Here is a 288,358-nt window from a genome sequence, read left to right on the forward strand (position 1 = left end):
CTTAATAGTTGAAACTATAATTTGATAATACTATTTCCAAATAATGAAATATATCGCTATATCATGAGTTAAATTCTCATTTTATATGAAATATAGAAAAAAATAGTGTTTAGTGAAAGCTCTTGTTCGTTTATATTCATATCAGTTAGTGCCCAGTGGTTAGAGGTGGAGCGACATCATTCGGAGTCAAAAACCTCCTTTTCGGATCAGCTGGTGGACAGAAACTATTCGAATTCGAATCCACAGCTTGTTGAGGTGACTCTTGAGCCGCTCTAGCAGCTAACAAAGTAATCTGATTAACAACATCTTCCATTTCGTGACTTAAAGGAGATTCCGAAGGAGGTGGTAGCAAAGAAGCCAATTTGCTGTTGATTATAGTACCACAACTACTAGCTTTCAAATGTAAGTCACTTTCGCAATGTTTTTTCAGATCTAAGAATGATTTGAATCGTTCGTTATTGCAGCTTTTGCACTCGTACCCGGTTTGTACTATACGAAAGGCTCCCCTACTTTCCTGGTTGCCTCCGTAGCATTGTCTTTGGTGTGTCAGTAAAGGTGATTCGCCGGGGAAAGCCAAACGACACTTCTTGCAAACGAAACATACTTCGACGTCGATATCGCGCACTGAATAATCGTGAGGGCGCTGGAAAGTATCCGGGAGTTTTAAGGTCGTTACTCCTGGTTCGGAATTACCGGCTGCCACTTGTTCTAATACTGGAGTAGGGAGAGGGAGGAATGATGGACCGGAACCAGTATCTAGTAGTAATCCCCCGGCTCCGCCTGAAACAAAAGAAAAATACGTTACAGAAATTTTTCTAATTCATATTTCATAGTAGAATAGTGGGCGGTCAAAAGCCGTTAAGCATATACACCTTCTGATAAGCCTGTCGTAACTCACTTGACATTTCTAAAGACCGATTTACTTTGCAAAGCCGATAGGGCGTTTTGGTTTAAAGATTTTGACGCTCTTAGGCAAGCTGTAAGCTTCTAGTAGAATGAAACGTTAGAAAAGACTTCTTGGTGGTCTTTCTACATAAGCATCTAGAGCCATAATTTCAAGTAGTATGTAGGTAACAATGTTTTTTGTTTATTTTCACTTTCTACAAATTTTGTATCATCATAAACATCAAAATAAATACTTTATATAATGTTGTCGCCAGGTGTGATGTTGAATAAAATTAGGGTAAAGTTAAGGTAACTCAATTCGACTTTATATTAGGACAATCTCTATGAATTCGAGCCTATAATATTCTGTGAATTTATTAGGCTCACGACCAAGTTAATTGTTCGAACTTTATATAAATAATCCGAAATTATCACTACGAAGCCGAGACGTTCTCAATAAAATAAATTATTGTCATTTGAGTGGGTAGCTCGGCTTTTAAACACTTTTTAATCCGAGAAAATCTAATATACAAACACAACCTCACGCAGTGCCGTAACAAATGAACCTTTCCAAAAAAGTTTTGATTCCTTATGTCATACTAAATGTCAAATATATGTTTAAATACATTTGATAAACGAGATAAATATTAAAATCTTCGTTATATATATTAAATGTATACGAAAATGAAAATAATTTAATATTAAGAGATGAAAGAGTGTTACCAGAGACGAATGAAGCTAAGAGAAATCTTCCCTAAACAGCGTATTTGCCAAATTTCAAACTTCTATTATAACCGAACAGGACCGGCTTCACGGTCTATAACGTGCTCGTAACAGAATTCTATTTATCTCAAGAAGAATTATGAAAGGAATAGTACGATAAATTTCGAACCTAACAAAAAGCAAACAGTTTTTCCACAATCTTTTCCATTTTTAGTATCACACTTGAAACTGAAGTTTTCATTTGTTCATTTTTAGGTTAGGAGAGAGGAATAAGTCGTTAGGGTTTAAATCTGGTGAGTAATCAACAAATTTGACCTGCAATTTTAGCAATAGCTATCCCCGAAGAGGGAAAAGATACAATGTCTTGATGGAAGAGCAATCCAGAAAAGAAAAAAGGTTAAATTTGCTGAATATTGTTTTGTTTTTACTAGTTATAAGGTCGGTTTTTCATAACATGAAAAAATCCACGCGAAACAGCTGAGCAAAAGATTGCGTGGGTCTTCTTAAGCATTAAAGTTTGGATTGAGTGCACCGTTATTTGCTGAGTACAACAAGCGCAACATTGAAACCAATTTAAACCATCGATCGACTTTACCTAAAGAAGTTTATGCACCGTTTCGTTACAAACGAAGATACATTAATCCACTGATAGACAAGAGATACCAAGAAACAGTGGATATGGCCTTAAGAACCAGAAACTTATACTAATTTATGTTGGAGTATACTCAAATCATAATTTTATAGTTAATAAATAAATTAGTGGAGTGATGTGCCGTATTTACAAAATAACAAAGTTTTGGATTATCTTCAGGTCTATTTATAGGAAGATATTTTCTGTTCTAATATCCTGGATAATCCTTCTTCAACCCCCATCGTCACCTTTTGTTATGTGGGTTATTTGGAATTGTGGAATGCTCAGGACTATTTCTGAGTTTTGGTTTCTCATCACCTGGATAAATTCTGCTATACACTTGGTGACCTTTGTTTAAGATTGTAGAACGTCTTCAGTGTGGAGTAAAATTGTTTCACTAGGTTAAATCCTAGGTTTTTTCTATGAATATGTATCGTATTTCCTTTTCTATTCCATATAACCGAATATTGTGACTTATATGATTAGTGCTACCTCCTTCACTTAACTGCGGTTTTTCTACCATCCAATTTAAGGGAGTTTGTGTCACATGCCTATGATCATAAAGCCATGGCTGATTGGTTTTCAGTGCATTTTTCACAAAAAAGCGCCATGACTAGCGTTTCGTTCGTCCATCTGTTTGTAGCATCGATATCTTCTCACAGGAAAAATGTAGCAAGCACTTAATTCCTGCATAGCTGTAGATGTGTCAAAATGAAAGAAATTTTAAACATTATTACGGAAAAATCAACCAAGTTAATTAAGAAGAGACTTTTTAAGACATTAATCAACATCCATTGAAACCAATTGGCGTCTATTGTCATTTGACAGACAGATAGACAACACTTCCTTTCATAGATTGAAATTTTTGTAGATAGGTACTGATTGCTGATAGTGTGGCGACTTTTTTACTTGTTTCCTTTCTAATTTTATTCAAAATACTCCAATTGTTGATCAGTATTTCGCTCACGCAACCTAATGAGTTGTTTAGAGCTTCTACTGAATCTTTATCGGTTTGTATAATAGCATCCTGTGATTTTAACAGATCACAATTAATTAAGTATCAATAGTAATCTGTTAATTAAGAATTAAGTTAATGATTGAGTTCAAAATAACTTATCCTCGCACGACACTGATTGAGTATACAAACCCATTCTGTTGGTCTAGAAATTTATACCTGAAATCTTCAATGATTTCTTCTTTTTTGGTCACTAATTTGTGTTTCATACATATCAACAATCACCTTATCTTTCCTTGTAATGGAGTAGGTATGTTATTTATTTTTATATGATTCGAACATTGTTAATGATTGTCGGAAGTAAATTTTCTAGCATCAGAAAAACGTCTTAAGTTGAATTAAAAAACGTTTGATTTAAAATTATTTTATAACTAAGAGATAAAGGACAATTATTTTACTAAATGAATTTGTATTATCAGAATTGACTAGAAAATATTGATTATATATGATAAAAATGATACTTCTCATACTAATAAACTTTCTAAACATGTAAGAGTAGGATTAAATTAATACTCAAGTAATTTTAATCTAAAACTTCGGAAAAAGAAATGTTTAGTATCTTTACAAGTATAGTATATTATACCTTTCTTTGACATCAAATAGTTTCGTAAAAAATGACATTACTACGAAATTATCAGGGATGAATGATAATTTTCACCATTTTCTATTACTCCAATGACGTTAAAACTTATAACAGAAATTAAAAACCAGACAATAAGCTTCAAAATATGAGGATAAATCTTCCGTATAGCAGCGGTAGACAAACCCTTTACAGAACCTAAACACTTATGTGGTATCAGCTACAGAACTATAGAAAAAGCAACGGAAAAAAGGTGATGGGAGTGAAACCAATTGGTTGAGACAGGCAGACTCTTCTGTGAGACTATAACCAGAGAAGATTTGCTAAACGTATCAGCTTGAGTAAAAACAACCTTCGAAAACTCACTGGAGCTCTATCCACATTCTCTCGAAGTGTGAATCTCTACGAGCACTACATCTGAGAACGTATGAAATGGAAGACTAAATCTCTGCCAGCTACAACGACCCCACGTTTTGAACTTTTTAATAGAAGTGAAATTAACAAATCAGTTATTATCACTGGGTTTCCCAGTATCTTTGAACCCACCAGCAAATAACTCGTGCTTATGACCCGAAGAATAGGATTGAGTCGTCTAAATTCAATCCATCGATGTAGAAAAGCTGAGAAAGTGTAATTGAAGACAACTTGTAAATAATGATGAAATTGAAAAATTTAAACACGTTTGCAGACTAATATTATAAATACGATTCCGAGGTTGACATATTTTTGGTACTAAGATGACTGTACAATAATGTCATATCAGTGGGTTTCTAAATATAGTTAAATATCATAAAAATATGATTTTTTCAAGCGATTTCAACTATATTACTAATTTTCGTTGGGGTGATAGAGAAATCACTTGAAGAACATGATAAAATCATATAAAATAATAAGTGGGTGATTATTGTACTGTATATATATGTTTAAATAACACGTTTTCTGTATATTTCTATATAAATAGGTATATTTAGCATCTTTAATTAAATAGACAACATACGCGAAGAATGCATTGCGGACATAAACATATTCTATGGTTAACGTTGACCTCTTTGGAATTCAATAAAGTCTTACTGTCAATTAAATTCCAAATAGGCGTACGTTCGACTGGAAATTAACAATCGCGAATTAACATAACTATCTTACAAACTCAATTTTTGATTGTCTTGTTTATTATTGGTAATTCAGTTTATGACACTTCTAGCTGAGTAGGTACATTATTTGAAATTCTGACGTATTGAAATTCTTTTAGATTTTGTTTTTATTACTCATTCAAAATATATGATCTTATATTTATTAAAAAATAGTCAAATACATATTAAATTATTAGTGCTAAGCTTGAAAATAGACTTCTGGAAAGTAAACTTTATTTGTTATAATTTCAACAAATTAAAATTTTAACAAAATTTCAAAAATAACTAGAAACCTTTGACAGCCCAAATCTGATTGTAGAATTGTAAAGACTAGAATTAGTGCTTTTGCTACTATAGTATTATAAATACTATCTGTGAATCACTCGGTGATAAAACCTAGATGGTACAACATAAGATACAACAAAAATAATATTTTTCAATGGATTAACCTGACAGGGTCTCGAAAAAACGTTCACTTTTGTATTGCTTATTGCGCGAACGCAGCGAATCTGCGCGAGAGGTATTGCAATTGGTAGCAATTCACAAAAATGATAATTCGGCGTGTCTAGCGCGTAGAAAATTCTGCAATATTCTCAATATTCGACACTTAAATGATACACCAGGTACTCGAAAATGGGCCGAGATGTTTGAAGAAACTGGATCAACATTCGATAAACAAATATCCGGCCATTCAATGTCTTTTAGAATGATCGAAAACATAGACAGTGTTCTTGACGAGACTGAATAGTCTATTGCATAGATTAGCAACGTTAACGATCTTAATGGACACGTCAACAAATGAAATTGCCGCTACATCATTCGTCTAAAGTAACCCTATGGGCTGCGATGTTAACGCGAGGAATTATAGGCCCTTACTTTTTTGAAGATAAGAGGGTACGCACAGTTACAGTGCCTTCAGAGCGTTATGTTCAGATATTAGACGATTTCTTCGTGCCTGAGCTGCAAAAATTTGATAGTTATAACCAAAAAGCGTGGTTACAGCAGAACGGAGCAACTTTATACATGTCCATTAGATCCCTGCCACGAGTTCGTGAAATTTTTTCTGGTAAATTGACATCAAAGAGAGGTAGCCTCCACGCAGTCCCGATTTACCGACTATGGACTTTTTCTGTGGAGTTAGATCTAATTTAAAGTTTAAACTAGCAAATCAACTTCTCTAGCACAATCAAAATGAAGTATCAATGGCAGCCATCACGGAAAATATCTGCCGAGCCGTCAAAGGCAATTCTGGTACTCGATTAAATGAATACCGTGAGCACAACGATTTAGATTTGGACGATGTTATTTTTAAGACATAAATTCCCAACCAATTTTTTCAATAAACTCACTACATTTCTTAAAATTATTTTTTAAATTGTGAGATTTCTTTTAAAACACCTTGTACATTATCGAAATATTCCATTAAACTAAAATTTAATATACCCAAAAACAAATGAGTAATATATATCAAGTAACATCTAATGATTGTAACACTGTTTACATAGGACAAACATCTCAGTTTTTGGAAAATAGATTAAAAGGTCATTGATGAAATCCTAAATCAATTGCTTTTTAACTAGAAGGTTACAGTTTTTTTATTATTTTTTGGCATTTGTTTCTGTTTAGTTGGAAGGTCTTTCGGTACCACGTATATACAAAAGATCTATCACAACTTAACGTCCGGTGAACGTGTACACTACCTGCGCCCCGCGGTCAACCGGACCTTGTAAAGATCTATATGTACTACTAAGTACACATTAGGTTAGGTTATATTTTCGCTCATAAAATCTCAACAAATTACTATAAATTTATCCCTATCCATGGTAGTTATCCGAACATGAGATGGGATGTTATGATTAGTTGGTAATACGTATTTTACTTAACCTCCAAGTAAGAAAATGGTTAACCAGAATTGAATATTTAGATATCGATAATGCTGGAAATATGATTAGTTTATAGAAGTATTTAGTATCATATTTCTTGGAAGGTTTTGGGACAAAATTTATATACGATCCTTATAGTAACCCAGATTAAAATTTGAAACCACATCCATGTGGTTAATAGAAGGTCTAATGTCTCAAGAGCCTCCACACGTTCAGCTTTTGAGTCTGTGCTTAAAGTTGAATGTCTATTCGAACAATCGAACATCTTTGCCACCTTCTTTGATTTTTTTTGTAAATTCCAAAATTTTTGTTGCACAAAATAGAAAACAAGTTCAATAATCCTTGTAAACATTAACGTAGAAAGAAAACAAAGACGATTAAATCTAATAAACAAAGTCCAAGAATCTTCCATCATCTTTTAGAATAAGACGATGAATTTATATTTAAATTACGTTTACAACATATTTAATAACGTAATTTTTTTGTATAAAAGTACTTATAAGAAAGTGTGTATTATGTTAAAATCTTTGTAAGTACTACCCACATACACGTGGTTTTATAATAAAGTAAATAATTACCGACTTCCCATCAAAATCGGGGAATATTTCAGTCGATGACCATATGTTTTGATAATTAAATTGATGCAATGTATATATACTTCACTAAATGAGTTGATTTCAAAATTGCAGTTTATATTTGATTATAAATATTACGTCATTAAATTGTGATTGCCAAAAAAGTGATATTATGAAAATAGGACTACAAAAATTAAAATAATAATAATAGACAGTTTAAAAAGTGTCATGGTCGAAAAATGAAGCAAGAGGGAGATGAAGGACACAAAAACTATTTCATAAAATAATGAAGAACCTGAGGTAAAACAAATAAGTAAAGGGGAATATCACTCGACATAAAGATGCTGAAAAGACCAGAATCAGCGAAAAGTTACCAGTGCACTGAACAAGATACACATCCAGGAAAGATGACCGATTTATTGTCAGCACAACGCTTAGTTATCGAGCCTTCACAGGTATGTCATATCCAAGAAGAGAAACGCGAGAAGCGGCTGTGAGTAGCAGTTGGAACAAGATTTAAAGCAGCTAACCTTGAGCCGTAAAGGTCAGCTACTAGTCCCAAATTAACCCCAGCCCACCGAGCAGCAGAACGCGTTAATTGGACTGACTAACAATGGGGCTCCGTTTTTTTTTTCAGACGAAAGCAGATTGTGCCTGGATAGTAGCGATAGAAGAGGAAAAGTCTAGAGAAAACCTGGAGAAAGATTCGCGCAATGTGGCATAACAGAAAACGTGAATTTTGGAGGAGGTTCCTGAATGGTTTGAGCGGTTATTTTAATGAAAGCAAGAACCCAGTTAGTTTCTATTGAAACTGGCGGTGGAGCGATACATAGAAGAAATTTGAGGGGATCATTTCGATCTCTGCAAAAACTAATGCGACAGTATTTACAGGATGTCGAAATTGGCGCTATGGATTGGCCAGCGTGTAGCCCTGATTTTAACCAATCGATTATTTATGGAATAAACTTAAAAGAAGACTTCAGGATAAAAATCCTGCACCAACCACGAAATCGAAGCTCCAAACTAATTAATGGGATAGTATCGAAAATAGTTCAGTAAAAAAACTTATTCGATTCATGAAAAACCGATTAAAAGTTATTATTAGGACAGGAAAAACACTGTATATTGATAGGTTTATACCAAATAAATTATAATTTTGACGAATTTGAGCTTGTTTTTTCATTACTGTTAATTATAAATTTTTTTCATTATTTTACATTTTCCAAACAAATACCTGTATAACAACATACTAGGACTAATAGCTTTGAGATGCTAAAATCAGAATGGAAGCTACAGATTTTTCTGCTAGAGACTTTTGACCGCGAGTATGCAACTTGAGTCGATTTTTTTGCTAACGAGTGTATTTAAGATGAGAACTATTTTGAGATAAACCTTACAATTATGGATCTATGTGTATTCAAAATAAGTATTTCTAGTTTTGTGATCAAGAAGAATCGAAACGAAAGTTGGAGACATCGTTATTAAAGATTAAATTCCGTACGTGATGAAATCTTTATTTTATAAGTTTTGAATAACTCAAGTTCACAGTTTTTTAATGGATTATTCGTAAAACTCGATGTGTTAGAAAGTTTTATACCACCATTAAAACTTTTTAGCGGTGTTCATACCGATATTCACCCGAAATGGAAGTTTAACTTTTTTGCTGTGATATGAATAGTAGCAAATATTGATAGTCTTGGAAATAAATCACAAAACCTAGGATGCAACAAAGTACATTCGATTCGGGAGAACATCAGGAAACTCTGTGACAATAATTACGAATAAAAATTGGATTTGTGCAGAGAAATAATTTATTTCTCGGAAAATATTGCTCGGAGTAATTTATATTCTACTACTCGTGAGTTTTAGATATTATTGAACATATATATTATGACAGAAAAGGTCTATTATGTACTTGGTGTCCAGGATGGCCATCATCTATTTTATCTACTGAAGTCCCGGGGAAATTCATTATAGAATTGGTCGAATATAAATATCCCGACGGTTTTCGAGGTTGCTGAACACTATTTTTGTACTTAGCGACCTCGATAAACGTCTAGAAAATCTATAGTAGTCCAATTTCAGGGGACTCCAGGAGACGACGTATAAATCTGCCACATCGGGCATAAGGTACCTCATAGACCTTTTGTGTCATAGTATTTATGTTCAGCGACCTCCGAAACCCCCCAAGTATTGAAATTATATACATCTCTGACAATATTTCCGAGTTATAACCATTCGAGGAGCACTTCTCAAAATACATTTTCCCCCTGTACAAATATAATTTACATTTTTTATTCATAATTTTTGTTCACAAAGTTTCCATAGGTTTTTCAAACCGAATTAATCGTGATCCCTGTTACTGCTCCGAAACTTCTAGGTTTTGTCCTTTATTTCCTCGTCGTAAATTTTATTGCAAATTAACATATGAACATTTTCAACATTGTTGTTATCAACATCCAAACATTTATTAAGTCGTGTGACTAATTTTTGTATACTAACATTAAAGAACTGACCGTTAAACAAGTTGTTTGCAAATCGTTTGCAATTTACATAGTTCTTCCTCTATTGAGAAGCTTACATCAGATTCGTGCACTTTTATCATTCATGACATATTTTTCGGCAGATTTAGATGCAACTCAAGTGAGTCTAAAAGCATAGCAAGCTTCTGAAATGTTTCACTACGAGCAGTTAGATATCGAGAAGATATCTTAGTGATTTATGATTTCATTGTAGTTTTCAGCAACAATAGTGAACGTATGAATATGATGGAACAATACTTTTTTCTTAAAACGTCTCAACAAATCAACATCACATTAGCCAAGCCCAAAAATTGTTTATATTTATTTATTTATTTATTTATTTATTTATTTATTTATTTATTTATTTATTTATTTATTTATTTATTTATTTATTTATTTATTTATTTATTTATCAGAGTAACAGTACATTACATTACAAAGTAATACAAAATCACAAAGTAATCCGACAGAGGAAAACGAGTTTCCTGTTCGCCAGTCTGGAGACGCGAGACAAGCATGGCAAGATCCTCCTGGCCATGTTTGTTCCCCTTACAACTAACTTAAAACTAATACAACCTGTTTTGTATAATGTAACAGTATATAAAAATTTTCAATACAATAATACTTATTTTAATCAACGTCGGTATAATTCCTGTTTAGTTTTATAGACTTAGATCATCTGTTAATATCTTTAACAGGATCAAGTCTTTTCTTAATATATATATTTTCGAAATATAATACCCATAAGTTAAAACTAAAACCCAGTTCTTTTACTTTACCCATTTAATCTATCTTTTACAATCAATAATCTATATCTTTGAGATCGTTCTTCTTGCTTTATTAGCTATTACATATATATATTTTCAATAATCCAATCTTTTAATTTTTTGTGAGAAGCTTTCATACTTATATTTAGTTCTTTAAGTTCATTTGGCAACATATTAAATATATTTATTGCTTTAATTTTGTTATTTTTATTACTTACAGTTTTGTATGTTTTTGGAAGCTGTATTAATTTACGTCTTGTAGTACTGCTCGAGTTTAAGTATATATTTTTTAATACGTTATAATGATACTTGAGACTTTCTAGTACAAACATTTGTGCCAGATTTATTGGTTTGTTTTGTGGAAAAGAATTTTTATTTATTATTTTAAGTATCCTATTTTGAAGATTTTGCAGTAGTTGCAAAATACTTTTATATGCACCACCCCATGCAATATTGCCATAACTTATTATACTATGAAAAAATGCGTAGTAAATCATCAATAGTGTATCTGTTGTCATAATTTTTGATAATTTATGGAAAACAAAAAGTAGATATCTTGTTCTTTTAATAGTATGCTCAATATGCTCATTCCATCTGAGATTAAAATCAAAAATGATGCCTAAATATTTACATTTATCGACTCTTTGTATCTTTTCATTATTTATAGTTATATTTAATTCTTTTCGAACACTAATACAATAGTTTCCAAAGGCAACATGTACCGTTTTTTTTATGTTTAATGTTAATTTATTCAATGCAAACCATATTGCTACTTCTTCAAGATATATATTCATTGATGATTCCACATTTTCCCAATTCTTACCTATAGAAAAGATTGCGGTATCAACCGCATAAGATACTATATTATCAGGCATACTTATCAATAAATCGTTTACATATAGTATGAATAGCAAAGGACCCAAAATTGTACCTTGTGGTACTCCTGTGTCTATGTTTTCGAAATCGCTATTATCTTGACCTATTCTGACCTTTTGCTTTCTACCATTAAGATAGCTTTTTATTAAATTATTGGCTTTTCCTCTTATACCGTATGCGTACAATTTGTCCAGCAGTATCTCTTGATTGACAGTGTCAAAAGCTTTTGCTAGATCAATGAAAGTTATTGCTATCGGAGTACTTTTGTCTAAATTCTCATATATTTTATTTGTAATATAGTTTAGTGCGTCTTTCGTCCCTTTATTTTTGATGAAACCGAATTGTTTTGAACTCAGTATTTTATTTTTTGTTATGAAATCCGATATTCTGTTATAAATAATTTTTTCAAAAATTTTGGCGATATTGGATATTAAAGATATCGGTCTATAGTTTTCGATTGTTTGTTTACTACCAGATTTAAAAATAGGAATCACTTCAGCAAGTTTTAGTGCATCTGGCCAAATTGATTTATCTATACAATTATTAAATATACTTGCTAGCGTATCACTTATTAGACTAGATATTATCTTGATAGATTTGGCACTTATTTTATCAATACCACCATTTTTGTTTTTTAAATTCTCAATTATTTTCAAAACATCCGCTTTGTTTGTTGGTTTTATAAAGATTGAATTTGCATTCATTTGCGGTAAGGTTATTGTTTTGTTATTTGGAGTTTTTATACTTTTACTCATTTCTTTTCCCATACTGCAGTGGTGAGAATTCATTATGTCTGCAATTTTCTTTTTGTCCCTGACTATTTCATTGCTACAAGTTTTAATTTCACTTATACTACTTTTATCATGAGATCTATTCTTCCCTATCTTAGAGTTAATTATTGTCCATAATTTCCTAGAGTTTTCAATTATGTTTATTTTGCTTCAATTCAATTCAATTGGTTGCAAAAACTTCCTCAGGAGCACGCAGTGGATTTCAAATGTGCCGTCTGTAGGCTATTCATCTTTTACCTCCTCTACTGATCTCTAAAATTCGCTACCTACGATCACAATTATTTGAATTACATTTTTTATTGATAAAATTGCTACTGCAACATTTGAGAAATGAAGTTTCGTATTATTTCTGTAAAAAACAAATCCTTCTACAAGCACGGTATCGAGAAGCTAGAAAGGTTGTGTTGCTTTTGAATTACATTGATGAATAAAATCTATTTTTGGCAAAAAATTTGTTTTTCTTAGTTAGTCACACGACTAATTGAGTGATGTGTTAACTTGGATCCATTGCTTCGATTGTATCATTGTGTTTGGGGAATGTTGATGAGGCCAAATTCATCTACTGTGACATATCAAAGGAAAAACTCACTAGAATCATGTTTGATACATTAGTTTGAATTTTTATTGAGATTAGTCTTGAGCAATTGTAGCACCCACCTTGTGGGAGGCTATCTATTAACAAAATGACCTCCGGAATCTCCTATAAAACTCAGTGAAGAGGAAGGAGACTACGCGCGAAAATGTCACGCGAACTAGGATGAGGATCTGTCGAAATGACAGGGGGTGGTGGAATGTCCTTCTACGTATCCATCCGTGGATTTATCTGGGGGTGGATGCCTAGAGGGACGGGATTTCTAACGCGCGCGCACGTGTGTGTGCGTGTACCTTGTAGATAGTTTTTTTATATATAAATGCTATACATATAATCAAAGTTTTATATTTATTCCAAACGATATAAAAAGTTTCCAAAGCTCAAATTCAGTTCATAGAACACAAAGAGAAATAATTAGAGATTCATTTTATTTTTTCTTTCTCTCGAAGGCGTTCTTTTCTCAGTTTAAAAGGAAATTTTCAAAGGAAATCCTTTCCGGATAGATTGGATTAGACGACTCAATTATTCAAATGATTGATAATTGAAGTTTTTCTGTAATTAATCACTATTGGAAACTCTAAAAGTGTTTCAATTACGTTTTGAAACATAAATTCGGAAGTGAACTTTTTAATTTTCAATAAAGTCGTTTCGGTGTAACAAATAAGCGAACAGATATTTTATAATTCGGAAAAAAACTGGCGTCGGAAGCAAAAATCCATATCTCACCCTTAAGGCAAGCAACCCCTCGCTATTATAACTCGTAGAGCGAAAAAGTAAATTTTAAGAAACCCTCGGCGTCCCTTCGTAGTAGCCCTGCTGTTTATTCGTTTTGATTTCAATCATTGTCGTATCAGATATTTGTAGAACGACTGCAATTAAATAGGCAATTTATTTTTTTATGTGACTACGGATTTTTTAATCTCAACCGCGATGTAATTAAAAAGTGACTGGAATATAATTTCGGCCACATTTATTGCACTTCCAACCGGCGATTTATTGTTAATGAAACTCATTATTCCTTCCAAGTACTTAAACTACTGTCGCGACATTAATACAATCTATCCTGCCACAAAAAAAAGGAAAAACTATGCTACAAATTTCTGTTTATACAATAAAGATAATATTTAATACTTAAAAATATGGAATAACAAATAAGAACCACTTTACTTGCTATGAATTACGTTTCCTAAATGATAAGTGTTATTCCATGATTTCGACCATAATATATATTTTATAAAAAAAATCGCCAAAAAGAAACATGAATAAGCCTTTTTTTCTACGTCTGGGGTGACCGTAGAATAATTTATACAACATAATATGGAAACTTTCCTCTATCCATATTATATTTTTCCAGCCGCGTTTGATCATTAGTTTTCTCTCAATTCAAAGTGTTCTTTGTTGATTCTATAAGCTCTGTACAAGTGTTTTCTTGATATAAAATTTTCAAAGAGAATTGAAATAACGTGGCGAATAAGTAACACGACCGCAGAGTGTGTACGCGCCCTAATCAATCAAGATCGTTCGAATGATTACGAACCATGGCGAAATCATCAAAATAACAGTTTGGAATAGGAAAAACGTGAACCTTGGTCACAATATTACGGACAAGGAATGTTGGATTTATTAGTACCAACTCTAAATAAATGATCACCGTCATGAGCACATGATCCTGACTAAAAACAGTTTCTTTGATTGCTACAGGATGTTCTATAAGAAGTTTTTAGTACCTGGATAGAGTGTAGTTTATCGTAAAGATTCCAAAATATGGTTTTGGAAATTTTTGACCGGCTGTCTAAAGTACACAAAGGGCAATCGAAACACCAGATGAAAAAACTTTAGCTAATAAGGTAAAAAACACAATATCTACATATGTAGCCCTGTAGTATGCTCCAACAAAAAAGAGCATACTATAACTTACGAAAACAAAAATCTACAAATCAGTAGATACTACTACCAATGCTGATCTATGGCTGCGGATCCAGGATGTTAAACTACAAATTGAAGCAAAAAATATCAACACGTGAAATGATGACACTGAGAATCGATAAACAAAAAGAAGAGAAAATGCATACACAAAAGTAAATAGAGACCGGTTAAACAGAAAGCAAAAAATAGAATTAAATGGAGAAGAGATATAACCTCTACATTCATGATAGAAAAATTTGGGAATAAGTATTATAATACCTCCAAATTATATCTAACATCTTCTCATTTTTTTCTCAAATATATCTTCTGTATTTATTTGGTCGAATGCCTTCTCCAAATTCATAAAACATGTAGCAATTCCCTATTTATTATGGATTTATTACTCAATTGTATAATTGTATTCAGCCACTTTGTGAGTTCTCTTCGGTGACTTCTTATCTCATATCTTATGCTTTTCTTTATTATTCTAATCATTATTTGTGCTAGTATGTACCACAATCTTTCATATATATACTATAATTTATACCAATTTTCTGATATTTTGTCCTGCTACATTACCTCATTTAGATATTTTGTTAGTTTATTACCTTTTCATGCATATATTTTGTATCTTCCTAGCTTTTAGTTTCAATTGCTTCTACTACTTAATCTTTTTTTAACCTTTCTAATCCGAACCTATTTCTATCGTCTCTTCCTTATTGTAATGGCTTTATATATTTAAATGAACATAAATATTGCAATTACCGCACGTCTTTAGCACTCACAATAGCTTGCTTACGTCACCAGCGCCGATCAAGTTTCGCTCGCCAAGTTTTAGCATGATCCATACCACGTTTTTCTGTTTTACCATCTTACCGCGTCGTATCGTATTAGTCGTATTTGTTGTCGAAGCCTGGATAGAAATTGTATTGTTCTAGAATCTATCAGCATCACTGCACCAAATAGAGTATCCCTAAGGGAGAAAAAATACGGAAACATGGTATGTAGTATAAGGGGCAGTGAGAGGAATACTGTTTTATCAAGTACAAGTAATCGGTTTTGTGGTGAAGATGTTTTCTAGGTAAGTAGATAGACACCCTCGGTTTCTAAGAACCAATAATTTTAAAATTGACATTTCACATGGAACAAATATGATCCCTAGTATCAAAAATAAAATCGTCTGATTTTCATAACGAAATCGTCAAAATGTAGTACAGATATATTCTTTTTATAGAAACACTTTTTATGTAAGTTGGTTGACACATTTTGCTACTTATCAAGCATTAACTGGATCGAATTGGTATCTCAAAATTGAGAGGTACCGTGAACATAAAATCTTGTTTTTGCCTCTCGAATACGTAATTCTATCGATCTGTCTGTCCATCTGGTTCATCCCGCGGATTACAAGGGAATCTATTTGGGGCAAGTTGTCTGAAGAACCACGAAAAAACTCCTACTCCAATTTTATCAATGAATCAACTCTTTGTCGTCAAAATAGCACTTCAGTCAGTAGCATTTTGTCAAACAGGCGGCCACTCTCCTACACAATCGGCGCTGATGACGTAATACCTATTTGGAACGGATCTCGAGCGGTATAAAATAAAGCCAGACTTCTAAACTGCGTAAGTTTGTTAATACTAATCCTATTGACCTAAAATTAACACCATATTCCTCTTGTAAAATTTTCTTTAAAAAAGAATACACTTTTTCGAATTCTCCAAGCCGGTTGTTTTGGTGTTAAATAATTTGATAATTTTTCCATTATAATTTTCGGTCGTTTGGTGTCCGAAGTTCACGATTTTTCATTTATTTGAAATAATACTTTTTACTTTTTGAATTCATTTGTCTAAGTATTTCATTTTTCTTTTAAATTATTAGTTATATTTCTTCTACATCCTTCCTCTTCATTTTATTGTTTATTTAATAGTCCACACGACACTTTCCAAAGGATTTTCAAAGCTTCTCCATTTTTCTCCTGCCCTTTTTACCTTCTCTTATTCGTTCGTGAGATTTAATTAATAATTTTTGCCGCAACTCTGTATAAAACTTAATTTATTTTAACGTACAATTCTTTTAACCTTTCTAGGTCAGTCTGTGTGTATCCATTGTGGGTGTTAGGGACCTAATTCAATTTGTCATAAATAAATTAACTCATTTGAAACTTGAATCATGACAGCAATTAGAAAATCTGTCCAAATTATAAGTCGCAGTGTTTAAAACAGGAAGAGTTATTAGGCGGATGTGACGTAGTTACTAATTATAGTGTGAACCATGCTTAACAGATATAATTAGTATTTTAATAGGGATACAGTAGTTAAGATAATTATTTTAACAATTTACACTGTATGAATTGTGATGGTAGGTACTCCGGAGGCGGTTCTGGAATGTCATTTTAAAAATACGACGAAGTCAAAATGTTATTGTGACCCTCTTTAACTACGAAATGTTAATTTGGAAGAGACAGATAACCAATTTAATACGATTACTTTGCATAAACGTCTCTTATTATCTGATCTTAACAGTAGATCTGGCATTATTTATTTTATATTAATTAGATTATTAAATTTCTCTATGGGACTGTGTTTTGAATAACTATCATCAGTAATTACATCTAAAATGTTGATATTAATTATACAAGGTGTCTCAGAAGAAACTTCAACACATTTAAAATAAAACTATTTTAAGAAAAACAAAGAGTTTTTTGACAAAAAAGTTTGTTACTTAATAAATTATACCTCTGCATAAAGGAGGAGATGAAAATCGAGCATCGAATTATTGTCCAATTGCACTCCTTCCCACATTATCTATTATCTTAGAAAGATTGGTCAAAAAGAGGCTTTTATCATTTCTGTTTACTTACCATCCATCAGTTTGAGTTTTTAAGTAACAAATGCACAAATGATGCCATATTCTCCCTCCTTAATTTCAGATGAACACCTCTCGCATGGTTGAAGTCATACCTTACCAACAGATGTCAGTTTGTAAGGGTTGATATAAAGATGTCTTCTTGCAAGCCAATAGAATGTGGAGTGCCACAAGACTCAGTACTAGGCACTATTTTGTTTCTTCTGTTTATAAACGACATCGCCTATCTAGACATCAGTTGGAAAATATGTCTATTTGCAAACGAGACTAGTTTCTCTTGGAGAAATCCTGATCTCACCACACTTTATAGGACTATATCTAGTGACTGAATTTGTAAAATCCTTAGAGCTTGATGTGGACAATTCCTTGAAAAAGGAGTTACATATTGCCTTATCTAAAAAATTAAGTTCCACCTGCTTTGCCCTTTCCAAAAAACTGAACTTATCTCCTTCATTAACATTCTATTATGCCCTTCTTGAGTCGCATCTCCGATATGCCCTTCCCTTTTGGGGTACATGTGGTGCGACTTAATTTGAGCGACTCTTCAATCTACAAAAGAGAGCACGGACTAAACAACAGAGATCACTGCAGGAACTTCTTTGAAAAATTCAAAATTCTGAATCTTCCTTCTCTATTCATTTTTGATTCCGTTTGCTTAATTCGTAAGCACGCTTCTCCAATTTCAGAAAGGTCTATCCACTTAGGAACGCGGAGCACGACCTTTACCTACCTACTCCACGTTCAGAATTAGATAAGGGTTCAATATTTTACAATACAAAAAATTGCACAATCACTTGCTAATTGAAATCAAATTGATATCATCTTTTCTTGCATTCCGCAATAATTTGAGGGCAATTCCAGACATGTTGCATACTGGTTTAATTTTGCTAGGGACTTATTACCTATTATTATTATTTTATTTCATTTGTATCTTTACTTAGATATTTTTATATTTGTTTTTAAGTTTTTACAAGCTTTTGTCTACAAATTGTAACAATTTTTGGCCCATAGAGCATTTCTCTCTCTCTCTCTCTCTCTCTTTCTATCTCTAAACATTGCTTGGGAATTTATTTCTTAAAAATAACATGGAACAAATGTAAACCGTTGCACTAACGACAATCATTCATATAATTGCTTATAATGATGGCTTGACAGGTATTCTCCGTGATAGCTCCCTTTTCCTGGCGAATATTTTAGTTTGTTTGTGCCAGACAAGTCGCTTTGTTAGATTTCACTTAACCCTACAAGAAAAAATCCATAGCGACTAAATTGCCTAGAATTAGGCTACCGATTGGTATACATCCCGCGGTCTACCATCCCCAGAGATTCTTGTTGAACTATAGTTCATAGTAGGACATAGGGAGCTGAAATACATATGGTCCTGTCATACTTCATTCAAACCTACCAATAGACGATGTCTTCCAAAAAGCTGGGTTTGAACATTTTAACGTACTGGACGAATTGAAGGCTTGCTTGCTTGGTAAACAGTTTCTTTTTCCTTTTCCACCAGCAATTCAATTATTTTAAGGTATTCTTCATAGAATCCTGATGCGTTCAAGCTATTTATCAATGTATCAGTTGGCTGTTTTATTCAAAATCACCAGTCTCTGGCAGTAATATGTGCCTTCAATAATATTTCCATTTTAACTTTCTATCTGACGATGCCTTCCACTTCATATTCATGCCTTATGACCATAATGTCGCATAGTCTCACTTATTCAAATGCTTCGGTGAGGTTTATGAAATGAATATATGGGGAAATTACGAGTTCGTATCATATTCCATTGCTTGCCTCACTTCTGAAAATTGGTTGAGCCTCTTGTTCCCATTACCAAATGTAGATCCTAGGCATTAGGGACTTATATACTGTTAAAAAACCAGAGTTATAACTTTTAAGAACATCGCTATAAAGGATTATTTCGTTTCCTCATGTTATCTCTGAAGGTTTATATTGTGTAATATTTTTTTGTCGACATTCATTTCAATTGTCATGTCTCGTATAAAACAATTATTATACTACTGATCATAATCTTAATTTAATTCATTTTAATTTGAAACCGCCTACGAAAAGCCTTCATAATCACAATGGAAATAAATCACACAACCCTTCCGCGTGGAAACAACGCGAAAATTCGACTTTATTACAATTTAATCTTGACGATAACAGAATATCAGCTTTAAAACTCAAATCTGTTCAAACAATATGACAGTGGTTAATTAGAAAGTAAAAGACCTATTAACTCAACCCTTCTCTTTGCTCAACAAGTGGTTGAAAGGGTTGGCGAATGTTAATTCAACAATTAGCCCTCGAGTCGTGCTTCACTCGTAATTAAGAGCAATTAAACGCGGCAAGTGGTGAAATCTCGGTCATCGAGCCGTCGCCGGTGCTATTTTAATTAGGGCTTTTCGCCACAGTTTTGAGAAAGATCCCCGTCGACGAAAATGTAGGGGAATTTCTCGCCAACAACATTTAGAAAATCAGATGAACTAAGACAGGAATTTTCTTTGATCTTTTTCGTAGTTATGCGACCAAGAAAATTCATTTAAATGGAACATGTTAAAGTTATTTTCGTTCGCAATTCACACAACGTTCCATTGAATTAGTTAATATAATTTTACATCAAAGAAATTAGTGAAAATGGGATTTATTAGTAAAATTTTGGGAAAAAATAGTTTTTCCTAGTTTGGTTAGCTCAAAAATTGGAGTTCTACTAAGGTTACTTTGATCGGTTCACATTTTATTGTAAATTTCTCGAATTTCTGAAATTATTTTGAGGAAAATTTCTGAAATAAATTTAGTCAATGCTGCTATTTTCCACAATTGATTTGGCTAACGTTTTTAAGTCAAATTTATTTAAAAAAAGTTGTTTTTAAACTTACTCCAGTCAAAATATTTGGTCTCCACATTTTATTTGGTCAAAAAGTCGCATCAACGAGTTTATTTTGTTTAAAATTAAATTTTCGTGCATTAGTTTTGTTAAAATTGGTTGAACAAGTTTTAGTATGGTCAAAAAGTGGCTCTTATTCCTAATAAATGGTCAAAGTTTTGTACTTTACAATGTATTTTGGTCGAAAGTGCATTTTTTGAGTAAATTTTACTTAAAAATTGGGTTTTTACAAGTTTGATTATCGAAATTTGGTTTTATAATTTTAGTTATGTCAAAACATGTGATTTTCGTGGAAATTTATGTTTCTACGTTACAGATTCACTCATTAATTATATTAAGTTCAAAAACATGCATTTCTGAATATAATTTGTTGTTAATACAAGTTTTATTATGGTCAAAAATATCATTTTTTGATTCTAAAACGTCAAAATGTCGTATTTTACAATTTATTTTCATCCAAAGTGCATTTTTGAGTTAATTTTACTTAAAAATTGCGTTTTTCTTAGTTTATTTAGCGAAATTAGATTTTCTAATTTTAGTTATGTCAAAAATTGTGGTTTCACTATGCTTTATTTGGTCGAAATTCATGTTGTTTTTAGTCAAAAGTTCACTTTCTGAACTAAATTTGATCAAATTTTCACTCATCGTACTTCGATTCAATGAAAATTTCATATTTCTGATATAAATTTATCAAAACAAGGATCTCTAAATTCGATTTGTGGCTTTCTAAGTGAAATTTAATTGATAAAAATAGTTTTTACTCTTTTTAATATGCTTCATTCAGTCAAAATAAACATCACATCTTTGTTTATCAAAAATTGGCGTCTAGTTTATTTTGATCAGAATCTTACTTTATTAAATTAATCAAGTCATAATCGCTTTTAGTCACAAATCGAATTTTCTACGCCCAATTTCATCGAAAATTTATTAAAAAATATACTTCTTGTCTTCATTTTAGTCAAAATATCTATAATTACTTTTAAACTATCCAAAGCTTCGTATCAACATGATTAACTCAGTCAAAATCATTGTTACAAGTATTTTTTGATCAAAAATCAGATTATTCACGTCTTATGTTGTCAATAATTCATATTTGTAAATTTATTCTCATCAAAAATGAGTTTTTTAAGTAAATCTTAGTCATGTATATGTTTTTCTCAATCCGATTGAGGAAACAAACATGTCTTGTTTTGGTCCAAATTTCGTTTTTCTCAAGTAAATTTAATGTTTCTTACCAAACAATTTACTTTCACTAAAATTAGTGCTTTTGTTTGGTTTGGTTGAAATTTCTTGTTTCTAAGTTCATTTAGGTTAAAAATGGGTTCCACAAATTTGGTTTTGTCTAAATTTTCCTGTTTAAAACTTCAAAAATGCACTTTCCTGGGTCAAATTAAATGAAAAATATGCTGTTGTGACTTTACAACTTCAACACGCTCACCAAATCTATAGCTTTTCAACTTTTTTTTATAGAGTCACCCCAACTTAAAGTCTATTATCCTAAACTTCATCCAATCAACAATTTGAAGGCTACAAAATATTTCCGTTGAATCAGAGAACACTACGTCTCATTTGTACCAACGCCATCTATCAAAGAAGTTTTAACAAAATGATTTGTAGTACAATAAATATTGACTTCATCAATAACATATTGCATCATTTTATACACACACAACTATTCGATGCTCCACCTATGTCACTTCAAAAAGTTATTCATTTTCTATCTATACCGTCATTATGCGATTTCTTGCATCAACTAATCAAATACGTTATCAATAATAAACAAGTGATAATGGCCTGTTGATATTTGATGTTTTTACAATATTAAAATAATTCCTTTCATCAAATTCATTCTCATATAAATACGACAATGATTATATTTATACAAAATGAGGGAATGTGTGAATGTAAATAGAAATTCTTATTTTTATTAGAACCTGTATAAATATTAACTTTTAATTTCATAAATTTTCTACGCCTTTCAATATATATTTCGTGAAAAAAAAAGAAATGAGCACTTGGGGCGCAGTAGGACTAATCTACTCAACATACTACTGGGAAAATAACACCAGAAGAGGTTCTGAGAAGGCATTAGCCAGAGCAAATTTAAAAGAGGCTCTAATAGAACAATGCTTCCTGATTGGACACCTCAAGCAACTCGAACTTAAGGAAAACGGCGATTAAAGATTATGCGGATTAAAAGAAGATTTCCAAGCACTACAGAACTTCAGAGGTTAATTCACTAAAAACATGAAAAATTAGTTATAATTCGTGAAAAGCAATTGCTATTCTAAATCAATACTATAAATTCTGCACATTCCTTATCTGTAGATGTTTTTCAATTCTACATTAATCGTTAAAAATAATTCGAGCAATATTTTGATGACAATTCCAATTTTTGCCCTTTCCTAGCATTATTTGCTGCTTATTTATCTGGTAATATACTTAATAAATTCCTACACTTTCTCTCTGGAATATTGGTCAGAAAGCAGGAATAGCGGGATCAGGATCAATAATTTAAAGCTAAGGCCGCGGGTTCTTTTTTTAAGAGAATAAGGACTCGAGGGTGTGCTTTCGTGACTCATTTTTTTTCTACCCTTATTAAGGGGTGGCGAATATCTGCACATAAAAAATGCAACCCCTATGAAACATCCTTTCTAAATTATATCGGGAAGACTTTAAAGGAGAACGAGAGCAAATTAATTTATATATGAATCCGAGGAGAGGAAAAAGAAAGAAAAAAAATACTTATCAGCAGTAACGTCAGCATTATTAACGATTATTTTGATTGGGGATTGTTATTGTGAGAGATAATGAGAATTTTTTGATTGTTTGGGGAAATAATATGATTGGGGATTTTTTTGCCAACAATGATTTTTCACCGTCTATCCAAAAAGATAATTTACGAGCTCTACAAACTTCACAATAAAAATTGTTAAGGTGATGATAAAAGAAATCTTTTTGTTATGCTAATACCGCCTTATTTATCTTCTCATGTTGATGTAAAAATAATTTGCACGAAAATCTTTCATTGTACGCTGTTTTTCATTATTGTTTATAATTGCGGTCAGATGAAATAATTGTTTATTATTGAAAATAAACCCTTCAATACTAAAGTTTTGTTATATCAATTTACGATCTTAGCACTTTATAATTCATAAAAGTGAATCCCTATCCAAGTTGGTAGGAAACAGCCCAAATCAAGGATATTCCACAGGTATCCATAGATATAGAGCTGATCTTCCATCTAATTACTTTCACATTCCTCAGCCAGATCAAATTAAGTTTAATGTCTACTTCATGAACATCTAAAAGACCAAACTGAGTGCTGATTTCTAATCTTCCAGAGTAGTTGCCTAAACAGTTGTTTTGGTTACCAGAATTAATAAACATTAACAAATATCTTACTATTTCTATAATTGCAAATTAAGAAGAAATAATTGTTTAATACATATCAAAGAACAATAAAGAGCTTAGAAATAAAAGCGAAAGAGATATATTGTAGATCATCTTTGATAAATGATATCGTTCAAATTTATAGCTATAGAAATTAAAATGATGACGTTAAATATATTTCTGCTCACTATTTTCTTTTTCTTTGATAACATCATCAAGTTTATGGTGATTTGTGCAAAAAATATAAATTTGTATCTGACCCTAACGTGCTTAAAAATAAAATATTACTGACCTTTGCTAATGAGGCCAGTATTGGTCCGTAGTCGCATTGAGATGGGTCGTAGGCTGAAATTATGAAAAATTACATCACTCTCTATTACATAATAATGAATATCTTTTAAAGATTCCACAAAAAGCTATGGATTTTTTTAAGCACGCTAGAGTCGAACTTAAAAAATAAACTTATATTCTAGAGAATAGACAACTACTGAACATGCTTAAAATAAAGCAAAAACTGCAAAGAAAAAACGTAAATTAATATATAATTTGAGAGCTGGAAATATATTCAATAAAGTATTTTAAATTCCTTCAATTTCTTATTTCTTAGACCTTTTATATATTTAAAAGTAGTCGAAACGTTAATTCAAAAATTATTAATAAAAAAACTAATTTTATATCAGAAGAGACCTAAAAACAAAACGATCTAAAAACATTAAAAATTTTGTAGTTTATTGAAATAAATAATTGTTTGTTATTGTTGTAATTGTTTATTTGCACCTCATCAAACAATGGTTACTATACTATAATTACATGCATTTCATATTATTGAATCAGCACCCAGTCGGCTCGCTTTCCTAATTTTTGTTTTTAAATATTTTTGAATTATAAATAATTGAACGTTCTTTGTATAATGAGCAGTTACCGTATCTGGCCAAAACAGAAAATTTCCTTCAGGATTCTTTTTTTTATGAACCGCATTAATCTAGATATAACTACACTCTTCTTCTTTCTATTATCTTGAGACTTAGTCTTGTTTCTTTTACTATTCAGCATCCAGCTTTCGTGCTATCTCTTGGCAGGTCGGCCCAAAGTCTTGATGGTTTTTCATCCTTTTCCCATTCAGCCCATCGATATTCCGTGATTCTATCGACGTGGTCTCTCCAATATACCGCCTGCAGTGTCCTGATGTGGATTGAGTAGTTTATAGGGCACTAGTAGGTCGTGTCAAACCAGGAGAAGGGAGAATAGTTGGTTGACAAAGCTATCAAAAGAGACTCAATGATCAAAATAATACTAATAGAGCCTTGGAAACTAGATGGACTTTATGGGATAACACACTCTTCATCATATATCTACGGTTACATAATTTCCATAAGGACAAATGATATACACTTCTGAACTCACTTTCTCGCCTTTCTGACAATAATGAGTCATCGATAATGGTTTCCAAACCTTTAACGAGTGTTGTTTTGATTTGATTTTTGTTCCATTTGTTGCTTCTAAAAATATTTGGGTAACAATTTTCTTGATTTTGGAACTACATTTTGTTCCTTCACAATACTGCTTACATATGCCTAATCGATTTTTATTTTTTTGCCCAATTTTCGCAAACTGAATCCCAATTTTTCGCGAGAACCAATGCTTATCTATTATTTCCAATCGTAATTATTTTATGAAAAATTCTTACTCCTAGTTTTTCATATTCTCACCAAAATCTCTTTATATATAAGAAGCGAGATCAGCTTTCCAATTCTTTCTCCGAAACCATCACTTAAGAAATGTAACCTCCTGAGATGTCTACTATGAGGATTGAGTCCACAATAGATACAATACCCTTGATCATTGATCTTTAGTCTAGTTTTCGTGGTCTCATTGCTAATAAAGTGATAAAGGTGGCATGTACATGGACTCCATACAATCATTTTTTTGGTCCTTCAAGAGTCTACTTATAACATACATGTTTCTTTGGTTGAAATTGGCTAGATTTATCTATTAGAGAATTTTGTGTACTGGTGTGATAGATTTACCACAATCATTTGACTATTGTCTATCATATAACCATATTTACCGTCTTTATATGGGAACTTGTCGGGTCAAAATTCTTTTTGAAAGTGTAATCCAAAAAAAGCGAAGGTTGCACCAAAAACATAATGACTATGAATATTTTGAGACTGTGAGGGTAACATATCACTAAATAAGTCGTGCGGCTAACTAGGAAAAACACATTTTTTGCCAAAAATCGATTCTATTCATAAATTTAATCTCCTTCAAAAGCAATACAACCATTCCAACCCTTTTCTGTCTTCTCGATGTGGTGCTTGTTGATGGATTGGTTTTTTTCTGCAGTTCAGGCTTCAGTTTCAGCCAATAAAGCAAATAAAGCATTTCGCTCCTTCTCTCTCTCTCTCTCTTTTCATTTGAACTGAATAGCCAGTAGTCACTGAGGGCCATTTCTGGACTATACGGTGGATGAGGAAGTAATTCGAAGTGTAATTCGTTCAATTTAACTATATTTGCCATTGACTTGTAAATCTGTCCATTGTTTTGGTGAAACAAAAATTTTTTCTTCGATATATTAGGCCAGTGTTTCCTTAATTTTTTCATTCAAACGATCCAACAACTCTTGTAGTATTCGCTATTGATTAGCTCTTCCTTTTGGAGATAAACAATATTCCATGCGTATACCAAAATACTGAAGCCATAATCTTTCCAGCTGACTGTTATTCGTTTGGACGCTTCGGACGTGGTTCGATGGCTGCATTCCACTCATATGATGATCGTTTTGATTCCGAAGTGAAGTGATGGATCCATGCTTCATCAATTGTCACATATCTAAGCTAAAAATCTGATTTATCACGTGTAAACAGGGCGAAACACTGCTTTGAATCATCAACACATTGTTGTTTTCGAGCGACTGTGAGTAAACGCGGCACCCACTTTGAAAAAAGCTTTTTCATGGTCAAATAATCATGCATAATTGTAGAGAGATTGCCTTCTAATATCTTTACGACTTCAGCTATCTCACGCAATTTCAATTTATGATTACATGTAACCAATTTGTGGACTTTTTTATGTTTTTTGGAGTAACCTCCTCAATTGGACGACCAGACGTTCACCATAATCGGTGGCTGTAAGACCACGTTTCAATTCAGGAAACCAATAGCAAATGGTTCTTCTCGATGAAACAGAGTCCGGATATCACTTTTGAAGCCATACTTCATAAACGTCATAAGAATTTGACATTGGCAGCGCGTGTGTCAGTCACACGACTTATTGAGTGATGTAAAATCTTTTTGATTGACTTCATTGAAGGATTCCAATACAACTGTGAATGCGGCATAATACGCTGACTTACTAAGGCAGTTACATCAAAAAATTATAGAAGAAAAGCGCGGCAAAATCAGTCGAGATGTGCGCTTGCTTTATCACAATGCTCCAGTCCACATTGCTTTGCTTTCCAAGGCCACCGTATTCGAAGGTGGTTCCACATATAGACCTGATATGACCTCGCCAGATTATTTCTTGTTCGCAAAGCTAAAGACCGAGGTAATGGGTAAAGGATTTAATAGTGACGACGAAATTAAATACTGGGTGTACGAAAATTTTGACATCATAGTTTTTCAGGGACATGGAAGCTTTAGTGAAGTGTTTGAAAGGTTTGTAGAAATAAAGGGAGAATAATCGCACTCATGGAAGGCACTACGTATTAGGTATATAAATGATATTAGTGACTTTTTGGTATTGAGTAATAAGAAAAAAAGTATTTTTAATCAAAAGAAGATGGAAAATATATCTGTATAATTTTTTTTTAGTATATATTTGGTCCGGTTAGTTTAATTTAGGTGAAGTTATAATTATTAAAAACCTTACACAATTATTATTATATAAAAGCTTGTCGCGTAATTTAAATATGAGTCATTTATATAGTGTGGACTAAAATCTAAATTTTGTCTTTTTAATTATTTAGCAGCTACAGATTGCATGAATTGTTTATACAAGCCTGCATAGAGAAAGTAGAGTTGATTTAACATAACAAATTTGTTTCATCTACAGGAACCAAGAATTTCGGTTCTTTTTTTGGTACGAGGGTTGCCACTAAGATCAGAAAAATAAATTTATATCCCATTAATTAAGTAGAACGTACTTTTGAAGGGAAAACTTTGTTGTACGTCACTGGTACTATTTATAACAATAACCCAACACTCTCTTGTCTGTGCGGTCCAAAAGGGAATAGAAATAATAAAACTGAAATCCATAACTGGCCCGATTAAAAATAAAAGGTAGTTTTGTATACAGTTGACGGTGTTTTTTTGATAGATTCGTGTCAGGGTGTCTTATTCTGTATTGAATCCAGGTAACTACGTAAGGACAAAAGAAGGATTTCATTTCTTTTGTTAATCCCCAAGGTACTGTGGGTGCTCAGGTAAGAAGATAGAGCAAAATTCCAGCCTATTTTCTTCAAAAATTGAAATTTGTACACGTGATGCGTTATCACTACCGGGTAAATGACAATAAACATGTTTTGTATATGTGTTGAGGATAATTTCAATTATGATAGTGCAATGAGTATCTATGTAGATTTACAAGAATTGATGAAATCGATTGTTTTTTTCCTTAAATTCGGCACTACAATGTGTCAGCAAGTTTCAAAAGAGTTTCTAGCAGTTTCTTTTTGTGCTACAATTTCTAGCTAACATAGATGGCACCACAAATATTAAATCCTTAAGATTGACAGTTATCTCTAACCTGCAATAGACACGAATATAAATTGACAGCTGTCTTACTATTAATTTGCAAGTTGTAGCATGTTTAGTGGAGCAACTATTGTTACTTGTAAATAAACGTATTAAGTGTGTTATAAAGCATTACTTTTTAGTAATGAATACTATTCAAACCACAGTTTAGTGTGATGAATGATATTTGAACTTTCCTTCAAAACCACACGTTGAGAAGTGGCCTCGTTTGAAGAATGAGACAGTAATGTTTCGAATTGCTTTCGAATCAAGCTCTACCTCCAGTGACTTTTGCCTATTCTCAGATTTCAAAAAGATGCTGGCTGATCAGAAATTTTGTGCAGATTATAAATTAAACCCTAAAAGTTAAGGTCGAATACAAAACGTTACTGAAAATTGTTAATGCTAAGTATCTAGGTGAACTTTTTGTGAATTCCCGCTGTAGGATTTGTTTAGGTAGTAATGGATTCGCTAATTTTATTGTATTGGTAGAGTTGAATTTATAGGTATTTCTTAGCGGCCCTAGACCCTACATTAACATTGTACACTATATTTTATTTTACAATAAGATTGAATGGCACTTAGAATCCAAACGATCAGTTAAATTGCACAATAAACGAACTGCTGCGCAATTTTTTCGAGTTTAGTCGTAGAATAGTGTTTATCCCGTGTGCAATGTGTGTAAAGCAACTTGTCCGAACAAGATTTAGCTTCTGCTTTAGTTGTGTTGCTTGTGGCTAAACGCAAACGTAAACGAACAGGTCGGTGGTCGAAACATTGGTACAGGAAAAGGCAGAAATACACACGAAAATCTTTTAAAAGATTTTATGATATCTGAGGAAGCAGACTTCAAAAATTTTGTACTACTGAACTTTGAACAATTTCAAAATCTACTAAAATTGGTCATTGAAAAAAAAATACAATAATAAGGGAAGCAATACCATCTTTTCAACGGATTTCAATAACATTACGGTATCTATCGACTGCAAATACTCTAGAAGATATGAAGTGCTATTTCTCCACAAAGTCTTTCGTTAATAATTATGGAAAGCATCACTTTTTTAGCACGGTCATGATATTCCTTACTCTTGACATTCTACAAAGAAGGCAGTTCTCTGTACAATTGGATACATTCGACGATAAACTCTATTTTCTTAACTTTTTCATTCTGTTTTCCGCCATTATGCACGCGCGCGTATATTCCTCGTCAACACGAAACATAGAAGACTAAAAAATATTGCTCAATACTGACCCTAAAAAATTCAATAGAAAAATATGGTGCAATAAAAATTGAACTCACTCAAACTTTTGTTCAATTATTGTGCAATCTTCAATATTAACGCTAAACTGTCAATAATGTTGCACAATTCGTGATATTGCGCAATAAAATTGATTGTCTAGGTGCTTAGATACTTTCCCATTTTTTGCTCAACCTTATTATTATCTATACGATGGTTGCTAATTAGGTTTTGAGATATATCAACACATATGTTAAATCTGGTGCTGCAATCATGAAGTGAAATTTTTAATGGTGAACGTCCTCACAACGTGTTGTCACACAATTACTATTTGAGTTGTTTACAGATACTTGAAACATTCATTTTGGTCAAAAAATGAAACCAAGTGGTAAACATTTTCGTGCGATGATTTTCTCTGACTTCGACGTGGATTAAACCAACATCAATGTGCCGAGTAACTCTCCTCAATGAATTTCGTGAAGGTTGTTCAAAATCGGTCAAAAATTCAATCGCGGTGCTTTATAAAACGTCTATAAGATCGTGATCTATGCATATGAACTCGAAACTGAATAACAATTGACTGTATGAAACTTTAAAGACGAGCCAAATCCAACAAAAGTTGTTTGCACACGAAGCACTTCGAAGCGAATTGTCGCCAGTTTTTTAGGAATAACTGAATCGTTCCATTAGAACAACATGGAACAGTCAATTCTAAATGATACACCAAGATTTTTTTGTCAGAAATAATCGAAAGAATCAGGGAAATCAATCGCAGAAGACGACTCATTCTACACTACGATTATGCGAGCTCTCACACATCAGCTCAAACAAAAACGTTTTTCAATAGTCAAAACATCGAATTGATTTGTTTTCCGCCGTACAGTCCTTGTTTAGCACCCAATGATTTCTTCTTATACCAGAAGATCAAAAATAAATTACGGGGTGAACGTTTTTCTACACCTGAAGAAGCGGTTGATGCATTCAAATCACATGTTTTGTGGGTACCTCAATCAAAAATTGATCTAAATAAAGAATATTTTTTTAAACAATGAAGCCATATCCAATTAACAATATTTTTTTTCTATCTCAAAACTTGAGCAGTACCCCTCGTATTATTAAGAAAAAAATTAAAAAAATCATTTTTTTAAAAGTTTGCTTCTCCTTTAAATTTACCAAACATCGTTTCTGATAGATTAAATTTGTATTTGATTCATCTTTTCGATTTAGATGCATCGCCAGGATAACTTCGGCATTATTAGGAAGAAAATACAAATTCGAACCCTATTTAAAATTCCTAGCACGGCATTTCGCGATATATGAAATCCTTGCAATTCAAATGTAAAATGTAACATACAGCACCGTAATCTAAACAGCGTACAGGCGCATAGCCACTCCTGGGGGCATCGCTGGAAATATTCGAAAACGAAAAAATACAATCTCCCTATGAAGCGAAGCATGTAATGAATTTCAGTTCTCTATATCATGTACGGGATTTTCTCGCGACTTCTGCGCCCTTCTCCGTACCCTATCCGGTCCTCACAACGTTCCGACTCGCTGGGATCTTGATCTCGAATACATTGACATATGAGATGCTCTAAATTGAACTCAAGATACGCTAAAATCCCCGCTGTCTTCTCTAACGTCCCACTACCACCCTTAAAACCCCCGTTTTAATATCGAAGAAAGATATTCGTACATTAATTGCTGATTCTCTTTTTGATATTATATGAAATACCACACGGTGGAAATTGAAGAATTTCAATATTAAAATATATTTTTGCCTCTGTGATTATCATGTTAGTTTCGATGAGGTAAGGACACTACAAATAAACCAAAAAAAGTGTAAAACAGTCGAATTACTTTGCTTAAACACGTACCAATCATTAGAAAGCGTTTAGACAATTTTTTATTATAATAAATTGAATTAAATTATCGTCTCCATGTAAATTTAGATTTCATCACTAGAATTTTTACCGAAAACGAAAGAAAGGTCTATATTGAAACGCTTGAAAAGTTTTCATCGATTGTGTTCAATGTACTGAACCTTAAGACATGAAATTTATAAATTTACTCTCTTTTTTATTATCATATTTACCTTCATGCAACTTATGGTTTTGCACAAATATGTTTTATAGATTGATTGTTGGGGTAATGACAATAATTTAGAGAAGACCAAATCAAATTCAAAGCCCAGAACCAGTTGAAAGTATCAATAGAATAGAAAGAAGTAACTGAAGCTACATTGTGTACAATATTGTAGTTATATTACATCCTTTAAAAATAAATGATATTCTCAGTAAACGCCACTGTTTCATGATACTTGAATATAATATTTACATTCGCGCGGGAGTTTCAGCAGTCAAGTTAAAATTTTAATAAACACGATATTAACTGCCTTGCAAGGGCCTAAGTCAATTTTTTCTTTTAGTTGAAGAAACCAATATGCCTCCGGTTAGTCTGTTCCGTTAAAATCCATCGAGATTAAGCAATTACAGGTTGCAAGATATAGGAAATTTATTGGAAACATGTCAGACGATTTGTAACTTTCATAATAAGAATTATGTTTACTTTTTATGGTGTTCCTGAAGCAATGACTAGCATACGAAGTTAAACATACAATTTAAGTTTAATAAAGCACTGTAATATTAAGAAAAATTTATAAAAAGGAGAAGAGATGTAAAAATATACAAATCAAGTTTGCAAAAAGTATAACAAATTATTCAAGATATAGCTGTTTAATTTTCATCGGGAAAAATGTATCAATAACTAATATACGTAGTTTAAAGAGAAACAGAATGACCAATTAAAGCAGTTATACCAAAAGATCATGTGCAGGCGAAGATGGAGAAGTTCATTTCCAAATGGATACTGTGGTTCGTCACAATGGAACAAAAACTATTGTGGTCTATAACTTAATTAGAGCTATTTTTTTTTTCAAAATTTCAAACGTTTATTTAAGAAAAACATGTACAATAGTGTTATTCAAAGTATTGTCCATCTGAAGCTATGACCTTTTCACTTCTTTCTGGCAATTTGTGGATCTCATCCCAAAAGAACTGCGCCGACTTGGTAGCCAAGAATGAAACAAACCGATATCTTGCTCTGATGTGAACCGTATTCCAGTGAGGGTAGCCAGAAGGGGCAAGGTCTGGGCTATAATGCGGATGAGGTAAAACTTCTCATCCACTATTTTCCAAATAGTTCTAAGCCGGAATAGCCAAGTGGGGCTGAGCGTTGTCATTATGGAAAATTATTGCCTCGTGTCTGGTCGCATATTCCGGGCATTTTTCGGCTACTGCTCTCTTCAAACGGATTAATTGTATTCGGTAGCGTTCTCCATTGATAGTTTCACCCGGATTTAGCAGCTCATAATACTTGCACTTCGGGTTGCCGTAATGGATCCATTTTTCTTCACCAATAACAATCCGATGCAAAAATGACTTTCTTCTGTGGCATTCCAGCAGGATTTCGGACATGCAAAACCGCCTTTCGACTTCTCTCAGCTTGAGCCCATGTGGAACCCAATTTCCTTGCTTTTGAATATATCCAGCTGCTTTTAAACGTTTTGAAATGGCTGCTTGAGTGACACCCAAAGATTTTGCGAGATCTTCATGTGTTTGGCAACAATCTCCATCGAGTAATGTTTCCAGTTCTGCATCTTCAAACTTTTTTGGTTGCCCAGGTCGTTCATCGCCTTCCAAGCCAAAATCACCACTTTTAAATCGCACAAACCAATTTTGGCACGTTTGCTAAGCTAGAGTATGTTCACCATAAATTTCCACCAAAATACGAACGAACTTTCGGCAATATTTTTCTTCATATTAAAGTAATGAAAAAGAACTCCCCGCAAAAACACTTTTTCAGGATCAAAGTTCGACATATTGCACTCTCAACTAAACCTAGAGTCGAAAAGATTCTTATACATTCAACAAATCTTCTCAGCTTATGGTTTCTGAAGAGTATCTCCGTACGTCAGCCGTAGTAATCTGTTCCAGTACTATCTTTTTTCTTTATTAAATCAGAGTGCAATTTCAACTTGATTTATCAACATGAATGCACCGCTGAATCAAAATAGCAGTTATCTGATTAAATTGGTAACTAAGCAACAACAATTCATATATTTTCTACCAAAATAAGACAGGAGCTGGGGCTGTGAAATGGAAGGTTACTGTAGAGAGTTGAGAGGATGAGCTAGGTGTGATAGTAAGTTCTTCGAGTGGTTAAAATATTGCATATGAAGAAGATTAAGTTGTTTGACATTATGTAAGAATTTTGCTGTCACATACTAGCTACCAGTAACCATCCTCTCTCCTTATATAGATTTATTGAAGAAAAGCTCCAGAAGAAGATGGGTTAGAACCGGAACTTCTTAAATATGGTGGAGAAAAACTAAATAAACATATTCATTAACTAATAGAGCAGATATGGAAACAAAACAAAATCCCAGACGAGTGGAGTATACGCATAATCACACCAATATTTTAGAAGGGCAATAAAGAGATATGTGAGAATTATAGAGCCATAACTCTGCTAAATATCGCCTACAAAATTTTGGTAAATTTATTAAACAAAAGATTGAAAGAACTCGCAGAGATAGAACTGGGGGATTATCAATCCAGAATCTAGAGCAAATAATAGAAAAGGCAGTAGAATATAAACGAGAAATGCATATAGTTTTCATTGACTTTCGATTCAATTAAATAAGAGAAAATAAAGGAAAAACTAGACAAAGAATTATATAGAAATAATACTAAATAAGAGTGACATTAAAGTGAGATTCCGGGGCACAACATGAGAGAAGACGCACACAAATAAAGGCGTCAACGCTTTTCAATATAATATTGGAAGGCATTGTGAAAAATGCAGGATTACAAAATAAGAACATTATAACAATTAAAACACAGATAGTAGAATACGCAGATGATGTAAGTATCATAGCAAATGGACAGAGGGAAATGATAAAAGTAATCAACAAATTAGAAGAAGAAGCAAGCAAGTACGGACTGGAAATAAATGCAGAAAAAACAAAATATATAAAAATAGGAGATAAACCAGAAGAGAGAGCAGACTTATTTTGAAACAGTATCGATCTTTAACTATCTAGGAATAAGTTTGGGGCGAATAACCAGAGTCAGGATAAAGGACACGATACAAAAAGGGTACCGAGCCTATGGAAAAAATTAGAACCTATTGAAAAACATATCCAAAAAAATAAAAATGTACAAGACCCTAACAAGACCAGTAATCACGTATGCGATGGAAACAACATTAATCGATAATGCTAAAGAAGAAGAACTTAAATGAATTGAGAGAACTATAACAGGTCCACACATAACACAGAAGGGAAAAAGGAGAGCAAAAAAAGGAAGAAATAGAGAAAGTGAAGGAAAATGTAGAGAGATACATAAAAGCACAAAGATTCAACTGGGCTTGGCACATAATAAGAAGAAAATCTACTGAAATGATCAAAAGAATAACGCAATGTGGCCAAGGAGAACAGGCAGCCTGAAAAAGACTTGGAGAAACGAAATAGAGGAGGACATAAGAGTACTCAATATAGAGAACTGGAGAGCAAAATGCCGGAACCGAAAATAATAACAAGACGAACGATAAACTATAAAGAAAAAAAAAATAGAAAACGAGGAGTAATTCACCCCGAAAAGGATTATAAAGCGCTAAAAGCGATAGCCATAATCCAAAGGATTGAAAAGCTTGATGATGATGATGATTGAAGAAAAAATACAAGAAACATTAGGGAGAGAGTGAATTTACAGCAAGAACGTTGATAATAGGTTACATCTACACGATCTAACAACTCCAATGAACAAAAAAGTAACAACAGAGCATTCATAGATGATAAAAAGTTATAATTTGTTTAAGGAATACGTTTGCGAAAAAATTGCAGAAAAAACAGGTCACGAAGTAACTTGGCTTCCACTATATTGTTTGTATTTTTAATCCGCTTGAGTTGATAATGGCATAAATTTACGACTTTTGGGTCTTATCGTATTTTATATAGGTCTCAGTAGCACTTTATTGGAATTGTGAAAAATACTATAACTAAACTTTTCTTTTGTTATGGAAAGATATTCTAAGACTAAATTTGAAAACACACCATATGTTGTTTAGACTATTCATTGTGTGATGAAAAAATAGTGGTTTTGAGCCGTAATTAAGGTTACAGGTAAAGGCTATTAACTAAAAATTAGTCGAATGTTAATTATAACTCGACTATTGTAAGAAAGGAGAATTTGTCGTGAAAGTATTATTATTACAACGTGGTTGCGTTTTTATTTCTCTTGCCAAATGTTACATTTCTTCAAAAATGTAATAACATGTAATAATTCTAATTATAATTTAAAAAAGTGGAACGTGTATCGAATGTAATTATGTCTTTTGTTCATGATGTGTTTCTTTTTCTAAGAACTTCTGTTTAAATTATGCTTTCAACATAAAGGCGGTCGCGGTATATACAATTACATGACACTATAGAAATGTTATTAACAAAATAAGTTACCCAATCGACACATGAGATTTAAAAAGAAATTAAATGGTAAGTGCGTAAAGAAAAAAATCTCCACGTAATCAACTGACCGATCAAAGCGCAGAATTTTTCATAATTAAATTTTTACAGGTTGGGTTAGACAATCAAGAAAAGGAGACAAAAATATTTTTTTATTTGAATGAAGCATGAATAAACCAAGGATATTTTATGAAAAAAGTTTGGCAAGATAGGACATACAAGTTATGAAATTTCAAATTTTTAATCAATAGTGATTATCACTGGGTTTACAATGTTTGTAGCAATATTCAAACATTTATTTATATAGTGCTAATACAGAACAACAGAAAAAAATATTTATTGCATCTAAATGTTCTTGATTTTAAGTCTCTTCTCTTTTAAAATTGATAATTTTTAAAAGAAAGATCAAAATCAAAATATGATATTGACACTGACAATTTGCGTATTTATATTGACCGATAGATCACCTTCATCGTGAATATCAAAATAATGATGAAATAAACTTAGAAATATTTATAAAGCCATAAAGCATACTATTCAAAATGTTCTTCATATCCTTTTTCGTTTGCAGGCTATTGAATTGATCTTTATTTATAAGCAGAAAGATTCCAAAGAATTTAAAACGAAATGGTTCGGTATTGTTGGAAAATATTTTAAAATAGTTGCCGAAGTTCTGAAGAAATTTTGTTATATTTGCGAAGAATTTATGGCAAAGTCACAAGTCAGAACGTTTTCTAGAAACATGAATAAACCGTATTTAATATACATCGTTTACGAATTGTTTTCGTTCTCGCAAATTCAGACTTGCAAGTTTTAAAATGGGTAAAAACAAGGAACAATCGGCTGAAAATTGTACATTAATAGCAAGTCTTCATGGTCTAGGCAAAAGGAAACGTAACATTGCCACCTAATTAAAATCACCTCGACGTTTTGTATACTAAAACGCGAAAAAATATGCATTCCCCTAGAAAAGTTAAGGGCGTTCTCTAAAAATCACAACCGCTGAAGATAAACGTATTGTATTGATCAGTAAACGTGATAGACTATTCATGGGCCCAGAGATTGCAACTCAGACCAATAAACCTAGGAACCTACCTTTGAGTACTTCTACAGTAACAAAAGATTAACCTTTTTGGAAGGTTGGCAGTTTTTAAAGATGTCTTAATAAAATTAAGAGGTTGCAGTGGGATGGAGAAGTTTGAGGTTTTTGGATGTTAGATCCATATGTAATTCCAAGTGGTAGGTTTTCAGATGTTTTGGAGGAAAAGCGCCTGGGGACCTGATATAAATTGAAGGGGTTTTGAAAAAAAAGGCTATGAAAAAATATTGAACGAAAATGTAGTACGTTCTGGCCAACAACTGATCGACAGAAAATTTATCTTCCGTCATGACATCGATCCGCAAATACCTCCAACAGTATGACATGAGTGAGAATACGGAATGAATTTCGGAATGTTTCTATGCAAAGACTCCCAATTATAGCATTGAAGCATGCATAGATGTCTTTGAAGCTCATTTCGAACACCTATTTTGATAGTCAAGACATTTACGTATACTGTAGTAAATTAGATAGTTTTTTACTGTTTCATTCCTATAATTTATTTGTAATGTACTTGTCTTTTCTTTGTATTTGCAATTCAACCCTCACAATATCAAACAACAATGATAAAATATCAATTTTTGACAAATAAATCATAGCCAACTGACAAATTAATTGTTAAATGATTATTTCAAGACCACATAATTTTAGGTACAAGGAAGGCTCAATTCAAAAAAATTTAGTGGTAGTACTTCTCGATACTAACATAAAATAGGGGACGATTCATTTGAAAATACGAAATAAATAATTTTCCAGTATTTTCATTATTATTCGAATACTTTGGACACAACATATCATTATTTTTTAATTTCTCTTACATTGTACAGGGTGTTCAAACGACTTTCATGGAAAATTGGTTATAACTTTTTGAATACCCCGTAGACACATCTCAACTCTATATTATCGTAATGGGGAAGTCAAGCTGATTCCAAATATACATTAAAATATAGGGTGTTTAATTTAAAGAAATGTAACTTTGATATGGCACAGCATTCTGGGACACCCTGTAAGTTTGTAAATGTGAAGACTAAAGCTATAATTCTTCAAAAGTTCGAATTGATATCTTAAAGGACAATGGAGGCACTTAATTTCATCACACAAATATTACAGGGTTAAAAAAAATTATTTACATATTTTTTAACTTCAATTATCAAAACTATGTATATAAAATCGGTTTACGCGTCCTCCATATTGAAACACTAAGTTGTTTTTGCAAGCTAAGACCTAAGTTTCAGGGGAATAATCTATTAACGACATAATATTCCGTCTCATAAAAAACTAAAGTGGTTTTCCAGACTAAAGCCTGACGATCACTAAAGGATCTTTTTTGAAACGAAAAATACTCCGAAGTATGAAATAATTATAATTCGAATGAGCGGATATTTTGAAACCAAAAAAACGACATTGTAGAAAGAAGGTGGATGATACTTAACAAAGAATATAAATTATAAAACATACAGTATAGTTTTTTTTAGTAGATATTTCTAAGTACACAAATAAATTACGTATCCAGAAATGTCAGTAATCTTGAAAAATGATCAAAAAACTGGTTTTAATTCTAAGGTATATAATACAACGTATTTCATTTTGTTTCATTTCACGTTCAACATTCACTTTTTACCTATTCAGAGCTCTCGGAAACTGCTGAAAGTTTCATTCATCCTTTTGTAAGCATTTTTCATCTACCTGAAACGGTGTTACAAATTAGTTCTGCTTCTAAGAAACACCCCCTTATACCGGCCTAAACAAATAATTCACATCCGGCACGTTTTTAGCCCACGAACACCGAATTTCAATGATTTCGGTGATAAATTCTCGGTCATTATACACAAACTTCGATCTAATTTCATCACGTTTCGTTGTTTTGTTTTAAATATATGTTTTAATTAATTTTTTTGTCATAGTTTAAATTTTAACAATACTGGCTTACACAAAACTAGAACTTGATATTAATTAATTAACAAATTTCTTTATACGTGGATTGCAAATTAAGTTTTGAAAAATACGAATGAAAAAATATTTATAATTGGATATGGCTTTATTTGTTTCAAAATTATCTTCATTTAGATCAATACACATTTGCCTGTGTTTAAACCTCCAAAACATGTAATTTGAACGCATCAACCGCTTCTTCTGGTGTGGAAACACGTTGACCATGCAATTTTTGATATGCGTGAATAAGAAATCATTGGGTGCAAAACAAGGACTGTACGTCGAATAGCCCATCTATTGGATATTTTGACTGTTCAAAAGCGTTTTTATTTGAACTGATGTTTGGGAGCTCGGATTGTCGTAGTGGAAAATGATTCGTCTTCTGCGATTGGTTTCCCTGATTTTTTCGCCAAACAAATGATGGTGTATCGTTCAAAATTGGCCGTTCTCTGTTGCTCCAATAGAACAGTGGCAACCAACATGTCCAGTTATTCTGAAAGAACAGATAACCATTTGCTGTGAAGTGCTTCGTTTGTTGGATTCGATTCAGCTTAAAAGTCCCATATAGTAGAATATATTTTGGTTCATAGATGCATAGATCCATGCCTATAAATGTATTTTGAAGCGCCGCAATTGAATGTTTTCATCATTTATTTGCACCAATTGACCCGAGCGATTGTCAAATTATTTTAACAGCAAAATGTTCATGCAATATTGTATGTACGGGAGTGGAACTAATGCCAAATCTCACGATATGTCACATGACGATCTTGCAATATCAGTTTACGCACATCAGCGATGTTGTCTGGTACAACAATCGATTTTGGACGACCTTCACGAAATCCATCTTGTAGCGAAACACGATGGCACGAGATAAAGCTTCAGCACCAAAAGTTGAAGTTAATCCGCACACTACTGTTGGTTTAATCCACGTCGAAAGTCATAGAAAATTAATAATTTGATTCAATTTTTTGACCAAAATGAATGTTTCTATTTCAACAAATCAAATAACACTCGTATGACAACACATTCTGAGTACGTCCACCATTAAAAATGTCAGATTTGACATATTCAGTCTTGCCAGATGTCAAAACTTAAGTAGCAATCCTCGTAAAAGTATATTTGATAACTTAATTTTCAAGTTCAGAGAACAATATCATTCGTATAATGGCAAATATCATCTTTTTTGCTAATTGTTAACAATTTTTTGGAAACAAATGAATTTCTCTCTCCTTCCAAAAATCATTTCAATGATATACATTGTAAAAATTAAACCAGATAATAAAATTAAATATACGACAGTCTTAAAATATGTTATAATTAAGACCCCATCTCCACACCATGGGCATTACGGATGATCCGGAGTGCCATTGGTACAAGGAGAAGGAAGAAACTGCAGACCACATCATCTGTGAGTGCCCAGCACTCACACGAGCGTAGTTTAAACATTTGGGCAAGCCTCATAGCTTACCGGATGATTATAGAAAAATTATTTCGAATTATGTATAATACCCCTATTATTTTCTCAGTATTATTCGATTTGGTAACAGGTTCCATTAATTAATTTTTTGTTTACAATGTCTGGCTATTAAACAACGAGAAAAAGGGTTTTATTATAAAAATTATTCTACATTAGAATGCCCCCCCTTCTATACACTCCCCTTCCCACGCAACATACCTTTCCATAAGTTTTTTCCTTTGATCGAAGCAGTACTGAAAGTCTTTTTTGGTGAGTGCCTTTAAGAACTCTGCCGTTTTTTGCTTTACCGCTCCCGTAGACTCAAATCGGGTCCCTTTCAAAGCAGATCTTTTTCTTTCAAGGAAATCTGAGCAGACCCGTTGACGCAAGAGCTTTTGGTCAGGAATCAGATTTTTTTAACCGTTCCTTTATCGGTGTTTACAGCCTCGGCAATCACCCGGATGCTTATTCGGTGATTGATTCCGGAGTTGAAACAGTAACAGGGCGACCTTGGTGCTGGTCATCTTCAGTGTTCTCACTAAAGCTCTTATACCACTCAAAAACATGCGCACAAGATATAGAATTGTCCCCATACGCCTTTTGCAATAGTTTATAACTCTTAGTCGGAGTTTTTCTCAATTTAACGAGAAATTTGAGATTTATACGTAGTTCCTGTTTTTCACACGAGAAAAAACACGTTCGTTTCAAACCGCTACTACACACATACTATAATAGTGACGGAAACGTGTTTTGGTACGAGCATAGACAAGATATCTAGATACCCAACGCACTACTCGTTTTTTACACCAACCGTCTAGGGCGCCCTCTATTCGCGCGGTCTAGTTTTTTAATGGCCAGACCTCGTATCTATACTTTCAAATGATTCAGTGATTCTAAAAATTAAAGATTGTAATGGGGCCTGGACAATTTGTTGACTATTCAATGTATCGTCTCTTATTTTTTTTGTGAAGATAGGATATTTGCTATTTGATGACCAACATTATACTATTTATATTTGTTCTAGAGTCTATCGATATAATTATTTCCAGGTGTTCTTTCCATATAGTAGCACTGTTTAATAAAAGTAAATCAAATTTTATAAGTGATATTCAACTATAAAAATAAATTATATTCAAGAATAACCTTATTGTTAACCAAATTCCTATGAAACAGTTAGGGTCGGTAAATTATTTAAAAACCACTGTAGGCGATTTTACAGCAATAAATGTGATTCTCATGCTTCTCACTAGATTCTATAATGTATAACTTAGTTAGCAAAAGGTTGTTTCAAATGACTAAAGTTAACCAATAATTTAAGTCTATAAAAACTGGTATCATTGTTCTGTAGCTATAAATTTGAAGTTTTCACATTAAATCCTTTTCAATTCTGAGATCTGAACTTTTTTGTGACTAGAGATTTAAGGTTTTAAACTGAATGGACTGCATTTCTTTATATTCAAATGAGGTATCGACTCTCCCATTTTACACCCCCTACCTTCTTTCCTATCATATCCATTCATTAAATTTTAATCTACGATTTTCAACATTTTTGATAAATGAATTAATGTTTTGAGAATCCAAAAAAAAATGTGGGAAATAGAGATATACAGCAAATTAAAACCTTTATTAAACTGATGCTAGAACAAGACGAATGTAAAGTAAAGGAGAATATAAACAAAAAGAAAAGAAAAAGAAAGCACGATGAGACATGATAACTATCAATAGAATTCGCTAAAAAAAAAAAAGAAAACAGTGAGTGCAAATATTTATCAAAAAGAACAATAAACAGCTGTCATTAATAATACCAACATTAATTTATAAATTCAGATGATGTAAACATAGAAATTGAGTAGATGCGAATAGAAAGGTAACTACAAGATGTAGTGGAATGAAAGTTGAAGTTCGATAAAAGTATAAACCAGATGAAAGGAAGTAGAAGTGCAATCTCAAGAAAGTCCGGAGGTAAGAAACGACACTAAGAAGTTATTCAGATAAAAATATGCAAAATTAATAATAAAATAATTTCCTCCAAGATGGCAAAGAAGAACAAATGCAGATTCCGAAGAAACCGGTCCACGTGGACAATATTTTGATGATACAAAACAATTAGGAATTGTTTGCGAAAGTATAAATTGCACAGAAATATGAAGTTACAAATAACATGAAATCCCTAACAGAAATATACAACAAATTAAACAATTAATCATTACCAGTATATGAGAAGAGGAAGTGTCATATTGGAAACTATTATACAGGGAATTTACAAAAGTTACTATATAAAAGTATTGCGCTAATTATTTAAAAAATGATATGTAGTTCTTTTCCCATAATTTGTTTGATTATAAACTAGTTTAGTAAAAATAGTTTTTGTTAACTCAATTCAGAGCTTTATTTAGGGATAAAAATATATTTAATAGCTATAAAACACGAAACATTAAAAAATTTCCTCAGATAAAATATGAAAAATATAAAAAGCATTGGTTGTTTTAAATCTTTTTAGAGCGAAATATTATGAATATTCGAATCAAGCAAGGAATAAATATAAAAAAGAATATTTCAATAGAAAGTATATACAGAGACGTACAATAAAGAGAAAAAGACATGTTAGTGGTGCAACTTTAGTTGATTCGAAGGATATCATCATTTGTGTCAAGCAGGGTGATGGATCCTCTCCCCTGGTATAGCAAAAGAAGAAATCAATTTGGCAGCTACAATTGAAGTCCTAAACTAAACACATGTACATGGGTCGCATTACTTCTAACCAATCCAGTTGCTTCGAAACGGTCACCAGCTTTTAATACTTTGTCTACTGGAAAAGAATTTGTCCAAACGTGCTTCTGGTTCTTATTGGTACTACTATTTTGGACCATAATAGACCCTCATCAGATTGGTGGTGCTATATGGTGATGAATCCTAGTCTCTGAATAAGAACCTGGTAATAGGATAGTCTTAAAGTCAATTCAAATAATAGATGAAAACTATTGGATTTAGATTCTGTAACAATGATTAGTGCCTTTTGGGAACATGAGGCAAAGTGCTTGGGAGTCTCAACTCTTTTCTTTTCGATGTTTTAATGAGGAGGCAGTTACATCAAGACATAAAGAAGTCATTAGGTGACTGTGCTTGTCTCTTATTGTTTTGAAGCATTCAATTATATCGAATTCTATTATTATAACTCTTTCTAACATACTGAAAGTAGCTAAACATTTGTTAGAACATAATAATTCAATTTACAAATTTATTTATACGATTTAAGAAAAAAACTGTTTCATTACATAAATGATTCTATCAAGCATGGTTGAACAAAAGTTGAGAGCCGTAAACACTTTCTTTGCGAGTTGCATACAATAGTTTTTTACGTTCATGCAGATTGGGAACTCGGGTTTATGGGGACTCACTTCTTTGGAGAAGTGTAAGCCTGTAGAATCAGTCTTTCCCGAACACTACAAGCTACAGAAGTTCGAGATTAATATCCACAGGCACCATTCGAATTACTTGAATCTTATTCTTGCTTTTTACAAATATAACTGATATATGAGGTTTTTCCGTGATATAGGAAGAACAGTTTGTTGTATATATTTAGAAAAATCTCGAAGAGGGGACACCACTGGTATGTAGTAGTCTTTGATAATCCCATCGGAGGTTAAATTGTGGGTGGTTGAGAGGAAACCACGTACCATCGCGTACAGGGCATTTTATATTTAAATGTTGCATGATTAACTCGTATTAAATAAACGTAACGGACTCTTAAAGGTTTAGTTATAATTTATTTTTTATTGTCTATTGTCTACGGAACATCTCACGCCATTACAAACTCAATTTCTTCGATTGTAATAAATCTTTCTATACATAGTTTCAATTTTTATTTCACATCAGCGTTTTGTACTTTGACTCGCATCCATTATTCAATTTGAATAATGCAAATTGGTGGGTTAAATTATCCGTTTGGTGACAAACAATGTTGTATATGCACATTTTGGAACAATACTTTTCAGATTAACCCAACGAGATAAACGCTACTATAAATAAAACACTTCGTTTTTGTTTACGTGCTGGTTATAACAATGAAGCAGATGAGAGAATTGTTATTTTGAAAAAAAAAATGTTTCAATAACATCGGCGAACATTTCAAATACAATATTTTACATAATAGAATATGCAGTATCACTATGTACTTAGAAATAAAAAAATATTGAACAAAATTCTCACTAAACACAACTGAGATTGATATGGCATAAGTCAGACAAAGCTCTCGAAAAATCGGCATATGTCCGGAAACGCTCATAAGTTTGGCAAAACTGTCGAAAAACTGTTGAAACGAAACATGTTCGTGCTTCAGACAGTTGTGTCTGTGTTAAAATAACACGTGCTCGTAGAGTAGACGCGTTTTAAGAATGAATGAACGATACTATTTCACGCTTCAGGCTTTTTTTTGTTATTTTCAACAAGTTTCGAACCGCCGCTACCAAATCGTTCAACAGTGTCGAAGACGTACCATAAATCGGCATAAATGCATGTACTGGAATGACCAAAATCCCCTTGTCTTCATTGAAAAAAAATCAAACCTGCCTAGGGTGTCTGTGGGCAGGTATCCATGCGGGAGGTTTCGTGTGTCTGTACTTTTTTGAGGGTCACGTAACGGGCCAAAGTTATCTGCAAATGCTTGAAGGTTTACGTGGGGAACTGGACAACGATTCATCATTTTATGCGGGATGGAGATTTTTACTATTTTTACTAGGTCTTACCCTTCGGCTTACTTACTCATAGATAAATACGAATTCCAGTTAGTAAATAGAATTGTCCACTAATGTTCCATATTTGATTTTAATACTTTTATTAGTATTTAAAACTTCTAACAAGATTTCCAAAATTTTATGTAATCAATTTTTTTATAAACTTGCACGAAGATTTGAATGGTTATTCTCTCATGAGATTTAATTCATCAATTAGTATTAACCCCTCTTTTCGCAGCTGTTTCTTTCAAAGATTGATACATTCGATATTTGCAATAATAGTAAAGGGGCTAGATTAGATAGGGTTGTGTTATAAGCTTATTTATTTCGATATTGATATGAGTTTTTCTCCTTTATCATTCATTTAAACCTATTCTCCCCACAACCATTGCATTTTTGCATTCTCCAGCCTTTTTTGATCTTCCTTTCTCATCTTCTTCACCTTTCAGTATCAATTTTTTCTCTAATTCTACTTATATGTATAAACTATTTCTCTCTTTAATCTCTAATTACATGGATTCTACTTAGATGCTTATACCATTCTAATAGTTCGTTTTTTTTTCAATAAGATAAGTTACCTCACTCTATTTTCTTCTGGTCATCTTTTCCACTAGTTTCCTTAATTTTTTCGATGTATTTAATATTTCCATGATATCATTTTGTTTATTAATATTTCCTTGGAAGTCTTTATAATGAAAATTTGGTTTATTATTTATTTATCTGCTATAAAACCTTCTTGGTATTCTCCTACATTTTTTGTGGCATTTTTCTAATCTGTTTTCAAAAATTTCCGCTAAAACTTTGTATGTTACATCTCAAAGTGCAATTCCACCGTAGTTATTGCATTTTTTCTCAGCACCTTTCTTGTGTATTGGTATTATTAATACCTTATTCAACAAAACTCATATTTTTCCATTTAATTTTTCGCTTCCAAATCTCAAAATTTCTATTCGAATATTGTTTGTTGCATATCTATCATTCTTCATATGTCTTGAACATTCTGTTACACACATGTACCCAAGAGGATACTCCCCTATTCTTCCTAAAATCTACCTTAACTTCCTAGATAATTCTCCCATATCCATCAGATGAAAACTTACCGCACACACCCACTACACACACTTCGTCAATCGTAGGTGTTGCAGGTTTCTGCGGTTTCCCTGTAACCTGGTGAACCGGTTCACCAGCCAAAGGGCTGACTATAGGGAATAATGCAACCGCATCTGTACTCGCACGCCCCTCATTTAAATTTTTCCAAAAACAAACATGAGAGCCACAAAAGCTTATAAAAAATATCCCCAAACCGAGAAGAGCTGTTTTTACTTGCTAGAACTCTCTATTCGTTCTCTCCTGGCCAATGATCGTAGTTTTCTATCTTTCAGCTAGAACAGCACATCCCCAGCCTTGCAAAGGAGCAGCTCCTATATCAGGGCCAACAAATTGAAAATCTGCGGACGATTACATTGATATGAATTAAAAAAAAATCGTGAAATGATGACTACTCGCCATTCCACGCAGCTCCCGAACTAATATAAATGTGATAAAGTCTAAATTCGCTTATAGCTAGCAAAGATCTGGGCCCTGGCTAGGGTGGTATTGTTAAATACTCTTTGTGTGAGGTGTTTGCTACAGAATTACGAGAGGATCATTGCCAGTCGCCCATTCTTTGTCCAAAAAAAGTATTTTTCATGCAAAATTCCCCTAACGACTTATTGTACTTTCGATGATTAATGAGCTGGAAATGTGCTTTATCTAGAATTAATTTATGAAAAAAAAATCTCCCTCGGTTATTAACTGCGATTTCTCGTAACGAAATACGAAAAATCAAACTAATGCAGCTTGCCTACAAACCAAATATAATATGGGAACTTGTTTTTATTTGTCACGAATGTAGCTCGTATTGTAGCCTTAATGAACGTTAGCCGAACTAAGGATACCTTGGTATAGCATCACCAATAGTTCAGGATGTCTGAAATAGGTATATGTTAATGTAAACACCAACAGGCGAGTTAATTCTTCTTTGTTGTCTTGAATGCATCACGAACTCGTAGAAATACAGCAGTTCAACATCTTCCACAAACCTTGCGCAGTATTGAATCTTGAGAGAACAATACGACGAAGACTTAGATCTTTAAGGAAGCCTACCACATCGCCCCAGCTGCTTCCAAGACATCACCGAGCAAGTTCGAGCTTTGGATATCTTATTAATCAAAATCAAGTTTGTAGAATTGTAGAATGCTTTATCTAATAGTGCTGAAGATTAGCGAATTGTATTTGAGAAATAATTTGATGTCATTCCACAAGAATTCTATTGAATACGGTCATTTTAAGGCAAACTTGTAATATCTTGAATGTCTCAAAATCGTAGAACTACAGCTGTTCAACATCATCAACACACCTTGCATTGCATTGAGGAATGAAAGCACAATACACGTAGACGTAAGTCTTCCAAAAAGCCAGCCACATAACATCAGATGCTCCCAAGAGCTCTAGCACGTTCCAGCTTTCGATATCTTGATGATCAAATAATGCAACTACATCTGTTCAACATCTTCTACAAACCTTGAGAGCAATGAGAGCTCAATACGACGAAGACTAAAATCTTCAAGAAAGCCCGCCACATCGCCCCAGCTGCTTCCAAAACATCGAGGAGCACGTTCGAGCTTTCGATATCTTAATGATCAGAATCGAGTGTGTAGAAGTTGAAATAACATATTTGTAGAAGAACTCTTTGGTTAGGTTTGGGATTAACTTCGAGGACATAATGGTCTTCAAGATCAGCGAATGGCATTCAAGAAAGTGAACCATATTACCTGTTTTCAAAACATCAGGATCGAATTTAGAAACGTCGAAATAAAATATTTGTAGAGAAATGGTTTGGTTAGCTTGCATCTCCATCTGGCGCTTACTTCGAGTACTTATTCCTCGCCAACTTGTATACTCTATAACCTTCAAGATCAGCGAAGTACAATTCAGAAATAATTGAATGAATGATTGAATACAGTCATTTGGAGAATTTAACTGGAGGTATACTTGGAACAACAATCCAAGTAGCTAACTTTGGAGTTGAGTCCAGTTTTTTAGCAGGAAATCTATTTTTTGAAATTTTGCAACTATCTACTACTATTTATATTTTAATTTATGTAATATTAAAAGCAAAAAGCGTATTAAATTCCATAATATTTCCTTTATATGATGTTTGAAAGCCCAATTTCAGATAGTATACTTCATTTTTAAGAATTTTTTGTCTGTAATTCAGTTTAATAAAAGACGGAATTCACATAAAGAGCAGAAGACCAAACAATTCATAAACTATAAAACCGAAAATGGTGTCATTAACAGGATATAACGATAGGCTATTTGATCAAGGACCCATATAAAATGTCATAATTTGTGTTCTGGTATGCCCAGTGGCCATAATCAAGATATTTGGGATTCTCCAAACTGAGGCGTTTATCGCTTTCGAAGCACAAGAAAATATAGTTTATTCCCATTGAATCGTATTATAAAGAATATTGTGAAAATGAAAAATATTGACAATAATCAAAAATGAATTTTTATGTACATACTGTCCTCTATTTTCTGCCTAATATTTTTCTCCAAGCAACTGATATCTTTTTTAAACTCCTCGTATCTCTTTTTACAGAAATTTATCGGGATCAGAAAAAAAATTTTTTTATAAGATCAGTGCAAAGGAATCTCCTTTGAAATCTGAACTTTTGTTTGATCACTTCTAACTCTATGTTAAATAATTTGTATTGTATTTGCACGAAAAGGCTACTGTATTTTTTCAATCATAGTAATAATGTCCCTCTTCCGATTTTCTTGTATTACGTTGCCATTTCACAATTGTAGATACTATAAATTTATATAGTACTATTTTCCAAAAAAAAATACTCTAATTTTAACGCTGTATATTCCCCACAAACATGACGCTGAAGGAACTCAATATATACAGACACTTACATGAATATTTTCTCAATCGATGTAAAAAATAAATCTCAAATGGTTTCGGAAACATAAATTTTTTTATAAAATCCCGTCAAATTGTTTCTAATTTCTGGATTTTTTGGCAAAATGGTTGATAGATTCTCTAATAGATTGGTCAGTCCGTTTCCGATAAGTATCAACAAGGGACAGGAACTTTTTGGATTCCTTTAGAGCTGAAGACTGTAGTTGAGAACATACGTAAACGTTACAACAAATGGATCCTACTAAATGGTGTACTCGTATTGGTAAAAATCAAAATAAAAATAAAAATAAAACAGACGGCATGAAACAAGCTAAGGTACACATAGACGAGTATTTTACTTGTGAATCTATTATTGGATCTTCAAAACTATGTCAAATATTTAAGGACAATCAACAGGATGCATTTACAAATTAGAACCTACACGTTATTCAGCATCCATCCGACTAAAAGTCGTACAAACCATACAATTATTATATTCATGATTCTTTGCTACCAATTTGAATATGGTAAACGAACGATTAAATTTTAATTAAGATGACATAATACGCTTAGAAATAATACGTTGTTTTTTGCATAAGATAATATATTTTTCGAAAAAAAATCATTTTATGTAATTACTTAATTATTTATGTAATGAAACCTTGACAAAAATAATTATGAACACATTATAATTGTTTGAAATTTGTCACGGTATTCAGTAATCGTTGAATGATTAAGAAAAGCTGTTCATCATGTACCTAGTTGGAATTTTGTTCAGTTTATAGTATAGGTAAAAATGTAAAAAATACCCAGATGTTTAGGAATATTGCCACCGAAAAGGGAATGACGAAAGTTAAAAAATGACTGACAGACATTTTCAACACCAAAGTGTCCCTCAGATAGTTCATATTCTCTTCCGATAGATTATTATCAGATCACTGGAAGATTTAGCTCAGAACGTACCTTTCGGTAACATTCTTGGAGTATTTTAACTTTTAACGGTGTGGTTTTTTGTCAGTCATAAACGGCTTAAATCGCTAGGAAAACATATACAATCAAAGAAATTTCCAGAATTTGGAAAGAAAATTGTGAGAATTTGAGTAAATAGTACCCGAACTGTACGACACAATCTTAAGCGACCTAGAAGGATCTTAGATGTCCTAGAATAATGTAATCCATGTTCCATAATACAGAAATCAACGTATTAACCTCAGAAAACGATTTAGAATATTATAGAATGATAGAAATTGTCCTGGAAATGATCTAAAATGATTCCTATGTTTACAAAACAATATAAAATAATGAAAAATATTCCAGAAGAATCCAGACGTATATTGTGTTTTGAAAAGATCTAAAATAATATCAACTACGATCTAGAATGAGAATGAAATATTTTAGAACGACCCATAATGCTCTTAAAACTATCTATAAGGGTTTCAAGTGTACTATAACAATCGAGAAGGACCTTAAATGTATCCTTAAATGATTTAGAATGGGACACGTATTTCTACAAAAAATTATAATGATCTCAAGTATGCTAAAATCATATTAAGGGACCACAAGTGTATTAAATAATCAATAATGATCTACAAAGGCTGTAAATGTTTTTAAAAAAATCTTTAATAATCCCAAGTTTGCTCAAATCCTCTAAAAGTACCCAAAGTGTACTGTGAAAACAATCTATGAGGATGTAAAATGTATCCTAAAATGTTCTATACGGGTTCTAAGTGTCCTACCATGATCTAAAAAGATCTAAAATATATCACAAAATGATCTATAAGTATTCCAAGTGCTCTAAAATGTTCTATAATGATCCCAAGTCACCTAAAATGATCTAGAATCACCCGAATTGTACTAAAACATTTTAGAAGGACAAAAAATTTTTTCTAGAACGATCTATAAGGGTTGCAAGTGTTCTAAAATGATCTATAATAATCCTAAGTCAGCTAAAATTGTCTATAAGGACCTAAAATATGCCCTAGAATGAACTATAAGAGTCCCAAATACAATAACCCGATCAAGAGGAACCTCAAATGTTTCCTAAAATGATCTATAAAGGTCCCAAGTGTCGTACATAGTTCTTGAACGATCCCAAGTGAAGTAAAACAAGTTTTTTAAATGTGTTCTAGAAGTAAAAATACTCATAATCATGAAAATGTGTTTGTTACAACACCAAAATCATATTTTACTGTACTATTGTCGTAAATAACCTTTAAATTAATTCTTGGAAATAATGACTTTATGTATAAAGACAGTTATCCCTATATATATAAAATTATTAAGTTTGAATTTAGTCATTTAGGTTAACTAGCATTCCAATTTCATCGGAAATGATGAATTTATGAATCGGATATTTGTTTTTTCTAGATTTTTATTCAATTTAAAACTTGGTAATGAACGAATATTCAATAAACGCTATTAAGGTATAATAAAAACTTTATTCCGCTAAAGAAGTCATTTGTCCAAGATAATTCATTTAGAAATGAGTAGAGTGTCATCAACAATATTTAATGTTTCATATTTTCCATATTTCATAGTAGTAGATATATTCTTTTCTATTCTCGTTAATTTTTTCTTTCTAATCAGTAACATCTATTGTTGAGTATTCCACAGCTTCGTTTTTCTATTTCTAGTCTCATCTACTTTCACATTTGGTTTCTGTATATCATCGGTTCTATAATGACGAAATTCACAAATTTTAGTATAACATTTTACTTTTTATTCGATTACCACTGTTATTATTGAAAATTCACCCTTCAATGTTACAAATGAATTTTTATTTCAAAGAATACATGAAAACGAACGTGATGGTATAGTTTCACGGTTGAACGACTGAACGTTCCATCCCTTGGTCGGTGCCCCTCTCGAAATTGGGCGATACAAAGGGTGAAAAACAAAGTAAGTTGTGATAATCAATCAATATTTCCAATAACATCGTTCGCCTACGGCTTCTTATGTTGGAAGAAGAGTTTTGTTTAACTAACCGAATGATTTAATCACCATCAAAGAGGAAACACTATGTCTCAACAATTTAGCTACCGAATTAAAAATATTGTCTAGCGCCAATTCCTTCGGATATTTTTTACTAGTTATTATTATGTTGTTGTAATAGTTTAACAGAAACTAAAAGAGAACAAAGAGAATATTTACATATTGTATTTATCAAATCAAAAGAAGCATTCGACTTGATAGAAAAATATGTTATAGTATGACGAGTGAAAATAACAAAAGATATATTTGAAAACGGAAACAAAAAGGTTCAAATAGACTGGGAGTGTTTAGAATAGTGATGGAAATTACTCAAATGAACAGTTTTAGTCCTCTTTTTTATATATTAGTCATGGATGGATCTATAAATTATAAACTGGAGACAGATGAAGTAATAGTAGTAGATACATTTAATAAAATGAAAGAAAAAGTAGACACTACTCGACAGTAGGATGGTAGTAAATCAATAAAAGGAACATGAGAAAGTTTTAAGGAAGATTTAATATTTATGATGTCTATTACTTTGCTAGATTTAATTTCACAATTTTCCTTCTCAGTTTCTCAATTTTCTCTGGTGTAAACGCCTCATCTAAATGTCCTCTTCCCTTAGATTCATCGATATTTGTGCAATCACATTTAGGTTCCGATTGGCTTTGGAAAGAGTTACCAAAATATTTTTTGGATGAAGCTTTTCATTCAATGGCAACTCTACGCATTTCATACCAATACAAGATCTACTCCAAAAAACATCCTTTATACCGTTGAGAATTTACTACATATACAAGTCACGGGGTTTTTAACAAAACAAAGCCTTAGTTCACATTACTCCTATTGTTAGATGACCTGTTTCATTCGCAGTATCTTGCAGTGCATCTTTTCTGAGTGAAATCGACATTAAAAATTACAAGATTTAAGCTCTCAAAAACACATAACCTGTCCTGAACATCTGACCATGAAAAGAATAATACAAACCGTCGGAAATTTGTTAATTTTTTTTTAGTCTTTCATGTACTAATCACAATTACAGCCTTATAGAGGAATCTTTCCTATGTCAGGGCTAAACCTAAGAAATCCCTTAACCCAAATAAATAATTTCCTCAGCGAAAACACAAATAACCCAGCTAACTTTTCTCTTTCTATCAAATACTAGTTTTTGACTACATCAAGTTATTATTTCGTGGAGTTGTTGAGGACATTTTGAACATTAACTATTTAATTTCTTTGGTTCATTTCAAATATGAAAACCGATACCCTCTGTATAATAGTATTGCTTTAAATCGAATTAAACCGAACCAACTGCTGCAACCAGTATAATCGCCTCTTCTTTTTTTCATTTATATGAAATATGACGTTAACACTACTACACGTGCACCCTTAAATCACATATTTCATGTTTTAGAAATCACCCTTTTCGATCGTAACTGATATTATTGAAAGAAAACTGGAGCGTTTTGATTTAATATCGAACATAAATTTTCAATTTTAAATCATTGACAGTTTGTGTAGTTCTTTACAAGTTATATTCAATAAACATAAAAAGAAGGGAGTAATACTCAGTGGGTGAATCATTTATTAAAAATTTATACTATGAAAAGTATCATTTTTGTTTGTCAAATGGTTAACCCAGTGATTTCCATTATACGGAAGGGATCATAGAAAGCAATTGACCTCGACAGTATTCATTAAATAAAATATAATAAAATAAAAAAATAGCAATTTCAAACGTCACTGTCAACTCATGTTTTTCAGTATCATCCCGTATAATAGAGTATTAAAATTGTCTCGCATGCTTTAGGCGGCCGACGCCCCGAAGAGATAGAAAAGCGAATTTAAAATATTCCAATTTACTTTGGACGCAGAGATAAGTTGGTAGAAAAGTCGTCCAACTTCTTTTTGGATGCGATAAATGCTTCAAAGGGATTACAATTGCTCGCGGACTTCTAGAATTGTAATATAATAGGACCAACACCCTCGTGTTCGAGGATCACCATTTCTTTAAATCTCATATATTGTGATTCTAAAATAAATCGAATAAATGCAACGTTCTTCAAATTGTGAAATGTCGCAGTAGATTACGATCGTGGTTATTCAATAGGAAAACGTAATTTTCAAAAGGATTAATTTAGCGATTCAGTTCGTAAAACTGCATAAATTAATGAAAACAATGTTCTAATATTCCTTCTCTATCGGTAATTTTCATCTCTAATAAACAACCATCGGCAGGTATGCAAGTAGGACAGACATCTCAATATTTGGAATTTAGATTATGAAATCTTCAATCTGATCAGAAAATAACAAAACATTTCGATCTATCTCGGTCTCAATGAACTTTCCATAGAAATATTTTTATGTAATCTTCTTATAGCGTTTGTTTTGAAAAAATTTCGAATATTCGAGTCCAATGATGTTCTAGGAAGTTTTTGAAAATAAACTTTCAAGTAATTGTGATGGCTAACTACACTTAACAATGGCAACAAAATCCTTTTCTAATTGGAAATTGCAGATGGTAGTTTTGTTTCCAATAGTTTCTTTAGCCTGAAAAAGATATCCTAATCCGGGTTTCGGGGTAGAATACATTATAAAAAGGTCGATTTTTAAATATTTCTACCACCCAAATCACCTGTAACAATAAAAAGTTTACAACAAGACAAATTTTGAAATTATATTGCCCAGTCCTGACTAGTATTTTATCCTTTTTGAAGCTACTATTATAAATATAGACAAAAATCCCATTGAAATTACCGAAATTTTGTTTAAAACACCATGTTTTTCCCATATTTATGAGTTTATTCGCAAAATTCATACCTTTTATGACATTTCAGTTTGAAATTCTTGGAAGGATAACTAAATGAAATTACCTTCAATATAACTAATATACAGGGTGTTTACCGACCAATCCATCTATTAGGAACATATTATTATTAGATGATTTTTTACATCGTTTAAGAAGTGGGGAGGGTCTCCACATGTTTAGAGGATTATCACATAGCATGTATGGGAAAGGGCCATTTGCATGGCCACCACGTTCCCCTGAATTAACTACAATAGATTTATTTTTTTCTGGGATATCTTAAAAGCTCTATTTCATTGGCTTCATATTTTATGCATTTCATATTTCTAGAAACCTTTCATAATATTTCTGTATACTTCATTCAATTTGGTTCACTTGTAAAACTTCATTCTTCAACTTCATATAAAATTCATAGGGCTTGCTGTGTACAATTCCTTGAAATGAGAGTTACATATTATTGCTGCCTTATCTAAAAAATGATGTTTTTCCTGTTTTGCGCTGAGATCAGTTTCCAAAAAACTGAACTTATCCACCTCCTTAACATTTCATTACGCCCTTATTGAGTCGCATATCCGATATGCCCTGCCCTTCTGGGATGCGACTCAATTTGAGCGAATCTTCAAACTACAAGAGAGAGCTATTAGTTATTTACTCGGACTAAACAGCAGGGCTCACTGCAGGGATGTCTTTAAAAGATTAAAAATTCTGAATCTTCCTTCTTTACTCATTTTTTGATTCCGTTTGCCTAATTCGTAAGCACGCTTCTCCAATTTCAGAAAGGTCTATCCGCTTAGGAACGCGAAGCACGACCTTTACCTACCTACTCCACGTTCAGAATTAGTAAGGGCTCAATATTTTACAAAGCAAAAAAAATGCACAATCAGTTTTCTTCTGTATATTGAAATTTTATTTGTATCTTTATTTAGTTATTTTTATGTTTGTTTTTTAGTTTTTACAAGATTTTATCTACAAATTGTAACAATTTTTTGACAATAAAGCATTTCTCTTTCTCTCTCTCTTTCTTTTTTCTTATATTCTACGAAAAAGTGACTTTACCAAAAAAAGGTTAAGATTAGGAGCAAGGTGAAGACCCAGACTGGACCCCGCAACACTAAGACTACTTATCGCACTGGAGGACCTAGACTAACCTAGTCTTGAAAGGTGTCTTGAGTTCACTTAATATTGAAAATAGGAAGACGGACATTAAGACAAAAAATTCAATAGAAATAGAAAAACAGAACGGATAATACATTAGTTTCATAGATAATACAGAGAAACGTAAAGCCAGGAATTCAACCACTCAATTCGTATTTCTCGATGTCCAAAAGGCCAACGACACGATACCGTTGAAAACATTGTTTGATATATTGATAAAATCTGTCCTCAGGAATATTTATATTGGAGCTATTCAGAACATATACAGTGTAGTCAAGCTAGGAAGTACCATATCGAAACCATTCTCGCATTCTAAAGGTTCTAAAGGATGAAATTTATCGCCAACATTATTTAAAATATACATTTAGGAAGCTTTGAGTAGTTGGACAACTCTATTCTTTGTATTACTACACCTTTCGACGAGGACGATGCAGATTTTATGCTGAGAAAACACAAACGAACTGCAAATAAATAGGGTTGGGCAATCTAGACAATTCGAATACCTCGAAAGCATAATTTCGCAAGTTGGAACAACAAAAATATGATATAAGAAATAGAATGCAACAAGGGAAAAAAGCTACACAAATTCTGAACTCATTGCTTTGGTTAGAAGAAATTAACCTCAAGACAAAAGCGACAATATACAAAGTCATGGTTGAGCAAATTTTTACGTATGGATGCGTGTGCAGTCAACTGACGGATTGCCTCGGAAAAGAGTCTGTGGAAATGGACTACTTGAGAAGATCGTGCAGGATATCCAGAGCATAGCATATACGGAATGAAGATAAACGAAGAACAGTTCGAGTTTACTCGACAACTGCTCTTATACGGACAAGTCATGAGGATGGAACAGAGCATGTGGCCAAAAAGGATTGATGTATCAACCCAGAACAGAAGAAGACGAGGAAGACTCTCAAGGACTTCGAAAGAAGGAATTGAACAGACAATAGAAGATAAAGCTATCCAGGGAAACGAGTGGATAGATAGAAAAGTGCCATACGAAATGCGGGATACGGCAAAGGATTTATTATTATTAAAGTACGTATCGAAGAAACATTATATACAAGGATATACCTCTCATTTTATTTGAATATATTCGAATCTGAACTTGACCATAATCTGACTTTGAATCAGAGTTAAATTGATCAAATGGACCACGCATTCGGGTTCAGTGACCTCATAAACGTCAATATATCATGGGTTTTTATAAACACAATTTTTTCCCTTGTGTGATCATATATATTTGTGGAAATGGAGGATTTTTTAATCGACGCTTCTTAGAAATAACGCATATTTCGATAGAATGATTAATCATCGACCTATTTTGTAAAATTGACTTGTTATTGCTTTCACTTAGATAACTAATACTAAATGATTGGTAATCAATATATAATTTTCGATCTTCTACGCTTGATTTTTGTAAAATATATATGATACATTGTTTTGGTTTTCATTTATAAAACTTATTTTTTGTATTTCATTGCTAAATTTCATTCAAGAAAACATTAACTTTTATGGTATTTATCTAACGAAGTTATAACAATTAAAAGTTTCTGTTTTTAATTAATATGTTTATCATAGACTCATAATTGTTTTATTATCACCAACTGACTTTTTTGAGGACGAAATATATATAATTGAGCAGTTACTTTTGTTAGTTCTTAAAAATATTCAATTTCAATTTTTCCAAGTTAAGAACTGTTATTGAAAGATTGATCAATTGATCAGACAGAATCGAAATAATTTAAAAAGTTGATTATAGAGACTTCTAAATGGGAATTTCCCAGAACAATATCTCCTACTTTGTTTCGTTGTAAAGAAAAACGAGAAAAATTCAATTGCAATGAACCAATAGAAATGGATTTTGTTGGGAAAGTAGGAAAGCTCGCTTTTTCCTTGCACCTTCCCTAATCAAGGCGTAGTCGTTTTCATCGAGTGAACAAGAGAGTAGTTTTGTGCTAAATTTCCTCCTTGTAGATAATTATCGTGTTTTCTGGTCCAATCGAGTCGGCTGGTGGCGGCGGCTAATTGGCGGATGTTATACGTGCACATCGGAGGCGGCGTCGATTAAGACTTGCGCTATAGTTACCGGCCCCGTTGAGAGAAACGGTATCAGCGTTGCCAATTATATCTTGAAATTCTACGTTTACAGCGCAGGAAAAATTAAACTAATTGGGACAATTATTGATGAAAAATATATGTTACGCTGTTTTTACTCTAAAAGAAAATTTCTTTATCCATTTTACGGTTTCTATGATCATGGAAGCAACGATCATGAAGAGTTTTCCTCTTTTAGACGTTCAACTTCCTTAGGCGGTTCAACGTAAAAGTCACTATGGTAATTATATTCTTAGTTGCCTCTATATTTTTTATGCTAAATATCAAATATATATGGTCGAAACAATGGATATCGCCAGAGAAAAGTGCTTCATAGAAATTAAAAATCTTTTTTGAGTCAATAAGATTATAGCATCAATATTTTGACTCAAAAGGTGTGATATTCATTGATTATTCATTATCCGTAAAAATTTCAGTCGAATGTGACAGTTAGGAGCAAATATGAAGTTGAAATAATGAACATCTTCAGAGAAAAGTGTAGCTAAGAAACCAAAAATCGTTTTTTCGGTCAATATTTTAGGACTTTACGTTCATTGATTATTTATTACATGTCAAAATTTTGCATAAATCTGACAGATAGAACGAATATATAGTCGAAATGATGGATATTGTGAGAGGAAAGAACGTCCGTATCAACTTGAATGAGATTGGGCTATCGGGATTACAAAAAAACTGCAACAACCAACGACATCATCGGAAAAATTCACCAAATGATACTGGAGACCATTGTATCAAGGTTAAAAATATAGAAGAGGCTGTCAGCATATCAAAAGAAAGCATTTGCTACATACTATATGCATACTTAAGCTATCCGCACGTTGGGTGCCACAACTGTTTATTTTGAACTAGAAGCACTTGAGAATGAACGTTTTCCGGTCCTAATTAACGAGGTTTCAGCAAAATCATGCATATTTTTGAGTCGAAGATAGCGGATAGATAGCAAAGTATTTTGATAACCTTCTACAGATTTGATCTCTAGCTATTTTTTTCTATTTTCTAACCTCAAATTTCCACTTGCAGAGGATAGATTTTTATGGAACGAGAATATGAGAAAAACAAAATATACAATAAGAGTTTTCTTTTTATAGGTGCTCCGCGCGCCAAATCCAAAAATTAAAGCTTAGAACTTCTAAATCCTTTAATTTAGGTTAAGTTAGGTTATGTTAGGTTAACTAACCTGAATTCACAAGGAGAATATTTGTTATTGTGATTTAACTGATAACATAACTACCTTTGTATCTGAAAGAAATTTAAATTGTTTAGAAGATACATCAGCATTTTACATGGATGGCACTTTTTAATACTGTCCAAAATACTTTTTCCAGTTAACGTTCACAATAAACATTATATTCTGTTCATTTTTTGTTTTTTTTACCTAATAAGCTTTCAGCATCGTATATAATTAAAATCCCGAGATGCATTATCTTCCGTCACGAGTTGTTTAATCTTCATAACAACCACGATCACGAGTTTACACATTGTAACAGAACGTCAAAATTTTATGGCGGGTATTAGAATCACTAGTTGGCCCACCGTATCCTATTCAATTCTAAATATTTAGCCTTCTCTTAAGCTCTTCTTGAGATGCTGAACTCTAGCTTTCATGCTATCTTTTTGATGATTTTCACTCTACGTTATTGAACAATAGATAGCTAATGCTTTTTTCTTATCATATACCTTTTATAATCTGTACTTTTAAGAACATTGTCCTTATAGTTACCATTCTTGTTATATTCGTCCTTTTTGAAGGCAATACCCTCATTTCTACACTAGAATTTATATAAATTCGTCTCTTTTCGTATTGAATACTTTAAAATGAAGTATATTCATATATGATTTTCAAGTTTTTTTTTCTTTACCTAAACAATTTTCAATAGATCGGCAACGTTGCATTTCTCATTTATCAATTTCCAAACAGAGAGTCCATTACTTATTTAACCCAGAACTGGTGGTTTCTATGTTAGGTCTCTATTAATATCAAAGTGAGCGTTGACTCAGAAAATTAAACACGAAATTTCTGAGGTTCATTACGTACTTTATCCGAGTTTTAATATTTCAGGGTACAAAAATTAAATTCCTTGGCAGGATAAAACCAAAATAGATTGATGTTGGACTGGAAAGATCGTTCATAAATTTACTGCTCATATCGGAGCTTTTGAAAGGGATAGCGTGACTGAATTCACGTTAGGTACTTTGAATACATAACATATTATGAAATGAACGTACAGAAATTTTCGGATCAATTTGAGTTTGTTTTAGTTAACAAGATATCTTTTTTTTTTGTACGAATTTTGTGATTTCAAATTTTTTTGAAAAGTTCTTCCCGGTTTTGTAATTAATACTTTATTACAATGAAGACTAAGCCGCTGATTACCATGGAAACATGACAGCTATTTCATTGACAAATAGGTTTGAGGAAGAACTTCAAATACTCGTAACCTTTGTAAAAAATACGGGATGAATCATCTAAACACTATCAAAACATAATAGATTGTTTTGCAAATAATTCTAAATTCCATTATAACCAAAATGTTTAGAGATATGGATTATCTCGAATTATAAACCCAAATCGTTTACCTGGATGATGTTAATTTTGTAGCCACTACAAAGAGATGAAACAGTAACAGTTACAACTTCTTTGTCGCCATTATGACTTCTTCTGAAGTGTAACTTTATTATGGGACTTGGACATCTTTGTTTTCGTTTTATACTAATTTCTATCCACTACTGAGTATGTTTAAGAGTCTTGGGGTCATACTGTACGTAACCTTGATGAATCTTTTTGCATGGATTTCTTCTACGAAGTCTATTAACTTTTTGAACCGCTTCGACCTTTCACACACTTGTTTTTAACATTCAATAGTCTTTTTTTCCTCTTTTTATCTCAAAAAGTAATCATCATTGCCAGTTGTCGCGACTGAGGATATTTCAGAGTCTTGGAGTCATACTATACGTTATCCTGATGGATATTTTTCGCATGGACTATCTTCTACGAGATCAATTAACTTTTTGAACTGCTTTGATCTTTCACACACTTGTTTTCAACATTTATTAGTCTTTTTTTCCTCTTTTTATCACAAAAAGTAATCATCATTGCCTGTTGTCGCGACTGAGTATATTTCAGAGTCTTGGGGTCATACTATACGTTATCCTGATGGATATTTTTCGCATGGACTGTCTTCCACGAGGTCAATTAACTTTTTCGACTCGCTTCGACCTTCCACGCACTTGTTTCCAACATTTATAAGTCTCTTTTTCTTTCTTTTATTACAAAAAATGAACAACATTGCTTTCTGTCAAAACATGAGCATCTTTGATTTTGTTTTATACCCATTTCTACCCACTACTAACTTGGAGTCATACTCTAATATCTTCAGAGCTGTGCCATCAAGCTTCTGCCGTAGTTTTGTATACCATACACCGATCACTTTTTACGTTTTTCCTAAGAAGCACCACCTTGCATGATAGACCTTGTTCACGCGGATTGTCTTCTACCTCAAGTCAAGTACCTCTTTGAACCGCTTCGACCTTTCAAACACTTGTTTTTAATATCCATTAGTGATTGTGTTTTATCGGCCAAAAATAAAGGTTTAAAATTTTTTTGGAAGCACATCCTTAAAATGCTGTTGCTCAGACTGCTTTCAATTTCTGAGGTAATATTTTCCCAAACAACTCATCTATTCTATATCCAGTCCGGTTTATTAAAAATTTTGATAAAAGACCTCAAAAACTGATTTTCTATTCATTCTTTTAAGCAATATTTATACTTATCTCTTCAGCAGTTCAATTTCTCTATCATACTTCCATATAATTTTCTTTAGTATATTATTTATTATTTTTTTTTAACAATATTCATTCCAAACAACAAGAAAATAGAAATATTAAAGAAAGTAATAAGGGCAACAATCCCTTTTGTCATTCAGTAGAGAACAAATACCTTTGACATGATTACATTTTTATGACTGTGTCTCGTTTTCTCTCGTTATCCCAAGAGGAAGGAATTCTTCTTTCGCGATTACACCTACCCAGGCTAGCGAGATATCACAAAACCAACTCTGGTCATTAACAATTCATAACGCTCACCGCGTTATACGATGAGGATGAGTCGACTGGGGACAGACGAAACAACTTCTGTATAAATAAATTAAATTTATCGTCTAGGAGCACTTAGCTTGAATATTAAGATATACAGCAATGACAAATGGTATAACTACTCTTTACTCACAAACGCTTTCATAACAATAGATTATTTCACGTGTAATGAGAAGTAATCTGCGCAAAATCACAATTTATTATATAATGAATTAACTTCTTCTTTCATTGCCTTCTCTGTTACAAATGTTGGCTATTAACAAGGCTATTCTTATCTTGTTTACTGTGTTTCTAAACAAATCAACAGATGACACTCCAAATCACTGGCGTAGGTTGTGCAACCATGAGTGCCATCTTCTCCCTGGTCCCTTCTTAGTATCGGTCTTAGTGGACCAAATACTCCAGTTCCCGTTTTTTTACTGAACGACTACGACTCACTTCTCGTTCCCTAGTTTCTTCATAACTTCGATGCTGTTTATATGCTCCATCAAGGATATTTTCATAATATGCCGATATATATCCACATTTCGAAAGACTACAATTTTTTAAAAGTAGCGTCGATTGTGGCTCAAACCTCTACACCAAAAGATGTAGCTTCTGAGTCTTAATGTTTCTTCATGTTGTGAAACGTAGCTCGAGCTCTTTGTATCCATGATCGTATTCCTGATGCCTGCTCTTATATATTTATTTCAAATTAACATTTTTTTATCTCTTCTAACTTGAATATTATTTATTTGAAATTTTAGACCCCTACAAAATTATCCATTATGACAAAATATAAGTAAAAACTTACACGTCCCTTAAAAATTATGTGTTATGTGGAAAATTTTTTAATAACACTGGAAATTTGTTAAGTTAAAGAAGAAAATTAGATTGTGTTTAGTTTTTTGGCCACGTCTCCGTTAATTTTCAAGCAAATTAGTCGTTCAAAACGTAGATTTATAGTGAATTTTATAACCTATAAGCTTATCAACGTTTTAAATTTCTTTAACCCTCTATTTTTAAAAGGACAATATTTAAGAGGTTCGAAAATGGTGTTAGTCATACGTTAGGATACGATTTGTAAGGTCATATCTCAGTAACAGAAAATTTAAAAAAAGAAAAATATTTGTTAAATAAACACTAAATTTTTGTTCCCTATCAATTTTTATGTATATCTTAGTTTTTTAGAAATTACGAAAAAAAGTTGAATGTTTAAAAATTTTGGAAATGATTATTCGACTTTAAATATAATTGTTTTCGAAATTATGCATTCTAAATCGTTCAAATTTCCAGAAATTATTATTAATCACTGGATTATATTTTTATTGCAATTTGGGTACTATTGCTAAAGGTAAAATTGAGGTTTTTCTACAATAAAAATATATTCGACTTTATTTCAGCTATAACTTTCTTAGTTTTTATGCTACAGAGTTTGACCAACTCCCATTTTGAAGCTTTTTAAAAGTACTTTTAAAAAACTTAAAGGCAAGATTAAAGGCAATTACCTCGAAAAGTTGAACGTTTTTCCGTTACTGGACGTTGAATTTAAAAAAAATTTCGTTCGATAAAAATATTCAACTTTCAATAAATCATAACTCTATTTGTATTATGCCTGAAGTGTATTTAAAAATCAAAAGTACTTGAGTTATTCTTGAAAAATCGATTAAAAACGTGGTTTTTCTCAAAAAAAAAATTTCCAATCGCGCATAACTAAAAAACTATTGATTTTTGAGAAAAAATGCAAAGAAGATTTTTTGTTTCAAATTTGTTCCTCTATCAATTTCTGCGGTTATTTTCAACATTTTCACCCCCCCCAATGGCAAAAGCACACATCGGCGTAGGGTAGACTCTGCTTTATAAGGTATTCTCTACGTGGCGTCAAAATTTCATTAAAATCGATGCAGGTTATGGAAATCGGAGATGAAAACCTTGGTAACCTGGACTATTAACGAGAGTGGACTGTACGTAATTGATCATTAATTTGATCGTACACACAAAATCACAAAATGTATTTTATATTTTTAATTCCATCGAAATCTTCGTATTCACGGTATCTCGAAGGGTATTTGGGAAGTGGGAGCTGATTTATAGTCGGTGGTCGTTATTGTCACTGAACCAGTTCTATCACAATAGAAACTGTGAGGAAAATAATTATACACGGCAAGAAAAAAACTGAGCAGACTGTAAAAACGTGAAAGTTAACATAAGCTTAAAATCAAGTGGTTTTTTCGAGGTGGAATATATAAAAAAGATACAAACGATCGTCAGTTGATGCTGAACTGTCGGCCATCAATAACTCTTACAATATATGTATACGTCGATAATTTAGAATTCAGAAACGTCGGATGTAGGTACCCAAAATTAACGATATTTTTTTTTGTTTCGACTGGACCTTGACTTTGGCATAAAATGAGGCATTTACGAGATATCGCGGCCATTTTTGAATAATTAGCAATTCTAAATTTTCATTTGTTTATTCCTCAGAATTCAGACAAAGGAATATCGGTGACATATTTGAATATTTAAATTGCGAGTAGACGATTTAAACCAGTCTGACATTTTTATGTCCATCATTTTAAATGAGAGGCTCACAGCAGGCTGTTATTTATTACCGAGATTTGTATACCAACTAAGGACAATTTTTAATTACCATTCTTTCAAATTTGACTGACATCTTTATATACATAGGAATTTAAAATATATTTCAGTTAATACTTTTTAAAAATTCCCAGTAAATCTTCTATTCGTTGTCGTATCTAATCTAAGCAAAATTTAATATAATCTACCTAAGATCTCTATTGAAATTATCTAATTCGACTTCAGATTCAGATAGAGAGTAGTAAAATCTAATTCCTAACACATAATTATAATACGATAATTTTAAATATTATTACAGAATAATCTAAAAATTTCCTAAAACTTTCTTAAATATATCTGTAATAAGACAAACTTTTATTGGTCTTTCATAACTTTGAAACTATATAGATCAATAGAAGAAGCTTCGGATCGGCTAAAAACCCTATGTAGTAAAGATTTCATAGCCACATCGTAAGATTTTAAGTACATATTTGCAAATAAAGGTTTAAAATTTTGTTTTAGTTTTAAGTATCTCTTCCCTACATAGCTTGTAGGATTTTTCATGTAGTCCCCGATCGAGATTGGCGAGTGACTTTGCTAGCCTCTTCAACATGTTTCGAACAGATTTTTACAACGCGACTGTACACGCACCACTCGGAAAAATAGATAACAAACTAATCCCAGTAAAGTGTAAACTAGAAATCAACGATCTAGTCGATAAAACTGCAAACTTCACCGAAGATGTCGTCGCTCAAATCAGCCGTCCCACACTGGGGCGAAACACCAAATTATCGCACATTATAGTTTTAAGGTCAGACGGTTAACCGTACGAAAGAAGTTGAACATAAACCCCCCGAAGAATTGCTATCTGTGTTCTAATTTTAATTTTGATGTGGCCCAGAGAATGCGTGCATCGAGCGCACGGAGGTTCGAGCGCACAGATTATATAGGAGGGTACATCGAGCGCACATATGCAGGTATAAAGACGGTATCTTCAATCAAAATGTTTATTACCGTGAATAAATTAAGAACAATTATAAAGGAGTTAATAAAAGAGTAACAAAGAATTAATATTTTCTCAAACTTTTTTGTGGGAAATTCAAAATACGCAATTTTTTTATTATTTTGAACCTAATACCAAAAATGCACTCGTTCTTAGAAAAAATAATTTTTTCTATCAATTTTTTTTCATTATTTTAAATAATATTGACATTCACTCATTTTGGAAAATCTTAGATGTTGCTGATGGTTTTTCGTTTTGTCTTAATGATAATAATTATTCAAAAGTTCGTATGTTTGCCCATCTCAAGGAGTCACTTCGGCAGATCAAATTTTTTTAATTGGAGCCCCATGATTAATGATTGATTCCACACCCTATTTCCAACAACTTCTACTAAAGGTTAAAGTGCAACTGTATAAAAGAGGTTTTTCGGCAAAACAAAATCCCCCTTTTCAGTGTAAGAGTTTTAAGAGTTTAAGAATATTTCTAAGTCCAAAATCGTTAATCAATTATCCATATGCCCGTTCATAATCTTTGAAATTTATATGGTTTGTTATAAAAAATTGAAAACGTCACGATTTTTGTTCATATGCTATCCCATATTGAATTTTATTCCTTTACTGATTTTTTTTGTTTTTATGATTCATGAGAATTAAATACAATGATACGTTCATAAAGTATAAATATTTAAAACAAAGGAATTTATAGGGACAACATTTGAAACAAAACAAGAGCTGAAGGAAAAAAAATTTAAAAAAAATTAAAAAATTATTAATCGAAAGAAAACTATAAACCTTATAGTTAATTTCTGTGAATGTACATTTCTGAACGATTTTGAGCGATTTTCGTTATGAATGTTTCAATTATTTTTTGTTTTTCATTAGAAAAAACTTTAAAGAGTCTATAAAAGCTCAAGCTGCATAAATTATTATAATAAAGTTAATTTATCGTAATAAAGATGATTAATTGATTATGGTTCGTCAGAATAATTGTAATACTTTTTATAAAAAAAGGAAATCTTCCATGGACGGTCGTTTTAATATATCTTAGGTGTGTGTGTGTGTGTAAAAGAAAATAGCTTGAAAGCAAGTCCATCAGCCACAAAATTTTTCGATGATTCTACTTAATATCGTTTATAAAATTTACTAATAAATCTAAAGTTTGTCGGTTATCTATGCTTAAAACGTGTGTGAGGTTTAGAGGTAGGGTGTTTAACAAGTGACTAACAAATTGTTTGTTTTATGAATGTGATTTCTGCATCCGAAAAAAATGTCATTGATATCAGCACAAGAATTATATCATCGCAGGTACATGCTGATGATTATATAATATCCAGCTTTGCAAGATGGTCGGGATATCTCCCAAGTTGTGAAGATAGGAATTTTTAATTAACAAAAAACTGACTATTGATAATACAGCTTAAACCAGACAAGGACAAACTTTTTTGAAGGAGGCCCAGATAAAACAAAAAAATATGTAGGCGAGCCAAAAAAATTAAAAACGGTGAACTTTTCGATTTTTATATAACATAAAACTTATATATGCTACAATGGTAAAAATTTGGTAAAAGAAAATTGATTATTTCTCAGAAGAGAATGATGGCGTATGGAACATATGAAATTCTGACTGAGATTCTAAAATTTATTCCTAATCTGGTAGAAATTGAGATAAGCTGATTCGCAGAAGTGAAGAAATTTTCGTCAGTCAATCGATTTTTAATGCTGTTTTTGCACAGAAAACATCTGTTCTCCTGAACGGCCCATGTCACAGGCCAGATTAGACTGACATTTGACCAGCGGCCCATACTTTACCCATAACTGGCACAACCAAAAAGATATGGGAAAATTTGAAATTTTCGGCTACTACCGAAATTCATACACAGCAACAGATCACCACAATCAATACTGATCTTGAAAATATTCTGAAGTGAAGTAGAAGCATTCTGATTGAGTTCACTGCAGTGAAGGCTCAGGATGCCGGTTTTACAGGGCTGACAGGATTTGATCCTATCTGGACATAAAATATCACCATCATCGCAAATTCGATTGCTGGGTGTTGAGGTTGCAACATGCAATTCGGCTTGTTACGTTTTTCTTCAAACATTTAGAAAATTCCTTTGTTCACGTATTGTGGTATAGTAGACACTTCTGATTTATTTATTCTTGTATTCGAGAAAATTTGAAATGTTTGAAGAAAAACGTAACAAGAGGAATGGAATCTTACAAGGTTGGGAGCAATATGTCCTAGCACAGTGACGTGGCTGAATTAGCTAAGGCAGCTACACAAAAAGTTGGAGCTCTCTTTAAGAGCAAATAACTATATATTCCGTAAAAGCTTCTAATACTGTACAAGACTTAGAATCGTTCATCTTTTCAGTATTGTTCGCACATTTGGAGCTCGGCTCTCAAGCATACCATTAGGATGCTACAGTAGACTGATAGGCGATCCAGAGTTGACAGAAACTTAATAAGCCTAGAGCATAGAAGAAAGGTCGCTGACCTGACCCTGTTCTACAGATACTACCACAACAGATGATCCCAGAACGTCAATTTATCGGGATTCTTTTCCTTTTCCGGGAGAAATGCAAGCCTGAGGAATCAGCTACCAAAGCACCTCTTTTCTGAAAACTACAATCTACAGAAGTTCAAGCTCAATATCCACAGGCATGTCTATACGACAGAAGCTCCTGGAGTGTCATCAAGTTTGCCCTCTTGTCTTGTTTTTTACGTAAAAAGGAAGTCCAAGTTATTGAAAGTGTGGTTTAGTTGCAACTTGCAAAGTGCAGTGTGCAGTTTTGATCAATTAATGGATACGCCTTTAGATTTCGAATGCTCTATTATTTTAATACGTTCTTGTTGAAACAATAGACTTTAACCCCTCTGGCTTCGTTATTTCTCAAAATATACAGATTGGCCTACATATAAATTATTCTTAAGATCCGATTCTACTAAGATTTTATTTTTTTTGTCACTTGTAATCAAATATATTTTTTTATAAAAATTATTTTATAACCGATATTGAATCGTATATCTACATCAAACAATTTTCTTTATACTTCGAATGTTAATTTCGTGCTAATTGAATTTTTACTTCGCAATACTACGAACAAAACACGAAATAACAGTATCTAATGTGAAAAAAATGATTATTATTTCTTCAATTTAAATGTACTATCATTATATTAACTGTATATCTAGATTCGTACCAGATAATGGAACTTAAATAATGTTATTGAACTTTTGTAGAAGTATACTAAACTGGTTTTGCAAATTATATCGATATCGTTTCAAACTAAATTACTAATTGACTCCAACGCTCGATACTTGTTTGCAATGTTATTGAAAACAAATTAGATACTTGGTCGTTTCAATTATAAATTGAAGCATCAAATTTTTGAATCAACTGAAGCTACAAACGTTTCAATATCTAAATTTCAACGCGGAAAATTCATATTAAAATCAAGATATTAGAGGCGAAACCTAAATGTTAATTGTGTTAAATAGCAAAATTGTAATTTTCACATTCACTTATTAATATGGCAAAATCCTGAACTCGGTTAAAGTCATTTTGAACATTCGTTTCCCTGCTTTCCGAAATTTTATGGTTTTGTCTCAAAAACCTTTAAAAAAAAAAGAATTTCGAAAGGTAATTTTCTACGAAGATAGTGCTACATTTTATGAAAGCCCTGCGTGGGAGACACGGAGAAAGTTGTTAACCAGCAAATCTTGAGATATCTTGTATCTGATAACATCATCAGCGACTAGCAATTCGGCTCCTGGCCTACGTCAACAACGGATCGACTGAAACAATAATGAAGTGTAGAGAGTCCAGAGCAATAACATTTGACATATCGAAGGCTTTTGACAGGATTTGTCGTCCTCACTTACTGACTGGCTTGGTATTTCTCGCAAAGACCGATCCATCCAGGTCGCTATCGATGGTAAAAAGGTTTAAAGTTAACGCTGGTGTTGCCCAGAGATGCATCTTATCACCTACTCTCTTTCTCCAGTATATCAAAGATCTACTAGGCAAAACTGGTATAGATTTGTCGACGATAGCACGCTGATGTGGTCGTTTGGATCAGCCGCCCCAATAAACTCGCAAATCCGTAGGCAGCAACAGATCACCACCAACAATAACGATCTGGACTGGGGTGGAAGCAATCTGAGTTTAATGCGGCAAAGAACTAGGCCGCTGTTTTTACAAATTGGACAGCTTATAGCTTCAATGAGATGTCCCAAATATTCTTGCCTAGAGCAGTATTTGCGTGACTTATTCGACAGGTGGACGTGGCACATGAAAACCGAGTTCGCCAGCAGACACCCGTAACTCTTTTCTTTGGGATCCAAGTCCAAGTCTGTGGAATCAGATACCAAGACACGTCTTTCCCGAATACTACAACCCGCAGAAGTTTAAGTTCAATATTCACAGGCATCTTCACACGGCAAACACCACTCAAACTACTTATTCATCCATATGTTTGATATAATTGAAACTACATATGGGTTGGAAAAGCTCAAATGTGACAGAAGAATATTATTAATAAAAATGACGAAGACAGAAAGGTTTTGGGTTTATTACGTCCATTTAACAACATCGGTTTATCAACCGAATTTTCAATTTTTAGTAATGTTGTATTTGACTGATTGGAAAGACTTATGCAGTCAATTGTTTAATTTAGGATTAATATGCATAGATACATGATTCGTCGACTGTCACAATCTTATAGACGAAGCAAGGCGATTGAATTTGTTCAGCATTTCTTTGCACCAATCGAGCGAGATATGGAGACTCCAGTTCTTCAGCACCAAACGTCGAAGTGAGTTGATCGGCACATTGCTGTTGATTCAATCCACGTCGAAAATCGTAGAAAATCATTGCATGAATATGTTCACAATTTAATATAATTTGTTGACCAAGATAAATGTTTCCAGTATCTGTGAATAACTCAAATAGCACTCGTATGACACACGTTCACCATTAAAAATGTCAAAATTTTTGATGGCAATGTCAAATTTGACATAATCACAACAACGTTGCCTTATCTCGAAACCTGAGTAGCAACCCTCGTAAATAAATCAAGTGACAATCTATTAGTTTACGCTCTAAATATATCATTAAATAATTCGTAACAGATTATAATTTTGAAAATTAAAAATGTGATGAAAGTATTTGATGATAATAATCAGAATACAAAAATTATTGTAATAAACTGCATCTCTTTGATTTTGTACTGTTTCTTTGTATATTTTAATCATTTTTTAAACTTTTTTATACTATTTTTTATAGAAAGCATGTTTTAATGTATATAATTCAACTCAATTCCAATTCAATTCAATTGCTCAAATTCATCGAGTACAGAAAAAGAACTTCATTTATTTGTATAGTTGAAAATTTAGAGCTTTAAAACTACTGATTCAATTACGAAAATTTCTTACCTGTTCTTTTTTAACCTGCAGATGTTTCTCTTCAAAATTTCTTAAGAAGAATGTTGGATCTATAGTTAAGAGACGAAAATTCAGATTCTGAATTTAGAACTAGTGACTTCGTCCCGTCAGCTATTCGGTATTATTAGTTATAATATGATCACAAATCTTTCCGGGGGACTAATTATAAATATAAAATTGTACGAGTGGTATTCCAAAGTTGGAATAGATTCGAAGTTAGGACAGTAATATCAAAGATATTGGTTCAAATTAATAGAAATACTATGAGTCAACTGATGGAAATATATTTATTTTACATAAATATAATAATAAGACATTTTCTCACTGGGTTTGAAGGTTATAGTAACAAAAAAAATTGAACAAAGATTTAAATAAAATTATTTCATTAAAATAATCATTACAGTTATTTAAATTATTTATAACTTATAGGAAGCAGCTTATTTATCTAGTAGGAACTTACAATTAACTGTATAGATTATATACAAATATTTAAACATTATATAGTACAAAGTAATATCACATTTTTTTTTTATTTCGGCATGGAACTAATAAGTCTCTTTCTTCTTTTACTTTGATTCTGTTCCCGCGACACATCAGATTCCTATCCGGATATTTTCAGTCATCTCCCAAGTTGAGAAAATTTAGAAAAAAATTTAGCCTGAAATAAAATTAAAAACAAAATAAAAATCAAACGAAAAATAAAAACAAAAAAAAAATAATTTAGATAAATCATAAAAGTAAATCAGTTTTCTAATGGGTAGATGTGATTCGAAAAAAAATTTTTGATTTTACGTCTATATCCTGACGTCAATATCAGTGAAAATGAGAAAACTTATGCTACGAGGGTTGCTACTTAAATTTTGAGATATAGCAAAACGGATGTAAATATGTCAAACCTGACATTTCCATCATAATTTTTAATGGTGAACGTACTCATAGCCTGTTGTGATACGAATGCCATTTGAGTTGTTTCCAGATACTTGAAACATACAGCAGTGAGCAGATCAACTCGCTTCGACTTTTGGTGATGAAGCACCATCTCGAGTTTTCCGAATTCAATCGTGGTCGCACTCCGCTACAGGATGAATTTCGGGAAGATCGTCCAAAATCGGCTAAGCAACAATCAACTTTTCGGGTCTTTCTAGACTAGCCAAAGCCAATAAAAGTTGTTCGCGCCCGAAGTACACATGGTTGCCAATTCTCTAGGAATAATTGGTCATGTCACCACCGTTCGATTAGAGCAACGTAGGACGGTCAATTCTGAATAGTACACAAGCATTCGTTTACCAGAAGTGTTTGAAAAATCAGGGAAACCAATTGAAGAAGACGAATCATTCTCCACTAAGACAATGCGATCTCTCGCACATCAGTTCACTTCGGCAATTAGTTCAAATACATGCGGAACTGTAGCAGCCCTCGTATTTTACTAAAAGTAGGAATATTTTCAATACCAGAAGAGTTAACTAAGAATGATCATTTAACGAGTTTATTTTTCGTGGTAAATTTCATTATTACTGATCTCGCAAGGTAAGATAATGTCTTTTCGAGTTTGGATGGTCTACATCTTACATTTGTGGTACTTATTATTTTTATTAAGTTCGGCAATATGTACCACATGGTATCAAAGACCCACTACCTTTGTTCAATAATCCGATATGTACAGTCATTTATAAATGGGCCAAGGACAATCAAATGGATTAAATTTAAATATCTTAATCATAAATTCCTTTTTTTATGGCCTATTTTTTTGGACAAATAATCTCCAATGAATATCAAAATCACTATTTGCTTGTCAAAAATATACAATATACATTTCTTTTTGACTTTCTATGTATATGATTTGTTGTCTTATTTAGACTTGACGTCAGGATAAAGTTGAAATTGATTGACTAGAGTGTAAACTGTATTATAAATTTTGAAAAAACATTCGTATAACGGAATATATGTAATAAGAAATATTTTGATTGAATATCCAGTTCGTTTAATATTTACTTCTTGGCAAAAAATTGATAAAAACAGATGGAAAGTTCTATGTAGGAAACGAAAATGACTGCAAATATCCGTACAAAGAATAAACCAAGAAGAAAAAGTACTTAAAGTGCCTAATATATTCAATAGACGTGAATATATCAGGAAATAATTTAGTCAAAGATGCCATTAAAAGTGCCATTAATGAAAATAGGACCTGCAATATTAAATCCAATAATTTCTGTTCAAACTTTTTCTGGATATTGAGTATATTCTTTACTCGTGCAGTTAAGATTCTCATTAGACCAATAGCCCTAATTTTTACAATTGAAATGACCGTCAATCTAATCAGAAAGCTTAACATCTTCTACTTTGATCTAACATTGCCATTTGCTTACAAAAATAAGTTCGAGTTCGTCTTTCATGAGCTCCTGAGTTGATGCTTTTCGATCAGAATTATGTGGGTTTTCTTGAAACTCAACAATAATATCCAGTGGTTCTATGCAAGGCTATGATTTATTTTTAACTAGTAAAAACAAATATCTAGTGATCGATCTAAATGTTTCAAATAAGTTTTTGAATAAAGCAAATTTTCAATTTTGAAGAAATTAGAGTATGTAGATGATGTTTCATCGATGAATTATTTGAAATCGAAGCAAACATTTCCATTTTCAATTTAAAACAATACTTGTTACAAATAAAATAACAAGCAATAAAAGAATGGCTCACGATGTAATCGAAATGAAACCCAGAAATACAAAACAGAGACAAGAATAGATCCCATTGTGAAAAGAGAAAAATAAAACTATTAAATCCCAACAAATAAAACTGGATTCAAAGTAAAATTGATTCTAAACATATGATGAAGTGTCAAAAGTATGTACATTATAAGAAACGAAAACTGAACATCGAATTTGTTGACCGTGAAATTAAAAATTTGGGGGCAAGGGAGTCGAGCAAAAAAAGCGGCGTTATGGATTAAACTAGAAGCCTGTATTTCTAGTATTCAAGCAAGCATTGTATTAACAAGGTATCATTCAAATTTTAATCAATTTGAAATAGTACTTTTAGAATTATAACTAAGTCAAAGTTTTTAACTCTGTCACTCACTAACTGACCGATCATTAAAATTCTTAGGCACTTCTAGAAGACATAGAAGCCTCAAATTTTGAATATAATTGGTATAAATCACGAAAAACTGAAATATTTTGTTATTTCAGTCCAGAAGTCCTTCTCACAGGAGGCCTATTACATCTACTCAGTCCAGTTTTCTAGATACACCAACTGATAATAAAAACAACAAATAATAAAAAAGATGAAAAAAAAAAAATGATTAAACGTTAATGGTTCTATCTGTATAGAGCAAAAAGTAAAGGTTGATCCGGAAAATACAAAAATAATTATTAAAATATACAGTACATTTAATAAAGAACATGTTTACTAACTGGGTCCGGTCAAAACTAAATTTGAAATTATTAATAGAGCTTACGTTTATCGCGAACAGTTTCCCATGTGTATAACATATGCTATAACTATACACAAAAATCAGGGCCTAAGTCTCAACAATGCGTTGATGGATATCGGTTCTGCAGTATTCACATCCGGTCAAGCTTACGTGGCACTTTTGAAATTTACAAGTCTGGGAGGGTTACATCTAATTAATGTCAACTTTCGAAGTATTAAAACGCAGGAATCTTCAGTTTGTGAATACAATAGACTAAGAAACCTGCGAGAAAAACCCTTAGAGATAGGAAGTGGGATTTGAGAAAAACTTTAGCTAAAGCTCAAGAAGTAGAAATGGAAAAAAAGAGGAAGACTACCTTACCTGCACAAATAAAAAAGCTCATAAGACAGAGAAAATTTGTTGTTGGTATTTAAGAAGTAGAGGGTACTGGAAAGGAAAAAAGGAGGTCTATCTTAATCTGAAATAAACCAAGTCTCATCTAACTATCTAAAAAGCTTTGAGATCCATGTAATACCAAGGCGGTTAATTTATTCAGTTCCTTTTGAGGGAAAACACTATGCCATCAAAAACAAAGTCCAACTAATCGCACTAAATAGTCTTATTTACTATAATATATTTTATTTAAACATTTTTTCAAGATTGTTAATACTAATGTCGACACTATAAGATGTTGTTAGGTTAGCTAATAACTCAAGACAGAAGATTCTTCAAGTAGGAACTTAATAAATCAACCGACTTGATATTATATTGATCTCAGAACTTTTTACGGTAGAAGAACTGAGTTGCCAGACTTGGTTTTTTTACAAGTTTTGTTTCTGACGGAATTAGTGATTTCTTATGTAAATATATAACTTGAATAAACACAGGAACGTTATTCATATGTACAAGAATCGCCGGTACGATCCTAAGATGTTTTGGATACCTTTTAAAAGGAATTAAATAAAAAAAAATAGCTCGCAAATTCCCAGAAACCGACAGTTCGCCTTGAAAAGGATTTTGTAAATACATACGAAATTTCGAAACTGAAATATTTCTGTGTTTTGTAGAACCGTGTCAAACAATGCAGCTGTTTATATTATCGGTAATGATAAGTAATCTCAGGTAAAAAGGGACTTTTCTGGGTATGTTAACAGTGAATTTCTGTGAAGTAACACCTGGCCAAAGAAAGAGATTAAAGTGTATACAATGAACAATGCCAAGAACGGCAAATGATATTTCGAAAGAATAGATTTTCGACTATTTCTAGTAAAAGAATTTTTTTTAAAGACTTTGATGAATTACTCGTATTACAAATTGAATTGCTACCCCCAAGAAGAAATATAAACATATCTTTTAGCTTGAATATCTTGAATCTTTTATTTCTAATAATGTTAATATAACATTAGTAAATTCGGTAAGTCTCTGAACCAAATTCCAACCAACATAAAATGGATATAAATTCAAACACAATATTGACGATATAGTAGTAGACTAATAATATGTATATAATTATAACTTGAGATAGAATTACTTTCCAATAATGGGCTTAGAAGCAGTGTTAGTCATTCCAATCAACACTTGATAGATATTCTCCAAGGCTGCAAGCGCTTCCAGAGGAAAGAAAATCAATTTCTACATATCCGACAATCAAAGACAACCACACATACTATGAATTTGATCTATTGGTTTGTCGTAGCTTTATTAGCCTTAGAATCCTTAAGTGACTTATCAGATTTCTTGGATTCAGTTTTACTATATACGATTGTGGGCGCGATTAGCCTTTCTTTCTTGTTCAGCTTCAGTTTTCGACTACCAAACAAGAGCTGCATATGTGGTCATGGGTTTGATGACTGTTTGGTATATGCAGAATATTATTTCAGGCTTTAGTCAACATGTCTTGCACACAAGCTTGCGACAAGTCTTTATAGCCACAGTGGCTTTTGCAATTACCTTGTAGAGGTGATTGTTCCAAGTAAGTGTTTTATCCAGGATGACTCCTAGATACTAATTAATTTAGTTCCATTCACGATAGGACCGCTTATATTTGCCTTCTTTAAAATAGGACTAGCGATGTATTACTGGGGGTTGATCGAGAGTTGCACTTTATCATCTCATTTTTTGATTGTGTTAACTACCACTACTAGATCATCCTCGTCAAGACAAGTCTAGTGAGAATTTTGTCCACTACCAATGATCACAGTGGGGTGATAGGACCTTATGGACAGATCGTAACGGTAGTAGCAGTGACAAGAGGATGCTCGCTAGACAGAAATTGTGCGCCGTTGAAGATGTTGTCATCGAAACTGAAGGCTATTTTCAGTGAAAAAGACTTTTGCTTTTTGTTTAATTCGACAAAATACACATTTTCAGAACAAGAAATTTTTTGCGTGGGCTACCACTTAATGGAACTGGAGATATACGGAATTATAGTTCAATTTTGATTTAGTAGGTAACAGGTTATAAGTAGAGGTTACAGGTAACCCTAATATGTCAATTTTTCCCCATAAATTATGTAATATTAGTACATAAACATACAAAAAGAGTGAAAAATGAATCTGTAATTAAAAGTGTTTCCAAAAATTTCATAAGTTAACGTCTGTATAGTATCAAAACATGTCTTCAACCCCGAGATCTTTTGAAAAAGGTTTACCGAACGATGGAATTCGAGTAATAAATTCCACTTAAACGTAATGAGAAAAAATCTCTCCGTATATACCATCAACGTATCGATATAAAGAGAAACTTGATGATGAAAAGAGTTGGTCGTACGAAGAGAGACGTGTGGAGACTGGGCGGGTCTACGGATTCATTCTACTTTAGCAATAAGACAAACAAGACTACGTTTCTATAGCTACCCGTATTACGCGTTTCCATTGGCGAATCCACTTACTTACGGTCGATTATAAACTTATATATACATCACGGTAACTGACTTTTTATAGACTTGATTCCGTTTTATATGCCACAACATTTTGAGATGCGCTTTCATTAGGGCTGACTTGCACGCTGATTATATTGCCCTGATGGTACTCGACTTGGAACATAATATGGGCTTTTCGAGAACGAATCTTCGGTTCTGTAAATGTTCTATACATCAAGAACATCTTTTTACGAGAATGTATAAGATTGTGAAGATATCTATCTATACTATACGAACAGATTGCTATCTTATTCTGTATATCTGAAAATTCTGTTCATAGTAAATTTATGATGTAACAAATATTATAAAACTAATTATAAATGATCATTTTTGAATGAAATACGTTTATTTTCATGATTTTTTTTGGGTATTTTAATATATAAAAACGATTTTAATTTGTAACAGTTGGTGATTGTCTCGTTTATATTCAATTAACAACTTTTTATACATATAAATGTTAAGAATTTTACGACACTTTTCTTTGTAATATACGGCGGTTACTTCATTTCAGTGATAGATCATTCGACAAAATCAAATATTTTGGTTCTATTAATAAAAACGCAAGAATCTACGTTCTTTTTTCATTCATTGACCTTTTTTATGTAATTAAATTACATAATAATGAAAAACCTCTTCACTAGAGCTTTAACATATGAGGAAGATAATATCGCAAGAGTTTCGATTGCATCTTCATCTTTGATTCTTCTTCGCAGTTAGTCATTCCTAACTGGACCTCTCCATGGCTCGTTGACTTATTCTTATTTTATTTACATGATTTTGTTCCAATGTTAGGCCTCGGTTTCCTATTAAATGCTATATGTGGCATCCCACTTGAGCGTAGACGTCTCGATCGACGTCTGAACGCCAGACACAGCTTCAATACATCTCATACGCGAACGACGACGTCTCGTTCTCAACAATAGTCGACAAACAGAACTATCGTGTAGTCGTGTGATATTTATGAAGATACAAAACACATGAAAGAAAACAATACCAAATGTATTGAATATTTTCGTGTCAATTAAAAATAATTCAAATATATCGTAGAACTTGTGCGGGAATATATAATAAAACTGCCATCTTAAAGGCATCCCAAACTAACCTAACCATATCACCTGAAGTAAAAGTTGATGGTCACTTTTGTTGTATAATACACAATAACATGGACTGATACTATTAATAATTCGTCTTTTTTTTATCGAATTTCAACATTTTGTGCTGACGCCAAATACGACGTTTATGCTGCAATTGTTTTAGAGACGCGGCGCAAAGCGTTTGAATGGTTCCAAACGTCCAGAGCCTTAGTGTTTCTGAGCCCTAAGTCAACACTGGGAAAATGCATTGGTCAAACACCTTTCGACAGGTAGGTGGTATATCTGACTTGAATATATCTCTCAGTTAGTCAAATGCAGCCCAAGACAGTCCTCTCTTTCTGTTTAGTTCTCTAGTTTGATTGTCTCCTTCACCTCAGATCTCACATCTCAGGATTTTACGTATTCGATTTCTTCACCTTCTAACTTCAGGACTAAAGCTTTAAACAATTCATGGTGGTTTCCTGGAGTGAAATATTTCATCAGAAAATTATCTTTTCAACATATCTATATGACAATCATTATTTTACGCCTGTTCTCGGTTAAGGAACGTTAGAAAATCCCATTTACATCATTCTAAAAAGACACGTGAGTCAAATTACTAGGCGAGGTTCATAATTAAAGTATTCCGTATGCATAAAGCAAGTTTCAGAAATAACTATGTGCATATTAAATTTATGATAACTTCCTAAATTTTTATATAGTTAATATATTGGTAATATTGAAATGATATACAAAAAATACAGTTAATAATAATTAATAGAATAGATTTTCAACTTATTTGTCTATAAAAATATGCGGAGAAAGAAAATATTACTATAGGGTCTTCTAATATGAATTTTTATACTTCATTGAAGCTAGATTATCAACTATAATGTCTCTTTTTGAATGACAAACTGAATTATCGACTATGGAATGATATAATTCTAATAAAGTATTCGGGAATTCATTATTTGATGTAGATTTCGGGATTGCGATTACTGTGGAACAATAACAAAACCAAATAATAGTTAATTTATAATATATCTTCAAATTATTGTCCATTATCCGCTTGAAAATAACATAACATTCTTCTAGAATATTCTCTAGCATAGCAGGTGGTATGATCTGCTTTTCTTGCTTAAATAATTGTAGGTCTATTAGTGTAGACTTTAGATTTTGAATAATCCATAGAAAAGGGCTCAAATCCTGGATTCTATCAGTCCATTCCACTGTTTCCAATACTCCCATACATAGTTGTAAAAACATCTTTGATAATGAAGACTTAAATATCACTAGATAATCCTCCTACAATAAATTGTCTACTACCTATAAAATTATACCGTTTTCTTTAATTTTTCGTATAAATTGCTTATGTTTCCTGGTCCTATTTACCAAAGATTGTGAACTGGGTTTAAGATATGAATGCATGTCGTGAAATCATCTGCAAACCTCTCGTTGAATAATCAATTTCAATTTTGTCATTTTCAGTTGAAGATATTTCATAAAAAAATCGCTGAATGTTATGTCTAACAGTTTTTAACGTCAAAAAAATGGTACCAAAGCCTTGAATCACTGATGAAAGATGCATATCATAATTAGAAAAAGTTATCTACTATATACACTCGTCGATGTATCGATTGCAGATCTGATATTTTTTACGTATATGTATTAAGTGAGGAAAAAACGCGAGGGGACACAACGGCACATGCGACTTTTCAGACGCACGTACATACAGCAATATTAGCAATGGATTTGGTCTTTTGTTCATTTAAATTTATTGCCCATAGGAAATACGAGCCCAGAACCAATCATGCTGATCGATTCAGAGAAGACTATAAATTATATTTCAATAATTAACATAAATCGACAATGGTTGGCAGTTGTCTGAAGCCCGTTTGACTCATACATAATTAAAATTGTGATATAAGCCCGAACGTCCGATTTAAATCCATCTTATTGTGTTCGGAAAACTTGTTTTTATACGATGATGAACTGAATTTATGGTTTTTATATATTTCGTAGTACGAGGGTTGCTACTTAAGTTTTAACAGATGGCAACATTATTAATGAAGAACGTACTCAGAGTTTGTTGCCAAACGAAAGCTATTTGAGTCGTTCACAGATACTTGAAACATTTATCTTGGTCAAAATATGGAATTAACATTAACAATTTCGTGCGATGATTTTCTATGACTTTCGACGTGGATTAAACCAACAGAAGAGTGCCGATCAACTCGCTTCGACTTTTGGTGATGAAGCACCAACTCGAACCACCATATTTCGCTGGTTTTCCGAATGGTACACCAGTTTACCAGAAATTTTCGAAAACGTCAGGGAAATAAATGCAAATTGTCACGCATTAGTTCAAAGAAAAACGTTCTTGAACAGTCAAAACATAGAATTATTGATTCATATTGATCTCAATTGAGATTATTTTGAGAAACAATGAAGCCATTTCTATAAATTTTTGTTTACATTTGTCATTCTCAAAACATAAGTAGCAGCCCTCGTATTAGCTTTCACTACCGGTAGAAAGTTTCGGCCCACGCCATACTGCTACACTTTTCATACTTTTCGGACCAAGAAACCTTTTTGTCACATTCGTTTTGGTTCTCGCAAATTCTGAAGTAAGTTTTTAAATAGGTAAAACCAAGGAAATTTCGTTTGAAACTCGTTCTTTAATCGCAATGCTTCGTGGTCTAGGCAAAAGTAACCATAACATGCCGCCGAATTAAAGATACCTCGATGTACCACCAGGAGCCTTGGAGCGGCGTCGAAAAAAAAATAAACGCATTATATTGATCAGTAAACGTGATTGACGACTCACTGCCCCAGAGAAAGCAGCTCAGATCAATGAACCTAGGGATTTACTTTGAGTACTTCAACGGTAAAAAAGAAATTGAGACAAGCCGATTTTTTTGGAAGAGTGACAGTAAAGAAATCTCTTTCATGACATCAAAATCAAATCAAGAGGTTGCAGCAAGCTAAGAAGATAAAAATTGGTCGCATAAAGAATGGGAGAAAGTTTTATGGAGTGCGCAGGTCAGAAGAAAAACACGATGATGGTTTGAGGATGTTTTGGAGGAAGGGCGACTGAAGACCTGGTAAAAATTGAAAGGATTTTTATGAAAGAAGACTAAACAGAATATTAAAGTATCAGTAGTAGTAGGCTGGTGTCTGAACGGTAGAATAATTACCCTCCAGCATGACAACGTTGCCAATAATTCCTCGAAGCTGTACAAAGAGTATTTGAAAGGATGAATGTCTTGAAAATAATGGTTTGGCCATCACAGTCGCCCGAGCTTAACCTTATTGAGTTGTTATGGGACGAATTGGACAGGGAAGTTGACTGCTACTTATAGATTGTTTTTTTAAAACTTTTTATCAATTTGCATAATTGAAAATAAATGTTTCATATTTATTATTGGTTAATATGTCTGTTCTCATACAGGTTGGACCAACTTCATAACCACCTTCTTCAAGATGAAATTTTTCAGCTATCTTGATATTTTCAGATGATCATTATTTGCACAAAAAATTTAAAAGTTTGTACACGTGTCAGAATCCCCGCAATGATGAAAACTACTTGTTTCACACACGCATTTCGAATTGTTTCTAGAAACCTCAAGTAAATTTTTTAGTTTTATAGTTTTATAGACGGCTTTTGATAATTGTCGTCACACTGAAGACTTACTAACAAGAAGAAAACAATATATTGCAGCAGCATCTATCTATTTGGTTTTCCAAGGTAGTTGTTATTGAGGGTTATATTTCTTCTTGCAACAATCATTATATTATTCTCAAAAATATCAAACTTTCTTTGGAAAATATTTATGAACATTTTTCAAAGCAAAGATTCAACTATAAGAATATTTACGTGAATTTTTCTCTATTTTTTTCAATTATTCTATCAAATAGTTCACTTTTGTTTTAATATACAATCCAAAGATCGTAAATCGAGAAACTTACCGATATATAATCATTAATTTATGTATGGTATAATCAACATTCAAATTTTAGTCATTTACTCTATAAAGATAAGGTTCATATTCTGCTAACAGACTTCTGTTTATGACTTTATTCATAGGCGCAGTTCGAAATGTAAATGAAAAACATAACAGATAAAATATTATAAGAAACTGTATTACTATATATAGAAAATCGTTCAGGAAACTCAATATTGAATGTTTCCTAATTCAATTTAATTTGTCATCTTCCTAAATAATTCTTTATTAAAAACATTATTATAACGTGATGTAGAGCTACAAATAAAGAAAAACTTTCACTTAGTTTTCTACAAACTATTTTCCAATAGTGTTTTCATGATAAAAGGTCACTAGTAATTCATGCATTGAGAAAAAAAAGTGTGATTTTATGTATTCACTGAATCTAAAAAAATAAATCACTCTAAATTAATTAAAAGATATATGAGCCTCAAATTTTGTACGAAAATGAAGCAGCTCAATCTAAGCGACAAATAATCAATTATATGTCATTTCTCAACAATTATAAATTTGTTATTCTCATAAAAGATACAGAAAAAATAAACTATAAAACCCATCATCAAATGTAGAATGTAGTTTACTAAATCTACACGAAGGTCACTGCTTAAATTTTGAGATATCACAACACTGATGTTAATATGTCAAATCTGACATTGCATATAGTTTGACATTTTGATTATTTCTAATGTTTAGTGGGTTTGCTGCGGCGGGAGTCCCACATATTCAACACGCTCCTGGTGGAATCCGTTACTTGGATTCCGTAAATGATAGATTGAAAACTTCTGTAAAATTATTAGGTTACGTTACTTCTAATTACCTCCCAGAATGGTTTGATCGCCTTCTAGGTACTTAATACCTAACAGTGTATCAAATTTGGTATTTATAACTTGAAGACTTGCAAAAAAGTTCTCTGTATAACTGAATTGAGGTAGATGAAAATCGATTGCAACAAAAATTCCATTCTTTGATAGAGTCATGGAAGTATAAAAGGATCTGTATTTTCATGATTAGGATCTACAGTCAACTGATAGGTGATCTATATAACCCAAAATCCTAGTTTCCAAATAGCTCTTATATTTTCTTTGGACTGTTGGGATATTCTAATTATGGTTAGAATGAATGCATGCGACGAGTAATCTATTTACTTAATTCCAGTTATTTACAGATGCTACATTCGTTTTGGTCAAAAAATAACAATCTGTAAGGGTCTTTCAAGACGAGCTAAATCCAATAAAACATCTTCGCCTATTTTATCGGAATAACTGGACATGTCACCCCCGATCCATTAGAGCGATGTAGAGCGGTCAGTTCTGAATGGAATACCAACATTTGTTAACTAGAAGTATTTGAAAACATCAGGGAAACCAATCAAGAAGACGAATCATTCTCCACCAAGACGTTCTTGAACAGCGAAATTGATGGGTCATCCGCCGTACAGTCCTTGTTTGGTACCCATTGATTTCTTCTTATTCTCTCACATTAAAAATAAACTGCGAGGCCAACGTTCTTCTATACCTGAAGAAGTAGTTGATGTGTTCCAATCACAGGTTTTGTGTAGTGTACTGATCGTAATGGAGAATATTTTGAAAAACAATAAATATTTATTTTTATTTATCTATCTTAAAACCTTAGTAGTAACCTTGGTATGAGAGTACAACGAGAATCAATATAGATAATTTGATAGAAAAATTAGTTTTGGTATATCTGAAAGGTTATTCTCGGAAACTAGTAGATCTTGTTACTGATGACGAAAATAATAAGTAGGATCTATCATACAAACTTACACATCTAATTATATATAGATGCTCAACGATGGAAGCTAAGATTCTCTTCTATATCGCCTATAAAAGCTTCCAGTTTCCACGTTTTTTATTTAAGTTGGTCTAAGGATTCAATAGTACAATAGAACTTGTAATTTGGTATTCAAGCTAAACAAAGACGCCCTGAAACGAGTGTAGATTCTGATGAGGAAAAGAAAGAATTTAGAAGAATTCTAGTTACAGAAGGAATCGCAAAATTTTTAATTTGCTCTAAAATCAATTTACAAATATCAAATATCCCAACGTGTTACGTCTATGATTTTCTTGTCGAAAAGATAGCCCTGGGTTGCGCAACTCCTCCACGTTACGAATTCATATGAGAAATACAAAAGGGGGAATGAAAAATTAATTCATATTTCTCATTTCCAGGGGAGAACAATTCGTGTAGTCTAGCAGGAAATTGGTATTTTACGATATAAATAACATGCTATTAGATTAAGTAGGTTGTTTTTATGTGCTACGAATGCAATTGTCCTTCAATAATTATTCAATACCTAATTGTGTTTTCACAAAAAATATTTTTGTTCCCAAAATTAAATCTACTGAATAATCGCATTCTGTTATTAATTATTAAATTAATTAATCTACTTTGAAAGTTATTTAGATGTGAAGTTCCCAAACTAGGCAGTAAAATGTAGAATTTGGAGACTTGAAAGACTATCTAAGATTTTTGGAGTCAGGTCAGTTTTCATCATAATGTATAAAGATAAACTTCCATATTTGATACAAGCAACTGCACCCAATACACAGACAGTCATCTTTCCACAAAAAGAGATTCGAAGTATGAAAACTAGAAATATAAGTTTGGTTTAATACTAAATAATGTACGAAACAAAAATAAGGTAAATAAGATAAAATGTTACAAAAACGAACTTTAGAAATTTTAGTTGTGACATAGAAACCTGATATTCGGTGCCATTATCTATCTTGTTTGAATGAAGAGTTAATTCTAGAATGGTAAAGAAGTAAATAACATTGAAAAATAGTCGATATTTAAAAATTTATATATAAGGAAGTCCAAGAGTTGCATAAGCAATATCTGGTTTTGATATAAAAAATGAATCAAAGAATAAATCTAAAAGAAATTGGTTCCAACAGTAACAGGGTTATATAATAAGGTGTCACAAAAGTAATTTTTATTTTTTAAACATTTGCATTGTTCTAAATAATGTACCAAACCAAAAACAATGAACTTTGAAAAAAGAAACGAACGAAGAATGTAAAATATGTTCCTATCTAGCTTTTGGACAATTAGTACTTCAAAATAGAAGTAGACATGATTTAATGGAAACAACGTAACGATAATTTGTTCAAAAACACCAAGAAACATTGTGTAGTTCGAAAAAAGAATACAGCAAATTTTCAAATGACTATATGAACCTTTACATACAAAAATCTTACTTCTAACACGAAGAAAACAGAAAGTGAAAGAATAAATGATAAGATTTGATATCTGAAGGATCAGAAAATTTTAACAAAAACTTAATGTATTTCAAACATTTCAGTGATGATAATGAACATCTACTCTTCTCGTCTAGATTTGATTCCGTGTGATTTATAGTTGATCTTTAAACTTAAGAAATATTAAGTCGAAGTATCACAAACAGAGATAAGGTAAATTAAAAAAAAATTACATTTATATAACTGGTAATGTTTGTTCTTAAATATTTAGTTGTTTTTTTTGTATCTGCAAACAGTTCAATCCATTTCATATAGCTTGAGATTCGGAAAAATGAAGGTTATTCAAATAATGAATTCCAATAAGTATTTCCTGTTGTACCAAAACATTAAAGAGAATAAATACATTATTTAGACTTAATGGGGGTCTCTACACTACTTTATTTCAATAGATAGTGACCATTATTTGTTTTTGTCATTCGAAAAGTTAAATGATAGACCCAATCATTGACAGGTGATTTTTAGAACTTTAAAATGCACATATTCTATTCAATAACAATGTATAAAAACATGGTTAGGTTATAATTTTTTATCTTTTCTATATTTTACTTTGTATGAACATATTTTGTACATGGTTGCTAAATAGAAATACAAAATGGTATAATTTCTAAATTATTGTACTCATAAGGTAAAAAAAATTGATTCAAAATTATTGCAATCCATCAAGTGAATGTTAACAAAACATATACGAGTTGTGGCTATTAAATAAAGAGATTGGTGGTTTAAAATATTGTTATTGTAATAATATGTATATTTATTTATTAGCACCTTCAATTATACCCCTCTTCTATCAATACATCGCTTCATGAAAATCTTCCATTATCCGAAATAGTGCAGGAAATCGTGATCTGTCTGTCCCTTCAGGCCGCGCACCGCTTTTTCTTTCACAGCCTCAACACACCCAAATTCGGTTCTTTCTAATTCAGATTTGACCTTAGGAAAGAGACAGAAGTCGCACGGAGCAATATACGGCGAATAAGGTGGGTGTTCTAACACTGGGATGTACCACACTCACATTTTGAAATTTTTATGTAAAATTTGCCGCACACATTCTTTGTCAATTCCTATAGATTCAACGATGTCACGAGTACTTAGCCGACGGTCATATCGAACAAAATTAACGACTTTTTCGATATTTTTACTCGTCACAAGGACGACCCGAACGTGAATCATCTTTAACATCTTCTCGGCCATTTTAAAAACACTTAAATCACTCAAAAACACGTGGACACGACAATCATTCATTGTGGTACACTTGTTACCATAAATTATAAGTTTAAGTCGCAATTTTTCCAAGTTTCATGTGAAATTTCACATGCGTTGCTTTATTTCTATAGCAAAACAAAAAATAGCCCATGAAGGTCACGGCTAGACAGGTTTATCTACAGACACAATAGACATCGCATACTTTTTGTGTAGCAACGCTAGTCTCGTTACTTATTATGCTTCTCAATGCTAAGCTTTACTCGATCAATTATAAATATGACGAGTCAAAATGCGACATTATGCGAAAATTATTCTGCGTTCAGTTTGTAATACTGGAAGCTTTTGATTCGCTATTGGAAAATTTTGTTTTTGCATTAAAATACGTGGAATTGAGTCCCAACGTTAAAATAGATTCAGTCGTTCAAGAGCTATAGCTATTTGTTTATAACAAATTTTTTAATTGATTTTATTAATAGATACGATATAAGCAAACCCCTTTTGCTCCTTGCCACGCTTCGGAGATGGTTATTTTGTAGATTTCAGAGAACTATCACTTGCACTTACACCCCCTGGCAACTATCTAATAGTTTCCAAGCTACAGTACTTCGCATTCTTATCTAAACTACGTCTAAAATAGCGGAAGAGGTAAATATCACGTCTTATATATGTTATAGGATGTTAGGTCTATTCTTGAATATAGGACCAAATGTACTTTAAAAATTTCTAGTACTTTTGGTACTCATGATTCATACAATTTTTTCATGGTGAAATCAGAATCATCACTAGATCGAGAGGCCCTCACTTGTAACTTATCAAAGGTTAGACAGTATGATAGCAGTTTTGATTGCCTCTCTCTAGAATTCTACTATAGGCAGCTTAATTTCTATCGTGAATCTATACATAATAAGTTAAAAGGATGAAGATCAGAAATGGAGCTGTTGAACTTTGTCTAAGCTCCCCTAGGAATTTGATAGATTTGATTTAATGAACAGCAGATAGAAAAATTACCAAAAAGAATTGTAATAAGATATATCATCAAAACCAAATATAAAGTAAAAAATTACTTACCATTTGCACCGAACATCGCATGATGAACGTACTGGTTCTGCACTCCATAATTTGCATTGTTTCCAAGCTGGTAAAACTGCTGGAATATATTGTCCGCGCCTTCTTCTTGTTCGCTTTTGGCTACATTCCCCATTTGCACCCCCGCCATTTGCAGCAACTGATAGTGGCTGTTGTTGTTGAGATTCTGTTGTGGATTTGTAGTGGAATCTGCGGAAACAGATCCAGAAGCACCGGGTAACGATGGCACTGTGAATTCACTTTCGGAACCAACGTCTTTATTTTGATTTTCTAGATGCACTTTCACGTTGTTTATGTGAGATTTCGTGAAAATGTGATCTTGAATCGAATATTTGTGCGAATATTTGAAATTGCAATATTTGCAGTCGTCGGGAATAGTATTATTTTCACCATCAGGTTGACCTAAAGCTTTTTGTAAAGCTAACTTGCCTTTCTTTTCTTTTGCTCGAGCGTTTTGGAACCAAACTTGAATAACTCGTTTGGGTAGACCAATTTCCTTGCCGAGATTTTCGCATTCTGCCATCGTTGGAGTTTTATAATCATTAAAGAGTATTTTCATTACTTTTATTTGTATTGAAGACATTTGTGTTCTATATCGTTTATTACCAGAATGTGAGCCGCTGCTATTTAAAGCTTTGTGAGTATTGCTTTGAGTACTACTCGCTGGTGATGTTGGATTACTTTCATCGTCATAGTACTCCGTAGTTTCCGACATTGAATCGCTTCGTTCGTCACATAAAGAACGTTCACTGAGGTCAGTTAAAGGACCTGGATCGCATACGTTTCGTTCGTGGTCCATAGATACTTTCATCGGTCGAGATAAGTCAACTGGTTTTGAAAGATCTAGAGGTATTTCACCTTCAGGTTTTTCTGATTTTATTTCGCTTTTATCTCCATTAGAGGATGCAGCGTGAGCTTGCAGTTCGTTTATATAGCGTTTCATACTTTCTTCATAATATTTTTTTATAGAATTTTCCATATCGGGATGTAAGGAAGGAAATAGAGGTGGGATCATGTTGGAATTTTGTGGTTGATTTTTGTTTTCACCTCCACCGGAGCTTAAACTTGGAGCTGATTCAAGACTAGCTTCTTCATCTGGTAATGCGTCAATATTTATTTCACCTCTGGCGCAATGGTCTGCGTGTTTAGTAGTCAAATGTGATTCTAACGCAGATTTAACTTTAAATAGCGCTGGACAAAAAGGACAACGTTTATTTATAACTTGAGCGTGGGCTCTAAACTGCCCTTTTCTTTCTCTAGCTCTAGTGTTTTGAAACCAAACTTGCACAACTCTTTTCTTCAACCCCACTTCTCTTGCTATATTCTCCAACATTTTTCTCGATGGATTACTTTCAACTTGATATTTTTGATAGAGGTAATCTAGCTGTTCGGGTAGGATAGTAGTACGCAGTCTTTTATCTTTCGGTTGATCCGATGTATCACTCTCAGCATCAAATTCGTCAATTTTCCTCTTCTGTCCAGCAACATTGTTCAACATACTAATAAGGGGATGTTGGGAATTGACGTTGTTTTGTTGTTTGCCGAGGTCGCCCAAATTCGCGTTCAGTTGTTGTAGTTGAGCATGTTGCTGGAGAATCCCAAAAGGGGAATCGGGAGGGTATGTAGGAAAAAGATTAGGGTTCATTAAATGAACTAGCTGATGTTCTCTCCATAGCTCGAATCGAGGAAAAACTAAATTACATTTATCGCATTGAAACGTCGTTTCTTTTGATTCTGAAGGCGATGGTGATGTCGGTGGGTAATTTCCCTGACTCGGTGTAGGAGTAGTAGGAGCTGTTGGATGATTAGGACTTTGTGTGAGATTAGATTGAGGTAGTGAAGGTACGTTTGTTTGTGGAGGTAATTGATGTTGTTGAGATTGTTCGACTGTTGTACTTGAATTTGAATCTTCTGAACTTAAGACTGCTGCAATTTGTGCTGCTGCGGCTTGTGCTTGTGCGGAACGTTTAGCGTCTTCTTCTTTAAAACAATGCGTTTTTTGGTGTCGAATTAACTCGTAATATCTTTGGAAAACTAATAAACATTTTTTGCATTGATAATTCAAACCGGGTGTTCTTTGAAATCTATTAGCACCGCTCTCGTCTATCCCCGGAGCTGGTTCGGCTGCGGGTTGATTTTCGTATACTTTCCGAGCTTTTTGTCTTGCGTTTTGAAACCACACGACGATCACTCGTGGACTGAGGTTTAATAGTTTTGAGAGGTATTCTAGATCGTCGTCTTTTGGGTAAGCGTTGTTTTCGAAGAATTCTTGTAAGACTTTTATTTGATAATCTGTGAATCTTGTACGATTGGCCCTTTTACCAGTTGATCCTCCAGATCCCTGACTTCCCGGGTTGCTATAATCTCTGCTTGGACTTAAACATCTGTTGGGAGTTAGAGGTAACATTCCTTGGAGGTTATTAGGATTAGGAAAATTTTGTTGATTTAGCTTAGGTGGTGGTAACATAGGGCTAGTTAGACCATGGTGTGAGGAAATATTCGTCATGTTCATAGTAGGGGTAGTTGTGGTTAAAGTGTCGCCTAATTGGGAAGCAATTATTGATGTTAAGGTGAGGTTATTAGGTGTTGAAGGTTGCGAAACGCTCTGGTTGTCAGAACTGGCGATTGAAGTAGCCGGACTTTGTACCTGTTGTAAACTCACTGGTAAATTGAATATATTAGGTTTTTCTTCTACTGGTTCTTGTTTATCTTCATTAATTTTAGGAAAATCGTCGCTGGGTTCTTCTTTAAGCTCATTTTTTATTTCTTGTTGGATAAGTTTCGGGGATTCTTTGAATTTATTATCTTCCACGCTACTTCCCGAGCTATTTAACGGCATTACTTTCGCTTCCCCGGTTTTTTCGTACTCTTCTAAATTAAGGGTAGTAGATGGAGGATTATTGAAATTATATGGACTATCTTTGTTACGTTGTCTTTCTTTGAATAACGTATTTCGAAACCAATGCTTGATCACTTTTGGAGGTAAACCACTCTGTGAGGCCATTTCGTGAATTTGATCTTCTGACGGAGAATTGTTTATATCGAAATGAGCACGTAGGATTTTTAGTTGATCGTCTGTTATCCTCGTTCTAGCTCGTTTTTGATTAGCGGCTGCGCTGACAACCTGCAGCAATAAGAAATGGATTTATATGTACGGAATCAACAAATTGTATACGTATGTAGCCTTAATAAATTATTACAAATTGGCTATAAATCAATTACGATAATTATCACAATGCAAGGCTACATCTTCCAAACAATTAAAATAATCAACTAAGAAAGAGAAAGAAAGAGAGAGAGATTTAACGCAAGTTATAATGGATTGTATAGACCAGGAGTTGCGGAAAAAAAACTGATTGCTAGCATTTTGACGTGAAATTATATTATTCAATTGATAATTTTACTTAGCCTTCTCAATTTACAGAAAACGTGATAAAAGACACGATATAGAACGAAATAATAGTAAGAAGAAGTAACAGAATCAGAGTAAAGGCCATTTAAATTCTAATACACATAACAGTCATATTTTTGTTTCAAATAAAAAGTGAAGAAAATTGATTTTCACATGAAAACTTTTACTTGAATCTACTTTTCCATAACATTCATAATTATTTATTGTTATATCGAGCATTAGATTTTGACGAAGTTGTAGTTATGCTTACCACTCAGGTATAGTCACTGAACGTTAAATCAGGATTGTAGAGAGGTTGTTCTATTCTCTGATTTTGAATTTTTAACCATATAATTTCGTATAGTTAACACAGAAAACGGATATCAGACGAAAAGTTATTCGTGAAGAGGTATAGAAGAAGAATGCTGTGCGTTGTTTAGTGCACAGATCTTATAAAATGCAGAAGATAAATGAAGAAAAGTAAGATTGATAAAGATGCTCGTAAAAAGAATAGGTTTAAGAGGAAATAGATTTCTCATCTGACATAGGTGAAATTGGAAAGAAAAGAGATCAAGAATGTTGAAATTCTAATTTGCGAAAATTAGTTTAAAAGGTTTTTTTACTCATTCGATTTAATTCATGAATATTCAACAAAACATTGATACTGATAATTTAAAAGTATTATTGTTTTTGATTAAGTTAGTAAGTAACTCCTGGTCTACAATAGATGAATTGTATAATTTTTTTATGTTAACTGATGGTAACCGAAATTATATTAACGATAATTAGTGAAATAGTGAGTGGTAATTAACAGCTGACCAACTAAAGTCGAAAGGCCAAATGTGAAATCTGTTAAAATTAAGTATCTTATATTTTTAGGACATCTATAAATACCACAAACAATAATTATCACTTCGTTTCATTACGTAGAAGATATTTAAAGAAATTGAAGCAACAATAATTGTCAACAGGTATGAAACGAACCATTTGTACCTGCATATTTAGTAGTTTTGGAATTAAAATAATTTTATAACGATGAAATATGAGAAAAAGAATTAAGTGGTAGTGAGATTATAGAAAAACATCAAACACAAAGTTTCTTATAAAGTAAAGGGGTTTCAAAATTCTCGAATTGTTACACTGAGAAAAATTATAAATACGAACGACTGTCTATTCGCGATAAAACCAAAAGTTACTAAACAAATCTTCATTTGGTATTTAGTTCTAAATGGAGTACTTCATAAAAAAGGTTTAGGTATATAATTTGTCAGAATTTAGGGTGAATTGAATAAAATATGACTTCAATTGTTTGAATGTACATTTACTATCTGTAAGTGGGGAGGAGATTTCAACTTTCGACCCGTGTAGTTTATACGATTGTTCTTCAAAACCGATCAAAAAAGGGAATTAAAGCATTATTTCCAACATTTAAATTAAAAAAAAAGTAAAATTAACAACAATTAAAACACGAGTTATGGGATACTGTTTTTTCATGAATCCACGTTGATTTTTTGAAAATTTTTCGACCTTTTAATTATATACACTAGTTCAGCGTTACTTTAGATTATCGTATACAAGAACATCTTCGTTTGATGCATATCTCTCACTTGCAAGTGAAACTTCGTACTTAGAAATCCAGAAATAGTCACTGAGGTCTTAGATATATTGAATCGGATGCTAAACCAATCCAAATGATTTTTGGCCCTGGTGATTAGGGGAAAGCAATCCCAGAACTATTTCAAAAACCTGTAGCTATCAATTTTCTAGTGAATATAACTGTTTTTGCCTTTTTGGAGCAGATCTGTATGACTTTGGCTTAAACAGTATCAGTAAGACCTGGGAATTGTTCATTCGAATACCCTTTTAGTCCAAAGTGAGCGACAATCCTTTCCAACGTGCGGAAAGGATAATTCATCAGCGTTTTTTGATATGCCTATAGTAATTGATGGTTTCTGTACAATCATCTTCCATTAACATATGAATATTACCTTGTAGAAACTAATATTTAATTACAGCAGCTTATAAGTGCTGACATTTACAAGTTGAGATCGGAAACTAGTCAAACAACTCTACAACAAATTCGTCTCGATCCCTATCAGGACGAATTTAAGGTCTCTGCTATTTCACGTGAATGAAAATCATGTTATTATGGTGGTCAGTAACATGAGTGGAAGAAATAATTTAAAGCTGGTTGATTCTTATATGGCAAATTTTCATTTCAATTTAGAGTATAGAAAATTAAACTTATATTGAGCCAAATATAAACTGAAAGGGGTTTTAGAACAATAACCATGTATGAATGAAGTTTTATAAAATGTTGTAAGCCCAAAATTTACTTTTATATATTTATAAACGTATAAAAAGCTTTTCTCAGTGTATTGGATTGATCTAATATCTTTTAAAAACTTTGCACGCCACAAGCAGAAAATCAGAAATAATTTATATAAAATATAATCGATAAATATGAAGATTAAAAGTGATATATCTAATTGTTCATAAATTATTCATACATATGTAAAACAACCAAAATTTTGATTAGTGTTAATTATCAGCAATTGTATTTTAAATAATTTTTTGTCCCACATTCCGAAACTGAAAGGACAAAAAAAACGATAGATATATTTAATTTACACCTACTCACAAATTTAGTACACCCACTAAAAACGTTGAATTAATGATTTTAAATTTATCTACGGAATATTTAAATCGAATTAACATAATATTGTTAATTTACTTAGAACTTTGCTTGTAAAGAATATCGTAAAAATTAAATCTATACAGTACAGTTCAATAAACTGTTTTTCTGCAATTAGATAGTTAGGGCATTCCTTCAAAATGAAGATACCAATCCACATGAATTTTTTGTTAGAAAAAGCCGTCATTCATTGCTTTAAATGCAAATAAAAAGCAATAACTGAAATCGTATCTATCAAAAGACAGATAAAGACTAGGTGAAATTGAAGCTGATTTGTAGAGGATCTAAAAGTTCTACACTACCAAAATAAATTCTTGTAATGAGAAGCAAAGGTAAGTATACTTGAACTTAAAAAGGATATAATTAACCTATAATCTAACTGCTGGTTGTTGCCGTCTTCATTAAAGACTACTATCCTTTGCCTTTCTTAACACTTTATGAGGATAGTCTCAGAAGTACTTGGCCTGAACTAGAGATGGCAGTAGTTGTTTGAAAAATACCACAGAAAGTATACATTCTATACAGCATATGTTTCAAGTTTAAAGACGCCACTCTGTTTAGAATTTGTTTGAAAGCCATCAATAGAGAATTTGTAAATGTGGTAAAAATTGGTCATCGTTATGTGATACAATATTTTTATTTCTGAAAGGCATTAGCCCAACGACCTGCAGTGGTCGACTAAATGAGGTGACGACTCCAGAAATGTTGAATAAAATCCACAAAGCGGTACTAGTATTATGCGAGCTTATAGCAACGTTTAAGCAAAAAAATCAAGCAATAACGGGTGCATTTGACTAAAAAGAAAGTTTTGTTTCATCAAGACAACGCACCAGCTCACACATCCGTTGTTGCAATGACCAAAATGAATGAATTAAAGTTTGAATGGCTATCTTATACACCCTATTCTCCAGATTTAGCCTCCTCGGATTATTTTATGTTCCCGGACTTGAATAAATGGCTCGGTAGTCAAAGTTTTTCCAATAATGAAGAGGTGACGTCACCAGTCGATGGCTTTCCTGAGTTTTCCGAGAAGCTTGATGATTTTTATTAAAATAAGATATCTTTGCCAAAATTTTTGTATTTTCTCTATTGGGCCAGTTAATTCTGGAACCATCCTCGTATTTATCTCATACAGTTGACGTGTAACTGTGTAAAACAGTAAAAAGTTAAGTACCTATCACATTTTTTTATGACTTGCTTGCTACTTTTGGAAACAGATGTAAATAGAGTTGTAACAAGCAAGCAAGCTTTTTACTTCTTATTTTTACACTTCTATTAGGATAAATTACGAATGAACAAACAAAAAGTGTAGATTTACCACAGACGAAGAAAATGTTACCTCCAATCAACCAGCTCATCTAATGTTACACCAATGGTTGAAGTATTTAGATTTTTCCTTAGAACTCAAACAAACTATGACATGGTATACGTAAATTTAGAACTGATGTCAGTACCAGAATTAAAAAAGATACGCATTGATTTCAAAGAAAGATTTCAGTAGTTGCTATATCTGGCAAAAACACATAATTTTCTAGCACACTTTCATTCGTATATTTTCTAGAAGAACTTGCAGAAAGACAAATATATGGTGAAGAACAACCACGAAAAGATATCGCCAACACATTCGAGTTGAAATACACTTATGAATTTACGTCCTCTCTTTTTTGATAATAACAAGCCTTATTAATCGCCATTTCACTGATAATGATTTCCAAGATTTTAGCGGGCGAAATCTCGTGTCACTGAGACTTCTATGCTTTGTTCCATTTGCATCTTAGAACATTTATGTGCCGAATATTGAAAATGTTAAATTTACCAGTATAAAACTAGTATGTATAAAAATCAGATAAAAGTACTGATGAAGTAGAGAAAATTCCGAAACAGAAAGAAGACGAAGTTACGAGTTTGAAAGGTCTATTTGGAGCCACCCAATATAATTTTTAAGAATAATAAAGAATTTATTTTCAAGAGAATACCGTTACTTTGATTATTGTTATTACGAAAAATATAGTAAAAACCTCACAGAGATACAAAAGCGGTTATAAGCAGGTAAGAAATATCCTCTTTGCCAAAAAAGAACCGGGTCTATAAAAGTAGGTGTAGGTAAAAACATTTACGATGACCATAAACTTTCTTGAAACTCTGATGTTATTAAGTACCCTAGTCGCATTGTTTAACATTGTATTAATATACCCTTGTTTGCATCAAAACAAATATATACCTACCTAGAAATATTTGCCTGTTTTAGAACGGGATATTTTACTAGTTTCAAGAATTTCTTTTCAAATCTATCTCGAGAATGAGGGACAAAAGATATTCATTCAAATATTGATTCCAAATTTATTCAAATAAAGTCGCAATTTATAGCCCAGTCAAACTGTCAATTGTTAAAATATTTCTATCTAGTTCTATATCACTAATAGTTAAATAATAAAAACAAAAATTGTTCAATATCATTCCAATAATGTACGAGTTTAGATCAAAAAAGAAATAGCCGTAACCTAATAAGAGAATAGATAGTTTTCGATAAAAAAACAGAAACTACCTATAGAGGAGTCTAAAAAACAAAGATAAATGGAATTAAAGGACTATATAAGACGAAACGTTAAAAAATTTTAGGAAAACACGAATAGTAAGACACAGGATTAGGTTGTTTCTGATGAAAGTATAAAAAGTACACAACAAGGTAGAAAATTGAAATATGGAAGAAAAGCCTTCGAAGATGATTTGGTATTACTTGTTAAAAGAAAAAGAACTAGGACTAAACTAGGAAAAAACTACAGAAATGAATAAAAACATGAATTTAAAAAAAAAACTAGTCACTCCAATGCCCACGTCAGAATCACGTAATACAACAAAAAGTTGGAGCATTAAGATAAGAAGCATAGATATGACTTATCTAAAGAAGATAAAAGGTCAAATGAAATTGTACAGGATCATACAAAACTAGTATGGATTGAACATATAGTAAGAATATGAGGAAAGAAGTGGTTGAAAAAGTATACGAAGCAAGAACGACAAAGAAGAAACATGGAATGCGGTAGTTAGGGTATTTAATGGAGGACAATTTGAAGAAGTAATAAGACATCAGATTAAGTTTGAGTAAGAAAGTAACTAGCCTCCAGTTAATATATGAGAAACAAAAGAATAAATCATATCCTTATATTTATATCCAACTATAACAGGGTCGGATGATGTGCGGTTTCAATGCCTTTGCCTGTGTCAGTTCATTTCTAGCCATGAATATGTATGTTTTTTAAAAATGATTGTTACAAGAGTAGATCGGGCCGCGATAAATACTTTTAATTGGAATAGACTTCAGCTTTAGCAAGCATCCCTAAAAGTACAGTTTGGAAAATTGTGAATAATTCGAAAAGAAACACGAAAAGACAATTTCAAGAATACTTGATTCGCTGCTATATATTTGGAACGTATGCATCACAAACAAACAAAATTCAAAATTTTCTTTAAATTATAAATGCCAGATATGATAAATAGTCAGACATTTAGGAGGTTAGATATCCTTCGAAAATATTTTAAAAGTTCCCTTGAAATGAAAATAAATGATTTGATATTCATCATTTATTTCATGCTATTGTTTCCGCGAATTCTCGATCAAGAAGTAGATTTCAAGGCTATATAATTTTAATTAATTTAATTATTATTTTTCAAACTACAGAAAACCAAGGTGCGCCATCTATTGACCGAGTATAAAATGTTATTGTAAAATAGCGTGAAATTGTTTATGTAACAATAATAAACAATTCACGAATTTGATATTTACTAGTACAAATGAGAAATTAAGTTATACGATGTTCAAAAGTGTGATGAGAAAGTATTGTTTCTTTTCTAGAACTTCGTAATAAGATTTCAATGCAATGTTTGACGATAATAAATTTTTAATCGCTTGAATAATTGATAATTATAGAGAATATATCAGTACGTCAGATATTTTATAACGAAATAATTATAATAGAATCTATAATGAGTTTTAAGAGAAAAATCATATGATTAAAGCTATTCTAATAAATAAACTTTTATTATATTTAACTAATTGTTAATGGAAATTACGTATGATTTAGCACATTATATAATTATGACATAAGAAAACTAAATTAAAAAATGTTATCACTGAAGAAATATTAAAGTAACGATATTGAGACACACTGTATAGTATATCACGTGGAACGCAATATGTAAAGACATACATGTCAAATAACGATGAATCTGACGCAATTATCACAATATTAAGATGATATTACGTAATCAAATAATTGGTTTAATGTCTTATGTGACTTACTACTATAAATTCTAACCTTAGAATCATTTTTAACTATAGTTTTAAGCATGCGAAATGATAACGAATTGTTTACATATCAGTTTATCTGTTGCTCAATATTAGTTCAATTCACTTCAACTTTTTATATGTTCTTAGGTAACTTTTCATGGAAAATCAGTTATTTATGTCCCATGTTAAGATGAAAAAATTGTAGTGGAGAAAAATATTAATATAGTGCGCAAATATATATCGATGAATGTTGACTTCTTAAAGACGAGGTCTGAATATTTTCAAATAAACCCCGTAATTAACAGCTTTATCATATTTTATATCACAGCTAAACTGACCCAAAAGTCGTCAAGTTGTACAGCATGATTGTAAGGTCATAATTTTAGAAGAATTTTTGAAAATTTAGTTTCTTTAATGAATCTAATAGATCAATAATTCCACTAGGTTTGATGTTTTACACTGAAATGGTTTTGTTCTTATGGTTTATTGAGAAAAATTTTATAAAGTTAAATTGAAATGCTCGAATTGGAGTTGCAACAATAAAAAAATTAACAGTGAAAGTTTAAATTCGAATTGAAGATGTATACAGTGGATGAAAATACATTATACCCTTTCAATACAGTATTATATAAATTAAATGAGAGGATCCATTTGTAATTTGGAATAAAATCCATCTGGAATAGTAAATAATGGAAATAATATTATTTGACTTAATCTTAAGAGTGAAAGAACAGTGCATAGTAAGAAAATAAAAGTTGTAAATAAACTTAACCATAGTCAAATATTTTACGCACTGAAAAGTTTTAACTCATATATTTCACATTTTAAATTATTTATTTCTTTCCAAATTTACAATTTTATAGTATTTATAATATTTAATAGAATCATAAATTGAACCAAAAGGGCTTTATAACTATAGCAAATACTTTTATGAATGATTTTAATGCTAATTTTTACCAAATTTTTACCTAATTTTTAACAAAATATTTTTATAAAACTGCAAATTTATGCACAATGAAAGGTTAACTAGATAGATGATATTTTTATATTAATACTGTAGTAACTATCATAAAAAATGAAAGTAATATGATTTATAGAGAAAATTACAATATAATATTTTGAAGTAATTAAATGTAAAATAAATAATTTTGAAACACTTACTGCTTGTTGCTGCATCATAGCTTGTTGTTTAGCCATCATTCCAGACTGATCTTGTGGTCCAAATTGCGAGATCGGATCGAACGGTGGAGGCGGCATCATCAACGGAACAAGAGGCGGTTGTAAATTCATAGCCGCTAAAGCGTTCAAACCAAGCGGCAGTCCCATACCCATCATTTGCATCATAGGATTGAAATTAAGTTGTTGGAGTTGCATTACGTTCAAAGCAGCTTGCATTTCAGACATTTGTTGAGCTAGTGCTACTGGATTCTGTGCCATACTTTGCGCGATCATAGCTTGAATATTAGCTGGCAAAGAATCCGTGCTGCTGGCCGGCGTCGTGGAGGATGTCGGTGTCGAGGGTGCGGTCGAAGCGGCTTCCGGTGGCGTTTGTAAATTAAGTTTCGCATGTAAAGTTTCTTTAGATTCGTCCTGCTTCTCCGGCGTCGAATTTTCTGGACTGGACGTCGTAGTGGTATTGGACGGCGTAGCACCGGGAGTCGATACACTAGGCAAGGCGTTGAGGGTCGAGGAAGTCGCCGCCGTCACCACCACCGTTTTCTTTTCGTATTCGGTTTTGAACTGTTGAGCATATTTTTCTAAGAATTCTAGCGGCACTAAATCTTTATGAACTTCTTCACAGTGAGATTTTAACACCCACACACTAGAGAACTCTTTATTGCAATGTTGGCACGTAGATTTACTTACTTCGGGTAGGTTGGTTTCGATTTCCTCCTCGGTTTTGGACTCGGTACCGTCTGCGACTGCTATCGTTTCGGCGACGGGTTCTTCTTGCACTGGAAGCGGTGGAGATTGTTGTTGTACTTCGTTCGCGGCGGCGATTTCTTCAGCTTCTCGTTGTTGTCGTTGTCGTCGTTGATGTGTTTCATTATATTGCATCACCAAATCGAAACCGAAACTTTCTAATAAATGTTTATACATATGAGAGCCGGTTTTTTTCGGTATTATATTAACTTTTATACCGCCTTCCGGATTATCGTTCGAGGGTGGTGGAGTTTTAGCTTGACTCGGTTCGTGCGCCCCCTGATAAATCGCCATCGGCGTTGTAAACATACAGTACAGTTGCTGATGAGCGTTCAACTGATCTTGCGAACTAAATAGCGCACCGCACTTAGAGCAACTCATCATCCCTAAGTTACCTGCGAGTCCAGGTGATGGTGGGGTCGGAGAGGGTTGTTTGTCCCCACTACCCGGCGTAGGACTGTTTTGTTTCGGAGACTGCATGGCTTCGGGTTGTTCTATCAGTGGTTTCGACAGGTCGATTTGACCGGACAATGCTAAATCTTGTAATTTACTAGCTCTAGTTTGATGTAAGACACTTCGCATGTGAATATCTAACGTACTGCCTTGTGTATAAGCTACTTTACATATATTGCACCGATATTTTTTTTTATCATCTTCTTCTGACGATGTACTTTTTGGCGTTAATGTTAAATTTTGCGCTTGCGCGCCTGGTAAAACGGGCGAAACCGGCGTATTATTATTATTATTTTGATTTTGTTCTTGCATTGCCCTTTTTAATTTATGTAAATGACTCACAGAGTTATAATGTACTAGTAAAATATTTTTTTGCGTGAAACTTTCTTTGCAAACGTCACATTTATAAGGTCTATTAGGATCAAGATATTTCTCCATTGGATAACTCAATTTTTCACCTTTTCTATGTAACAACGTTTTATTATGAGCCGTTAGATAACTTTGTCTTGTGAAAGCTACTTTACAACGATGACATTTATATTTTCTATTCGGATCGTTATAACTATCTTCTGCTATAGCTTGACTGTTCAAATAATCTTCTAAAAATTGTTGGTCCTTGTAAATAATACTGTCATCTGAATTTTCACCGTCGTTTTGATTTATTTCTTCCAAAGATTGACTACTGTTTAATTCTTTACTTTCGTCGCATTCTAAAGATTCATCTTCGGTGCGTAACGATTCCTTTTTCAAAATTTCATTTGTAGAACTATCTAAAACTTGTCCTTGCAATCCTGCTAATAACAAAGGATTGTTCATTAAACTTTGTTTATAAGCATTTAATTCTTCGTCTGTTAATTCTGAATGTACACTTTCTACGTGTTTATGTAGAGCAACGAGCGATCTGAAGCTTCGTCCGCATAAAACGCATTTCGTTGCATCTCGAATTAAATGATATTGTGAATGCAATTGTAGTTTTTCTAATGTTTTGAAAGCTAAAGAGCATTGATTACATCTGTATTTATAGACGTGTTTTTCCGATACGGACATATTCGCAACGGAATTCTTAGCATGTACTTCTTTGAAATGCATTTGTAAAGTATGCGCCGTCGGAAAAAATTGATTACACCCTTTTTTCCAACAAAGATAACCCGGTCCGCTTGGCGTTTGTTTTATTTCTAAATGTCCAGTTTCGTTCTGATGATAACATAATTCGTCTATATTCCGAAACGTTCTGAAACACGTGCTACATCTTTCCGATTCAGATTCGGTATTATCGTCGCTGTTATTTGGGGACAGTAAATCGACTTCGTTCGATGTTATGTCTGTTTTTTCGAACTTGTTAGATTCTTTGGAAGACACGGAATTTGGTGATACTATTTGATTGGGTGTCGTTTGCGATTGATTCATTGAATTATTCGGAGTGGGTGTTCGAGACGTTTGATTTAACCAATGACTTTGATCGACAAGCATGAGTAACCGTTGCAGACCTTCGCTGTTTACCGAATGTATCTGCATAACGTGCCTTTCGAGTAATATACGATCTTTAAAAACATCCTGACATAAAGGACAGTGTAAAGAGGGTTGTTGTTCCGGTATGGATGTGTTACTAGTACCGTGTTGGGCGAGTATGTGGGCTTGAATGCGCATTTCAGAATCGCTGGTATAATCACAAAAAGGGCACATGTGTTGAGAATTTCCACTCTCGCTATTATTAGCATCGTCGTTGTCTTCTCGTGGTTCGGATTTAACTTGATTCGTTTCGATTTGACATAGTTCCAAATTGATACTATCTCTTCGCTCTGTTGGAGAATAAAAGAACATTTTAAAGGTAAAATTCGGGTTCGTATTGTTACAGTAATGACAGAGATTACGGGTAACTTTCAAAAAGTTTAAAACACCGGGCCCCCTGTGACAATAAAAACAATTGTTCGGCCGCTGCTATTGTATTCAAGGGCCCGGGGCTTGAAACCACGCCTCATCGGCAGGCTTACGTTCCATAAAATGTATACCTAATTATATGGGCTAAATATTTTTAATAAAAACCCCCCAATTATTTGTATCAAGCATATGTTAAAACACTTTTGGCTACGCCTCGAGTGTCGGACTATATTACAAAAGTACGCCAATTATCTTCACCCCAAAATTCATCAAAACATCGTTATTACTATTTCTATATAAAGCGTCTTCTTTTTCATCTAATATATAATTACTTTTATACATTTTTACAATAAAATCACGCACAACCGTTCTTTGGTACAAACTAATAATAAAAAGAGAAAGCTTTAATCCTTATCAAAAATGTCCTTATAGGATTGATATCATTTAACAAGAGTCTAAAGTAACGTAACAAAGAATAAATAGAAGAGGCCTTGTAATGAAAATTATTAACCTTTTCACAGCAACACCCTTTTATAGTCGGACCAGTGAAGCTTTCCCGGCTTTGACACATTTTAGTAGGTCTAGATGAATGTTCTGTACTTGCGGACCATCCCTATAGTCAAGCGCAAGATTTTCATCATTTGACGGCTGTGACTGAGTAAAATAGTCTCATGAACGCATTCTAATGGATTTCAGAAATTATTGATAAAGTAATACGAGCAGTGAAAAGATTAAAAAAGGTTATGTAAAACATAAAATCCTCCCAGTTCTCCCAATATTAATTGCAGATTATAAAAACTTATATAAAAACCCTTGCCGACAATTTTGATTGATCTACCAAAGGCGTAGATACCTCATTTTATAAATTTATTATTTTTATAAATATTTTTGAAAATATGTAGTCCTACTTGAAAAAAAAATCATTTTATACTCGTTAACTTGCTACAACTGAATATTAAATTATAAAACTTAAATAGACAAGTAAAATGTACCTGACTGTCAGGGAGTTTGGTTTAAACAGAGTACTAGACATGAACTGATCCCTTTTTGTACCCCATTCGTTTTTTATCAGGAAACGAAATTTCAAAGCAAAAGCCATAAAAGGAAATAAATGTTTACAAATAAAACAGAAGAAAAAACATTTCAATTTCAAATTATCTCTATAAATAATTATGGTAGTCAGAATCGACTGAATTAGAGTCATCATTTGATTGAATTATAATGGATTATAAAGAGGGTGATACCACATACTCATCTTCTTTTTTAATAACATGTTCAACACAGTTTTTCCAAAGCTCTTGGAGGTCTGCTACTAGAATTTCCTTTACGAGTTCTACAACCTGTTTACTCAGTTCTAGAGAGTGATTCGTAATTCTGATTGTATGTTTGCCCGTATTAATTGTATATGGTTAAATATGCAATAGTAAAAAGGTATTCTGAGAAGAATATGACCCTGTTCTTTGCACAGCTTGTCAATATAATAAATTTTCTTTAACTTAGACCTTTATTAACAGTAAGCAATTCTTTGTTGGTTGGACCTTTTTTTGCGATCGCTAACAGGAGTAGGAATATTTTTTTCAAACATAAATGGTAAGATTTGAGCTTATAGTCTGAAAATTTGTGAAAATTGGTTTTCTCGGAAAACTTTTTGTCCAGAAACTAATATAATTTTTGAATTTTTGTGAACAAAAAGCATAGCCTTCTATAGTTTTCTTCATTCTTTCGTTATTAACTTGCATTTTCAACTACCAGTTCAAAAATATTTCAAAACAAAACAAAACAAAACAAAACTGATATTTAAAAAAAATTAACATGCTTATATAAAAACATCTATATTTTCGATGCTTTTCGATACGTCGATTTATTTTTAACATGAATCAATCGAGAAAACTTGTATCCAAGAGATCCTGTATCTTGGATTTCGTCAATTGAATATTTGTGAGGATTATACAGGGTTGAAGTTGGAGTAATATTTGTTTTAAATAACACTATATAAATTTATAGTAACTACAGTTGTGGAATTGCAACGTTGTAATACAAAAAAATTGGAAGACTAACCTTGATACTATCAAAAAAAGTCATCAGCCCTTTCATGATCATATAAAGCGAATTATATATCATAAAGTTAAGAAAGAGAAGCTCAGATCTTAAAGGGGTCCCCTTCGCTCTAAAAGTGAAAGAAAATTATTTTTGATTTTGTTAAAATTTAGTAGAAACGGAATTTTTTGTTAAGAGGAGTCCAAAAAAAATATCAGTTACTAAAAAAACTATTATAATCGGAAATTTCTTGAAAATTGGATTTTTCGAAAAGTAAACATTTTATCCAGAAACAAATATAATTTTTGGAAGTTTTTTCAACAAAAAGCATGGATATCGATTCATTTTTGACATGATTCAATCGAGAAAGCATGTATCCAAATGACCCTGTATCTTGGATTTCTTGAATTGAATATTTGTGAGGAATATACAGGTTTGAAGTTGGAATAATATTTTTTTGAAAAATGGCACCATATAAATTTATAGCATCTACAGTTGTGGAATTGCAACGTTGTAATACAAAAAAATTTGAGAAAGGAAGCGTCGGAAAGTTTTATTTATTTCTTAAATATAGTTATTGGAATTTATATCGTGTGTGGACGCCGTTATTAACTTGAAATATTTTGTGCTCCAACAAAAACTCAGAATTTTTTAATTTTGTTCCTTAAAAAATTTAGGTTATGTACACTAAAATCCGTAGAATGTATTTTAATTTTTATTTATGTTTCTCTACTAACAACAACGATATCTTTTTTTAATACACGTGACAATTTTAATATTTATTTATTGTTGTACATACCATGCAAAATATATTTTACCACGTGGACACTACACTATTTGTTGTTTATAAAGCAGACCACGCACGTAAGAATTTATAAAATCGTAAATCCCAAGTTTTTAATATTTTGTGTATGGTTTTATTCTCTTTTTGATACGATTTTGATATTTATACATTTATAATATTTGTTTTATTATATTAAAATCCACCACCAATAAGATTATTACACAAAATACAGTGTACTAATTATTACGGGCAAACACTTTGTGATGATTTTTATTTGTTTTGATGTACACTCATCCAAAAAAACTTATTATTTTGTTTCAGTCACATCCAGTTTTTTTTATGACAGATATATATTCTTTTCTGACCACATTTACGTGTTTTTGTTTGAATAATTTAATTTAGGTGACTGTTTAAGGACTGCATTTGAATAATTTACGTTTGTTAAATTGTAAATATGCCGCGGACGTGTTCTAATAACCCGGACAGTTTTTGTTATGTGTGTGGAGAATCCACTTTTACATCTCAGCATCGAAAATTTACAGCATTAATTGAATAGTGCTGCTTTAGACTATTTTAGTTTTCCTGTGCTCCACCAAGATAAATCCTGGGTTCCCTAGGTTGAGTTGAACAAGAATCTAGATATTTGCCTTTTGGTATACCAACGATTTGGACGCAACCAAAAGATCATGTAAATGATTGTTATTTTTGTTTAATTCAAACAAAAGGCGTCTCAACCAAGTCCAAACACACTGTCCGGTACTCAAACTTGTCATCGGCAAACAGACCAATCCTACATACTGCCGAACAGCCTCTACCAAAGCGTCCACATCAAGCAGAAAATCAGGATTCTGTTTCTAGTTCGAAATTCTTATTCAAACCGATAAGGTATTTCAAGAGAGTGACCCAAGTTATGAACCGTCAACTTCTAAAGGACCACATTTATTGATACAAAGCGTAGGTGATTTTAATTTGTATAAAAATCAAGCTGAGCTTATGAGGCCTAGATTAAACGACTGAAATTCTCCTAGTACGAAAATTTCTTGAATCCGACATCGTGACGATGAAATGAAACCTTATTTTCTAAACCAGATTATTTAATCTTTTGTAACAACTTTCCCATAGTGATGAATTTATTGAATTTTATATATGATCCACTGGCGATTCTTCATCGTCTCCTCAAAAACTAACTTGAAAGCAATATTGCTATACAACAGAAACAAATGTCCTTCAGTGCTGGTTTGTCTTGGTTCTAATATGAAAGAGACTTAATACAACATGAAGTTCCTCCTTGAAAAAATTAAATGTAGTGAAAATTTTTGAAGATTTTGAAGTCATTGCTTTTCTGCTTGGGGAAGAGCTAGAAAGTATGGCCCAAGCGTGGATCACTTACTCCAGGGCAGCAGAATATTAAAAATGATCCCGGAAAAATTTTATGAAAGCTATGCCTTCCATCCTAAGATGGAAGTGGATTCTTATATCTGAGAAATTTCTCAAACTCGGCGAGAAAAAAATTAAAGAGGGAATGTTTGTTGGTCATAAATACGGTCGAATGAACTGGAAATGTTTTGTGAATGAATACGAAACCATAAAGCGGAAAATTACAAAGACTTAATCAATGAGCTTATAATTTTATACAAAGAGTTTGGATGTAAAATATTTTTGGAAATACATATCCTGCACTCTCATTTGAATTTGTTCCCCAAGAATTTGAGTACCGCGAGAGACGAATGATGCGAAAGATTTCGTTAGGACATTTCCTTAATAGAAAAGCGCTATCAAGGAAGAAAAATGCTTGCAGATTAGATATTTAATAAGGACCTAGTAGAAGCCTAACATTGATATATTATTCTTTGAGTGCCATAGCACATTCAAAATTTGTTATAAGTTTTCGTGTGACAAAAAAAATGTTGACTAGTGTTATGGTTACGAATATACTTAAATGTTTATAAGATTATTAATTTTACAATGGTTAATAGTCATATTCTACTGGAAACCAAATTTATTTTTCACTTTCTGAGAAAACCAAATTGTTAATCCTAAATCATTTCATGTGAACGTTTACATTTTCGAAATATTTTGGTTTTTTTGTCCGATAAAACTACAGGAAATCACTATCTAGCATAGCAAGTACTTTTTAAAAGTTAATCGGATAGAGATGAACGTATTAGAAAGTGTATGATATATAGGTGCCTTATTTTTAGTCTTAATGCGCGGATTTTCTTCTATTTACCTAAAAACATCGCGAAAAACAATTAATATTGACCGATTAGGACCTCGTCATAGAATATTCAACTGTTTTTTTTAATAATTTCACTTTTTCAAACGAAATAACAATGACAACTGTTAACTTTAAAGCAATTCAACATAGTGAAATTAAATCGTTTCATTTTGTACTTGAAAATACCTTATAGTTATCTAATTAAGTATCAAATCTTAGCGGTTGCTATATAGAATAAAAAAATAGTATTTTTGACATATTTTTGAAAATTAAGTCAGCAGTGTCCTCTTTAAACGAGATTCACTCAAAATCACAACTAGTATCTGTTGTCTCTAGTTTCCGCATGGAAAATTGTGAAATTTCATACCCGTATTTCGCCATAATCAATTTGTCGACTGATAATTAATCATATATAGTCTCATATCTATTTCCCCCTCATTTTCCACCAAACTATTATCTAAATTTTTTTTCTAATCATCTGAGCACTTGTTATTTCTAGAGAACACCCCCAAAATATGAGAAATGTTTCAGATGAATAAGAATTTGAATTGCTTCATGGTGACGCTTAAGGTTGAACAGTAAGCCAGTGGCACAATGTTTTTTATGCTCATAGCAATCACAAATGGTGGAATATATAAAAAAAAGTGTGCATGGCCTTCGGTGGTTCGTTCGTCAACCTTTAAAGTATTTACAGTGTTATTTGGTTAATGGCACCACAGTTGAACAGTATAACGCACTAATTATGTAATTTGTATTAATAAAAGTATTGAACAGCAGCGGCCAAACACCCGTTTCGGAACTAACCCACCCGACATACTAATTTGAAAATAAAAGTTTGATGTTCAATGTCAATCGAATATAAACAAGCCATATGTATTAAAAATCTATTTCTACAAATTATATCCTTGTATAATCCCTTAATTTTATTATACATATGTTTCCTAGGAATGTCTAGCTGTAGCCAGTTGTGTTCAAGCAAGTTCTTCTTTGAGGGATCCATACAAATGAAAAAATAAATTGATAAATATGGATTATATTGCCACTTCATCCCGCGCAAGATACAATGAAGCTTCATACAAGAAACTACAGGGGTAGGTTGCGATGATAGTCTTAATTTAAAACGAATTAAAAGCTTGAAAACGTGCTGAGATTTTTCTACAGTTCTATTGATTTCTGATGACTGATTGGACATTTCCATAGCAACCTCCGATCACTGAGAAGCTTTGATTCAATCCAACCTTGAGAGGTTGCTTCTACGAATAGAACAAGCTGTAAATTTCGGCTGATTTCAGGTTTTCACCTACGAAGTTTTCCTACATAAGGTATCTCTTTCCTAATTACTAACAAATCACACCAAAATATCATTAAAGGTTTGTTTGTATTTGATTGACCTTGAAAACTCAAATTAACCTTCGCGGAACATCATTATATAAATATTCTTGATTAAAAGGTGAATATTACTTACCTGGAGTATGCTGTTGTGCTTGTTCAATAGGACCTGATACCACGTGGAAAACGTCCCCGATTTCAGGATTATTTTCTTTACCTTCCGCCCGTCTTTGGAGTTGATGTAATTGTTCCATATGAAGATGCTTTAGAGATCGTACGTGTTGTAATAGAGGTAGCCTTGTAGTAGACGAGAATCCACACAGTGAACAATGATGGACTTTTGATTGGTGAGGACCGATATTGGAACATTTTTCAACTAGATGTTTCATTAGAGCTACTCCGGCGTCGTGTCTACTAGCTGCCGCATGTAACTGCAGTTTATGTGCTGAATTAGTATAATAATCACAAGCGTTACAACGGATTTGAACTCCTCCAGGTGCTGAAGCGTATTTGAGTTTCCATTCGTTTCTCGGTCCGCCCTCTTTGACGTGATTCACGTGTTGCAGTCTCTGTAGATGCTTATCAGTCTTACAGTGGAGTTGAAAGTTTGCCTTGAGATTAGTTTTGTATGTGCATAATTTACACACGTAATGACCGGCTACAACGGCGAGTATTTCTTGTTCTCGTAGTCGCGTACGATCTAACGCCAAATGCCTTCCAAGCTCTTCCAAACTATCACTTTGAAAAACGTTACACACGCAGCATTGGTACGTTTTTTCTGGATCGGGATCCGCTGGTTCCGGTGGAGGTTCCATCGTTTCGGGATTCAAACCAAGATCTGAATGTGCTGACATATCAGCGGGTCCTGCGTGACCTGGTAATTGACCACCGGTCATCATTTGTATAAGTAAAGCTTGATTGTAGGCCATATCTGCTAAAGCAGCTTCGGGTTTATCTCCTAAACCAGGATACATGCCGTATAAACTTTCAATGTGTTGTTGGGGATGTTGTTGATGATGTAACGCTGATAATGTTTGCATGTGTTTGACGTTTTGTTGTAGCACTAACATGTTGTGGGTATGTTTCTCAGATGTCATGTGGATTCGTAAATTACGCGCTACGTTAGTTTCGTAATTACATACGTCGCATCTGAAGCTAGGTTTAGGTTTATGGCCGCTACTAACAGGCGAATGGTGTAATGGAGAAGCTTTAGGAGGAGATTGTCGATTCTCCGAGTTCGGTCCGCCTCCGTTTTGTAATTCTTGCATGTTATTCAAATGTTTATCCGATTGCATGTGTATACTAAGGTTTCCTTTGGTTGTCGTCGAGTAGTTACATACTTCGCACCTATAAGGTTTGTAACCGCAAGTGTAGGTTTCGCCCCTCGCCAATCGAGGATGAGGCTGTCCGGCTATACAATAAATACAGCTAGTTTCGGCTTCGGGGTGTTTTTCTTTCATATGAATCTCTAAAGTTTCTTGATATTTGTAATGCCAATTACATTTTGGACATTTTAGAGTTTTACAAGAATTTCTACTGTGTACATTCGCTAATCCAGCAGGTCCTAGTCGTCCTGACGCGAGAATCATCTCACATCGCGCACATTCTACGCCAGAAGGTCGTCCTTGTAAATGCTCTGGACAAACACCTATAGTTGTACCAGTCATAAAAGCTGGCGGTGCAACAAAAGGTGGTGAAGGTGATTTACCAGGGGTGTTTCTAGATGTATTACATGACGATGGCGTTTCTGAAATAGGTGAAGGTCCTTCATTTCGATTTTGTACAGAATGAACGATATTTGAATTGTGATTTTCATGACTTGTCGTACCGAGAGGTTCTAATAATGATACTACTGGCCTTTTATCAGCCCCGACGCACTGTAATATTGCCGAGCAGTCTGCAGCTAACACTTCGCGTTCGTTTTCTTTGAGAGTAACACCGTGCTCGGATTGTGCGTGATTTGCAAAAGACCGTGCAAAACCGAAGCTCAATTTACAAACAAAACACATTAGGATGGGTTTAACTGGCACAGAAGCAGGCCTAGGTGGCCTAGCGTCTCTTAGCGCGATCACACGATAGCTGTGTACTGCAGGTAGATCCGTAGGACGGGCGGGCTGCCTAAGTAACCTCGAAACGTACACGGCTTGAAGAGGTGGCACGATTTCAGGAACATTCGTATTATGTCCTTGAGTTTCGTTATCACTCTCGGAGTCTTCGATTATGTAAGCAGAACCATCTGGATTATAAACGATTTTACCGGCGAACTGCTCAACGTCAGAGGTGTTGATTTCCTCTTGTGACATGACTGGCGTTGGCAGTCGCGTCGGAGGTGGCGGTGGTGGAGATGCGCCCGGGGCGGCAGGTGGTGGACTCGCCTCCTGCTCTGGGCTCATGGCGTCGCTTTCACTATTCTGCCGGTCGGTGCGGCCGCCGGAACTCTGCTCAGGCGCCGCGGACAGAGTGGGCATCGCGAAGCATCACATGTTCGCTAAGAAGATGCCCTGTAAACAAAAAAAAACAAAAATTAGAAACATGATTATTGATCATAAAAGTACGTAAACGGTTGAGTCATAAAATTGTTAATATCGGCATATAAATTGAGCACAGGACAAAAAAGACGGTTTCTTCCATATTTCTTTGTCAAAAGTGAAGATTTAAAGGTTGTTCAAATGTCAATAAAAGGGAAATATATTTGTTGAGAAACGTTTAGACTGAAATATCCGCCTTTATCGATACTTAGATTCTATTTGACAAAGTTAGTCTTTGTACAGAGTCTGTGCACCATCTTTTATGATCGTCGTATTAAAGTTAGAGAAATACAAAAAGCAAGATGCCGTGTTTGTATATTTTGGACCAAATGCATTCAAATTCAGATCTCATTGACGTAGGGAAATGAGTAATATTTTTGCATCGATACTTAGCTGCAGATTAAACCTGGCTTCACCAATACATTACAATTACAATAATTACAATACAAACAGTTTTAAAGTGATGGTAATAGCATTTAAAGGAAAAGAAAGTGCCTATTCACCATATGTGACTCCTAGCGACTTTTCTTATATCCTAACCTCAAATTTTCGCTTGTAGGAAAGAGATTTACATTAGACGAAGACGTCATCTAGAAAATTTAAAATTTTGAAATGAGTTTTTTCAATATAGCTGAGATAGGTTTCGAGGATTTATGAAAAAGCGCCTAAAACTAAATAAATGGAAAGCGGAAAGCTTGAAATCTCTAAGCCGCAAAGAATGTAAAACTTGGACGAGGTGGTAGTGTATTAACCATAAAATTGGATGCGTACTGACCAGTAAGGCTCCAAATAGGTGAAAATATTTCGTTAATTGCGTGTCACAATGTCCGTGAAATTTTTTTTCTGTCTGTTTTGATTTCTGGGAGAAAATACGAAAAACCTGAATTTTCAGAAAGTCTATCACTTGAATCAGGTAATCAAAAGTAATCTATTCTTCAGAAGGGAAAGTTCTTCTTGTTCTAGATGGTCGAGGCTCTCATTTCATTGGTTAATGATAATGAACGTCTACTCAGCTACACGTCTTGTGTTGTTTTTCAAAGAAGAAACACCAACAAAGAACGTTGCCTGTTATACATAATAAACTGAGTAAAAAGAAACAACAAGTTGAGGTTTTGATATAAGCAACTCATTTAATAACTCAAAAAACAAACGACTTCGTGTATCTGCTGAAGAAAGTTTCGATGGAAATGACAACACTTGTATTGAATGTAACGAATGTTATGATGAAAGAAATTGACAAAAATAGGAAAAAGGGAAAATTATAATTCTTCGATAGATTGTGTACCAGTTTTATCCTACAGTGAAGAATGTTTTGATTTAGCTCCAATTAATTTTAATGGCATTAATAAATCTTAATTATTATAATAGATTGGGACCGATCTAAACGATTTAGAATTCCTTTGTCTAGAAGAATGAGATACACATTAAATATTCCGTTGTTGTTAGAGAGAACAACAATCTATGTAATTGATATCTTCGGGCGATGCAATCAAGAGCGATCTAGTGGTTAAATATTCAAGCATTTATAACACGAGCTGTTTTTCCCGAACAATATTGGCATCTGAATATTAAAATCAAAAATTATATTGTATGCACGCAAATAATGTAGAATTAAGCCGAGTTTACAGTATAACATCTTTAAGATTGCAAGTCTGTCTGACCCCAAGCTAAAATCAAACGATAACTGTCGATAATTTGCTCTATTATGCTTTTTTTTAGATCTGAACCTTTATTTATTGTCGATTATTATTAGAACCTTATGTGCTCGTTGAAATAAATTATAAATCGTAACAACCATTTTGTAATATATTAATTTAACCTTCTCTATTTTGTTTTTTAAATCAGTACGATTCTCGCCGTCATTAGCAACTAAAATGGAGCTCGTTTCTATAAAAGTTTCGTAAGAATATTGTTATATAAACAAAAAATATCAGGAAAGTATCAACAGTTTTTCACGATAGTAAAATAGTGGAGCGCATAAAATATATGTTGCGCTAAAAAGAAAAATAATTCGAGAAAAACCTCGTTGTAATTTTATTTTTTATTTCTTATATACGACGTAATCAAGAATGATACCTAAGGCCGCTTGACATGATGCAATACAACGTGCAATGCAATGCAACACGCAATATTTCTTGACCAAAAGCACGTGCAGATGAAGTTCGGCTGATTGTTTCATACTAAATCTCTCACATTATCGATTTGGTATCTTTTCTATTGCGTGCCAGATGCAAGTCTAGTTACTTTTAGCGTAACAATCAACCTCCGAAAGCGAGACAGCAACAGATAAACCGGTGGCTCGCGCGGTAATTTTGACTAGCTCGCGGTGATGCTCAGAGGGTTGGCAGCACTGAGTGTCTGGGAGCGCTGCAGCCGATTGGTCATTGCCAGAGTTACACGTTTTTGTTTCGCAGACTGTTATTGTCACGCTTGTAGCCAGAGTGAGGTTATGTGTTTAATTAAAGTGTACACGCTTAAGCTCTTTTCTTGTTTGTTTTTATTGTGGCTAGTTCAAACAAAAACTCGAAAGTCGGAAAGAAAGGAAATGTTGAGCGTCATTTCAAGACAGTCCACAGTGGAATTGTCTATCCGCTGAATTCAATTCTGATAAGAGAGAAGGTGATGGAATTAAAATCTCAGCTAAATCACAACTATCAACTTTTTTTAAAACACTAGACAAGATTGCAGCTATCGAGGTGTCATTCCTGGTTTCCAAGGTCATCGCTTGACATACGAAACCGTATGAAGATTGTGGGTTGATGGAAACTGCATTTTTAGAAGCTGCAGATACATTATTTGATAACTTCAAAAATAAAGCTGTGATCATGTCTGATATTAAATCTGTTCAGCTTTCTGCTAATATAGTGATGCAAAGAGTTGAAACTATGAGTTCTGATTTAGGTTCACAGCTTAAAACTGGTTTCGATCGTTGTAGTTATTTTTCTATACAAATTGACAAATCAACTGATATACTTGATACAGCTGAGTTGGCTATTTTTGTAAGAATGGTATTTGAAACAAAAGAAGACCTGGTAAAGGTTGTGCCGCTCACTGGGCGTAAAACTGGAAATGATATATTCTTAGCAATGGTAGGCGTGGAGAAAGGATTTATTACCTTATATCGTAAAGACAGACAACATTTTTATCTTACCATTGTATCATACACCAGCAGTTACTGTGTGGAAAGTTCTTAAGCATGATCGTGCTCTTCAAAGACGATTGTTCAGAGAACTAATTGAAGAGCTAGAATACCAGTATGGTGATCTGTTGCTTCTCACCGAACTGGAAGATCCCAAATGGCTGCAATAACCAAGAATGCGTGGAATTTTTTTCAGAATTAAAACAACAATTTGATCAACGATTCTAAGATTTTAAAAGCATATTGATTGTGGCACAGAAGATTTTTCAGCTTGTGTTGTAAAACATTTTGGTGGAGATCAGGCTGAAATAGAAGTTGTTGATTTTCAGAATGACCTAAAATCCTTCTCTACCACTGAAAATGTCTGGCCTCTAGTCCCCAAAGAAAAGTATCCAATTGTGGTTGAAGTTGCATTGAGATTGAGAGCTATGTTCAGTTCTACATATTTGTGTGAAGCATCTTTTTCAAGTATGAAATTCATAAAAAACAAATATAGAAACTGACTAATAAACATTTGGACAACTGCATCAGAATGGGAGCTACAACATACTCTTCAAACTTCAAGAAAACAGTTGATGGCCAAAAAGAGTTCCACTCCTCTCATTGAAACGAACATTTGAACTTTTTTTGTTACACATCCTACATATTTTGATTAGTTCTAGAAATAAATGTTCGTTTGTAATGAACTGGTTTAAATTCTATTTGGTATAGTTTCTTTATTTCCATTATTTCTAGGTAGATCACTAAAAGGTTTATAAATGCAAGGATAGATCACTAACTCAAAAGTTTGGCGACCACTGACCTAGAGCATGTCTCTTTCCGAAGACGAAGTAGCCCAGAGTTTTTTTATTATTGTAGTCCCTGTTCTATGAAATCACCTGAACTTTCTTAAAGTGGCAGATTAAACAGTGAAACCACAGGAAAATTCGAGGGCTGCTATTCAAGTTTTGACGATTGTCAAATAATGCGGTATCAAGCGCGAACAAATCTTTTCAAGAGCAAGATGTTCATGCGATATTGAATATATGCTAGTAGAATCAATGCCCAAGTATGCCTTAATCTCCCAGTATGTCACATGATGATCTTGCAATATCGGTTTACGTGCAGTATCGATGTTTTCTAGCACAACTCCCGATTTTGAACAACCTTCATTTTGTAGCGAAGTACGACCACGACTGAAAAAGTTGAAGCGAGTTGATAGGCCCATTGCTGTTGGTTTAATCTACGTCGAAAATCATCGCCCGAAAATGTTCGCGATTCAGGTCATATTTGACATCTTTACATCATTGTTGCCTTAACTTGAGTAACAACCGTGGTAGACTCGACTCATGAGCTAATTAGGACCGTGAAGGAATGGACAGAAAGAAAGCAAAGTGTTCTAGCCGAATATTGGTATTTCCAAAGCTTTCTGAAGCAAAATCATGAGGAAAACCAGCATCACGTACATGGTCTGAGACAATAATCAGCTAAATTATTAGAAAACAGGAAGATTAAAGAACTAGTAAGAAATAATATTGGGAAGCAAAGTTTTCAAAAGCAAGAATAGAACGATGAACTAGCTATGTAATAATAAGGGTCCAATGTGAAGTAATACTGAAAAATATGTTACAGGTGGCTTCCAATTAGGAAATAAGGTTGGAGGTTCAGGTTATAGACCTGGTGCTCTAGTATTCCAGAGTCTAATAATGTCTTGGTTTCCTATTTTTTGATAGATGATGTTCACGCATTCACCGTCATTGTTATAAGATCTTACTATGGATTTGAACTGATGACACATTACGTTCAATTACAACAATATATAGAAGGTCTAAAATTTTTAGCCTTGAATATAATCTTTTTAAAACATTTTTTTTTTCTTACTTTGAGTCGTTGTTTATTTATTTCGTTTGAGGGTTACACAATTTTGAGAATATTAAATACATTACATCCTTCTCAGATGTATTCTTTGTTCCTTACATTATCATAAGAAATGTCAAATGCTTGGATAATTTTGAGCACTACTGTATAATTGTAAGTTTGGAATTTTCTCCCATTATTATGAGGTCAGCTATTCAATTAATCATATTAATTGTTTAAACCTGTTTTCATTTTATTTGAAACGACTAATTATTCTTACCACAATAAAAGATTAATTTGTACAGACAGGTGTTGTGTACAAGTTGAATTAAAATTTAAATTTCAAACATTTTCATCCAATTAAAGTAATTTGGCAATGATGAAGTTTTCAGGTGTCTATGTCGAATAATTTTTCGTAACATCCTTCCATTTCCAACCACCCGAATTGAGATAACAAGTGGTAATTTGGGTTCTTGGAATAGAGCAGAAAGAAAGCTACTACATCAAATCAAGAAAATAGCGTCAGTTTTGTAAAGAAAGAGTTTCGATTTAGAACAGAGCAAAGAGCAAGGACCATAAAGATTATTGATGAAAAAGTATGTTGTGTCCTACGAACTAGTCTCATATGGAAGCTTCTCTTCCTATCATGGGTGATAAAACGGATGGAATAGAGTATAATTTGCTTTTATCAAAAATTTTTTTCAGCGATTGTCAAATTATACGGTATCCAACGCGGAAAAATCTTTTTGACTTCCAAATGTTCATACAAAATTGAATGTATGATAGTGAAATTAATGCCCAGGCAAGCCCCAATATCACGGTATACAACATAACGATCTTGCAATATCAGTTTACGCACAGCATCGATTTTTTTGGCACAACAGCTGATTTTGGAAGACGAAATTCATCCCGTAGCGAAGTGCAACCACGCCAAATGACGCACGAGAAACCGCAGCTCTGAAAATTTCTGTAGACGTCTGTGCGAGCCATCTGCGCTAGTCTTTCAGCCATGAATTTTGTCTACGGCCGACTGACATTTTCCTTCGATCTTTCCTTCTATTATCAGACGGGGAATCTCATATCGCTCGCCTCTCATTATATGTCCCAGGTACTTCAACTTTCTCTCCTTGATTGTCGTGAGAAGTTCTTCATGTTACCCATTTGGTGTAGTACTTCTATGTTTGTCTTATATTCCGCAGCATTCACCTGCAGGCGTCTTACTTTCGCACCCGTACAGAAGAACAGGAAAGATGTAACAGCGAAGCATTCTGGTCCGGAGTTCCAGGCTGAGGTTGCGGTTTGCCAGAAGAATCCTTATGTTGTTCAGAGCACTTAGAGATGACACTAGTTCAATGACCAATGATAGTGTGGTCTTGGACGTATTCATATAAAGGCCAACTTGCTTGCTATATTTCACAATAACGTCTTCTGGCTACTATCACGGTATCATCTGCGTAACGAAGATTGATCTTTATGTCTGCAGTTGTATTCTCGAGGGCTTCGAATACTGCCTCAGAGTAGAGGTTAAACAGTAGGGGGGACAATACACATTCTTATTCTTCTTATTGCTATCTCTTCTGATGTGGACCTTTCGATTTTGACTGTTTGATGCCAATAAAGTTGATCATTTTTTTGGTGTAACACACTGTCAGAAGCTTTTTTTTTGCAAACTCCTGTTGGTTTTATCGATGTCGAATGTCATAGAAAATCATCACACGTCAAAGTTCGCGATTTGTTTCCATTTTTTGACCTAGGTTAATTTTTATAGTTTTGAAAATCACTTATTTTCAGTTTACGAATGAATTTAATCGAAAAGATCCGAGCTTTTGTCCATATCATGAGAATGTAGTGTATAAGTGGGCAGGCAGAATACATTTAATTTGTTTTGTGAGTGTCAGAGTGTAAATATTCTTCAACACGAAAATACAATGAGAAAAGTATTTTTAACAGCGATTTTTAGCAACTATAGGCCATCTGGGGTTAAAATTGCGTGCGAAGTAAGTAAAAAATATATGATAAAATGATTACCGTTGAACATTTTTATAAAGAAAGCATATATTTTGACGAACAAAGCTGATCAACGAGATTTCATTGATAGTATATAATTAATAAAAAAAGAAAAAGATGCAGCCATTTTGGACCGAAGGTACGTACTTCCCAGACTAGTGGTGGATTTTTTAACTTTTGGCAATTATGAGTAATTTGTATCACATCTGTTATTAATCAAACAGACCGCGTCAAAACGACCCATAACAATTTTTGTTACTATTTAAGAAAATAATTATGTTTATCATGAGATATCGATTAAGTCGGGTCCCAGAAAGATGATTAAAAAAATTATATAGGGCCGATAAAAAATACGCAGTTATTAAATCCGTTTTTATCCTAAACGACCTACGGTTCAAAATGAATCTTTTCAAATGCCCAGAGTACTAATTTGAGAGATTTCGTCGAAAAAATTTTATAATTATGTGTAATTTTGATTATAAGTGAGGGTAAGGCGCCGCCAACAAGTTGAACAAGTCATTTTTATATACAGAGACGTGCTAACAATATTTTAATAAGGTACAATAATCTTTCAATACACCCACTTAAAAAAGTTAAAAGATAGGATCGATAATCTGGAGGAGTATTGAATGGAAAGGCAAATAAGAAGAAACTCTAGGAGAGAAAAATTGATGGGGTTTCAACAGAAATTCTCAAATATAACAGCAAAGATATACAGTAAAGAATATGCGGAATGAAGAACGAATTCCTAAGAGATGCAATAATATGTACAATATTTAAGAAAGAAAATAAAAGTAAATGTGATAATTATATCAATTTTGGAAGTGGTATACAAAATTATGGATAAAATTGTGAGAAAGAAACTCAACGAATACCATGAAAGGATAGTGGGAGAGGTTTCAATAAAGGAATAGGAATACGAATCAGAAATTTTCCCTTAAGACGATCATGTTATATTTATAAATTCTAAGCAGGCTTATGACATAATAGACGTATGTTGTCTTTAATGAACTAACATCAACAGACCAGAAGAAAAGAAGAAAGGAATTCTGAAACGTCACAGACCTATCATAAATTCTAAAAGAAAAACTTTCAGAAGCAGTTAAAATCAGAGCGCATGAAACAATTGTAAGATCAGCAGTTTTATACGAAGTGAGTTGGTTCAATCTACGTCGAAAGACATAGAAAATGGCACGAAGATGTTTACGATTTAATTTCATTTTTTGACCAAGATGAATGTTAAATCAAGTACCCAAATAGCACTCGTATGACATTATTAAAAACGTCAAACTTCATGATGGTAGATTTGACATAATAGAAAAGATTAATTGGAGAGAAATAGCAAAGTACCGAAAAATGAAGAATATTTAAGCCATGTCAAGCAGCCCTGGAGAGCTGAACCATATAAATCATACTTCCTTTGACGATGTTTCTATTGTTCAAAGTACTCTTTTGTCATATGGTTAAGACTTTTGCTTTTCATTTTTCTCATTCCCTTCAAAGTCAAATTGTAGCCTTCGGAAATGGGAAAATATCAAATAGATACCCCCGATTTAGTGAAGAACATTTTTATAGATTATTCAGTAGTCTTGCGGACTTTCTTTGTGAAAAAAATAATGACTTAATGTTCTAAAAATCGCATCTTCGTCTTCCTAGAACAATATTTTCAAATTTTTGATCGTTTCTGATTGAGGACTGTCCCAATCTTTGTTTATTCAACGTCGTTCTCAAAAACTTTTCTTTTTTTTGTGTTTGCTTAGAAAGATCTAGAAAGTTTCTTTAGACAGTACTCTGGTCTGTTCTATTGTGGTCTTACATTAACACAGTCTTCTTTTAGATTAAGAATTTCCTTACAAGGGTTTTAATCATAAAATAATTTCAATATTTAGTTAGATTCTTTGATATTTATCGTTATCGCGTTTATATTTCGTTACAGACATTTCAGAAATGACCTAGATTTTTCGCAACTCGTCTATATTTTCGAAATTTGTAGCTGTTGGTGGATAACCCATATGCTCTACGCCTCTGGTTGGAGATACGAATCATGGTTGGTGGTGTATTCTCGTTGGTTTAATGTTGTACTTGTAATTACCATTTCCCACACCATGGTTTAATCACGGCAATAATTAGGGCCTTTTTGCTTACTTTGGTTTTTAATATACTTACAATTTTTCCCATGAATGTTCACGATTGATTTTACTTTGTTCTTTTTGTTAAATTTCTCGACACGAACCAATTTTAAGTAGGCATTCTGCAAATTATAATGGGCGCGGATGGATTTAAAATCATTTTCATGATTACGTATATACAAAGATACATATAGTTTAGATGGAGTAATTTGCGAAGAATACATTTACATGGATACAAGTAACACAATATTCATTTCTATTATAGTACTAATATAGTACTAAATTTCTTTAATTTCTTATTTCTTAGATCTTTTGATATATTAACGCATCTAAATGTTTTTGATTTTAGGTCTCTTCCGTTTTAAAATTAGATTTTTTTCATTATTTTTCAAAAGAAAGATGAAAATTGACATTTTGACATTTCTTCAAGCCTTTATCAAACTATGATATTGACACTGACAATTTTCCTATTTATATTGATCAATAGATCATCTTCATCATGAATATCAAAAAAAGAATAAAATCAAACTAGAACTTTGTTCTGATAAGAAAAATAATAATTTTTCCTCAGTCCTTATATGACAAATATATAGCAGTTATCAATTAAATTATTCATAGTTTTATTAGAATTTACAAAATAGAGCTATTAATTTTACTTAAATTCTTTAGGTCTTTTTCATGATTTATAGTTTTTTCGTTCTTATGAATGTGAACCATTTCTAAAAATTCTCTTTTTCGTGTATTAGATTCCGTTTCAAGAATTTTTGAATATTTAAAATTGAATTTATGTTTATATTAATTATTATTGATGACCTCTTAGTCTATTTTATAAATACTGAGATGTCTGTCCTATGTAGACAGCGTCACAATTACTACAAGGCACTTAATATATAATATTACTTCTTTTTTTTTGGTGTTTTAGATTTTAATTTAGTGAAATATTTGGATAAAGTATTATGTCCATTATGACTTATACTAATATCATACTTATTAAAATAATTTGATAATTGTTGGGAAAGTCCTTGTACATATGGTCAGGAAAAATGTTTTATGTTTTGATGTTTCGCTTCTATTTTATTTTTTAATTAATGGTAGTATCTGTTAATCCTTTTCTTAAATATTATGTTTTATTAACAACTAAAAAGAGTTGATTCTAGTAACGTTTGTGACAAAAATTTTTTGATAAATTTTGTAGGGCAATTTTATGAATATAAATACTTAAAGGACCATTTTTTTCAATTGCGTTGCTTTATATGCTGAATAGGTTTTGACTGATGGTCATGTGAAAAACTCGAGATCGACAAGCCGAATGCGAACATCGAGCACACGTGAGTCGAGCACACGTGAGTCGAGCGCACGGTAGTTCGAGCGCACGGTAGTTCGAGCGCACATTTCCAGGTATAAAATATAAAATATTCCCTGTATTTACCTTGAAATGCTTATTACCTTAACTGAAAGAACAAAAATTATTGAAGAGTTAACAAAGAGTTAATACCAGAGTAAAAAATACCAAAAATGTACTCGTTCTTAGAAAAAATAAATTTTTCTTCCAATTTTTGTTGAATATTTTATACAATATTGATCATTTTTGAAAATCTTAGATGTTGCTGATGGTGTTTCGTTTTTTCATAATAATAATAATTATTCAAAAGTTCGTATGTTTGCCCATCTCTAGGACTCACTTCGACAGTTCTAAATATGCCAGTGCGCTCGATGCACGTGTGCTGCTCGCACCCCACCGACGAGCGAACCATCGTGTTAATAAGAAAGAAAGAGATTTGTTGGATGAGGATGAGTGGAAGGTTCATTGGAGGGTGATTATGGCTGCTTCAGGCTGAAAAAAGAAAAAACAAAACAAAATGAACCACCGTACGTGACCCGAAGAAAAAAAAGTAAAGTTCTAGCCTAAAAATAACGGTTCTCTCCAGTGTCGGAATATATTTGTGATTTTTTGTTTTTTTCTTAATTTTTTATAAACTTTTGTGTTTTTTGCTTGTTTTTTGTTTATTTTTAATAGGAGACCTGGTAATTGGGGGTGGGTACAGCTGGAGCTGCGTTATTTGGATGGTCAACCGGTGCACAAGGTTACAAGAAAACCGAAGATAATCTGCGACACCAACGATTCGATGTTTCATTCATAATTTCTTTTTGCACATTCCACCAATCTTTTCAAATGGGAATGGGAAGCTTCAAATGGGGAGTTTTAGGCCGCCTATCTTTTGGAAAGTTTGAACATGGTATTCGTTATTCACATTCACTTATATTTTTATAAATTGTACGCCGTAACTAAGTTAAAATTTGGCAAAATTTAAGTGTCATCTTAAAATCTGTGTTTTCTATGGCAACTAGATTCGAAGTTATTTGGAATTAAATTGTAATGTATATTTGTACAACTTGGGGATGTCAAAATCATATAATAATCCTTTGAAAGCACTTGCAATCATAATTATCGTAACATTTATATTGAAAATTGTTCGTAAAAGAACTTGAGTTGATTTATACAACATCTGTCTACACTCGTAGTGAATTTCATACTATTTCCTCATTTCTTTAGTTATTATATAACGTAATTTGCATAGTAATATCAATTATGTCAGGATTATATTTGTATTAAAAATCATCCATTTTATCAATGAAAGTTTGTTGTAACGCTACAATATTTAGCACGAATTGAGCTAAGAAAAATAACTAGATCTCCACTTGATTTGTTCAAGTAAATATTGGTTAATAGATTAGTTCTAAATTAAGTATTGCGTTCCCGATCTCATTTATCCGGGAATATCATTCATTGTTGACGAATCATATTCCCCCATAGATTCCTCCATAGATCCATCGGGTTTATATCCTAAGAACACTATAGCCATTCTAATAGTTCGAAATTCATAGCTTCGAATAAAGCCAATGACTCTGTACTGGCGTGAATTGATGTGTTATCTTTTTGGAGCCGAACTTCGATTTGATCTATACTGAACACAGATCAACATATAATAGACGAGCTTATAATAATTTATGAATAAAAAACTAAGGAAAGGAGGAAAAAAGAAAATAGGATAGACAAAGAAAAATAATGAGAAGAAATAGGAGTTCTGAGTCCAGCGAAGATTAGAATGAAGAAGAACATCAATAGAATCGAAATATATTACAAAAGATAAGTGGAGAAGATGTTGCTACTTAAGTTTTGAGATGGACAAATAAAAACAAATATTTATAATTGGATATGGCTTCTTTGTTTTTCAAAATCTTCTCCATTTAGATCAATACACTTTTGCATGTGTTTGAACCAATTGTCGAAGCAGGTATCCCCAAAACATATGATTTGAACTCATCAACCGACTCTTCAGGTGTAGAATTAGGTGTTGAAATTGCGATTTATTTATGATCTATGGAGGAATCATTGGGTGTCAAACAAGGACTGTATGGCGGATGCTAAATCAATTCGATATTTTGACCATTCAAAAACTGATGTGCGAGAGCTCTCATTGTCGTGGTGGAGAATGATTCGTATTCTACGATTGATTTCCCTGATTTTTTCGAACACTTTTGGCTAACAAATGTCCAGTTATTCCGAAATAACTTCGTGCGCAAACAACTTTTGTTGGGTTTTGCTTGTCTTGAAATATCTATTCAGTCGATTCTCGTCCATTTTGGGGTTCATAGCATAGATGCATGATTTGTCGCCTGTCTTTTGAGGCACGCCGATTGCATTTTTCAGCATTTCTTTGCGCCAATCGACACGAGCTTTTTTTGAACGATTGTCAAATTATGCGGTATCCAAAACGAAAAATCTTATTGACAGCCAAATTCTTGAAAATATTGAATTAGTTCGAGATGATGCTTCATCACCAAAAGTCGAAGTAAGTTGATCGACACACTAATGTTGATTTAATCCTCGTCGAAAGTCATAGAAAATAATGTTCGCGACTGAATTCCATTTATTGACCAAAATGAATGTTTCAAGTATTTGTAAACAACTCGTACTGCACACGCTCTGATTACGTTTAACATTAAAAATATTAAACTCTGTAATGACAATGTCAGATTTGACTTATTCACATCAGCGTTGCCATATATCAAAACTTAAGTAGCAACCCTCGTAAACAAGTAATTAGGTAGATAGAGAATGTATGGAGGGAGACAAGGTCCAAAAGGAAACTAATAAAATAATTTACACATAATAAGGTTTCATATATCCTATTAAATGGATTACAAACTAAAAGTTCTTATCAAAGAGCTCCCTATGAAAGTGACAAAGAGAAAAGCCAATATTTTTATTTTTTAATTACTATTAGACATATAAACGTCAGTATTATCAACTGCTCGTTCAACATATACTTTTCAGTTAGGAAACTTATTCATTTGGTCTATTGAATCGTTGGAATAAATCCATTTTTGCCGAGCTCAGCATTAAACTACAAAGAAAAATGAAAATAACCATATATACGTGAAAAATATATTAAAGAATTTTCACAATCGGTCAACTAAATATTCTGTAAGAAAACGCGACTGGAAAGTAAATAGTCTGTAAGGCCTTTTATTCTATAGAAAAAAACATAGTAAGTTATGCAGAAAATTCTCATACATGTTCTAAGTGAAGTTACATTTTTATATTCGCGAAAATCATATGAAGTATCTTTCTTCTCTTTAGTTATTATTGCTCTTGAAACCTGGAGACGGATCAATACATACGTACAGTATTTTTTTTTGTTATTATTATAAAGCGGATTCTACGCTAGATGCATATTGCACGCATATTAAACGAATGGACTATAAAATATGAGATTAATTATCACTTGTCACTTCAAAACATCTAATTTTCAAATAAAATTCTTAATACTACGTGAAGACCTACAATTACATTCAAATTAACATCAAGTAAGTCATATTTCTATCATCCCCTTAAATTTTCGTTGCCACAAATCCGCAAACGTTGACCTAAACTAAAAAGGACACCTGGTCTGTTATTTTAGGTCGCGGGTTTCGGTAGCCTTGACGATATCGCCACCGAGATGTGGTGGAAAACTCCCCTTTTACTATCCAACTCTCTCTATCTCGCTTTAGTGCTTCACTACCCTCATTCAACGACCGGTTGCTGACCATTCATAGAATACTTTCCCTTTCGCTATTGTTGAATTCAGAACGGTCAAAAAATATTAAATGATGAGAATTTTTATGGATTCCTATGGCATGGGCTCTTTTTTTAGGAATATTTATAGTAATCGAAAGAGTCACGCTATACGAGGGTCGACTAAAAAGAACCAGATATATTTAGAAGAAAACAGCAGATATTATATTACTGAATATTATACTTCATATTCTAAAAGATTGAAATAAATTAAGTGAGTGATTCACTGACAAGTATTTCTATTTGGAATGGCGTTAACTAAACCATAACCACAAATCGTAATTCACGACCTTATTACATCTTGTATACCCTTTACCTTGTACCTCATAAAATTCTAACATTATTGTTTTTGAGTTATTGGCGCCATCGAAACTGAAATATATAAATCTCAGTATTCGGTTTTGCTCTTATGGTTGAATCGTATCTCACACTACACTACCATAACTTTCACCTTCGTAAAAATAGTTTTTATTGTTCCACTCCACCGCAAAGACCAATATCATAAATCTAAACGACGATTTTATAGAGTTCACGCTATCAGTAGACGACACAAGCTTTTGGAGAATGTAGCAAGCAAAGGGAAGATTGATATTTAACAGAAATTTGTTGAAGAAAATAACTTTTTCACTTTTTATGTTCATTAGTTGCCTTAAAATGTTAAAAATGGTTGTCGATTATTTTCGAAAACATGATTTAAATAGCGACTTCCTTTTTATTAAGAAAAAAGCATAAACTCTTCCTTAAGACCGATTGAAAATTGTTTCTAGAAATTATTTCAACTTTAGCGTATGCGTTATCTAGAGATTCAACTTTCAAAATAGCTTAATAATACATCAAATATTTGCTGTACGTATTCGTAGGAATGACCCCGGGATTGAGATCAGGTAATCTCGCTTACGGGTATCCTCATCAAGAAAATTGGGATATAAATTATCCCTTCAGTAGTTCAGATAAAATTATGAGGATAAACTTCATGAGCTCGACTAGAATCGTCTTCTAAAGTCCCTCCAAACTGTCACATGTCATGAAATGGTTTTAAAAGGCATATTCTCGATTCTGTAATAAATCCAATTCCTTACAGAACACCGCTAGCCCTTCCTAACGACATTTCTAAAAATTTAAGTTTTTCAATAAAATCTACTATTATTGCTTGCGATAGACAAATGTATTTTCCAAAAATATGATCCGAAGAAGAAGTTTTTCAGTTAATTCTTTCAAACAACTGTATTCTTTCGAAGGAAATGGGTCTGAAAACGATGTCGGGTTTAAATAATTAAATTAAATAAATTTTGCAATTTTTCGTACGTCTTACTAGTCATCATAGCGCTGATATAAATTTTTGAAAAGTATAATATTTCTTCCTACAACGCGCTAATCGCTTGCTTACGTCACCAGCGCCGATCGAGCTTCGCTCGACAAGCTACATCACCATCAACACTATGTTCTATCGTTTTACCATATTATAGCGTCATATTAGTTAGTTATTAGTATTTTTGATAGGATGTCGAAGCCTAAATCGACAAACATTCGTTATAAATATTTTATTGTACCAAAATATATCAACAACACTATAATTTCACCAAATAAAGTATTTTTAAGTATCCATGAGGAATAAAAATTACGAAAAAAATTATATGATGCAATGAAAAAGGACAATAAAAGGAATAATGTTTTATCAAGTATAAGTGTTCGGTTTTTATAAAAACTAAAAACTCATAAAACTACATCTTTAATGTAAGTTGGTTGAGATTTTTTGCTAGTTATCAGGCATCAACTAAATTAAATTAATAAAATGTAGGGATACTATAACTTGTAGAAAAAAGTTATATTTCCCTATCTCATTTTGATTATTTTGTGATGAAAATCAGACACTTTCTTCACGCGAACACCATGAATTCAACGAAATTCCAGTCGAATTCGCTTCAAATTAAATGTATTATATTTGTTTAAACTTTAACACTTTATATCTCAAAATTAACAGTTTGTTGCAATAAAACCAAACATTTATTTCTTAGCTATTTCATAAAGAAACATACTCTAACTTATATTAGAGCAAAACATAAATTTTGGGGTTTGAAATTTCTTTCTTTTGAAACAATTACCCATATGCATGCGGTTTATCGGGGAAATAATCACAAAATTTAAAAGTTTCGCTTCTTAGTCTTTTTTTTTGACAATCTCTTTTCTTATCTTTTCGCAATATGTGCAGTCTTTTATCCAGTCTTGTTTCATATGTTGAAGTGGAAGGTCTTGATCTAGCTACGAGTTGATCGACTAATCTTTTGACGGAGACAAACAAACAAAACTTCAAATGGGACAGTGGTTTCTCGTTTTTCTTTTTTCCTACACACTTTAAGCATTCATGGCAAACATCTCTAATCCCCAAAAGAACATTTTCCTCCACCACTCGAGAGATTTTCTTAGGCAACAGTATGATGATGCGTACTGATCCGCGCGATCAACACCACCCCTTGGAGCCGTGTAGTTAAAACAAATTTTTGGCTGTTCCACATTTGATCACATCCTCATACCAATCTTGTTTTTGCAATGAATCCACCGTTATCACTCAACTGCGTAACCACCCTTTTATCTTTCCAGGACAATCTCTCCTCTCTTTTTATAAGCGTTTCATTTATTTTGATCTATTTGGGTTTCTTAATGGGATAAGGTATGCCCTTGCTAATGATTTTTATTGTACACAGTTTCTGAAATTCTGAGATGCATCGGCAAACAACTTGAATTATTTGAATTTGAACATTATGCGAAACAACGAATATCAATTTTTGCACCTACTGACCGAAGGTAAAATTGAAGAAAAGAGAGATCGGAAGGAAGGAAATATCTTGGCTGCGAAACACCAGGCAGTGGACAGGACTACACGATATACAATCCTTAATACACAACGCCAGAAATAGAGAAGCCATGGTAAATGTTAGTAATGGATACGCATTGAAAGAAGAAGAAATTTTCCAAGATCATTATAAAGTAATAGCACCTTGAAAGTGTGCTATTTTTTCCAGAAATAAAAACTCATAATAATTATAAATAAGATTTATTACACAAATTAAACGTTCAAAAATGCCAAATTATTAGATTAAGATAAGAGTATTTTGATGAACAAAAGTGGAAGCAAATCCATATTATACGATCAAACAACCACCCAAGAACATTTGAATTAGTTTGGAGAAAAAATAAAATCATATGTTTGTATTCTTCATAATCTTTTCGGAAAGAGCAACGCCAAACGATTCATCATGTGGAAGGTATGGCATCATACAGAACCGTTTTTCGATCATTTGATCACTGCGATATGATAATACAAAACGCTACCTTCACTTCCAAATCAATTAACCAAAGTACAGCGAAGACAGAGAAGAAGCTTCTGATTATTCGGTGGAGTATACGTGGAATTGTTCAGTTTGGAGTGAACTGTTCAATCTGTGAATTATTGTGACTAATTCGATCGAGTGAACTAATATTAATCGAAAATTATAAGTTATTTTTTGAGATAACAATGGACGTACACCATCTCGAAGCTGATTAATTTTATGGAAACGGTTTCTTAGCAAAATTACAAAATAACTGTTAAATTATGTACATAATTACCTTGAACTATTAATGAATGTTGAACGAATATATACATGAATAAAAAATTAATTATTAGAACGTAAAAGGATAGTATTTCTTAATTATAAAGATATATTTTATTTTCTGTCCGAATGTATCAAGTATCTATTATTTTAAAATCGATGAATACATTTGAATAAATAATAAACTTCTGTGTGATGAACAATTTTGATTTATTTGACGTTCCCATAGTAAAAATAATGTTTATAAGGTCATTGTACTGGATGCAAATAAAAAAATTATAGTTGTCGGTTTTATCAGTAGAAACAATAGACTAAAATGTGTATAGCAGCTGATATATATGAATCAACAGGTAGTTTTATTTTAAAATAAAAGAGACAACTAACGGATTAATTTTATTAGGAACAAAAAATAAAATAATTTCAATTAAGTTTGAAACAGATTTGAAATTATCATTTCACTCAATCAAAAAGTTGTAGTTTATATTTAAGCGAGCGAAATCAATTTCTGGATTTTTGAGATTCTAAAAAATCAAACATTTTCAGCTCTTCGTCGGTTGTGAAATGCGTCTTCCCCACCATACAATGCCGTTTATTGCCATCCGTCAGTATTTCGGAACTCCCTCCCCACAAACTTTGATATATCCAAAGTGGTTTCTTAAAATGTTGTGGATACAGGACTTGCTGACAACGGGGATCAACTCGCTGATGAATAACGCTAATCGACATGGTCGTCTGTATTTTGATTCTCTACACCTCACACAGTTAGGAATGAATGTCCGAAAGAACGTCTTTATACACCAAGACTAGAATGAACGTTGTAGAAATCTCGTCAGGGCGAGAACTGGGAGAAAGAGTTAAGCAGCTTCTTCGGAACCTTATTTTATGGACAACCCTCGTACTTTCAAAGGACTAGAATGAACCAAATGCAACTCTTCCAATTCGACAGGATAAGGTAATCAAGAATATAGGAAACAAGACAGTTATTAACATAATTAAGATGACGTTATCTTCATTGAGAACAATTGTATTAGGAAATGTTTCAATATGTTTGTAGTTGAGGAAATTGTATTTGAAAATCGTCATGTCGATAGCCAAGAGAAAGCAAGGCTCTCAATTCTGGAATAAATTCAACAAATCTTCTCTAATGTTTCGGGTGTGAAGACTCGTACCAAAAGTCTAGGTCAAATTTGATCTATACGAAACGTCAATATTATATGTTTTTAAACGCAATTTTAACTGTAAGAAATCTAAAATCTAGATAATTTATCAACAAAACCATACAGAAAAAGTCTAAGAAATAAGAAATTATGCACAACTCGACATTGAATTAAGAGTTTTTGTGATTCGTACAACACAGCAGTTGATACAAACCCTATTATTTTGAAATATATTCAGGTATTTGTTTTGCTTTGTACAGAACAAAAATTCAAGTTAGGATCATGGGTTTTTAATTTTTGTAATCTAAAAAATTTAGTACATAAATTTTAAAAATACTCAAAGCATTATACAAAATTTTAAGTTGAATCGCTTACTACTAAATTCAAGTATTTCCAATTGAATTTCAATGAAAAAAATGATTTTTGGCAGTGAATTATACGATTTAAGAAGTCCATAAAATGTGGATATTGGATAATATTAGTGATGAAATGATTAAAAGTCATAGTTTATGACTTTTTAGTATGACATGTTCCTAACATACGAGGGCTGCTACTTAAGTTTTGAGATAGACAAGTAAAAAAAATATGTATAATTGAGAATTGTTTTTTAAAATATCATGGTGGTGGAGAATGATTCGTCTTCTGCAATTGTTTTCCCTGATATTTTTGAACACATTTAGCAAACAAATTCTGATGTACCATTCAAAATTGAACGATCTACGTTGATTTCAGAAAATCAACAAAACACTGTGGCTTATACAAATGTAATTTCGTACGGCAATACTGAAAGTATAACTTGAAAAAATATTTTAACTCTCTACTAGAAGATGTGATACGTTTAAGGATTACGAACGCCTCTTCATTTTATTACTCTCTCATTAATAATAATAGACTATTCCTAAATCCAATCCGCTACTTTCTTTTATTAATTCATTATAGTGAAAATAGAAAAAAAACATCAGATGGAATTACCTGTAAATTTCGGCATGTAGAAACAATAATTCTTTTGAACTCTTCTTAAGCAGCAAAATCTTGACACAATTGTATCTGTCTTAAAATTTTTGTTGCGTTAATCCTTTGTACCGATGAAATAACTGAAATTAAAAAATACTATGTCAAAAAAAAGAAGACGAACTTGTCGGTATAAAGCATGGTACAATGATTTTTCCTTTTTTTAAAAAAATGGTGAAGGCTCATGGCGGAGGAACCTGAGATGACGCTGACATGATTAATACGTTTTTTTTGGTAAAATACCATTCATATTCATTCAAATGAATGAAATCCTCCTAGCACTGGAATCCAAATACCAAAATTCGCCTCTCGAAATATTCCAAAGAATTTGGTAGGCCATGACTCACGATAAATTAGAGGATACCAAGAACGACACTTTATCCCCATTATGATTGTCCTATTGTGTAAACGTTTTATGTACCTGAATTACAGTGTTGCCGGAATTATATGAAATATGAACTGCTTGATCAGTCGATTAATAATCAACAGTAGATGGAATGTGAATAAGGATTATTTATTCTTGATCATTTTTATAATTATGAGGATTCCCATTTATATATACGTTCATCTTTCAACTTCTATTTTAATTACAAGGTTTATTATTCACTTGAAGATGTCAGTTACAGTACGAGGGATGTAAAAGTTTTCGACTTCAATCCGAAGCCATATTGTATGTTTAGTTTCCATTTAATCCGCGTATAAGTAAAAATTTTTCTGAAAATAGGATAACAGAGTATCAAGATGTCGTTGAATATTTGTGTCTGAAAAGCAATAGGTCTCTACAAACGAAAATGGAGTTAGATACTGTGTTATAAGACTCTGCATTATTATTTCAAATACAGTTTTGGTCAGGAAGTCCAAAAACTGCAGTAAACAGCAAGAAAATATCGATAAAGTTCACCAAATAATATTGGGAAACCTTTAGATTAATGTTGAGAGATACTATATTGAAATATGACAACTTTGATGTGAGTATGTTGAATCTGACAATGCGATCATGAAATTTCACATTTTGAATGGTGAACATACATAGAACGTGTTGTCATACGAGTGTTGTTTGAGTTGTTCAAAGATAGTTGTAAATTTTCGTGCGATGATTTTCTATGACTTTCGATGTGAATCAAACTTCGACTTTTGGTGATGAAGCACCATCTCCAGCCATCGTCTTTCGCTGGTCGCACTTCACTACAGGATGAATTTTGTGAAGGTCGTCCAAAATCAGCTGTTGTGCCAGAAAACATCGATGCTGTTCGTAAACTGCAAGATCGTCATGTGACATACCGTGAGTTTAAGGCTTTGCCAGAAGACGAATCATTTTTATCAGTACAAAGTGAACTCTCACACATCAGTTCAAAAAAAAACATTTTTGAATAGTCAAAACAAAACATCGAATTAAAGGGTCATCCGTCGTTAAGACCTTGTTTAGCACCTAATGATTTTGTCTAATTATCGCAGATCAAAAATATATGACGAAGTTTTATTTGTCACTCAAAACTTGAGTAGTAACCCTCATAGAATAGGCTTTCAGCATATTAAAAATGCCCTATATTTACTGAAGAGTTATGCGATTGTATGTTATTCGCCGTTGTTTGCCCAATTGGACCAAAAGCGCATTCGAATAAACATTTTCTAATCCTAATTGACTCAGTTTATACTGAATTTTTAACATCATTTATAATAAAGATCTGTCCCTGCTAAGGGCGGACCCAGGGTCTTGATAAACGGGGGGTCATTAGTATTAGGACGAGTCCTATCCCAGAGACATGACATTTTAAGCCTTTATCCACAAAATATAAGTTAATTACGTTGTTTTTGACAGCATAATAATGACGAATTTCACGCCATTTGTACTTTAAACCTCAATTCCTCATCGACTTTGAATCGTATATCACAACGCCCTTTTATAAGAAACAAAAAACCAAGTTAATTAATCAGGGTTTAAGAAGGGTCATGAAGCCCATGACCCTCCCCGGATCCACGCTTGGTCACTGCACTGGTAAACGAAAAATTGTTAATACACCTTTCCAAAGGTCCACAAACCCATCTTATCCATGAGTCCGATTGTAGCCTCGATTGGAGCACCAACGGAACAAATTGCACAATTTATAACAAATATTTTAACTAAAGTATATTATTTAAATGACGATTATTTTGTGAATGATTCATTTGATATTTCTAATCAATTCAATATAATAAAACTTCCAGATAATCACGTGTTGGCTAGCCTAAATGTCGTTTCACTTTTCAGGAATGTATACTTAGAAGCTTGCCTAAGATCTATTGATAAAAACTGGGAATAGATCAGTAACTATTGCAGTATAAATAAGAATTCACTTTTAGAATTAATATCATTTCTTTTCATAAAACACATATTTTCTTTTAATAAAAAAATTCACAAATAGACTTTTGGTACACCAATAGATGTCTCGATGTCACCTCTCCTGGCATCCTATGTCGTGGACGATGTATTAGATTTAGTTATCTCTATACTTTCTTTTAAACCCTTTTTCATTAAAAAATATGTTGCTGATATTATCGTCTCCATACCTAGTAATGGTTTAAACGAAATCTTAGATACAGTTATGACCCACACGTCCAATTCACAATAAAAGTAGAAGACAACAACCATTCCGTACCATAGCATAAACATTCTATAAAAAAGAATTTGATAAAACAAATGAAAAATAGAATAATAAAAATCTCTAGCTCCATTTTCCATAAGCATCCATCTAAACCTCTATTAAGCTTCCTCAACGAATTGGCAAAAGACTTCTTCTACAACTAGAGTACCATCTTCAAAAGTGTGTCGAAAAAACTGAAAACTGTATGCATGAATTAATGAAATGAAATAGTTGATATAAACTTTGTAATGAAGGAAGATGTGTGGGACTCGACGTATATCTCTGTGATTTTAGAAGGGATTTGGCAACAGCGCGGGCTATCGCCAGCGGTTACACACACACATCCACCAACGCCGGAGAAACTATTCTCGTTTTCTGCAGCGATTTTGTTTGTTATCTGTTTGATTTATTATTGTTGATTTATTTATGTCTAAGCAGGTGGGCAACTGATTTTCATTTGTTTTTCATTATAGAGTATCGCTATCATTAAATTAATATATAAACGTTCGAAAGTACTGCGGAGAGCAGTCTCAACGAGGGATTATTGAATTAAACGCAATAAATTATACGATGAAATGACACATCTTATGTGTGCCACTTCAAGTTCTGTGTCGGTAGTTAGTTTACCGGTTTTTGTGAACATACCTACGGTATCGAAAGGTATAATGTAGTTTATAAATATAACAAGTTTAGTTCTATATACGAGGGAGTGTCACTAGAACTCAAGTAATCAAGTATTTTGAGTACAATAATCTTATAACGGTGTTCATAATTCACCACATGGTATATTCAACGACTTTAATTAACGTTTTGAAAAGGTTTTTATCATCATCATTGTTTTAAACAATCGTTTTGCACATACTTATGATAACATCTTGGAATCTAGTCGGGAAACTTTCAATTTTTTGTTGTGAAGTAAGTCTAAAAGTTCATCAGTAGATTTGTTTGTAGAATAATTGATTTTTAAGTCAAAGACTGGCGACCATACAAACAATTTATCTTATTACAAAGTACTGGGTATATATACTTTGACTCATCACTCCATAACACTTTCTCCCAATCTTCTTGTGCCCAATTTTTATTTTCTTTAACCCACGCCACCCTTCCATAATGGCCAGCTTATCTCAATCTTCTTTTCACTGTAGAAGTACTCAAAGGCAGATTCATTGATCTGAGCTGCTATCTCCAGGCTCATGAGTCGTCGATCACGTTTACTTTTCAATACAATACGTTTATCTTCAGCTATTTTCATCGCCAAAACTTCTGGTGGATGCATATTTTTATTGTTGTAGTTCTACGTACGTCGAGGTATTTTTAATTCGTTAGTAATGATACGGTTATTTTTGCATATGAAGACTTGCGGTTTCAACCGATAGTTTTACCCCCGTAGATTTACAAGTCTGAATTCCACAAAAAAGATATCTTGGTCCAAAAAATATAAATCACAGCACGCTCTTGACTCTCACTTGGCTAATTGGGACTAAACTACAATCATGAACACAGAAAAGATTATTTGATTATTCACAGCTAAATAATATTAAACAAATCAGCCGGTATTTGAAGTTTTAACTTGGCGCAATCGCCAATAAAATATAAAAAAACGTATCAAGTAAAAAATTTAAGGACACTATTATTTTTGGTTTCTAAGACACCTTTTCGACCATCACTTCACAATAAGAGAAGTTTATTATATTGAAATTTACTAAATGTTTTATGAGGTGCTTCAGATTTAATATTCCATTACTTTCTAAATCGGAATGACCTTAAACAAACGACTTTTGACTGTGTAGAACTGAAAGGCGTTAAAGAGAAAATTTTCAACGTGATTAATTGATGGGAAAATAATCCCTTAATTGATTCCACAAATGTAAAAATATCAATCAGTTCTCGTGACTCAGAGTTGAGAGTACTAACACAATCTCTTGCTACTTCATTTATCGCCTGTCTTATTAGAAAGTGATATGTATGAGAACGTTGTACATTGCGATATACACAAAAATGTGTGTAAATATCAACGCTCTTTTCACAAAGTTAACTGTTAATTAACGACTTACATAATCTGAATAAATATATCAGAACATATCCTGAGCGAATAACTGATACATCATCATAAAGCTGATTTTTAGATTTTACATTTCTAAAAAGGTTAAATAAACGATTATTTATATGGAAATATTTGTTGAAATCCCAATCAGAACATTTTTATAATATAATTTGCAGAAAATTTACTCAAATCTCGAGTTTGAGTGATTAAATATTTTTTCCACGAATTGAATATCTTGGAATTTATTATTTTCTTAATTTTCAGTCATAATTGTCCTATCTACAATCTAATTATTCTATTTTTTGTGCTTTGAACATTTCTAAATGTTGAAAAATATCATTTTATTGAAATTAATACAAGGTTTCATATCAGATTCTTTTTGAATGATTCCCACGTCACATTTGTGAACTTTTCTACAATTTTTGTGACTTTTCTACAACATATCACACGGTTTTTTTGTCCTTGCGTCACATAGTGACCTTTAATTCTTTCATACCTAACTTATGTAGTTACCACAGAGAGAAGATACCTTCTAATCCAGTCAAATTAGATTTTGTTTAAAAGAAAATTTAATTTTTTGATAACATTCACTTCTTATGGTGCATTTAAAGTACAATTCTTTAAGAGGGTTTTACCACGTGTCAATTTTACCTCCTTTTACTTTAATAATTAGTTTTGAAGAAAACCAACTCGGTTTTTACTTCCATTGAAGTGTTCGCCCAAACCATCCAGGAACCTCCTCCAAACGCTACGTTTTCTTTAAGTTAAAACGCGCGAATCTTTCTCCAGCTTTTCTGTAGATTCGTTTTCTTCCAGTCCAATTCTCTAGGAAATAGAAGTTTAGATGCCTTAAGTCTTCTGACTATCCAGCTACTTCTCGCGTTGGGAGTAAGGTAGATAACCTTTTATAAGAGTCAGTTACCGCTGTTTTTTTCGAGAAAACTTCTTTTATATATGAAAGTTAATTTGAATATTAGTTTTATCTCAAAATAAAGAATTTCCACTCTGAATACGGTGAAATAAACAATATAAACACCATTTTTCACAGTATCTATGTATTAGTGTACTGAATATTAAAAAAAATGTGACATCCATATTAATTTTTCTCAAAAATCAAATTTCTTGAAATACCTGCATAGATTCGATTAATTCAACAAGCTGTCTTATTAGAAATTGATAAGTTTGGTCCAATATTGATGTAAATATCTCTGTATATCCGTAGAAGTCTCGTTCTCAACATTGGAATGCGTAGGTAGAGAAACATTGTTAGTTAACACCATAGGTGTTCGAAATATTTACAGAATATTATTCAGAAGAATATAAAAGAGTAAATTAATTTAAGATGAGTCATTGGCATATCAGAAAAAACGCATAAATTTAAGACCACACACACAAAAATTTGTTTTTGGTTATTATCATTATGAATAATAGAATCAAACTTCAAATGAAATACATTAAAAAATCAAGACTGATGAATACGAAGTGCAAGAAGTGATACAATTCAGATGAAAAATAATAGCCTAAAAAGAAATGTGAGTCAATTAAGACGAAAGAAAAATATATTTCACAAAGAAATAAATCCTACGGTTTACATCTACTTTTTATCAGAAAATGGTGACGTCAATGCCTCACAGAGATCGTTCACGTTAGAAATGACAAATGACAATTACTGGTTGTTTGACACATGACACAAAACGCATACAGAACACATTATAGTTAACAGATGATGTTTTGTTTCTAAATCAGCAAAACTTGACACATATACGCTATTTTTTACTATAATAGAATGTAGCTTACAAAAAATGCACTTTGAAGGCGTGGCGTTAACGAAATGACACGTTCAATTAGTAACAGCTCTCTCCAAAGAGTTCGTGAAGATGTCCATGTCTCACAAAATATAATAAAAATCACGTTATAAATGACAATGACTTGTTTGACACAAAACACATAATAGATGACACAGAACCCGTTATGGTTGAAATATGTCGTTTTGTTTCTGAATCACCAATTTTGATACAAATTCTCTGGTTTCTACTATAATAAAATGCCGTGAACAAAAAAACATTGTAGAAGTGTGGAGTTAATGAAATAATACGCTCAGTTGGTTCTTCAACGAGTACATGAAGTCGTGAAGACTTACTGATGTCACGTCAATGCCACACAGAGGCCGTATAACATAAATCACCTTAGAAATGACAAATGACAATTACTTGTTGTTTGACACATGACACAAAACGAATAATAAATGATACAGAACACATTATAGTTGACAGATGACGTTAATTTTCTAAATTAGCAGAATTTTATACAAAAACGCTATTTTTACTACTGTGATACTGTGCTGCTAACATTTAGTCGATAACAGCGTTCTCCAATGTGTTTTTGAAGATTCTATAGAGAAGAAAATGACCCATGGAGTGAGTTTTGTTTTGGAATAGAAATACGGAGGTAGATGTTTTACTTTTTATATTAACCTCGTATAATACTCTCGATGTACATTTTTCGTTAGTGCAGATGCGTGTTATACAAAATTTATGGGAATATTAATGAAAAGATTGATCATAATAGACCACACTTTTGAAAAATAGTTATTCACACATTATTGTATACAAGAATAATGAAAGAAATGACTTAAAATTGCATTAATTGTAATTGTATTCACCTCTTGAGGCTATATTTGTATAGAATGTTGTGAACAGCACGTAGATACATTTTTTGTGGGATAGATTCAAATTTTCTGGATTTAACATTGCTTCTCTAAGAATAATTTGCTCCTCTTTTTATTTGAACCAGCTGCATCATTTAATTCAGATTTAGTAGAAATTAATATTAGATTATACTATTATGAAAATTAAATGATCATTAAGATATATTGAACCGCAAGAATGCAGTTATCATAGAAAAAATCTACTGAATAGACTATAATGCTTTCTTAGCCACCCGATTTTCTGTATTCAGTCTCAAGTGACTATTTCTAGATTCTAAATCAAAAGCAATAAGTTGAATTGTGTTTTTATTCGAGCCATGTGATTATCTAAAAAAACAAATATTCATTTTGCTAACATATAATAGAAAAATATGAAGAATACTTTTGAATATACTACACGCCACTGTCTTAGGCGAAATTTATTTGCTTAACAGTTAATCTCGGGCGTTTTATTAGTGTCATTAAATTCTTGAACTCTTACCAAACCCTACATAAGTAATTATAAAATGGTAGGTGAAGTAATAATAACATATGAGCTATAAATAACATTTCTTCTTTATGAATAAATTATTGCGATGTAACAGGACCTTGCAGTTTAGTGTTTAGAACGTGAATTTCAGTAATTATAATTGAAAAATACAGAAAAAAGTATTTTCTCTCAACAATTTGTATAAATGAAGGCATAGACGTTCCTATAAACTATTTTTCTTACACTCAAATTATATGAGCTCTTATTGAGAACATTCGAAAATGTACTGCTTTTTAACTGACATATGACTTAACTGGAGTTAGCTACATACACTTTTTATCAACAACATCAGCACAACAATTCATTCTAATAATTCATTCCAGTGGTTTCTGTAACAGGCATCTGTCCACGAGTATTCTGTTTCAAGAATCTACTATGACTTAGCAAATGTATCTTCGGCCTTTGAGCTTTCTTTTCTTGTTGATTTGGTCTGGATTCTTCATCCCTCCGCAAGACGTGACTCACTTATGTACTTAAATATGTCTTTCTTCTTGTACAAAGTGACATCTGCTTGAGTTTTCGTTTACTAGATCATATTATTTACTTGGAATTCAAGATTTCTTGCTGCGTAGCCCTCTACCAGAATTGGGCGTATGAGGATTTTTAGATACAAATCTTGGTTAGGTTAGGCATGATAAGTTCTTCTACTTCTTCTTCTTCTTCTTCTTCTTCTTCTTCTTCTTCTATTTTTTCTATAGGCGATTCTGCCTGTTTCTTTCTTTTGTTGTGCGTTTAAGTTATATATATAATAACATGTGAACCACGTTTTTTAATCTAACTCTGTCAAAGGCTTTTGTCAAGTCAAGTCATTTAAGCAAATGAGCTTTCTCTTGGATTTGTTTAGTTACAAATACTGCGTCTGTACATGATCTCCTACTTCTAAAACCTTGTTGTTCATCCTCAAAAGATATTCTTTGATTTATTAGTTGGATTAAAATTTTGATTGTCATTTTTAGAGTGGTATTTGCATGATAGCTTCTGTTCGTAGATATTATTATATATTTCACTTTTTCGGTATCACTTTCTCTATTCATGTTAGTTTTGTCTCTAAATTTGACTCCTATGTTGCTGTAACTAAGGGAGTGGGTACGAAAAATCCGAAAGTAGGTGTTATGAATTGTTTCTCATAATTTGGTAATTGTTCCAAGTGTGAACCTTGTTAAGAGTTTAGTTTCAAGTATGGAAAATCTTAAAGAAAACGAACGATTTAAAATGATTGCCAAGTTTTATGAAGAAGATTAAGATCCTAAAGAATCGATTTTTAAAAATGGGAATAGTCCGACAAACATTTTGTTGGAGCTAAGTCTAAGCTAAGTCTAAGACTGTTTCTTATGTGTCTAAACTGAGACCAATTGAACGTTTTTGGCAAAATTTGGATCTGTCAAGAATATTCTGGAGGTCGGGACATACTTTTTCAAATTAATGTAGATGGTGAATCTCTACAATCAACAGATTTGTATATCGGTAAATATTTAAAAAAAAGCTGCATATTATTGGAACATTATAGAAAAATGGGCCTCCACAGCGCTATTTCAACTGCCAAATAATTGGCCAAAAAATCGAAATTGGGCCAATAGATGAAAATACCCATGATGAGCCTCTGGGAAAAAATTCTTTGGTCTTGGATTATACATCGGTGAGAGATGATTTTGATTCCCACTGAGTTACTGAGTTACGCCTAAATACAAAATTTATATTTATAGGAACCGAAGTTCTAGAAGCCACCTCTGGTAAATGCATATAAATCAGTACAGTGCATATATTTTCTTGCACGATAGCGATAAAAATCTTAAAGGCTGCAATTATTGCGTGTGAAGCATGTAACATGCATGTCTTAATCCAATTAAATAAATATTAAAGGAAACACCGCTAAGAAAGAGCGTACTTTACCATTCCATATATTACGATTTTTGTTTTTTCTTTCTATTTTTGATTTGTATACAAATTAGTCGATTCTTCAACAAAATTAGGAAAGATCTTATATTATGTTGGGACACTTCGGTTTTGGACGCAAGAATTATTACAAATAATCAACAGAATTTATCTGTATTTATCATCAAAGATAATTTATGAACGATTCGTGTTATAATTAAATAACTGTACTTTCACCAGATGCAACAGACATGGTGGCACCCTCTAGCGATAAAGAACAAATTCTATCTTGAACTACAATGCTAATTTGCATAAAATATAATAACTTAATTTTATACATGATTACGAACAAATGAGAGACATCGTGATTCTATGGAATTAGATATTCCTTCTCAATTATTTATACAGTGAGGATGATATTTTTATTGTAAGTTTCGGTATCTGAATTCTGAGTTGCAGCAATTTTTCCTGTTTCCTAATTTTAACGTTTCACTTGAAGAAAAGATATTTTCCGACAAAGACGTACGAGGGTGGTTAGAGTAGTCTGTTACGAAGCGTGGAGAAGAACCGGGACGCATAACCTCGCTTTTTAGAATACTTATAGCCATGAGCAAAAAGGATGTACCAGTTTATGTTGCGCAACGCATCATTCTTCATTTTTTGGTTAAAGATAAAGTAAAATCCGCGGAAGTATGTCGAAACTTCTGGGAAGATTGCTAATCCAAGACTCAAGTGTATAAATGATGTTTCGCTTTCCAAAAAGGTCTAGAAATGGCGGGAAGCTTGCGCCCGAGAACAAGTCTTACCGATGAGAATGTCAACGCTGCAAAAAAAAACTCATTTTGGGAGACCGACGCAGGACTGTACGTGAAGAATTGGGAATCAGCGTAAGTAGTATCGAGCAAATAATTTATGTACGGCAAAATTTCAGCCAGATGGGTGCCAAGACTTTTGCATTTTGAGCAGAAATTCACACGCTGCGCAGGTCATATAGCAATAGAAATCACAGAACTAAAGTAAGGGTGTCAATTTAAATGGAATAATTTTTTTCTAACCAGAAGTATTAGAAAAAATTCGGAAAACATCATGATTAAGAGCTAATTTGGAACTATCCTAAAATTGATGCCGAAAGATTTATTGTTCTTCCCATGTATAAAACCTGAATCTGATAGTAATTTCTGACTATAAAATATACGAGATTTGAAACTACTGTACTTATTTTTCATTGATATAGTTCCAGGATATTCTGAATACAATTGGTCTTTAAATATGATACAGAAATATAATGAAAAGTTGGCCGTATTGTGGTCACTATAACTTTCTAATAATTAGCGCTATTACGTAAAGTTGGAATTCTATCTAAGATTACGGTTGATTTTTCCAAAAAAGAAAATTTGGTAGAAGATGATTTATGATCCAATTATTGAAACCTATCAAATTACAGTGAATGATCGAACATTATTCAATTAGGAATAAACTAGATAGGCAAAGTTCATTACATAATTTCTTAATATTCTGATGGGCTTTTAACAAGCCCTTTCTGAAACTTAACCCCAAATGAACGGTTATGTCATGCAAAAATCGTTTCACTAATGTTTTCTCATTTAAGGGTAGTAGAGTATATTTTTTTATGATTTATGTTCGGTTAAGCGATTATCTAATCAATATTTAACATTTTTCTAATTGAAGAACAGCTTAAATAACAAAAAACAATTCAAATATGGTCAGTATGATCATCATTTGTCACACACAATCATCAACATATGTTATAATAGCTGTCTTTAAATCTGAAAGCCGGTACGCGATTTTTCATCAACCCCCAATGCTAATGAGCCCCGTAATAAGTAGTTTTCTTGAATAAACCACGGAAAAACATCTCAGTAAGGATGTAAGACCTCAGGTTAGCCTTTTCCTCTTGAATATATACGCATTTGTTCATTTGCCCTGCTTTAATATGACTAGAATTGATAATTAAAACAGCAGAAATAATAAATAGAAAGAGGAGTATCTAGAAATTATAGACCTGAACAATCCATACAAGAATTCGAAGGAAACAACTAGTATGACGGGGTCAACTACCAGGATAGATAACTCCGTACTAGTTAAGAAAATTTGGGAAAGAAGCAGGAGAAAAGGAAAACACAAGCATAGAAGGACAAGACATGGATCGAAGCGAAAAATTTGTCATAAGATGGAAAGAATTGGGAATGAATTCGTTAAATAGTATTGTTACAATATTGTTATAATTGACGAAGAGCTACAAGTCAATAAAATCATAGTACAAAGAAATGCCGGCTAGGACAGGAAGTCCCGATATCTACCAAGTTACTTATTCTTTCATTGGAAGACGTCCTCAAAGAACTGTCATGGAACCAAAAGGGGAGGATAAGAATTAACGAACCCCTCCAATCTCCACCTTATTGACAATATAGTGTTAATGTTTAAAGAACTTAACAGGACAGAAAAAACATTGATGATTATTGATATAACAACAGACATAATCATAAAACAGATAGAGAATTTGTTTTAACTCGGGCAGTATTTGGTTATATCATAAATGACAGAACTAACGACTTACAGTGAAAAATATCTGTATAGTAGCTGGAAACAATGACATTAAAAAAATCTCGATTGAAAATGGTAGAGTACAATGGAGAGAACCATGTAAGAAACGCTGTTTTGATGATATCAAGATAATAATAGAATGCGAATGATACATGAATTTTGTGGAAAATATGGATGGATGGATGGATTTGTTACGTGATATAGGATTAGAGAAAATCTGAATTTGAAGCAACTGTTTCCTGTTGAGAATTGAAGCACATGTTTTAGTGAAAAAGATACCACTAAGAGTTTTAGAAGTTCAGAAGCATTCATGTAGTTAATTTGTTCTCTTAAAGTCATTAAACTATTCGTATTTAACACTATTTGACTTAACAGATTGTTGCAACAATTCACAATGTTTGATGATCATTTACGTCATAAAATTAAATGGGATAAAAATTTTATTTAATAAAAAATCATCAGAACGTGAAATTATAATTAAAATGTTAATAATTATCATTTATATAATGACATTTAACTTTTTGACACTATAGGATTATTAATTATAATATTGTAAGAAACAAATCACTTTAATTTTTATGCAAATCATGATATTAAAATATTAATTACCTCATATTATAGTGAATATGAAAGAATTTTGTCAATTTCGATTGGATATGCCGTGATGGGTTAAAAAAAGCGTATTTTACAACACCTGCTTTTTTTGTTCCACTAGTAATTATACTTAATTAATTTCTGAACCGATCGTGATGAGGAAATAATTTTAGTTTGACCATGAAGTTATAAATTTTGTTGTTTAAAATTAAATAAACCAGTAGCTGTAAAAAACGAGGTTTTTAATATACTATGTCCCATGATTCGTTATTAAATTTGAGAATAACTGTTTATATGGGAAAATATAGAGGTTATACGAACGAGGGTTGCTGCTTAAGTTTTGAGATATGAATATATGTCAAATCTGACAACGCATCTTAGAGTCCTATTTGAGTACTTTAAACATTTTCGTGCTGTGACTCGCAAAACAACAAAAACGTTTTTGAACAGTCAAAACATTGAATTGATTTGTTTTCCGCCGTTCAGTCACCCCATGATTTCTCCTTATTGTCGCATGTTAAAAATAAATTGCGAGGTCAACGTTTTTCTGCACCTGAAGAAGCGGTTGATGCGTTCAAATCACATGTTTTGGAGGTATCTCTATAGCAAACTTTAGTAGCAACCCTCGTATCTATAAAACAATTCTAAAGGAGTTCGAACTTGCTCACTTTAATCCATTGATAAATGAGATCAAAATATGACGGTTGTTTAAGAATTTCTATAAACAAACTAATTATCTTTATATAGTGCAGTCAAATTAGCTCTGAAAATAGTAGTGATGTTACAAAAATTAAATATAGAGTTAAAAACTGATACGAATAAGGTTGATAACACCATTACAAATGAACACTAATAAGTTGTCGTCCTTCTAAAATTAATTTTATTTAAGTACATAGGTTTTATGATATAATTAGTTTAGAGAAAAAGTTGTAAACCATACACTTATCTATAAAGAATGTTCTTATAATTTTTTTTGAGACATACCGTTTTTAATGTCTAGCTATTCTAAAAATTTGAAGAAAAATATTTAGAAAATAAATAAGAGTTCAAAACAAAAAATTGCGTTTTTGCATTTTATAAAAACAAAAAAGTGAAAATTAATAATGAAACTACCTGCTTAGGTAATTTCCTATACAGATATTTCATTTAAAATAAAACGTGTCTTACTACATTGTTAAGATCAACTTTTCAATACCTTTTGCGCGTATACGAGGTGTGGTTATTTAATAAGACTGGTGATATAAAATATTTTATTTAGAGACTAATTATCACAAAAACCTTTTTCCTCCCCCTCCTCTATCTTTTAGTCTTTTTAGTCAGTCATTCATTTTTCTTATCGACCATTTTGGAAACACTAAAACCACTTAAAGACACGTGGACGCGACAGATATTCATACACTTCTTTCAATAAATTATAAGTTTCAGTTTTTCCAAGTTTCATGTGAAATTAAACCTAACCTTTAACACATGCGTACTTTTTTTAGCAGCGGTAAACTCCTTACTTATTAGTCGCACCTCGTATTATCCAAAGTTTCCAACATTTTTTCTCACTACTTTATACAAGCTACGAAATGTTTGATTGTTGCACGTGTACCATGTTAACCATATATCATCAGAAAAATACGATAAAACTAGATTTGATCAAATTTAAAAATCTGTTGATGCTAGTTTTAAGGCTGGAAAAAAAATCTTGTTGTCTGCTTTAGGCTTGTAGGATAAGAAATTTTGCAAAATTGGAACAAAGGATGACTCATGCTTTATTATCTGGGTCTCGAGGTTCTGAAGGGAAATATTAGATCGAGAAGATATGCCTATTCAAATCTTTGATATCTCATTTTTTAAGCATATGTTTAGTGTTTCATCGTAGATATTTGCTGATACACACTTCTTATAAAGATCGATGTTCTGTACCCACGCATATCTAAATCAGCTAATCTAATAATATTAATGTAATAAAATGGAGCAATTGAAGGTAACGTCGAGGTTTTTCCAATTTTTGAAGTTTTTATTAAATAACAAACCGTATAATAGTCAAACTATTTGCCAATATAATTGAAATAAAAAAATAATTCGCCGTGAAATATTGAAATAATATATTGGTTATTCAAACTATTAATTCCTATATAATAAGAAAAATATTATACAGTGTATTACGCAAGTATGGAAAACATAGAAAAACCGAGGAACTAAACCAGATAATAAATGAGCACATCTAAAAGAAACCAATTGATTTTTTTTGTGTTAAATATCGAAATTGAAATACGTGTAATTATCAACGAGTGAATGGTTAAATTGTTCATTTCGTGAAATACGGATATAAATCACGTACTTGGTGGTATATTTTTTTATTAAATTTTCGCAAAACTTATAATAATGAAATTATAATTGTTTGATCATGGTTATTAATAATATTATTTTATACGCAATCAAATATCACAAAAACAAGTTAATACACACAAAATTTTCGTAATAATTGTACTTTCTCTCGTTAATTCAAATAATTGCAAACCAAATAGTGGGAAACTATTGAAATAATTTCATACAAACGATACGTTCAACTTTAAAAATAATTATGGCAAACAGCAGAATAAAGTTAATTTCCAATAGATTCAGGAAAACACCTATATACAGGGTGATTGATTAGTATGATAAAGTTCAGTGTGTCCTTTGTACTTTGAGATAGCAATTTGAGAATTTGAGGGATTGTAGCCATCATTAGTCTTCACATATTAAAATTATCCACAATCTTCCAGAATGCTGTGTTATATCAAAGTTACATTTATTTAAATACCTAAAATCTTGAAATATTTCCATTTTTCTCTGCAAAATAATGATTATTTACGTATATCTAATAATTTAACAATTAATTGTGAGCTGGATATAATTTATGTGTCAAAAAACTCATATGTGATAATCACATGACATGACAAGATACATTATTGTTGTTTGGTACATATCTTGGTGTTTCTAAAAATTCAATAGTGATTTAATGATTGTGATCTGGAGAACCCCAAAACAAGTGGGAACATGAGCTGAGCTTCTACGGTGTGTAAAGAATCCTTATCAAAAACAAAATGTAATGGAATTACCTGAAGTTGATTTTGAAGACTACCATTTTGTAGGTGGGCTTCACGAAAAGTTAATCAACAGAGTGACTTTTTGAGCTATGTTCTATTATAAAAAATGGAAAAAGCGCGCCGACGTGGTACTGATTCAATAATATGAAATGTGTGTCATTATAGTGTAATAACCATTGTTTCATCTAGTAAATTTCAAGTAATTAAATTAAAACGAGCAGTTTGTACGGTAATTTTGACCCCACATCCCAAGATTGTTTGTATTTAACAAAAAATGACAAAGTAAACATAACCTCGAAGTTTTTGATGTGTTTATCAATAATGAATGATCCACGACCGAAAAGTTCCATTATTTCACCATTAATGGAGAGAATTAGGCATGTTCGTGTCGGTAATTCAATTATCCCCGTCTCAAAACAAATCGAATTGTATGGTAGACATCTAATTACAACCTTTATCATAATCAAACCCACATTAATTGCCGACGGGCCGAAAAATGAACAACTTTCGTGCACAATCAGATATTTCTCGAAAACAATTGAAAATTATTCGCCGTTCGAGACTTACAAACAAGACAAAAACAGTTTGATTTCATTTGCACTCATACAAAAATAAATGACAATCGAGAAAAGCAATCTAGATATTTATCTATATGTAGATTGTTGTTTGGCGCTAACAGACATTAGTTTAAATCACGAACACCACCTTATCTGATCGTTTTCGTTGATTCCCGAACAGAAATCTTTCAAATTTCATCGTATTAACAAAGTTTAAGCGATTTCGAAGCCGGATATTTCGAAATTGTTCGTCCTAATAAAAGTTTCGACTATTAAGATTGAAAAACACGACAAATTGTATTTCACAATCGGCGTTTTATAAATGGATTTGGAAAATTGATCTTATAAATGGCGTTTATCAAAACCTTCTTATAATTACTTCTATATTGAAAAAAAAATCCGAGCAAATGAGTTTACGGGTACCAATGGTTTTAAGGATTGGGATTAATACTCACACATAAATACTCAGACATAAAAACAAATTCATGAGATATATCAGCTTCGAAAACATAAGAAATGTGTGTTCTTCAACCGTTTCAGTCGCCAGGAGTGGATAGAATCTTCCAACCTTTCTTCAAAAAAGAAGAAGACGTGCTAAACTTGTTCCGCTTCAGTCAAACCAGTCTAGAGCAGAGATATACACCAGAGCTTTGAAGAATAGTTAAAATACTTGGTTATCTGACCCAAGTTAACAAGTTAGTTTGTAATTCTTCACATAAAGCGATCAAAATGTTTATAATTATTATTTTTAAGCTACACTACACTACCAGTCAAAAGTTTTTACCCCATAATCCATTCATTACATTTTAAAATAATACAATTTAATAAATTTTTTTACTTAAAACTTCTGGTAATTTCCAGCTGATTTATTTATTATACTTTTACTGTGAATTATTTTTTCCATGTTTATGATTTTAGTCCTAATTAGCACGCAAGAACATTCTGTGATCAATACCAAGACATCGTTTTGTGAAAAATATACTGAAAGTGATGATTTGGCCGTCACAGTCGCCTGACCTCAACCCGATTGAGTTACTGTGGTACAAATTGGATAGGCAAGTCACAAAGAAGTATTTTACATCAAATAGACGACGATTATTTATCGAAATTGATACAGAAAATGCCAGAATTGTACATCGAAAAGCAAACGGCGGTTACATCGATGAATACAAAATATGAATAGGGTGCTTGCGCGGTCGACCTGTAGTCCTCATAAAATTTCATTACAATGTTACCAGTTATTTGAAATAAATCGTGAAAAAAATGTTTTTTCCTTTTCGAATATGTAACTATTTCCTTTTTTAAGCGAATCCTAATCATTTTCCCTTATTATAGAGACGGAGTCGGCTTATTTTAAACACTCTTTATAACAAAACGAATTGAAATTGAATATCATCTCTTGCTCCAACTCATACCCGAATTTTCGGCCACACGATCATCATCATTTGGTTTCAATTCCTACATTAGTTAACTTTTGAAAACCTTGAAGCCTAGATCTTCTCAATAAATATCCTATAAATTGAAATACACAATCTTAATTGCTGGAAACGTCGACGAATTGATTATTTAGATCTTCTTCAATATTTTCCCAACCAGCGACTACAGCTTCTTTAATATGTCTCACATTATCTGCCTGAAAAAGAAGACGATTCTTTACGCGATCGAACTAACGATAAGTTGAAGGAACAAAATCAGTATTTTCATAAAGGATTTCAACAATTCGTTTCTATATCTAGTTTATCCGGAATAAAATACGAAATTAAACTGAACAAGAAACAAATATTAGCTGTTAAAAAAGCTTAACTCAAAGTTGTGAACCTCTAAAAAACACCTCATAAGACGAGAAAAACACAACCAACATTTAGTAGTATATAATAAGAAAAACCGCATATTAATTATCGATAAGAGTTTCAAAACACCTGCCGTTTGCGATAAAAGACATCGGAGATTTTCAGTAAGATTCCTAGAAGAAGGAATACAAGTTGGTTTGCGACCGTACGGGTTAAACGATGTGGAGATGCATTCGGTAAAATGGCGTGCAGTCGTAATTTTAATGCGTACCATCGTAAAATGGTTACACAGACGATTTGCAGTAATTAACGACTGCTTGTTTACACTACCGTACGCCGACGATGTGTCCGATACATAACCAAACGAATCTAACGGCGGCGTTAAAATCCGCAACTTGGTTTATTATCCGGGAAGATGTTACTTTTGCCGATGTAATCATTTATTAGTTTCAAAAGCGAAAGCTCATTTTTGTTGTATTCTAATTAAATAAATGAATGTACTGTTGGCAATATTTAAACGAGATGTCAAGATAAATTGAAGAACATAAATTGAGGATTAATAATTTGAAAGAATGGAAGATCTAATGATACGTAATTGTGGTACGACAGTTGCTACTTAAGTTTTGAGATAGACAAATAAATAGAAATATTTATAATTGGATGTGGCTTTAATGTTTTTCAAAATATTCCCTTTTAAAATCAATGAATGCGTTTGAACTAATTGTCGAAATACAAAAAGAATCGGTTTAATAGAAAGAACATAAATTACCAGGGAGCTGAAACCAGCGGCCATAGAAATCAGACTATTGCAGGAAACCCAATGCCGAAACAAGTCAAATTGTTGCTAAAATATAAAACTCCGTAATTAATTTTTTTTACCCTTACCCGAGGAATGATACCAAATTTAGAGATAGGATACTTCAATTGATTCAAGCAGAACATTACATACCCACAGAAAATTACTTGCAAGTCATTATATGAAAGAGAATCTGTCAGGATGATATTTATGCAACTTTTCTTCAGTTTCTTCGATTTAATTTTCCTCATATTTACCCCATAACTTAGAGTATTGTGAATATTAGAACTATTAGGTTGAATTTTTTATGAACGATATTACAAACATGGCCAAATTAATTGTTTATGTGATTAAGATTTCTGAATGTTATGTTTTTTCAGCAATTTGGAACCGGTTTCTGTTCTTATTGTCTATAGAAGTCTTTTTATAGTATTAACAATAAAGATTTTGTAGGGTTTCTGTTCTATCCACTCATAGGAGTCTTTGAAGAAACTTCACAAATTTTAACTTGTTCAGAAAGTTATTTTTCCAAAAAAAATTGAGTGACATCATTAATTCTATGTTCACTTTCTATTGTTTTTATATTTTTCCTCCATTTCGTTCTTCTTTACTATATTCTCTTCCTTCTAGGCTGATTTTCTGTAAGAAAATTAACATTTTATTCGATTCGACTGGTTCGAGCATGCTTATTATACTACTATTAGCATTAGTAGTATGAGAAAATATAGATTACGTAGTATTCAGTAATAATTGACAAATTTTGTTATGTTCTTTTTCGTATTTTTTTAACACTTTCCATACTTGAAACTAAACTTAGTTGCCAACTACCAATTTAAGAAAAACAATATCATTTTCAGTCAACGCCTACTGTACTTGCTAAACTGTCAAAATTCGCATTTTTAGTCCCCACATATGTCTTTTTGACATCAAAAATTGACATCCAATTCTTCATCATTTAGTAGCCCGTCTCGTACACTGCTGGACATAAGCCTCTTTGAACCTATACCATTTTGCGTGGTTTTTCATCTTAGATATAGTTGGAAGATATCTTTTTCAAATCTTCCGTTCATCGGGTCCACGATCGTTTCTTGTTTCTGAATGCTTCATCCCTGGAACGCCATTCAAGAATTCACTTCGTCCAGCTATTTTCTGACAATCTGCTATCCCAATTCCATTTTAAATGTATGACTTTTGTTTTTCTAGACAGTTCTAAATTTGTTAAATATATTTGAGTAACTACAAAACATTTGAAACTATTTTTACAAGAATTCCTTTTTGGAAAGAGCAACTATTTTACCTCAAATCAGAGATATAATCACTGATAATGATCGATTCATCTATATGGTAAAAAAAAACAATACCATAAACAGTTATTTGAAGAATTCAAGTTCTTTCCCTCAAGTATTTATCGCTTCAAGGCGAATTAACTGAAAGAACGAGTTGAAATTATAAGAAAGCAAAAGTTCTACTTGATCATTGTTATGAAAGGCTCTTTTCAATACAAAAATTTCTATAAAGGTTTGTTGATATTCTTAGATCGTTCTTGAATACACACCATCAAAAAAGTTGTTAAGTGTGAAGTGGTTATGTTACAGGACCGTTGCGAGGTGATTTGTTGTAGTATTAATAGCAATGACTTCATTATTATACACCAGTCCAAAGATTCGACTGGAAGGAAAGTGACTAAGGAAGGTTATATGGAAGTATTAGTTGATATCGCAATAATTTATATCTCCATTTTTTGTTTACGAAAAAACCGAAGTAGAATTTAAAGAGATCTAATTATATTTTGTTCGAAAGTTAACAGATAAAATTATCAACTTCATTTCAAAGTTTGTATACGATAAGAAGCGTTTTAACTTTGAATTGAATTCAAAATTGGATGCTTCCTGAAGAATGTTATGCACCAAATAACTTCTGGCGAGATGAAACCGTTAAGAGAATTTAAAAAAATAATAATGGAATAATGCCGTTTTTGTGAATAATTTAAGGCCTGAAAACTGTGACAAAGCAGTTTATACAATTAAAGAAGGGAAATGTGAGGTTGGACAATACTCCAGATGAAATGATTGAGCCACCCCTTTTGATTATTGGTCGCACCAGTTCATCTTCTGATTCCGATTTGGATTTGTAAGAAGTGGGTCTACTTAATGTAAATTAAATGCTGAAGACAGTACTGCTATTGCAAAGAGACAACATATTGTAACAAAGGCTTCATCGGTAAGTCAACTAGCCTTTATCAAAATGCATAACAGTTTTGTAGTAAACACTGTATAGAATTTATAAACTTAAATGTCTTTGAAAGAATCCGTTAAAATTATTGAAGAATTCAAAGAAAATGTTTCAGAAGTTTGAATTGAAGTTGATAATCGAGTAAGTGAAAAATGTTTTTAAGAAAAACAGAGGCGAAAACTTCGTTAAAATTTACGAAATTATGAATGGAAACTTGATGTATGTACAGAATTTTCAGATTTCAGTCACTTTAAATATGCTCGGTGGATATAAAGAAAAAACTTTCTGAATTATAAAAATATGTAGCCGGTTAAAAAACAAAAATTCCGGATAGAAAATTTGAAAAAATATTTTGTTATAATAAATTATAATAGAAGATTTTTTAGTTTTGTTAGAATAATATACAAATTCTCCATTTGTAGATATCTGAAAGAGTCTAAATAGATGTACCTAAATAATTTGTATTCTTTTGAATAAATGCATATTTCGAATTTTTGTGCTTATTTCAAGCATATTTCGTCATTTTACAGTGTATATATATACGCGTAATTCATCAAAGTTTTCGGCATATAAATCCGCTTTAAATTAATAACAAATTCTGAAGGAGATTTATAGACGGTCCTGGTATATTTTTATTATAGTCTTACAAGTTTATCGCCGATATTTTAATGCGAAGGAACTTCTACGGATAGCGTTGCTGTTAGGCACATCTTCATAACAACACCCTACTATCGAACCGCAACCTGTTCCTCTAGATTCCAAAGTGGTAATTATAAAATTTGGTGTTGCTGTTATTCGCATCTCTACAAACACGTGTATATCGCGAGATTAATTCAGCGACGATCACAGATCATTTGTTTTCTCTGGGAATGTCATACTTTAAGATATCTGTGGAATGTTCTCGCTCGCTGAGATTTAACGCATTCGAATATTCCGTACGCTTGTACGATCATTTTATTCGCCGGAAATAAATGAGAATATGCCGCAATATTATGTATGGTCAGTACTGTACGCGAACTAATATATTATATAAGAATTGCATACAAATCGTTTGTTTGGAATATTTCAACACATTCGATATAAATTATAAAGAAACATTGCTTTCGTAGAAAAGAGAATTGGTTTGTAATACACTGGTGAACAAAAAAGTCTATTCAAGTCGCACGGTCGTGGTCAAAAGTCTCTAGCAAAAAATCTGTAGCTTCTTTTTGTTTCTGGTTTGAGCATCTCAACGCCATTAGTCTTAATATTGTGTGATCTATGTTGATATCGACTTTTTTTTGGTGATGAAATAATATTAGAAAAAGGTATCTTAAGCAATGAGAAAGGGTTATAATCAGCAGTTCTTCCCGGCCCTAATAACAGCTTCCAATAATTTTTTCACAGACAAAACGAGTATCTTTACTCGATCTTCTTCGATGCTATCCCATTCGTAGCTGATACAGGATTTCTACTCCGAATTTTTTTCTTAAGTTCATCCCAACCCGTGCAATTCATAGCGGCAATTTCGACATCCTGGAAATATTGCCGTAGAAGTATGTGGACGGGAATTGTCCTGCATTAGGAAGAAGTTTTCGCAGATATAACTAAACCTAAAATTTATTCTATTTATTGGTTTTGGCTTCCAATGAAATACCTACCCAAACCATCCCGAAACCTTCTCCAACAGCCACGTTTTCTTCTATGGAACACTGCGCGAATCTTTCTTCATGTCTTCTGTGTAATCATTTTCTTCTACCGGTACACTGCACACTCTGCAGGCCAATTAACGTGTTCCCCGGTAAATTCGATGGGCGGGTGTTAATTTAGTGCTAGTAGCTGGTCTTTTTGGATTTACGTTATCTGCCTTAAGTCATCTTCTGATTATCCAGCCTCGTACAGCTACTCTTCACGTTTCTCTTAGCTCTTGATGGACTTGAACAACAGTGACAATTAATTGGTCATCTCGGATATGCAACCTAGGAATCGCTGAAAGTTTTCTGTCTCTTGACAACGACGGTAAACTCTAAAAACAGCACACTAACTCATGCTCAACGCACTTACCACTTCTCGCTGATTTTGGCATTGACTTAATAGGGTGACTGCTTGAGTAGATTTATAAATTTCGTGTTCAGTTTTTTTGCCAGTGTCTTGTGATTACAGGGGTGTCACCCGAGTCGATTTTTTTTGCTCGCGACTATATTTGGACACAGTTTTAAACGGAAATTAAATCATATTCCTTTAAAATTGATTGAAAAGAGTTAATCGGAAAGAAAATGCAGTCAATCCACTCGAAATCAATTATTAAAACGGCTCATTCTTTCCGTTGTATCCACGATTAAATACTAATAAAGCTAATGACAATTCTTAACTGATTATAGTAATAATTATTGAACGTCACGCAACTATATTTACACGCATATTGTTTGTACGAAGTCCCTGGAGTTTTCTGTTCCATTACACATTGGACATGGACACCCCAACGTTAGTTTACCGAAATATAAGAGTAGCTACACTGTAACCAATAAAAGAGAAAAACAATTTTGCTCCTAAAAGAATTGATAATAATTGTCGAGATTTCATAATTTCAATCACTGTTGTATTATTTCTAACTTTATGTATGCGGAAAATGGGTATCCCTATAAAAAATAATACCTGAGAATGGAAGTAAGCGTTAAGAAATTTGATGGTAGTAAATCAAAGAAAAGAACATGGGAAAGATTTAATAATAAAAGAACAAAAACTTGTACTATAATTTTGTATATCGAGAAGTTGATCCTAATAAAAGAAGAAGAAAGAAAGAAATTTAGAAGAAAAGTCGGTTGATGTAACGAAAAAAGTATGTGTTTACTATGAATATTTAGTTCAGTTAAAATAAAATGTCGGAATAAAAAAAATTGGAATTTGGTAAATAGATACAGATGAGAAATTATTGTTACATGATTTAGCTGGACCTCTAAAAGCTGCCCAATTTTGGTAATGTTAGGGTATGGGTTTGAGGATTATACACAAACGAAGTGCGAAGAAGTTAGTGGTGAAACGGACTAGTTACCAGGGAAGCACTATTCTGTACTTAGTTACTAATTCAAAAATGCTATGATCAAAGAAAAGATGTCTTCGTTTGTTTTATAGACTACCAAAAAGCTATTGACTCCATTCGGCATGACTTACTGTTTGACATCCTAAAGAATGTTGATATTGATAGTAAAGACATCAGGATCATACAAAAGCTGCATGCAGATCAAACAATGGAACTGTGAACACCTTCAGATACTTAAGGGAGTCCGTCAGGGATGCATACTCTCACCCATAATATTTAACATTCACGTAGAACGAATTCTTCATCTGGCATTAAAAAACCATCAAAAAGACATTAAAGTAAATGGAATCAACGAAATTGGATTCACAATAAACGTGGGTGATGAAACGTTATATTTGGCCAATCCTTTTGTAGAGGCCTCGAGACGTGGTCCCTGAAAGTGAGGTCCTTAAACAGAATAGAAACAATGGAAATTTGGCTATTGCGGAGACTTCTGCGGATCTCATGGACCGAGCACATGACGAATGAAGAAGTACTGAGGAGAGCGGGTGTGGAAAGAGAACTAATTTCGGTAATTAAACAACCAAACGTATGGGACACATCCTGCGAGGACCGAGATATTCAACTCTCAAGCTCATACTGACGGAAAAGATCGACGGAACGAGAGGATCGGGGTTTAAGCTACATTTCTGGCTACGGAATATAAGAGACTGGTGTGGTATTCAGGGTGGGGCAACAATGTTCCGTCGTGCAGAAGAGGGGTGCCTTCAGATAATAGATTAGAAGTTTTGGACAAGAGAACATCTACACGCTGCAAAGTGTATGGTACTTGAAGAAGAAGCGCTGTGATTCCATCAAGACTTGCCTTCTGTCTATTCTTTTGAAACAATTAATTTTACCTTCAGTTTCCTGGAACAGTTTCCGTGAAAGTGACAATACGTTGACACTTTTTGTTCTGCATATATTCTTCTTAAAAAAAAATCAATTCACTTTGGTATACTCATTGTCGTGGTTTTTTAGGTGCTATCGAATTAATCACAATTTTCCAAACTGTACTTTCAGGAATGCTCGTTAAAGTGAAGTGAAAATATTTTTCATTGCCTCGCTCTACAAACTTTAAGTTAACACTTTTGACTTTAATTTTTGTAAACATTTGGGCGGTTTGTAGACGTTCCAAAAGACACTCGGAATGAATTGACACAGAGAAAGGCGTTGGGATTATACATAATTCGACCCTGTTAGGGTCAGATTTAAATAAAAGGGTAGAGTCTATTCTATTGCATCTCATATACTAACTGGAGGCTAGTTACTTTCTTAGATCATGGAAAATTCTATATCATAAGAGAAAAAATATATATTTGAAACAAGCATAGGGAGCTGATACCTCAGTTGAAAAACCATACATCATGTCAAATGGAATTAAATGGAATTTTCTGTGAATTTTTATAAAATAGGGCTTTAAGAATGATTTAAATGATAAGTAAGGACCACAATAAAATAATTATAATAACAAATTCATGTCGAGAAGTTTCTTGAATAGATATATCATCGGAATCATTAGAAATAGATTTATCTTCAACGTAACTCTCATTTTTATTTTCTAATATTTTTTTAATGGATTTACAGCGATAAATTGGAAGATTTTCCATTTGTATTGCATTCTATTATTTTCGTAATTTTCACCATATCACTGGTGAACCAAGAGCTTTCATAAAACACACAGTGGTACCCAGTTTTCATCTAGCTATACGAAAGGAATTCCGAAATAGTGAGGTAACGCATTTTTGAAAGAATCTCCACTTTCTATGATCAGAATTTAATTCTACTAATTATTTAAATAAAAACTGAAACTAGATATGAAACTAAAGTAGGGTTATTGAGACAATGATTTGATTGACGTAAAAAATGTGAGAAGTAACAGATTATTTCTGCTAACACTGATTGGTTTACGAAAGGGGTTGAAACATTTATCAACATTTACTTGAAAGTATGTTTTAGGTAACATAAAAGACATTAGGATGCTAACTAAGATCGAAAATTGAGTTCAAAACACCAGTTCGTATTACTTCTAGGTATACTGCGTAATTTAACAATAATAAATATGTAATTCGCCAGAAACCACGAGTATATTTCACGATAAAGCTAAAAGTCATCTGCTTTTTTTTGTTTTATTAGCGAATTCTTAAGAAGAAACCAAAATATTATTAATACATAAATTTTTATAAAACATTAGAGACACCAAGATGTAGAGGAAGATTTCTTTAAAGGCAACAGACTAAACACAATACTAATAACCGAATCCAACGAGATGTTACCGAGAATCAGCAATGTTTGTATAAAAATGTTGTTTTCCAATATAACTTATATAAAACCATGGACAAATTTTCTGATTCACTGATTCGTACAGAATAATCTAATAATGAATAGCTGTAAAATAATGTAGTTTCCGTTTATATACCATTTACCAAACCTATAAGAAAATACGCGTTTCAGTAATATACAGTTTATAATTCAAATATTTTTCCTATCCACTTGTTTTCTATAAACAATTAGACTTTTTACACCACACAATAAATGAGAAATTGTTATTAAATATTTACGCAATGGTATTTGAAATTAGAACAAATAAAAATTCTTGGTTATTCAATATTATGCTAAGGAGCATGAAATTGATATAAATTTCATATTTAGTAACTTTTCTCCTGTAAACTAAATTGTCATTTTTCTTTCATGATTTCCTTTTGTTCATTTTAAGAATCCTTGTTTTACTGAATAGATATTCTTACTGAATTAGGCGAAGGTTTGAGGTACCTCCAAAACAAGTGATTCGAACCCATCAACCACTTCTTTACTTGTGAAACGTTGACCTTAATTCTTGGTCTGCAGTAATAAGAAGAAATCATTAGGTGCCAAACCATGACTGTACGGAGATTTTTCGATGTTTCGCCTGTTCAAGAACACATCTGGCAAACATATGTTGGTATACCATTCAGAATTGATCGTTCTAAGTTGATCTAATAGAATAGCGGAGGCATCTCCAGTTATTACCACAAAACAGGCGACCATTGGCTTCGAAGTTGGATTCGGCTTGTATCAAAAGACCCATACAGTCTATTATTGTTTATTTTTGGGTTTATATGCATTATTCTTCGCCTGTAACGATCTGATAGACGTCCTTGATTGAATTTTTTCAGCATATATTTGCACCAATCGAAGCAAGCTTTTTTTGAGCCATTGTCAATTTATGCAATTTCTTACATGAAAAATAATTTTGACAGCAATATTGAATTATATGCAAGTGAAACTAATACCCAATTATACTTCAATCTTACGGTATGTCACATGAAGATTCTGCAATATCAGTTTACGCAAAGCTCAAATGGTTTCTGGCGCAACAGACGATTTTGGACGACCTTCACGAAATTCATCCTTTCAAATACGCCCTCTAGTGACTTACCTAAAATTCTGAAAACAATTTCCACGTGTTTCTCGTGGCCTGAAGCTGTAATAATCCATTCTTGAGATATGGCCCTCGGCTTTTCTTGGTTGTCCACCTGGTACACGTATAGTCAGATTTCTCGAAGGTGGTCAGTTGTCAATTCTACTTCGACCTCTATTTTCTTATTTAAATTCTTATTACGAAATCTATTAACCTCAAGTCTTACGTGTGCTGTTTCTTTGTCTAGTACCGAAAACCGTTGAAAACTGACATTTACTCCGTATTTAATTCCTCTAACCGATAGAATTTATATAAAGACTCATTTGTCAAGCAACAGATAATAGTTTTGGCCGTTTTTTTGTCTCTTCCATGGTGATTGTTTCGATATCAATATTAGATACTTCTACTAATAAGATTTTGACTGTCGCTTGATTCTCTGTATCCATATCAATTGTTTTTTCACCAACACATTCGAAGCGTCTCTAGCTATAACCATTGGTTAAGCCGGTACTGCTTCTTCTACGTCAATTTTGTTTAATAAATTTGATTTTGGAATGGTTCTGTTTCCTATTTTCTTCATAAGTTCAATACGATCACAGACTTAAATTTATTTAAATGTTAAATGAAATCAAATGAAAAATTGTTATTTTTATGATCGTCATGAATCATATAATCTGTTATTTTGTTATTACTGTGATAACCTAGAAAAAATGAAGGTAATATAGTTTAAATATGATGAAATTTTCAAGTTAAAAATACTTTAAAGCCTTATATTGCACCCAAATACTGCATGACATAAAAACGATCAATAAATTGATTTATTTATACTAGATAGTAAAACCAATTAGAACAATTTAGGAATACAATTAATAATAAATAACTTCGAGATTAATTATTGATAAGAAGAAAGGGATCTAGATTGAAGACGCTCATTATTTTAATGACGAATGGTGGCGTGGTTATAATTTCCCATTAAATATTCATCATTCACAAAACCTTCCAACAAATAATAATTTGTTGACAACTTATCTTGTAGTCCATTCCAATTAACGTATAATATGATGTTCAATATTTCATTACAAGTAAAGTGTCTGGTAAAGGACACAAGGATGCGTTTAATATGATAAAGTTAGTTCCATCTAAGGAGGGAACTGTATTCCACGTAAACTTCACTTTATAATTGAACTAGAAAATCTAGAAACAATATACTGCAAATTAGAATCATCTATACATTGGACAAACGTGCAGAAAGCTACTAAAGTTTTGATGCAGACAATTATTTATAAACTGTTTTTTAAAATATGTTCCATTAAGATCAATACACTTTTGCATGCGTATGAACCAATGGTGGAAGGATTTTTTCCATTCCGTATGAGTTACCTTAAAAAAAAGTGATTTAGCCGTATCAATTGCTGTTTCAGGTGTAGAAAAACGTTAAATTCGCAATTTATTTTCGATTTAGGTGAAAAGAAGTTACTAAATAGGAATGTTCGGCGGATAATCCATCAATTCGATGTTTTAACTGTTGAAAAGGTTTTTGTTTGAAGTGATGTGATGATTCGTCTTCTGCGATTGTCTTCGATCGACACGACCTTTTTTTGAGCGTATGTCAAATCAAGTGTTTTTGACAGCCAAATGTTTATGCAATATGAAATTTACACAATTTTGAATGACCTTCACGAAATTCGTCCTGTAGCAAGGTGCGACCACGATTAAATTCGGAAAACCAGCGAAACTCGGTAACTTGAGATGGTGTTTCATCACTAATAGTCGAATTGATTGATGAAGCTCACTTCCAATTGGGTAGCTTACAAGAATTACATAAAAACTAGTGCACAGTCCTAAAGTTACGATTTAGGACCTGGAAAATTAGTATCCTTGCCCTAGTGCACTAGAAGCTTTGATGATGGCAAGAAAGAATGTAGCGACACACATAGTGAAGTTCTGGTATGTTTGTTGATGATTTCAGTATGTTTTTCGAATGAGAAATAAAAAGAAAACATTTTGCAAAATGACGTTGAGCATAGAACATACAAATAGTGAAGTGCTGGTATGGTTCCAGATGATTTAAATGTATATTATGAATGAAAAATGAATAACATACAATAAAAAAGTGTCTCTTTTTCCAACCAAGAAGCTCAGTTTAGAGTTACTATTGATACTTCACTACAAATGATTAAATATGGTTCATCATTCAATTTTTTACTGAAATTACGAATGGAAATCCTTCGAGTCATCATGTACAAAGAAATTTAAGATATTTTTATAAATCTTGTGATCTATTGATAGTTTACGCAGGTTGTTATCAAGCCCATATGACAAGGTAACTTCTGTAAGACAATTTTAGACCTAACACTGCTTGTAGTGATGTTTTAAGTAAGAAACCCATAAAATTGTCACCGATACAGCCCAAATATTATACCCAGAAATCAGTTACTGTTCTAAACATTCCTAGAGACTTAGCCGAATGACCAGAAAGGAATAAGGGTTGATTAAGTTGATTTTAAGTTGTATGGACATAAGTTTTGATAATTTGAACTATATAAGTTTTTATTGTTCCAATTCAGTTCCATTTGAAACGATATAGAATCAAAATTCAAAGATGGAATCATAAATGTATTGTATATACGTAGAGAGTGCATAGTAGTCCTTTTATACTCACATTGAATTTTATGTTACAAACGTAAAGTTCATATGAAATTCTATTTTCAGTTTATACTTTTCAAGTAAATTTAATAAAAACCCTTATAGGGAATCGTTTCATGTTTAAGTACTTTGACGAATAAAAATTCAATACCACAACAAAAATTTTATTTAAAAAGATAGAAAATATTACAAATTGATAAATCAAGTCATCTATGAACAATAAACAAATTTTTTACACTACCACTAGATCAACACTGTTTGGCGCACCTTTTGATAATCAAACGTCTTCAGTTTACCTTCAGTCTCTGAAGACTATAATTATATTCGGTAATACTTAGGTCATAAAAAGTACCAACGTTGTCATTTATGAAAATTTCCAGTTTTTTTATTTTTTCTTTAATTGAAACAGCGCATAGAGAGTTTGAAATCCCAGTAGGTCTTCTCAACAGTTCGAAGGAAACCTCCACTTGTGTTTTTAGTTATTGTTTCTTATTTTGCTTGTTGTTGTTAACTGTATCTTGTATGAGTACTTCAAACCTTTATTCATATACTGTTTAAAAGGGAAAAAGCCTGGTGGTAATCCAGGGAGAGAGAAGGAATCATGTATCAGTCTTATAGGTTAGCTCAGAAATTTGGGGTTATGTCAATATTGACATAAATGTGGCTGAATCGGTACTTTTACTGGCAGTACCTGAGAATTTAGTACTGAGACATAATATTGAGATAATTATAATAAGAATATATTGAAGATTACTGACTGTTAATTGAATGAAATAAAGATTTATAGCATAAATTGTTTTTTTTTTCCATTTTACATAATGTCCATGATTGGAGATTATTTCTTAGAAAAATTGACTTGTTACTACAAATTATTTTTTTACTTCATTTAATAGAGAAATGTTAAACTTCACCAACGGATGTTATAAATAAAAACGTTGCTAACCCGCCCTTGATATAAGCGACCTTATTGTTTCTTTCTCATTGTCATAGGGGTAAAAACTGAAAGAGGGTGATTTGTCATTAATTCTCTCGAGTTTACTATCGATGATTCATCCATATCGCGACAATTTTTGCCATCTGAGTGATTAATTGCCACTACATTTGTTGATTGTTTTACAAAGTCTTCATATAATAAATTCAATGAAAGTATTAGTAAAAAATCGTCCTTTACTGACTTCACTACCACGGAAAAAGAATGAATTGTTGATAAGAAAATTCCTTATTCTTGAGTATATATGATAAAGTAGCATCAGAAATCGTTAAATTCAATATTGTATCATAAAAATATTTTATACAGTACTTTTTGCTAAATCTAGGATCTTCATGCATCCATTGTGGTAGAAATGCCTTGACAAGACACCAAAAAGAATAAGATGACTGAAATGTCATTGACACTTGTTCAAAGCTTTATTTCCTTTATTCTTTCGGCTCAGAATTTCTTTTTATACTTATGAAAGCATAAAAAATTACCTTGACATACAACTAGATACTTTTAAGGACATATTTAAAGATTTCTGAAAGAAATTTCTGGATTCATGAACCTATGCTTGAAAACGTATTTTTTGTACAAAATTTTTGATTTTTCAAGTTACGAGAATTGCCATTTTTGAACTGGAACATACTCAAAAATTGAATATTCGTCTATATCTTTCGTTTTATGGACCCTAAGATGTGTAAAAGAATCAGCGTAATAAAAAAGACGCCTCCATGAATTTTTCAAGATTTCTTGAAGTAATCTGCCCAGCATTGTCGATACGCTTATCCTGGGTTTATAATATCAATAATTCTGCCAGGATGATTATTTTTTAACTACTAGAATTTTGCGAACTGATAACAAAAAAAAATTTTCATAAATTAGTACAAATTATCCTTTCCAAGTTCATCATAGGGAAAGGTTAGGATTTTAGACGGTATACAAATCCACAGACATCTCATACGACAGGCACCACTCGAACTACTCGAGTGCAATGGGGTTTACCCTCTTGTGATTGCTTTTCGCGTAAAAAAAAACGAAGAGTTTAATTAAAACTGGCTTCGCAAAACTCGTCATAATAAGCAAAAACTTGACAAAAAATTTTCTACATATGTTCCAGTGTGGCACCAAAATTTGATTCTGGAGGATCAACTTCTGTTGCTTTATTATCGTTTTAAATGGATTTTCTCTTTCTCCTCATTATTTACAACACTAATTTGGGTATAAATACTTATTTTATTATTTCTAGAGAGAATATGGAAAGAGAAAATTTCAAGCAATTATTTTGATTATGGAACAAGATTTGACGTATTTACATACCTTAAAATTGTTTCGCGAGATGGCGCATTCACTAACAAACAAGAAAACAATGAACCAAAGTGAGAAAAAGAATATAATGATACGATAAATTATTCTATTGAATCAAATATAGATATGTTACAATTATTCTTTTCATTATATCGTGGTTAAATTACCAATTGCGGTTTTCTTTAAACCTTAGGTATATAGGAAAGATTGACATTAAAATGACTCACAGCTTTTGAATAAACCATAAACTTAACCTACAAATAAGCAATGGTTATAGAGCAAATAGGTGACAGTTACACACGCAACCCTCGTTTCCAGGGGAAAAAGCGTCGTTTTCAATGAGTTTCATTACTGAGATATCGGTGAAATTAATTTTTATTCTAAATAATAATTGCATAGAAAATGCGTTCAATGCTCCATATACCAGTAGTTTTCGCTATCTACGAGGGCTGCTACTTAAGTGTTTAGATGGTTTTCCGAATTATTTCGTGGTCGCACTTTGCTACAGGATAAATTACTGAAAACTGATATTTCATGATCGTTATGTGACATATACTCACATATATTCAATATTGCATCAATATTTGCTGTTAAAAAGATTTGTTAGTGTTGGATACTGCTGAAAAGACTCAACTGCAGTGCTTGAAGATCGTGAGAGGTAACGAATCATAGATCTTTGCATATAAACCCGGAGCTAAACAACAATCTACTGTATGGGTCTTCCACGACGAACCAAATCCAACATTTGTACAAGAGCATTTGTTTGCTGCCATAATTGTTCAAAAAAATCAGGGAAACCAATCGCAGAAGAAGAATCATTCTCCACCACGATTATGCGAGCTCTCAGACATCAGTTGAAACAAAAAACGGTTTTGAACAGTTAAAACATCGAAATGATGGGTCATCCGCCGTACAGTCCTTATTTGGCACCCAATGATTTCTTCTTACTCCTGCTGATCAAAAATAAATCGCGAGGTCAACGTTTTTCTACATCAGAAGAAGAAGTCATATCAAACTATAATTTTTGTACTTGTCTATCTCAAAACATAACTAGGAACGCTGGTATGTAACGTATATCGGAATAGTCAGAAAATTTAGCTAGACTTTAGTTAAATAAGTCCTTTTTTATGTCAGTTGCATTAAAAAGTTAGAAAGAAGAGAAAGTATTTATAAATTCGTTGACGGATATCTAAGCCTGACCAAACTTTTCACGCAGAAGCATGCTTTAACCGGAGAAGGGATACCATATTTCAACCTCCAAAAAATTGAAAAATGACGAATATTTACCCGAGACAAAATAGAAAACTAGTTATAGGAGCAAAAGACAGTCAGGGTCTTCGTAAGAAGGTATCTGAATAATATAATTTGAAGAGCAAGCGGGAATTGGCAAGAATTGGTTAAGAATACTGAAAACAATAATACTTAGTCCTAGATCCTAGATAGATTCCAAACCAATTATTACAAAAACATGATTAAATACTTAGTACGTTACTTCATATTCTCCTGTTATGATCCTGAAGTAAAGAAAGATGTTACAAAAGGTAAAAAACCACGTCGTGTATAACCGAAATATGTAATAAGAAAATATGGATAATGAAAGCTTCAGGATTTTAGGGATGCGTGGGATACATTCTTACAGGGGTAAAAAATTACACACCTTCATTTGTTTTTTTTATAATATCGTGCAATGAATAAAAACGACCAGTGGGAGTCGTCAAGCGTCAAGCTGCTAGGTTGTGTGCATGCGTCTCAATTTCGATCAAGTAATCTTCTAATCAAAAAATTCTTCTCGAAATTTTTAATTACTGATGTCTATGTTTTTTCTCAAAATTTTTAACCTTAAATATTCGTAATATATCTACCCTCAACTTGCAATATTTTTCATTAATATTATCGATATCCATTAATAGTGACTTCAATTATCAAAAAACGTACCATGGGGGGCAGGTAGTGACAATTTTTAAAGGTTAGTTGTTATATGTCATTAAAAAAAGAATAGGAAGAAAAACTAGCCCAGACTAATTATAACAAAAATAAAAGAGGAGGCAAAGGTAAAGGAAAACGAAAGTCCTCGAAAATGAGCGAAGAAGAAAAAGATAAGGCGAAAGAAAAAATTTTTGTATCCGATTCAGGTTCTGATACTGATTAATGGTTTTGTTACAGCACCTCTAAAAAAGAAGATTGGGTAGAATGTTTAGAATGCAAAATGTGTCTGGAAACATTCACTCATATATTTGCATTAATTGCAATTCTGATTAAGATTAATTTAATATTAATATCTCAAATTGCTACCTCTGAATAAATAGCTATATATATTTTTCTAAAAGTGCCTTAAAAAATGTTAGAATCCAAAGTATTTTAGTTTGCTTACGGTTTGTTAAAATAATTAAAAGTATAAGTTTTTATACAAAGTTCCTGCAGAAGTTGGAGACTCTTTTATTTATTACGTTTTCAAATTATGAAAAACTTTTGTCTATTAATTAAACATAACTTCGTGCCTCGTGAAAAAACTAGCCCCAAATGGGGAGTAAGCTGTAGCAATCGACTTTATTGCTTAAATTTTCCATTGTGAATAAAATTACAATAATTTTAATACTTTTCAATCATATTTTAATAAATAAATAGACATTCTAACGATAAAAGTAATCAAATATGTAAATTGTTTGTTAGCTATTTTTATTTTGACGATAATCCAAAAATTGTGACAACGTACACCCCCCGTTCCACTACTTCATTTCATCGTGGTAATTTTTGACTAAAATTTGAAACAACTAATTTTATATATCCTCAATTACCTCTAATATAAGACATTTTCCGAATTGGAGACTATAAATTAAACATAATTAAAAGAATTGTTACTATTTGTTCGTTGAAGTAACACATTTAACTGCTTAATGTTTATGAAAGTTTTCCTCAGAGGATTATTTGCACCATAAGCAAAACTATTGATACATATAAGTCTAAACTGTACTATGTAACTTTTAAGTCAAGTTAATTAACAAATTTGAAGATTTATGAATATTTCTAGTACTTTCAGAAGCTAATCGAATGGAATAGAAATATAGTTCATCGTCACATTTTTATACAAAACTAAAAATCTTTCTGAGTGAGATTATGATGTTTTAAACAGTTTATGTTAATTATTTTGGTTTTCAAAGATTATTTTTGAATGTTTGTACATATACTAAACGCTATTCTAGTAACATTACGAAAAAGAAGATTATTTTGGCAACTTTTATTGAAAATGTACGTTTAAAATATTTCTAAAATATATTTTTAAATATTTTTTAATTTATTATGTACCAATGTCAACAGAAAATAGCTTTAACCTAATTTTTCATAAAAATATTATAATTTATTTCTTTTTTCATGCCAAAAGTGAAAATAGTAAAGTGAGGAAGATATATATCAGATATTTAATTCCCAAAATCCATCCACGGGATAATTTAAATATCATCATATGGTAAAAATTTTAAGAATTTCATATTAAATGTAATCTCGTTTTTGAAGTTAATTTTCCTTATAATTGTTGTAATTTATTGTAATTACAAATTTATATACCCATATGTCAACAATACTAGTAACAGTTATTTTATTTTCATAACTTTTTACGTTTCTCTTGATAAATTGTCTTGATTTCAGGTCTGTTTTGAGAGAAAATTGATATTTCTCGATATTTATAAAAAAATAACCTTATATTCTTAGTTATTCTCAAAAAACTGCATTTAAAAAAATAATTATATTATAATTAATCATTACAAAAAGGATAAATTAATACTTTCATCAATTAAGGAACAAAACAGAAGCTTAGTACCAAAACATAAAACATTTTACTTTACTGTATGTATAAGGACTCATCGAATTATTTAAATAAATATGACATTAGCATATATAATACTGAATTGAAATTTTAGAATACCAAAATTAAAAGATTTATATGTCAAATATCTTGTAATGACTGTGATGCTTTTTACATAGGACAAACATCGAAGTAATTGGAAAATAGATTAAAAAATCATCAATTCGATAATAATTCAATAACAAATCATAAAATATGAAAAAAACATACATTTAATCATAAAATTTATTAAATATAAGAATAAAAATAATTATAGAAATGGTTTACTAACGTAGGAACGAGAAATTATAATAAATAGAATTTGAGTAAGATTTATAGTTCTATTTCCAAAATTTTAATGCAAATACGAATAATCTATTCATATTGTACTAATAAATATAATTATGCAAAATGCCAATGTTAAATTTTTGTCACTCAAATCTCCCCATTACTTTTTCACATACGTACTTCAAATATTGTTATTCACATTATCACGCGTCTATCAATATTCTATTATCCTTTTTCTAATACCTATAACTATGCAGTATAATTTTCCATAATATGCAAATGACACACGTTTATAGACTTAAAAGCACGAGCCGATTTTTGAATGCTACCAAAGATTAACATATTATTAGATTTACCTCTATTCGGGGGGACGAAATTTAAAAGTCGAACCCTTGAAGCAAAAAGGCTTTATAGAAGCAAGACTGTTTATTATTATAACTCAGTTGATACCAATTATTCATTAATTTCATCTCAAAATTTTTTTTCATATTAATTTCTTCATCGTTTATCTGTGGGTATATTCATTGCAGACAGGATTGGTTAGATGATTATAAAACAAAATTTTAATATACCTTCGATCATTCCTGTTATATTAATTGATTTAAATCCTGAAAGTCACTGAGAAAAATGTATCACGCACATGCACAAAAATAAAACAAATAAGATAGTCCTTAGAACACAACACTGGAAATCCTTTTTCTGGTAACACTATACTAAAAACTATACAGGTGTTGAAAAATATTAATTAAAATCGTGTACTAATATCTTCACGCGGACAACATTACGTGTCCGTAACTGAGCTTCAACTGTTTTGTGCATAATGTTGACAGCCAATAAGGGGCGGGACCGGGTGGGGATAACACCCCCACCATGCTACACCTGGAAAAGTGGGGGAAAAGTGGGGGTTGCGATGCGGTTGAACGGACTCGAAATAAGTTTCGAGCCGATTTGTGTGTGTGTTGCTGTCGCATTCTTCATCTTCGCCTTGTTTGTTATTAATATTTTAAAGTCACTAGTAGTCATTAGATTTGTATTTTTTTTAAATATTTTTGATAAATTACTATATTTACAGAAAATAAAATAAATATAATAAATATATGTAGACAGGACACGGTATAAGGAACATTCGTACAAAAATTCTATTTTTAGAGCTTTTTTTGTAAAAATAGAGTGAGAATTCTATATGATTTACTTGAGACTAGAAGTTAAATGAAGGGAGACTAAGTAAAAGCAAAGTTACGATGTTTAAATTGAGGTGTAGGAATTCTTTTGAGACACTTCTAGAATAGCCTTCATCTTGAGCTATCCATAGACATAGTCAACTGTAGTATATTAACAACGACTTTATCATAATGTTAAAGTCTCTTAGCTATAGTATACTATATTTTATTATGGCAATAATAAATCAAGTTGCGACAAAATAAGGAATAACATTATAAGGAAATTTTAATGCAAAACCAAAACAAACAAAACATTTTGTGAATGAATTTATTAGTCAAAACTTTGTGTCTAGATTAAAGTTAACAAGTAAGGAAGAAATAACCGATATTATACAGGAACTGAATATAAAACTCTGCACCTGGATATGGATATAATTAACCTTAAAGACTGTATAGCAGACCCAATATCAAATGTAGTTAATAAAGCATTAACTTCGGGTGTTTTCCCAGAAGAACTTAAAGTAAGTAAAGTCCTCGTATTTATAAAACTGGAGAAAAAATATTAATAAGTAACCATAGGTCAATTTCTGTTTTAAATATTTTATCGAAAATTCTTGAGAAAGTAATTAAAAACATCAATGTATTATTAGTAATTCGCTACATGTTAAATTCTGTAACTTTTGACTTTGTAAATTTTATAACAAAAGTTTTAGATCAAACAGATATTGTAGTTGCAGTCTCAGTCGATTTAAGCAAAGCATTTGATATAGTTAATAACGTAGATATAGTGTTTAATACGGGCTTGAGAAATAAGTTTTTTTGCATAGAATCATATTTAAAGGGACGTAGAAAATATGTTAAATTGGATAACACATGTAGCACAAAGTTACTTAACAATTACGGGGTACCTTAGGGTTCAGCCCTTGGACCGCTGTTTTATTATTTGTATGTCTTTAACTCACAAAAGAAATTAACGAAGACATTAATAAATTTTATTGTTGGCTGTTTTCTAACAAGCTACAAATAAAAATTGAGAAAACCAAGTATATAATTCTTAAACAAAAAAACAAATTAGTAAACAATTTTGATTTGAAAATTAGCATATAAATAAAATAATAAATAAAGTAAATCCGCTAATTCCTATCATTTATAGGTATAGAAATTAGTTTTCTCTTAGGAGTAATAAGCGAATATACTCAGATTTCTTTCTATCCCATCTGAGGTATCTTTTGCCCGTTTGGGGAAGCTGTTGGAAAAATAATTTCAATGAAATGCACATCATGCAAAACAAAATTTTGAAAATTATGTTCAATTATGACTATCTCACACCAACAAATGTTTTATCCGAAGAGTTGGAGGTACCTAAGTTAGAATCCTTATTGTAACTTCAACAATGTAAACTATCACAAAACACAATTAATATAAGTTTATATAATCCTGTTCAGTTCGCATCCAAAATCTTTAATAGTTCAAGTAATGAAATCAAATTTAGTAGTTCTTATCAAATCTTTATTAGAAAATGTAAAAGCTTCTTAAATACTTAGTAGATGTTGTGAGAAAATACAAATAGAATATGTTATAAAGAGCGTAGTGAGAAGTTATTTAAGTCTCGAGCTTTGAAGCACTGATTTGAGATTCAAACAATTGTTGATACTTTTGTAAAGTGTTTAATTGATAAATAAAGTTGTTTGAAAAAATTCAAAAAAAAATAAAGACAATAAAGATGGTTTGATCATGTTATGAGAGTGGGAGAAAAAAGATTAATACAGAAGATGTATGAAGCATGAAGTTATAAAAAGAAGAAAGAAGACCGAGGAGGACCTGGACAGAAAAAATTAAGATGGCAGGGGAAAATTGGGGAATAAGATGGCACGAAATTAGACAAAAGATACAGGATAGACAAGAATGGAAACTACTGTGGAAAAGGAAGCCCAACTTCAGCATGATTTATACCAGAAAGTGTAGAAAGGCTTCAGGATTAAGTAAGTGAACTAATATGACAAATATTCATTTAAACAGTGAAAGAATTTAGTAAAAACATAATTCTGAATATCAATTAGATGAGTTCTATAACCGAATAAGTTAGGTAGTATTCAAAAAGAGGATTCTAATGAGGATGAAGTTATATCTATCAATATTGATGATTTCGTAAATAGTGGACTTCAGTTTCATATCAAATTATGAAACTAATTCTCCTTATATGCTGAGAGGAAGACGTCTTAGTATAATTAGCATCCAGTTTCGTAAAATTCTGCTTGAAATTTTTACCTATATGTCAAATTTACACACCATTACAATTTTTATGTGATTATTTTTTTTCGGTTTTGCAAAAAGAACTGTGCAAAAAAATCTATCTTCAAATTAGAAATAAGATGAAAGTTGTATCGAAAATCTAAAACAAATAACAAAAAGAAGAGACATAACTAGAGAACAAATGAAGTAATAACGGGGAAAAGCTGAAAAAGGGCCTAAATACAGTATTATTACAGTACATGCCTTAAATGAAAATCCGGCAGAAACAGGACAACCAAAAAGAGTGTTAAAGCACATGAAAAATTTATAAACATCCAAATCTTTGGGTACAGATCAAATTTGCTATGATTTACGTTAAAGAATTCTAGTTCTAAGTAAAAGATTTCACCATTAATTAAATTTAATATGGAGGAATGGACTTAAAGCAAAGATAATCTTAAAAAATATGTAGAATTAAAAAATTCTAACGACTCAGCAACAATTTTTGCTAGAGATTTAATTATTGATTGCATTTTCGGCTGGAAGCTTTGGAAGGTCTGTTTATTTGGCTATAATGAATCAGTTTCTAATCGCTTTCGGCAGTTTAAGACTGTTCTGTATTATACAATCCTGGATAACGCGATTTCTTCGCTGTTTTCAAAATTTTCCCCTAGAAGTTTCAACCTCACCTATCTTCGTCGCTTTTATTCCGCGTTTTCTAATCTTTTGCTATTTCATTTATTTGCTGTATCGCTTTTCCCTTTCTTCATCTTTCTAGTGCCACTTGTGGCAAAGTTTTCTTGGATCTTCGTTTCCTTTTAAACATTAATAAAGGATTGATATGACATGAGAAGGCTAGCAAAATTCAGTAAACATAAATAAAGCGGGACGTTTTTTTTCAACCTCCGATCGCTCCGTGCAGACGCTACGCGAGCAAAAGAAAGCAGGCATGTACTGTAGGCGACTGCGAAGCTATCGCACAACACGATCCGCCATTGTTGATATTCATGCGTCAGTCGGCGTTGTGCTACAGTCACGTAAATATCTCCGCCATTATTAATGCTCACACCAAGAGCGAATTGCGAAGTGTGATTCGTTTTCTACAAAAGTCCATAGTGCTGCAGAAATTCATCGAAGAATGAGTCGTGTATATGGGGAAAACTTCATGAGTGATGATGTTTGCGTGGATGGTGTGGAAAGTTTAAGGATGGCCATGATGAAGGGGGCCAAGGATGCAAATCTGTCGTTTCAGATGACCTAGTTCAACGAATTAACAGAATGATTAAAGAAAACTGCAGATTCATCATTACTGCTTTGTCTACGTAATTTCCAGTATATAATGAATCAGTTTCCAATCCCTTTCAGCAGTTCAAGACTGCTCTGTACTATACAATCCTTGATAACGCGATTTCTTCGCTGTTTTCAAAATTTTCCGATCTTTTGATCTTTTGATTTCTGATCTTTTACTATTTCATTTATTTGCTGTATTGCTTTTTCCTTTCCTTATCTTGTTGTAGCAAAGTTTTCTTGGATCTTCGTTTCCTTTTAAACATTAATAAAGGATTGATATGACATGAGAAGGCTTGCAAAATTCAGTAAACACAGTAAAATGAATAAAGTGGGAGGTAAACATAAATTTGAATTAGGTCTGTTTTCTATTGTTGCTTAACAGTATTACGTAATTCTTTTAATAATATATTTACATAATTATAGTTACGTGATGCGAGTTACTAAAAGTTTAATGGGACATTTTTCATGTAGTCGCAAATTAATTAACAATAATTGCAATAAATGAATTGTTAATTAATGTCGTTTCATTATTCATATCATCGCCAAATTTTATTCACTCCCATTTATGTAATGGTTAGAATTGTTATTTTCCTGTGACGTTTGCGAAATTATCACAAAGATATTATTTATTATTAAAAAATTAATATTTCCATTCAAATTTAAGTTTTTAAAAGTAACAAAATATGGAAATAATTGTTTATACTGTTACTAAACACCGGAAAATTATTTTTTATCTACAAAATTTATGCGAACTATGTTTTCAAGTTTTATAACACAACAATACTTTTGAAAAGGCAATAAATGTATCTCGCATTTTCAAAATTGCCTTTTAAATAAAATTCATGTAAAATATATGCAATTTTCTCTTGGTAAAAGTTCATTAATGAGACAATAGCTTCAATTGCTTTCTGTATTATGTTGCTGATGATCATCTGATGAGCGTCCAGCTTCTTGGTGAAAACCAACAGCACCGTAGTTTCGTGGGAATAATTTCAAGTGTAAAAGCTACTTTAAGAACATGTTAGAACACAGTTTATCGCAGCTCTACAGTATTATAATCAATAATGAAATAGTTCTATGCAAAACTATAGCAAAAAAACAAATTTTTATTACCCTTGAGAATGCTAAATAAATACGAAATAGTTTATTTCTTTAGAAATCTGGAAAAATCAATATATGAACGATACTTGATATGAAAACAAGACAAGAAGGACCAAGAATTAAATTTAGATCATTTTATTTCCAAAGTAATCATAATACATCGTAACAGTACCAAAAATGATTCATTTTTCCAAGGCAACGATACATTTATTATCAGCATTGGCGTAGAAAACGTACCAGGAAGAAAATCCAGGTACTCCTGAAAATAGATTTAGAGCTAGCGGCACAAACCAGCGTGATTTGAGTCAAGCATAACCAAAGAGATGTCAAAAAAGTTAAAATTGTAAGTGTTAATATTTTCCGTATGAAATCTTCCACGTTATGGAGTCGGTTTTTAACGCTAAAGAGTTGTTTAGCTAAAAAAGAAATTGCTGCAACACAAAATATCCAAGAACTATTACCATTTCGAAGCGTCAGGGTTCTAACGGCAGTACAAGTAACCACATCTTCATGCGGAGCTCAGATGAATCAGAAGATCTATTGGCAAAAGTGATTTTAGTCTTTGGCGCATGTCGTAGAGATGATTTAATACGTTTGAGTTTGGACGATGTGAAAAATAATAGGCGTTTTATTGTTTTCTGTTATTGCAAGATCATATGTCAAGAATTTTCACCATTACCAATGAGGGATGTACATTCGAGCCTTCTGCACTTTACCGTAAATATGCAGATCTATGGGCTGAAAAATAGAATAGTAGATTATTTGTAGCATTTTGAGATCGTAGGTTTTACGTTCAACTTGTCGGATACCCCGAAGTGCTGATTTGCTCACTGTGGAAAGGATGATGACGTTCTTTCAACGTAACAAAAGAATACATAGAAGAATCCATCCAAAGAAAAATTTTATCACAAAAATTGTTTAACGCTTCTTTTGCAAAAAACAAACTGTGCGATATTCCATCCGGAAAAATCTGTGAAACGTCTGCTTTCAAATCTTCAGTTCTATAGAATGAAATATAGAAAGGACTAAACTAAATAATGTTGTTGATTTCAGAAAAGTTTTATAAATAAATAATTATTCTTATTAAAATTTAAAATGATGAAAATGCTTTTCCCGACTTATTCATCGCTTTTACGAATATTTTCCACAAACTCTAGCTTTATATGAAGAGCAAGAGTTTACTTTCTGCATGATTCGACGAGTGATTTATATAAAACATTGTGTGGTTGAAGTTATTAACGACAAGACCAATTATTCTCTTTACAGTGAAGTCCACGGTTGTTCCAATGTTTCAGGCTGAGTAATATGTCAATACATTTCTGAATTTCTCGTTAAACTTATTACAATTTAATGTGGATAGTAGATACTTCATTTTCCCAATTCTCAATGTAAAATATCCTCTAAATCTTTGTAAAAACCACTATAGGATTAGGTTAGTTAAGAATTCGGTAAGAATCGAACACAGAAATTCCATTATCTTAATTTTTCGGTGAAATGTTTATAAATGTTAGAGATATTGTCAAATTATGTAACAAACGCTTTTTTAAAATGATATTAGCGTTAATTTCAGATGGTCTACTACTCTGTGAATCCTCGTGGATGTTCATTCTTTCTATCTATCTCAACTCAAAATATCTAACAATTATATTAGACACAATTCCTCTACTTTTAACTCACATTTCGTGATTCTATGGTATTTTTTACGTTAAAACCGGGAAACGATTTGTATTAAGTACATTAACTGGTCCATTAGTATCTTACAAACTCAGGAATCAATTGAGGGCATTTCAAAGACTTCTTCTATTAATTGGTGTTAGTTTTTGAATCACCCTCGTGATATAACGTTTTTGTCGAGGCTATATTAATTCGAAATCATTGTTATCTGTATATGTTCTATAATTTTTATAAATAAATCGATTAAAACCTCTGTAATGATCAAATGATTTCCCACACAAGCAATTTCCAATATGGCGACCAGTCGTCTCTCGAACAAGACGTGTTGAGAGTCTAACAAGACACAGCAGCAGCACTGAGGAATTCAAACGACTCGCAGTTATATATTTTCAATGGTAAGATAGGAAATGTTAAGAATTTTGTATTTTGTGAATAATAGCATTGTGGAATCGTGTACGGACGTACTGGTAAACTAACAGCCTGATACTGACTAAAATATTTATATACTGATATAGGCGATAGATGAGGTACTTTCTTGAGATACGTCTGATATGGTTCGAGGTATATACAAAGACAATGTCGGACTGGCCCACACGTACAAGTTGATCGTTTGTTATTTTATTATATCTAACAATCTCTTTTAACAATGTTTCGAAGATTATTGTTGATATTTAGAAGTGAATGGAATTTTTTTATTTCAAATCGTCTCATGAATGTCATGGAACTTTTGTTTGATAATTACGTAAGTCAATCGTGACCATATTCCTCCTCAAAATATTTTTTTTTTGAAAGATGTTAATGAAATATTAATCTCAAATTTAGTTCTGAACAAAATTTTCTCAACTACTTTGTAACATTAATTACTAAAAATTTGTCTCAGATCAAAAGGTAACGTGAGATTCTTGATTTGTGATGGCTGATGATATCATATGTTAAAGGGTTGCTATCTCAGGTTAGATTAAGTAGGAATTAGCAAGGATAAGCTCCAAGGATGTTGCGACCCTACTAAACCAAAATTCAGTTCTAGAAAATATAATTCGGAAAGTGCGAGATATTTTTTACCAAATTAACATCTAGAGGGGTTCCCAGAATTGCAGAAAGTAGATAGTAGATTGGATTTGGCCTTAGGGTGAATGGCAAAAATACTGAATACATCTAAATGAACGGCACAGGAAGAATCAGATGAAAAACAGACCTTTCAGGACGAAAAAGAGCTAGAAATAGCGAATAGAAGTGGAAAAACCTGCCTAAATAACGAACATTTTGGATTAGAACAAAACAGTTATTTATATTCATTTTCCTACAACATCTTCCCCAAAATAAATTAATATCTTGATTAATTTTGTAAAATAAGACTTACTGTGATTTGGAATTTGAATATTAATGAAAAAACATTAATATTCAACTGTTTTTAATCATTTACTGACGAACATTTATGTAAAAATGTTGATGACATAGTGGAATTAGTTAATAGTACGATTGGTGTTGGGAAATCTACGATTGAGATGTGGCGAGTTTCAATCAGCACATAAAGAAACAGAAAAAACAAAATTTCAAATTAAAAAATCATTTGAAAAAAACTTCGGAGAAAAGTTGATGTTTTCTTTTATAGAAAAGAATTTGCTACAGTAGGCAAAGACAAATTTCTTGATACAGTTGAAGATGATATGGAATACCCTGAATTGAATCAAAGCACAATATGGAAACTTAAACGAAATAGATTTTCGCTAGAAAAAGCATTCCAGCAATCTTATTTTGAAAAAAGCGATATTGTAGTATGGAGAATAACAGAAATAAAAAACCAAAGAAAAAATACTTTATTTAGATACAAAATGGATCAGCTAAGTACATACACTAATTAAATTTGGGCAAAAATTTTAAATTATTAATATTTAAGTCATGATTGTGACTGGCAATACCTGATTTTCCGGTCCGTCCATATTTTAAATGAGCTATGTGCTCTTTAAACCGGACAATAACGGATCTCTTAGTCTGCCCCATATACTTTCCGTCACCATCACCACAGCTAATTTCATATATACCGCTCCTTTCCAAATTTGGTATTTTATCTTTAGGATGTTTTAATGTATTGTTAGATTCATAAAATAATTTAAAACCTATTCTGCTAAATATTCTTTTCAATCCTTTTGCATAAACAGGAATGAAACGTATCAGAGTAAATTTTTTTTGTTTTTCATTTTGGGTTTGGAAAAAAGTGACGGAAAGTATGTTGGGCACACTGAGAGATTGTCCGGTTTAAAGAGCACATAGCTCATTCAAAATATTGACGGGTCGGAAAATCAGGTATTGCCGATCACACTGCCAGTCAATGTCATAAATATTAATAATGTAAAATTGTTAAATAATGTATCCAATAAAAATTTGTTGAATGCATTTGAAAGCATTGAAATTGCTAGATGTATGAGTAGCTTAAATAGGGACAATGGGGCAATTCCTTACATCCCACTCTATAGTTTAGTAGTCAGGGAATGAATGTGAAAGATTCCCTCTGAAGACGATAACTTGTTTATCGAAACGCGCGTGTAAATAGTCTATTCAGTATGAATTTCGCCAACGATTCCAGAAATTCTAACTTAGTAAAGGTGCATGGTTTAATGACTTTTTAGTCTACTCGTTCCGGTAAGCGCTATGAGAACATGAATACTGATGTTTTTGAAGAATATTCCAAACAAATGGTCAAAAAAGGATTTACAGAATTATCTAAATTCAGAGAATGTTAAGTTCTGCGAGAAAAGAACTGTTTCCTTTGAGTTCGTTTTATGGAGAGAAATTAAAAAATATGAAATTGAATAATGAAATTTTTGAAATGACGGTGTATAGATCACCACCACCTTATCATTCCGAGCTAAGCCCTATTGAGCTGGTATGAGTACAAATAAAAAGGAAAGTTTCCAAAAAAGATAATTATTTCAAAATGTGTGATGTTGAACAGTTGTTTTGGGAGGCTGTCAATAATGTAAAGCCGAAAATTAATGAAAATAACATAAAATAACATAATCGATCATTATAAAAATTAGTTATGACAGTAGATTTCTTTGTTAATTTCGAATATATTCAGAATAGTGGAATATAAGTAGACATGCCATATTTTCACGTTGAAAGAACCAAGACAATATATTTGATGTGATTTTGGTACTATTTCTGCTATTATAAATTGGGGTCGATAACTACAAATTTATACTTATATAATTTATATCTGATTTTTATTCTTTCTCGTGAAATATATAAGTTATAGACGAAATTTAATCTGCCTTCAAATACGTCTCTGTATATCTAAACTATAGAAGGCATACGCAATTTTATACCGCTCGTTTCTTCTACATTTTGTATCAAATCATCCGTATCATCAACTATGTTTCGTTTGAACGTTCATCAATGAAACGTACAATTATTTCCAAGGTTGCCATTCATTTTCGGTTTAAATAATTCGCCAAAGCGTAGTTTAATCGATTTTTCAGATGTTTTACAGAAATAAGTGCAATCAAATATGATTATAGCGAATGATTAAAGGTCGATGCACTTAAAAAATGTAATAGGAAATATTTTAATTACGTAAAAGCTCATATTTATAGAAGAAAAAAATGCATACTAACTCCCTTTCTTTCATTTGTTGCTTTATATGTCTATAAATAGTTGCTTCTTCATCTCCAAAACAAGACTATAGTAATAGAAATATGAATATTAACTGCGATGGTGCCTAAATATTTTTCCATAAATGCGTGTCGAGATCTTTATTACCATAGTTTGATGATAGTATAGTCCAAATAATATACGAGGGCGGTTTTTTTTTAACCTTCGATCGCTCCGTGCAGACATGCGTTTTAACCGACTGCGAAGCTCTCGCTTTACACACTCCGCCGTTGTTGAATTCAGGCGTCAGTCGGCGTTGTGCTACAACCACGTAATTAATTCGCCATTATTGGTGCTCCCGCCAAGAGTGAATTGCGCAGTGTGATTCGTTTTCTACAGGCTGAAGGCGATAGTGCTGCAGAAATCTTTCGGATAATGAGTCGTGTGTATGGGGAAAACTTCATGAGTGATGGTGTTGTGCGTGAATGGTGTCGAAAGTTTAAAGATGTGCATGATGAAGGGGGCTAAGGACGCAAATGTCCAGAAGTTTCAGGTTTTCTCAATTTCTTTGGTGATTATGTCGAAAATTAACCAATCATTTCGTAATAAAATTATTGTTTTATATGCACTTGTCTTTTATTTATAGCCTATCAAAACCTGAAGAAAAAACGGCCGTCGTACACTCGTGAGCAACAAAATCCACTCAGACAACACCTCTGCAATGGTAGGTCACTGGGAAAAACAACACAAAATTGTATTTTTCTTAGTGACATCTTGGAGTCAAAACAATTAGCTTCAAAATATGAAATATTGCTATGTCTCTTGCTCTCATTGTCCAACAATATGTTATAATCGGTTACCACCCTTTTTTGCTTATTTACAAAGATCCTTATAAAAGGTTATCTAGCTGTCTCACCACTATAAGTCCATCAAACGTCAACTGATTCACGTCTCAGTGAACAAAAATTCTATCTGAAAATGGATACAACAAGTGATAAACCTGCTCAAGCTATCGTTCTATTGTACCATGGCCAGAGCCAGCGAATAGTGGCTAATACGTTGAACACGAGGCTGTCTTAAGAGTTTATCGTCGCTACCAAGTAACTTTCATAGAAACGCGGTTCCGGAAGTAAAAGGTGCACATCCAAGAGAGATCCATTGTCAATACATTGCTGAGAAATCGGTCCAACAAGAGCTCAGAGAAACGCGAGGAGTGGCTGGACAGTCAGAAGAAGACTCAATACACCTTGAGCTAAGAAGGCACCAAATTAACCTCAGCCCACCGGGCAGTCCGTCTACGATTTGTCAGAGGACAAATTAATGAACTAACTAAGAATGGGTTCAATTCTCTTCTCGAACGAAAGCAGAGTGTACCTGCATGGTAAAAGGACGATTCTACAGAAGACCTAGAGAAAGATTCGTAGTGTTGCATAAGAGATTTGTGGCTTTTGGAAGTGGTTTCTGGATGGTTTGAGCGGGAAACTGAATTGGTTTTTATGGAAACTAGCGGTGGAGCGGGGGATTACTGGCAAACCGATTTATAGAGGATCATGTCGTTTTCACATACTGCAAGTTCTGTACGATACAAGATGTCGAAATTGGTGCTAGGGACTGTTCTAGAAATCCTACACCATCCACGAAATCGGGTATGAAAACGACGCTCACCGAAAAATGAAATAGCATCGAACAAAATCGAGAAATAATATATTTTCTTAGGGCTATGAAAATAAGGCGTGACGCGTAGAAAATATTTACCCTACCTGTATAGTAGATTTTGATATTTGAATAATTGCCCTGTTGTGGACTATCGAATAAAATTATAAAATTAGTATGTTTTGTTTAAAATATATGTGAAGGAATTATCTAAAAACATACAAAAAACCGTTTTGCTTGGTATGAATAAATCAAATTATGAATCATTTTCTTCCATAATATCCCATATTTTAAATCACAGGAAGATTTCATATGAGTCAATCACGTGCTTTTTACTTTCCAAAACATAAATCAATTATGTCCGTTTCCTTACCGCATAGTTTTTCTTCTACTTTCCTACTAGACTATACACGAATCCCAAATCGGAGAACAGCGTCGCCAACTTTTGGCGTTACTACGAACTTTTCAAGACGATTTTTTTTTGTAAGACATCTAGTGTGTAGTAGTAGAGACGTTCTTATAGAAAGCGTCCAGACGCCTGGTCGATGTCTACCTTCAAAACGACGCGTGTGGCGGGGACACGGTATTTGAATTGGATTAAAACCTATAAATGGGGTTCATGCACGCATAGACGCGGAGGGAAAATTGCTAGGTAGGGTGTTTTTGGATCAAGAAAGTTGCAAGGAGGTGAAACGTCTATAAATGCAAGTTCATGCAAAGTAATGCAAAGTAATTTCTGAAAATCTTCGATACATAAACACTACAAAAATTTAACTTTATTCGTTTATTTTGAGTAATTTGTATAAAAATTAGACGTGTTGGGCTACCAACTGTATTTGTAAATGGTTTCTAGTAAATTGAAGGTTATAGAAATGTGGTGCAAGAAACACCGATTATTTGGCAAGAACTACGAAATCATTTCGAAGACTGTTATCTATAAAATGTAACAAAAAGACAGAAGAGAGAAGGTACATAGTAAACATTGGAAGATGTCAATTTAAAATGATGAGGAAATTCAAGTACGAAATTGAACTGGTAATGAACGATGAATATAGAACTGAAGAAATAAGATACGATAATAGAATAGAAGACTTGGTGCAAATGGACAAATATTGAGTATATTAATGAGGTCGAGGCTGAGAATGGTGAGGAAAATTATGTATAAGTATTAATATTAGAAATAATAGAAAGAACAATTAAAGAAAAGAAGAAGTATTAGAGTGAGAGAATCTGGTGAAGATAATGAAGAAAAACAAGAGAAATAATATTTGAAATATATATAAAAATTTTGACGTTTCGACTGTTTTCAGTTTTTATCGATAAAGATTCCTTGCTGGTCTTGAGCTAACTGTTGAGCTAGCCTTCTGGACCTATTATAGGGGATCTATTAGCAGGTTTTGGGTTTTTGGCGCGCGTAGGAAGTATATTATTGGTGGGAGGGATGAAAAATGTGTAGAGATCGGTGTGTGTGTAAAAGAAAATGGCTTGGAAGCAAGTCCATCAGCCACTGAATTGTTCAATGATACTAGTTAGATATTAATTTTAATATCCTCGATAAAATTTACTAATAGATCTAAAGCTTGTCCGTTATCTATGCTTAGTAATGTTTAGAGGTAGAGATTAGTTGTTTAGCAAGTAAATGCAACAAATTGTTTGTTTTATGAATGTGATTGCTGTATCCGAAAAAAATGTCATTGAGATCAGCACAAGAATTATCGCAGGAAGAGACTGATGATTGTATAATACCCAGCCTGGCAAGATGGGCGGGATATTTCCCATGATCAGTCTTCATTCTAAGTATACTTGCTGAGTGAAATTTCGAAGTTATGTAGTATCCCAGTGTTTCTGCCAGGATACGTACATTTTATCTTCTAATGAATTAATCGCACCTCGTCCTTTATATACGTTACAAAAAACTCCATTTAGTTCTGAATCTTTTGCTAATCGATCAGCTGTTTCATTACCATGTATTCCAACATGTCCTTTAACCCAAATGAATGTCATAATCAAATTTAATAATATAGTTTTGATGTTACATAATAAAATAGGACATTTCATTCTTTCAAGATGAGTTTCTTTTATGGCTGATCTATTGTCTTATCCGTATCTTTTTTATTTGATCTCAACCAGTAAGATAGCATACAGCTTCGTCGAAGCGAATTCTGTAGAGATCGGGTTCTCGAGGGGTTTCAAAGGAGATGTTATTGTTGGTCGGAGTGGTATTGGAGCGAAGTGGATGAAGAAGGTGATTCCAAGTTGCAGGTAATCTCTGGCTATCGTTCCTTTTGTGTGCAGACAGTTTGGACGTCTCTCAATAGATTATCGAATAATCCTGAACTTAAAGGAGCAAATTAGAGCGATGTATGTATGTACTGGAGAACACAGTGTTTGCAGCTGATCCATTAATCCCACTCCTTTTAAAAAATATAGAATGTGGGATGGCTTCGGTTGCCAGAGATCTTCGTATTACTCTGGAGTTCCTTAGTGTTTCACACTTCAAGAGAATGTAGATGGAGGTGGACTGAATGTCGGAATTACTGACAGACAAAAAGTGTTCCTTTGCTCTGACGGAAATACGTCGATTTGTCTGGGCAATATAGGAATGGGGACAATCTGAGTAGGAGAATTTATACAATCCATGGATATTTTATCGTTTACGGATCTGACTTGTTTGACGAGTTTCTGATTGGATTTGAAGATTGTGAGAATACCGTGGGGTTTGAGGATTCTGCAAATTTTGTTTGATACATCTTTGATCTAATGAAGGGACACCTCAGTTGATCCTCTAAACCAGTGAAGGAGCTAGAGACGAAACTTTCTTGACTCTCCTGAAAATATAGGATTTGTTGCAACCATACCAGATCAATTGATTTAAGATGGTCGACTGGATTAGTCAGTCAAAAAGATGGGTCGTGATACGAATGTATCAATGACAGAGTTGAGTTGGGCGGGATGATGATGGGATTGAGCTTTGAGGAAACGATTGGTGTGAGTTATTTTGCGGAGTGAGAGAAAGTTTTTTGATTATGATGTTCCAACGCGGTTCGACCCGTGAATCTAGTTCTTTTGTTCATAATCCTGACCGCGAAAACCTTGGACGGGTGATCTAGCTTCTCTTGAAAGGTTAATTGAAATATTTCCGAAATCGATTTCTCTTGATAAGTTTTGAAAATATATTTTTCCATATAATTTCTCCAAATTTGTCATTTGAGGTTGTTTTAGATTGATTTATTTTTATTATTAATATTTTGTTAAATAAATATTAAGCGATAATTCCATTCATGACAAAAGAAATTGTGTCATTTCCTGTGTTGAATAATGGCTTTTGAAAAATAATTATCCATAAAAACTTGTGCATTATCTTGACATAAATCTACATTTTAACACATAAATTACAACTCGCATTACATGCGCCAAACAAAAAAAAATTCAAATTAAAAATTCAATTTAATTTTTTTATTACTTCTGTAACTAGGAAAATATACAGTTTTTTCCTATAATGAAAAACCGAATTTAGTTACAATCCTATATGAGATGTTGCTATTAACTAAATAAGTAAGATTAGTGCTGCTACAGAAAAAGTACGCATGCGCCAAACGTTAACGGTTGTCAATTGTTTACCCTCAAGCCTACTATTTAGAATGCCATGGCTATGACGTTTGTAGACAAACCAGTGTAGCCGTTGTCTTCATTTGTATGGAGGCTGTTTTTTTTTTGTTTTGTCGTAAAAATAAAGCAACGGATTGTTGTGAAATTTCACATGAAACTTGAAAAACTTGCAACTAAAACTTATACTTTATTGGAATGAGTGTATGGCAATGAATGTTTGTCGCGTCCACGTGTATTTGAGTGAATAAAGGTTTTAAAAAAGATGATTCCCGTTCAAGTTGCCCTTCCACGTCAAAAACGGATGAAAATATGAAAAAAGTTGCTAATATTGTTTGATCTACCCCTCAGCTAATTATTCATGCGATTGCTGAATCTATAGAAATTTTAATATCAAATACAAAACCAGTCCCTCATTACGCACTTTCCGTCAAGAGGTTACTAGCGAAGTCCAACATTCCAGTGTTCCAATCACCTTATTGCACCATGAGACTTCTTCCTAAGGTTAAATCTGCATTACAAGAAACAAAACTTGGGTCGGTTGAGAAAGAAAAAGTGGCGCGCGTCCTGAAGGAATCAACTTCCTGCACTCTCTAGAACAATGGAAGATTGAACACTTTTTATAAAACTAGAAATTTTATAGTAGGTACCTAGGGGATCTAAATATTTGCGTTTCCATTTCTATCATGTTGAAACAACCAGGGATCATATTTAAGCATCCAAACCATAAAACAATGTCTTTCTTCTCAACTACTACACCTGGCACCGTTACCAAAACTTCAAGAATTTTTCTTGAAAATATCTTGGATGTTAACAGAAACTGGTTTAATGGCCGGCGATAACGTTTAGCGAAAAAAAGGTTTTAAAACTTAGGCTGAAAAATATATTACGTTTAATACTGTTTGTGATATTATTTACGTTCATTCTTTTTTTCATTCAAAAAGTAGATATCTTCTAATTTATTTATCACTTATTATCTTATTCACATTCCTTTCATTCATAAATGGATGTATGCCTTATTTTTATTTATCCGATGTTTATTTTTGTTTCTCGACGTTTCCAAAATGTTTTTCTATATAATCATTTCTCTTTGTTTTACTCTTCTTTCCTCTACATCTCTAGATGCTATCGTATATTCTAGTTTTCTACCATATTTATTTACTCAGTTATTTTTATTCATAACTTCTGTTGTGTGATTGTTCAATAAATTTCTCTATTAATTTGCTCTATAAATAGAGTTATTGACCAACATGGAACGTACTATAATAATTGAGCATAAAAATTATGTGAAGAGTATGTCACAGCAACAAATGTAATATTGATCTAAAATTAACATAAAAATCTTTATAACTGTAATTAGAGCCTTCACTAACTTCTCCTGGTGTTAATAATGGTGGAGGTTTGTCATAATTTTACACCATGTTTACACGGATGTCAGGCGTACTTCATTTAATTAATTAATACTTGTTCTTGGTAATTGCGGCCGTAATTTACATTCCTTGAGAATTCCCTTTGGCTTTGTCAGCTTTATTAATTTTTCAAAGACAAGGAACTGAGGAAGGGTCGCTATTTAGCCGACTTTTATTATTGGTGTCGCTTTTTAAAGGAAATTCCGGACCGTGGGCCCTTGCAGGGAAACTCAATTAATGGTTGGTGGTTTAGGGTTTTATTTTTGGCGTTAACGATATTCACCGATGAAAAATTTTCTATTAAAAAATTTGACAAGCGTTTAAATGTTAATGAACTTTTTAAATGGAGAAAAGGGTCTCGGTATATTAAAGTTTCATCGACATAGATACATTTATCTATAATATACAGAGGGTATCTCATAAGTAATGTCCATTATTCTATAAAGAGTTGATTTAATCCTTTTAATAGTGAAGATTTCAAGCTTGAAGATGGTCCACTTGCATGGGACTTTGAGGTTACAAGGGAACCAGCAGAAAACCAACTTATTCCTATCATTGAACATTCTAAAGATACCATACATAAACATAAGATAAGATCTACACACGTGAATGAACAAATCGAATCAAATCGCACTCTCGCGATCAAAAGTCTCTAGCGAAAAATCTGAAGCTCCCATTTTTTTTCGTACTCCAACATCTCAAAGCCATTAGTCTTAGCTCCATGATGAGTTGGTCTATGTTATTTTTTTTGGTAAAGAAAAAATCTTAAACCAAAACGAATCCGTTAATACTCCGCTCCACCGTCAGATTCAATAAAAACAAATCACCCAAGACCCTCCTTTGAAAACCATGTTTTATGCAATACTGCGCGAATTTTTCTCCAGGTCTTCTGTAGACTCGTCCTCTTCTATGACTACCATGCATGTGCACTCATCACTTCGTCAGTCTAATTAACGTGTACTATGCAAATCGTAGCATGATGTGCTGGGGCTAATTTGGGACCAGTAGCTAGTTCAAGATGAGTGCCTTAAGTCTTCTTCAGTAAACCGAAAGAAAAGGATATTCAATATATTAAACAGAATCTGGGAACTAGAAGAAATGTTATCCAATGGGTCGAATCAATTGCTTCATACATAAGAAATGAGATAAGGCTGACTACTATAGTAGTTACTGAATGTCGTCTATAAAGTACTAGCGAGAATCATATGAAACAGGTTAAACTATTACTTGGACGAAGGGAGTTTCAAGGAGAGTTTAAAAAAGGAAAATCGACTAACAGAGATTGAATTCGAAGCTATTATTCGACTTTAACCAGGCATATGATTCAAAATTAATAAAACACCTGTACTAAGCTATAGCAACACTTGGAATACCTAAAAAATCAATACGATTGATGAAAATGATACTAAACAAAACCGAAAAGATAGTAGTCATAAATGAAAGGTTATCCAAAAAAATTCGAAACAAAAAAGGCTTAAAACAGGACCACCCGTTATGAACAAAGTTGTTTAATTTCTTACTAGAGGTGATTCTTTGGGGTAGTGGATTACCATCTAAGGAATGATTTATAATAGCAAAAGGCAAGACTTGGCAGATGCAGATGACGTTGGGATTATAACCGAAACAAAATAGAAACTAAAAAAATGTTTTAACGATTTGGAAAGACAGAACATAAGACCAAGTATATGGAAATGGATACAGACTTTTGAAGCGATAATCATTTAAAAACTACAACATAGCAAAACAAGGAGCGTCGGTTTGATACAAGAAGTGACGGTAACAAGTAAAGAGGATGAGATTGAATAATTCGGCAAGAAATTAGCAAGAGGCCATAAAACAGTTGGAGCTCTAGGAAACGTCCAAAGATATCTCAAGGGTAGCGAAACTAAAAATGTGCAAGAAAGTTATACAACCTACGTTGTTATATGGTAGTTAATGCTAACATTTTTGAACGGATACGAGTGGGAGAAGAAGAACGAATGCAAAGATTAAAAGTTTATATGGTCAGGCAGAGATCGCCTATAAGGTAAGGGCAAAAAGACTGCGTTGGTTGGGACATATCGCCAGAATGGAAGATAACAGGTGACTGAAAAGATGTTTAACAAGTGGACAAGGTGCAAAAAAAAGAAGAGAGCATCCACGTAGGAAATGGTTAGATGCATGCAAGGAAGACTTACAGAAGGAATAGCGAACTGTCGTGATACAATGAACAAAAGCAGTTGTAGAAAAGCAGTAGAGAGACTTTAAGCCATGAGCCTTTAAGGCGCTTTTGGAGTAAAGGTATTAAACATGTCAATAGCTTTCTATTTAATTCTATTTAGAATAGTTTTTCAAGCGTCAATTCCAGAACAAATTCTGAAATTAGCTATTTTAGATACACTTTCGTTCAATTGGGAAGTCTAATACTACTTTTGCTAACCTAACCTAACCCTTCACTCTTCACTTCGATCCAAAACGATTTACTTGGGTCGGTGAGGAAAAGAAGGGCGAATCATGAAACCATGTGGTAGGTATGTTGGTTTTTCTTGAAACGTGCTACTAGATATATCGGATAGGTTAAGTTAATTGCATGTTGTTAGGATATTATGAAGGTTATAAAAAAGGTGACTTAGGATTCAATTTATAAAAGAAGGAATACGGTCAGAGGGTAAATAGCGTCGTGAATGGAAATGTACGGGAATGATGTATTTTTAAATATCTATTCTAATACAAAATTCGTGAAGAGGGTAAGCTAGTTAATCCTAGTCGTGGTGATAATATTCCTTGTACTACAGAAAATACAAAAATCGTTAGTGTAGAGAGGTGAACAGAGAGGTGACTGAATTCTCTTGTATATCTTGTTGATACGATTTTTTCCCTTTTTAAAGGGGTTGAAATGAAAACAGCAAACGTCTACAGTATCTCGCGACAATAATTGTAGATGTCTTCTGTACTCCAGATGCCTATTGGTAATGGTGGGTCCACACGATACAGACTTTTGTTCGTACAGATACCTGTACAGGCTATAAAGTCGGAGCAAAACGTTTTACCCAAACATTTGGATAGAATGTCAGTACACACTTTTCATTACTTCAGACTTACATTTTTCCAAAGTTTCAGTGATAAAATTTCAAACAATAGTCAAATAAAATATTTTCCAATAATTAATTGATTATTAAATAATTATTAGGTTCTAATAACAATCACAGTTTCAGAAAGATACTACAATTCCAATTGATCTCTGTGGTTATGTACATTAAATTAAATCAGAGAGTTATGGATCTTTATTTGATGATAATATCTTGGACAATAGTAAAATAAAATATTTTTATTCGATTAATCTATTGATTATCAAATAGTTATCGGGGTCTTGAAAATATTGCAGTCACAAAAATCGAATCAAAGACTTTCGAATTTTCATTCGAAAATACAATTTAAATTTCTTATGGTGGGTCTACACGATACAGACTTCCATAAAATTGTATAGAGAGCTAAGAAATTTTACTTGTATTTTAACAAAAGTCTGTATCGTGTGGGCCTACCATTAGCTACGATAAATACGCAGACTTACATGTATACTCCTACTTTTGGATCGCACATATGTCTGTACTGTGTAGTTTTCACGAACAAAATTCTATAGAATTTTATAGAAGTCTGTATCGTTTGGACCCACTATAACGGATACTACAAGGAGACAATTCTTCAAATAACAAATTCTCTTTGGAGGGATGTGGGTGGTAATTTTTAGAGAAATTATCTCGTGGATTTTATTAAATAGTCAATTTGACAGTTCATTCGATATAATCAATAAGAATATTCTAAACAATAAGCGTTTGTTATATGCCTCTTCTTGTAATTTATTCCATTTAAGAACAATAGAATCCAGGTAAAGTCGAGAAATTATTCATTTTCTTTATCAAATCAACGTTCACGAAAATTTAATTCGATCGATTCGTTCCACTCGACTGTTATTTATTGGTATTTAATGTAAATATCACTGTAATAATTTCATTTCCTTACGTAAATTACAGAGATAGGAATCGATGTATACAAAATATCTAGAATACCATATAACCTTTCCCAAATAATCCTTATCTGTATTTATGTAAACAGAGCCAACGGGTGTAATTCAATTAAAAGGCTACCTCTCATAATTGAAGCCTTAATTAAATAACAATCATGTACTTACACACTTACATTCGAGTGGCACTCAATAATTGAAGGAAACGATGTGTCGGTTATATTTAGATGGATATTTTTAAAGCGGAACAAATTGACGGAGCTGTAAAAACAAAACCCCAATTAGTTGAATTTCCATAAATAAATGATTAGTTGTTGTAATGAACACCTTAGGTGTGTATATATGAAGATGCTATGCTTCGGTGATATTTCAGATCTAAGATATCGACATTGTCGGTTACAATAAATATAAATACTAGAGAGCAGAAAATGTATACTTATTATGCTTCAAATAGTAAGAATAATCTACTTTTCTTTACCATAGATTAAGGTAACTGTCCCTGGTTATCCATGAGATAAAGAAAAGGATTGACCGAATCACACTTGATTGATTGAAGTTTTGGGAACACATCAGTAGTTAGAGTCGACTCGTATCAAATATAAGTGTCCCCTTGTCTATTGAGAAGAAGCTTATCGTTTATCAGAACAGAAACAAGGAAGATACGAGAATTGCAGCAAAGAAGAGAGAAGAAATTCTCCCAGAGAGCAGCGAAATCAGTAGCTGAACCGAAAGGAATCATGGTGACGTTAGTTATTACCTGTCACAGTTTCCAACTGGTTATGGGTATTTCCCATATTTCTGAAGAGCATTTTAAGGTCAAATGATAATAATGTAGAGGGGTAAACTTGGTCCAATACACTTTCGTGCTGCTTGTGCTTATATCCAGTAAGTCGTCACAGAATGAGAATTAGAAGATTAGAAAACTCTCAAGAAAAGGCGACGAAACAAACGACAACAAAGAAGCTTATCAAAGCATGGAAAGGATGAAGGAAAGAGACGATCCTGATACTTAATTACCGGGTGGTTCCCAATGAGTGATAAGGTTATATTCGGGACGTTGTTAGCGACAGTATACTTCATATTGAAAGGAAAAAACTTGGTTGAACACACTTTCTTCTGGTTTGTAGCTTTGAGGTGATTTCGTATAACATCTGGGTGGAATCACCCGAGCGACAATCGAAAAGAAGAATATATGCGACGCTGTTAGCACCTCTGTGCTGCTTATGGTTATAGCCAGCAAGTCGTCACAGAATGATAAGGGAAAGATTGAGAACTCTCAAGACAAGGAGGCGAAACAACAAGAAAGAGGCGGGTGGTTCCCAATGAGTAATAAGGGTATGGTTTCAGTTGATAGGTACAGGGTTGTGGTATCGAGAACTAGAACTTTATTAGTAGATTCTAAAGGGGATATAATTGCACTGAATTATTCCAGAAAAAAAAGAAGAAATACTGACAGGGAATGGTAACATCAACAACTGCAACGTCCATATACCATGTAGATCAAGAGGAGGGGATAAGTTTAAATAGATACAGTTTATTATCACGTTGCATTCCATTATTAATAATAAATATGTGATTTAAAACGTACAATATTGTGTAAAAAAAGTACGTAGAATCGGGCAGTGATAGAGGGGTTACGGAAAAGACTACGTGCAGGGAGGAAGGGGTCCCAAAAGGACTATAATATGATCACGTGGTTCAAGGACGCTCCCAAAGAAGTGTTGCTAATATCTGAATGGGAATTGGGTTTCGAGGAAGAGGACTAGAGATGTAGGAATAATTCTTTTTTCGATTTTGTAAGTATTATTCAGAATAGAAATTCTTTTCTTTTCGTAAATTTTAGGTAGGTTAGATAGAAATATTGTTAAAATACAAGGAATCCGGTCCTGTTCTTATTTCACACACATCTAAGTTGTCACCACCTAAGACTATTTAAGTAGAATTCAAAATCAATAAGTATTTCATTTCTTGTCTGTGTGTGTATGTTCGGTGTAGTTCGTCGTAGGAGAAACCGGGCGATCGGAAGTATTCGATTCGAACGCCTCGATTTGCATACAAGCGCGCTTTGTCGGAATGAATTTCAAGAATGCCCTTGTTCGCCTCCGCTATCTGCATTTTTCACCTTCGATTTTTTTAGATACGATGGGCGAGATGTGACGATCCCGACTATCATTTACGGCCTTGAACCCCGCGCACAATATTTTCTTTATTATATTTTATAATAATCATTATTAAACTTAAACTCATTGTAACACCCACAAGTACATAGTTTCTAGTATCGGGAATTTTTTAAAACCCCAATTTAACAGCATAAATAACTTACAGCAAATTTATACAATATTGCAAGAAAATTTAAACCGTTCATATGAAAACAGAAAAGTGGACATGGAAATAGATTCTGATCGAGCTAGTCTCAATTCAACTATGGAAGAAAATTCATGGTTTAAGATACAGATTACGGAATCCTAGTTTTTCTATCATATATATATACTACATATTTTATATCTGTCTCTCCCCTTTCCAGGATACTTCTCAAACAAAATTGAATAGTACGTGGAGTTTCCTTCTGTCTTCTCCATCTTGGATATTCAGTATCTGTAGCTGTATTTTTAAAAACATTATCGGATACAGGGTTTGTGGAAACCAGTAGTACTAATTGACCATCGTTTTAACTATAGAATATGTCTTATCCTTCCTTCAGATAATTGTCAAGTAAGATGTGGAGTTTTTGCAATGAGACAATTTAAACAGATCGATGTGATAAAAATACATCAAAGGCCTGCAGATAACTCTTAAAATAATGTCCTTTCAAATGTTCTAACTTACTTTTAGGACAGAATTGTTGGAGTTTCTCATGGGTAACCATCAAACTAACTCAATTTGATATACTTCAACAGCAAAGAGAGGCTTGCCTTGCAATAACTGGTACGACAGGGCAGTACTACAAGTCATTTTGTCCCCTTTAAAGACCTTTATAGAAAGTTTAGCAAAATAGTGAGCAATCAAGAAGAGAACATGAATCTCGACGACTTGACTGGGCGTCTCAGCATTCTAAAGCAATGTAAATTGTCCATAGATATGATCACGGAAGCTCAGTTTTTCAAAAACTATAAAATTATAATAACAAGTCGACAGCAATGATAAAATGTCAAAATGTGTTCCCACGAGGTTCGAAAATGAATAATGGGCGAGTAGGGAAACGAATGTAGGGCCCCATATATACTACATATATCTGTCTCTCGGCTCCTTTCCATGATACTTCTCAAATACAATTGAATAGTACGTGGAGTTTCCTTCTGTCTTTTCCATCTTGTATATTCAGCATCTGGCATTATGCTCATCTTTTTGTGGCGTTCTATTGCATCCCAGTGTCCAGTAATCAACCTGATGATCTGCTGTCCCTTCTGAAGTGGGTTTTGGTGTATTACATCCCACCTGTTCGGAAAATTGTACTTTTGATGACATTATCAGATACGGGAATTGTGTAAACCAGTAGCACTTTCAGTTTATCTATCATCAAAATGTCCAAGCACTAAAGCAAGTTCCACATAATACACATGACACAAGATAAATATAACCGCGTTTATTATATATACAAAGTTATCTACTTTGGTTGAACCTTTAGTAGACCGTAATGGAATATATTTGAATGGTATATTAAAAAACAAGTAACAGTAAGCTTCTCATTCCAGCAAGATGTCCAAATTCGAACAAGACTGCCTAGCGCGAGTAACAGAAGGAACGAATGCTGGAATGTTAGTTAATCAAAGAAAAATATCTATTAGGTAAGTTACACTATAATGTAAATGTTCGGTTGGCAGCACTGATTCATGTTTGACAGTTGACTTTAGAAATTTGAATTTAAAAGTTTCTATTAGAAAAAAATTCATCCTGTAAGCGGGTGAAGAATTCAAATTTACATCACCGGAATTGCGAGACGTAGCCTCTACCGCCATAATTACATTACTTCTCTAGAGAGTGACACATAATAATTTCAATAAATTCAACCATCCATTCATTTTAAGGTTAGGTTTTTCCAAGAAATTTTTTCACTGTATCATTTGTATTTTCATGAATAAATTCACTTTGTTTAAAAAAAAACTCAATATAATTTATTGTAAATAATATCTTAACATTGTAATAATCTCACACCACACTCAAACATCGTCCAGTCAGCTGTCAAAATGCAATTGTTATCCAGGGGCACCAACCCACTACAGAAAATTACCAAAAACGTTCAATAATGGGGTCTATCTATATACGAGTGCATGCGAGAATAACTTTGTTCTAATACCCAAAAGAACATTATATGAAATACGATCTGCATTCATAGAGAAAGGTTAAATTATTTATTAAAAGAGATAATACGTAAGGAGAAAAACAAATCCTATACGAGCTTCACAAAAGATGTCTTGGTCCAAAAAGTATAAATCGCAGCAAGTTCTTGCGTCTCAGAGGACTAAACTACAATCATAAACATCGAAGAAATAATTCAGTTGAAGAATAATAAACAAATCAGCCGGTACCTGCAAGTTTCAACTTGTCGCACTAACCGACAAAATATAAACCTTCTCTCGTATAAATCGAACCAATAACGGGCACTATTATTTTTGGTTTAAAAGGCACCGTTTCGTCATGCGCTTGAAAATATTCCAGTGAAATTTGTTGAGGTGTATTATTTTGAAATTCAATGAATGGATTATGCTGTGTGCAAAACTTTTGACCTGTAGTTTATATTCATATTTACTACAATGAATTTTTCTTTTCTCCTATTCCACATACGAGGGATCTAAATGAAGAGAAAATTTGAATTTCATCGAAAATAATCATTCTTTTCTTCATAAAATGCGAAATATTCAATTTTTGCTACGAATATTAATTAAGATTTGTTTTTCAAAATCGAATTCAGTCGATAAAATAAAATAGAAACTAATTTTGACCAAAAATTCAAAATATTCCCATTTCCATCATAAAACATTTTCAGCATCTCTTCTAAAATTCATTTCCACTTACAAGAGATCTAAGAAAAAAATGTTTTCAATTTCATCGCTGGAAGAATGGAAAATATTTTTTTAAATTTACATTCAATTGCCAGCCACTGTTCCATTTTCTCCGATATATTTTCCTCAAAAATTAAAAAAAAATTGTTCCAAACTACATAGTATCGAATACAGACGAAATATACTAGAATTTGAATTAAAAATTTTCATTATTTATAAGATAAATCCTCAAAATAAAAATATATTTTATCTTTTTATAAAATATTTATATTGATATCAGTACATTTATTCTCCGATTTCCCCACCGTGAAACAACCTTAAACCTCCCTAATTAACCCTTAAACGAGATAATTACAAACACTTTACAGCTTTCAAGAATTTGTGCACAGTGTCCGATTTTAAAAAGCGTAATTATCAGTCTGCCTGAGGCCCAATTAAGGGCGTAGTGAAGCTGCTGTGGGGAAAGAAAATCGGTCGAAGAGGTCTCATTACAAAATTAATGGAGACATTGTTTGAACCATGGAATTGAAAGCTTTACATGTAAATTAACCTCTTAACATGCAAACTAGGAAATTACCACCATCCCTGTTTGGAAGATACGCCTCTAAATGAAAAGCTTTGAGAAGAAAAAAACGAGAGGTTAACAGAATTAAATACTCATAATTTGAGCTTGTGAACATTTTTATTTATGATAGAGACGTGCTTTGACTGCTTTGATAAAAAATCTATGAGACTTCATATTGTTTTGTTTATTTTAAAAACTATTTTCTCATATTTTTTGAGTTCTACTCAAAATCTAGATCGTTACTACTTTGTAGCAAGTTTGAACCTTGAAATCTAAAAGCTTACATAGAAATTCATAACTTCTTTTCGACCCAGATGGAACAAAGAAATATAGATGTAGTATACGACATCCCACCATCCCCCATCTCAAATCGACCATCGTTTCAACTATAGAGTATGCCTTCCTCCTGATAATTGTCAAGTCAGATTCTAAGATATGGAGTTTATGCAATGACGATGATAAATTCTAACTTCCTTTTGGTGGAGAGTTGTTATTCGTTAACTGCAATGGGAGGTTTGCCTTGCAATAGCTGGTACGACAAGGCAGCACTACAAGTCAAACGGAAGAAAGAATATCCCTCTATCGGTAGAGAAGATCGACCACACTGAGCCCGATAGAGCTCAGCAGAAACGAGAAATAGAATTGATTGCTGGCAAATCTTATGAAACACCTCGACCAAGAGAAGATGGAAACCCCAACTTATCCCCCGCGGTTAGATATCTGGCCATGGAGAGGATAATTACGATCTGACCCAAATGATCTCCGAACATGGATGTTTTAGGAAATGAAGATTCCCCAGAGTGTCCAACCTGTGCAGGAGTTGACTAAATTGCGGAGCACGTATGCTTCAACATTCCCACGCTTCGACATGCTTCGTCGTACCTGGAAAAGAGCAATTTTAAGAAGGGTCATGCTTGAAAATATGTTGGAAGCTATATCGTCATTAGAAAAAGCATAGACAGCAACGAGCACGTTCGCAATGCTGAAAGAAGTCCGAAATGAAAAAAAAAAAATGCAGAAGTAGTGAATTCGTGATATTGGAAGGGAGAGTTTGATAGCTAGAGCCCTACGGCGGATCCGCAAGGGAAACAGGTGCCAGAGATAGAGGAGGTTTTTAGTCGGTATGGGAAAGGCTTTTGAGATATACCAAGCGCCGAACAGCTAGTCCTGACGTATAAGTTTGTTCCTACATCCAAAATAGAAAAAAGGAAGATAGAAAGAAGACACTCATTATTATTTGGTGTACCCATTGGTACTTTCTAGTTTCATTACACTTTTTTTCAACAATTCAAGTTTCTTATTGCTATTTTCTGTAAAGGATAATTTTTGTTTTACAGGGCTTTGTATTTATTATCTAGCCACTAGATATATAGATATTTCTATGAGATAATGGAAAAATTGATATGAAATTGTTGATTTAGTAATTTAATAAACTTATTGCAACTAATTCTAATAACAGTATCAAATTATAATATGAACTAGTATTAATGAAGCCTTTGTAAAATTCTAATGATAATACCACTAAATTAACAGAGTCGCCTGACCTCAACTACTTTTGTTATTTGTCCACTTTTGTAACCATCTAATTGCATTAAATTTTTAATGATACACAGAACAAACGACATCTGGAAAATCTTGCAATTATGCCCTATTTTCCAATTATTTTATTTATACTGACCGAGAATTATCATTGGTCGAATGAATATCCTTTTCATTTAAAAAACATTATCAATATGCACAATCTGAGAAAGTACTTTTACTAACAAAACCTTTATAAAATTCGATAAGACCAAAAAGTCATGAATTTATGGCTATTTATTGAAAAGGCTTTGTACAGATATGCACTATGATATTATAATACCTGGCATTTACCTTATAGTTTAAAGAGGAATTTGAATTTCATAAAATTCATTTGATTTCATTGTAGGGTATTGATTTACATTGTTGGGTTTGAAATTTTGATATGATTTTGGTTCTATGAACATATACAAAATTTGAAGAAATTTTACGTACAATATCTGTCGACGTGTTGAGACAGGTATTTCGATTTAAAGAAAGTCAGTATCAAGCAGAAAACCAAAAGACGAAGAGAAGCTTTGGTTCAACCGGCTAACGTAAAACTGGGCGTCCGTTTACGAAAATTGGGCAGAAAATTTAAAATTACTACCTTCACTAACTAAATCTTTACAAAACAGGATAAGACCCAAAATTCGTAAATTTATGGCTATTTATTCAGAAAGCTTTGTACACTATGATATGATAATACCTCGAATAAGATTTTTCATCCTCAAGTTCTCAATGTGTTGAATAGAGTTTCTCCAATTTTCAGCGGTAACATTTTTAACTCCTCTTTATCAAAAATAAAATAATATGACGCAAGCTGACTTACTTCGTGACCAACTTCTTTTGCATTTTTGGCACAACCGTATTCCATTAAAAAATATACATAATAGTAATAGAGCCCGCAGAGGAACAAACATACAAGAAGTTAAGATATGGGGTATGACGGACCTGTACAATGTTACAGATGCTAAGGATTTCACCACGGACAAAGCACGTGCAAGATGGACGTGTACTGTGTGAGATATGTCGTGCCATTGGTCGGTTCGGTCAAGAAGCCAGAGAGGCAGAATAGCATAAATACGTGACCGAATCGAAGTTCGTCGAATTGAGCTCGTTAATAGTCAGACATCGTTCCTGGAAGACCTCCAACACCAGATGATTCTTCAGTTAGAATGGAGGCAAGAGAAAGTTGCCTTGCTTATCACCCTAAGAGGTTTGCATCCATTTGACACGAAGAAGAGGGTCATCTCCTATTGACGAGGCCCTTCTGAAGACGACGACGACATAGCGCCCAACTAATGGGATATCAACCATCTCCCGGAGAAGAAGGCGGACACCACACCCAGACCACTAAGCTTGCCTGAGGTTTCCAACCCTACGAAAGAAGGTTCTACCAGACTCCAATCCGAGAAGATTCTTCCAGCGGGGGCGATATCGCGCCTTTGATCGGTTCGATCAGGAAGCCAGAGAGGCGGAATAGCATGAATACTTGACCGAATCGATCCTACGGCAGTCTGGTTCACTTCGTCAAACAAGAATCTTCTCGAATTGAGCTCGTTAAAAGTCAGACATCGTTCCTGGAAGACCTCAGACACCAGATGACTCTTTAGTTAGAATTGTAGCAAGAGAAAGTGGCCTTGCTCATCACCCCAAGAGGTTTGTACCCATTTTGGCACTAAGAACAAGGTTATCTCCTATTGACGAGGCACTCCTGAAGACGACGACGACAGATGCGCGGGAGCGCACAGAACGCGGACTGAACCCTAAACAGAACAGAAAAATCAAATTGTAGGAACTGCGGAGGAGAACCCCCGACAAACTACAGAGGATGCCCGAAACACCCAAAAAAATACGGAAAATAAACCAGCCACGAACACAACATAAGCAAGAAGCAACTATGCACTAGTTGCTAAGGAAACGACAGGACAAGGAACGCCCGAACTACTGAGTGTGCTGCAGAACATGCAGACACTCATAGCAACACTCATCGCTCAACAGGTAAAGCAAAACGGAGGATAACAGGATGATTAGGGTAAGTTAGGTTAGTACAAAATTTCCAAAAACACAAAAAAACAAAAAAAAAAGATCCTAGGTTCACTGAGACAAGCCCACCAGAGAACACCCCCGACACGGTAACTCGGCATTTCATAGCAAGTGCAGAGCTATACATCGGGGACAGCTACAAAGTAGGCGAAGGACCACTCGGATTAGATCTCTTCTTACCGAAAAAGGTTGGAAAAGGTTTACCCGAAGCAGCGAAACACACACACACATTTAGACGCTCAGAACAAGAAGCCAAGAGTGTATAGCCAACAGGCTAATCTCTTAACATAAAGATAAGACATCCCAGAATCACCGATAGAACTCAGGGGAGAGGAAGGAGTCTACGCGCGAAACTGCGACACGAATGAGGATGAGGACCTGTCGAAAACACATGGGGTTGGTGGAATGTCCTTTGTCGCATCCATCCGTGGATTTATCTGGAGGTGGATGCATAGAAACGTATTTTCTCACGCGCACGTGTGTGTGTTCTATCGCATCTCTTATATTAACTTTCTTAGAAATAAATATGACAGAAACTAACAGTATTCTCACCGTAATGAAAGTATATTTACTGTTCCTCAACCAGTCCTCGTATATACAAATTTAGTGATATCAAAATAAAAATATCTTTTGTTTGTGACGGAACCATTTTGTTTCTTTTCCCTTGCATCGACATATCTGATAAATAATACATCAAGCTAACCAGTCAACTGTTAAAGATACTTGAAGAATCAACTTTTTCTGTTAAAGACACTAATATGTCATTAAACGCCATCACTAAATGGTAGAAACCAGGTTTCTGTATTGACGGAAAAAAAATTCTAGTTTTTATGACAAGTAGCAAATTTGCAGGCTTAAAAATGTTTTATTTATAAATATTTACTCAATTTTCAATATTTAAAGAAATATATGAAATTATAATGTTACACCCAAATATGATAATTAAATAACATTGACCTTTTGCAGATCATACAAACGATTTTGACAAGTTTACTGGTTATTAGCGATTCAGTAAAAATTTAGAGTTTTATCCACGTAATATTTTATTTAGGTCCTAAAATTTCACGTATTGCTCCGATTTGATGATGATCTTTCTGAGTTAAAAGATGGACATTCACCGATAATGTGTTTTATACTCAATTTGCAATTGCAGTTGCTACATTTTGGTTCAGGTTTCGCATCAAATAAGTAGCTAAGGGTCAGTCGCGGAGACGCGCTTGAAGAACTTCATTCCTGTTATTTTTCGGTAGTATTGACAATGGTTTTTACTGACTCTTTCACTTCACGAAGTTTATCTGTGGAGGTTTATGATTTGTTTTTCCATTCATTAAGTACTTTAAGCTTTAGGATTGATTTAATATAGGCAGTAGTTAAAAAGTTCACGCATCACTATTTATAGCTTACTTAGCGGCCAGATCTGCCTCTTAGTTTCCTTTTATTCCAGTCTATCAGCTCTTAGTTTGAACTATAGCGTGTTAACTGAGGGTCATACATGTGGCATGTAAAAAGAGAGAAGTCGAAGTAACTACTTCTGCATGACCGTTTAACTATTACGTGTAAAAAAACAAAGAATTACCTTGAGTCGTTATTTTTCATACCGTCCAGGATTTGTATTTCCTCGTGCAGGAACTTGCAGTATTTGAAGGCGAAATTTTATAATTTCGTAGTCAGCCAGGTTTCTTTGAAGGCAGTACGTAATTTGGTTTGAGGTTGAGTATTGTTTGAGTGATTGTTAGGGGATATTTGCTATGGTAACCAGCACCCAGGACTTTTTTTAGGTAGTACGATATCATAGTATTATATGAATAAATCCTACTGCTAAGAATCTGGGGTTATTCTCTTATTTAAAGTCCAAGGAGCATATGTAGTGCGTGACGAGAAGAAGATTATTCAATTTATGGCACAGTTAATCGATGAAGGTTCATTTTGATTACCATTGATGAATATTATATCAAAATAAAATTGAAAGAGACGAAATGAAAATGTCAGGTATTCCATTAACACATACAAGAATGAAATATTGCATAAGTTAACGGAAAATCAGCATTTAAGGATGATTGAGTCGCTAGGTATGTCCTATGAAGTGCCATGACCTCAGGGTTGCCAAGAAAAAAACTGGTATCATCTGCAAAGAGATGTATTTTTCCGCTAATAGATAAACAGAAGAAACAAAATAGAAACATTGCAAATTTTATTGGCTCGCTAGAAGACATCGTTATATCAACCCTTACAAGGTGACTTCTGTTGGTCAGGTATGACTTAAACCTTGTGAGAGCTGTTATCCTAAAGTACTGTAATTATGATTGACACAATCGAAAGCCTTATAAAAATCACAGAAAGTTGTTGCAGTGTAAGATGGTTGTTCAGGCTGGAATGAACATTATTCAGGATGCATTTGTTTCTTATAAATCCAAATTGATATGTAGTAAGTATTTTATATTTAAACAAAAATGATAAAATCCTTTTTTTGACCAATCTTTCGATGATTTAAGATAACTTAAGAAAAGAGTACAATTCGTCGATAGTTCGATAGTTGATCTGTATTCCTTTCTCTATGTAATGGTGTAATTATTGTCGGCAATTTCGAAAAGTGTGGAAATGAAATGTTTGCTAGAACAATGAAATGTTTTAATTTAATTTCCAGAAATAAACAAACCAACCAAGCTAATATATCTGTTTTATATAAAAAATAATTCAAATTTTTTCGTAGAAAACAAAACAGTAACAGCGCTTAAATATAAGATCGAAGCTCTTTTTAGAATCATTAGTTTCCCCGAAATGTTTCATCAATGACTACCTAATACTGGTTGATAATTGACCATCAACTGTGACAAGTTGCATTGAATTTCCATTCTGTTACGTTTTGTCACCAATAGATCTGAGTCTGAGAAGGACTTTCCTTTCCACTAGACCTTTTTCTCTCAATTTTGTCAATAATTGGTCTATGGGTATAACCAATAGATCTAGATTCGATTCCTATTCCGTCTCTTCTTGTACTAATACGCACGTAACGAATTTCAGCAATGAAAATATGGATATATTTGTCCCAAATAATTGGGACAAATAGCATTAAATTGTGAAAAAAATTTTTATAGTGAACCATACGTATCAGTAAGTTTCTCTGCACGTAGTATTTACATTATAAAACAAATATAAGTTGTGTGGATGATTTTTTCAAAATTTTGTTAATATTATAATTGCATTCAGTGACTGTATAGTGGAAATTCGTGATAAAAGTACAGCATTTTGGAAGAAAATAATTAGAATGACGAACCCTTTTTATTTCCGTCAAGAAATCCTTTTGAAGTTTTTTTCATTCCCCTATTCTAATTATTTTTCTTTTGCACACCTAACTAAATGCATTGGATTAATGACGTTGAAATTTAACACTTTTTTTTCTTCTTTCGGCTCAGAAAAATTGCCTTACTCATTTCTTTATGCAAATCTGAATTAAAATTAATCCGCTCTGTAGAAAAATCTGGGAAAAGGAATGAATACATTAGGGTGATCATTTTTTATTTCATTAACAGTAAACGTCAGTTTCTTGTTACTTATTTCTTATTCGGAAGGGTTGGATTTTTCTTTGTTTTATTTCTTTTAGTAAGGGAAGTATGAACACGGTTTATTAAAATGGGTATTGAAAAAAAAACGGGGGAACAGATTAATAATATGCATGACGGTGTATCTTTTGAAATTCATCTCATAATTTTATCAGGCTCAATTTGGGTAGCGTTGATTGCGCTGTTATATAAATAAAAATATAAATAAAAAATAAAAATTTCTAGGGATTTCTAATAACTCTTTCTTCTCTTTTGTAGTAACTTCTTGATCTGTTTTTACAGAATAAGAACAATAAATGACATAGAAAACTATTAAATTCTAAATAACAACAATTACAGATTTTACGAAGACCCGTCTGATATCTCTGATAGGCATATTTTGGATTGAAGAATTCATAAAATTTTGGAGTAAATTTGTCAAGTTTATCACTTGAAAGAAGCTATAATACAAAATAGCTTCTTATAGCTGATAGGGCGCTCAAAGAAATTTAATAGTCTGGAAATAACAGCCCAAGAATGTTCAAAGGAGTTGATGTTAGAAGTAAAGTAGGCTGGATTCCTACTTGTAGTAAGGTACAGGTAATGGTTTTTAACTTCAGTTGTTAGGCTTTGCAACCTTTCACCAAGAAAAAATAACACTGCATCATATAATATCATATTGGTTAACTAATTTGCAACATTTTTGAATTTAACTTGAAGCTAGGATGTGGATGACATCGTATATCATCTTCTAGAATATTCTTCTTGGATGAAAGAATATTTAATTCCAATATGTTTAGTTTTATTTCTACTTTTTTTATTCCACTTTACGTTCATTTTCTTTTCTTATTCTACTATGTTTTTTGATCTAAGTCAGTTGTAGCCGTTTTAGTTTCTCAGCCTTCTTTCAATTTCTAATTTTAGCTTTTGCTACTTCTATCCTTCATATATTATTATTATCCATTGTTTTAGTGTTGAAATCACATTTATATGTTTCGGAATGATTTGTGATAATTTGTTTTTACATTAAGCTTGTATTGTATCTATACTATTTTTTATTTTATATAGTTTCATCCAGCTTCTTCACATGTTCGCACTGCATTTTCAACAGAAAAAGGGGCACGTGTGCTGAAGAAGTAACTGTAGAAAGACTTAAATGGAGCCATATTTAATAGCAATCCTTTTATACAAATATAAATTTATTGCTAAAGGTGTGGGGACAAAAAATCTGTATATTTTTAGACATTTAAGAAAGCAAAGTAGTCGTGTCCTAAGTATCAATTAGCAGTTTAGTTTTAAGTATGGAAAATTTACAAGAAAACGATAGCCGTTAAATAATTGTTTTATGAAAAAACAAACAAGATCTGAAGAAAGTTCAAGTTTACGGTTAATCGCTTCGTGAGAATGGGCGTGTCGAGAAAAATATTTCGATTAAAAGAAAGTCAGGATCAGAAAGAAAAACAAAAGAAATGCCAATAACTAAGAGACAAGCTTCAGTTAAACTGACTCACGAAAAACTGGAAGTCAGTTTGGAAAATTGGGCATAAAATTCAAAATCGATAAAAAATATGTAAGCAACCTTTTAATGGAACGGAATGTAGTTCAAAAATCAAGAAAATTCATACCTAATTATTTTGAGAAGCAGCAAATGCAACAAAAATAAAAACTAATCTGTTTCAAAAGACACAAAAAGTTTCAAGTTTATGGTTGGCAGTATCTTCTCGTGATCATCTTCAGTATACCTTTGTCTTTCTGAAAATTTTGTAACTACCAAAATATACAGAAAAGTCTCATATTTCTAGGTTAATGCAGTTCATAAGAAATGAAATTTTGTGTTTTGGTCAGATATGACAACTGCTTAATATGCAAAGAACGTTGTGGGAACATTCCTAGACTTTGTTTGACTTGATGGTACTTTTCTGTTAAGGCAATGTAATGATGAAATCTTTCAAAATGTTCGTCACTCACCGCAATCAAATGCAGGGAAAATACGGGAAATAAATACAGATGAGAGTGCAGGATATGTATTTTTAAAATAAATTACATCCCAAATCTTTGTATAAGAATCCACTGTCATCTTTGGGCATCAATTTAACAAAAATTTTCATCAGTACGAGCTTTATATGCTATGGTGGTAAAAGTATGTGGTCAAGGTTCATTAAAGGATCATTCCTAACATTTTTCTGCACTGGAGTAAGTGACTTCTTCTGTCGGAGCAATGACGTTGAAATCCCCACAGATTTTCCAAACATGTTCACTGTATTAAATTTTTAAAATAAGAAACTTCATGTTCTCGTAAATCTCTTTCTTATCAAAACCATGGGCAAAAATGCTTTCAAACTTTAAGGCTAGTTTTTGAGGAATCAATGAACAATCGCCAGTGACTTGGAGCATATTCAAAATTCAATAGATTCATCACTACAGGAACGTTATAACAATAGACCAAGTCATCTGCTGATGTTTAGAAGGTTTATTTTCATCGTCACGATGTAGGAAATAAAAAATATTCGTACTAGGAGAAAGTGAATTAATTTGTTTAATCTAGACCACAAAAGCCCAACTTGGTTCACTCTCTTGAGATACCATATTGGGTTGACTAAGAACAAATTCCGGATTAGAAACAGAATCCTGATTTTTTGCATCATTTGGAGGCTTTTTTGGCACTATGTAGGATTTGTCTGCTGGTCGACGACAAGTTTTGGTACTGGAAAATGTGATTAGACTTTTGTTTGAATCAAACGAAAATAACAATCATCCAAATATCTAGTCTATTCTTGTTTAGCCCAACCTAAAAGGAATCGCACACACGTTACATAACATATATGTGAAGCCCTGGATTTATCTTGCTGGTGTACAGGAAAACGAAAATACTCTAAATAGCTCTTTCGAATTAATGGCGTACATTTTCAACGCTATGATGTAAAAGTTAATTCTCCAGACATCGTTTTATAGTCGCCTTGATCAAGTTCTTTAAACCAAAACACGTAAAGAGACCAGAAAATAATATATTGTTGTCAAAAATGAAAATCATCACAAAATTAGTGTGAAAAAAATAGTTTTTAACAGTATGTTTAGTTCATACAATCTGTTTATTTCAATATTATGAAACATAGTTGATAATATCGCCTTTTTCATCTAACAACGAATCGCATGTCCATAAAACATAAATAAATCCCCTGTCATCCAAACACCTCCATTTTAAACCTTCTAATTTATTCATTACCTAAAAACAACAGCGAAATTCAACCCTTTCACTAAACTACAAAGCTAAATCATCCTTCAACCTACTATTGATAACAAAGACATCTTTTTCTTCGTTTCTCTAGCCCCAGAAGTCATTTAACCGATATTAAAACCGCTGTTGACATTCCTTTCCAACCCTTTTCAATTAATCAGACAGCTTTAAAATCTTAAGAAAACACCCTCTGGCATTAAAAAAGCCGAGACTGTGATTATCTTAAGCGTTTTAATCTTCAATTAACACCCCTTGTTGTAATAAACGTCTATTAGAATTTTAAGTAATTATATATTTAACGGTTTCGAAGCGGCGGGAGCGGTTGTTTGCCGCCTCCGAGGTGGTTTCATTGCCGACGAGTATTTTGCATAATGGACCAACCGAAAAGGGGTAATTAAGGGGTTGCTCCTAATAATTAAAAACAACCTGTTGATCTACGGAGTCTGCATTAACGCCTTTTCTCGTTTGTCTTTTTGAAAGTTTGATTTATATCAAGATAAAAGTGAATAAATAACCCTTATATATTTGTTTCTATTGAACTGTTAATATGAATACTTTTACCGTTATATGGAAAAAACAGTCGCAGTACATAGTATGCAGAAAACAAAATAACCCTCAAATGACCTTTGAAAATTTAATTTTGACCGTTTAATAGGATGTCCATTCGTTAATTCAAACTTCTCACTAATTTCTTCACCAGATAGTGTCACATAAAATCGACATCGTCATTATAGGAATGTTCCTTGGATTAGAATCAATGGAATCCATCAAACTTTTGTATTTCAAACTGGTGAAGCTTATTCTATATTCCAAACCTTCAAGACATGCTGGTAATTCGTTTTCTTAAAGTTTATCAGAAATATTTCCAACAATCACTTATCTGATATCAATTATATCATTGCCTGAATTCATATAAATATCGGCAGCGAAAATACCGATTGACTGCTTCTAAACCTCTGTTAAGGAACATATCGAATCCAATATAAATATAACAGAAATTTGTGGTAATATCATAGCGACAAGGGCACCCTACACTATTCACCAAACTATTTCTTAGGCTCTCCAGACATCAAATGGTCTTAATGAGGTTTGTCTACACTGTCTTCTCCTCAAATATCATAATTATGATAAATAACTTCATCTAGCATACGTATAATTGAAGGTTTAGTATTTACTACCAAAAAGACGTTATTTTTTGCATCCGTTTTTCATAATTATTAATTCCCAGAGGAAATAATATTCATCTTCTACAATTTACTGAACGATATGACTTTCTAAGTTGAAGAATACTGTTTACCACGCATCTGCTTCAACTATTACGGCTGTTTCTGTTACTTACTTGATCTTTTGGTTTCTACGGCATAATCAAGGACCCTTAACTTATACTTGTTACTAATTTTGGCAGATATTTTCCTACAAATGCGCTAGTGAACGTCTGTTGAAATTCGTGGTTTTTTCGATAACGTCTCTTACTAGGATGGGTTCAATTTTTTGCAGCTGCAATCGATTGAATGAAATATCTACGTATGGTGTTATATAATGAAGAAACGTCAGTTAAAAGTAGAAGATCAGATCATCGAATGTATAGAGAGTGGCTGGCTGTACTACATACTGTGCTGTTGAAAAAATGTTCTTTTATTTTTTATCGTTTTCGTTTACATTGTTAATGATTCTGACGCTTAAGTTTAAACGGGTTGAAGCGCATTCTCTTCTCAATATTCTTTAAAACTTCTACTCGTTGTGGCAAATTGTTAAAAAAACGTTTTTCTTTATCTGCTGTTGTACCGCGAAGATATCTAAAAATCTCTTCTTTGTAGGTTGTGAAATGCGTCCCTCCCAAGCGTTTCTTTAATTCAGAGAAGAGATGGTAATCACCGGGAGCCTCTTCCACACGTTGTTGTTTGTTGTCATTAGTCAGGAATATTCGAAGCCCAGCTTGCTCAAACCGTGGCAATACTTAAGCAGTCTCTCAAAATATTGTGTTTTGCACACAAAGAACGAATCACTGAGCGTAATTTGCACCTGGCGTGAAAATCAAAAGGAATCTCCATCTTTCACGGCCAACAGAACAAGAACGTTCTTAGGGTAATGTTCGTAGGCTGACGCAGGGCACCTCCAATGCGTAAAGGGGGAGCGAAAAGTGAAGAGGCAGAACTTGTAAAAATTAACCAGATTATCTTTCAATTTCTACCGACTCCTATCCCCAAATTTTCTTTTCTCGCACTGTGAAAATCTTTGGCATGAGCACAAAGCTTCTCAGCTCACAAGAACGTTGGAACTGCATCATGCCACCCTATGAGCCAACATTCACTGTTGTATTTATTTCTGTGTTTCACATAAGCTCACCCGGAGTCACCTCACGTCGAGTCACCAACGTGCGTCACAACTTTCACCCGGCCCAACAGCGTTCCGAGCGTCCTTGGGAACTTCATTTTATTGACAACCCTCGTATCCCGTTAATTTCTATAGAGAAATCATTATGGGTGCTATTCATTATTACTAACGTATGTTGCAATATATTTAGCACAAAATTCAGCAGATTCAAAAGAGGGTTGTAATAATACAATATCAAAATGACTTTGTAAACAAAATATTGTTTATTTTCTTCATTTTAGTTAGACAAGTCCTTTATATTAATGGCAAACAGAACACAAAGCCAGATAACGGTAAAGCGTAGGAAGAAAATCCTGCGCGAAGACAAAATAAAGCATCGGGCTTGTATGGAAGAGCCTTCAGGTCTGAAAAGCTCAGCAGGTTTCACCTGTGAGGAGTTGGAAATTGTTATAAGTACTATGAAGAACGATAAGGCTCCGGAACCATATGGTTTGACAATCGAAGCATTCAAAATCAAACATGTTTTGAACTACCTGAATAATCCGCTAGAAAGCAATGGTTCCTGGATGCAGTGGAAAGATCTAAAAGAGTAAAAAAACTACGGACGAATATGTCTAATCAACTCCTCTGGAAAGTTGCTGGAACGCATGATTACGAATCGACTAATAGAGGATACGGAAGAAGAAGCTTGCCCCACATCAGCACGACGTCCGAACCAAACACTCAACGGTATCTGTAATGAAGGAATTGCAAGAAACAATAAAAAATAGCATTCACCCATATGGATGGTAATAGTGGCCATAGATATTAAAAACACTTTTAATACGATAAATGGACAAGTCTTGATAAGGACCTAAGAGAGGGAAAAGTAAGCTTATACTTCGTCAAATATATTCAAAATTATCTAAACCATAGGTGGGTAACATCACCTCCCACGAGTGCGCAATGGATGTTCCATAGGACCAGTACTATGGAATGTCATGTAAAACAGGATCCTCGAGTTGAAATACGGACCTTAAGTAACAGCCATTACATATGCTGACGATATAGTGTGCTGTGTGGAAGGGAATCCAGAAACCGTAGTCAAACAGGAAGAGCTGCAGATGTAGCTGTCCAGTAGTTACGAGCCTCAAGATATCTCCGCAGAAGATAGAAATGGTAGTTATGAAGTGACCCAGAAAAACAAATCGGCATTTCAGGATGGTGATTGACGGACAGAGGATCAAATAATATCTGGTATTTAGGGGTTGTTAATAATAAAAAATTTTTCAGAGCATATATCGTACTTGATAGAGAAGGCAAATAAGAAGTTGGGACAACTACATAGACTGATGCCGATTGTGTCAAGTGATGCATAGAGTCAGTCCTCTCATATGCGGCACCAGTCTGGAAACAAGCAATGAAGATAGACAAACATAGGGAAAGACTAATTTTCCCTATAGACCTCATGAAAACCACGAGATATACATTAGGAGATAGACTGGCCGGCATTAGGAAGATTGTGTACGAGAGGACCTACAGAAAGTGACAGAAGAAATGGGATAGGCTGGAAAAGATGAAAGAAGCTGAGTAACCTGCAAGCGCAGATCCACCTATTGCATTACGCAGGTTCATCTAGGGCATGGATCATTAGGAACCTTCATCTATGGAATTCGGAAGACAATTAATGAACTATGCGGTACTTGCGGCTAAAAGGACGACCCGTGCAATGTCCAATATGAATGTATACGATGGGATGAGGAAAGGAATGAGCTATAGAAGGGAATTGGAGAAATTCCGCCAATCACAGAGATTATAGGATGCGTGTTGAAGAGTAAAAAAGTATGGAAATTGGCGACTGACTTCATAATAGGAGTAATGAAGAGGAAAGAGAGGGAATATATAGAAGAGCACGGGTTAGTAGATGGGTGATAGGTATTAATGGAAGTACGCTGAGGAAATGACAGTATTGGTCCTTCCAGGGACATCACTCCCGTGGTTTACAAAGAGGAGAGCGGTTTTGTGAGGTAGAAGTCCCACACATAGAACAGCATCGGTAGCTGTGAGGAAGATATTAGCTTTCACTCCACCTCATAGGGTAAAGAAAAGATCTGTTGCATCAAGAAATAACATGTTTAAACCTTCCAGTAAGTGGAAAACCCAGACTCGGGGTTTCCGTAAGAAAATAAGAGCGTGGAAACAATACAGTATCGTGGATAATGTGTTAGATTACCATAGCAATGTAAAATATAATGAAAAAGCAAAAAATTCCGATCTGATGTACAATTTCGACAAGAGGTATATTTAGACCTCATGTGGATCGAGTAAGAGGAAACTGTAGATTCCAGAAGGTATATTAAGAACTATCTCACTGAATTAGTTGATCTAAAATCACCTTGGAGATCATATAATGTTTTGGCCGGACTGCATTGTATCAAAATAATATAACTTTTGTATTAAAAGCACGATAGACCCTCTTTTTACCTTAGTCCCGTCCAATTGAAGATTTTTGGTTACTTTTAACCTACGCAAAATAGATGTTCAATCCCTCCAAGAGCTATTGAGATATGTTCGAAGAGAATTAGTAAATAAGAAACCATTGGGACATACGCTATACAAATAACTGTAGCTCATGCACTAGTAGGAAGACAATTGGATTTTAAACTGAAAATATGAGGGTAATTTATTAATATTATATTGAAGAAATGAATGATGTAATTGTAATTTGAAAACAATTATCATTAAATAAATAAAACTTATCGATTACATATGAAGTTCATATTCATGAATTTGCTGACTTGCAGATAATTAAGAATTCAACTCGTTTATCACTAAATTAATTATTAATCACGTTTTTGTGGTTGGCCGCTTATCATACAGAATACAAGTCGAATGTTTGTCAATACGTGTTCTGCTAATTAATACATTCATTATCTAAGGACCCCTTTTCGTACATATATATTTATTGTTTGATGATTGTGACGGTTTAATGACTTTTAATTTGTTGATGATATCATGTATGTTCCGTTTGGTAATTAGATATTCAAAGAAGTGTTTCAAGGTAGAGATAAAGACCGCGCATTACCATAGATACCCATGATTAGTATTCGTGTTACATTCAGACGAATTGCGAACATTCGAGAGAAAGAAAAAACATGTTTCTACTTTGATTTTATCTGGAAACAACAACTGAACATATTAACAAGTTAAAAATTTTAATAAGGTATAATTTTCGAATAAATTTTTTGGGTTATACATAGAAATTGTCATTTTATACCTACACAGGAATAAATTAATTGGTTGTTGAATTTAATCGCAACTAATATGAGGGTGTGGGGACAAAGAAACAAGTAAAGTAGGCGTTGACTATTGTTATTAATTATTTCTCCTAATTTGGCAGTTGTCGAATGTCTAAACATTACGTCTTTGCTAGAAGTTTAGTTCTTAGTATGGAAAATCTAAAAAAAAAAAAATTGATGGAAAATAATTGTAAGAATGGGAATAGCCAGAGAAACAATTTACTTGTCTGTCGGCGTTTTGAGACAGGTATTTCGATTAAAATAAAGTCAGGATCTTCCGGAAAAGCAAAAGAAATGACAGTAACGAAGAGAGACTAAGAATCAAAAATATAAGAAATATGTAAGCAACATTCTAAAACAACAAAATGTAGGTCAAAAATCAAGACAATCAACACTCAAATATCCTAAATAGCAATAAATAGAACAAAAACCAGAGCTTAGAAGACTAACTGACGCAGAGTTTTCGCCTGCAAGAGGTTTGGAAATCATTATAGACGACGTGTCATATTTTATTTTTGATAGGAGTGAAACGACGAATATTACATTACTCAATAAGTCGTGTGAATGACTCACTGATGGCGCTGCCATTGACAAATACATATGACGTTTACGAGGTACCAACTTTCAAAATACTATGTGTAAAATTTCATGACATTTCGTAGTCAGAAAAAAGTGACAGCCATTTAATTGAGGCTACTTTTGTTATTTTGAGAACAATGGATTCAAAATAATTTGATATTTCAATTTATTATTACTTCTTGATGAGAAAAATGACTGTACAAGCTCTGCAATGGCCTTAAAAGTGTTATTCGGACTCTGTTCTATTCAAAAGAATCATTTGTTATTGGTTTGCTGAATTTAAACGTGGTCGTATAGAAATCGATGTTGGTGAACGTTCTGGTCATCCGATTGATTATTACTCCAGAAAACATCTAAAAAGTCCACAAATTGGTTACATCTTATCGTAAATTGCAATTGCTTGAAATAGCTGGGGCCTTGAAGATATCAAAAGGCAGCGTGTTCACAATTATGCATGAACAATTGTCCGTGATTAAGCTTTTTTTCAAGTGAGTGCCGCGTTTCCTTACAGTCGAACGAAAACAACAACAAGTTGATGATTCAGAGCAGTATTTACACGTAATAAATTAGATTATTTGCATCGATATGTGACAATTGATGAAACATGGATCCATCACTTTCTCCCGGAATGAAAATAATCATCATCTGAGTGGACTGCAGACTGTGAATCGTGTCCGATGCGTCCAAAGGCTCAACAGTCAGTTGGGAAGATTATGACTACACTATTAATAGCGAATACTATATAGAGTTGATTGTTTGAATGTAAAACTCAAGGAAACAGGGCTTCATATATCGAAGAAAAAACCACTGCTCCACAAAGACAACGCACCTGTTCACCATCGATGGAAACAATGGTTAAATTGACTGAATTACACATCGAATTGCTTCCTTATCAAATTCAGCTTAAATTAAGAAACAATTGCTGACTCTGAAGACTATCTTGAAGTAAGCACGGCATCGAAAAGTTAGAGAAGAGAAAATCGATTTTAGGCAAAAAATGTGTTTTTCTTAGTTAGTCACACGACTTATTGACTGGTGTTTTGTAAGATTTATTATTGCCAGAAAGGCGATGAAGTAAATTCAAAAATATATTCTAAAAGACACAATTCAAAAGTCAATTCGAAGATATTGGTATGGCTGGGTATATCTTTCCGTGGTTTTTGTTCAGCATACAATTGTCCCTCTGGAGAAGATGTGCTAGATCTAAATTATGGTAGTTTATTAAGAAAAAGCATCCTGAAAGTTTTGGTATTGGAGTAAGTCAAATAGCGCACTAAATACGTTAAGAACAGTTTCCTGTATTCTATGGGCTAATTTGTTAGCACTAATCCAAAATTTAAACATTATTTGTCCAATATTGACTAGTGTTTGATAACGAACAAAATTATTGACCACTAATAGCGTTGAAGTGATGAGCGTAAGCTTCTCTGTTGTCTATTACATACTAAAAAAATTGGTTCTATGACTAGTTGTAGCATGCTGCTATTCTTGAGCCTTTATACATATACAATATACATTACTTCAAGTAGATTACCATCTAACATTTCAATGTTATGCATTCAGTTATAGATGTTTTCAGCTGCATGATTGGACGCTTTCAAAATCTCTGTAGGTAACATCTCAATCTTTTAAATAATTTCCTTTTCTCATACTTTTCCTACCAGTATTGGTTTTGGTTCTATCATTAATTCTGCTTTGTTTGTCTCTTAGTTTGAATATGTTACAAGGAATCCATCTTTCATTTAACGTAGTCCTTGAGTTGACGCGATCCTTTCTACAACTATAACCCCAATTCTCAAAAAATGAGGTTTTGATAACTATAAGTTCTAATTGAACAACATTGTTTTGAAATCTATCACTCTATATTTCAATATTTTATACACATGAATGATAATGAAATAAAAACCATAAAATATCATCAGTATGTAATAATTGTACGTGATAAATGTAGGAAAACGTTCAACTATAAATGCTTCTCCCATAAATATATGAATATTAAGAGTTCCCGAAGGCCTAATGAACAAATGATATCAGGTTATTATGTAGCATATAAATGTTGTTGTATCATAATTGTCGAGACAATTGCAGCAATTAACTGTTAAATAATTAAAGAATTTATAATGCCAGATATAACATTGGATCCGGTTCTTATTAATGGGTTAAAAGCAACAAAAACAAAACGATGTTATTTGTTATATATTCACAAAATACATTTGAATACAAAACAAGAGAAAATATACCAATCACAGACTAGTAACATTCGAAATACTGACCAAAAAATTTTCTTTGGAGGCAATCTTAAGGTTCAATTACGTAGATCAATTACGATACATCCCATTAAATCGAAGTTTGTTGGAAAAATACTTGAAGATGTTCAAAGAGCCAAAGTAGAAATAATTTGGAGCTGATACAAGCATTAAACTATATTGACGAAGTTAAAGGCAAAATTGATAGATAAAGAGAAAAAATCAACGTAGACTGTGCTACACAATAAGAAAGACCATACCAGGAAGATAGAAATATTGATCTGAGGGAATAGGAAGAATGGCAGGAAAAACAAGGTGGGATAATATAAAAAAGAAGAGTTAATAATAAAAAAATTGAAAGGAAACATCTAAATCAAAATGGAAATATTCTGAAAATGTAAATAGACTCACAATAGGAGTTATAAATGCAGTAATTACCATAAATTGAAGAAAAATAGATGGAAAAGGAAGCGGATAAAAAATAATGGGGATAGCAAGGAAAAGCTATAAACTAGTAGGGAATATTGGGTACACAAAACTCCAAAGAAAATGAATGTAGAAGTCAACAACAAAAAAACATGTTTTCTAATTTGATGCGTGAAACGGGAGAGTGTGGGAACAAAAAAATCCCACAAACTTTTGGTTCTAATTTAATTTTTTGTACTTTCACTGATAATCTTCGTGAAGGGAGTGATGAACAAGGAAAAAATCACCACCAGGATGTGCAAATCATAGAAATAGGATACCAACAACGATGGAATTCAACCATGATGGCAGATTTTATTAGAATTTGTTAGAATTATTTTTTATGCTGATATGTTTCAGCTTGTTTTATTATTGTATCAAGTCGTAAAATTTCATTGAAATTCGTTTTGAAAATGGTCCCGTTTACTGAATTCAGTTTTCACCTTTTCGCAATAATCATTCGGAAAAGGTCATTCGAGTAAAACTGATCCTTTTAATTCCGAACTAAACGTAATAATGCATTCAAAGCACATTTTCCCTCCAAATTTCTTCATTGTCACACCGAATGCTGCAATATATTAGTCCGTAACAGCGGAAAAAGAACTAATCTAATGCGGAATCCTTTCAAGGCGTATTCGACTAATTGGATTTTGTTAATTTGCAGCTGGAAAATCAATCAATCCCGATGTAATTAAATACTTGCATGTCTCTCGTGTAATGCTCAATTCACTACATAATTAAAAAAAGAAAAATTCGGAACAAGAAAAACGAATAAAAGATAAAAACAGCGTAATTGAAAATAAACAATACATGCAAATCACAGCACCCGCAATAATGATCTTTGATTATTATACTAGGTGCGTTAGAAAAATATAGAAACTAAACATATTGCCAATGATCTGACAACGTTGTGACCACCAGCTTAAGATAATCCCTCTGTGCAGTAGCATCGGCGAAAGGATTACCAAGATCGAATTGAATGGATCACCAAGAATCACTAATCAAGCAAGTGTTATTTAAAAATGTGATTGAAAGGCACAAGAAAACAGTTATTTATACGGAGAAAAAAAACTGTACAGATATAATTGATTTTGATCTTCTTTTTTTGTGATTCTCTAGCTTACATGAAACTAAAACATGCCTTAAAAGTTCTTGAACTTGAAACTCTGGAAAACAAATACAAACAGAGTGCAGCTCTTAATGATTTCGCTGGTTTCTAGCTGTCCAAAGTGCTATTTTGAAGAGTATACATATAATAGGTTTGGTAAATGGAACATCCATATTATTATTTTTCTCACACTCCTCGTATAACATAAAAATTGAGTAGTGTATGTTTAGTATTTAAGCAAAGGTATGATACTTAATCTTTAGGATAACTCAATCGTTATGAATGCCATTATAGGGCAATTTTTAATTAATTTCATTAAATATTTATTTTATTTTCAAAACTGCAAGACACAAAAATTATTTCCTATAATTCTGTTATTTTTAGTTAAAATTCTCTCTCCTAGAATTTCTCTAACTTATGCGTACTATCTTTAGTTTAGTTTGTGTTTTTTCTTCTTTCTACTCGTTACTATAAAATTTGGCGTTGTCTCTAGGTGAACTTGAACTTGAACTCTTTCAGCGTGGATTCTAAAGGCATGAAGGTTTAAGTTCTTTAAAAGCAAATCAAAGCTCCAAGCATTTAGGGAACCAACAGACAGTATCGTCTTTCAGTACTTTGTGGTATATAGGTATAAGTATATCATTACTGATGGCTTATTTAATATTGTTTAGGTACAAAATATGTTTTTCTGTAATTATCTTCAATATCATAAAGACAAAAGTAGCAATCTTTATTTCAAAGAAAACTCTTTTTTATTCCCTTGATCCCAAAGTCTCGAACATTGTTCATATACCTTTAAATCAATCTTTATTTTGGTTTTAAAATAAGCATGATATGAATTTTTAACAAATCTTTTCTATTAATAGTCACAGGAGGAATAATTTTAATAACAAAAATGACTTGTATATTCCAGAGGACAATGATTGAATCGAAAATAATACTTCAAAGTTCATTTCGCTTTGATAATTGTAAGGACAAAAAATTTGTCTAAAAAGCTGATATGGATTATGCTAATTTCACTGTAAATAAACGGATATTTCGAAGCAATCAAGACGTTAAAAATTGAATAATATGATATCCATCAAAAAATAATGATAATTCCAATTAGACATTGAAATTTATTTGTAGAGAAAATGATAAAAACGGATGGTTTAATAGCAGCATCAAAACCGAGCTTAAAGATTCATTAATTACCTCTAATGTCGTTAGCAATAGAAAATGCAGTGACAAAAAATCTCATAATTACGTAGGAAAACATTAATACCAGTTTTACTTCTAATTTGCTAGGAACATAATTACAAATGGGGTAATTTATCTTCTGGAGTAAATATCCTTAATAATTGAATCATTATTTTTCTGATAAATTCTTAGAAACCAAAATAAACTATCATAAATTAACAATATACATTGATAGTGACTTTTTTTATCATTTGACTTTTCATTTCAGTTCTCAGATGAAAATATTGATAGAGAAATATTATAAACCTATTTGTACGTTAGTGGTAAGTATTTCAGATATTGAATACCACTTTTATTCGTGATAATATTTCTTCATGTAACGATATCATGAAGTATTTTTATTATAAGCAACTTTTTTCATCATTATATCACTTTTTTTGGTTTTTTCTTATTGACAAGTATGTTCATTTTCTTCAGAACTTCGTCCTCTATTTGGTCTTCTTTCTTTGTTTTTTCCTTCAAGTGCCGGTTGAAGATCCTTCTTTTTATCCCCAATGTTCACTGTCTCCTGCTATAGGGCTTTTTCTTTACTATTTTCTTTATTTTCTCCTACATCTACTTCTTCTTCTTTTTGATAATACTCACTGCTTCTACCACTTTCCTTGTAAGTTTATTTACATTCTAAGGATATTGCCATGTAATTCAACAAATAAGGTATCATATTTTGACTGTTTTTGACAGATCGTAACTTTCTAATGTATAGGTCACTGGAATATAGAGTTGAAAGCTTATCCACGTGGAAATCTTATAGAGATTTTCATATGTATAATGTTCAAAATGTGTTTGAAATCTTGGTCAACTCTTTTTTCATAGACATTACCTTCCGGTTCATCTCTAATACATTGTAGACCTTTCCCTATAAGTTGGTATCCACTCTATTTTAGAGCTACTTCTCTTTGTGTGTTTGTCGACTTTCTCTACTTAATATATTTTTATTTTACGCCTAGTAATCTAGCTGCCATAAACTATCGACCACTTTCTGGTTTTTCATTGCCTTTATTCTATATTTTCTCTTCTTTATCTTTACCTTTACTATTCTTCTTTTTTCGTTCTTTCTGGTTTTCTACTTTACTAATCTAGTGATTGGAAGGTAATTAATAACACCACCCTGGATGAAAATATATGACGAAATGAAAACAGAAATTCAGTTTTTCACGGCAATTGTGTATTAAGTATGAATATCGCCAACGGTTCCAGAAATTCCAGCTTAACTAATTTGTTTTGTTATATTTGTGGTAATTTTACAGTAGTGTAACAGAGAAGTGACGTTAATGGGTTAGTAAAGAGCCTGTTTTTTGCCTATTCCAACTTAATACATAGAGATCACGATAAATTGCTCCCCATAAAGTTTGTAGAAGGATTGCGTCTTTGGAAGGCAGGAAAAAAGTAGCAATGGCTCTTTGGGATCCCTAAGAGTGGTTCAGCTCAATCCACGTGGAAGTTTTGTAGAGATTTTCAAATGTATAAGCTTTAAAATGTCTTTGAAATCTTGGTCAACTCTTTTTTCATAGACTTTACCTTCCGGTTCATCTCTAATACATTGTAGACTTTTCCCTATAAGTTGGTATCCACTCTATTTTAGAGCCACTTCTCTTGGCTTTCATATGGTGTGACCCATCTGTGTAGAAGGATTGCGTGTTTGGGAGGCAGGAAAAAAGAAGCAAATGCCCTTTGGGATCCCTATGGTATGTCAAGAGCCGCAGCATCATATTAACGACTGCTATTTTTGTATGGCCAAGAACTGTAGATACAGTTCTAAAAATAAAAAGAGCGTTGTTTACTAGAGTATTCCTTGTGCTACATAGGCCAAATCCACTGATTCCATCTCAACCTGACATTTTGATCGATGTGTTAGCTAAATCTGAGAGTGAAGCCAGTTTATCAGTAGATAAATTTACTACAGGAAGACGCAATGAATCACAGCTGTTTACCAAAGCAGAATTAAATGATTGCATTAGAGATTTAAACCTATCGAATAAGAAATTTGCAGCTTTAGGCTCAAATCTGAAATCAAAATGTCTTTAAGCCACAGGTACATTCTTTTCATGGTATCACTATAGAGAACGAGATGTACTATCTTTCTTTAATGAAAAAAATTCAATGGTGCTCTGTTGTAATATTCCCGATCTAATGTAATATTTTGGAATCACTTACGAAACGTCTGGCGGCGAGACGTTTCATTGATTCTTTTTAAAGAAGTTTACAAGGAATTCTTCTACATAATGACAATAAATAGGCTTTCATCCCCTTCACTTGATAAATGTAGGAGCCTTGGCACTAATGGCTTGTGTGTGGCGATTTCAAAATGATATGACTTCTGCTAGGTTAACAACTGAATTATGCCGTGTTTCTTATGTGAATGGGACAGTAGAGCTCGTGGCAAACACTGGAAATAAAAATTGTGGTTTAAACGAAAAAATTTTGCACCTGATATGGAAAACATCCTGCACGAATCGCTGATTTACCGCTGCATATAAAGCTTTCAGAAAGAAATATCTTCAGAAAAATTTCCCTGCATTACCTCAGTAACAATTAAGACGGGAATTTTCGTGGGTCACAAATCCGAATTTAAGATGGAAGACGCAAATATTGAAAAAAGTATGAAACAGAAAAAAAAATAGCTTGAATGAAGTTGTGCGCGGTTTTCTGAGCATTATAAAGATGTTGGATGCAACATGAACGTTGATGATATGAAAACCTAGGGGATTACAGTGAAAAGCAAAATGAACGGTTTCACCAAGACATAAAAGAACAGGAAAAACGGTACCATAGGTGGGATAAAAATATGATGGCTGACTACTACTGGAATCTCAAAAATAATTACCAAAACAACTAAGAGATGTGCAGGAAATTAAAAAAACGAAAGTTCGAAAGCTAAATTAGAATAGTTTTTAAGTAATTATCTTATTTAATTTTATATAGTTCCAAATGCCTTCATTATTCATCGTTTGATATAAAAGTTCCAAATAACAGCCGAAAACCTTAATATGCAGATATCTGTAGAAAAAACAAAATTAATGGTGATAGCAAAAAAGCCTCCAGTAGGAAAACTTTGAACGACAATCCCATTAACCAGTGTATGCAATGTAAATACTTCGAGATCATAATCGGCAGAAACTTACAACAAGAGGTACGAACCCAATTAAATAAGAACTCAAGAATCTTTGGTTATCTGCGTTACCTTATATAGAAAAACAAATTATGTCCACAGAGAGTAAAGTACGCATATACAAAACGAGCGGACACAACGAAAACGAAGAACATAATGAAGGCAACAGAGATAAAAACATAAGGAATTATCAAAGGAATGAGCCTAAGAGATTATAATATAAGAAGCAAAGCTATAAGAGAAGATCTGAAAATTCAGGATATAGTTTAATTCACGATTTTGGAGAGACCACGTCGACAGAATGATGGGACATCGATGGGATAAATGCACAAAGGATGAAAAACCAACTTCATGGAGACCTTCCAGCCTATCTTCTAAGAGATGGCATGAAAGCTGGACATCTACTTCTAAAGAGGCTGAATAGTGGACGAAACAAGTCTAAGTCTTAAGAAAAGAGAAGGAAAAAGAAGAAGAAATTGGTTATGGAAGGAGCAAATATATCAGCTGTTGTATAAATTAGTAAGTCATAAGGTAAGAAGGAAGTCTGGTTCAAATTGAGAGCACTAAAATCGAGAGAAAGTATACAGTAATAAGAATAATCCACGAAATGTATGTATATATATATGTAAATGTATGTATGTCACGAAATCAGTGATTCTCAATATGTTCTATTGTTATGAGCTAATTTCTCTTTTTACTGAGAGAAGCACTTACATCATCACAAGCTACTGAATGAAAGAGAGCCATGGACGAGGAATATACATCCTTGATGAAAAATAAAATATGGACTTTGACAGAACTTCTTCCAGGTAAAGAGGCTCTTCCATACAAGTGGGTGACAAAAACAAGACAAAAACAGACCTGCATGGAAATGTTCTGAGATACAAGACGAGTGGTAAAAGGTTACCCACAAAGATGGGGCACAGACTATGAAGAAATATACTCCCATGTTGTCAGGTACACAACTATTCGCTACTTATTTGCTTTAGCAGCCAGATATGAATTGAAAATAGACCAAATGGATGCTGTATCTGCTATTCTACAAGGAGAGATTGATAGAGACATTTAAATGCAACAGCCAGAAGAATATAAGATGGGATCTCAGGTGTGAATCCTACACAAATCTATATATGGACTCAAGCAGGCTAGCAGACTCTGGAACCTGAAATTAAATTCTGTCCTACATCAGTTAGGAATGATATAATCGAAAACAAATCCATGTGTCTATTATAATACAGAGAAGAATACTTTTATAACTATCTGGGTGGATGACTTAATTTTATTTACTTCTGAAGAAAATACGAAGATTATATTCAAAGAAAAACTGAAAGAACACTTTGGAATGAGAAATATTGGTCCGGCAAGCCAATGTGATGGTCTACATATTACCAGTAATGGGGACAAAGTGATACTAGATCAAGAGAAACATATAAATGAAATATTAGCGAGGTTTAGAATATCAGATTGTAAATCAGTGAAGACTCTATTTGTATCTGGAATAAAATTTAGTGGTAAAACGTCAGTGGAAACAATTGCTGACTATCTATACTAACAAGCTATTGGCTCCTTACTGTATGTGGCTCAAGGTACCCGGTCGGATATATCATTTGCAGTAAATACACTGAGCAGATTCAACAAAATTCCTACAGCTGCCCACTGGACTGGGGTAAAAAGAATTTTCAGATATCTGCAGGGTGATAAAGACTTGAAGCTAGTATATACCAAAGAAGGTAATGAGAAAGTCACGGGATACACGTGCACGGGTTACATTTTTTTGTTACAGGGTGGTGCTGTATATTGGCGGTCACACAAGCAGCAGACTGTGGCACTATCTACAGCTGAAGCTGAATACATGTCGATGTCATGCTGAACTCGGCCAAGAACAGAGCAATCCATTCGTCATAGTGATACCCAGAGTGCAATAACATTGTCCATTAATGATTACTACTTACCTAGATCAAGACATTGACATTCGTTATCATTTTCTCAAAGATCATGTTAATAATTTATAATATAATTTATAATTTATATTGAAAATAAAATTTGTATTGTTGATGTGTGAAAAAACTTGCATTTCTTCATAAAATACGTAATAAATCCTAGACGTAATAGAGAAAAACGAAAAGCTGATATAGATTCAGCTTAAAAAAAATTTATAAAACATCTGTAAAAAATTGGAAATATTGTCAACCTTCACTAGTTTTTTCAAAATCTTGAGTATTATGAAACGTGTCAAAAAAAGTCATTCATGGAACAAGAGTTACTTCGATATTAGGTCAAAATAATTATGGAAAGAATCAAAAAGAGTTAGTTGAACTTTTCTCGGAATCTCAGAATGATGATAATGATTCTAATAGAGAATGATGAATGATATAACCTCACTAAAATTAAACATTGATTCTACCTTCTTATAAATTTATATTTAGTTGGATATCATTCGATTCCAAGTACATCATCAATGAAAGCAGAAAATTCACTTTAATGGATCCCATTAAGTTTTTTTTTCGGTGAAAAACATAGGAAATGAGATCGTGCAAAGTGCACGAGAGGGCGGGCAAGTGCATCGCCCGCTCCCCCGTTTTATCGAAATTCTGGCCAGCGCTTGCAATCAGTTTAATGAATGGTCTTGGCTTAATTAATGAATCTGTCTTGCTAATCTCTTAGACGAAGCGGTCGTGAAGACTGAATTGGCCTTCGGAATGAGTAGATTGATAATGTGATTAATTTTTGTATATTGCAGGAGTGAAATGGATACTTCGATTTTTAATAAATTGGATTTGATAGTGATTCATACAAATAGATCGTACGAAAAGGTAGTTTCAAATGAGAATCTTAATTATTGCTTTGTGGTTGTTATTGAGTACTTTCTGTATATATTCAAATTGACAAATATGTTCGAAAAGCACTGGATTTTTGCAAAATTTCATTTCCAATATATAGATGTTGATGATGAACCAGATAGTATCTATTTCAATCAGTACTAAAGGGAAAAAGCCAATCAGGCACCTATATTCCAATCTTTAAACATAAATTTGCAAACTCATTTGAACCTCGCAAGTTTAAGAGATGACTTGGTTTGTAATTTCTCCCTTCTTTGAGCATTTAATGCCTATATCATGAAAATAAGGTCTTATATTACATAATCTGGTAAAGAGAACAATCTCTTAGCTTGTCCCATGCTAGGTATTTCCATCTATGTCCGTCTTGGAAACAGAATCGTCAGTTGTGTGATAACTACACTAAGAATGAGCTTTAGGTCCACTGGTGGTTTTGTTAATCATAGTCTACAGAACAAATCAACTTTGTCGTTTGTCTAAACACCTAAACGAGCTCTCCAATTTGTATAAAACCTTTTTGTATTCCAAAACAACCATAGAAAACACCATTTCGGCAGTTGTAGCTTTCATCTATCACAGCGAAAATTTCAACGAGAAAAGTAGTAGCGGAGCTTATCTTGCCTGTTCCGATTTAGTTTCCTGTGCCAGAAGACTCCAACTGTCCTCTATCAGTTATGTGTGGCTTTTATCTTCTATTACGTAAGTAGAAACATGCTCGGATCAGATTCTCGTTGGAAGTTGAAACATGCAATTGAATATCCGAGATGTACAGTTTGTAAAAATAGATCGAAGAACTTGGTTGTGTTGAACTCCTTCTACATAAATTATTCAGTTCTACAACATATACTATTAATGGCGAAAAAGTTTGATTCTAAAACAGATGTTGAAAATGATGAGCGATAATTTTTGGCTTAGCCCAAAGACTGGTTTTACCAAGGTTTCAAAGCGCTTGCTGAATGAAACTTATGAAAATATTCGCTTGCTTTTCGACAAAATTAACTACAACAAGTATAAGTGGCAGATACGTGGGGACCTGAAGGTGATTGGAATTTTAATGGGACTTCAGGGAGGATTGGAAAAAATTGGCAAGCAAGAAGTGAGTTTCTCAAAATGTTAAGTTTATACACGTTGTAGATCCCAAAAATATCCTTCTGTCCCCCCTTCACATTAAACTTGAGGAAATTGAGGAAAAACTTTGTAAAGGCTATGGATGAAGAGGGTGATGGATTCAAATACCTTAGAAAAGTATTTCCCCAGTTGAGTGATGCCAAATTAAAAGAAGGTATTTTTATTGAGATAAGAATTTATATAAGAAAATTGCTGGACGATGAGAATTTTGCAAAAAAGCTCTCCAGACAGGAACTTAGAGCGTGGAAGGCATTTGTTAGTGTAGTGAGAGAATTTTTGGGCAACAATACGGATCCAAACTACCAACAGTTAGTTGATGAACTTCTAGGCGCCTACAAATCCCTTGGTGCTCGAATTTAATTGAAAATACATTTCCTCCATTCCCACCTGACATTTTTTTCCGAAGATTTGGGAGCTGTCAGTGATGAGCAAGGTGAAAGGATCCACCAAGATATTAAAACAATGGAAATTCGGTATCAAGGACGATGGGATTCGGCCATGATGGGTGATTACTGTTAGTTTTTAAAAAGAGAAAGTTCAACCCCTCCTAAAAGGAAAAAGTAGAGCTAATTGATATTCAAAGTGATTTTTTTATGAAGTTTTTGTTTTTAATAGATGTGAGGCATGTTTATTAGATGTAAACTATAAATATTGTCAACATATACGATTTAAAAAACGTATAATTTTTTTTTAATAAATATTAAATATTTTACCAATGAATATGGTTCTAGCTTAAAACCTTTCGTGTTACAATTATTTTATCATATACTCATAATTGTATTGGTCCATTTTATCATAATATGCTATTCATTCTTATGTTACTACAAAAAATTTTTTTGTCGACCAGTGTTATCCAATAAATGAAGTGAATAATGAAAATCGACATTATATATGAGACACAGTCTATAAAAGCGCGTTTTTTGTATGAAAATCAAGATCAAAGATTCACCTTGTGAACCTGGTCTGGATAATGATACGAATTTATGAAATTTTTGTACTGTTATCTATCTTTGACAGATAAAATACGAATTCTCGTTTTTAGAAGATTGAAGTTTTACTGAAATTTGGAAATTCATTATATGTAAAATACTGTTTTGAAATACAATTCCAAAATAAAACACCAGATACTAAGTGCCTTCAAAATGCGTATTGTAGAATGATACAACAAAAAATCTTTCCAAAATTGGAATGTGTCATTTGAAAATTATTAGAAAGTTCGAATATATTTCCATCTAGTACTATAAAGTTTCTAGATAAAAATTTATGTGCAATTTAGAATGACGTCACGCCTCATTATGTATGCTAACGTGAAGCAATCATTTGATATTGATTGGCATTTTTTATCCCCCATATAAGAAGAAAGAGTACGCTTGCGCCCGATTTTGGTCACGAATGCGGAAATTAATGGTTTTTCAATTTCAGTGACACTTTTACATTCTTCAGAGACGGGATTAGTTTTGTTATGTGTATACATTAGTCTTGAACCTTAGATCTTGACATTTCGAGAATCCTTAAAAGGACAAAAAGATAAACGATTCATTTGGTTTTTGTGAAGTAGTTGTTTCAGATAAAAAAAAAACTCTTATTTTATAGCTTCAAAAAAATATCGAAGGATGAACTATTTTTGCCACATTCAAATTTTATTTATGGAAAACAGATTCTACATTGTTACAAGGATCAAACATTCATTAACAATTATTTTCGTTACATAACTTTTTCAAAATAAATATTAAATAAGCAACGGCAGAGAAAATTACTCAAGCAGCAATTAACATCTTTCAATTTCAATTTCAAAATTTTCGCATGCATTAAGACCGAAAAACTCGGAGAATCTTTTGTTTAAGTCTTTCTAATTTGCAAGGAGTATTTTAGCATCAAACACCTTCATCAAAATCAGGACTTTCACTTATATGGAGTGTTTTGGAGAACAAATATTAGTTTCCCTATAAAATCATCGACTAGAATGAATAAATTTGAGCATAATTGAAACGAAAATGAGGAGACGATTTCACGTAGGTAAATTATCTTTCGATTCACGATTCACAGAATAAACCATAAAAAAGAAAAAGTGTGAGCTGGGGGCAATAATTGGCTACAGACAAAATGGTAATAGAAGACCTGAGAATAGTAAACATCAAGAAATGCAAAAGGATGATGGTAAATAAGAAAAAAATCAGTAGTTGCTTCTATTTTTTTCAAATGTTCAAATAGGGCCGATGATAAAGCGAGAAATATGCCCTAGCGTATATAGTGCACCTCGTAAAAAAATAAGGACTTATATTCATCCATGATTGTTCTTGGAGAAATCGCAAACATCATACATTATAATACACGGACCTATAGGTTCAAATCAAACTTATCGGCAGTTCAGGTTCATGAACATTTTAGGGATAGGATTGTTAGAAAGTTCGCCATATATTGATATAATTTAAATATTTCGCATATCTTTTAAAAACTGATCTAAAATACGATTCGTCGTTTAAAAGCTGTTATCATTGCTAACGAAAGGAATATTTGTTGTTGAAGATTTTAGTTTGTTGGTGTCATCTTGAAAATATTTCAAACAAACACGAAAAATATTTATAGCAGCAAGCAATTTTAGTAAAATTATTATTTATACTGTCTGTGGTATGTGATTTTTGTTTTTAACACCAACAAATGTATTTGGCTTGATATTCCGCTCGACTAATAAACTGCGCTTAACCTCACGCTTTGTTTTTACATTTTGACGTATGTTTTGATTGGTCCTTATAAAGTTCCTAATCATTAGAGCGTGCAAAAATGTTAAAAACATTTAGACTATGAATACAACATTTGCATTGTAGTGTTAACACGTGAAGATTACCCGGAAGAAAGTGCGAAATCATTAAAAATATCATTTTGAATGGTTTCACACAATGATGAAAGGTATTGTACACGCTTCATTAACTTCGATGTGATAAAAATTGATTGGCGAATTTCCGATAAGAATCAGTCACAGTCTTATCGAATAATTTTTATCTGTTACTTCTTGTCTATGTTTATAGCAGCAAATAATCTTAGTTAACTTATTATTTATACTGTCTGTGGTATGTGATTTTTGTTTTTAACACCAAAAAGTGTAGTTAGCTTGATATTCCGCACGACTAATATGCTGCGCTTAACCTCACGCTTTGTTTTTACATTTTAACGTAAGTTTGTTTTGAATTGGTCCTCTGCAATTGTGAATAGAACATTAACGTTAACAGAAAGAATTGTAAAAAATAATAGAAATATAATAAAATGATGGAATTTTGATAAAAGAAAGGATATTAAGTAGTATATGTGAAAGGTAATGACCGTAGCAAAATTTTCGAATCATATAACATTGCAGAAATGTAAAAGTTCAGTTTAAATTGTTCACGTAGAACTGAATACGAAATAATTTAGGGGGTCCAGTTCAATTTTTCCTATCTGAAACGGTTATATTTATCAAATGTATTGAAACTAATTATAGTGCGTTGTGAGATATTTCGTCTTCACTCACAAACTGACAATAACCGCTATAAACTGTGAATAGTCTAGTGAATAATAACAAAATATTCAACATTTTACATTTATTCACTTCATTATTTCCATTATTATTTTCATATCATTTTTACCAGCTGTAGCATCTTATATTATCTATAATTATATTTTTATTGTATTGTTCCTATCTTGCTTTTTTATTTCCATTTCCACTTCGATGTTCCTTTTCTTTGGTATTTCTTCTTAATCCTTTAATTTCCCTTTCCCTTCGATTTTGTTTTTACGATTCTATTTCTCTTTTACACATTCTTTGTTGCTTTCATAATTTCCTTTCCTTGTTCTCACGTATGTGTTCTTGTTCATTTCATCAATTTTGTCTTCTTTTTCTTTCATATCTTTTAATTTTTTTCTCCATTTCAATTATGTATTCATTTTCTCCTGTTAGATGATTTAATTCTCTTATTTCATTTCTTTGGTTACTTTTCTCTTATTCTCTTTTTTATGATTCAATGTGTAACTGTTAAATTCTTCATTGTTCTCATAAATTCGTTCACTCGTAAATATTTCCTTTTCTTGCGCTTGTTCTCCCGTATGTGTTATTATTCATATAATTAAATTCGTGTTCCTTCTGTTCTCTTCTGATTTCTCTTAAATCTTCTTTCATTTCACTCAATTATGTATTAATTCTCTCTTGTTATATGATTTGATTCTCTTATTTCATTTTCCTTCCACGGTAGCACTTTTTTACTCTTCTTTCTTCCAAAATTTTTCATTGTATCCATACATTTGTCCACTCATGAATGTATAATTTCCTTGTACTTGTTCTCATACGTGTTTCGTTTCATTTATCAATTTTCTTCATCATAATTCGATTCAATTCTTCCATTTTCTTGAATAATTTCTTCCATTTTCAACTAGGTAGTATTTTATAATATCCATCGTTATATTTGTGTGTTTATTCATGTCTTTTCTTGTCTTTATTCCATTTAGTTCCTCACTCCCAATGCTGCTTTCCTTTAGTCTTTTCTTGTAGTTCTTAAATCTACTTCCAATCCAATTGAAATCCTTTCTATTTTCTCCTGTTTCACTATATGTGTTATTATATGCATTTTCATTCCCTCTTTCTATATTGTCTTATTCTCTATTCCATTTCTCGCTTCTTTTTAACGTTTTCATCAATTTTCTCACTGATAATTCTAGTTTTTTCTTCCCTTTTCTTGCAAGTCTGTTCAATGAGAAGAAAGCTAATAGTTTAACTAGCAAAGAAAGGTCTATGAACTTTCTACCGGGATATGACATCCAATGTAATGGAAATTTCGTTCCGCTTTTATGTAAGTAGGATGGAAGATGATTTTTTTACTGAAGATGACATTATTAAGAAACTATTATATGGAGGGATATAACAACAATTATTACAAACAATTAGAATAAATACAACAACCTAATACCAAGTAACATAATTACTTTATAAATATACGTTTTCTTTGTACTAACTGTACAGGTTTTCAACTGTCATAAACAATGTAATTTGATGAAGAGGAAAACAGTAATTATCTTTCACAGTAAAATCAGTTGCATTTATTATTTAATTATAATTAATTCTGTATAATTACAGGTACATCATTCACAAAAAAAGTTCTTCCTAATCATTAGAGCGTGCAAAAATGTTGAAAACATTTAGACTATGAAAACAACATTTGCATTGTAGTGTCAACACGTGAAGATGACCCGGAAAGAAAATGAGAAATCATTAAAAATATCATTTTGAATGATCTCACACAATGATGAGACGTGTTGTACATGCTTCGTTAACTATACAAATCCTAGAAATATAATTAAAATATTAAATACAGTGTGAGAGTAGAAAATTTTATAAAAATTGATTGACGAATTCCCGATAAGAATCAGTCACAGTTTTATAAAATAATTTTTATCTGTTACTGAGAAATCACATCAGCAACTAACCGATCAGAGGGCTGAAAGATCAGAAACTCCATGCCTAAGACTGTATAAGCTAAAAATCTGAAGAACTTCCCAAGATGTCAAGAAACGGCGCTGAACCATGGTTGGTTCTTTGAGGAATAATACCGAACGACATCAGCGTAATCGGCGTATAAGCAACATATAGAAAAAGCAAAGTATCTGTTCAAAAAAAATATGAAACCTCGAAGTGAGACGTAAATCGCAAGAAAAATAGCTTACTTTGGAAGGAGTCTACGTATTTCGAAGGCATAAGAATTATGCATGGAATAGATTAGAGGTTTAGAAGCACAGCGATTGGAAAAGTTCCAGGTTCCAAGCTTTTCTTAGATAAATTTTCTCATTGTTGCTGCTATCATCCTTCTATCACAAGCTAAATTAGGCCAAAAGAGATGCTTTCCATGTCACTAGGAAAAGCACTCACTATGCATTCTGTGAGAAAACGATAGAGACAACAGAGCGTCTACTTAGAAGGTGTGGTGCCCTTCAAGTCAATTATTTTATTCTTTTATATCATTACAAAGGATAAGATACAACGAAGTGAGACAAAAATCCCTAGAAATATCATTTACATTAGTTTTTTCACGATCATTATTACTAGATGTGGTCGTAAGAGACTAGTAAACGATTATCAATATGAATCATATTATTACAAACAAGCTCACGAAATGAGTTCTAAGCTGGAATTTTAAAATTCGGCGAATTCGCCCGGCGTCTTTATTATTTTTTATAAATGACTGAAGCGCATTCTAGAACTTTTCATTATAGCGGGCGGGTTATTTTCAATATTTCTAGGAAATATTTCTAAATAATTTCTAGGAAAGTCTTATTTCTTTTGATTCTTTTTGCTCCAGAACTTCTATTTGTGGTATATAAATAAGTTTATGTAGCGCAGTAAGTTTTAAATAAATAGTCGTAGTAAGAAGAACGAATTAGTAAAAATAGTTGTAGAAATTATTCAAGTGACATTTATAAGTAAATTATAATAAGTTAAGTGTATTGTTAAGAGACAGTGTTTACTAATTCATCCTACAAATGAAAAGAGTTACAGTATGTTTGGTACAACTCTTGAAATGTACATTTATCGACATGATTTCCATCTACTTAATTAATTTTCTATAATCTCAAGTTTTATCGTTATTTATATCAAATTTTGTAAAGTGTAAAAAATTTTGAATGTTTTCTATCCAAACTTTAGCGGAATTATACAACAAAGGTCGATTATTCGACTAAAAGAAAGCCGGAAAATATCATGCAGGATAACAAGTTTTAATTGCGGGCGGCTAAGATGGCGTGCATGCCACACTCGCACTTAGCACCACCGCGACGTTGCTTTTTTCAGCGTCGACACGATCGATAAACGACTCTCGTGTTTTTCAAACATAAAGCTGTACAGACAACCGACTGACAATTAAAACTACCCTTATTGTACCTGAAACTCTTTCTTAATTGGCACTGCATTGTCTTTGAATTTCAGGTACGGGCTTACCAAATATATACAAAAATTCAAAATCACATTTATATGAATTCATTTGCCAATTTGGTGATTTGACTATTCGAAACCATGTAAAACCTCCACTTCTATTCCGAGGAGATGGAATTTTGAGCTCTGTTGATAAATAAATAAGCAGAACTATCGCTTCTTAAATTGTCTGTATCGTTTATTATTTACGATAGAAGTGCTCAGTTCCTTCTATTCAACGACTTTCTATTATTTAAATCCAATGAATTGGTATTGAAGAATATGTAAAATCAAATGGATGCAATATTGTCCAATTTATTAACGCTAAATATCTTTTTGAGGCATTATTTCAAGTATATGTCATCGAACGCAGTCACTTATCATCACCGTAAATTCTAACATTATTAATTCCAAATTTAATTATTCGATAATAAAAATTACAATCAAAAAATATTTAGTAAAACCACCGTTTTACTTTTGATTTTTTATTTTAACGTTTGAGAATTTTTTTGAACACGAAATGTATTTCTAACCGTTCTAGTATTATTAAGTTCAAATATTTCCTAATTTTCGGTGATTATTTCGTGGAAAATGAAATAGTATTTACCTCCACTAGGTATTTTATTATTCACTCTTTGAAACCGTTACGTGCGATGTCTCCATAAAATTTTATCAGATTTCGAAGCTCACTTTCTGAATCTACATAATGATGAGGTGAGAAGTTGTTTCATATGAAGTGATATGATGAATTTATAGCACAGAAAAAACTGTAATTTATTGACCACCAATTTTGTTTAATTCGTAAATTTTAAATCATGAAACTTGTTTTTACGTCAATAAGGTAGTTGAAATTATGTTTTTAGTAATAAAAAACGAAATATTATGCACAATCATACATACAAGCGTCATACTTGACACTTAGAGCAGTAGTAGTCGTGATGAAGAATGATTTGTCTCTCCTAGAACCTTTCCTAATGACTTATATAGATCAAATTTGTTCTCTTTAAGTCACTGGTACAAACAGACATCCGTTTCCTTCTACACGGCACAAATTTTGACGTAAATGTGTATCGTCTTGATTAACCTATCCAATTGATTGCTTTATCTACATAAGCACAGTATTTGAAGCCAGTTTATTCTGACATCTATAAAGTACTGCTACCAATATAACCAAATAGGATCAAGCAGCTAACTAGAAATGAATAAAAAACTTTATTGGACTATAAAGCGAGTACCAGAAGAAATTTTTGAGACAAATAAAAATAAATATTTATGATTGGATATGGCTTCATTGTTTTTCAAAATATTCTCTATTGATATCAATACACTTTTGCATGCCTTTGAAACAATTGTCGAAACATTTTTTCCCATTCTGATAGTACCTTCAAAACATGTGATTTGAACGCATCAACTGCTTCTTCATGTGTAGAAAAACGTTGACCTCTCAATTCATTTTTGATCTGCAGAAATAAGGGAAAATATTACATGTCAAGTAAAGAAGGTACAGCGGATTACTGTTTTGACTGTTTAAAAACGCCTTCGGTTGAACTTATGTGTGTGAGCTCGCATTGTCGTGGTGGAGAATGATTCGTCTTCTGCGATTCTCTCCCCTGATTTCTGGCAAACAAATGCTAGTATACCATTTAGAATTAACCATTCTACGTTGCTCTAAAGGAACCATTTGCTTCGAAGTGCTTCGTCTTTGATCAATTTTTGTTGGATTTTCCTTGTCTTGAATAGTCGATTGTATAGGCGAATTTTCAACCACCAGAAAAAACAGGCGACCATATGCTTCGAAGTGCTACAACTTTTGTTGTATTTGACTCTTGATAGACCCATACAGTCGATTATTGTTTAGTTTCGGATTCATATTCAGAGATTCAGTCTTCTAAAGCACCGCGATCTACAGAGAGAGAGAGACTCGTTGGATAAGGAAAATTTTAATAGGAGGAGGTTTTGTTGGAGTGGGACCTATATAGGAATTGCTTCTCTGCAGGACCAAGGTTGTGGTGGTTGCGTGAGGTTATGTTTGCTAACTTTCTTGGAGGAGGAAAAACGGAAATTCAGGATTTTTGGCCAGAAGAAATCGGAAAGAGAGCTTTCGTGTGGAAACGGTTCCTCTCGGTTTGGGTTTTTATTTTATTATTTTTTTTGCTCATTCTCAGCCAGATTGCAAAAAAACCGCAGAAAATCTGCAGCACCGACGAACGACGAAGAATGTGTGAGGTGGGTGTGGGAGGTCGGATTTTATCTGATGGATATAGGAGAGCCGGCAAGATTGATTTTAGATAACCAAAATAGAGAATTCCTGGAGTTTTACTTCAGTGGAAGGTACTTGGGTTTTAATAGCACGCGAGAAGTAGGGATGGCATTCTTGATGGTATATGTCGACAAGGATTTTGGTGTCGGTTGATAGGTCTTAGGGGTTTTTCCATAGTGACTGGGATAGTTTCCTGGTGGATTTTTGAGGTTTCCATTCTCTTCAGACATCAGAGGTAGAAAACGGAATGAGAAACGCCGCAATTATTACAGAAAGGAAAATTCGATTTAGGACATTTATCGGGTTTGCCGTCCGATACTCCACAAGAGGGACAGATAGGTTTCGCCTTGCAAGAATCTGTGGAGTCACCGGATGGAGAGCAACGGATGCAGTATTCGGGAACTGCGGGAATGGCGTTGGAATTTGAGGCTTCGCAGTAGTGCGAGAGCCCGTGAAAATTGATGCAGAGGACGTGCTGTTTCGGGGTCGGTGATCATCCCAAACATTGAGGTGGGTTTATTAATCGACCTGGCGATGATCGTCCAGGATATGAAACGGGGAATCTAAGGAAGGTGAGGATTCCTCGTCGGAGTAGGAGTGGTCTACATTCTTGTAGACCAGGGAAAAGGTGGTTTTTCTGGGTTTTTATCACACGACGATCTTGCAATATCAGTTTACGCAACGATGTTTTAGGGAAGATTTTGGACGACTTTCACGAAATTCATCCTGTAGCTGAATTCGACCACGATTGAAGTCGAAGCGAGTTGATTGGCACAGTGCAGTTGGTCTACGTCGAAAGTCATAGAAAATCATGGCACGAAAATGTTTCGAATTAATTTAATTTTTTGACTAAAATGGATTGTTCTAAATTATCTGTAAACAACTCAAATACTACTTGTTTGACAGCACGTCCATCATTAAAAATGTCACACTTTTGACATATTCATATCAGTGTTGCCATATCTCGAAACTTAATAGCAACTTTTTATAATAAGATTCTTCTAAATTTTAGGAATAAGAAGTAATGTGAGAAGGCTGAAGTAACAACATAATCTTCTTAACCAAACGCAGTCGTTATCGTTTGATTTTTACCTTCATACGTAACATCTTCACCTAATACTCGCAATAAATATGTTTTTGAGATACTCAACTAGAATTATTTCTAAAAAAATGTCCTGACTTTGTTTATAAATGAAAACGTTCAACTTTAGAGCTGTTTCATCTCATTCAGTTCATTGTTATGATTATTTTTTGTCTCTGGTATGTACGTTAGACCCATGCTTCATGTATGATCGTGAAACGGTGCAGAAGTTTTGCAATCATACACATGTAAATGAAAATCTAGTGCATCTTTAATATTTTTTTGTTAATATCTTGAAAATAATCCTGTCAAATTCAATAAGAACCGTCAATATTATAGGCTGCTAAATAAATATTCACCGTGGCATTTTGAACTTTAAAATCCTTTAAGTATTATGTACTTTATAATATTTCTAGGTTATGTCGGGTAATTATAGGACCATACTGTCATCATTAATACTTTATAGTAATATTTCCCATGGTTAAACCATAATTTCAACTACTGATATACTGTCACCAAGCTCGCAATAATTATGTCACTATTAAGTTAAGCAAGTTGTTGAAAATTTTTTTCACGCTATAATAATTTATTTAATTCCATATCTTGTTTGTTATTATGTTTAGTTGGGGAAATACAATTATTGTCACACACGAATTTCGAAAAAAAAATAATTATTGGTAACAGTAACTTTGTTAATTGTACTTTAATTATTTCCTGTTGTTTGTATTATATATTTGTTGCTGACAAGTTTAATAACATTTGTTATATAAAATATAACCTCTCGATTTACAAATTAGCTAATGAACGTTATCACAGCCGAAGAAAATAAATGAGAAATATTATAGAAGAATAAAGAACTAAAAATACACTAATGAGCAAAAAAATCCAGATATAGATATAGATACCAAAAAATCTGTATCTTTCATTCTTTTTCTGATTTCAGCATCTCAAACCCATTAGTCTTAGCGTTATAACGAGTGGTCTATGTTGTTATTGAGTTATGTTTTTGGTAAAGAAAAAATATCAAACTAAAAGGAATCTTTAACAATAAAAAGGGGTTATAATTAACAGTTCCTTCTCCTAGTCCTAAGAATAGCTTCTCTTTTTAATTCATGGGGTAGTGAGCACTGTTCTAAGGTCCGACTTCGTGACTGGTGCAGACTTTTCTCTTAAGCTCATACCATAAATGCTGGATAGGATTTAAGAATCCGGGCTATGCGGCAATTTCGATATCCTGCAAATACTGCCGTACGGAGCTTGCAGCATGTGGTCAGGCATTGAGAAAAAGTTCTTGCTGTTGAAATTAGAGTAGGGAACGACGTGATCACCTAAAATTTCTTCTATATATCAGCTCACAGTTGATCCCCCGTACCCCTACTTTCAATAAAAACCATTGTAATTTCCGCGCAAACCATCAAGGAACCTTCTCCAAAAAGCCACGTTTTCTTTTATGCAACGCTAGCGAATATTTATCCAGATCTTCTATTGCTACCATGCAGGCACATTTTGCTTTCGTCTGAGAAGGGAACGGAGCCCTATTGATTGTCAGTCCAATTAACGTGCTCTCTGGCAAATTTTAGACAGATTGCTCTGTAGGCTGGATTTAATTTGGGACCAGCAGCTCTAAAGGTTGGTTGCTCTAAATTTTCTTCTGCGTCTGTCCAGCCGCTCATAGTCACTCCTCGCGTTTCTCTAAGCTCTTGTTGGGCATGATTTCTCACAGACGTGCTCACGGATGTGCACCGACTTATAACTGATTAATATTATATTTTGTCTGTGCTGTTGTGAGAGGTTGAGAAAAAATCAGGGACAGCCATATATTGCATCCAACAACTGTTTAGTTGGTAACAGGATCAGCTCGTCTTATAGATACATCATGAATAACTCATTCTTTTTCATACTCTCATTTCAACTTAGTAGAAATAATTCAGTTTCTTTCCCGTTTATTGATGTCATCGTCTGCACGTGATTGTGATGAATTGAACAATTTAAACAAATAATGTTAAATATTAGATCCAATTTCAGAAAATATGATGAAGAGTAACAGTTTATTTAAGCTTTTTTCGGAAGTTTGAGGTTAGATTATGAGCAGGAAAATGGTAATTATTATTTAATGATTCAAACCCATGACAAAAATTCTAATATAAAAATAAAAGCTTATTATTTCTATTCAGTAGGCCAAACAAACGATTAAATGGAATCGATCTACAAAAAAAATGGAAAAAAATAAGTTTGAGCGTAAATTATTATTATGGAATCTTATTATACCTGGAATAGTTTGTAATTAAAATTTCTCGGCTCATTCAATCTAAATTATTTAACGAACATAATTTATTCCTTAGTCACCATAATAAAATATATCTTTTTTTATTTATTATAATAATAATAACAGAGATATTACTAATGAAGTTTCATTATACATGTTTATCCGGTGTTGCAGGAAAATAATTATCCTTTATAATTATTATACATAATTATACGGGACTGTTTATGACGTGGATCTCAATTATAAAGCTATTTGCGTACCTGGTAATCGCTGGTGACAATTTTAAGAGCATCCCACCGGCCACGTACTCACCTTCTGAAACAAAACAAGAACTTGATCAGATATAAAAATTTATGAAATTAAATGAAGCTGATTATTTCTTTCCTAATTGAGAATCTTGTTTTTGAAAATACATTAACGGTAAACAGGTACAGTAACAGGTGAATTGAAAAATTGCGTTTTTATAATACAATTTGTCCTTAGCCTTCATCTGCGCACAATTTATGTCCAGCGAGTATCCTCTTGAATTTTGATAACAGGAAAACGTCGATGGTGGCTAGATCTAGAGAATACGCAGAATAATTTCATTGATGTGTGACTCGGCGCATCGTTTTCATAAAACAACACTTTCATCTTCTTCAAATGGCACCCGAATAATACTTCTAATATGGATTTTTGTCCTTATCCTTCAGTTTCTGTATTAACCTGTTCATCTACGCAAAATTTCTATCTAGCGAGTATCCTCTAAAAGATCTGAGCACAGGGAAGGCGCTGGGGGACCAGATTTAAAGAATACAGAGGATGCGGAAGCAATTAGCAAACCATTGATCATTGATTAGTGACACGGTGCACTCTCACTCCAATAATGTTACATGATAGTCGCTGTTTATGGTTTTTCCCTTTTTAAGATAGTCGATATAATATGTATACTATGCGCATACCAAAATAATGATATCTTAACCTTGTCAACTGATACTTTCGTCTTTTCACGTGTAATTCACTCGATTGGTTGTCGATTGGACAATGTGAAATGATTGTTATATATTAATGCAAACAATCGAGTTTGTTGCCGTTGAACAGCTCAGAATCATCAATTTTCTGTTTTTGTCAAAATACACGTCTTTTAAAGATTGAGGTTAACTGAAAATCATATAGATTTAATACTACTAGCCTAACATATGTGGAAGTTTACTTAAAGGGCCAAGTTTGGGTTGTTTTATCATATTTACAAAAAAAAATCATACAGAGTGGTCCAATAGTGTCGAAAATAAATCGGATCTTATTTTACCATAATTTTTATATTCGAGTATATTATATCTCAATGTGAAGACATAAACAAAACAGAGTAAACACATTTATTTTTCTTCTCAGAAACGATGCAAAATGTTTTGAAATAACGTGTTAGTAAACTGAATGAACAATGTTTAAAAAACAAATTGAGAGAAATGTATAGGGAGGAATCAACTCCCCAAGAATTGACAAAGATTATGTTGAAGATGCAGAAATGATCTGGTGCACCGAGCCGAGTACATCAAATGCTTCAAAATAATTAACTTTTGCTTAAGCTATACGCCTAAATCAATTTATTGGGATTTTCTTGATCTTATGAACGGAAACATGGCGTCAGAATAAGCAGCAAAGAACACACACAGGTGTGAATCTGTTAGAATTTGGTATCATAGAGCCAAATAATTACTACATGGATTTTTTCAAGCTGCAGTGTGCTGATTGCGCGCCAACAGATCTACTTACGAAATGGGTGGTATAATGGGTATTTTTCATCTAGAAAACGTACCAGCGTAATGGTAGTTGGGAGTTCAGAATTTTTTGGCTTATAGATACATTGCAACGCTATCATACTTTTATATAACTCAGATTTTGCTTCTGGTTGTAGTAAAATGAAAATACCATTGAAAGAGAATTGGTATAAGTCGATTGAATCCATTCACGACGACAGTTTGAAATATACTAACATAGCAGACTTTTAAGAGCTTTACTTTCAAGATATCCTTATCAAAATAGCCACCTGGGTTGAGAGATTAAGGATTTTGAACGATTGGTTAACGTGATAGGAGATAATTTACTATCATCTTGTTGTACTGTATGATAAGTGTCCTTTTTATGTTGGAATGCTGAAACTTCTACCACTGAGGGACCAAAAAGCATATAGTTATAAACGTCATTATTTAGAAAAAAAAACATTTCAAAAAACTGATCAGAGTTTTAAATATACACCCCACAAAAATTATCGTATCACTAATTATTTTTTAAATATTTTGAATGTGTTGCCTGTTTTTCGAATTTTATTATTATTACGAATTAAAACACCAATAGAGACACCTTTTGCAACATTTATTTTATATCAGTTTAATCTACAGAGGACAAAAAGTTTGTTTTACCAAAATATCAAAAAAATTGTACAAAACATCTATACAAAAAAGTGAACGGTACTTAAACTAAAACCAGCAACGTATCCTTGCGGCATGTTTTCCTAGAAGTTAAAAAGAACATTTTGAAGATCATCTAGTGTTTTTATTGATGCCGGATGTTGCAGAATTTGCCATCCTAGATGGTCCCAGACATGCTCTATTGTGGTATACGCCTATCTGATGAATACAGACAAAATCTTGATTCATTCGTGAATAAAATATCAGTATACCTGCTTCTCTCAGCCTATTTAGAACTGTTTGTAGGCTTATTCGGACATTACGAGTAGCCAACAGATCTGTTTGTAGCCTTCGAGCGGTGGTATGCCTAATTCTTAACGCCGTTAAATAACGATCATCGACTACCGAAGTTACCCTTCCGCGGCCTTGTCCGGGTCTCCTGGTTAACTGCCCTGTTTCTTGGAAGCGAATAACAACTCTGGATATGGTGCTTTGTTGAACTCCAATTAACCCGGCGATGTATCTTTGATTGCGGCCATCTTGTATGAGCACGATGATTCTGGCGACTTCTTCATTCGTCACATCTCTTGTTAAACGTTGAGGCACATCCATTATCAACAAAATAAATCGAAATTTTCACTATACAATAACACAACACAGTTCTCTATCTCAATGCATTCTCCAAGACAGAAATGATTTATTCGAGCATTTTTGCTTCCAAAAAAATTTATAAGAAATTGTGATATTTTTTGCCCATTAGGTTGATACATATACAGATTGTCCCAAAAAACTAAAATTAAGTATTAAAAATATCCTAAAATACCAGTGATGCGATAATTTTTGATGGGTGTATATTTACAAGCAAGATGCGGCCCCAGAGACTATAACTTCAGCTTCAAACCTAAAACTTGATTGTTTTTGGACACATTGTGGATATATCTGTTTTCTAGGGTACTTCACGTATACGTGTGGGTTTTCCTGACCCCTGATAAAATCTATCAACAGGTTTTTATCATTGACAAATATCAAAAAATATCCATATTATGATGAGTTTATTTCACGTTATTTAATGACAGTAACAAGTTGAAGTAATGGAGACAATTTGTAGTAAAAAACTTGGTTTCAACGATTTTTGTAGACAGCTTGAATCCGAAAATATATCAAGTACATCAAAATGGTGGTGGCTGAATAAGATATTTGAGAATATTTACGTTGTTGTCTACATGATTATAATAATCGTTTATATCAACATTTTAATCAACATAAAAATACATAAAATACCAATAAACATATAGAATTCATCGAAAATTATATCATCTTCCGCTCATTGTTAGTGATATTATTATCAGTTAACAAATATCTTGAATATAAGCCACATTAAAGTTGATTGTCTGTCCCTAAACCAATATTTGGAATACGTATATATATCTTTGCAGGCGTGAGACTTCGACAGCTGCATCGTATTTATGACATTCAAATATAGAATTAATAATACCGGTCATAGTGAAGGTATCTTCGAAGTCGTTACAGTATAAACTATTGACAATAACGTCGGTCGAGGTACAGACAGAGGAAAATATGAAATATATATATATATATATATATATATATATATATATATATATATATATATCATAATATAATAAATAAATTTGAAAAAAAGATTATTAAAGTAATGTGCAAACTAAAAAGTTTGCTAATATATGGTAAACGATTTACTATATGACCTAAAATGGTAGATGCAAGTGTAGACAACAATTTGACTTATATTATTTCAATTAAGAAGATTTAATCAATGATCATAGCCAAAGATCCAAGTAAATATAAATTAACTCTCTTTAGAAAAAAATCTGTGGCTTCGATTCTTTTTTTGATTTAAGAACCTCAAAGCCCTTAGTTTTAGCTTTATGAGAGTTGCTACTTAAGTTTTAAGATAGACAAATAATATCAAATATTTATAAGGGGATATGCCTTTATTTTTTTAAAAAATGTCGATTGAGGTACATACAAAGCATGTGATTTGAACACATCAACCGCTTTTTGAGGTATAAACAAACGTTGACCTCGCTATTTAACTTTTATCTGCGGGATTAAAAAAAAATCATTGGATGCCAAACGAAGACTGTACGGCGAATGACCCATTAATTCGGTGTTTTGATTGTTCTAAAACGTATTTGTTTGAACTGAAATGTGGGAGCTCGCATTGTCGTGGTTTGTCTTCAGCAATTGATTTTCCTGATTTTCTCGAACATTTTTGACACACAAATGCTGGTGTACCATTCAGAATTATCCTTCCTAAGTTACTCTAATTGAACGTTGGCGATATGTCTAGATATTTCGAAAAAACAAGCGACAATTTGCTTCGAAGTACTTTTTGCGCGAACAACCTCAGCAGACTGACTCAGTTTTTAAGAGAACTCTTTTGTATTTGTAATTCGACTGAAAAGTTTGGGATACAATATTTGTAAACTTATATTTTCAAAAATGTACAAATTTATACAAAAATAAAACCAAATTTGTTTAAAAATAATGAAAGATATGTTAGCTCAAAACTAAACATTCTGAAGTACATAACAAGTTATTAACATAGTATAAAACCAAGCAACCGATTTTACAAGTTGAAACCTAGCCTTACTTGAGACCTTTTTTGACTAAACGACCTTTGTGAAACCGTTGGCCGAATTTACATCCCCGGGACTGTGTAGGGTAGATGGATATTATGATAAAATATGGTCATTTTGTACAAAAGATAAATGTTAAAAAAAATCAGTGTGAATAATTTTAATCACAGCTTTTAGAATTGCATTAGAATTTTATATTAAGCAGTTTTATACTTACTCAATTTAACAACTGTAATAAAAATAAAGATTTTCATATGAATTTATTTAAAATTGGTGAAAATATTGAAGTCAGCAGACATTTTTCTTCTGCCATAAATCATTTTTATTTTCAAGCCCTATTTTATTTTACTAAATAATTATCGAGTTATTTAGATTATAGTTCGATGATTATTTCCATCGAACTGGACGCCACTGATTTAGAGTTTCCGTTAAAATGTGATAACAAAACAAATAAAGATCTTATTAAAAAGGAACATCAATTATCAGTAATTTTTCGTCTTATTTAGATTGTAACCGAAAAATTAATCATATCGTACATTTCAACTTCGATTCCGAGAATTGTAAATAATTTATTTAATGTACCGGATGGCAAGATAAGAAACTATCGAATGTCGGAAACTATACGTCGTAGAAACTTGCCGTAAAGGTGACGAAAAGAAAATTGTTCTTATTTGTCGTCAAATGTTACCGCCATCTTAAGATTTCAATGAGTTTTAGGAGGAAATCTGGATTATTTAACATTATCCGTGTTTATATAACAACGAAAATACCGTGGAGGATATTTTTGCTTACTTGCACGACAATAGTGAAGAGTGTCAATTTCTAATGACATGACGGATCTAATGAAATCGATTAAAAGGGATTACATTCCTCAAAAACGTACGGTTATAGAACGATTAAAGGCCAAATATCAAGATGACATTGTATTTTTTAATGAGAATGGATAAGATAGCATTGTCTGCTTTAAAAGTTATCCGTTGATTAGGCCTACTGAGGATACCACGTAAAAAAACGCGCCTACAGACTCTATCTCATAAGTGACGGGAAAAAGAGTCGATAAAAATAATAAATAATAGAGAAATGCTTCGTTTTTGCCTCAAAGTTGTGAGTATCGAAGCGCCCCAACACTTTTGGGGCGCTCCATGAGCCATAAAAATTAATCAAATTCAAAAAAGTTATAAGTGAAATTGATCCTCAAAAAACGATCTAGAATATTGTTTTGAGGCAATTTTTTTGTAAAATCAATAGACTAAAAGTTATAGAGCAAAAAAGAAAAGTTTTGCACTTTTTAGCACATAACTTTTCAAATTTGCGATTTACAAAAAAAAGTCATATGAACTTAATTGTAGGCACAGCGATTTGTGACAAATTATATTTCCACAAATTTTTCATACGATGGATAGTTCGCGAGATATAACGGAAAAGGTCTTTGCACAGACTTGGAATTTAGCTTCCACTGACCCCCCACATATCTATCAAATAAAATTGCCTCCTCTGAGAAACGTAACGTGGGGTCTTAAAAATGTAACATTTCAATGGACTAACTCGAAAGTAGAGAATATTTGTTATTTATCTATTTATATTCTTTTTTTATTTATTTTTATACACGGTTTATTCTATAGGTTTCGTTAAACAAATAGTTGTGTTTTCTGGAAAGTAATGAGAATTACCTCGTTTTCAATCCCTAGTACATGTTCATGAAGAAACCAGTCAACCCTATGTAGTAATATCGATTTAAAAATTTAGTTAATAATTTTTATCAAATACATCACCGTTGAGAATGGTACAGTTTTTCTTTCTCTTTTTTTATACAATCTATTGAACAACATACATCAAAAATTTATATAATAGACGAAAATTCTATTATAAATGCCGTAAAAGGAAATGTGCCAGACAAATACCACAACACACCATACATAAATATAAAATATAATTTATTAACTTCATGTATCGATTAACCATTATAAGCATTGTCACTTTTTTGTTGTACATATATCTGGTCTATCTCTTAATTGCTTTTACATAATAATTCCATAGATTTCAGAATGTAAAACGCCTACTTGTGAAAAAAACTATCGCATATGGTCATTATTATAATATTTGTAAAGGAAAATCAAAATTCGTATCAACCGATTGTTTTTACTGCAAAAATTACAGTACCAGATAGCAACGAATATCTTCTAGATAAAAAATACAGTCCAGGCCAGCAAAATCATCACATCAGAAGAGATTGACTCACCTATTCCTATCATACCTAACCAAGAAAATTCTAGTAGAACTAATGCCAGTATAATGAGGCGGGCTATATCAAAAACTGATACCTATAGTGCTACCACTTCGAAAACAACAACAAGATATGGTATAGATCTATCTTAAGAAGGTTATATAGTGACTACTGGCAATGATCTAGAAAGAATTAGGCTCATGATTTAGTTTAAAATGTCTTCTCTTTGACTTCAATGTCACGTATTCAATTGTATTAAGGTCTGGAAAGCATGCTGGCCAATGTATTACATTTATATCAAGGGTAAACTATAAAATAAACTATAAACGTTGAGATTTGGTTAGTATGTATGATTATAGATTGTCAAAAAACCAAGAACTGATGATGTAAAACATGAGAAATGCTGCAGGTGATCATGCTGTAGCATAGATCTAGTAAAGACTATGAACGAAACCGTCAACTATCTATAGCTTGGTTTATGGAAATAAGATTTTTTACTGCAAAAATTACAACTCAAGATAGCAATGAATCTCTTCTAGATAGAAATAAAGTTTAAGCTAGCAAAATTAACAATTCCCAACACATCAGAAGTGACTGACTCACATATTTCTATCACAGCTAATCAAGAAAATGAAAGTTAACAGAAAAAATACAATGAAAAGTACTCCAAGGATGACTGTATCAAGAATTGATACCTATAGTGCCACCACTTCGAAAACAACAAGAAGATATGGTATAGATCTACCTTATTAAGGTTATATAGTCATTGGTAGTGTACTAGAAAGAAATAGGCTCAAGGTTAATTTTACAACGTCTTTTCTTTGACATCAATGTCATGTCCGCAACATGTTGGTCAATCTATCACATTTATATCAAGGGTCAAAGATAAAATAAACTATGAACGTTGAGATTTGGTTAGTATTTATGATTATATAATGTCAAGAAACCAAGAACTGATGGTGTACAACACGAGAAATGTTGCAGGTCATCATACTGTAGAATGGATTGTCCAGTGAAGACTACAAACGAAACCGTTAACTATCTGAACCTTGAAATTTACAAATTTTATGAATATAAAATTGAGTTTTCATATAAATATTTAACGGTTACTATCCCAATAGGTATTGCGCAAGTATTAAAAATAATTTGATCGGTGTTAATAGGCATTAATAGAAAATTTATAAGTTCGGTCGCTCCTGCTGATACATTGAAACGATTTATCAATAATTGCTTCGGTTTAGGGGTGCATATTTAAACTGTCATACGGGTACAGTCACAAATTTCATTTAGTTGAGTTCATAGATCTAAAATATTTCACTTAATACAATTAATGATCTCTTAAATTCATCGACAGATAACATTTTGGTATTGCTTCGTCTCATTTAGTTTGATTTGGTTTAGATTTGATTTATATGAATTATGAATATTCAAATATTATGTTTATATATAGAAATCTCATGCAGGTATGTTGAAGAATTTAAATTTTGGTTGTTCATGTACCTCTAAGGGAACAACTGGGATAAAATTTATATTTGTACGACTGTAAAATATAATTAATGAAAAAACTTTTTACTATATCGTTGCCACAATATATGAATTACGGTTCCTATGGGGAGATCTTACAATTTCGCTGTGAAGTTTATACCTAAATTGTTTGCATCACCCTATGATTCTGTCATTAGAAAAGGGCCTCATTTCATGCCTACAGGCGACCAAATATAACATTCCACCCTTGACAATGCTACCAATCTTCTTTATCGGCGAAATAAACGTTCCATCGTAAAAAAATACATTTTGCAAATCAAATCGACAACGTATCGAATTTTTCTATAGCCGAAGGGGTTGTTTTAATCGGTTTCTGTTCGACAGGGGGTGACAAAAGCGGGTCCTTTCTAGAACTAATGTCGTTAAGGGGTTACGCCCACCAAAGCGGGTCGCCAAAATTTTCTTATTCTATAAACTACATTAATAAGTGTTCGGTAAGTAAATTTTGGAAACTTTTTGCAAATTACACGAGACTTAGAAGTATTATTTCTCAAATAATATGAAAATATCAGAGATTTTGTCGAAGGAGAATGTAGAAAGATTTGTAAAATAAACTAAAGACGAAATATTTCTATTTGCAAAAGAACGACTAAATTTAAGATACGTTTATAATTTATTATTAAATAAATCTCTTCCTTATGTCTCAATGATAATAGGGATTGCGGGAACCTGCTGGAAGGCTGAATCGACTTTTCTACGAGGAGACGCGTTTGATGAAGGCACCTTCTTCAACATTAAAATTCCAGAAAGCAAATCACACGAATTTGTGGTCACTGCTCTAAACATTGCTGGTGTAAATCTTGTTGATCTCTTTAAAAAGTATAAAAATATTAGACCTCCTGTAAAGCACGACAGATTTTTTGTGCGATGTGTGGCATACAAACCGCGGGCAGACATACCATTGGAAAATCACCAGCAAAGATTGCTCAGTACCTGGGTCTACCTAGTGTTAAAGGATACACAAGACATGTTTTCAGACGCTCGGCAGCTCTTCTGGTAAACTTGGGAGTCGAAGCTCTGAAAATAAAGCAACACGAAGGACGGTAATTGTACAGTGTTGCCGAAGGTTATGTTGAGAGTTTATCACATAATAAGAGAAGAAGTTCAGAAAACATGCTGCGCGAAGCCCCAGGCATACATGTAGATATCACAGCTTCAAATGAATTTAACACTGGACAAGAAGTTTAAGAGAATATTCACCCAGAAAATGAACTTACTTTAAATAACTGTGTCTTTAATAATGTTGTCAATCTTCATAAATCTTAAAATACTATTGAATAAAAATAATGAGATGATAGTCACTCCAAATAATGAATTAATTGCCAGTTTTCACAGTAATTAATAAATTAGTTTTTGAAACTACGAAATAAGAGCAATAAAAATAAGGTTAATAGAAATGAACGCAGTTCCAATAGAAAAAGGTTTGGATCAAATTGAAAACCAATATACTATTAATATGGAAGAAGCTATAAACCTAAACAATGCAGTGGTTTTATTATGATAAGCAATGATAAGAGACAAAAAATACGTACAAACTATTTGTTTTAAATGAATTATTTGCAATTAACACTATGAAACAATAGTTACTACGCTAAATTACACACATTCTATGTAGCAATAAATACTGAATCTGGTGTTTACCACAGTTTCCTAAAAACTTTCTTCATAAATTTTTTGTATGTAGTTTCTTCCCAACCTTCAGAATTGGCCTCAGTAGAGGCACATTAGAAAAAATTCCTAGACTTCACAATAAACGTAATAGACAACTCCCCAAAAGCCCCCACAACGTCCTTTGCACAAAGATCAGTTGCCATATTTGTTCAAAACATAGAATTTCCTTAATTTTGAACTATATTCTGATCCTTGTTGCTCACATATTTGTTATCGATTTTGAACTTCCTGCAAATTTTCCCAAACTAACTCCCAGTTTTCCGTGAGTCACTTTAACCTAATTTTTCAATCGAAATATCATAAACTGTTTCTCTGACTATTCCCATTCCTTCAAAGTGATTAACCATAAACGATTCTTTCAGATCTTGATTTTGTTCATACAATTTGCAATTATTATACGTCGTTTGTTTTCTTTTAGATTTTCCTTACTTAAAACTAATCTTATAACACGTAATGTTTATATTTGCGACATTTGACTTGACGCCAAATAAGTTAGTCAACGAAAATATAGCTTACCAAACTAAGTCGGATTAGATAGAAACCCTCAGTAAAGTATTTGTTAATTACATGCTTCTGCACCTGGTGATTCACAGATTGCAGAAATAACAGAAGATGCCGTAATCTTCTCAAAGCGGTATCAAGAAATTGATCATCTAAAAGGCTTTCAACATGATACTGAGCAGAAAGAAAGGTTTGGAAAGGTAATATATTACTAGGAGGTGGATATACTTACCAAAAAACGAGAGCACAAACTTTCAAGACTGAAACACCACAAAAAGTTTCTTACTGTGAGACTTTTCACTTAGATTCAGATGCAGTAATCATTCCGTCATATCAATCGAACGCAAAAATGCTTTGAATTGAAAATTTGTAAAAGCGTGGAAGTGATTTCCTTGAAACTAATCCATATATTAGGTAAGGACTCGTTTAGATCAAGTAATAGGTAAATAATTATGACAATAATCCTAGATAATGAATGTTGATATTATATAAAAGACTTTACTCTACATCTATTAGGCTTTGCAATCTATTAGACCGATTAGCATTTTAGTGTAAGCTAGAGATCTGGCATCATATTAACAATATTCTTTTCTGGTTTGACATTTATTTAAATTCATTTTTACATTTACTCAAATCTATTAACTAAATCAAGTGTCTTTGCACGGTTTAGTCTATATTGTTCTTGGCTATTGTCCAGTAGATTGTTTAGGTGGTTTAGGTGGAGCTCCATTCCATGATCTCTTCTCCAGCTGTAGAAGCTTCTAGCTTCTATTGGAGCAAGAGCTGCGGAGCAATGAACCGAGTTATTTTCTTTTCTTCCACGTTAGCCTTCGATATAGATGTAAGCCAAGGTTTTCTAACGTCATTTTTTCATTGGTAAGTTCATTTATAAGGGTGACTATAAAAACTGTTGGATATCTTCAACATTATCAGGATTTTCAGCTGAATGTGATTTAAAAACTTTGTTCATTTAGTTTGCAAATACTACAGCTTTCTCTGCATTTGGTCGTCCTCAGTCTCCATTGGGGTTTGATTTCATGGGTTCGTTTAATTTTTTAGTAGAAACATCTCTCATTTATTTCATTTGGACTCAGTCTTTCAAGGTATATACGAAATTCCGAATTGATCACATTTCTAGGTAGCTCTTTCAGTTCTTTAGTTAGCTTATTTGATTCAAGTAATTTGGTACTTTGCCAGCGTCGTCTACACTTCCTCTTTCTAGAGATTTTTTCTCGAACTACGGCTGGTAGGTCATGTATTATATAGACTTTGTTCAGGAGTTGCCCAAGACATTACTTAGTAGAAATTTGTTTGGTTCAATAAAAGTTAATTTAAAGCAAAAAACTTAAACTCAAAATAATATATTGAGAAAGTTATACGTTATTAAAATATGTGGTGCTTCTTTACTTGCATAATTAGAAACAAAAAATGTAATTTGTTTTACCTCTTCGTTTTTTTGCAATTTGAAGCACTAAAACACTTTATATCTGCAAAAAATTCACTCCAAGAGAAATTTACTAATACTTTAGGATAAAAATTATCTAGTTACATCAAATATTTCCTTCTCTATTAAGAAAAGATATCAGATTTGTATAAAACATCCTTCCATTTTTGCGTTTTTAATTATAAAAAGACGATGGCTATATTGGTATAAAATTACAGTCCTTTTCAGAATAGATTCATTTCTATTAAGCACCAAAAAAAAGAGAGTAAAATTTCAGTTAGTGAAGAAACTGATCTAGGGTAGTTAACAACACTTCTTTCACGGTTAGAAATCGTCACTGCTTCTACCTGCTCCTCAAAAGGTATTGAATTTGACAATACTGCTTAAGACGTGATGTAATTTTCGAAAATCTATACAAGGATTAGTTTTTTGAAGTAACCTTCAACGTACAATTTATATGTAAGTCGATCTACTTGCTAAGTACTTTACGACATTATTTTCTACATTTGAAATTATTTCATATTTAATCATTGTTGAAGTATAATTTTATCATTGCTAAGGTGATTTGATTTCGAGAAAAACAGTATGGATTTTTTTCTGATCTAAGTGGTCTGTATAAATAGGGATTCGACCCTCTTCTATTATAAGTTTTACTATTTGAGGAATATATAAAAGGGTGGCTTCCATTCCATTTCAAATAATGGCTTTTATTACAGGCGAGCTTTTTTAAAATTCTTTTTCTATTTGCTTGCTTTCCGTTTCCATTTAAATATATATTTTTATACAAAAAATCAACGTTCATTTTTAAATATTCATAAAATATGATCCATTTTCATCTTTCGTGAGGTATGCTCATTTAAACCACGGGCAAACCTCTCATAACCATAGTGAAAATTGAAACTACAATATTTTCTCTCTTTGAACCTTTACCACAAAATCTGTCATTAAAAAGTAGACCAACAGTGTCCTGAAGCTGAAGTCTTATATTCCTCTCAGCCTCAATTAAAAAACCAAAAAAATGTAAATAAATTGAAATACTGAAAAACTGCTAGAAACAAGTTTTCTATAACAAAACTGCCACCTTTTATAGAAGAAACAAATGGAAACGATTGAACATCAAATCTATTTTGAATGTAGTATATGGTAGTCGAAGCACCCATAGATTTTAACAATCTAAGAAGATTCAAGCTAGGAAGTATGTCAAGTAACTGAACCAAGAACGAACCTGTGAAGATTGTGGCAGCTGCTGAGATAATTATGGCAGGAGATCACAAATAGAAATCGACTAAACTGTACTCCTCGCCTTATTATATACACCTTTAGTATTGGGATAAGATAACACTCTCGGGAAGACAACGTAAGAGTCAAGCACAAAATGAGTCCGAGGAAAGCAGTCAACGCTCCATGCTACAGCACGATACAGCAACTGTAACTAAAGATGGACCAGAAGACAAATAATCAAGAAGAACACTGTAATATTGTGGAGAGCTAGATGCGAACTACACTAGTGAGCAAAAAAATCAACTCAGGCGACCCCTTTGAACAAAATCCTGAAGTTTGATTATAGCCTGACCCACCACATCAACCGATACACTCTCCGTTAACATCAAACAAGAATTTTAGTTAAAAATGAACACAAGAGATAAAGCTCAAAAACGGGACCCTATTGCGACAAAGTAAGTTAGCGAGAAGTGGCCGGTGAGCTGAATCGAGCCCTCACTGGTGTTCAAGTCTAACAAGACCTCAGAAAAACGCGAGGAGTGGGTGGACAGTCGGAACAAGACTTAATGTAGCTAATTTTGAACTAAAAAAGCCAGTTTATGACACCAAATTAATCACGAACCAGTTCTCTTTTCAGACGAGTGCAGAGTTAGGTTAGGTTAGGTGTGCCTGCATGGTAGTAATAGAAGAAGACGATTCTACAGAAGACCTTGAGAAATATTCTCGCAGTGTTGAATAAAAGACAACGTAGCTTCTGGATGAAGTTCATGGATGGTTTAGCGGGAATTTCAAAGGAAGATATAAATGAAGAAGAAACACAGCACTTCGTTAAAAATAATGAAATTGTTGTCTATTTTATTATACAACATTTTGAAAACAGTTACCCTCTGTATTAACGTCTTTTACAATAAGACAATAATTTTCATGTACAAAATATAGTATCTTTCGTTTCAATCGAGAATTCAGACTCTTATAACCAAAAAAATTTTTTTTTTGTACATTTATATGAATATGTATCATAATATGGAACTTACGTTCATCATTTTCATGACAAACTTCAGTTTTATGCTAATTTCTACGCTTCCATTCAGTATTATACACTTAACCTTGATCAAATCGAGTTTACAATAAGCAACATGTAATAATAACCATAAAAAAATCTTCACTTCAAGAAGGGTCCATATGTAAAAATGTCCACGCGCCAAATTCTACGATTTACATACAATATGTATAGTCATGTACTATTGAATCGACAGGTGAGATTGTTAACAACGTACACGCATTTTGCGTGAGCCCATATGCAAAGCATCCTACTTTACCATATCAATGACCACGCTCTACTATTATTATTATTATTATATTTGGAACACATTTACAAAACTAGTGACTAACCCCTTACCCAGAGGATTTTTTATGTGTCCGTATGCAAAACCTATGCTAATTTCACCCCATGAGGTATGCAAATTACCACTAGTGTTATAATTTAAGGCAGACCAAAGAGTTACTAGACTACTAGACTTGGTCAGAGATATGCTTGTACTTGATGGTTCAGCTGGTTGAGTGGAAGTGTGCTGATGATGGTATTGTATGTCACGGGCACGCGATGTTTTGAAAAGAAAAACGACACATTTAAAATTTTCTTTAGTAAAAAAGAATTTGCATACTGATAGTTATTTTGAAAAGTAATCTTATATAAGGGCTTTAGATGTGAACTCATGGGTTACGTTCTTAAGGGTTGAGAAGGATAGGAACGTGTGCCAAGTATTTGGCACAGGTTTTTTGTGATTTCTTTTGTTATGAAATGATGAACAGACTCAAAAACTCGTAAGCAGAAAAATTGCTCCGAATCGCACGCTCAAATCTCTAGCAAAAAAAATTCGATCGAACTATTTATGTTAGGTGTTGCTTTTAATTAGAATTGAACTAATCAATAACTCCTGAAGAAAATTTTATCTCGAACTACAAATTTCCTCAAGAATTTCTATTTGATTATCAAGGTGGTTTATTTTTCGTAGTGGACTTGTTGTTGAATGACCTACCATTCCACCAATTAATCAACAATTCAAATATTAAAATTCAAGTGTAAAAAACACTATCAGAATAAAACCTTGTGGTCCTTTACAACCTTGACTGTTGAGTTTGTATTTTGATTGGTACGTCGATGGTCCCAGAAGTACTTGGTCTGACCTAGAAATTGCGGTAGTTGCTTGAAAAACATCATTGTATTAGAAAGTACACAAACTGTACAGCGTATGTTTCAAATTTGAGGACGCCACCTTGTTTAATATTTGTTTGGCAGCCATCAATAGTGAACGTTTTCAGTGAATTTGTAAACATGGAAAAATTGGTAATACAATGTTTTGTTTGATAAGCCTTAGTCCAATAAAACTAAAAGCTGACCTTGATTCTACTCTGGGTGAGACTTCTCCTCCGTTATCAACAGTAAAATATTGGGAAGCAGAGTTTAAATGAGACCGTACGACCTACGAAGACCAGCATCGCAGTGGTCGACCAAATGAGGTGACGACCACAAAGTGGTACTGGATGAGCGTTGACTGCGAGCGAGCAGACATGGTAAGCATTTCAAAAAGTCTAGAACATCACATATTAACTAAAAATTTGAACATGAGATGCGACGTTTGCTCACAATGGAAGAAAAACAGCGTCTTGGAGATGGCAATGCTTCACAGAAATATCGCTGAATCAAAACAATGGACTGGGAGGGAGAACCGGCTCCAAAAAAAGCAAACAACGTTTTTTTTGGATGCGCGTGGTATAATTTCCATTGTCTATCTTAAAAAAGGGAAAATTATCAACGGCGAGTATCATGAGAAATTATTGCGCAAAGAAACCAAGCAAAAACTGCAACATTTGACACAGAATAATGTGTCGTTTCATAAAGACAATGCACCAGCTCACACATCCTTTGTTGTAATGGCCAAAATGAATGAATCAAAATTTTAATTGCTACTTCGTGCACCATATTCGCCAGATTTAGCCCCCTCGGATTATTTTCTGTTTCGAGACTCGGTGGTCAAAGGTTTTCCAACAATGAAGTGGTGATTTCGGCAGTTGATGGCTATTTAAAGGAGCTTGACTATTCCTATTATAAAAAGAGTATCAAACCTAGTCAACATCGTAAGGCAAGGCAGCCTCAAACGTTATAAAAAACATTTCCTTCAGGTATATCAATCATTTACTATGAATAATCACAACAATAAATATCCTAGCAACATTATATATAAATAATCTACTATATTTTCACCAACTGAACTCGGCGAAGATTATGGAGAAATTGACCAAAACATAGAAATAATTGGACTAGCAATTCTCAGTTTGAAACCTTAAAATGTAACTGTTGAATCGATTGCCGGTTAAAGCTTTTAACACTAATAAGAATAGATGAATATGACGCAAAACTTATTCAATGAAAATTGAGAAAATATTTTAATTCAATAATCGTTTCAAGTATAATATTTGCATTTACAAGCAGTCAATAGAGTTGTCCTACAAAATTTAAGTTAATTAACCGAATCATCGAATGAAGATGTTATTGCCACGTATTGGTAGTTAAAAAATAGATTAAAATATAGAAAAGAAGAAAAGGAAATGGTGTTTGCATCCTTATATAGCAGGGAACCAGAAAAAGAGAATATTTGTTGCTGCTAAGGATCTTGATAGACATCCAGCAAATCGGATGTCAAATGAATTGTGCTATAAGCTTGTTGAGAAAATAAGACTGTTTCTATTTTAGATTTTTAAAGTACAAGATAAACATTCATAAGAAGTCATATTTTCGCGTGTGATAATCTCGTTGTAGTATATATTTACTTTTCCTTTCAAAAACTTATTAAAAAAAACTTTTGTCACAAAATTATATTGTTTAAGCTATATTCGCAGCCCTTAGTGACCTTATTTCTCTCCCTATTATAAAAGAGGTATTAAATTACTTAAACCTGAAGAGTAGAAATCTCATAACTTAGTTTCTATCGCTATTAGTTCGCTATAGAGTGAATCGAGGCCAATATAGCTCGAAACATAATCATGAGAAAATATCATTTGAATCAGTTCGAATTTAAGGGTTGTCATTGTTGTTAAGGGATATGCGACCCATTTCATCCACTATTCTCAATGTTACCGTTGTGTAATTGGGATTTTTCTTAACGAATTAAAGGAAGCCGTACAGGTAAATTGATCTAATTTTTTCACAACGGTAACTTATGAACAAAGTTTCGTGAAGGGTTGATGCTACCCTTGGTCTCTATTAATAAATTCGTTAATATAATCGTTGGAGGGACTCATATTATTTCATTGATAAACTTTGGCGACATTAACGGCTTTTTATTATATTTTTTTGTCCACCTCATAATAGATTCATTAAATTTCATTTATTCATATATTGATGTTTTATCGGCACTAAACAAGTAAAAGCTGATTTGTTTATTATTCTTTATCTGTGAATTACTTCTTCGGTATTTTTGATTGTAGTTTAGTCCAAGTTAGCCCTATAAGACCCAATAATATGCTATTATTTATACGTTTTGACCCAAACATCTTTTTGCGAAATTCGAAATGTTTTCGTCGCGCTAATTCAGACTTTTAAGTTATAAAATGGGTAAAACTTGTGGTTATTCTTGAGTGGAAAAATATCCATCCACCAGGAGCTTTAGCGATAGAAAATGTTCGGACAGCCTCGATAAACGTATTGTATTGATCAGTAAACGACTCACGGGCCCAGAGGTAGCAGCTCTGATCAATGAATCTAGAGATCTGTTTTTGAGTACTTCTACAATGAAAAGGAGATTGAGGAAAGTTAGATTTTTTTGGAAAGGTGGCAGTTAAAACCTCAAAACCTAAAGAACATAAAAATTGGACGCATGAAAAATGTGGGAAAGTTTTATGGAGTGATGGGACAAAGTTTGACGTTATTGGGTCTAAAAGAAGAGTGTTTGGGCGCAGGTCAAAGAAAGAACGAATGTTAGATCCCGACTGTAAAATACGGCAAATGCTTGGTGATAGTTTGGAGATGCTTTAGAAAAAGGGCGAACGGAAACTTGTTTAATAGGAATTTGAAGAAAGAAGGCTATAAAAAATATCAAAGAAAAATGTAGTACGATCCAGCATCTGATCGGTAGAAAATTTATCTTCCAGCATGACAGAGATCCCAAGCATTCTTCGAAGCTGTGCAGAGAGTATTTGAAAGAATTGGAGAGAAATAATTTACAGAAAATAATGATTTGGCGGCTACAATCGCCTGATCTCAACCCAATTGAGTTATTCTGAGACCAATTGGACAGGGAAGTCAAAAATTAGTGCTTTACTTCCACTTCACATCTCTAGAATATTCTGACAAGCGAATGGAACCAAATAGACGACAACTCCTAGTCGCAATTGTTACAGAAAATGTTAAAATTTTGCACCAAATTAATAGAAGTTAAATCAAAAATTTAAATATGTAACAAGTACAAATTGTATATTCATAATTACTATATTATTACCTATTAATGTTTTTTTGATAGGCAAAAACTTTTGAACTGTATTGTATGTATTTTTTAATGAAAAGGAGTGTTAAAAAAGAATGTGAAACAAAAAAGCTCCCTCGTAACAACTAATTCACCTTATTTGTGAAGTAAAGGTCATCCTTAACAAAAAGCACGTGTTTTTTCCAGTGTGCGTGAATGAAAATGCACCCCTCGCGTGGTATAGTGTCAAGTAAGGGGTACTGTAGTTGTAGTTGACCGGTGGTGGACAGCAAAGACACCGTCATAGCTCAACAAGTAGAACAGGAACAGTTTTTCCGGTCGATATATTGATTTGTCGACTTGCGGTTTGCACCGACTTTGAATGGTGTCTAGTCTAGTGAATTTCGGCAATAATTTAAGTATTATATAAAAATTGAACACACAGGGTAACAAAAAACGAACCACAGTATCACAAAACTATAGTCGTCTTTCTTAATTTTTTGTATCGAATGTAAAAGATAATTTTATTTTATATCAAACTGTGTTCTGCAAATCATGTTAATATGATATTTGTGTTCGATTATTTATCAATATATATATATATATATATATATATATATATATATATATATATATATGCTAAAATGAAAAATATTCAAAATAAAGCAGCCCGAGTTGAATTTTGTCGATCGAGCAAATCATAATTGAGCATTATCAACCACAAAATTTGCGACAGCAAATAAAAAGTTAAATTTTGTACACCATTGTTATTGATAGTTGAATTTTTCGACCAAGAAATTTTTGGATTTAAGTAAAAACTGAAAAGCTCGATGAGATTATGTTTACCAGACTATAAAACCACTACACGCACGCTACGTCTGGCCAAAGCACCCAAAACTTTTAGTTTCAAGGTATTTTGAAGAAAACAGACTAAACTGTTTTATAAGACAAAAAACGCGACTTGTTAGATACGGTAGGACCCTGGTTGTTCTTTGTTTAAGCTGATAAATCCTTACATACAAATTTGAGCAACTAGATCCTTTTCAGAATTCATTTATTCACTTCAAATGATTTTTTTGATACATACGTACTTATCTATATAGGTCTAGAATTTCTATAGATTAAACGCAGTATATTAGTCGGGAGGTGTATGAAACTTGAATAATTTATTTCAGTTTTTGTTTCAAAACTCATTTTTTTCATGCAAAAAGCAAGCTCAAAAGAGTAAACCTTATTACTTTCTACTAGTACGAGTGGTGCCTACCGCATGGAGATGCCTATGGATCTTGAACTTCTGTAGGTTTTATCGTTTGGGAAAGACGTCTCTTGGTAGCTGATTTCATAAGCTTGGGCTTCTTCAAAGAAAGGAGTCCCAATAAATTGACATTATGGGCGTCTGTAGACGAACGGCCAAAGTCAACGACGTCAACGACGAAATTCAAAATTGAAGAAAATTAGATTATCAGCATCACTAATTTCCATGTTCAGATCTTCCGTTCGTTGTAAAAGTCTCCGGTAGCTTGTAGAACACGTTGGTGGAAATATGAGAGATTTTTCCAATACTCTGCACCTTATTTGTACCTCCTTTTGTATCTGGGAGATTCAATTACAGTACCGTGGATGCCATTTATTACTATGAATACTTTTCATTGGACATTTCCGCTGTTTTTTGTGAATAACTAAAATTCTATTACTCGGAGGGCCATAAACCTGCTAAAGCAGTCCGATTTTTTCGAGTTTTTTTCTCGGCAATATTAAGGACGTATTCCATATATTTGATTCTGACTTGTAAGGGATGAAGATATACTCAAATCACATATTATTTATTTCCTAGGAAGTTCGCGCCAAATCAAATATCTCTTTTTGGAAACTATCACAAGAATCTCTAATATTTTATTGAAGAAAGTCAGTCTCAAATCGAACAATTCAAGACACTTATTTCCCTATCGTTGACTGAATCGCTATTTCTAGATTTTCAAGAACTTTGCTACAATATTTAGTTCAGAAGTGATACTAAACAGGGAGAATGGAAAATAGAGAGATAAAAAATGGTATGACCAAAAGTGTGAGGAGGTAAGAGAACAAAAAACAGAGCGAGAACAAACAAGAGGGATAAAAGCGAAAGACGGCAAAACAGAACTTCGCCTACAAGAGATAGGAAATATATGGAAAGAATACTATAGAGAAAAACTTAACGAGAAAGAAAAAATCAAAGCAAATGAAGAAATGTTGTTAACAGAGGAAGAAGAGGACGAGGTAAAATGAGGTACAACACGAAATAAGAAAACGAAATGATAAAGCCCCTGAAGAAGATGGAATAGAACCGGAACTTTTTAAATATGGCGAAGAAAAGCTAAATAAACATATTCATTAACTAATAGAGCATATATGGAAACAAAAATCCCAGACGAGTGGAATGGCATAATCACACCAATAAAGAGATATGTGAGAATTATTGAACAAAAAAAAGAGACGAAAAAGAACTTAAAAGAACCGAGAGAGAGATTTTGAGAACTATAACAGGTCCAAACATAACACAGGAGGGAGAAAGGAGAGCAAAGAAAAATGAAGGAATAGAGAAAGAGCTGGAGAAGGCAAATATAGTGAGATACATAAAAGCAGGAAGACCCAACGGGGCTAGGCATATAATGAGAAGAAAACCAACTGAAATGATCAAAGGAATAAAGCAATTGACCTCTTTGTGGTCAAGGAGAAGACTTGAAGAAACGAAATAAGGACATAAAAGCACTTAATACAGAGAATTGGAGGGCAAAATGCCGGAATCGAAAATAATGGAAAATGATAACAAAAGCAGCCAAAACAAACGATAAACTGGAATGAAATAAAAAACGAGGAGTATTCTACTACAAAAAAGGATTTTAGAGCCTTAATAGCGATAGCCATAATCCAAAGGATTGGAAGACTTGATGATGATGATTTAGTTTTGTAGTATTGCCAAACCAATTCTGCAAAAACACGGCTGTTGTATACATCAAATAACCGCCCTTACAAATTAATTAAATACCTTTTTATTAGATGGAAATTCCATTTACGGTAAATTATATATATATTATTAGTTTTTTGAGACGTTTAGACAACAATAGACGTTATAATCGATTTCCAGTTACAAAGTCTCAATACGAAGAAAATTAATTCACGACGAAAAATTATCTAACAATTTTTTTAATATTCATCGACCTTTTTGTTACACATTCATCAAAGAAACACGCTATTTGAAAATATACGGCGTCAAAGACGTACGCTCGGTTATATTCCTCGAATGAACAGTATGGTTTAGATTCAAAAAAAACCTAAAAGAAGTCAATTTACTCTACAATGAAATAATATACAAATGCAAATATCGCTAATGGAAGATTGTTTTGTCGAACTATTGGTTTTATAATCGATGTTTTTAATTTTTAAATCGAAATATTTGATGATATCATTTCAATAAATACGATCCCATGACTATTCCACAAAAAGGACGTTATCAATTAGAAACCGTCTTCACCCTTTGCAATCCACTGTATCAACTATATTTTCGTTCCAGGAGTGTAATATTGGATCAAAGTTTTATCCATAGTTTTAAGAATTACAAAATTTTGCGCTTTTGGTCCAAAAAGAGCAAAAGCACTTATAACTTACAGATCAATTGTGATATAGCAAATGCGTTCTTTTGATTTATCCATAGCCTCCTCTTTTTTCATAACCTTTAATTAACGATCTTCTTCTTCTTCTTTGCGGTGATGAGCTCAATCCTTTAAATTAACGATCATTTTATATTATTTGGTGAACATTTTCGGTGATATTGTCGTAGTTTTAAGCCGTCTCGTTTGATTACAGCTGACCACAATTTTAACATAATAAGTACTAATCTACCCAAACATGTTTTATTCTTTTTTAGTTCATATCGCTTTGTTTTTCAGACTAACGCTCATAATAGATACCGAAATACCACCCAATTGCCGTCATTAAATCGATGAAGTTTCTAAAATATTTCACGAAACACATACCCAACATCCTCGAAACCTAAACGTGTGACCAGTAATTAATATCATTTATATAAATATCTAAAACCATCTTAAAATATTGTTTATCATAATTGCACAGTTGTCAAATGTACCAATTGTCAAGGTTTATGAACAAAATCCACGTTTACGGTTGATCAGTTTGGGGATAACCAGACGAATAATTTACGACATTTAGTCAGAAAGAAAGTCAATATCAGACAGAAAAGCAAAAAAATGCCAAGAAAGAAGAAGGGATAAGCTTTGGTAAAAACCGTTCACGGAAAACTGGGAATCAGTTTCCTAAAATTGGGCAAAAAATTCAAAACCGATAAAAATATGTAAGCAACATTCTAAAGGAATGGAATGTAGTTCAAAAATCAAGACCCAAATACTTGAAGCCTCAGTGACAAAGATTTTTCGTTCGTTAAGTGTTGGAATGGAAATAATTAGACTTATCATTGTCAGAAAGACGAGGAAGTAAATTCAGAAGTTATTTCAAAAGACACAAATAGTTCAACTCGAGCGTGTTGGTGTTTGCTTCTCATGGTCGTTCTTCAGCATACATTTGGCCTCCTGGAAATTCTGTAACCACCAAAATATATGAAAAAGAGTATTCTAGATTATTGCAGTTCATAAAAAAGGATCTTAAAGGAAATTTTGTGCTTTAGTCAGATATTGCAACTGCTTATTATACAAACGACGTTGTAGGAGCTTTTGCAGAGTTGAATATTAGCAAAATTGGAAACGAAACGTATATTCTGGGTTGGGAATCAATTACACATGAAAAATTAAAACATAATCCAAAACTTTAGAATGAAAATGTGTATAGTAACAATTATTTTATACAGTAAAGTGCAAAAATTGAATTTCTGGTTTTTTATCCCCATACCCTTAGATATAAATGATTCCGTAATGATATTCCACACACTGTATATACCTTATTTAGAATGCAAATAGAAAAAGATGGTTGTGAGATGTATGTATCGTCACTATTATACAAGGTGTTGTGACAAAAGTATCTCTCAACTTTACAAATTGTTTCTCCAAGGTAATTCTTTCGTTTATCAGACTTAGTTCCACAAAGAACTCACGATATTTTGATTTATACGTATTAAAAATCTTTTTTCGTTTGTTTTAAAACTGCTACCCGCAAAATCGTAGCTAGATAATTTTATAGAGTAGTAAAAAGCATGTGAGTAGGTACCATGATTCATTCCTCATTGTGCAAAAGCTCATAATGATATTTTTATGAAATCAATATGGAAAAACTAGAATTTAAACTTCCAGGAGGAACCATTCGAAAAAAATATTTTATTGATAATACAAAAATCGTATTTCTTAATGTACGCCCTTGCTCATATAATATATGAAAGTAAATTATTGATTGCGTCCGATACATAATTATATTCCGAGGTAGGGGTGATTAGTGAAACTACCCCTGATTGGTTGGTTTAGGGTTGAAAAAATGACTCACGCAGGGTGTAAAGTATTGACTAAACAATTAGTTCTACCCTTAAAATATATTTTTATATTAGTTTACGTTATACTTACTTGGATTTCTTGTTAACGAAATCTGGAGGGATGTATAAAAATACATAGTTTCGTAGGGGTAAATAGGATAGTATTGGGGTTGAAATTTATGTAAAGATTGAAAAAAATGAATTTTGATTCATGACAAAATTTGCGGTCGACTAAACAAGAAGATAATAATGGAATCACTTTCGCATATGTTTAACTCTAAAAGAAGCCTTTACACCATATTAGAAGGAAAAGAAAGGTCATAAAAAGCTTGCTGAATGTTGGGTTGAAACTATGCAATATAATGGACTATATATACATCGGACTATAAATACATCGAATATTTAATGAACAAAATAAACTTACGGAATATGAGTAATAATTCAGAGATTCCAAGATAAAGAGTCGAAATAGTGGGGACTTTTAGGACCTTGAAATGGACACTCTAAGGCAGATAACCTCTAAATTTGGCAAAAGTTACGAACAGAGGCAATCAAAACACGTAAATATAGAAGCAATGGAGCTCCTCTACAATAATAAGAAGCCTTTCAAATTAGTTATCAAAACTCTTACTAAGTCAGAACTTTAGATTTGACATTTATGATAATTGCAAATGGAATAAAATTATTCATTAATAGCGTTGATGTCCACATTATAATGATGAGGTTTCTTTTTAATATGGAGAAGAACATGAGAATTCTGTAGTAGAAAATTTATTGCATACAAATTTTTTTATATCCACATTTATTCTTTATTGATGTCATTTTTATATAGAACGAATTTCATGAACCAAATCGAATACAACGCATATTATTCCACAATTGATACCTGCCTAAAATCGGTTCGTTATATTTCTTTGTCTTGGACTTATCTCTCAATAAATTCACAACCTCAAGTTCTTGTTACCAAAACGTTAAATCACATATATTCAAATGTACATACGTCAAATATTTTGCTGTCCGACTCTGAAGGTATCGAATATTGCACCTTTTCTGTTACAGAACATCCTCAAACTTATTAATACCCTTATTGCGGACAATATAATACATTTCCACCCTTTTTATTTTTGAAATTAGAACCGCAGGTAATTTTTTTCGTAGTATGGGGACTATACAGTTGATACTTTCAAAATAGAACTAGAATTTATCTACAAAAATATTTTTTGATTTCATTATATACATTAGTAGATTTCAAGGATAATTAATAAACTTAATAACGAATATAATGATGTTAAAAACTATATAAACTGTTTAGAGAGGACATGAGTCAAGAGTCAAACAACAACAAAAACACTTGAAATAGATAAAATGAAATAATTATAAATATATGTAGAAAAATGTGAGCCTCCCACAAAACATAAACATGGAGTGAATCTACATAACATTTATCTTTATCCGAAAAATGTAAAGATACCTCCACATATAACTAAATTGAAATCAGTTCTTTTAATCTGGGCCCTTCTATTGTTTGAAATGAAATTTTTTCTCTAGACATAGAGCCATTTCTTGAAGTAGCATAAAGATCACTTCTCCATAACATGCTCCATAGCTATTGAAGAAACCTACCCTTCTATATATAGTATGTCAGATAAAATAAGACAGTTGCTAAATAGAGAGTAGTCAATGGAAAGAAATTCAATTGAATGCATCGAGGAGAAAATGTAGTTTCTTGAAAATATAGTAATACATAGAAAGGTATGCACTAGACAGATTAAAACCTAAATAGTATCTGATGATCATAACCACCCTAAACATGAGCATTTAACATACAATAATGGAAAAAATTGATAAAAAAGGGACGAAGATTGGACCATAGTAGAGTTAAGTTAAGTCCACTCTTTTGGGAAACTACTACCTGAAGAAATTGAATAAAGTTAAATGTCAAATTTGTGTATTATCAGGGGAAATATCTAACTAAATATTTGTTCAAAACGAGACACTACAGAATCTATATGCAGACTGCTAGACAATTTTCAACATCTGATAATATGAACTCCATTTTTTATATTGAATATTATAGAGGCACCAAAACAAATTACATGGGATTAAGGCCCAGGAGTCCATGTTGATTAGAATTTTTCTAGTTTGGTCACAAGCTTTTCTTCATAATTATTAATGTTCGTGGCAGCTGATACTCATTCAAACACGTACACTACCAGACAAAAGTTTCTGCCCACCGCAAGATTCATTCCATAAATTTCGAAATAATACACAGCAAAATATGTATCTACCAGGAGCATTTGCAATAGAAAACTTTTAGGGCGCCATCGAAAAATCACATTAGCTGAAGATAAACGATTTATGGTTCCAGAGATAGTAGCTCAGATCAATAAATCTGGAGATTTGCTTTTGAGTACTTCTATAAAAGGGAAGGGAGGCATCGAAGAAACCCATTTTAAAACAACAAAGTAAAATGAAGATGTTGTAGTGAATAGAAAATTTATTTTTCAACATGACGACGATCCCAACCATTCTTTCAAGCTGTGTGAAGAATATTTGAAAGCATTGGAAAAGAAGAAGGTACTGAAAGTAATGATTTGGACGTCATAGTCGCCCAACTGAAGATACATCAATGCGTAAGCTACCAGCGCGTTGAGTATCGATTTAGGCACTTTTATTAAAAGTCCAAGAGCCCGAACCAAAAAAGTAGGTTCTGAAAAAAACGGGAACTGGTATTTTTTTTAAATGTTCAGGGGTGTCCCCTGAATGTGAATCCAAGTGGGCGTCATGGGGGACTTCACTTCAGCCGTCATCTTGAAAAACACGTTTTATTAAATATCTCTCGAACCGCGCATCGTAGGATAAAAATTAAACAAACATTATTGTAGATAATGAAATTTTCCATCTTTTTTATTTGAGTTTTTTTTCTGTATAACGCATATGTTTTTAATTATAGCACTCTTAACTTTTTTCAATATAGTTTTTGCTAAATATTTAGTTAATAGTCAATGATAAATTAAAAATGGTGGTAACTGAATCGTAGAGCATAAAATTTTCTATAAATTTCATTGGAAACCTATGCGTTACAGAAAAAAAAGTTTCAAATAAAAAAGATGGCAAATATTATCTACAGTAATGATCTCCACAATTTTTGTCGTACGATGCGCGGTTTGGGAGATATTTAATAAAACGTATTTTTTAAGATGGCGGCTGAAGTGAAGCCCCCCCATGACGCCCACTTGGATTTACATTCAGGGGACACCCCTGAACAATCTGAAAATATTCAAAAAAAATACCTGTTTCCGTACGTTTTTTACAAAAAAAAAACCGGCTCTTGGCCTATTTATTGACGCGGTTTAAGCAAAGATTAGTCGTATTTTAGACGTTGATTAATAACCTATAAAATACAGTGGTTTGCAAAAACCGAACGCATTTGAAGTTGCACTCAGACTGTCAAACCTATTAACCAGATCTTGTTTCCAGTGAATTAATAATATAATTTCGATATGAGACTATGTTGCAAGTGATTATGAAAAGAAAAATGTTTTTGTTAGATCAACCATCGTACGTTCATTTCATATAGTTGAGTGAATATAATCATCTCACGAGTTCTGCTTTTATAATAAATAAATAAAGATATACTTTATGCTTGAACTGGATTTTCGTATACATACATAGTTTCTTACCCTCGTAATTCACTTAATAAAATGTATTTTGAAAAAGTAGGAAGTAGTTCAGTTCTCATATAATAAAAATCGTTCATAGTCCGTTAAACTTGTATAAAATAAATATACCAACGTTCGAAAGGACTAACAAAGTTGTTAGACAAAATTAGGAGAAGGTTACAAAGAATTCGGGTACAGAATAGTTGGTAATAATAAATATCCGGTAGGCTTTCAGTCAAGTTCTTTTTTATATATTTATTAGAGTGTAATTTAACGCATACTCATGTTTTAATTTCCAAACCGACTCACAAAAACGTTATTAAAATTTAGTTAGTAATGAAAATAACTATTAACAAAGATGTGTTAGCTATGGTTTCCTTTTTTTTTCATTCGAACTAAATTATCTACCAAATCAGGAATGCGAGATTAAAATATAGTTATTAGTTCCTTATTTTTTTAATCCCTAGTTGATTGGAAATCACAAAAGGCATTACTTCTTTAACATTCTTTATGCTTCTCGTGCGTTTAAAATCGTATTCTATGACAACAGAATACGAGGTGAGACCCAGTCAAATTTATTTATTTTTTTTTTTTTCAAATAGTCTCTTATTCTCGTGAAGTCACTTTTGGAAGTTAGTTGACAACTGAATCGTGTAAAATGTCACTCGAATGTGTTAATTCTTCCGATTTATTTTGTTATATTTGCGGTGAATAAACATCTAAAATCAAAAAGGCTATTTACGCCTTTAATTAAGAAGTGCCACACATCTGCTGTATCTCATGTCACAGAAATTTTACTGGTCGGTTAAATGGACAATCCCTCATTCGGAAGAAGGTCCCGTGCCTTTAACAGTTTACGGTGTTAAAGGAAGTTCAAGCAATTCTGAAATTGAAATAGAACTTACAGCTCCCATCAATTCTGAAACACCGCATTTGATTAACCAATCTGAGGTTAATTCCTAATAAGAGAAGCTGAAGAAGTGTTCAAGACTAGAACCGTTGAATTTTCTTGAAACGGGAGTTGAAGTACCGAAAGCGTCACATTTGATATGTTGTTTTCAAAAAAGAACGACTTAGTGTATGGTAATGACATTGGGGGCTTAGTTTTAAAACTGGGTTATGAACACAGTTCAGAGGAATGGAGACTTCATTGATTGTTCAATGTCAAGTCTAAAGGCTTTACTGCTCCATCATGGAAATAAAGTTCAATTTAGAAGAAACATACATTATAAAACTAGGGTTGATAGAAATGATAGAATATAGCTACCAAGGGATAATCTGTGCAGATTTGGTTTTAGTGGAGCAGCTGGGAGATAAATGAACATTGCTTAAGAGCAATATTGGCGCCAAGAACTGTTTACGTTTGTGGACAAAAAAATGTGAATAATTAACTTTTAGTTAATCCCGAAAAGATAAGATTACCATCTTTGCATATCAAATTAGGTCTAATCAAAAATTTTATAAAAGAGAAGCTTGGATGGCGTTTGTCAAAGTTACTGAAACTTTTTGGGTTTCTACAGATTTCTTCAATATCATAACCTCAACACCACTATGCTTATTATTAATTGGGATGTAATATACATTTTTTTATATTTCCATCTAAAGTTTTTTTTGTAAAATATAGACACAAAGAGCATGGAGAGCGCTTCCATCAATTAAAACGCAGTACCAACGAAAATGGGAACCGGCATTGCTTGCAGACTACTGCTGGTCTTCAATTAGAGACACACCGGACTACTAATATAGAAGATATGTGAAATGATGTAAGAAAACATGTTTTTTTAGTGCCGATAATAATACCAATAAATGTATTACTCACAAAAAGGTAACGTCACCTCATTTAGTTTTTTTTTTACAAGAATTACTAGTCACGTAATGTTACCCAAGAGGAAAATATTGAGTAAAAATTTTTTTTGTTGCTTAGAGCAATTTATTTATTTCTGAAAGGGCGTCTGTCATATTTTGACAGTTGAACTTAGAACGTAATTTGAAAACGAATATATTAAATGAATGAATATGAATGAAATGAAAGCAGCGCTCTAGAAAATGAGGTGCTCAAGGAAGAGAAGATTAGTGCAAAGAAACTTCGTTGAGGAAACGATAACTAACTAAAATGTGAGATAGTGCAAGGGCGTTCTTATTAAAGTTATAAGGAAATTGATTATAGGCTAAGATTGAATTTTTAACTTTGAATTTGAAAATTGTGCGTTTTTTTCGTCTGATGTTGAATAATCTCGATAGAAAATAAATTTGATTTGTTTTTTAATCCATTTTAAAATAGAAATAATCATCTCTTGCTATTATGACATCATATATGTAGCCCCAGATCATCAAATATGATGCGAACTTAACTTTCTTTTTGATGCAATAATTGTACTTTGAGTATCACTAACGCAGAGTTCAAAATCATAACTGAATCATCTAATTTACGTAAAAAAATCAGATTTGTCTCAGATGAGTTGATTGCTGTTCTTATGCAAGTACCTTTTGAATTTTTCGATCCAATTTTAGGTCATATTCTTTTAGGTGCTCGTATTTTCGAGAACAACTACTATGTCGTTTCGTCTCTGAGCCAAATCGAATTGAGTCCAAGATAAGGCTCGTTTTCATTAAACTCGGGCTTTATAATATATATTGGTGATTTTGATATGAATAAAAATGTTTAAAAAACAGTTATCATCATCTTTTTATTTACCTGACCAACAAAAGTTATTTAAAATCCAGATTATTCACGGTTTTACGTCTAGTTTTAAGAAGGCCCGTTCTGTATTTATGCTTCACTCATTTTCAGAAAAATGTATCTAAAAATAGTAATTCTACTATACTTGAGTCTTTCAGCAAGTTAGTGGATGGTGCTTCCTGTTCTAATCTGCAGGATCTGATTATTGAGACATCCATTAAAGGCAGATCTGATCTATGTCTTTGTCGTATTTTTATTTTGTTGTCTTTATGTTGTCTTTTTTTTCGTTTAGTTTTAACAAATTTCTTCCAATTTTGTATCGAAGAAAGTCATATATTCTTCTAGTTTATTAGCTGTGTGGTACTTATGGTATCCACAACAAGGTAACTATATTTCGGAATATCCTTTACTCAGGCTCTATTTTTGGATCATTCATTTCGATTGAAAATGATTTAGTTTTGTACCACAATCTTATATTTTCATTTTAAATAAGTGCATTCCACATATCTTTAATATACTTTAAACTTTCCATTTATCATGAAAGGAATAATGATAAAAGAAGGCAACAACCCTTAAATGGAATTTTTTATAAAAATATTTCAATAATGTGCACAAAAAAGACGCTCGATTCACCAAGACAATGCGAATGCGTATGATTTCTTTCATAATACATCTTGTAAAGTCTTCTCAACCCCTATAAGCAAAAATATTCCTTCTGTGCCGTATTGATTTTCATCCACATCCAACGAAGTAGTCAGCGGGCGTGTGTGTATAAAATTAAGCATGTGCATTTACAATAAACAGCAGGGCCGCTGTTTTATATACTAGACACTGTATAATGAATTTGTGTTAGTCTGTCCTTAATAAACGCGTTCTTAACTCTCTATCAACATCTCAACATATCTTTCAAAAACCTCTCTTCTACTATGAAAGAAATTAAGATTTTGGATTAAAAAAATTAATTGGTAAGTGATCTTAATACGAGTGTTGCTAATTTCGTTTCGAGATGTGGCAACACTGATATGAATATGACAAATTTGACATTGCTATCATAAAGTTTGACATTTTTAATGGTGAACGTACTCAGAACATGTTGCCATATATATGCTATTTGAGTTGAAACATCATCTTGAGTCACTGTGTTTTGCTGGTTTTTCGGATTAACCATTCCTCTAGGACAACGTAGAACGGTCAATTCTGAATAGCATCCCAGCAGTTGTTTGCCAGAAGTGTTCGAAAAAGTCGCAGAAGACGTATTATTCCCGACCACGACAATGCGAACTCGTCAGTTCAAACAAAAATGTTTTTTAATAGTCAAAGCATCGAATTGATGGGTCATCCACCGTTTAGTCCTTGTTTGGCATCCAATGATTCCTTCTTATTAGCGTAGATCAAAAATAAATTGCAAGGTCAACGTTTTTCTACACCTGAATAAGAGGTTGATGCGTTCAAATCACATGTTTTGGAATTACCTCAATCGAAAATTGATCTTACGATTAATGAAGAATATTTTGAAAGTCTCCTACGTGAGTGTTTACAAAGAAATTTATCATCGACAAAAACTGTTCTGGCATCAACTCTCTCAATGCAAAATGCTGCATCTGGATTAGAAGTCGTATGTTGAGAGTAGTAGTAGTACTAGAAGCAAACAAAAGCCACCAGCAGTCGATGAATAAATGAAAAATCAAAGTTTAACATCCTTCTGGAATTGTCAAAAGACGTACACATGAAACAAGTCTTAAGACTGAGTGTGGGTACAAAAATCAGTACATTCTAAGACAGTTTAGCAAGTAAAGTAGGCTATGCCTGAGAATGTTATAAATTCCACAAAAGAAAAGAGAAGTTTTGGTTAAAGCGGCTCACTGAAACTGGTAGTCAGTATGCAAAAATTGGGTAGAAAATTCAAAATCGATAAGAAATATTCTAAATGAACGGGATTTAGTTCAAAAAAAAAGAAAATCATATATCCTGAGAAGCAGCAATTGGAACGAAAAAGTTTTCGTTCGCTAAATGTTTAAAAATCATTATCGACGACGAAGAGTCATATTTTACTTTGGACGGGATTGCAAGGACGAATGATGAGGCTTGTTATTATCAGAAAAGCGAGAAAGTACATTCAGAAGAGTATTTCAAAAGACACAACAAATTCAACTCGAAAGTATTGGTGTGGTTGGCAATATCTTTTCTTCAGCAACTATTTGTCCTTTTGGAAATTCTGTAATCGCCAAAATATATGAAAAACAGTGTGTTAGATCTAGATTAATGCATAAAGAAAAAGCATTCTGAAGGAAATTTTGTGTTTTGGTCAGATATGTGCATTACGCAAAAGACGTTGTGGGAGCTTTTGCAGAGGACAATTCAACGTTGTTGTTACTTAAAACAAGTAGTACATCCTGAAAGTTGGAAAGCAACTACACATGAAGAATCAAGAGAGAATTTTTAGCAAACTCCAGCTTCAGTAGGTACTTTTGTTTAATACAACTTTTGTAACGGGCCATTCAGAGCTTCTTACGTTTTTCTTCAAACATTTTGAATATATCTTTGTTCACGTATTTTGGCAAAGTAGTCACTTTCCATCTGTGTTCCCGTTTCCTTCCTCGTTTTATTTTTTTCCCGCAGCTCTACAGCTGACAGGTTGGAATTTCAACCACACCCAAAGGACTCAACCGGTACACCACAAAATTTTTTTTAATTCTCGAATGAAGTGGGAAGTCGATAAAAAATTAATTTCTCCTAAAAAATTCGAATGTTAGAATATAAATATATTAGAAGTGACTACTGTGTCATAATACGTGAACAACGGAATATTCAAAATGTTTGAAGAAAAACGTAAAAAGCCGAGTGGAATTTTACACCATTAAAAACAAAAATTAGGAATTGTGTCTAATCATAATACATTATTTAATAGAGTAAAGTGCAAATAATTAAATTAAAATAAATAGTTCGTGTGGATTTTTTGCCTCCACACCCTTAGATCAAAAAACTATGTAGCTGTAGCATCTATGAAAGCTAAAATTGAAAATATCAACAACAAATGCGATACAATGACAACCGGAAGAAAAAAGTCCTTTTCGTTGCAGTCGAAGAAGAAGGAACTAAACAATGGCGGACGCAGCTATAACCGATGGACGTGGTGGTAGTGAGTGCGGTGGTAGCCGAGGAGGTACAACAGACCGTGGTAGAGGTCGTAAACACAAACGCAGAGGAAGAACAAGAAGAATGGATACCAGACACTAAGTTAAGATGTTTGGTGAAAGATGGAAAATTCGATCACTCGAAAAAATTTACTTGTTTTCGTTGCCCGTTAAGGAATTTAGAATCATCGATAATTTTATTGGACCCCACCTAATTGGCGAGGTATTGAAAATCATCCAAGTACATAAACAAACTCGAGCCGGTCAACGTACTCGATTCAAGGCTTTTTTTGTTATTGGAGGCAGTAAAGGTCATTTTGGTTTGGGTGTAAAGTGCTGTGCAGTTGCTGCAGCTATCAGAGGAGCTATTATTTTAGCTAAGTTATCTGTAATAACTGTCCGTAGAGGTTACTAGAATAACAAGATTGGTCATCTTCACACAGTACCTTGCAAGGTAACTGGTAAGTGTGTATCTATTACTGTGTGTATTACATACAAGTGTATTACATGGTACTGGAATCGTATCTGCTCCTGTACCTAACAAACTTCTTCAGATGGCTTGTATTGAGGATTTTTATACTTTAGCTAGACGTTCAACTGCTATATTGGGTAATTGGGATATAAGATAGAAGAATTTGCTGACTATTTGTGGAAGAATCATCGTCCTGTTACTGGATCTTCACGGAGAGTGCTCAAGATTGCATAATTGTGATGTACGTTTTTAAATAAAAAAATTTAATAGTAGTTTAAAAAGATTTTAGTAGGTCAGAATAATTTCTTTTCCTTGTACAACACGTAAACTATAATCTAACGTAACAATTATTCCGTACAACGTTGTTAGCACCTCAAATTTTATTTTGAGATTTAAATTACAAATAAATGAAACCGCTTCGGTACGAGAATCGAAAAAAAAAATAAAGGTGTGATAAAAAAAATCATAAACTTAAAATATACCATGTTGGATTTAACTGCATTCTACATATATTCGAACAGTATCATGCCGAGTCGGTGCTGCGGCCCTTTTTAAACCGTCAATCTTCCACACTGACCGATCGTAGTTATATGAACTGACCGACTGTATTGACACCTACCGGGCCGAGTTTGTGGTGACATGCTATGAAATAGTCTTTATTACCTTAAGGAATCGAATCAGTATATGCGTACTTTAAAACTATATCTCATTCTTTTATTTGATTAGGTTTATTTGCTTCGATATCGATGTGGCGTGGGTGAACATTTGCATACTCATTTATTAGACATTATGGGTTTATTTAGTGAGGAAAATGTTGTGTATCGAGATTTTTGAGCATGTTTCACAACAACAATTAATTATTCTTGTTTATTCTCCGTTTCCAGATGATGTTTCAGTTTTATTCGAACAAGTTAATTCGAATAATGTTCTTCTTTTAGTCCGGGGAACTTGGAACGACCACGTAATTTTTAGCGAAGGTATTGCAGTTTAACACGTGGCGACCACTCCATGTGCCTTTGCTTTTAAGTATAAATAATACAGTTCATCCTTCAACTGTTTCCCCGGACAATAAAACAATAATCTTTCGACTTCTCACTAACCGACACCTAATACAGGTATTCCGAATTACCTTCTTTTAGGAATTCCAAGTCACCTTTCTTTTATAACCTTTCTTTTACTTAATCCTCTCCGATATACCTGGTAGCACGTTTCAGGTTATAAAATAATATCTTTGCAAAAAAGGCTTTTAGATCAATCATCAACAAGTCGGTTTGGAGATTCGGTAAACGTCCTAGTACAGAAAAAGGTCCAGCAATTAAAAAGAAACGACAACATTTATAAATAGATGCTCAAAAAGTGATTTTAACTGTTTTCAACTGATTTTAGATGCTATCCAGGAAACAATGTTTTTGATAAATACTTCTCAGGCTACACTGTAGTCATTTTTAAAATCAAACCTGATAGGTCAACTCCAACTAAACAATCTACATATAATATGTTTGCATGAAATCTTCAAGGTATTCTTGCAGAACTGAAAAAGAAACATATCCTTGAAGTATGTTCGATACTGGGGAGATTTAAGAAAAACATGGTTTAGATACAGAAACAGTAAATAAAAGGCAAACTGTAATGGAAAGTGGAGAAGCGAATATGTAACAAAAATTTGGGTGTATCGTAATGAAGAAAGGCAAATCTAGTACTTAGATAAATCTTGATTTGACAGCCATGCTACTGTTTGTACATCTTGGACAAATAATAATTTTGAACATATAAAACTAAAGCACCTCATTCCAGACATATGTATATAATAACATTGCAGTAGGGAGCAAGATTGGGTGAAAGATGCATCGTTAATAAGTTCCAAGCATGTTGAGGATAGCTCTTCAGATTACTACCAAGATATTCAAGACAAATTCATGAAATTCATAAATATTCTTCCAAAGTATATATAAAAGAGTTTCTACTTAAACAAGATTTATATTTCGAAGATCATTATACAAAGAATCAACTCATAGAGGCTTTAAAACCAAAAGTAATTGGCAAGTAATATACTGTAGACGAAATGGCCAAGACTGTTTTAAGATTACCTCTTAATCCAAACGTATTAATATGGTTCCATCTAAAAAGACAGACAAGAACTAATAAGACTTCATCCAAAAACTCGTTCTCCTTTGTGGAACACCGAGAATTGAAGAAAAGCCATAAATCACGTGAAAAAAGCTGAAAACCAATATATTCAACATGTACCAATTTATAGATCTGTCATTGATTTCAACGAAAGTTATTCTGGAGAAGATGAATGTAACGCTAGTGATTTAGAAAGTAATATATGTATCATAAATGCAAACCAAGGGGATCAAAATTGGTTTTAAGTTACAAATAGAACTTTGAAGCAACAAATTCATCTTCGTATTTAATTTTACTGAAATTATCTTCGCTTGATGTATTAAGTACAACTCTGTATAATTCTTAATGATAAGTTCCCTATCTAGGAGTAATTTACCGGCTGGCAGTGGTGTACGTCAGTTTTAGGTTCAATTCTTTTTTTGGAGTTCATTAATGATGTCACAGACTCACGATTTAATGGTACATTCAATTTATTTGCGGATGACACCCATGTAACCATCCAGAGTATTACAACCTCTAACACTCCACAATAGCAATGCGATCTTAAAATTCAATCAAGTTTCTTGCTGTACATATTGAAGGTGTCTTTCAATGGTCTATATATAGACACTTTGGATTGTTCTGCCATTAAATCTGTGTCTAAGCTGCTCGATTCTCGTACTGCTTTAACAACTTGTTGTTAACGTTGTTCGTATCGTATCTTTCCCTAAGGTTTGTCTTTCTTCGAATCTTCCTTTAAATTACAAAACAGAGCTTTTCATTACATTTATGGTTTGAGTAGTAGAACGCATTGCGAATTCTTTTTTAAAAAATACGAAACTTTAGCTCTCCCCGTTTTTTTCATTTTAGAATCCGTACGTTTGGGTCGCTTTCACAATTCAACTTAGAGACCCATTCAAAATTACCCTACTAGAAGAAAACATTTTGACATCAACTTAACAATATCCACCTCTGATCTGGTGAAAAATTCCATCTCCTACAATGCCAAAAAATACATTTAATAAGTTCTGGAGATTGACAATGGCATTTCTGTTTTAAAGATTAGTATGGAGTAAGATATTAATATTGTATTCCAATCATTATCAAGTCGAATTGTTATTTCATATTATCTAATTTGAAATGATGAAAAATGGTGAAAATTTTTTCACTGTTGTTTTATGACACCCTCTCCTATTTCTTACACGAATTCAGACAGGACGCTTTGGGATCGAAAGGTTAAGGTCACTCTTACACGGCGCAGCGTTCTGAGCGTATCTCGAACGTCTCTACCTGAGCTATGTACGTGGCTCTTAGAGATTAGGCACGCGCAGGGTTTATCAGCTAAGTTTAGTTTTACATTCTTACATATGTATAAAACCACCAATTTCAGAGGACGTTATATTGCTCATTTTTGATAGCATCTCTTAGACATTGGGCCGAAATCTTCTCCTCATTGTTTCTAAAGGTTTCAAGAAAAAATAATTCTTTTGAAATGGATTGTCTTAAGCAATTGTTTTTGGAGGATGTAAATAATATCAAGCCTGAAAATTGGTACGAGGTAGTTAATCATATGATTAAAGAATAAGAGAAAATGTGGAAGTTGGAGAATATATTCTTGATGAAATGATCAAACTTGCGATTGGAAATATTAGTTGCGATTGATTGCGATTCTCATTTGGATTTGTAGCTTTACTTATACTGGAGATTTTTCATATTAAAATTATTCTTTATGAACGTAAAGTTGCTTAAAAATCAAAGTTCTTATACCTGAGAAGAAGACAACTTTTCGCATTTGAATTATTTCATTTTTCCATAGGTTCTTGGTCAGTTATTGAAATCAAATAGCAAATGGGAAATAATTGGCATCGGATATTTTAACCTAACTCATAACCATAACAAATTTTGTTTTCTTCTACTCCAAATAAAGCTCATTTACAATAAAAGGAAGAAAATAGTGAAATCAATTTTTTTTAAACTCGTTTTATAATAATATTTGATGCCAAATACAACTTTTTTCTTGAACGATTATTTTTAATATGTTATATAAGTTTAAATTGAAATTATTAAAAAACTCAGAGTTGTTTCAATAAATATGAAATGTCTACCTTTGATATTTACGACCATATGTCTTGTTAACCTGTTGTGGTTTCAATGGTATCGAATAAAAAACGATCCCCGACTTTTGACAACTTATTCGTTTGAAACTCCCGAGTAAATAACCGAAACCGAGAGGAGTTGTACGTCACGATTCCGCCACGTGCTTCATACAATCACAATCACTTTTTAAAGATCTGTACTTTTGGTGCTTCACGTAGGTAGGTGCACCTACCGACTAAAAAAAAACAAACAATTAAAATCGGTGGTTAATTATTAGAAACTGATTGCGGCGTCCTACTCGCGACGACGTCGCTTTGCTGGCGCCGACTTAGAGCGCCGGTTCGGAATGGTTATCACGCCTGACGCATTTGCATGGCGCTCTGCTCCACCGTATTCACCACCCCACCTTGAAAAACGCGATGGAAATATATTCTAGCGAGACGAGAGAACAAGAAGAACCGCACGTGTTTTCCTTTTTACAATTTCGAAGGGGGTGGTTATGCTAGGAGACAGTAAGATATGTAGAAAAATTCACTATTTACCGGTACATTAGGGAAAAGAAGATTACTTTAATTGAAAGAGAGTGGAGTAGGTAAAAGGGCACGGATTCAATTTTATATATATGGATGATTAAATTTAAATAATTTGAATATTTATAAAACTTGCTTTTAACTTTCACTAGTAACTATAGTCTATTTTTTCGTATGAGAGAGTAATAAAATGTACTTACAAATCAAAACCTTAGTACAGCCATTTAAATGGATATTATTACAGAATTTTCTAAAATTTTCATAAATGTACCGGAACTAATACAAGTTTGTGGGCTTCCATTAATCTTTTATAACCATAAGATGTACAAAACAATAGAAAAAGATTTAGATTGGTCAAAAACCCTATGCATTAAAGATTATCATGAGATCTATAAGTATAATTTCAAGAATCTCTTATCAAAAATATGATTTTATATTTTTTTATATACTTATTTGAGTTGTTTACAGATACTTGAAACTGGGTGGTTTTCCCAATTCAATCGTGGTCGTACTTTCCTACAGGATGAATTTCGTGAAGTTCATCCAAAATCGGCTATTGTGACAGGAAACAAAAACATTTAATCACGTTGGATACCGCATAATTTGTGATTCTTTCAAAAAAAGCTCGTGACAAGCGACTAATCATGGATCTATGCATATGATCCTGAAGCTGAACAACAATCGACTGTATGGATCTTTAAAAACAAGCAAATCCAACAAAAGTTGTTCACGCTCGAAGCACTTCGAAGCAAATGGTCGCCTGTTCCACAACCACCAGCATTTGTGTGCCAAAAATCAGGACAACCAATCGTAGAAGACGAATCGTCTCCATCTCGACATCAGCTCAAACAAAAACGGTTTTGAACAGTCAAAACATTGAATTGAGTCATCCGCCGTACTGTCCTTGTTTGTTACCCAATGATTTCTTCTTATTCCCGCAAATCAAATATAAATTGCGAGGTCAACGTTTTTCTACACCTGAATAAGAGGTTGATGCGTTCGAATCACATATTTTTATGGACAGGATTCTTCGATATAATATGTAGTTATTCTGGAATAGCCTGAATTCTGAATACTACAACTACATTTTCCCAATCATCTTCTTTTACTAAAACTCTGAAGAAACCAACAGAATAAAGTTGTAGTCGATGTAGATCATCAATTTTCTGAATCACAGAGGTCTTCGCTTTCTATAGAGGGATTTATTGACCTTCTCTTGATGGGTAGCAAAGTAATTTTAATTCACGAGGCTTATGGTAAAAGGGATAGATATTGTTAAAATGGAATGTTTGGTACCTTTGGATTCAATAAACACTGAGAGAGTTTCATCTGGGGTAATCGATTACTTCTGCCTTTTAAGTATTTCTCCAAGCGTCTCTTATTTTACCAGCCCTAGTCGAGGTGCTTAGCACAGCTTCAGAGACAAGTTTTTTGCTTACAGCTGAAGTTAGCTTCTCACTTTCAAACGACGATGAAAGTTTTGCAGTCTTTCGTTTTGTTCTCTCGATGTTCTCAGAAAATTTTAATTCTGGGCGGCCACGAGGACGTTCGAATGAGATTCCTGGTTGTGGCTCTCGGATCCATTTCTCTCTGAGTTTGTTCAAATGTAAATTGGACACATAACTATTCAATATTTTCCTTCAAAAATCTATCTTTTTTCATTGCGCAATGATCAAGCTTCGAATAAACAGCGCTGCAAAACTTGGAATTGATATTTTTTAGTTTCATCAGCCTCGATTTTGAAGTGCCTCATCAAATATCTCTGAAGACGTCGATCTGGTGCCCCAATCCGTCCTTTTCATACAAAACGACAAAAAAGTGCTTTCTGGTCACCATTTTCACTGCCGTATCGTCAGTCTTTGCTAATTACGGAACTTTTAAGTTTCTAGTTTTACTGACAGTTTACAAAAAAATAAAAAACTTTTTTTCAGTTACCGGATGATATCTCTGAAGGGAATGAGTAGGCCGAGTAAATTGTGTTTTAGAAAAGATCCAAAAGACAATTTTATCAATCACCTTCAATTATATTTCTGCACCAGTTAGGTTGCTATTACTTTGAAATTTTTACAAATAACTTAAGATATACGTCTTTTCTGTTCCACCCTCGTATAATTGAGAATGTAACATTAAAACTAAACTATTTCGAATGTATATCTTATACCCAAACAAACAGAATTCAATAAATCTTATAGAAACCGCTCCCGCTTACTTAATTTCAGCATTTATACTCTAATCCCAAGAAAATGCAGAGCTGCAAAGTAAGAATTGCAAATATAATGCACTTAATCTAGTTTAGAAAGAAACTAACTCGGGAGATAGGAAGCCAAATATGGGAATAAAAAGAGGATCAAGATAAAAAGTACGTTGCTTCCTTTTCTATTACAACCAAAAGTAATTTCCAACAAAGCTTTTAATAAAAATTATATAAAGTATAATTTTGAATCCAAAACTATTGAAAATATAAATTGAAAATATTCAGTTATTATTATAAAGAACAAATGAAATATAAACAAGTAAATATTTTAGGATCATTAGGAGGTAAAACATTTGAAGAAATATTTCAATGCCTATTTTTTCTTGGTTATGGATCAAGATCAACTTGTCCTGTAGGACGTGAGCGCTAAGTATCTAACTAGCAGAACCACACCACATTCTCTACACCAAAGAACGCACGCGAGTACGAGAGTGTGGATGATGTCTTCTCTTGCTTCCACTCGCCTTGCTTCAACGTAGATATTTTGGTCGCAAGTCTAAGGATAGTGTTAGAGACCTCGCCAAAACTCGTCTAATAAGCTTCTAGGAGGTGCCTCGCCAAAAAATATAGCTATCGGCAAATGATACACACTACAACATTCAATTGGATCCTTATTTCTAAAAAATCTTATAGTCAAAATGGACTAATAGGTAGACAACCATCACCATTTGTCTTCCTAGCTATCAAATTGGAGCTGTTTATCATGTTTTTCTGTCAGGTAAACAGTAATTTTCGACATATCTCACACATGCATTCACTTCCTTTTCCTTCCTTTTCGGATGTTAACTTTGCCAGAAAACACATGTTCGCCTCATCTTTTCTTAATTTTATCAAACGTAGGAATGTGTGTAATAACTTGCTCGACAATTAGGCAATATTTTAGGAACATCTCTCATTGGACGACTTGAACATCTACTTATTTCGCATTCTTTTTTAAACATTCTTTGCCTTTTCCTCCTTTTCGACTCGCCAGCCTGCATCATACACTTTGTGTGATAAAAGTGCCCAAATATCTTCGGAGTTGAGGTAAATTACAGAAATTATCTGATTTTGGTTCGCTTTTCTGGGATCATCAATTTATTTATATTTAACTGAGTTTGTTCTTTAGACTTGTCTTTTAAACTTATTTTAAGACGATAAAATGAACGTTTAATATGCCCATTGACTATAAGGGTTGTTATTTAAGTTTCAAGATATGGCAATAGTTATGAAAATATGTCAAATGTGACATTGCCATTAATGGTGAACGTACTAAGAGCGTGTTGCCATACTATTACTGAAAGTTGTTGTTATTCGGAAGATTATTCTCCACCATGGCAATGCGACCTCCCAAACATCACTTTAAACAAAAACGTTTTTGAACAATCAAAATATCGATATTATCCATCGTACAGTCCCGCAGATCAACGAGGTAAACGTTTAAGCGGTTGATGCGTTCAAATCACATGTTTTGGAGGTACCTCAATCGGAATGGATAGTTGGTTTATACGTAATCAGAAATGTATTGATCTTAATGAAGAATATTTTGAAACAAAAACCATATCCAATTATAAATACTTGTTTTAATTTGTCTATCTCAAAACTTGAGTAGCAACCCTCGTATTTTGTTTGCTTCTTCATGACGCTATCGGAATTTTAATTCACTTCTAACGAACAAAATATGAAAAATGTTAAAATTTCGCGATAACCTAGCAAAATTTATCATGTGGCATCGAAAGAAAGACGGTGGTGAAAATTAAAGGCGAGAGAGTGAGAGAGATGTACATTTCATTAAGTTAGAGACAGACTGAAATTACATACCCCTATGAGAGGGACCAAGACGAACTGGCCGTTAGTACATTCGCGAAAAGAGAGACGAAACAGTAAGTGGAAGCGAGAAAAAAAAGTAATTTACAGGGGTTAGAAGGAGCCAGCAATATGCAAGTTAATTAATCGGTACAGTAATGAGAATAGTACGCAAGCGCGCTGCAATTCCAAGAAGTAGGGTGGGTAGTTTTGGTCTCCAACGTCTTACAGGATTAGTCATACGGGGTATTATATCACTTGAAAATATGTTAATAACAAATAAGCTTCTTACAAGTATTAATTTTACTTATACATATCGAAAAAGTATCTGTTAATTTAAAATACATGACACGTGTAAATAGTTCATTTAGTTTTCTCAAAATGGTACTACTTTCTCATAAACACGTGTAAGTTTCATATAAATCCTACACCTCCTACTAATAGAAAGACGGTTGGAAACAACTATTTTAAAGAAATGGAGGAACTAATTTCTAAAAAAAGAAAATAGTGGGAAACTAAAGCCCCATAAGATAAAAATATTCTCAACAATGTTACCCAAATATTCAAAAGAGAAATACAACAAGCTAAATAAGAATCCATTAGTAAGAGAATTGACAAATGACAGCAATAGTGACTACTCACTCTGGAAAGCCATTAATAGACCTATCACCATAACCTAACCTAACCTAATGTCAGATTGTAAGATGATAAATGGGCTACAAATAATGAGCAAAACGCAACAAGATGAAGTTTGGCATAAGTACTTAATGCATAAGCTCAAGTTTCCTTCCAAAACAACATAAAGATATCCTCCATTTTTATTTTCTGATCAGGCAAGAAGAAGCCTATTCCGATCTTAAAAATTAAGGCTGAAGTACTACAATAAACTGTTCTCGGACCTGTCGTATAATTCTGTACACATGTGATATTTGAGAGTTAGAAAACTATACTTTAGTCACCTTCAACGACGCCTCTGCCATTCTAGTAGTAAGGAAGAGCAATGAAGAAGCATCCAACAAGCTACAAGCTACAATTATCTGTCCACTGTTTCTATGACTGGACGAAGAGATGGAAAAAACAACTTTAAAAATGAATAGGTGGATCATATTCCAGACATAATTCATAATAACCTGGTTCCAATAGCAAAATACTTGGGTATTACCTTAGATATCAAACTTAGATGCAAAGGGCATGTTGAAAAGAAAAGAGAAGAACTTATATTGGAGTACTAATTCATTGGATTCATTACGCTTTGTCTCGACATAATAAGCTTTATAATCAGATACTTAAACCTGTACGGACTAATAGTATTCAAATATGGGGATGCACTAAAGTAAGCAACTTAGCAATCATCCAAACATACCAAAACAAAGCACTTAGAATCATAGTAGGTATATTCGCAATAGTGACCACCATAGGTACGTGGAACTCGACCATATCATCAAGAAATTAGCCAAGAGTCATGTCGAGCCTATCCAGCTCCTTGACAAAACTAGGTTAGAAAGAAGACTCGAGAGAATCAGGCCCTTTGAGTTAGTTTAATGTTTTAAGAGCTTGTGTAAGCTCGTTAAAATTTATGACCAAAGAAACGCTGAGAAATTACCTTAAGTTGAAATTTCAGCTCCATTAGATTGAGAATTGAATTGATCATTGATTATTGTTGACCAGATTGTAATATTCTAAATGCTTCAAACAAAAAGAGACGAATTCTTTTTGTACAAAATCATTGAACCAAAGTGAAAAGTCCACCTGGTACTTAAGTATTAACATTTTTTCAACTCCTTCTATTTTTATTTTAATTGTTTGTTATCCTTCTAGAATAAATTTGATCAAAAAAAAGGGCAATGACATGTACCACCTGTCTTACTGTTAGACCATAATTATTTTCACCTTTAATGAAGGAAATTTCCACTCTGCAATTTGTTTCATCTTCCTTTTTGTTTGGTTCATTCTCCTCGATGTATATAAATCTCAAATCTGGACAAAATGAAATTCTATTTCCCTTAAACCTGTTTACCAAATCCCACTTAATGGTCTTAAATTGCATTTCAAAACCTAGCGTTTACCCTAAAAATGTTCCTTCTCGTGGAAATTAGTATATTTAAATAAACAATTCAATAAGGTAACAACGAATCCATCCTATTCGCCAGATCTTAAATAAAAACTATGTCCTGAAGAAAGACTATGAAGAAAATGGTTTTCTGCATTCAATTTAATACCAATTTCGTGTTTTAGGAGCAAATTGGATTACACACATGAAATCTGGTTGCATAAAGGACGTACCGTGAAAAATTTGACAGGATTCGGATCTGAAAAATGAAAATCTGAAGCTTTTATTGTATGGTTTGTCTACTGGTCTATCCATAAAGAGAAAACTCTTTATATTACCCATATTGGTAGAGACTCAGTATTATTTGTCTCCCTCTCTGTCTCATTTGAATGTACTTAACCTAACTTGATTACGCCTATGACGCCTTGAGTTCCTTCCTCTTAAAACCCGCAAAAGTCTACGCTGAAAATATAAATCACTTTATGTAAGTTTAGTATCCTACTATACAGGGTCTTTCAAAACGTTTCCGTGCGAACTATATCACTGCATTAAGCGAAAAAAATCGATTAAAAATCCCCAAACAATCACATGTCTATAACGCATAGATTAATCGCAAATTAACAATAAGGTTTCGCCAATCAAAGCTTGTGGAAAGTTTAATTTCATTCCTATCGAACGGTCGAGAGAGCCATAAAAGTATATAGCTGCTGCCGCATTTTTGAACTTACTTTTGTTTCTAAAACATGCTCGAGTTTTTCGGTACATGTTATTATCAGCTGCAGCTAAATACTTTGATAGTTCTCTCGACCGTTCGATAGGGAGGAACTTAAACGTTCCAAAAGCTTTTATTGACTAAATCTTAGTGTTAATTTGCGATTAATCTATGTGTTATAGACACGTGATTGTTTGGTGATTTTTAATCTATTTTTTCGCTTAATGCATTGATGTAACTCGCATTCGAACGTTTAGAAAGACCCTGTATACTGATGAGATCCCATAACGACGAAACTGAAGTTTACGCATGAATTTTTCTTTCAGCAGAATTGTCAGTGGAAGATCATACTTTGAAAAGTAGTTATCCTTCATTTAGGCAAAGCTCATGTGCATTGATTTTTAAAAAACTTAAAATTTGTTACTACGTGTAGAAGACAAACAAAAAAAAGTATTTCTACCTGTGGAATTCGAAATTCAGAATAATCTTGAAGGTACTAATTACAAAATAGTATATAAGGAATTACTATAATAGATAATTCTGTATTTGATGTTATTATATAGATAAATCAAAATATTATAGATGAAAAATAGAATAGAATGATTTTTATATCATACCTATTTTAATTCAGAAAATAAATGTGATGAATCTAATCTTCATATGAATGTCCATGTTAATATCAAAACAAACCTAATACAGTATCAACACTATCACTTTTTTATTAACCTAAACACTAAACTCAATTTTTGATAGTATACTGAGAAGCTATGCACAATACACATTAGACCACATCACAAAAAATCAGCTGATTTATCGTAAATAAAGTGACAGGTGTTTATTTTGTTGTACGCGTCTTTCGCACTCTCAGCCGGTATCTAGAAGCCGCGTGTTCGCCGTATACTATCTATAGAGCCAACGGAGATAGTCTGGCCAGTACGTTTTGACCACGCGGAGAGGGGTGGTGTAATTATACAGCGCGGGGGGCAGTAAGTGCGCTAACAATGTAGTTAACGCGGACGCTAATGAGATTTGGTACGGCAAAATGAAGGATTATACTGGGCGGTAACGAATGACAGTTCCATAACTTATATTCATCATTGTATGTTGTTATTGTGAGGTTAAATATGATATAATGAAATAAGATCATATATTGGCCGACAAGATTTTTGTCCCCGTCCAATAATAGAAAAAATGTTTATTAAGCCCTAACACGTACCACTTTTCAATAGCTTAATTATCCATGTTTACATTAGCAGATAGGTAATAATAAACATAAAATAATATTGAAAATTAGTAGAGGAAAGTACCCTAAACCAGACCCCTTCCCCTGAAGTGGACCCCTGGTCTTCTGATACTGCATTCTCCTGAACTTTGTCCTTTTCAAGTATAAACAGTAGTTTAGGCATCTACCACTATGTAGTGGAGCGCACACATCGCCCATTTCACATGTTCACCATCACTTCACCATTACATGCTTCGATGGTGAAAAAAGTTTTTGAGCAGTGCCACAGTTTTCGTTATTTTTCCCAGATATTTCCAGGTAAGCCTTTATATCTATATATATTCTCAAATGGTAAGTTTTAAGTTTATTGTTTATCATCAAAACGTTTCATTTAGATATTCGGTTCAAAATCAATCGGGTTAACAAACTGCTGGCTTTAGTCGCTTAAGCCGGACCCCCTCTTGTTGCCTAAACCGGACCCCTTGTTTTTTCATGTTCGAAGTCTCCTGAATCTGTACTCACGCTTATTCTTTTGAAATGTCGTTTCAGATTTCAAAAGAATAATGGGAAAAACTGATCAAAGAAAGTCATCTAAAATAACGAAAGCAATTGAAGCAGTCCGGAAAAAGGAGATGGGGTGGAAGAAGACCAGTAAAAATGTCCCGAAAACAACGCTCATGAGGTTGTCCAACATGAAGTACGGTACACCTGAAGTTTTAGGTAATGATCTTGAAAAAGATCTAGTCCGTTATTGTATATATTGTATTGTAATTGTTAAATTATAATTATATTCGAAACTAGAATGAGTATTCTTTGATTTAATACCATTTTTAAATTTTTGTTTTATTTTGACAAGGGGTCCGGTTTCGGCAACCATATCACAAATTGAGAAAGTCTAAGGTTTAATGAAATAATTTTTTTTGTACTAATTTTGAATTAGATTTTTTTTAAGTAAAATTTAAATGATGCTTAAAATCACAAAGTAAATATTAGATGATTTTCAAATATAATTTGTTACTATTGTCTATTTTTTTTAATTCAAAAACAAAAACGGGGTCCGGTTTTGGGAACTCTCATCTTTTCTGTTGAGTTTCATAGTAAGTGGTTCTGTTCATAGTACAAAAAATTATTATAAAGGCTATTTTCCGAAAATGTGAAGAAAGTTTATTTCAAATAATTTGGTACTTTAATTGGAGACCAAGACAAGCAGTGGGCATTCCACGCGTGCTGTGTTAGTTCTAGCGTCTCTTTGGTGCAATGGATGAATGGAAAGAAAAAAGCATGCCTTTTGCAGTTCCAACGGTGTGGCGGGAGCCTACTAACATTTTTTGACGACTGCTTCTAACAAAGACTGAAGGTTATTGTAAGAAAGGAAAACAGAAGATCGAGTATCTAAATTTGCCGTCTGCTATAAGACCCGTTTCCCATAACGAAGATTTACCAGTACCGATTGCGCCTTTAGATCCGCAAAATATTATTTTAGATACTGGAGACAACGTATCATTAGGAAGCTTCGAAGATCTATGCACCGACCCTATTTTTACTCCAAGTACCAATTCCGGTGTGCCACATTTGATTGTTCTAAGTGAGTTCAATGATTATCAAAGCAACAGTCTAAACTTCTTGCTTTCCGTCTTAAGAAATGGAATTTGTTAACCAAAGTGACAAAAATTACGACAATTAGAAAAAGAAATGCTGCATATTCTGCATTCTACAGTATGGAAAATTCGTTGTGTGCGTGTACGGATATTTATTGCCTAATGAAGGAACTTGATATTGAGCATAATCTCAGTGAGTGGCGCCTATTTATTACATAACGGAAATTTAAAACCGTCTATACCAGCTGCTCATTCTGTGAAGATGAAAGAAACTAATGAAAATATTCTCTTACTTTTAAACAAAAAGTGGGGACCTGAAGGTGATTGGAATTTTAATGGGACTTCAGGGAGGGTTTATGAAACGTTGCTGTTTTCTTTGTCTATGGAACAGTCAGTCAGTAGAACAACACTATGTAAAAAAAATTGGCAAGCAAGAAGTAAGTCTTAACCGGAATCTCAAAATGTTAACTTGATACTCCTTGAAGATCCCAAAAATATTCTTCTGTCCCCCCCCTTTACATTAAACTTGGATTGATGAAAAACTTTGTAAAGGCTATAGATGAAGAGGGTGATGGAATCAAATATCTTGGAGAAGTCTTTTCCCAATTAAGTGATGCCAAATTAAAGGAAGGTATTTTTATTGGGCCACAAATAAGAAAATTGCTGGACGATGAGAATTTTGCAAAAAAGCTCACCAGACAGAAACTTAGAGCGTGGAAGGCATTTGTTAGTGTAGTGAGGGGATTTTAGGTCAACAATATGGATCCAAACTACCACCAGTTAGTTGATGGACTTCTATACGCCTACAAATCCCTTGGTGCTCGAATTTCATTGAAAATTCATTTCCTTCATTCCCATTTGACAACAACAACAAACAAAAATATTCAAGTTTAGATGACTTCTATTGATCAGAACAATAAGAACATACTAAGAACTGGAAAGGAAGCAAATATAGAAACTCTTAAACATCCTTAACAAACATTGGTTGATCATCCAACAATATTTGCATCAGATTGGTAGTTTTGGGTGTCTCATAATCTGTCCAAAGAGACTAATCTGATCACTGAAGACGAAAAATTGTTCCTAGATCATCATTTGATACATAACAGACATTAGCTAAGGGGGTGGGGAGAAAATTCCGTACAAACTGTACCTATTATAATATATACCTATTGGCTTCAGTTGAGGTACTAGACTTCTCAGTAAACAGAATATTCATTTCTGCAAAAGCTCACACAACGTCCTTTGCATAATAAGCAGCTGCCAAATCTAGATAAATCACAAAATTTCATTCGGGATGCATTTTTTATGAACATGCCGAAGAACTACCACGAGATATCGCCAATCATATCAACACTTTCGAGTCATACTTTTTGTGTCTTCTCACACACAATTATGAATTTACTTCCTAGTCTATCTGACAATAATAAGTCTTATTATTCACTGTTTCAATGGTCGAAAATGATTTCGAAACTTTTAGCGGACTTCTAGGCTTTTATTTTTGTTGTATTTGGTGCCTTTAAGAATATTCGGGCGCCAATTTTGTTCATTCTTGTACTTCATTTTGTTCCTTTGTGATTTTCCTGATTTCCATTTTCCATATTTCTAGTCGATTGTGAATCTTCTACTCAATTTTCGCAAACTGACACCCAGTTCTTCTTCTTCAGAAGCTTCTACCTTCTTTTTTGGCATTTTAACATATCTGCCTGATCCTAACAGAGACGTAATTCTTGGGACATTCGACAACTTTCAAATTACAAAA

General features: G+C 32.8%; 1 protein-coding gene and 1 pseudogene across 2 annotated transcripts; one reads left to right on the forward strand and one right to left on the reverse strand.

Moving 5' to 3' along the window:
- Nucleotides 1–488: 488 nt before the first annotated feature.
- LOC130892478 (zinc finger homeobox protein 4) lies at nt 489–170,039 on the reverse strand. 2 transcript variants are annotated; one of them, XM_057797917.1, is made up of 7 exons: nt 169,802–170,039; nt 132,296–132,417; nt 109,952–112,316; nt 100,355–103,368; nt 88,802–91,943; nt 24,314–24,366; nt 489–780 (listed from the first exon to the last, which is right to left on the reverse strand). In XM_057797917.1, the coding sequence occupies exons 3-7, from the start codon at nt 112,281–112,283 to the stop codon at nt 757–759; spliced, it is 8,565 nt and encodes a 2,854-aa protein (XP_057653900.1). In that variant the 5' UTR covers nt 112,284–112,316; nt 132,296–132,417; nt 169,802–170,039; the 3' UTR covers nt 489–756. The 2 variants fall into 2 exon arrangements, with proteins under 2 accessions (XP_057653900.1, XP_057653901.1); XM_057797918.1 differs by lacking the exons at nt 489–780; nt 24,314–24,366 and adding an exon at nt 72,109–72,498.
- Nucleotides 170,040–271,738: 101,699 nt separating this feature from the next.
- Nucleotides 271,739–272,185, forward strand: LOC130892479 (uncharacterized; annotated as a pseudogene).
- The last annotated feature ends 16,173 nt before the right edge of the window (nt 272,186–288,358 follow it).

Source organism: Diorhabda carinulata, chromosome 4 (genome assembly GCF_026250575.1).
Source record: "Diorhabda carinulata isolate Delta chromosome 4, icDioCari1.1, whole genome shotgun sequence".
Taxonomy (NCBI): domain Eukaryota; kingdom Metazoa; phylum Arthropoda; class Insecta; order Coleoptera; family Chrysomelidae; genus Diorhabda; species Diorhabda carinulata.

Bases quoted from the DNA above. Each gene is read 5' to 3' on its own strand.
- LOC130892478 (XM_057797917.1), bottom strand. From the start codon at position 112,283: ATGCCCACTCTGTCCGCGGCGCCTGAGCAGAGTTCCGGCGGCCGCACC. The intron at 103,369-109,951 runs GTAAGTAATATT...ATTCTCCAACAG, and splicing joins AGCACAACAGCATACTCCAG to AGCGAAGAGATAGTATCAAT. The intron at 781-24,313 runs GTCAGTAATATT...CTTTTGTTTCAG, and splicing joins TACTGGCCTCATTAGCAAAG to GCGGAGCCGGGGGATTACTA.